The 288,358-nt window shown below is 43.1% G+C and overlaps 2 protein-coding genes and 1 long non-coding RNA gene across 4 annotated transcripts; 2 read left to right on the top strand and 1 right to left on the bottom strand.

Annotated features, from left to right (window-relative positions):
• Window positions 1-46,560: 46,560 nt before the first annotated feature.
• Window positions 46,561-199,351, bottom strand: wdr27 (WD repeat domain 27). Its single transcript, XM_090212994.1, has 24 exons — window positions 198,729-199,351; window positions 197,288-197,429; window positions 196,979-197,103; window positions 196,624-196,737; window positions 196,330-196,381; window positions 196,184-196,254; window positions 195,952-196,078; window positions 195,083-195,173; window positions 188,592-188,674; window positions 187,969-188,033; window positions 181,315-181,436; window positions 179,004-179,077; window positions 168,275-168,350; window positions 167,474-167,545; window positions 167,137-167,246; window positions 166,893-166,982; window positions 161,984-162,105; window positions 157,980-158,116; window positions 154,864-154,961; window positions 153,480-153,601; window positions 140,887-140,984; window positions 118,031-118,133; window positions 105,088-105,186; window positions 46,561-47,131 (listed from the first exon to the last, which is right to left on the bottom strand). Exons 1-24 carry the CDS (start codon window positions 198,900-198,902, stop codon window positions 47,054-47,056), a joined length of 2,445 nt encoding a protein of 814 aa, XP_090069120.1. The 5' UTR covers window positions 198,903-199,351; the 3' UTR covers window positions 46,561-47,053.
• On the top strand, window positions 76,018-209,982 carry LOC149974582 (uncharacterized). The gene is made up of 3 exons (XR_016489489.1): window positions 76,018-76,154; window positions 76,523-76,584; window positions 209,851-209,982. It is a non-coding gene; the product is annotated as an uncharacterized LOC149974582 (long non-coding RNA).
• A 5,397-nt stretch (window positions 209,983-215,379) lies between these two features.
• On the top strand, window positions 215,380-287,263 carry LOC110499326 (proteasome activator complex subunit 4B). 2 transcript variants are annotated; one of them, XM_036956185.2, is made up of 44 exons: window positions 215,380-216,273; window positions 224,050-224,190; window positions 224,686-224,802; window positions 225,958-226,014; window positions 228,358-228,402; window positions 236,379-236,528; window positions 236,905-236,968; window positions 237,696-237,770; window positions 240,227-240,349; window positions 243,399-243,491; window positions 248,264-248,529; window positions 248,946-249,132; window positions 249,257-249,411; window positions 252,635-252,785; window positions 252,889-253,057; window positions 253,277-253,344; window positions 253,557-253,772; window positions 263,510-263,667; window positions 264,164-264,259; window positions 264,379-264,434; window positions 264,573-264,629; window positions 265,146-265,300; window positions 265,524-265,586; window positions 265,711-265,806; window positions 266,039-266,170; window positions 266,442-266,651; window positions 267,069-267,205; window positions 267,425-267,478; window positions 267,864-267,993; window positions 268,267-268,348; window positions 269,815-270,038; window positions 270,366-270,491; window positions 270,779-270,931; window positions 272,013-272,117; window positions 272,415-272,506; window positions 272,961-273,092; window positions 273,918-274,126; window positions 274,637-274,722; window positions 274,817-274,945; window positions 277,363-277,518; window positions 282,512-282,674; window positions 283,178-283,311; window positions 283,803-283,944; window positions 285,375-287,263. In XM_036956185.2, the coding sequence occupies exons 1-43, from the start codon at window positions 216,077-216,079 to the stop codon at window positions 283,935-283,937; spliced, it is 5,544 nt and encodes a 1,847-aa protein (XP_036812080.1). In that variant the 5' UTR covers window positions 215,380-216,076; the 3' UTR covers window positions 283,938-283,944; window positions 285,375-287,263. The 2 variants fall into 2 exon arrangements, with proteins under 2 accessions (XP_036812080.1, XP_036812081.1); XM_036956186.2 differs by lacking the exon at window positions 225,958-226,014 and having other exon boundaries at window positions 215,589-216,273.
• The last annotated feature ends 1,095 nt before the right edge of the window (window positions 287,264-288,358 follow it).

Here is a 288,358-nt window from a genome sequence, read left to right as displayed (position 1 = left end):
GTGCACGCTGACACAGTCGCCCGGTGTATGGTGTTTCCTCTGACACATTGGTGCGGCTGGCTTCCGGGTTAAATGGGCATTGTGTCAAGAAGCAGTGCGGCTTGGTTGGGTTGTGTTTCGGAGGATGCATGGCCCTTGACCTTCGCCTCTCCCGGAGTCCTTACGGGAGTTGCAGCGACGAGACAAGATTGTAACTACCAATTGGATACCATGAAAAGGGGTAAAAAAAATAAGACATTTCAGATATATCCAAACACCAACTTCATGTGAATTTTAGCTGGATTTGCCTATATCTTAAATCAATTATATTTCCCAGTTTGAGCAACATGGTCTGATATCACTGTAACATTCACATCTTTTTGTGGTAATGTAGTGTTATTTGGAAGGCAGTAACTTGCTGTAGGTCAGCAGATATACAGCTCTCTTTATTAACTTGGAGAGCAGCGTCCCATGAGTTGTCAACACAGTGTTGTAAGAGGGGATAGACAGGGGAGTCATGATCGAAACACTGCCCAAACCATAAAAGTTGTCCAAAACATGCCATTAAAATGCTCCACCATGGTAGTTACAATGCATTTTGTTAGAGAAGTTCCCCATGCTAAAATAGTGACTTTTGAATTTCAGTGCATGATGTCATTGGGAGTTCATTGTTGTTCACGGGATAAACTAGCCTGGTCCCAGATCTGTTTATGCTGTCTTGTCAACTCCTATGGCCATTGTCATTACGCCACAATGACCAAAAGAGTTGGCAAGACAGCACTAACAGATCTGGGATCAGGTTAGGGACGGACATATTGTTGGAATGTTGTTTTTATTCAAGTGAGATGTTTTACTGTTCTTCCCATGGAAGGATTAAATATGACCTTAGAGAGGGAGATTTGTTGATATACAACCAAATATTTGACTGGATTTTAAAGAAATGTTGTGGGTGGATTATATTTCATAACAACAGAGTTGTTAACAGATGCGTCAATAAATCAAATCAAATCAAATGTTATGGGTCACATACACATGGTTAGCAGATGTTATTGGGAGTGTAGCGAAATGCTTGTGCTTCTAGTTCCGACAGCAATATCTAACATGTAATCTAACAATTCCACAACAACTACCTAATACACACAAATCTAAGTAAAGGAATGGAATAAGAATATATACATATATATATGGATGAGCAATGACAGAGCGGCATAGGCAAGATGCAACAGATGGTATAAAATACAATATATACATATGAGATGAGGATTGCAAGATATGTGTTATTAAAGTGGTATTATTAAAGTGAGTAGTGATCCATTTATTGAAGTGGCCAATGATTTCAAGTCTGTATGTAGGCAGCAGCCTCTCTGTGTTAGTGTTTAACAGTCTGATGGCCTTGAGATAGAAGCTGTTTTTCAGTCTCTTGGCCCCAGCTTTGTTGCACCTGTACTGACCTCGCCTTCTGGATGGTAGCTGGGTGAACAGACAGTGGCTCAGGCGGTTGTTGTCTTTGATTATCTTTTTGGCCTTCTTGTGCACATCAGGTGCTGTAGTTGTCCTGGAGGTCAGGTAGTTTGTCCCCGGTGATGCTTTGTGCAGACCACACCACCCTCTGGAGAGCCCTGCAGTTGTGGGCGGTGCAGTTGCCGTACCAGGCGGTGATGCAGCCCGACAGGATGCTCTCAATTGTGCATCTGTACATTTTTGTGAGGGTTTTAGGTGACAAGCCACAACAGGCGCTGTTGCACCTTCTTCACCACACTGTCTGTGTGGGTGGACCATTTCAGTTTGTCTGTGATGTGTATGCCGAGAAACTAAAAACGTTCCACCTTCTCCACTGCTGTCCTGTCCATGTGGATAGGGGGGTGCTCCCTCTGCTGTTTCCTGAAGTCCACGATCATCTCCTATGTTTTGTTGACGTTGAAAAAGAGGTTGTATTGCTGCCAACCACACTCCGAGTGACCTCAACTCCTCCCTGTAGGCTGTCTCGTCGTTGTTGGTGATCAAGCCTACTACTGTTGTGTCGTCTGCAAACTTGATGATTGAGTTGGAGGCGTGCATGGCCACACATTCATGGGTGAACAGGGAGTACAGGAGGGAGCTGAGCACGCACCCTTGTGGGGCCCCAGTGTTGAGGATCAGCGAAGTGGAGATGTTGTTTCCTACCGTCACCACCTGGGGGCGGCCCGTCAGGAAGTCCAGGACCCAATTAAACCGGGCGGGGTTGAGACCCAGGGCCTCTAGCTTAATGATGAGCTTGGAGGGTACTATGGTGTTGAATGCTGAGCTATAGTCAATGAACAGCATTCTTACATAGGTAATCCTCTTGTCCAGATGGGATAGGACAATGTGCAGTGTTATGGTGATTGCATCGTCTGATGACGCAGCTAGGGATGCTGTCGGGGCCGGCAGCCTTGCAAGGGTTAACATGTTTAAATGTCTTACTCACGTTGGCCACGGAGAAGGTGAGCCCACAGTCCTTGATAGTGGGCCAAGTCGGTGGCACTGTATTATCTTCAAAGCGGGCAAAGAAGGTGTTTAGTTTGTCTGGAAGCAAGACGTCGGTGTCCGTGGCGTGGCTGGTTTTCTTTTTGTAGTCTGTGATTGTCTGTAGACCGTGCCACATACGTCACATTATACATGTGTAAGACATATCCACACTGAATGAGGTTGAAGCAACATTCTGTGGTTGTAGTACTACTCCAAATATGGACATAATTTAGTAAAGTAAATAATTTTGGGTACGACGCAGCATCGAGATGAATGCAGTCTTCAGCTGTCTGAAGTGCCCAGGTTTGATACCCTTTAGTGATGGATAACATTATCCCAGTATTAGCAGTGCCAAGCCATGATGTAGAATTATGTGCGGATTCTGGGTGCCATCATGGCGATTATTATATGGATTTAATTGGGACGGAGGAAGAGGGAGGAGTCTGGTATAATGGCAAATCTAGCCTTCAATGGAAAGTATTAACGTGCACTTTTTTCCATTGAGAAAATATACTTGTGTGTATGTGATACTGTGTGTGTGTGGGGGGGTGTGTATGTGATACTGTGTGTGTGTGTGTGGGTGTGTTTGTGATACTGTGTGCATGTGTTTGTGTGCATCCGTGTTTTTGGTTTACCAATTCTCATGGGGACCAGATAGTAAAACAAGAAAAATTCAGACAAGTGGGAACATTTCGCTGGTCCTGACAAGGAAAAAGTATATTTTAGGGTTAGTGATACAATTAGGGTTAGAAGTAGGGTTAGGGGTTAAGGTTTGGTTTAGGGTTGGGTAAAATAGGATTTTGAATGGGAATCATTGTTTGGTCCCCACAAGGATAGTACAACAAACATATGTGTGTAAGTGTAACATGCGCAAGCGTTGCAAAATAAATGTACATATACATGTTATTCAATGACTGCACCCACACTGCTCGTGCGCGCCAACGAATGTCTGCGTTGCCAAGCGCTGAAATAGAAGTCAGTTCTATTTGTGATGCTGAACGTGGTGCAATCCTGCCTCTCCCATCTCCTCATTGGTTTATAGAAGCAAATACCCACGTGCCATCTCCTCATTGGATATACCCACATGGGTGATTGAAAGATAAACTGAGGTTGGTCGGTTGTGGTAATACACCTTATTATGAAAGTTAGATACCAATCGTCGTATAAAGTCCAAAGAAGAAAAAGCCTGGAAGGAGGAGAGATGACTAGAAATGATTCGGTTGACCGTAATTAGAGGACCTTGGGCATTTCAGAGAAAATAACAACTCAACGTTAATAGCCCAGAACAAACAAGCTAGCAACAGCAAGCTAGCTAAATAGAACAACTTAGCTAGCAACTTATAAGGAAAGATGGAGAAAGAAATGTAAGGATTGATAGATGAATACCACAGGAAATACCACACAGATTTCAGCTTTACTTTACATTAACTGTCTTTTCTTGTCACTGTGGGGCTACACCCCATGCTTGGTGCATCCTAAAAGAACATTAACCACACACGCACGCACAGGCGCACGCACACGCACACGCACACACACACACTCTCAAGCTGTCTGAGCCCCTGCATGCCTAGTGGAAGAGCTATGTTTGCGATGGGTATATGACTTCCATGGTTGCGCATCAAAGCCAGACTGCTTGTCAAAACTATGTAACCACACATTGGGCTCCTTTAGATCGTTTGAGTAAAGTGAATGTTCCGTTGTGATGAGGGAAGCACGCACACACACACACGCACACCCCACACACTCACACCCCCCACACAAGCAGATCAATGAGAAGGAAGGATTGAGGAGAGGAAAGGCTTCTTTTCCAGATGGTGATTCAGTTCTGATCCTTGGACTTGAACACGAGCAAAATGTCCAGCCGCTCTAATCCTGTGTATGGGTTAGTGAAATAAACCAGGTGCGGATGAGGATGAAGGCATGGAGCTCTGAGCTGAGTGCTCTGGTTCATAATATGAATAATTCACTTTTGGTGTAGGAGAGGAAGACATAGGCTGCTTCCAAATGGAGCTGATAGTTGGAACTGTATTGAAAGATTTCAGTGCAGCCTTTGATGTTATTGATCATAAATTGTTATTGAAGAAACTCACTTGCAATGCCTTTACATCACCTGCCATCACATGGTTGTTACTTACCCAATAGAACCCAGAGAGTGTTCTTCAATGGAAGCTTCTCTAACATCAGATATGTACAGTGCGGTGTCCCTCAAGGCAGTGCCTTTGGGCCATCACTCTTCTCTATTTTTAGAAATGATTTGCCACTGGTCTTATACAAAGCTAAAATGACTATGTATTCGGATGATTCCACACTCTACATGTCAACACCCAAAGCCAATGAGCTCACTGAAATTCTAAATAAGGATTTACTGTCAGTATCAAATGGTCTTATATTGGTCTTAAATACATCTAAAACTAAAAGCATTGTATTTGGTTCAAAACATTCTCTAAGATCTAAACGTCAACTGGAGTTGTGCATAAAAGGTGTGACCATTGAGAAAGTTGAGGAAGGTAAACTCCTAGGTATACCACTGTATGGTCAATTATCATGGTCAAGTCATACTGACAAAGTTGTTGTGAAGGGGTATGAGGGGTATGTCTGTTATAAAAAGATTTCACACAAAAATCAACTGTACTAGTTGTTCAGGCTCTAGTCTTGTTCTATCTTGATTACTGTCCGGTAATATGGCCAAGTGCAGCAAAGAAAGACCTAGCAAAGCTGCAGCTGGCTCAAAACATGCTTAACTGCACATACAGAACTAACATCAACAACATGCATGCCAGTCTTTCCTGGTTGCGGGTTGACGAGAGATGAACTGATACTCTTCTAGTTTTTATGATAAGTATTACTGTAATGAATATGCTAGATGGTCTGTATAATCAAATAACATTCAGTTTAGACACCTGTAAATACCCCACAAGACTTGCCACCAGGGGCCTCTTCACAGTCCCCGAGACCCAAACAATTCACGGCAACGCACAGTATTACACAGAGCCATGATCACATGGAACTGCCTTCCATCTCTAATTACTCAAGCAAACAGAAAAAATACTTTAAAAAAAGATTAAACAACATTTTATGGAATGGCAGGGACTGTGAGGGGACTCACACACAAACACACGCACACACGTTTTTAGTTGTATTGTTTGTACTATTTTTATTATTATACTGTAGATTGCTTGTATATCGTTATATTTTAAACTTGTGTGACTATCCTTGTCTATTAGTCTATCAGTATTTTGTTAATTGTCATGTTTTGTGTTTTTTGGAGCTGTGCCATTAATAAGGCAATGATCTGAGACTAAATTAACGTTAACGGCTGGTGTTACATAATAGCAATCAGTGTCCCTTCCACTATCCATTCTCTCCCCTTTTCCCTGCTGCTGTATTCTCATTATTGAAATGCAATCATCTGATAATGACTTCCAGACTCGCAGACTCACAGTGGGCTTCTCAGTAGAGGAACTGAGTTGAGGAGCAACAGAAATTACTCAGCTATTCAACACCACCCTGGAGAGCTTTTTTTTATTTGACCCCTTTTTCTCACCAATTTCGTGGTATCCAATAGTTTTTTAGTAGCTACTATCTTGTCTCATCGCTACAACTCCTGTCCGGGCTCGGGAGAGACGAAGGTTGAAAGTCATGTGTCCAACCAAGCCGCAATGCTTCTTAACACAGCGCGCATCCAACCCGGATGCCAGCCGCACCAATGTGTCGGAGGAAACACCGTGCACCTGGCAACCTTGGTTTGCCCGCACTGCGCCCGGCCCGCCACAGTCGCTGGCTGGTGAGCGATGAGACAGGTGAGCGATGAGACAGGTCATTCATCCCTACCAACCAAGCCCTCCCTAACCCGGACGACGCTTGGCCAATTGTGCGTCGCCCCACGGACCTCCCGGTCGCGGCCAGTTACGACAGAGCCTGGGCGCGAACCCAGAAACTCGGATGGCACAGCTGGCGCTGCAGTACAGCACCCTTAACCACTGCGCCACCCGGGAGGCCCGACCCTGGAGAGCTTCAGAATCTTTAATTGTTTCATGAATTATACTTTGCTTATTTTTTATTTATTGTTTTAATTAACTCACTGATATTCCTTTAAAGAGTGTCAATGAAAATACATTAAATAAAGAAAATGTCTTTATGACTGAGTCTAATATGGTAAGAAATGACCATTAGATGAAATCACAAAATAACAATTCCCACAGGAATCACATACACATTCTAAAAATGTATACACTCACTGTACAGTAAGTCACTTTGGATAAAAGCATTTTCTAAATAGCACATATTAACAGGAGAAAAAAAGGAGGGAAACCACAGAAGCAACCACAATATGGCAGGGAAGCTACTCCCTTTATTTTATTGTGGTGTGACTCATTCTAAATGTCATGCCATTGTGATGACGAGATGGGAAAGAGATGGGAAAGGGAGCGTTTCGACATAATAAGAGAGACAGGGATTAGTGAGGAAAATCCACAGTGAAAAAGACTGCGATCTGCAGAGAGAGAAGATTAACAAAGGATTAGACTGAATGTGTGTTAGAGAGAGAAAGAGTGTGATAGTGAAGAGACAGAGTGAAAAATACAGAGTGAAAGAGAGAATGTGACAGATAGAAGACAAAAGAGAAAGAGAGAGATGAACAGATTGAGCAAAAGAGGGTAAAGAGAGAAAGAAACAGAAAGAGAGAGAAAGAGAAAGAGAAGAAAATAAACAGAACGAGAGTGTGAAAGAGAAACAGTGGTGCATACATAGGCCTACTCAAAGCTGTCCAGAGTAGCTAAGAATATGACAAGGAGGGGGAGGAGCTTTGGCCTTGGGTCCCTGGGCACAGAAGGTGCTTCATTGCTGCTGGTGCAACACTGATTTAAAGCTCTACCGCTGCTCTACAAAGAGTTTTAAACTCTATATCTGATTTTTGGCTATGGTGCCATTACAGATTATTTGGGGGGTAAAAGACCAAATCTGCAATGGCACTATAGAAAAAAATTTGTCATGCACCAGCTGTGTGTGAAATTTGGTGGCTCTATATCACAAAATCCCTGCAGTAGAGCAGTAGTAGAGCTTTAAATCAGCTGCAGTAGTTTAAGCCTGGGGTAAGTTTAACCTTGGATTAAGTATAGCTGGTAGAGTTTAAAACTATTTGTACAATATGGCCACCAACCAGCTGCATGAGGACATATTGGACTAGATTCACATGGCCAAATGTCCATAAATATTTGGTAAAAATCTTTTTATGATGAGACCTTTCAGCTTTTACACAAAGTAAGTAAGTCCAGGAGTGAAAGTAAGCCGGTCCGGTATGGCTTCACGGCAAAATAAATAGTGGGGTATGCCGTACCAGTAAAATGTGAAGCTATTACGCCACTATATAACATTACTGCATGTCATTGTAATACACGTGGGTGTTTTGTGGCCAAATGTCCATACATAGTTGGTACAAATCATTTTATGTGAATATGTACACTCACTGGGGATACGCACAGTATTTGTTTGACAATCAGATAAAAACATCATGACAGGTTGTATTTATGACACGTTAAAAAAGCAGAGAGACCCAGGCAGGCATATCGCAATATTTAAAAATACAATCACGGAAAAAACTTTGAAAAGCAAATAGCTATTGTTGTAAAGAGATGACAATGAAAAGACTCCAATCTGTCTTTCAGTAATCAACATTCTCAACAGCAGCGGAGAACATTAGCTATATCCCCAGTGAGTGTACATATTCACTGTCTTTGTGATTGGGTTAGTGACACTTTTGTTAGATTTTTGGGACAATTATTTCCTTCTTCAGGTTAAATGAACGTCATATTTGTGTCTCCCCTTTTTGTAAGCCGATTATATGGATCAGACAATGTTGTTTATATTGATATGTTTGTCAGTGTCAGCAGAGTAGGCTACCCTGTAATTTTCATAGTGTTAAAAAAAGATTCTGCTACTATCTCCATTCATGTAAAATGTAGTAGAATTGCATGAAATGTGTTCATAAAAGGCCAACAAGAAATGTATCTGATAGGCCTATAGCCTTTAACTACTCCAATACGTGCTGCATTGAAACGTCTTTTTTGCAAACAGTGATGGAGATATACACTGCTCAAAAAAATAAAGGGAACACTTAAACAACACAATGTAACTCCAAGTCAATCACACTTCTGTGAAATCAAACTGTCCACTTAGGAAGCAACACTGATTGACAATACATTTCACATGCTGTTGTGCAAATGGAATAGACAACAGGTGGAAATTATAGGCAATTAGCAAGACACCCCCAATAAAGGAGTGGTTCTGCAGGTGGTGACCACAGACCACTTCTCAGTTCCTATGCTTCCTGGCTGATGTTTTGGTCACTTTTGAATGCTGCCGGTGCTTTCACTATAGTGGTAGCATGAGACGGAGTCTACAACCCACACAAGTGGCTCAGGTAGTGCAGCTCATCCAGGATGGCACATCAATACGAGCTGTGGCAAGAAGGTTTGCTGTGTCTGTCAGCGTAGTGTCCAGAGCATGGAGGTGCAACCAGGAGACAGGCCAGTACATCAGGAGACGTGGAGGAGGCCGTAGGAGGGCAACAACCCAGCAGCAGGACCGCTACCTCTGCCTTTGTGCAAGGAGGAGCAGGAGGAGCACTGCCAGAGCCTTGCAAAATTATCTCCAGCAGGCCACAAATGTGCATGTGTCTGCTCAAACGGTCAGAAACAGACTCCATGAGGGTGGATGAGGGCCCAACGTCCACAGGTGGGGGTTGTGCATACAGCCCAACACCGTGCAGGACGTTTGGCATTTGCCAGAGAACACCAAGATTGGCAAATTCGCCACTGGCGCCCTGTGCTCTTCACAGATGAAAGCAGGTTCACACTGAGCACATGTGACAGACGTGACAGAGTCTGGAGACGCCGTGGAGAACGTTCTGCTGCCTGCAACATCCTCCAGCATGACCGGTTTGGCGGTGGGTCAGTCATGGTGTGGGGTGGCATTTCTTTGGGGGGCCACACAGCCCTCTATGTGCTCGCCAGAGGTAGCCTGACTGCCATTAGGTACCGAGATGAGATCCTCAGACCCCTTGTGAGACCATATGCTGGTGCGGTTGGCCCTGGGTTCCTCCTAATGCAAGGCAATGCTAGACCTCATGTGGCTGGAGTGTGTCAGCAGTTCCTGCAAGAGGAAGGCATTGATGCTATGGACAGGCCCGCCCGTTCCCCAGACCTGAATCCAATTGAGCACATCTGGGACATCATGTCTCGCTCCATCCACCAACGCCACGTTGCACCACAGACTGTCCAGGAGTTGGTGGATGCTTTAGTCCAGGTCTGGGAGGAGATCCCTCAGGAGACCATCCGCCACCTCATCAGGAGCATGCCCAGGCATTGTAGGGAGGTCATACAGGCACGTGGAGGCCACACACACTACTGAGCCTCATTTTGACTTGTTTTAAGGACATTACATCAAAGTTGGATCAGCCTGTAGTGTGGCTTTCCTCTTTAATTTTGAGTGTCACTCCAAATCCAGACCTCCATGGGTTGATAAATTTGATTTCCATTGATAATTTGTGTGATTTTGTTGTCAGCACATTCAACTATGTAAAGAAAAAAATATTTAATAAGAATATTTCATTCAGATCTAGGATGTGTTATTTTAGTGTTCCCTTTATTTTTTTTGAGCAGTGTATTATTAGCCTAAATTATGACTATCCAATCCAATCATCATATTAGAAATAGTAGGCTATCTCGCATACAGTGAATGTACAAAACATTATGAACACCTGCTCTTTCCATGACATAGACTGACCAGATAAATCCAGGTGAAAGCTATGATCCCTTATTGATGTCACTTTCTAAAACCACTTAATCCGTGTAGATGCAGGGGAGGAGACAGTTTAAAGAAGGATTTTTGAGACATGGATTGTGTATGTGTGCCATTCAGAAGGTGAATGGGTATTATTTACAGTGCATTCGGAAAGTATTCAGACCCCTTGACTTTTTCCACATTTTGTTACAGCATTGCTCTAAAATTGATTAAATTTTTTTTTTCCTTCATCAATCTACACACAATACCTGATAATGAAAAAGCATAAACAGGTTTTTAGAAATGTTTTCACATTTCTTTAAAAATGTTTTTTTAAAAGAACTACCTTATTTACATAATAAACATTGAACCCTTTGCTATGAGACTCAGCTCAGGTACATCCTGTTTTCATTGATCATCCTTGAGATGTTTCCACAACTTTATTGAATTCCACCTGTGGTAAATTCAATTGATTGGACATGATTTGGAAAGGCACACACCTGTCTCTATAAGGTCCCACAGTTGAAAGAGAATGTCCAAGCAAAAACCAAGCCATGAGGTTGAAGGAATTGTCCGTAGAGCTCCGAGACAGGATTGTGTCGAAGCACAGTTCTGGGGAAGGGTACCAAAACATTTCTGCAGCATTGGAAGTGCCAAAGAACACAGTGGCCTCCATCATTCTTAAATGGAAGAAGTTTGGAACCACCAAGACTCTTCCTAGAGCTGGCCACCCAGCCAAACTGAGCAATCGGGGGAGAAGGGCCTAGGTCAAGGAGGTGACGGAGAACCCGATGGTCACTCTGACAGCGCTCCAGAGTTTCTCTGTGGAGATGGGAGAACCTTCCAGAAGGACAACTATCTCTGCAGCACTCCACCAATCAGGCCTTTATGGTAAAGAGGCCAGACGGAAGCCACTCCTCAGTAAAAGGCACATGACAACCCGCTTGGAGTTTGCCAAAATGTACCTAAAGGATTCTCAGACCATGAGAGACAAGATTATCTGGTCTGATGAAAGCAAGATTGAACTCTTTGGCCTGAATGCCAAGCGTCACGTCTGGAGGAAACCTGGCACCATCCCTACGGTGACGCATGGTGGTGGCAGCATCATGCTGTGGGGATGTTTTTCAGTGGCAGGGACTGGGAGACGAGTCAAGATGGAGGGAAAGATGAATGGCACAAAGTAAAGAGAGATTGTTGATGAAAAGTTGCTCCAGAGTGCTCAGGACCTCAGACTGGGGCAAAGGTTTACCTTCCAACAGGACAACATCCCTAAGCACACAGCCAAGACAACACAGGACTGACTGGCTTGGGGACAAGCCTCTGAATATCCTTGAGTAGCCCAGCCAGAGCTCGGACTTGAACCCGATCGAACATCTCTGGAGAGACATGAAAATAGCTGTGCAGCAATGCTCCCCATCCAACCTGACAGAGCTTGAGAGGATCTGAGTAAAGGGTCTGAATACTTATGTAAATGTGTTACTTCAGTTTTTTGCATTTAATACATTTGCAAAAATGTATAAAACCTGTTTTTGCTTTGTCATTATGGGGTATTGTGTCTAGATTGATGAGGGAAAAAACAATTGAATCCATTTTAGAATAAGGCTGTAACATAACAACATGTGGAAAAGGTCTGAATACTTTCCGAATGCACTGTATCTGGTACATTTTGACCCTTTAATTGTGTTTTCCAGACCCCTTCACACATCTTAAGCCATCACTGGGCTGTATGTACCAATTATTTATGGAGATATGGCCATGTGAATCGTGTCCAATACCGCCCCATGCAGCTAGTTGGCGGCCGTACAAAAGCAGCATACTACTCAGATGATCTTGATCAACCAAGTTGATTCCACCTGTTGACCCTCTCTCATTGCCATACACTTGTCACTAATTATCAGGACTGCCCTTGTAACAGTACTCTTCTTGCGTTGTGTACAATCAATCATTGACACGAGCTCCAACGTGTAGCACCAGTCATGGAGATTTATTCTGATAGGAACAGCACAAAATTGCATGTCATGACATGCACAGTTCACCATCCAACTCTGCACACACGCACTGTACAAAATATACGAGCCCCCCACCAGACACAGTAAGTTGCTAGCTAGTATTAGCGGGAATTCTCTACAACAAAATGGACAACAAATATTCACCAAAAAACGCTGCATCTTATGTCTGATGTTCGAATAACATTTACAAACAAATTGATATAAATTGTACATTTAAATCATCACTTGGGAGTATAAAAATCACTTTTGATGTACAGTGCTTTGCAACCAACAACTTACCGCTGGTTTGGTGCTTGTTCACTGGGATGATTCTAACTGAAACATCCCCCCTCGTAAGCAAGCGTCGCAAACCAGCCAATAAGATGCCCTGATGAGTAGGTAAAGGCAAGACCAAACTAAAACCAAAAACCCATTGGCTTAACAATAAAGTGGCAATGGGAATCACCAATTTAACCCTGTTACACCCTGATAGGCCATTCACAACTTTAGATTGTATTTAAATCCTGTCAAGCCATTCCTCAGTTTCTTTCCAGTTGTTTGCATCCAAGTTAAGAATAAGTTTCTTTCCTATTTCAATGTAAATTTTAGTTAAGTCATAACATGAAGATGTCATGTAAATTCTTTATTTCCTTATTTGAGCTATATTGATTGAATAGCTTCATCCTTATCACTTATTATTTAAATTTTTGTTATGCAACCTGCTTATGTCTCACCTTTGTTGCAGAACCACACGTAAATCCAACTTTACCATGTCGAACCACAAGTCCTCAGTAAATATGTGAACTTTGGCACTCTCTGTCATCTGCTTGGTCTCTGACCGGAGCAGAGCACCCCTGGTGACATCTATCCAAACAGTTACCTATCTTGGGTTTCTTAGCCTATTTGTCAGTGGCCATATTGGAAACGACCGCCACAGGGGTAATGGACAAAATCTGCCACGGCACTATAGCCAAAAATAAGGTCGTAAGAGTACTTTGTGGTCAGAATGAGTGTCTATATTATCTGTGGAGTTTACTTAGGGGGTAGATAACATTGCAAAGTAATTTTTATGTTTGGAATTATTTTACCCTATCTTCTTCTAGAATAAAAAACATGAGCTGGCACACACAGAGAAAAATTAATTTGTTTGGAGGTGCTGACTAACGGCGATTAGTGCAACCAATGACAATAGTGAGGGGTGTGTCATAATGATTAAGTTAATTAGAATTCATTAGTGAAACTGTTAAAAAAAACAATAGTGTATGGCATATTAAACATATTAGGCTATTGTTATAATATAGAAACACAATTAAATATTCTACATAATATTAGCATTAACATACATTATTGTTTAATTCAATTTCAAATATTTAATTGTTTCGTATTTAATTTCATATTTGTTACATGTATTCTTTTGGTTCAACCTTAATGCATAATAAGCATCATCAACAGGAAATCAGGAGGGCAGCCATTTTATTAAAATGGCCACCCTGGTTGACTGACAGGCATCCCAGACCGCCTTTTTTAGGTATTTAGTATTAGTGTACCACGTTTGATACTTGTATCATAAAATGGAACAATTATTTCACCTATCCACTGGACTATTAAATACGAACTAACTTAAGATGCTATTTATTTGTGTTGTGTTTACAATGACATTTAGTAAGATTAATTATTTTGTCAGAAGTTCCAAGTATGTGAGATGTTTATTGTTGATCATTTCAATGTTTTTCGGTGCTGTGAAATACCCCCTCAGTACATTGTGAAACAGTTCTCAAGTGAAACAATCAGTGCTTGGCTGGCTGGCTTACTCCTGTCATCACACACTTTAGTGATGACAGATCAGTTTGAAGATCTAGTCAGTTTCTTTCATTCTATCTTCCTTTTGGGTATTTTTGTGCGTTCCTGTCCTTTTTGCAAAAATAATAATATATATATATATATTTATTTATTTTTGATTGATGACACATGCAAACTGAGCCCATTCACTTGGACGAACTAGAACATCAGCTAATATTTCTGTGTGGAAGGCCAATAGACAGACTGGAAGCACAACAAGGATTCAGTCCAATAAAGTGATGGCCCATGTCTTCTCCTCTTTATAGCTCCAATGAAATTTAAGGGCAGTGTTCCCGCGTTCGTGTAGACTGCATTCACGGTAAACGCTGCATCTGTTGGCTCAATTGGAAATTACCTTTACATTTCAATACGGACCTTCCATGATTCGGACCTTCCGTGATACGGATTGAATGCAGCCCCTAATTCAACCCATGGCCATTGTCGTTCGCAATCGAGGCCAACGGGGTAGGACGCCCTAGTGTTCCATTGAAGTTAATGAAGAATCCTGACAAAACTTTCTTCAAGTTTGACCTTTACATTTAAAGATAATATAACATCTGAGCACATATAGTTGTCATTTCACATACAGTTCAGAAAGTATTCCCACCCCTGGACTTTTCCCACATGTTGTTGTGTTGCAGCCTGAATTCTAAATGGATTACATTGAGATTGTGTCACAGGCCTACACACAATACCCCATAATGTCAGTGTGGAATTGTTTTTAGACATTTTTACAAATTCATTTCAAGTGAAAAGCTGAAATGTATTTAGTCTAAGTATTCAACCCCTTTGTTATGTCAAGCCTAAATAAGTTGAGGAGTAAAAATGTGTTTAACAAGTCAAACAATACGTTGCATGGACTCACTCCGTGTTTAACATGATTTATGAATGACTACCTCATCTCTGTACCCTACACATACAATCATCTGTAAGGTCCCTCAATTGAGCAGTGAATTTCAAACACAGATTCAAACACAGATTCAAACACAAAGACCAGGGAGGTTTTCCAATGCCTCGCAAAAAAGGGTAACTATTGGTAGATGTGTGTTAAAAAAAAAAAAGAATTCAGACTTTCAATATTCCTTTGAAGATGGTGAAGTTATTAATTACACTTTGGATGGTCTATCAATTCACCCAGTCACTACAAAGATTTCACCTTGAGGACAATGGCGAATTTAAAACAGTTACAGAGTGTAATGGCTGTGATAAGAGAACTGAGGATGGATCAACATTGTAGTTACTCCACAATACTAACCTAAATTACAGAGTGAAAAGAAGGAAGTCTGTAAGGAATACAAAATATTCCAAAACATGCATCCTGCTTGCAATAAGGCACTGAAGTAAAACTGAAAAACATATGCCAAAGAAATTCACTTTATGTCCTTGTCACATAGTAGGCCAGAAGGCTAAACTGGAAAACCTCATCTCTAGCCAAATAAAAAGATGACGGAGCCGCACAAGTTCTTCTGTATAAGGGTGTTTATTTACATTACATTTTCAATATTTTAACTTTGTAGTTATGGGGTATTGTGTGTATATGGTACAGAGAGAGAGAATAAATATATATGTATATATAAAAATAATATTTTGGGGGGGGAGTAAATCAATTTTAATATTGCAGATAGATTGTAGTTTCCAACAATATAATTGTCTGCATCACTTCCAATCCCCCATATATTTTTTTGAAGATAACGATATATTTATACACTACCGGTCCAAAGTTTTAGAACACATGCTCATTCAAGGTTTTTTGTTATTTTTTCATATTTTCTACATTGTAGAATAATAGTGAAGACATCAAAACTATTAAATAACACATATGGAATCATGTAGTAAACATGTGTGTTAAACAAATCAAACTGTATTTTATATTTGAGATTCTTCAAATAGCCACCCTTTGCCTTGATGACAGCTTTGCACACTCTTGGCATTCTCTCAACAAGCTTCATGAGGTAGTCACATGGAATGCATTTCAATTAACAGGTGTTCCTTCTGAAAAGTTCATTTGTAGAATTTCTTTCCTTCTTAATGCGTTTAAGCCAATCAGTTGTGTTGTGACAGGGTAGTAGGATATATAGAAGATAGCCCTATTTGGTAAAGACCAAGTCCATATTATGGCAAGAACAGCTCAAATAAGCAAATAGAAATTACAGTCCATCATTTCTTTAAGGCTTGAAGGTCAGTCAATATGGACAATTTCAAGATCTTTGAAAGTGCAGTCGCAAAAAACATCACGCGCTATGATGAAACCTGCTCTCATGAGGACCACCACAGGAATGGAAGACCCAGAGGATATGTTCATTAGAATTACCAGCCTCAGAAATTGCAGCCCAAATAAATGCTTCAGACACATCTCAACATCAACTGTTTGGAGGAGACTGTGTGAATCAGGCCTTCATGGTTGAATTATTGCAAAGAAACCAAAACTAAAGGACACCAATAATAAGAAGAGACTTGCTTGGGCAATGGACTGCCTGCGGCTATGGAACCCTGACCTGTTCACCGGACGTGCCACCTGTCCCAGACCTGCTGTTTTCAACTCTCTAGATACAGCAGGAGCGGTAGAGCTACTCTGAATGATCGGCTATGAAAAGCCAACTGACATTTACTCCTGAGGTGCTGACCTGTTGCACCCTCGACAACCACTGTGATTATTATTATTTTACCCTGCTTGTCATCTATGAACATTTGAACATCTTGGCCATGTTCTGTTATAATCTCCACCCGGCACAGCCAGAAGAGGACTGGCCACCCCTCATAGCCTGGTTCCTCTCTAGGTTTCTTCCTGAGTTCTGGCCTTTCTAGGGAGTTTTTCCTAGCCACCGTGCTTCTACACCTGCATTGCTTGCTGTTTGGGGTTTTAGACTGGGTTTCTGTACAGCACTTTGTGACATCAGCTGATGTAAGAAGGGCTTCATAAATACATTTGATTGATTGATTGGATTTGTACTTTGGTCTGGAGTCCAAATTTGAGATTTTTGGTTCCAACCGCTGTGTCTTTGTGAGAGACGGTGTGGGTGAACGGATGATCTCCGCATGTGTATATCCCACAGTGAAGCATGGAGGAGGAGGTGTTATGGTGTGAGGGTGCTTTGCTGGTGACAGTGTCTTTGACGTATTTAGAATTCAAGGCACACTTAACCACAGCATTCTCCAGTGATATGCCATCCCATCTGGTTTGGGCTAGTGGGACTATCATTTATTATATTATTTATTATATTGTTTATTTATTTTGCTCCTTTGCACCCCATTATTTTTATTTCTACTTTGCACATTCTTCCACTGCAAATATACCATTCCAGTGTTTTACTTGCTATATTGTATTTACTTTGCCACCATGGCCTTTTTTTGCCTTTACCTCCCTTATCTCACCTCATTTGCTCACATCGTATATAGACTTGTTTCTACTGTATTATTGACTGTATGTTTGTTTTACTCCATGTGTAACTCTGTGTTGTTGTATGTGTCGAACTGCTTTGCTTTATCTTGGCCAGGTCGCAATTGTAAATGAGAACTTGTTCTGGTTAAATAAAGGTTAAATAAAAAAATACAAATTTTACCAAAATTTTACCAAGAAGGAGAGTGATGGAGTGCTGCATCAGATGACCTGGCCTCCACAATCCCCCAACCTCAACCAAATTGAAATGGTTTGGGATGAGTCGGACTGCAGAGTGAAGGAAAAGAAGCCAAGTGCTCAGCATATGTGGGAACTCCTTCAAGACTGCTGGAAAAGCATTCCAGGTAAATCTGGTTGAGAGAATGCCAAGAGTGTGCAAAGTTGTCATCAAGGTCAAGGGTGGCTGCTTTGAAGAATCTCAAATATCAAATAAACACTTTTTTGGTTACTACATGATTCCATATGTGTAATTTCATAGTTTTGATGTCTTCACTATTATTTTACAATGTAGAAAATAGTACAAATAAAACAAACAAACCCTTGAATGAGTAGATGTTCTAAAACTTTTGACTGGTAGTGTATACATATACATGCATACACATAAATACATATACATACAAATATATATATATATATATATATATATATATATATATATATATATATATATATATATATATATATATATATATACACACATCTTTAAAAATATATATATTTTCTTTATTACCCTCCAACCTTACCACCCCTCCCTCAATTGGAGCAAGCTAGTGAACAACAATGCTTAGGGCTGTATTTCCAGCTTATTCATACTATATACATTTTATGGACAGTCTATTTTACAATAGTTTTATTTTGTTTGTCTCTTGTCCTTAACCTATACCTATATACGTTTTACGGGCACAATATGTTTTACATTAGTTAACTTGTTGTTATTAGTCCCAACTTTCAGCTCCATTCAACCCATCCCATCTATATCTTAACGCCATCCACATAGGATTTCTAGTTGCCATATATTTTTCAACTGTGCTGTGATGTTTCACAAAAGTTCTGAACCTTTCTATTCTCATTGTTCTTACAAATTGTAAATTGAAAATAAACATGTTTGCTGAAAGTATTATTATATTATTGATCGATTGACTATGACTTTTCAGATCGCCCCGTAGTGCTATCTGCAGGGTTAGCTCCAGGTAAATACTGCAATTCTTCAGCCTGGACCTATGACCAAAAACAAATACTTTCTGAATGCACTGTATCTCTACATCAAAGTTAAAGGCTGTTTCCCAAACAGCATCTTATTCCCCATATAGTGCATTACTTCGGGCAAGAGCCCTTGGTCAAGAGTAGTGCACTATATAGGGAATATGGTGCCATTTGGGATGCAAATAAAGTGTCAACAATCTATCACACATAGGAGATTGATATTCCGGATCTTCAAATGATCCAAAGTGGTAAAATATTGCTGTTGGACACGTAGAGGAAGAAAGAAAAAGAGTCGTCCCAGACACATAAAAGATTATCAGGAGTCACGCATGTTTCAAGGAAAAAATAAGAAGGGGAAAACTATGGCTTCATCCCCAATGCCAACCTATTCCCTATAGTGTACTGCTTTTGAGCAGAGCCAAATAGCACCCTATTCCCTATATAGTGTACCACTTTAAGTCAAGAGTAGTGCACTACATAGGTAATAGGGTGCCATTTGGGACACACATGTCCCACCACTTCGGTCTGCGCCCTCCTTGCAGGAATGATCTAGTAGGAGGGGATGAAGATTCCTGGTCTGAGTCCCAAATAGCACCCTATTCCCTACATAGCCAATACAGGGATCTGGTCAAGAGTAGTGGAGTATATAGGGAATAGGTTGCCATTTGGAACTCTGACAGAGGCTGAAGAATCCTGGATTCCTGAGATCCCAGAATAGAATTTGCTGCTCATTATTGGGTCCAGGTTTCAGAGTTGGCACACTGAGTCTGTCTGTACGCTGCCTGTATAGGCCATTCAGGGTAAACGTCTCATTTAAGTTGCCATGTTAGCAAATTAGTGTAGAATTGGTTATAGAAATGATATTGGAATATGCTGCCATTTGTTATGGTCTCTCAATGTGTAATGCTAACAATGTGTTGAGTGTCTCAAAAGGATGCACCAAACATTTCTGAAGGGGCGCTAATCATCAAAATCATGGGTACCGGTGCAATTATATCACCATATGGCCTACCAAACTAAAGACATGCCCGCAAAACCAGCTTCGTCATTATTCAATTCATTCTGCCCAGACATTTCAATTTGTTTAACTTCAGACAAAGATACGAAACAGCTGCCTCCTCAAGTATTTATTAAAAGCAACGAAACAACAATAACAAAACAACAGCCACAAATCAAGTAACTGAATTGCCAAAACTGAATGTTTTGTTATGAAACTAAAGGAAACCACTAGTGTATCTGATTTGACTAAAGCAAAGCAAGTTTATGTAACATTTCCAACTGCCATAATATTCATGGTGTGGTTTGTCTTTTAATGACCATAATGAGTATCGTCAGAGAGTCTGATCCCTATTAGCTTAAAGGGATACTGCAAGATTTTGGCAGTTAATGAACTCGTGGATATCTTTTTTATTGTTGTATCTGCCTGCTGTATGAAGGACGTTAGAGCTAGTTTCGCGAGCCAATGCTAACTAGCTTTAGCGCAATGACTGGAAGTGTACAGGTACGCTAGCGTATTCTTAACAGAATCTCGCAGTATCCCTTTAACTCTAGCCATTACCCAGCATACCTGGATAAATGAACACACTAGCACTGCTTACTGTGGAATAGACACAAATTACTCATTCCAAATTTGTGACAGGTGATTTTCTTCATAACGCAGTCGTGTACATTACACAATTTTCTTACAAATTCCAAATTGTTGTTAGCTAGGTGGCTAACATGATCTAGGCTAGGGGTTAAGGTTATGGGTTAGGGTTAAGTAACATGCTAGCTAAGTAGTTACAGTTGTATGAAAAAGTTTGGGCACTCCTCTGAGGCTGCATAATAATTTACTCTGTCGTCACAGAAAATGATCACAGTGGCATGCCATTCATTTTCTAATAAAAGCTGAGTACTGGGGTATTGTCCAGACAATGATTTTTAGTGTAGCAATATTAAATTGTATGAAATTAAATCAGATGTGAAAAATAGGCTATGCAAAAATGTGGGCACCCTTGTCGTTCTGTTGATTTGAATACCTGTAACTACTTAGCACTGATTAATTGGAACACACAATTGGTTTGGTGAGCTCATTAAGCCTTGAACTTCATAGACAAGTGCATCCAATCATGAGAAAAGGTATTTAAGGTGGCCAATTGCAAGTTGTTGTTCTCTTTGACTCTCCTCTGAAGAATGGCAACATGGGGGCCTCAAAACAACTATCAAATGACCTGAAAAGAAAGATTGTTCAACATTATGGTTTAGAGGAAGGCTACAAAAAGCTATCGAGAGATTTAAGCTGTCAGTGTCCACTGTGAGGAACATAGTGAGGAAATGGAAGACCACAGGCACAGTTCTTGTTAAGGCCAGAAGTGGCAGGCCAAGTAAAATATCGGAGAGGCAAAGGCGAAGGATGGTGAGAACGGTCAAAAACAGCCCACAGACGACCTCCAAAGACCAACAACATCATCTTGCTGCAGATGGTGTCACTGTGCATCGTTCAACAATTCAGCACACTTTGCACAAGGAGAAGCTGAATGGGAGAGTGATGCGGAAGAAGCCTTTTCTGCACACACGCCACAAACAGAGTCGCTTGAAGTATGTAAACGCACATTTGGACAAGCCAGCTTCATTTTGGAATAAGGTGCTGTGGACTGATGAAACAAAGATTGAGTTATTTGGTCATAACAAGGGACGTTATGCATGGCGGCAAAAGAACACAGCGTTCCAAGAAAAACACCTGCTACCCACAGTAGAATTTGGTGGAGGTTCCATCATGCTGTGGGGCTGTGTGGCCAGTGCCGGTACTGGGAATCTTGTTAAAGTTGAGGGTCGCATGGATTCCACTCAATATCAGCAGATTCTTGGGAATAATGTTGAAGAATCAGTCACAAAGTTGAAGTTACGCCGGGGCTGGATATTTCAACAAGACAACGACCCAAAACACTGTTCAAAATCTACCTGGGCATTTATGCAGAGGAACGAGTACAATGTTCTGGAATGGCCATCCCAGTCCCCAGACCTGAATATCATTGAGAATCTGTGGGATGATTTGAAGCGGGCTGTCCATGCTCGGCAACCATCAAACCTAACTGAACTGGAGATGTTTTGTAAGGAGGAATGGTCCAAAATACCTTCATCCAGAATCCAGACACTCATTAGAGGCTATGGGAAGCGTCTAGAGGCTGTTATTTGAGCAAAAGGAAGTTCTACTAAATATTGATGTGATATTTCTAGTGGGGTGCCAAATTTATGCACCTGTCTGATTTTTTTTTGGGTGTCAGAGATTTTAATGCAGAAGAACAACAGGGGGTTTTGAGAGAAGGGGCTCCAGCCTCCCTGTAGGATCTGTTATGGCCAAAGTAGTGGGAAGGGGTGGTGGGGGGTGTCGGGATAGTGGTATATACAGTATACTGTATATAAGTTTAGATAGTGGTGCAATTCCTTTTTTTGTGAACAAATGTGCAATGCATTTTCCAAAATACACAACAAATCATCTAGTCTGCTGGAAGACCACATGAAGAAGAAGAAGCTCTGCGACCCTTAAGGCTCTAAAGTTGCTTCAGGCTGACAAAAATACTAGGATGGAAGCAAATGTAAGTAATTATAACTTATAACAGTTAACAGGAATAAGTTAATGTAGATTAACGATTAGGCATATTTTTTGGTCACATAAAGTTAATTTGCAAAAATTGCTATTTAACAAGCTAGCTGACTAGGTAACAGTAGCCAACAAGCTATACATTTAGCTTGCTAAATGGGCGTTTGACTTGTAATTTGTGTTGTTTAATGTGTTACGGACTCCTGAGCAAACCAGGCTGTCATCTTGTGAAACCCAGTGAATGTAAAGAATCGAACAAAAAATGGCCAATCTCTTCCAACTGAGAACAGATGTCAGTTCAACATCTGAGTTGTCAACTATCTTAAATTAAAAGTGATGTCAACAAAAAATGTCACCATACTATTGGATTTAAAAAGCCAAAATTCTATTACGTTGATTACTTTTTGCAAACCAAATCAGTATTCCACATTTAAGGTCGTCACACTACCGTTCAAAAATAAGGGTTCACTTAGAAATGTCTTGTTTTTGAAAGAAAAGCACATTTTTTGTCCATTAAAATAACAATAAATTGATCAGAAATACAGTGTAGACATTGTTAATGTTGTAAATGACTATTGTAGCTGGAAACTGACTTTTTAATGGAATATCGACATAGGTGTACAGAGGCCCATTATCAGCAACCATCACTCCTGTGTCCCAATGGCACGTTGTGTTAGCTAATCCAAGTTTATCATTTTAAATGGCTAATTAAGCATTAGAAAACCCTTTTGCAATTATGTTAGCACAGCTGAAAACTGTTGCCCTGATTAAATAAGCAATAAAAATGGCCTTCTTTAGACTAGTTGAGTATTTGGATCATCAGCATTTGTGGGTTCGATTACAGGCTCAAAATGGCCAGAAACAAAGAACTTTCTTCTGAACCTCGTCAGTCTATTCTTGTTCTGAGAAATGAAGGCTATTCCATGCGAGAAATTGCCAAGAAACTGAAGATCTCGTACAACGCTGTGCACTACTCCCTTCACAGAACAGCGCATACTGACTCTAACCAGAATAGAAAGAGGAGTGGGAGGCCCCGGTGCACAACTGAGCAAGAGGACAAGTACATTAGAGTGTCTAGTTTGAGAAACAGACGCCTCACAAGTCCTCAACTGGCAGCTTCATTAAATAGTACCCGCAAAACACCAGCCTCAATGTCAACAGTGAAGAGGCGACTCTGGGATGCTGGCCTTCTAGTAGCAAGTGACAATTTTGGGGGGGATTTGATTTGATGTACACCATGTCAGATATAGAGTTGAAATGTATTAAATATTTAGTTTGCAACCCTAATATTACACTTTACAACTTTTTCACATAAATGGGTTGCATGGAGTAATTCCGTGTTCAATAATAGCGGTGAACATGATTTTAGAATGACTAACCCATCTCTCTACCCCACACATACAATTATCTGTAAGGTCCCTCAATCGAGTAGTGAATTTCAAACACAGATAAAAGCACAAAAACCAGAAATGTTTTTCAATGCGTCGCAAAGTAGGGCACTGATTAATAGCTGTGTTAAAATAAAAAATAATAAAAAATCTAATTGGGGAGAAAAAGGGGGTAAAATACAAAAATAAATATATAGATAAAAAAAACTGTTACAGAGTTTAATGGTTGTGATATGAGAAAACGTAGGATGGATCAACAACATTGTAGTTACTCCACAATACTAACCTAAATGACAGAGTAAAAAGAAGGAAGCATGTACAGAATAAAAATATTCCAAAACATGCTGCATGGCTGCAACAAGGCATTTACGATTATTTCAGGCTGTGTGCCATCACTGGGCCGAGGCAGAGAAAGATTGAGCAGGCTACTGGCATTACACATTTGACTAAAAGACTATAGAAGCTCTTTTAGCATAACTTTTATTGATAACTTCGACGCCTTTGGAAACAGATGATTCTTTACAGCAGGTATTCCCAAACTGGGGGTACACGCAATGCCGTAGGGTGTATGCCAAATAAAAATGTGATTCACATTAAAATATATATATTTTTCATCACATTTTCAAACAGTACATTTATATTTTCCAACTGGGCTATACATTTGGGTGAGTTTTTTTTCTCGCCTGAGTAGCCTCGTTTCACTGCCAAAAATAAAATCAAACCATCTGGTGTCCAGCAAAATAACATCACGTCAAATACAGGGTGCCTCGTCAAATAATTAACATCCAATCACATTAACCGTTACTCTCTCACTGGAAACCTTCACTCTTGCACAGACATTTAGAAACAAAACATGACAAGACTTTCGAGTAGTAAGACATGTATGAAAGCAACAGATACCATTAATAAGAAGGGGCTAGAAGCGTCTTATATGGTGAGCTACCGAGTGGCTAGGACTGGAAAGTCCCATACTATTGTGGGGGACTTAATTATTCCTGCTGCAGCAGATATGGCTGGGACAATGCTGGGGGAAAAGGCCCAAAAAACTATACAGACAATTACTTCATCAAACAACACTGTTTCACGACGCATCAGTGCTTCACATACAAGCCAGTGCGTTACAGCTGGGTGAGTCAAGAGATGTGGCGGGCCTGGCACAGCTCCTGGTATATGTTCGTTACATTATTGGGGGACATTGGAAGACATCCTCTTTCGCAAACCACTGGAAACCAGGACAACATGAGAGGATATTTTAAAGTACTGGACAGCTTTGTGACATCAAATAGACTTTGGTGGTCAAGATGTGTTGGTATCTGTACTGACAGCACAAAAGCCAAGGCAGAGAGACATAGTGGACAGGTAATGCCCATTCAAGCAGTTGCTCCCGACGCCACTTGGGTACACTGCAGCATCCACCGAGAACCTGTGCTGCTAAGGGAATGCCTGACAGCTTGAAAGAGGTTTTGGACACTACAGTGAAAATGGTTAACTTTGTTAAAGCAAGGCCCCTGAACACTTGTGTATTTTCTGCATTATGCAATGATATGGGCAGCGATCATGTAACACTTTTACAACATACAGAAGTGCGCTGGTTATCAAGGAGCACGGTATTGACACGTTTTTTTAAAATTGAGGTTAAAGTTGAGACGAGCTTAAAGTTTTCTTTACTGACCATAATTTTCACTTGGCTGACTGCTTGCATGATGACGAGTTTCTCACATGACTGGCCTATCTGAGTGATGTTTTTTCTCACCTGAATGATCTGAATCTAGGAATACCGGGACTCTCCGCAACTATATTCAATGTGCGGGACAAAATTGAGGCTATGATTAAGAAGTTGTAGCTCTTTCCTGTCGGCATTAACAAGGACAACACACAGGTCTTTCCATCATTGTATGACTTTTTGTGTGCAAATGAACTCAAGCTTACGGACAATATCAAATATGATATAGCGAAGCACCTGAGTGAGTTGGGTGCGCAATCACACAGGTACTTTCCTGAAATGGATGACACAAACAACTGGATTCATTATCCCTCTCATGCCCTGCCTTCAGTCCACTTGCCGATATCTGAACAAGAGAGCCTCATCGAAATTGCAACAAGCGGTTCTGTGAAAATTGTATTTAATCAGAAGCCACTGCCAGATTTCTGGATAGGGCTGTGCTCAGAGTGTCTTGCTTTGGCAAATCGCGCTGTTAAGACACTGATGCCCTTTGCAACCACGTACCTATGTGAGAATGGATTCTCGGCCCTCATTAGCATGAAACTACAGGCACAGACTGTGTGTGGAAAATGATTTAAGACTGAGACTCTCTCCAATACAACCCAACATTGCAGAGTTAAGCGCATCCTTTCAAGCACACCCTTCTCATTAACCTGTGGTGAGTTAATTTTTGATGAACAAATTAGCTTTTATATATAAGATGTCTAAATAAAGAGCTAAATTATTGATTATTATTATATTTTTATTTGTGCCCTGGTTCTATAAGAGCTCTTTGTCACTTCCCACGAGCCGGGTTGTGACAAAAATTCACACTCATTGTTATGTTTAATAAATGTATCGTATAGTGTGTGTGTGGCTGACCCTCGTGCTAGAGGGGATACACAGCTGGAGGTTGAATGTTTGAAGGGGTACGGGACTATAAGACGTTTGGGAACCACTGCTCTACAAGAATGATGGAGTCCATCCAAATGATTTTGGTGCCAGGACCCTCTCCTCACATTTCAAAGCTGTGTTGAGACAATTAATTATCAGTGACCCAAGAGCCTGCTCAGATAATCTTTACCATTGTGTCGCTGAGCTGTTGTACTGCTGCTGATGATGTACATTTTCCCAGGGGTGTTGGCAGTCATCATTTAAGTAACCTAATTTATGTTCCTCTATTTGCCTCTGTCAATCCGACAGCTATTGTCAGCAGTAATCATGTGCCTATGAACCCGAGGTATTCTGTTAGCACTGAGATGTTTTGTCCTAAGAGGAAGCCCACTGTGAGAAGCCCATCAGCTCAAATATAAATATCATGTCATATTAACCTCTGATAAGCCTCCCAGTAAAGCAATAAAAACAATCATGAATCCCAGAAAAGCATTGGAAAAAGCCAACATTAGGGCCTCCCGAGTGATGCATAGGCGTCTCTACAGATCTGGGTAGGATCCCGTTCTGTATCATAAAAGGCCGTGATCGGCAGTCCCATAGGGCAGTGCACAATTGGCCCAGCATCGTCCCGGGTTAGGGAAGGTTTTGGCCGGGGCAGTGGGGGCGGAGCTTTACTTGGCTCATTCGCGCTCTAGCGACTCCTCATGGCGGGCCGGGCACCTGCAGGCTGACCTCGTCATCGGTTGAACGGTGTTTCCTCTGACACATTGGTGCGGCTGGCTTCCTGGTTAAACGGATGGGTGTTAAGAAGCGTGGTTTGGCAGGTTGTTTCGTAAGACGCATGACTCAACCTTTGCCTCCCGAGCCCATTGGGGAGTTGCAGCGATAAAACAAGATCGAAATTGGGGAGAAAAAGGGGTTAAAATGCAAAAACAAAAATAGCTAACATTAACCTAGGTAGCCTAAGAAACAAGGTTAATGAAATTGATTACTTGCTAGCAATAGAAAGCATTCGTATACTGGCTATCTCTGAAACTTACTTAGATAATTCCTTTGATACATTGGTAGAAAAATATAGTTATAACATCTACAGAAGAGACAGGATTGCCAAGGGCACAAATGACTGATGATTGGCTAAAATAACTTGATAATAATAAGATTGTGGGAGCTGTTTTTTTAGACTTCAGTGCAGCCTTTGATATCATTGATCATAACATATAGCTGGAAAAATGTAGATGTTATTAATCATGGATTGACAGTGACGTATCCAATAAAACGCAAAGGGTTTTCTTTAATGGATGCCTCTATAATGCACATTCGGTTGAGTGTGGTGTAACGCAGGGCAGCCGGATTGGACCATTATTGTTTTCTGTGTTCACTAATGACCTTTCGCTGACCTTCAATAAAGTCTATATGTCCAGGTACGCTTACGACTCAACAGTATATACTTAACATAGAGCTCCAGTTAGTTTTAGAATGGTAACTAGCAATAGGCTGGTGCTAAATATCTAAAAAACTAAAAGCACCATTTTTGGGACAAATCGCTCGCTCAACCCTAAACCTCATCTGGATCTATTATTGAATAATGTGGCAATTGAGCAAGTTGAAGAGACAAAACTACTGGGTGTCACCCTAGATAGCAAGCTATCGTAGTCAAAACATATACTCAATGGCTACTAAAAGGTGAAGAGTTCTGTTATTAATGATAAGGCTTTGCTCTGCTTTAATGATATCTCAGTCAACCTGAGGCCCTAGTTTTGTCGCACCAGTTTTATGGTCAGGTGTGGCAAAGAAGGACAAAGGCAAATTGCAGTTGGTCCAAAACAGAGCAGCACGGACTGTACTTAGATGTACACGGAGGGCAAATGTCAATGACATGCATGTCAATCTCTCCTGGCTCAGAGTGGGGGAGAGATTGACTGCATCACTATTGGTCTTTGTGCGAGGTGTTGAAGGTACTGAACTGCAGGTACAAGCAGTTGGCACACAGTTCGGACACTCATCGGTATCACACAAGAAATGCAACCAGATGTCTCTTCACAGTCCCCAGGTCCAGAACAGAGGCTGGGAAACACACAATATTAAATAGAGCCATGACTAAATGGAACTCTCTGCCACCCCAGGTAACTCAAGCTAGCAATAAAAACAGATTAAAAAAACAGATAAAAGAACACCTTACAGGTCCTTTAAGGAAATCAGTCAATTGAAATAAAGAAATTTGGCCCTGATCTATGGATTTCACGTCACTGAGCAGGGGTTCAGCCATATGCCTGGGAGGGCATAGGCCCACCTACTGAGGTGCCAGGCCCAGCCAATTAGAATGAGTTTTTCCCCACAAAAGGGCTTTATTACAGACAGAAATACTCCTCTCTAAAACGACGTTGGAGGCATCTAATGGTAGAGAAATGAACATTCAATTATTTGCTCTGGTTAACATTCCTGCAGTCAGCATGCCAATTGCACGCTCCCTCAAAACTTGAGACATCTGTGGCATTGTGTTGTGAGACAAAACTGTACATTTTAAAGTGGCCTTTTACTGTCCCCAGCACAAGGTGCCCTTGTGTAATGATCATGCTGTATAATCAGCTTCTTGATATGCCACACCTGTCAGGTGAATGGATTATCTTGTCAAAGGAGAAATGCTCACTAACAGGAATGTAAACAAATTTGTGCTCAAAATTTGAGAGAAATAAGCTTTTTGTGAGTATTGAACATTTCTGGGATTTTTTATTTCTGCTCATGAAACATGGGACCAACACTTTACATGTTGCGTTTAAATTTTTGTTCAGTATATATTTATGTATATTATGTATTTTATTTGTTGTGTTGTTTCCTGTTTGGACCACAGGAAGAGAAGCCATTCATCGGCAGCAGCTAATAGAGGATCCTAATAAATACTAAAATACTAAGTAATACTGAATAAAAATAATACATATTTTTATCCTGAATTGAAAGTGTTATTTTTGGGACAAATCGAACATAACGCATCACTGAGTACTCATATTAACAAGAATGGTGGTGGCTGCATCATGTCATGGCTATGCTTGTTATCGACAAGGACTACAGAGTTTTTTCAGATAAAAATAAACAGAATACAGCTACAAGCAAAGGCAAAATCCTAGAGGAAAACCTGGTTGTCTGCTTTCCAACAGACACAGGGAGACTAACGCACCTTTTAGCAGGACAATAACTGAAGAAAAGGTCAAATCTACCCTGGAGTTGCTTACCAAGACAACATTGAATGTTCCTGAGTGCTCTAGTTACAGTTTTGACTTAAATCATCTTGAAAATCTATGGTAAGACTTGAAAATGTCTGTGTAGCAATGATCAACAATAAACTAGACAGAGCTTGTATAATTTTAAAAAGAATAATGGACAAATATTTTACAATCCAGGTGTGCAAAGCTCTCTTACTCTGAGACTGTGAATGTGGGCCCAGACGTGCAGCTCAGTCAGTGGGCCCACATACTGGGGGGTTTGATATCATTGGCTGGCTGGCTGTCCCCTTAAACTGAACAGGCTGAATCTGGGTCCAGCCTAGTGGGTGTCAGATATCGCCTCCATCAGCTGAGAGCAGAAAGCAGGGCCAAGGCACATCTACATTCTGTGGCTTTGAAATCATTGTCTAGCTCTGCTGTCCCTAGTATGAAAAGTGGTGGAGGTGGCTCCTTCTGGATACTGTCTCTACTTTCTGGATACTGTCTCTACTTTCTGGATACTGTCTCTACTTTTGCACCACTTGTGGATTAGCCACAAGTGGTGCCCTTTCGAGAGGAAGGTATGAACCATGCCAAAACAATTAGGATTTTAATTTATCATTAAAGATGGGGTTTTATATCGTATTTTATCATTGATGTGATGCCAGTTATAAGAGCAGTATCTTCCCTTCTTGTGACCCTTTCCACTAAGCAAAACATTTATTTGTATTTGTAATGCTATTAAGATGAATTCCAAATGGTAATGAATTTCAATATGATGTTCTGCCCTTTACAGTCTTGAGTACATTAAATATGTGACACATGACTGTGGTAGTTTACAGAGAACTTGACAGATAGAAATACTCCAATCACTTAGCCTTTAATAGTAAAGTATTTCTGATCGATTTTCATACAACACACCCAACATTCAAAAAGGAGACAAAATACAATGGCAATACACTATCAGCAAAGACGGTTGAAGTCAAAAGGTCACATGACTGAAAAAAACCCAGAAGTCCTTTTTTTTTATAGCAGCTTTCTTTCATGGAAAATACCACTGGCCCATTGGCCTAATGTTCCCATAAAATATATGAATAATAACATCAAATATGTTGAGGAAAGAGTTCAAATAAATACATCACATGCAGGGTGTTTTGTGGGTAAGATGTGTTCCCGTCTCTGAACGCTACGTAGGTGTATTTCCCCAGTGCAGATGTGGTCTGTTGAGCTTCCAAACATGTTGAATGCAACTGTTCTGTTCACCTATGTGTGTCTGTGTCTGTGTGCTTTAGCTCTGCCAGCCTGGTTTAACTGATAAACATCAGTCTGGTACGCACGCTTTTACAAAAAGATAGGGGTCAAGGTATTGAGAGAGGAGGGAGAGGGGGAGAGAGAGACAAAGAGAGGGTATCACCAATGCAATGTATTGTCTTATGCGTCATTCCTCATCATGCATATCTTTTTGCAAAAGCTTACTGTGTGCACATGTTCCCCCCCCCCCCCACACATACACACACACACACACACTTATTTTCTCTAACTCTCACTTACAGTGGCAACTCATGCGATGTTATCCCCTGTGTGACGGTGTAAAATCGGTCAAAGCAGTGAGGTAGGCCAACTTTCAGCACGTGTGCAGAAAGAAAGAATCCACACTTTTACCTCTTTGAGTTCCACTAAATGACAACATAGGTAAAAATCTTCACAACTCTTTGAGACATACACACACACATGCACGCACACACAAACACACGTGCCACCTTTGGCTTGCCTCACACGTTAGCCAAGAAGATGGTGCTTGCCCCCTCCAGGGTTCTCCACTTGGGGTTTCCTATCAGAACAGGGGGGTGGAGTACTGCTGGGAAAGCCTTAGAGAGAGCCCCTGTACTAGACGGGGGTCTGATAGAGGCAATGCTCCACATTCAGTCAGACCACAGCCAAGTTGACTCTGAGCCAGGATGGGGGTCTTGGGAAACTCCAACTGAATACGTGGACTGTCAGGTTCTGTCTGTCAGGATACAGTGTGCAGTATTAGTTTGGAGCTAGTGTACAGAACCACCGTCCAGTAACTTACAGATGCAGGGTACAACGTAAAGTCATTACCAAAAGGGCACACAATGGTTGAATCAACGTCGTTTCCACGTCACTTCAATTAAACTACATTAAACCAACGTGGAATAGACGTTGAGTTTACGTCTGTGCCCAGTGGGGACCTCTGTGTCGAAACGTTACTCAGTAACACTGCAGGTGAATTCAGCAGCGTGTGGGTATGTACCAGTTAAAAGTTTGGACACACCTACTCATTCAAAGGTTTTTCTTTCTTTTTTTAAACAATTTTCTACAACGTAAAATAATCGTGAAGACATCAAAACTATGATATAACACATATGGAATCATGGAGTAACCAAAAAAGTGTTAAAAATATCTAAATATATTTTAGCTTTAGATTCTTCAAAGAAACCACCCTTTACCTTGATGACAGCTTTGCACACTCTTGGCATTCTCTCAACCAGCTTCATGAGGAATGCTTTTCCAACAGTCTTGAAGGAGTTTCCACATATGTTGAGGACTTGTTGGCTGCTTTTCCTTCACTCTGCAGTCCAACTCATCCCAAACCATCTCAATTGGGTTGAGGTCAGGGGATTGTGGAGGCCATCTAATGCAGCACTCCATCACTCTCCTTCTTGGTCAAATAGCCCTTACACAGTCTGGAGATGTGTTTTGGGTCATTGTCCTGTTGAAAAACAAATGATAGTCCCACTAAGCGCAAACCAGATGGGATGGCATATCGCTTCCAAATGCTGTGGTAGCCATGCTGGTTAAGTGTGACTTGGCCTTTCACCAAATAGGGCTATCTTGGCTCAAATGCATTAAGAAGGAAAGAAATTCCACAAATGAACTTTTAACGAGGCACACCTGTTCATTGAAATGCATTCCAGGTGACTACCTCATGAAGCTGGTTGAGAGAATGCCAAGAGTGTGCCAAGCTAACATCAAGGCAAAAGGTGGCTCCTTTAAAGAATATAAAATATCAAATATATTTTGATTATTTATTTTTTTTACTACATGATTCCATGTGTTATTTCATAGTTTTGATGTATTCACTATTATTATACAATGTAGAAAATAGTACAAAATAAAGAAATACCCTTGAATGAGTAGGTACTGTATATTTTTTTCATGAATGCACAGTATTATGTCTTATGCTATGAAAGGCCTTTAAACTTCTCTCCCTACATTGCCACATAAAAATCGGCCCTTCTGTTGGAAATCAATGTAATTTGTTGTTTTACACAACACTTCCTAGTTAGATAAAATATCACTTCAAACAGGACTTCCATACTGTTAATCATGTGGGTTTGGTTGAGCGGACTCTGTGTTTTCACACACAAGTAACAATCTATCAGAGTAGGGAAATGGACCTCTCTGTCCAATGAGAGAGAGAGAGAGATCCCATAGAAGACAACTGTGGAACCTCAATAGAACAATCAATAGTCTCCCAACCCTTCCTCCCTGAAAGGACAGACAGACGAGTATGTACAGCTTGGCCCATATCCTACTGTTTTTCCCAGTCAGAACATCATGAACCTGGACACAGGAGGAAAGGTCAACAGAAGTGCTCAAGCAGTAAAGAGCTCAACAATGATTAAATCCTTCTCCGCAGCAGCTTGTGGTGAGAGGGTGTGTTGGTCAAACCTGAAATGGTTTAATGTGTGTGTGTGTGTGTGTATTCACCTCATTCCTCTTTGATGAGGTCAGTGTGGAAAGTGACACCAAAGAAGCAAAGCAAAAACATTTGTTTCCGCTCCATAAATATTAGACGTAGCAACTGGCAACACTTTTTCACGCTCTTCCTTACAGAGAGCGTGTTGTGGTTCTATGTTCTATGTGGTTCTATGTTGTTCTTGTTGCTCAAACTGGATGGATTTGTTTGGAGAGTGGATGTGAGCAAGATAGCAATGATTAAATTTCACAATCCAAAAGCCTTCCTAGAGTGTTTTACTTTAACATTCTCCTCTGGGTTGTTTCTAAGCAGCGTTCAGGTCGAAAGACCAGCTCTCAACTTATTCATAAAATGTTTATTTTGTTCGTACAGATAACTACAAAGAAATACATTTGGAGATAAATGAACAATACATTCTTCCTTTCAAGAACAACCCTGAAATAATATTGTTTTGATAAATAAAGTTTATTCAATTCAATCACAAGAAATTGAAGAAAAAAGATGACTAGATAAACGAACTCAACACAGAGACAATTGATTTATTCCAGTTGAATGTCTCTGGCTCAAGAACACTAAAGCTCACAATGACAACACAGACATCTCTGTTGTCTATAGCAAAACGCGTGCGTGCACACACACACACACACACACACACACACACTCTCCATCTCTCTCTCTATGAGAAATATCCACACACACCATTTTTTTCCATTTGATTAAAGAGTTCAGTCTCCTCTTCTTTGCACTACATCCAGTTCCTGTGATCTTTGGCAGTAGCATGTATTTCTTGAAAAAACACAGATGTGTTTGGGCTGACCTATGTGGCAATCCTAGTGATAGCTGATGATGAACAGAGTCTGAGTCTGCGTCCCACCCTATAACCTACAGTACAGTAAGTTCCAAAATGATTGGCACCCTTGATAAAGATGAGCAAAAAAGACTATAAAAGAAATAATACAAATACTGGGCTATAATACATGGTAATATTTTTGACAATTACATTATTTTATACTAATACAATTGCTCAGAGACAGAGATATTGTTTAACAAGCAGTATATTTCTCTCTCAAAATGATACCTTTCAATACACCCACCTTCATATCAAATAGAAAACAAATTGATTTGTCACAATCAAATCAAAGATTATTTGTCACGTGCACCGGATACAACAGGTGTATTAGACTTTACAGTGAAATGCTTACTTACAGGCTCTAACCAATAGTGCAAAAAAAGGTGTTAGGTGAACAATAGGTAAGTAAAGAAATAAAACAACAGTAAAAAGACAGGCTATAAAAGTAGCGAGGCTACTTGTAGTCTGTAACAGTTTGCAAACCCTGCCACATATAAGACGAGAGTCAGAGCTGGTGTAGTATGATTCAATCTTAGCCCTGGTTTGTCGCAGGGCATAGCAGGATTTTTTTGAAAGCTTCCGGGTTAGAGTCCCGCACCTTGAAAGCGGCAGCTCTACCCTTTAGCTCAGTGCGAATGTTGCCTGAAATCCATGGCTTCTGGTTGGGGTATGTACGTACAGTCACTGTGGGGACGACGTCCTCGATGCACTTATTGATAAAGCCAGTGACTGATGTGGTGTATTCCTCAATGTCATCAGAAAGATCCCGGAACATGTTCCAGTCTGTGATAGCAAAACAGTCCTGTAGTTTAGCATCTGCATCATCTGACCAATTTTTTATAGGACCGAGTCACTGGTGCTTCCTGCTTAAACTTTTGCTGAGTTGTGGTTGGATTTGCCAAATGGAGGGCGAGGGAGAGATATGTACGCATCTCTGTGTGTGGAGTACAGGTGATCTAGAATTGTTTTCCCTCTGGTTGCACATTTAACATGTTGATAGAGATTTGGTAGAACTGATTTAAGTTTTCCTGCATTAAAGTCTCCGGCCACTAGGAGCGTCGCCTCTGGGTGAGTGGTTTCCTGTTTGCTTATTTCCTTATACAGCTGACTGAGTGCGGTCTTAGTGCCAGCATCTGTCTGGGGTGGTTAAACAGCCACGAAAAGTATAGCTGAAAACTCTCTAGGCAAGTAGTGTGGCCTGCAATTTATTACAATATACTCTACTTCAGGCGAGCAAAATCTAGAGACTTCCTTGTTTACAAATATGCACAGACTGCCTCCCCTCGTCTTTTTATTATTATATATTTTTTTAAGGGGTGGATGAGCTTAATATTGCGGAAAGAATGTTGCTTCCAATGTAATTGTCTGCATCAATCATAATTTCCAATCCCCCATATTTTTTGGGTAAATATATACATCCATACACGCATGCATACATATACACATACAGGGTCTGAAAGTCCGCATTGCCCAGCGACAGCCCCGAAACCTGAAGGATCTGGAGAAGGTCTGTATGGAGGAGTGGGACAAAATCCCTGCTGCAGTGTGTGCAAACCTGGTCAAGAACTACAGGAAACGTATGATCTCTGTAATTGCAAACAAAGGTTTCTATACCAAATATTAAGTTCTGCTTTTCTGATGTATCAAATACTTATGTCATGCAATAAAATGCAAATTAATTACTTAAAAATCATACAATGTGATTTTCTGGATTTTTGTTTTAGATTCCGTCTCTCACAGGTGAAGTGTACCTATGATAAAAAAAATTACAGACCTCTACATGCTTTGTAAGTAGGAAAACCTGCAAAATCGGCAGTGTATCAAATACTTGTTCTCCTCACTGTATATACACACACATACCTATATAGACATACATACTTAAAAAAAAATATATATACCTTTATTATTATTCCCCGCAAAGCCTTACCGCCGATCCCCCAATTGGAGTAAACTAATTAACACTTCTGCTTTTACCTTCAATGAATACATCTTATACACATTTTACATACACAGTCTACTTTACAATAGTTCTCTCATGTTCTCTCGTGCTATTTCACAACATTTCTGAACCTTTATACATTTTACAGACCCCGTATGTTTTACATTGTTTATCTTGTTATTAGTCCCACCCTTCAGCTCCATTCAACCCCTCCCATCTATCTCTCAACATCAGCCATTTCGGATTTCTATTTGCCATATATTTTTCAACTGTGCTGTGATGCTTCACAAAATAATTGAACGTTCCTATTCTCATAGCTTCTTCAAATTGTAAATTAAAAATAAACATTTTTGCTAAAATAATTATATTATTGATTGATTGACTATGGCTTTTCAAATCACCCAGTATTGCTAGCTGTAGCGTTAGTTCTAGGCAAATGTTGCAATTCTTCAGCTATTCCTGGACCTGTGACCAAAAACGAGCTACATATGGACAATACCAAAATAAATGCCTGCCTCCCCACACTGAATCTGCAGAGCTGGGAAGATTGTATCCCCATATATATAACATTCTATTGAAAAATTTGACGTTTTGAATCCTGCGTTGTTTTGCGTATTAATTCATAAACCATGTGCCATGGAATGGGTACATCGAAAATCTATTTTGCAATTTATATGGCACAGCTGTCAGTTTTTTGGTCCTTAAATGAAATTGGTATATGTTTTTATTTATCACACTTTTCTTTAACCATTTATGTTCTCTAATACAGGGCCGACATACAAGTTCCTTACTTTTTTCCCCTTCTACTTGCCTCTTCCATTTTTGTGGTAATGCTGCAATTAATTGGTTGTAATTTTGGGTAGAGCAGACATTTCCATATGTCTGTGTTAGCTGCATGTGTGACATAACTCCACCAGTCCTATATATGATATCATTCACTAAAATTATAACTTTTTTAAACATTTCTTCAATAAATAGTTTTTTAAATCAATTAGTATATTTGAAATTAACCACAATATTTGTTGTACTCTTTTTTCCGTCCTTTCAGGTGGATTAAACTGAAATTGCAACCAACTTTCTAAGGCTTGTTTAAAAAATAAAGATATTTTGGAGATGATTTCCTTTTCAAACAACCAAAAGTGAGCAGGTGTAATCTGAATAAAGGGGAAAAGGCCATTCCTGAATATAGGATGAGACATTCATACCAATTGACTAGAGAGCCAGTTTGGATTTAAGTATAACTTTTGTATGACTGATGCCTTTAGTGAGAGGTCTAATGCTTTAATAATTAATCATTTCTGTCCACCGAATTCATATTCGTTATATAAATAGGCCCTTTTAATTATATCTGGCTTGCCGTTCCAAATAAAATGTAATATTTTTTGTTCATATAATTTAAAAAGCAGGTTACTAGGTGTAGGCAAAACCATAAGCAAATAGGTAAACTGTGATATAACTAAAGAGTTAATCAGGGTGATTTTTCCACAAATAGACAGGTATTTTCCTTTCCATGGGAGCAAGAGCTTATCTATTTTTGCGAACTTTCCATTAAAATGTATTGTAATGAGATAATTTACTTTGGGATATGAATACCGCGTATGTCCACATCACCGTAAGAGCATCACTCTTGTTTTTTGTTGTTGCTCTTTCTTACCGGAGTGTGCTGTTCTATCTTTCTGGTGCAGTGTATATCCCGCTAGCTGAATATCCATGTCATCATTCAGCCACGATTCCGTGAAACATAAGATATTACAGTTTTTGATGTCCCGTTGGTAAGATTTTCGTGATCGTACCTCGTCTAGTTTATTGTCCAATGACTGCACGTTGGCGAGTAGTATTGACACAGTACCACAGGGTCCCAGTACAACTATACTGTACATTCTTCTCAATATTAAGGACTCCTCCCACTCCTCACACACAGTATACAAAATAATAACTATACCATGGCTCCACTCTCTTTTTCTTCTTGTTGTCCACTCTCTTTTTCTTCTTGTTGTCAGGAACAAAAATAATTTGAGAACCGTGCTCCCAAATTATTACCAACACATCGACTGTCTAAAGAGACGCTCTGCTTTTTTGACACCCCACTCCAAAAAGCAAGTTCTGCAGGCTCTAGCTTTGTCTTACCTTGATTATTGTCCAGTCTTGTGGTTGAGTGCTGCAAGAAAATACCTAGTTAAGCTGCAGCTGGCCCAAAACAGACCGGCACATCTTGCTCTTCATTGTAATCAGAGGGCTGATATAAATATTATGCATGCCAGTCTCTCTTGGCAAATATTTGTATTTATTTCACCTTTATTTAACCAGGTAGGCTAGTTGAGAACACGTTCTCATTTACAACTGCGACCTGGCCAAGATAAAGCAAAGCAGTGCGACACAAACAACAACGCAGAGTTACACATGGAATAAACAAACATACAGTCAATAACACAATAGAAAAAAAGTATATATACAGTGTGTGCAAATGAGGTAAGATAAGGGAGGTAAGGCAATAAAGAGGCCATAGCAAAATGGCAAAATAATTACAATTTAGCATTAACACTGGAGTGATAGATGTGCAGAAGATGAATGTGCAAGTAGAGATACTGGGGTGCTAAGGAGCAAAAATAAATAACAGTATGGGGATGAGGTAGTTGGATGGGCTATTTACAGATGGGCTATGTACAGGTGCAGGGATCTGTGAGCTGCTCTAAGAGCTGGTGCTTAAAGTTAGTGAGGGAGATATGAGTCTCCAGCTTCAGTGATTTTTGCAATTCGTTCCAGTCATTGGCAGCAGAGAACTGGAAGGAAAGGCGGCCAAAGGAGAAATTGGCTTTGGGGGTGACCAGTGAAATAATGCATAGATGACGTGATACCGATAGTATCTTTCAAAACGCACCTGAATCAAAAAACATAGATTGATGGCAGCCTTGTAGGAAAACTGAAAGAGAGAGACTCTGATTATAAACAGGGCAAGGTGACTGACGGGGGACAATAGTTTGATTAAACAGTACAAATATGACTTGATCAAGAGGGTGAAACACAAGTACAGAGACAAAGTCGAGGAGCCATTCAGCTGCCAGACACAAGGCATACAGTATGTAGCAGGGGCTCCTAACAATCATGGATTACAAAAAGAAAGCCAGTCACATCGCAGTCACCAACGCCACCCTACCTGAAAAGCTAAACAACTTTTCTCAAGAGGACAATGACACAATGATTGTGAGCTGCCGAGGAGAACCCCCGATGACAACATGGGCTACAAACTCTGTCTCCACTGACGACGTATGTAAGTCATTCAAACGTGTTAACCCTCGCAGAGCTTCTGACCCAGATGGCATCTCTAGCCGTGCCCTCAGAGCATGTGCAGATCATTTTAAATCTCTCCCTAGCTCAGGCCTCTATACCCACCTGTTTCAAGATGTCCACTATCATCCCTGTGCCCAAGAAAGGGAAAGTAACTTAATTAAATGACTACCGACCAGTAGCACTCACTTCCGTCATCATGAAGTGCTTTGAGAGGCTACTTAAAGACCATATCACCTGCTCCCTCCCCGAAACACTCGACCCTCTCCAATTCGCCTACCACCCTGATAGATCCATGGACGACGCAATCGCCATTGCACTACACACTGCCCTTCCCCACCTGGACAAAATAAATGCATCTGTGAGGATGCTGTTCATTGACTACAGCTCTGTCTTCAATAACATAATGCCCTATAAGCTCATTACAAAGCTCATGGCCCTGGGTCTGAACTCCTCTCTACGTAAATGGGTCCTGGACTTCCAGACGGGCCATCCCCAGGTGGTGAAGGTAGGCAACATTAACTCCTCAACACTGACACAGGGTCACCACAAGCTTGTCAATAATGTCAAATTCCTCAGCGTACATATCTCAGAGAAGCTGAAATGGTCTAACCACGGACACCGTATTGAAGAAAGCACGACAATGACTCTTCAACCTCAGGATGCTGAAGAAAGTTGGCCTGTCCCCGAGGGACCTTAAAGTGTTCTACAGGACCAGCATAGAGAGCACACTGTCGGGCTGCATCACAGCCTGGTACGGCAACTCCGCCTCCACGGACCGCAAGGCTCTTCAGAGGGTGATTGGGTGCACACTGCCTGCCCTACAGGACACCTCCAACACCAGTTGTCGCAGGAAGGCCAAGAAGATCATAAGGGACCCCAGCTACCCAAGCCCTGCCCTGTTCTCCCCACTTCAAATCACTTAGATGCGGGCAGTACAAGAGCATCATGGCAAAAACTGAAAGACTGGCCAATATCTTTTACCCTCAGACCGTCAGGCTGCTGAATAGCCACTACTAGTGAGCTACCTGCTCCCCCTCCCCCAAGCTACTTTTTCCTGCTGCTCCCCACCCCCTCCTTATTGTATTTCACTAGTCCTGCACGTTGGCGCTCGAAGCCTGAAATTGTCACTGTACCCTGTCATTACACCTGCAACCTGTACATGTGACTATTAAACAATCTGAACCTGAATTCTTCCAACAACTGTACACCCTGCTACATATCAGATAATCTACTCACACATACACAAATAACACCATGACCCTTATTCAGACCCTGAGAAGAGTGAGTCATGTCAACTGACACCAGCTCTCTGACACAGCTAGAGGCAGGATACAGGAGACCCCCTGGTGGATATAGAGAAATAGGTTCATTACCAATGTAAATCAACAAGTGGCTTGAATGTAAACTGCCTCCGGAAAGGTTTACATTACTGTAGAATCCTTGGTGAGGAGTTTAAAGTGAATATCCATCAGTAGATGGGTAGTATAGGGAGTGTGTGTGGGTGTTTATTTTATATTTTAATATTTTAGTCATTTAGCAGACGCTCTTATCCAGATCGACTTACAGGAGCAAATAGAATTAAGTACCTTGCTCAAAGACACATCGGCAGATTGTTCACCTATTCAGCTCTGTGTGTGTGTGTGTGTGTGTGTGACACCTGTACAAGCCAGCCAGGTGTATGAAACAGTTAAGTCTAGAGAATCAGAGAAGAGCTATTAAGTTCTCAGGCTATTAAGAAACTTGAAAAATAAATGGAAGGTGTTCTGGCAGCTGCAAGGTATTGTGCAAATGTTGAATTTGGGAAAAAGTATATGCACCAAGGCAAAGACAGCCTTTAGATAGTCTTTTTGAGAGTGACCTAAAGAAGATCCTTCTGTTTGCCAGTAAATGGCATGCTGTGTTAAATATTAGTTAGATCATTTTCCTCTCCAGATGCACACTCACGTTTCTGCTGCTGTCCTGTTGCAGACATACTTCTTCCTTTTTTAGACTTATTTTGCCCCCCTTACTAAATTGCTGTGGAAAACCTTTTTATTTTTTTATAAACCAATTCTCTACATCTTCTGTTCTTTTGGGATTTGGCAGCCAAACTTGGTATGACAATGACCATAGGAGTAGGCAAGACATCACAAACAGATCTGGCGCTAGGCTTGTAATATAGCAGGATGGCAACAGAAATTAGATGACAGTAGCAGTATGAAACTCTCTGTGCCCAGAACCAAAAATGAAAAACTGCAATTTAGCTTCTTGAATGTCTCAATCTTGGTATAATTATCTGAGGACAAACATGAGAGTAAAAAAAGAGAATGTACCAAACGGCCATGAACATAATGAAGGACGGGGGCTCATGGCAGCCAGACTTTGAGTGTTTCATTCCTCTGAGACATACGTTTACGTCTGGTTTTCCATGTACTTAAAGGGTGAAAGAAAAATAAACTGAAAGAACCAAAGTGATGTGTTATGTAATCCCTGTTAATTTTATAGGGCTATTATAAAATAATGTGCTACTGCATTCTAGATCAAAGCAGAAACAGCTGCAATTTACATTTACCACAAACATTTTCTTCCCCAAAAAGGTAGAATAAAACAGAACATTAGCTACATACCACAGGAGACTGCTGAGGGGAGGACGGCTCATAATAATGACGGGAATGGAGTGAATGGAAAGGGATCAAACACATGGAAACCAGAATGGAATGGAATTAAACACACAGAAACCAGAATTGAATGGTATCAAACACATGGAAACCATGTTTTTTAAACCATTCCATTGATTCCATTCCAGCAACTTCTTTAAGCCCGTCCTACCCAATTAAGGTGCCAAAGACTACCTGTGCTACAGTTGAATTCGGAAGTTTACATACACTTAGGTTGGAGTCATTAAAACTCATTTTTCAACCACTCCACAAATTTCTTGTTAACTAACTATAGTTTTGGCAAGTGGGTTAGGACATCTACTTTGCGCATGACACAAGTCATTTTTCCAACAATTGTTTACAGACAGATTATTTCACTTATAATTCACTGTATCACAACTCCAGAGGGTCAGAAGTTGACTGTGCCTTTAAACAGCTTGGAAAATTCCAGAAAATTATGTAACGGCTTTAGAAGCTTCTGATAGGCTAATTGACATAATTTGAGTCAATTGGAGGTGCACCTGTGGATATATTTCAAGGCCTACCTTCAAACTCAGTGCCTCTTTGCTTGACATCATGGGAAAATCTAAAGAAATCAGCCAAGACCTCAGAAAAAAGAAGTCTGATTCATCCTTGGGAGCAATTTCCAAACGCCTGAAGGCACCACGTTCATCTGTACAAACAATAGTACTCGAGTATAAACACCATGGGACCACGCAGCCGTCATACCGCTCAGGAAGGAGACGCGTTCTGTCTCCTAGAGAGGAAAAAGCGTGTGCGAGCAAGGAGGCCTACAAACTTGACTCAGTTACACCAGCTCTGTCAGGAGGAACGGGCCAAAATTCACTCAACTTATTGTGGGAAGCATGTGGAAGGCTACCTGAAACGTTTGACCCAAGTTAAACAATTTAAAGGCAATGCTACCAAATACTAATTGAGTGTATGTACATTTCTGACTCACTGGGAATGTGATGAAAGAAATAAAAGCTGAAATAAATCATTCTCGCTACTATTATTCTGACATTTCACATTGTTAAAATAAAGTGGTGATCCTAACTGACCTAAGACAGGGAATTTTTACTATGATTAAATGTCAGGAATTGTGAAAAAACTGAGTGTAAATGTACTTGGCTAATGTGTATGTAAACTTCTGACTTCAACTGTATATCCAGTATAATGTTGTTTACTGGCCATGTTCCGTGCTTGAAAGTGATAGCAACATGATTAAGACACTAATTACTGTATTGTTTGAATATATTTCCAACGGCATACCGTAAGCTATTTACAATAACAATATCCAAACCATCCCATTTACCGTTCCCCCGTAAATTCCCAGTAAATGTTTTATTTATAAAAAAATAGATGTAGCCAAGATAGAGTGCGCATAACAAGTTTAGGATGCTTGTGAACCTTACAGAACTTAGAAACTGTATTTACAAAACATACTTATAAAGATACTTCAGATGAATAAAGCACTGTGTTACCCCGGAGTGTCTTTGCATGGGGCATCAAATAAAATCATGAATGTGATCACTCGGCATCCCATTATGGCATCTTCACTATCAACTACAGATGGCTATAAAGTCTGAAAACCTCAAAAGATGGGCACTGGTACGTTATTGTCTCACTATAAAACTGAAAACAAAGAGTTTCAAGAGCTAACTCTGCCTCATGCCAAGTAAAGGGGTTGAGTGCCATAGATAGTTCAGGTCTTGATTAGGAACAGTCAGTATGCATTGCATTGAGAACAGACTTGGGTTGAAATACAATTCGAAATCTTTCAAATACTTTAAGCATTTGTGTTAAAATGCCTAGAGCGCCAGGTGGGCAGGGTTAGGACTTTCTAGACTTTTCTATATGTTCTGTTAGGTTCTAAGTTATGGTACAAATCCAGTCGGACACCAAAGAAAGCTTAGACTAGATTTATTCCACCCAGACTGAATGCATAACATAACATACAAGTCACACAGCATATATTTACACCCCTCGACTAGGCAGAGTTCCTCTCCTTGTATGTTAAGATAAACAATCAGTCAGTTTTTGTTGCTGGGCAGAAACTAGGTCTGTTCCTCTTCGTTGTGATTGTCATGGCCCAGCTTGAGTCCAGAACCTTTGTGTGTGGGTATGTGTGTGTGTGTGGGGGAGATAACGCTACAGTTAGTGTGTCGTTGAGGTGGGCCCCTCTGGCCCCCTTCCCAGATGTTTCCTACCTCTTCAACTGTTATCCTCACATCGATATTGAGTTCCACCACCACTTCTCCTTTCCCAACAAGTTACTGACACTAACTTGGCTTGTGTTATGAGAATTTTGTTATCAATGTTCATAAACTTCAATTAATCTACTCAGTCTGCAACCCAGAGTTTGTAATATTCTGGTTGAATGAAGCAGACAAGAGTCCCAGTTTACAAAAATCAAAGTGTTTATTCACGAGAATGTTCTGAAGTCCATTATACAAAGACATCCATTTTATAGCTGCGCACATACTTCCACACAAACCGTAGGTATCCTACTAGAGGTCGACCGATTAATCGGAATGGCCGATTAATTAGGGCCGGTTTCAAGTTTTCATAACAATCAGATTTGTATTTTATTTTTTTGGTTTTACACCTTTATTGAATCTTTATTTAACTAGGCAAGTTAGTTAAGAACACATTCTTATTTTCAATGACGACCTAGGAATGGTGGGTTAACTGCCTCGTTCAGGGGCAGAACGACAGATTTTCACCTTGTCAGCTCGGGGGATCCAATCTTGCAACCTTACAGTTAACTAGTCCAACGCTATAACCACCTGCCTCTCGTTGCACTCCACAAGGAGACTGCCTGTTACGCGAATGCAGTAAGCCAAGTTAAGTTGCCAGCTAGCATTAAACTTATCTTATAAAAAAACAATCAATCATAATCACTAGTTAACTACACATGGTTGATGATATTACTAGTTTATCTAGCGTGTCCTGCGTTGCATATAATCTGACTGAGCATACAAGCATACAAGTACCTGCTGACTGAGCGGTGGTAGGCAGCAGCAGGCTCGTAAGCATTCATTCAAACAGCACTTTCGTGCGTTTTGCCAGCAGCTCTTCGTTGTGCGTCAAGCATTGAGCTGTTTATGACTTCAAGCCTATCAACTCCCGAGATGAGGCTGGTATAACCGATGTGAAATGGCTAGCTAGTTAGCCGGGTGCGCGCTAATGGCGTTTCAAACATCACTCGCTCTGAGACTTGGAGTGGTTGTTCCCCTTGCTCTGCATGGGTCACGCTGCTTCGAGGGTGGCTGTTGTCGTTGTGTTCCTGGTTCGAGCCCAGGGAAGAGCGAGGAGAGGGGCGTAAAGCTATACTATTACACTGGCAATACTAAAGTGCCTATAAGAACGTCCAATAGTCAAAGGTTAATGAAATACAAATGGTATAGAGGGAAATAGTCCTAAAATTCCTATAATAACTACAACCTGAAACTTCTTACCTGGGAATATTAAAGACTCATGTTAAAAGGAACCACCAGCTTTCATATCTTCTCATGTTTTGAGCAAGGAACTGAAACGTTAGCTTTCTTACATGGCACATATTGCACTTTTACTTTCATCTCCAACACTTTGTTTTTGCATTATTTAAACCAAATTGAGCATGTTTCATTATTTATTTGAGGCTAAATTGATTTTATTGATGTATTATATTAAGTTAAAATAAGTGTTCATTCAGTATTGTTATAATTGTCATTATTACAAATACACGGTAAAAAAAAAAAAAAATCGGCCGATTAATCGGCATCGGCTTTTTTTGGTCCTCCAATAATCGGTATCGGCGTTGAAAAATCATAATTGGTCGACCTCTATATCCTACGCACATACTTCCACACAAACAGTAGGTGAGTTTTATCCTTCTCCATAGTTCTCACCACGGTATCACTACCCAGCCGACAATTCCATTCCCCCGAGATTAGGGAAACCTTGAGAAGTACTCCCTATGCCCACATAGAGGCCTAACCAGGTCGGTCCAAACACAGTTTAACTGTTCTCGGTATCTTTCTTCGGCCCCCACATACAAGTTCAAATCCTGAGCTACGCCTTGCTCAGACAGTCTGTGTTTTTCCACTATACAGATACATCCACTACACACATGATCAGATTATAATTTTATGATTCTAATCAATTTCATACAATTATAAGGTTTCAGAGTGGAATTATTGAATCATTATCTTTCAACATTTAAATTATTTTATCAGCTTGACAGGAACCGAGACCCGACTATTGATCTTTTGCCTAATCCTTACAAAGTCTATAAAAAAACCTGAGATGCCATATTGGTTCCCTTTTAGTGGCCAAGAACACTAGCGGATGTCCTCTGATCTACAGTACTGTCTCCACCATACATATTGTTCCATCCAGACAGTACAGGACAGTACCTTCCCCATACACTGAGTATACCAAACATTATGAACACCTTCCTTATATTGAGTTGCAAGTGACATCGATAAGGGATCATATCTTTCACCTGGATTCACCTGGTCGGTCTATGTCATGGAAAGACGTTCCTAACGTTTTATACACTAAGTGTATGTTCACACCATCACCAACAGGGAGAGGGGGGGGGGGATAAATATGTTATCTGAGCAGTAGGCCTAATTGCCAGAACTATGGAAGTGTGGAACGGAGAAGGACAGTAAGAAGCACAAAAACAGTTAAGCATTCTGTATGCATTCAAATCAGTTTAATCTTGAATATTCACATTTCACCTACTGTACTGTTGGGATATAGGTGATATATAGTTCTGTACTGAACATACCAGTCTTTTCTTTCTGTCTAGGTCTGTGTGTGTCTCCATTCTAATGTAAATACATCTGTACATGTGGATGGGTGTGTTAGTATGTAGTAACGTCTGCGTGTCAGACTCGCAGGCTGCTGAGCGGTGCAGTCAGATGGTGATGTCACTGTAGCCCCTGGGTCTCAGTAATGCTGCTGTAACTCTCCAGGCCCTGGCATCCATCCCTCTGTAAAGCCTCACTGTGAGATCACAGCCAATGGGATAAAAGGAAGCTCTCTAGCTAACGAGGCCCGTTGGTCCCCATTACAGTATGGTGTAAATAACACAAGCGTCATTGTCAGGTCCAGACCTGGGTTCATATAGCATTTGCTTTCTTTCAAATGTTTGAATGCGCTTGCCTCCTGTAATGGGATCCAGCCGGTTGTCATGACAGGGTGACCCTGATGGCGGCGTTGCCAGGGCGGAACAGACTCAGCCTCCCGTCCAGAGTCCCGGTCAGCAGCTGAGAAGGAGAAAGACAGAGAATAAGGATGACATCATCACGCTACCCTTTGACTGATCACATGAGGGTGATTATAAACAGAGACCGACTGTATTCCCTTTTCCTGATGACTTAAACTGAGATCTTCCGCTGCTCTACAGTATGTTCGCTACCTACTTCAGTCTGAGACGGGCACCTTTGAAGTCGTTTCTGGGGACGTCAAAATGAGGAGTTCTGTACAAAACTAAGTATTTAGCGATTGGATCATCTGTAACTAAACAGAATAGCAAAGCCAACTAAGAAATGCTCTCAATGCCGCCTTAATCAACTGGCATGAAAACAACCGTAGCAGTTGGCAGTTTTCTCATGACAACGACCATAGGAGCACAACAGACAGTAGAGAAATATCTGGGACCAGGCTATTAGGCTATTTATTCCCTCTAATCATACTGTTACATTTAACTCAGCATGATCCAAACTTCTAATTGGGGAAAGCCATGCAATATTGCATAACAGCACTGATCTCTACAACAAAGCTAAACTAAGAACTTTGCAGCAGTTAAATCCCCAGGTTTATGATATCTCATAGCAATTCTCAGACCGTCCACACTGTGTCCCAAATAGCCCCCTATAACCTACATGCTCAGAAAAAAGGGTTATTCGGCTGCCCCATAGAATAACCTTTTTTGATCCCGGTAGAACTTATTTGGGTTCCATGTAGAACCCTCTGTGGAAAGGGTTCTACATGGAACTCAAAGGGGTTATTTCTACCTGGAACCAAAAGGGTTCCACGTGGAACCAAAAAGGGTTTTTAAAGGGTTCTCCTTGCGGACAGCCGAATAACCCTTTTAGGTTCTACATAGTTCTACATAAGTTGCATGGACTCTGTATGCAATAATTAACATGATTTTTTAATTACTACCTCATCTCTGTACCCCACACATACAATTATCTGTAAGGTCCCTCAGTGGAGCAGTGAATTTCAAACACAGATTCAAACACAAAGACCTGGGAGGTTTTCCAATGCCTCGCAAAAAAAGGGCACCTATTGGTAGATGAGTAAAAATGAAAAAAGCAGACATTGAATACCCCTTTTAGTATGGTGAATTTATTAATTACACTTTGGATGGTGTATCAATACATCCAGTCACTACAAAGGTAAAGGTGTCCTTACTAACTCAGTTGCCAGAGAGGAAAGAAACTGCTCAGGGATTTCACCATGACGCCAATGGGTTTAATGGCTGTGATAGGAGAAAACTGAGGATGGATAAACAACATTGTAGTTACTCCACAATACTACAAAAGTAGGAAGCCTTGTTGCAAACATGCATTCTGTTTGCAACAAGGCACTAAAGTAAAACTGCAAATAATGTGGCAAAGAAATTAACTTTATGTCCTGAATATAAAGCGTTATGTTTGGGGCAAATCCAACACAACACATCCCTGAGTATCAAGCATGGTGGTGGCTGCATCTTGTTATGGGTACGCTTGTCATTGGCAAGGACTAGGGAGTTTTTGGGGATAAAAAGAAACAGAATAGCGCTAAGCACAGGGAAAATTACATGGAATGTTCTTGAGTGGGCTAGTTACAGTTTAGACTTAAATCAGCTTGAAAATCTATGTCAAGACTTGAAAATGGCTGTCAAGCAATTATCAACAATCAACTTGACAGAGCTTGAAGAATTTTGAAAAAAATAATGTGCAAAAAATATTGTACAATCCAGGTGTGCAAAGCTGTAATACCTGCCAAAGGTGATTCTAACATGTATTGAGTAACGGGTGTGAATACTTATGTAAATTAGATATTTCTGTATTTCATTTTCAATACATTTGCAAACATTTCAAAAAATATGTTTTCACTGGCATTATGGGTTATTGTGTGTAAAAAAGATATTAAGCCAAGCAGCCTGACCCACACACTCATGGATACAGACACATGCATTCACGGACGTAGACACGCACGCACACACACACACACATAACTCTCCCCCACACACTCATGGATACAGACACACGCATTCACAGACGTAGACACGCACACACACACACACCACACCTACCTCTCCCCCACACACGTATCCCCTTGTCCTCAGCTGCATCTCTCTCTCAAAGAGGAGGGATCATGATCTCAGCTATCCCCTGTCGGCCAATCAGCCAGTGACCCGGGCCAGAGCAACATTACCTCACCACTACGGCAGCCAATCTACAGGCTCCAATGCAACCTGGGAAACCTTCCATTTAGAGTTCATAGTGAGATTCTGGCCTGTGTGAGAGAGTCTGTGTCCTCAACAGCACTCCAGTACCTATTAAGTGTACCACTTTTGACCAGGACCCATAGCGCTCTGGTCAAAAGTTGTGCGCTATAAAGAGAATACGGTGCCATTTGGGACGCATACTGATAAACCTTCCATTTGGGGTTCATAGTGAGACTTATGGTACTCATTCATAATGGGTTATGAGAGCTGTGGAAATTGATGTCACTCCGAGACATTAGTCAACACTGTACTGTACTAGTCTGTGACCTCAGGTTAACATACACCCCAAAAATTATCTGTATTTCATCACACAAAAGATCTGCACAGGTGCAAAAAATGACAGGGACTATTCCATTGGTTTCATTGCGCCAGGCAAGCTCAATGAAGCACAAGTATTTAAAATATATTAAATATGATTAGAGCCAGGTCTGATATCAACGAGAGACCAGGACATCAGCTAAACTTTCTAAGGATGGATGAGTGAATAGGACCATATGCAGTCAACACCCTGATATGATAGGAAAGAGTCAGAACATCAGTCAAACACAAGTAGTCTGCTTAGCCCTAACAATGCACTTCAGCTAAACTTTCTGAGGATTGATGAGTGAATACACCCCTGTTGGGAAAGAGTAAGAAGAGTCTGAAGTGTTTGGATGGAAGATGAGTCAAACACTAGTAGGGCTGACTAGTATCTATCAGGGTTTATTTATTTAATCAGACACACACATATGCGCACAAACGTACGCACACACACACTGTCTCGCCCTATATCTATCAGGGTTTATTTTTTTTAATCTCTTCTGGTTCGGATGTTGATGCTGTAGCAGATCCTCCTTACTGGAGACACAGGGACAATATCCAGCTGTGTGTGGAACGCTAGAAGAGGAGAGTTCACTGACACACACACGCAGGGCTGGCTCTAACCTTTTGGGGCCCTTATGCAAGATTTGTTTGGGAGCCCCCCCACCTTGCCGCAAAATCATTTTAATTTCACACAGTTGATTTCACGCAATTCTACAATCTTTGCCATGGGGCGTTAAGAAAATGTAGCAATCATTGAATTCTAATTATTTTGGCTTGAGGCAGAGGGAATTTTTTTCTACAATTTTACAGCTAATTTCCTGCAATTCTATCCATTTTATCATGTGGTGGAAAGAAATTTTAGCAGTTTTAAAGCTAATTTCCTGCAATTCTACACATTTTTTTCCATGTACACATTTTCCATGACTTATGCCATGTTAATATGATATCTGAGTGAGAAAGACTAACAAAATCAATGGTGGCCTCCTGGAGGTCAGGGCCCTGTGCAAGTTGTTTTAATTTTTTATAGCTGGCTGGATTAAATAACAATCTAAACATTGCTATCTGACATGGCTAATTGAGAGACTCTCAGTTCCATACATAACAAGAGAAAAACTGCTGATTCTGCTTTATTTGGAGAGCATCTTCATACAGGCTTCATAAGCACTACATAGATGCTTTACAAATCATGTATAACCAACCGTATGTCATGCGCTATAAAGATTCAAAATGTGGCATAAGTGTGTGACATAACCATCAATGTATTTATTCACATTTATTAGAGCATGAAAGACAGTTATAGATTATTTGTGACCCATTTATGTAGTGCTTATGAAGCCTATATGAATGCTTTATGGTGGCCGTCTAAAGGACGGGGCCCTAAGCGACTGCTTATGCCTGGAGCAGGCCCTGCACACATGCTGACTGTCTGTCTGTGTCTCTCTCACTCACACACATGCTCTGCAGGAAGTCAGTCACCCCACCCATACACATAGACATGCACACACGTACACAGACACATGGATCCGTACACACACACACACACACACACACACACACACACACACACACACACACACACACACACACAGTTCTTATATTCTTGTGGGGACCTAAAATGTATTTCCTTTCAAAATCCTATTTTCCCTAAACCTAACCCTAAACCTTATCCTAACCCTAACCCTAAACCTTATCCTAACCCTAAACCTTATCTTAACCCTAACCCTAAACCTTATCCGAACCCTAAACCTAACCCCTAAACTTAAGATAGCCTTTGTCCTTATGGACGTGGGAAATGACCCCATGAAGGAGAATTTTCCTTGTTTTACTATTCTTCTGTCAGTAAAATATTAAATGGGCACAGTCTGCTGTCGCTAACCCTCCTATTGCCCCTAACCATCTAGCTAACCCTCCTATTACCCCTACCCATCTAGCTAACCCTCCTATTACCCCTACCCATCTAGGGAACACTCCTATTGCCCCTAACCATCTAGCGAACACTCCTATTGCCCCTAACCATCTAGCTAACCATCCTATTGCCCCTAACCATCTAGCTAACCCTCCTATTACCCCTACCCATCTAGCAAACACTCCTATTACCCCTACCCATCTAGCGAACACTCCTATTACCCCTACACATCTAGCAAACCCTCCCATTACCCCTAACCATCTAGCTAACCCTCCTATTACCCCTAGACATCTAGCAAACCCTCCCATTACCCCTAACCATCTAGCTAACCCTCCTATTACCCCTACCCATCTAGTTAACCCTCCTATTACCCCTACCCATCTAGCAAACCCTCCCATTACCCCTAACCATCTAGCTAACCCTCCCATTAAATGGCCCTAACCATTTTCTTAAATGGCCCTAACCATCAAGCTAACACTCCTATTAAATAACCCTAACCATCTATCTAAAACTTCTATTAGCCTTAACCATCTAGCTAACCCTCCTACAAGCCCTAACTGTCTAGCTAACCCTTCCAATACCCCTAACAATTTTATTTATTTTATTTTACCTTTATTTAACCAGGTAGGCAAGTTGAGAACAAGTTCTCATTTACAATTGCGACCTGGCCAAGATAAAGCAAAGCAGTTCGACAGATACAACGACACAGAGTTACACATGGAGTAAAACAAACATACAGTCAATAATACAGTATAAACAAGTCTATATACAATGTGAGCAAATGAGGTGAGAAGGGAGGTAAAGGCAAAAAAGGCCATGGTGGCAAGGTAAATACAATATAGCAAGTAAAACACTGGAATGGTAGTTTTGCAATGGAAGAATGTGCAAAGTAAAAATAAAAATAATGGGATGCAAAGGAGCAAAATAAATAAATAAATTAAATACAGTTGGGAAAGAGGTAGTTGTTTGGGCTAAATTATAGGTGGGCTATGTACAGATGCAGTAATCTGTGAGCTGCTCTGACAGTTGGTGCTTAAAGCTAGTGAGGGAGATAAGTGTTTCCAGTTTCAGAGATTTTTGTAGTTCGTTCCAGTCATTGGCTGCAGAGAACTGGAAAGAGAGGCGGCCAAAGAAATAATTGGTTTTGGGGGTGACTAGAGAGATATACCTGCTGGAGCGTGTGCTACAGGTGGGAGATGCTATGGTGACCAGCGAGCTGAGATAAGGGGGGACTTTACCTAGCAGGGTCTTGTAGATGACATGGAGCCAGTGGGTTTGGCGACGAGTATGAAGCGAGGGCCAGCCAACGAGAGCGTACAGGTCGCAATGGTGGGTAGTATATGGGGCTTTGGTGACAAAACGGATTGCACTGTGATAGACTGCATCCAATTTGTTGAGTAGGGTATTGGAGGCTATTTTGTAAATGACATCGCCAAAGTCGAGGATTGGTAGGATGGTCAGTTTTACAAGGGTATGTTTGGCAACATGAGTGAAGGATGCTTTGTTGCAAAATAGGAAGCCAATTCTAGATTTAACTTTGGATTGGAGATGTTTGATATGGGTCTGGAAGGAGAGTTTACAGTCTAACCAGACACCTAAGTATTTGTAGTTGTCCACGTATTCTAAGTCAGAGCCGTCCAGAGTAGTGATGTTGGACAGGCGGGTAGGTGCAGGTAGCGATCGGTTGAAGAGCATGCATTTAGTTTTACTTGTATCTAAGAGCAGTTGGAGGCCACGGAAGGAGAGTTGTAAGGAGGAGAGAGAGTTGGAGAGTTGTGTCCAAAGAAGGGCCGGAAGTATACAGAATGGTGTCGTCTGCGTAGAGGTGGATCAGAGACTCACCAGCAGCAAGAGCGACCTCATTGATGTATACAGAGAAGAGAGTCGGTCCAAGAATTGAACCCTGTGGCACCCCCATAGAGACTGCCAGAGGTCCGGACAACAGACCCTCCGATTTGACACACTGAACTCTATCAGAGAAGTAGTTGGTGAACCAGGCGAGGCAATCATTTGAGAAACCAAGGCTGTTGAGTCTGCCGATGAGGATGTGGTGATTGACAGAGTCGAAAGCCTTGGCCAGATCAATGAATACGGCTGCACAGTAATGTTTCTTATCGATGGCGGTTAAGATATCGTTTAGGACCTTCAGCGTGGCTGAGGTGCACCCATGACCAGCTCTGAAACCAGATTGCATAGCAGAGAAGGTATGGTGAGATTCGAAATGGTCGGTAATCTGTTTGTTGACTTGGCTTTCGAAGACCTTAGAAAGGCATGGTAGGATAGATATAAGTCTGTAGCAGTTTGGGTCAAGAGTGTCCCCCCCTTTGAAGAGGGGGATGACCGCAGCTGCTTTCCAATCTTTGGGAATCTCAGACGACACGAAAGAGAGGTTGAACAGTAATAGGGGTGGCAACAATTTCGGCAGATACTTTTAGAAAGAAAGGGTCCAGATTGTCTAGCCCGGCTGATTTGTAGGGGTCCAGATTTTGCAGCTCTTTCAGAACATCAGCTGAATGGATTTGGGAGAAGGAGAAATGGGGAAGGCTTGGGCGAGTTGCTGTTGGGGGTGCAGTGCTGTTGACAGGGGTAGGAGTAGCCTGGTGGAAAGCATGGCCAGCAGTAGAAAAATGCTTATTGAAATTTTCAATTATGGTGGATTTATCAGTGGTGACAGTGTTTCCTATCTTCAGTGCAGTGGGCAGCTGGGAGGAGGTGTTCTTCTTCTCCATGGACTTTACAGTGTCCCAGAACTTTTTTGAGTTAGTGTTGCAAGAAGCAAATTTCTGCTTGAAAAAGCTAGCCTTGGCTTTTCTAACTGCCTGTGTATAATGGTTTCTAGCTTCCCTGAACAGCTGCATATCACGGGGGCTGTTCGATGCTAATGCAGAACGCCATAGGATGTTTTTGTGTTGGTTAAGGGCAGTCAGGTCTGGGGAGAACCAAGGGCTATATCTGTTCCTGGTTCTAAATTTCTTGAATGGGGCATGTTTATTTAAGATGATTAGGAAGGCATTTAAAAAAAATATCCAGGCATCCTCTACTGACGGGATGAGGTCAATATCCTTCCAGGATACCCCGGCCAGGTCGATTAGAAAGGCCTGCTCGCTGAAGTGTTTCAGGGAGCGTTTTACAGTGATGAGAGGAGGTCGTTTGACCGCTGACCCATTACGGATGCAGGCAATGAGGCAGTGATCGCTGAGATCTTGGTTGAAGACAGCAGAGGTGTATTTAGAGGGGAAGTTGGTTAGGATGATATCTATGAGGGTGCCCGTGTTTAAGGCTTTGGGGAGGTACCTGGTAGGTTCATTGATAATTTGTGTGAGATTGAGGGCATCAAGTTTAGATTGTAGGATGGCTGGGGTGTTAAGCATGTTCCAGTTTAGGTCGCCTAGCAGCACGAGCTCTGAAGATAGATGGAGGGCAATCAGTTCACATATGGTGTCCAGAGCACAGCTGGGGGCAGAGGGTGGTCTATAGCAGGCAGCAACGGTGAGAGACTTGTTTTTAGAGAGGTGGATTTTTAAAAGTAGAAGTTCAAATTGTTTGGGTACAGACCTGGATAGTAGGACAGAACTCTGCAGGCTATCTTTGCAGTAGATTGCAACACCGCCCCCTTTGGCAGTTCTATCTATCTAGCTAACCCTCCTATTAAGTTCCAACTGGAACTCAAAATAATCATAACTTCAGCTGTGTGAGTTTAAATGAAGTCATGCAATACAATAAGTGTACACATTTGGTGAATCATAACTCAGATAATCATGCATGTACAGTAAATGCCTCATGAGCCTAGGTCAACTATCTAGCCCCATCAGAACCCCCAAAATAAGCTTGTTTTAGTCATTTGATTGATTGTAAACAATGTAATTATAAACAAAGACTGTATTGCTTCAACATATGGTTAAAACGATAATTTTGATTTCATGGCTGGTCAGACCTTTCATCCATAGTCTATGAATTTGAGAATGGTTACATTTCTCCAGCCCCATCCGTCAGCTTTTTACAGCTTCAAAACATGTTTAAAACTATCATTTTGATCACATGGATGGTCAGTCCTTGCATCCATAGCCCTGTCTATGAATTTGAGAGTGGTTCTCTCTAGCCGCATCCCTCAGCTATTTAAATAAATCGTTGACCCATTTGATATTGTCTGAACTGCAGATTACAGTACAGAGGCAGTCAGAGCAGACAGACATATGGAAGACTGACAGGGTCAACATTGCTCTTCAGTCCAGATGGTCTAGCTTACCTCAGATGGTCTAGCTTACCCCAGATGGTCTAGCTTACCCCAGATGGTCTAGCTTACCCCAGGACAGGACCCCGACTGAAAAAGTTCCAACTACACACTGACACTAACTGTCTGTCTGACTGACTGAAGGATGGACAGACAGACGGCGTACTCATGGTTGCCTCGTCTTATCATAGGGGTTAACTACATCCTTATTACTACATCCTGGCTATGGCCACTACATCCTTATTACTACATCCTGGCTATGGCCACTACATCCTGGCTATGGCCACTACATCCTGGCTATGGCCACTACATCCTGGCTATGGCCACTACATCCTTATTACTACATCCTGGCTATGGCCACTACATCCTGGCTATGGCCACTACATCCTGGCTATGGCCACTACATCCTGGCTATGGCCACTACATCCTTATTACTACATCCTGGCTATGGCCACTACATCCTGGCTATGGCCACTACATCCTGGCTATTAGCAAAAAGAGTAGAACTGATTGCCAAATCAAATGGTCAATTGAGAAGTCTCGTTAAGTAGCTATGACATTACTCTTTCCATGAAAGTTGATTCCTGAAAGTATCCGACGTGAGACAATGAAATTACAGTACATACGTATTTAGACAGACATGAATGGGTTTTGGTCTCAATAGGAACCCAGGAACCCAGGTAGTCTAGCGCTTATGAGCGTTGGGCAACTACTTAACACTAATTGCTCCTGTAAGTCGCTCTGGATAAGAGCATCTGCTAAATGACTAAAATGTTAAATGTAATCCAGGACCTTTTCTACTGTATTGTTTGTTACATTGAGTATTATGTCTCAATAACAATCCTCTAGGATCAATATTTTTCATTATTTATTTATTTATTTATTTATTTAACTAGGCAAGTCAGTTAAGAACAAATTCTTATTTACAATGACGGCCTACCCCGGCCAAACTTTTGTCAAAAGTAGTGCACCATGTAGGAAATAGGCCCATAGGGCTCTGGTCAAAAGTAGAGCACTATATAGGGAATAAGGTGCCATTTGGGATGCATGCAGCCCAAGAATATCAATCACCCATAGCAACACACAATACATTTCCACATCACCTCCCCTTGGTTTGGGGTCGGTTAATCCTCCCTGCAGACAACACAGGTGTCTCAGTGTGTGTGTGTGTGTTTTTGGAACAGAGGCTGAGTGGTTGACTGCTTGACCTTAGTGTCTCTTCCATCCTCCCCTGTTCCCTCTCTTCAACTCCCCCATCTCATCTCCCTGCTACCTCATCTCATCTCTAGCACATATTACAGTATGGAACATCCCACAGTGATATGTGTGTCATCTGGGATACTAGCTCTACGGGAGGGAATAGCCTGCTCTGGTCTGTAACTCTGATAAATGTTGTGCTTAGGGAGGTTAAGATCCTTGTCTGGCTCAGACATTATTGTAAAAGAGAATGGTGGAATCGCCGTAATCTACTTTTTAATTTTATTATTTAATATTTAAAAACATTCAATGTACTTGCAGTGAAGGCGCTCAACAACTACATCACATTAGTCATCTAACAGACTCATATCCAGAGCGACAGACAGAAGCAACCAGGGTCAATGCACTGCTCAAGTGCATGTCGACAGATCTCCCACAAGGTCAAAAACGGGGACCCGAACCAGCGATCCGTCAGTCACCGGCCCAAGCTTCCAACTGCCAGGCCACCAGCCCTCCTAGATCCCCCCCACAGTTCACCAAAAGCTGCCCCTCAACCATTCAAGACCCGCCCCATAGAATAATAAATAAATAAATAATATTTCCATTCCCCACCCCGAAGAGCCCCCTCCCAATGAACCAACAACCAACAAAATGAACAAAAGAGAAAGACAAACGAAAACAGAAAACCATGCAAAAAACAAAAGACATCAAGGACAACAAAAATCATAACAGCAAGGCCAACTGAATATGTTTGAATACATGCATTGCACTATTTACGTGTGTGCATTTGACTGAGAGTGTGTGAATATGCACGGCATCAGCCTCAGGCAAACCGGCATTAGCTGTAACAACATCGCCTCTCAGAGTCATTCAAATGTACTTTTTGTTACATTTAATTTTTTCAACTTTTATCTTTGAAGTCATTCTATCTCCCACACAGCAACTCCACTCCCACTTGTCTCAAATTCCAGATCCCAACCCTCAGCCCATCCCACCAATCTCTGCTGGTCACCCTCTTCGGATTTCTATGCACCATACAGTGGGGCAAAAAAGTATTTAGTCAGCCACCAATTGTGCAAGTTCTCCCACTTAAAAAGAGGCCTGTAATTTTCATTATAGGTACACTTCAACTATGACAGACAAAATGAGGAAAAAAAATCCAGAAAATCACATTGTAGGATTTTTAATGAATTTATTTGCAAATTATGGTGGAAAATAAGTATTTGGTCAATAACAAAAGTTTATCTCAATACTTTGTTATATACCCTTTGTTGGCAATGACAGAGGTCAAACGTTTTCTGTAAATCTTCACAAGGTTTTCACACACTGTTGCTGGTATTTTGGCCCATTCCTCCATGCAGATCTCCTCTAGAGAAGTGATGTTTTGGGGCTGTTGCTGGGCAACACAGACTTTCAACTCCCTCCAAAGATTTTCTATGGGGTTGAGATCTGGAGACTGGCTAGGCCACTCCAGGACCTTGAAATGCTTCTTACGAAGCAACTCCTTCTTTGCCCGGGCGGTGTGTTTGGGATCATTGTCATGCTGAAAGACCCAGCCATGTTTTATCTTCAATGTCCTTGCTGATGGAAGGAGGTTTTCACTCAAAATCTCACGATACATGGCCCCATTCATTCTTTCCTTTACACGGATAAATTGTCCTGGTCCCTTTGCAGAAAAACAGCCCCAAAGCATGATGTTTCCACCCCCATGCTTCACAGTAGGTATGGTGTTCTTTGTATGCAACTCAGCATTCTTTGTCCTCCAAACACGACGAGTTGAGTTTTTACAAAAAAAGGTATATTTTGGTTTCATCTGACCATATGACATTCTCCCAATCTTCTTCTGGATCATCCAAATGCTCTCTAGCAAACTTCAGACGGGCTTAAGCAGGGGGACACGTCTGGCACTGCAGGATTTGAGTCCCTGGCGGCGTAGTGTGTTACTGATGGTAGGCTTTGTTACTTTGGTCCCAGCTCTCTGCAGGTCATTCACTAGGTCCCCCCGTGTGGTTCTGGGATTTTTGCTCACCGTTCTTGTGATCATTTTGACCCCACGGGGTGAGATCTTGCGTGGAGCCCCAGATCGACGGAGATTATCAGTGGTCTTGTATGTCTTCCATTTCCTAATAATTGCTCCCACAGTTGATTTCTTCAAACCAAGCTGCTTACCTATTGCAGATTCAGTGCAGGTCTACAATTTTGTTTCTGGTGTCCTTTGACATCTAATTTTGTCTGTCATAGTTGAAGTGTACCTATGATGACAATTACAGGCCTCTCTCATCTTTTTAAGTGGGAGAACTTGCACAATTGGTGGCTGACTAAATACTTTTTTGCCCCACTGTATATCTTTCAACTATGCTGTGATGTTTAACATACAATTTCAATCTCTCTAATCCAATAGAATCCACAGATTGCGAGTTGAAGATATATACGTTTACCAAGAGTGTTAGTATATTAGTAATTGACTGACCCGGTCTCTCCAGATCTCCTAACAGTACTATTTAAATTTTAGATCAATGTTATGCATGTTCAGCCATTCTTGAACCTGAGACCAGAAACAGGCTACCTGAGGGCAATACAAAAATAAATGGTATATTAATTCTGTATCTGTAACGTCTGCTTCCAACTCACACCCTCAAACACATAGATCCCCTAAACGCAGCTCACACTCTCAAACACCTAGATCCCCTGAACGCAGCTCACTCTCCAGATCCCAATCACCCGAATTCTAATCACCTGTTCACACACCTGTATGTCATTATCACACACTATTTAGTTCAGTTCTTTGTACCCCCCATCACTGTGAAGTATTGTTTGTTTTGTGACACATGTCTTTTGGAGCGCTGGGTTTCCTGTGATTTACTCCTCCCGTGTATGAGAGCGTTTGCCTGTCTCACTAACGACGCCTTTTGCCTATTCCCTCCCTGTACTCGGATTTCCTGTTATCTACCTATTGCCTGATCTCCCGGACTACGTTACTAGCCTTTTCCCTGCCTGTACTGTTGCCCTTTAGGACCCCCTTTGTATGACCTTCTGCCTGCACCTGGACCCAGCTACCTGCCTCCTCCTGTGTATGACCTTCTGCCTGCCCCTGGACCCAGCTACCTGCCTCCTCCTGTGTATGACCTTCTGCCTGCCCCTGGACCCAGCTACCTGCCTCCTCCTGTGTATGACCTTCTGCCTGTCCCTGGACCCAGCTACCTGCCTCCTCCTGTGTATGACCTTCTGCCTGCCCCTGGACCCAGCTACCTGCCTCCTCCTGTGTATGACCTTCTGCCTACTCCTGGACCCAGCTACCTGCCTCCTCCTGTGTATGACCTTCTGCCTACCCCTGGACCCAGCTACCTGCCTCGTCCTGTGTATGACCTTCTGCCTGCCCCTGGACCCAGCTACCTGCCTCGTCCTGTGTATGACCTTCTGCCTGCCCCTGGACCCAGCTACCTGCCTCGTCCTGTGTATGACCTTCTGCCTGCCCCTGGACCCAGCTACCTGCCTCCTCCTGTGGTCCATTGCAATAAACACCTGCTGCCCCTGTGCTTGAAACCATCTCTCTGTCTCCCCTGGTCTTCATTCCAGAATACCTCACCAAAAACGACAGACTTCGGCGGAGCTGCAGCTACGTCTGGCCCGACAGGAGGAACGAATCGATGAACTCTGCGACCTCCTTCGCCTGTACATTTCTGCTTCACCGATATCAGGTGCCAAAGCCTCCTCTCGTTCATCTCCCCCATATCCATGCCTAATAAATACGACGGCTCCACAGGGAAATGTCAAGGATTTCTCATGCAGTGTAACCTGTACATAGACCATCATCCCGCTGACTTCACCTCTGACAAAGAGAGGGTGGACTTCATCTCCCTACTCACAGGCAAAGCTCTGGATTGGGTCACAACCCTGTGGGCCACTCAAAGTTCTGATATGTCCTCTGAATCACGTTTTCACGCCCTCTTCAAGGAGGTGTTTGACCATTCAGTTTCAGATCGTCACACACCTGTTATGTGAGCTGAGACAGGGCCATCTCACCACCACTGAGTATGTCCTTGAGTTCTGTACCATGGCTGCCGGCAGTGGATGGAGTGAACCAGCTCCCCTTACAGTCTACCGGAGGGGTCTTAATCGAGAGTTACAGACCGAACTGGCCTGCAGAGGAGATTTAATGGACCTAAACCAATGCATCCGGATGTCCATATCCATTGGCAACCTATTGGTGGACCATATGGCCCATGGCCTGCAAGTCTTTCAAACCCTTCTCTCGTCCATCACGGTCCAATAGCCCAGAACCCATTTCACTCGGCCACGCCCCTCTCACGCCAGCCGAGAGACACCGGTGGTTACTTGAAAACCGGTGCCTCTATTGTGGAGAGAGTAACCACCTACTCAATAGCAGTCCCATTCGCCCCCCCACAAAGGGGTGACCACAACCCCTCCACTTCCACCCGGGTAAGGACCTTCACTTTTTTTTTTTACCTTATCAAAAGGCAGTTTGGGATCCCGGCTCTTCTTCCTGCTAATGGGGTCACTCAGTTTGTGGAGGGACTAGAGGACTCGGGGGCTGCAGGAAATGTAATTGATGAACAATTGGCACAACAGTTAAGGATCAAACTAATCCTTGTTAATCCTCCCCTTAGGATCAATGCGGCAGGGGTAGCCTAGTGGGGCGGCAGGGTAGCCTAGTGGTTAGAGCGTTGGACTAGTAACCGTAACTAGTTCAAACCCCCGAGCTGACAAGGTACAAATCTGTCGTTCTGCCCCTGAACAGGCAGTTATCCCACTGTTCCTAGGCCGTCATTGAAAATAAGAATTTGTTCTTAACTGACTTGCCTGGTTAAATAAAGGTAAATAAAATGCGCTGGACGGACAACCTCTCGGAACTGGTCTTGTGACTCGCATGACCGAAAGGATCACCCTTCAGATTGGCCTCCTTCACTCGGTCATTCAGTTAATGGTGTTGTCTTCACCTATAAAGAACCCCTCATCCTCGGTCACCCCTGGCTAAGCCTTCACAACCCTGCCATCTCCTGGCGGCAAGGGGAACTACTGTCATGTACTCCCGCCTGTTTTAAGAACTGCTTCAGTCTACCCTATCACGCTACCTCTAGAAAGATCGGAGTCTGCCATTCCAACCCACCTGTATATGCCCAGTTCCTGAGTGTCTTCATCAAGAAGATGATCATTCTGAAGGAATACCTGACATGATGACTCCTTGCTGTCCCCAGTCCACCTGACCGTGCTGCTGCTCCAGTTTAAACTGTTCTGCCTTATTATTATTCGACCATGCTGGTCATTTATGAACATTTGAACATCTTGACCATGTTCTGTTATAATCTCCACCCGGCACAGCCAGAAGAGGACTGGCCACCCCACATAGCCTGGTTCCTCTAGGTTTCTACCTAGGTTTTGGCCTTTCTAGGGAGTTTTTCCTAGCCACCGTGCTTCTACACCTGCATTGCTTGCTGTTTGGGGTTTTAGACTGGGTTTCTGTACAGCACTTTGAGATATCAGCTGATGTACGAAGGGCTATATAAATAAATTTGATTTGATTTGATTCTGCCCCCTCATCGCCCTGAGGATGTGCGATCGACCTTCCTGGGGCATCGCCCCCTATGGGTTGGATCTACCCCTTGCTCAACCCAGACAATGAAGCTATGGACCCCTATATTGAAGAGGACCATGACATGGGATTCATCTGTCTATCCACGTCTCCGGCTGCATCCAGTTTCTCATTTGTGCAAAAAAATAAATAAAAAGGATTAGTAGTCTCCTTCCCTGCATAGATTACCAACCCCTCATTGACCTTAACATCAAGAATCGCTTCCCTCTTCCTCTGATTCCGGCCAGACTAGAACAAGTTGGACAGGCTACCATCTATTCCAAACTGGACCTTTGTAGTGCTTACAACCTGGTCCGTATCTGAAGTGGGGATGAGTGGAAGACGGCATTCATCGCCGCTAGGGGTCACTACGAATACCTGGTTAGGCTCTGCGGTCTCACCAATGCTCCCACAGTCTTCCAGTCCTTCATGAATGAAGTTTTCCAGGACAAGATCAACCAGTTCCTCATCGTGTACATTTACGATATCTTGATCTACTCTCACTCCCTTGCGGAACACATACAACAGTTCCTCCAACGGCTACAGGACCACCATCTTTATGTCAAGGCTGAGAAGAGCACCTTTCATGTTACTATGGTAACCTTCCTAGGGTTCGTACAGACACCAAAATGGACGAAGGCAAAGTCACGGCCATGCTTAACTGGCCCAAACCTACCACCGTAAAGGAACTACTACCGCCAATTCATCCAAAACTGCAGCAGCACAACCGCACATCTCTCAGCCTTCACCAGTACCCTCCAATGGACCGACACCGCCCTTACTACATTTGAGACCTTGAAACGCTTCTTCACCTCTGCACCCATCCTTAGGCAGCCAGATCCTACCCTTCCTTTTGTTCTGGAGGTGGATGCATCTAAGGTCGGCCTGGGAGCGGTTCTCTCTCAGCGGGACAGGACACCTCCCAAATTACACCCATGATGTTTAAATAAAATAAACAAGAATATCTTGTCATCTGGTTTGCCTGATAAGGAATTTCAAAATTATTTATACTTTTACTTTAGGTATTTAAGTATATTCTTAAAATTATTTACTTTTAATACTTAAGTATATTTAAAATCAAATCTTTTGACTTTTACTCAAGTAGTATTTTACTGGGTGACTCGAGTCATTTTCTGTCAAGGTATCTTTACTTTTACTCAAGTATGAAAATTGGGTACCTTTTCCACTACCGGTCACAAGAAAAAAAGTTACCATGATGAGATGATAGGTCTACATGCATTGTGAACTGTGCTCCATACTGAGATGGGCTGTCTGTTCCCACCCTGAGCGTTGATTCATCATGCAAGAGGCCATAAAGAAGCCAGATTTAGACATTGCGTATCATTTAACAGTTATTTTTCACGCATTGCTGCTCATATAAATAATTTATTATAATTTACCGGTTTCTCGCAGTTATTTATCCTGGGAAATGGGAGTGGTTTTGGGTGTTAAATCCCGGTAATTCTCAGTAACCGGGTTCCTGCCATTCAACCCTACTTTGAACTGTTGATTTGTGCCTCTTCCTTCCATCACATTGAGCCAGCTAGCTTAGCATAGCAATAACTCACATTACACACACACACGCATAGAATAACTCACATTATGTAACTGAAGCTAAGAACAACAAGTTTTTTTAGGTTGAGCTTCAAGATCCATCAACCAGATACAGATAGCTAAAAGATGATAAAGAATGTGTAACGGGATTCTTCCTGGGAAGGAGAGGCGGACCAAAACGCAGCGTGGTTATTTATAAACACCATTAATAAAGATGATAACTTGAACAATATACAAAACAAGAAAACGTGGAAAACCGAAACAGCCCTATCTGGTGCAACAAACACAAAGACAGGAACAATCACCCACAAAACCCAACACCAAACAGGCTACCTAAATATGGTTCCCAATCAGAGACAATGACTAACACCTGCCTCTGATTGAGAACCATATCAGGCCAAACATAGAAATAGACAAACTAGACATGTAACATAGAATGCCCACTCAGATCACACCCTGACCAAACAAAACATAGAAACATACAAAGCAAACTATGGTCAGGGTGTGACAGAATGATTAATAAAATACATCTAAACATATGGGAGGCCCTATATGAAACACTTCCATGTTGGTTCCTATCATTTGTCTGAAGACTTGCAACGCCAGGGTTGTGGGTTCGAATCAAATAACTACATGATCTATTTGAATAGTTGAAGGAAAGCCATAAGTGGTTAGTTGAACGTTTTAAAGCGGCCCTGGCCTGCAAGTGAGCGGTCAACACGACTCCAGCTTTCTAAAGCTTTCTCAGAACTCCTATACTGTGGAGGGGAACAGCACAACATAACTCAATACAGAGAGCAGGGGGAAAGAACTGGAATGCTGACGTGAACTTGAAGCCCAGCATGTGTGTGTGTGCACGTGTGACCCTGAAGGTCATCCACACATTACAACCAACCATAATCAGTCAAGGTTGCATCGTGATTCTCCACCCTTCTCTCATTGATTTTAAAGCATAAGATTGGTGCATTGGGTCTGGAGGGAGTTTCCACCATAGTACATCCATTACAGGAAGTGTTCAAGTGCACACTTCGGAAGAAGGGTGGATAATCTGTGCACAGCCTAAGATGTTTCTCTTGAAGGAATCATTTTGAGCAAAGCGGGACCATAGACATACATCATCGGACACAGAAATGATGTTATAGTAAAGAGTTATTTGGGAATACAAGGTGAAAGATCAGTTCATTGATCAGTGATTCTGCACAGTAGACGATCCCAAACACTACAAGCATGTTTCCTTAGCGTGACACCCTAAGTGTCATGAACATTCATGCCCAGGATATCTGTCAAACGGAGACTGAATGTGAACTTTCAAGATAATGGCGTGCTGCGTGTGATGTGTTTCTTATACATATGTAAATGAAACTAGCCCTGGTAAGGCAGCAACCTAAACACACTCCCTCTTCTTGTCCCTATCCAATGTCTAGGTGGAGGAGAGATGTATAAAACTACAAGAGCTCCCACTCTCTTTATCACGTGTCTAATAAAGTAGAGTGGTTGTGGGGAGATGTCTAAAACCTTCCACGTCTTTAATATGTTATGTGGTTACTGTTGATCCTCTGTGTGTGTGTGTGTGTGTGTGTGTGTATATATATATACACAGTACATACAGTGAGGCAAAAAAGTATTTAGTTAGCCACCAATTGTGCAAGTTCTCTCACTTAAAAAGGAGTGTGACTGTTTGAGGTTGTGGACAGGTGTCTTTTATACTGATAACAAGTTCAAACAGGTGCCATTAATACAGGTAACGAGTGGAGGACAGAGGAGCCTCTTAAAGAATAAGTTACAGGTCTGTGAGAGCCAGAAATCATGCTTGTTTGTAGGTGACCAAATACTTATTTTCCACCATAATTTGCAAATAAATTCATTAAAAATCCTACAATGTGATTTTCTGGATTTTTTTTCTCATTTTGTCTGTCATAGTTAAAGTGTACATATGATGAAAATTACAGGCCTCTCATCTTTTTAAGTGGGAGAACTTGCACAATTAGTGGCTGACTAAATACTTTTTTGCCCCACTGTGTGTGTGTGTGTATATATATATATATATATACAGTGCCTTGCGAAAGTATTCGGCCCCCTTGAACTTTGCGACCTTTTGCCACATTTCAGGCTTCAAACATAAAGATATAAAACTTAATTTTTTTGTGAAGAATCAACAACAAGTGGGACACAATCATGAAGTGGAACGACATTTATTGGATATTTCAAACTTTTTTAACAAATCAAAAACTGAAAAATTGGGTGTGCAAAATTATTCAGCCCCCTTAAGTTAATACTTTGTAGCGCCACCTTTTGCTGCGATTACAGCTGTAAGTCGCTTGGGGTATGTCTCTATCAGTTTTGCACATCGAGAGACTGACATTTTTTCCCATTCCTCCTTGCAAAACAGCTCGAGCTCAGTGAGGTTGGATGGAGAGCATTTGTGAACAGCAGTTTTCAGTTATTTACACAGATTCTCGATTGGATTCAGGTCTGGACTTTGACTTGGCCATTCTAACACCTGGATATGTTTATTTTTGAACCATTCCATTGTAGATTTTGCTTTATGTTTTGGATCATTGTCTTGTTGGAAGACAAATCTCCGTCCCAGTCTCAGGTCTTTTGCAGACTCCATCAGGTTTTCTTCCAGAATGGTCCTGTATTTGGCTCCATCCATCTTCCCATAAATTTTAACCATCTTCCCTGTCCCTGCTGAAGAAAAGCAGGCCCAAACCATGATGCTGCCACCACCATGTTTGACAGTGGGGATGGTGTGTTCAGCTGTGTTGCTTTTACGCCAAACATAACGTTTTGCATTGTTGCCAAAAAGTTACATTTTGGTTTCATCTGACCAGAGCACCTTCTTCCACGTTTGGTGTGTCTCCCAGGTGGCTTGTGGCAAACTTTAAACGACACTTTTTATGGATATCTTTAAGAAATGGCTTTCTTCTTGCCACTCTTCCATAAAGGCCAGATTTGTGCAATATACGACTGATTGTTGTCCTATGGACAGAGTCTCCCACCCCAGCTGTAGATCTCTGCAGTTCATCCAGAGTGATCATGGGCCTCTTGGCTGCATCTCTGATCAGTCTTCTCCTTGTATGAGCTGAAAGTTTAGAGGGACGGCCAGGTCTTGCTAGATTTGCAGTGGTCTGATACTCCTTCCATTTCAATATTATCGCTTGCACAGTGCTCCTTGGGATGTTTAAAGCTTGGGAAATCTTTTTGTATCCAAATCCGTCTTTAAACTTCTTCACAACAGTATCTCGGACCTGCCTGGTGTGTTCCTTGTTCTTCATGATGCTCTCTGCGCTTTTAACGGACCTCTGAGACTATCACAGTGCAGGTGCATTTATACGGAGACTTGATTACACACAGGTGGATTGTATTTATCATCATTAGTCATTTAGGTCAACATTGGATCATTCAGAGATCCTCACTGAACTTCTGGAGAGAGTTTGCTGCACTGAAAGTAAAGGGGCTGAATAATTTTGCACGCCCAATTTTTCAGTTTTTGATTTGTTAAAAAAGTTTTAAATATCCAATAAATGTCGTTCCACTTCATGATTGTGTCCCACTTGTTGTTGATTCTTCACAAAAAAATACAGTTTTATATCTTTATGTTTGAAGCCTGAAATGTGGCAAAATGTCGCAAAGTTCAAGGGGGCCGAATACTTTCGCAAGGCACTGTATATATATATATATATATATATATATATATTCCGTATTGCATATCACATTGAGAATATGGCTAGCTCAATAAAACAGTTTTGATCATGCTAACTTTTTGTCAATCATCCAATGTGTTTGGATGGCTTTACAAAAGGACAGAATGTCTTTGTTAATCTTTGCTGGGTGCTATTAAGAATCTGAGGATGTAGTCTTTGGCCTTTTTAAGGTTTGAGGAGCTATTTAAGGAGCTTAGACCACAGGAGAGGAGCCACACAGTGAGTGGGGGGTCATTATTGTAAATAAAGGACCATCTGTCAGGTTGGATGGGGAGTGTCGCTGCACAGCTGTTTTCATGTCTCTCCAGAGATGTTCGATGGGATTCATGTCCGAGCTCTGGTTGGGCCACTCAAGGATATTCAGAGACTTGTTCTGAAGCCACTCCTGCATTGTCTTGGCTGTGTGCTTAGGGTTGTTGTCCGGTTGGAAGGTGAACCTTTGCCCCCAGTCTAAGGTCCTGAGCGCTCTGAAGCAGGTTCTCATCAAGGATCTCTCTGTACTTTGCCCTGTTCATCTTTCCCTTGATCCTGACTAGTCTCCCAGTCCCTGCCGCTGAAAAACATCCCCACAGCATGATGCTGTCATCACCATGCTTCACATAGGGATGGTGCCAGGATTCCTCCAGACGTGACACTTGGCATTCAGGCCAAAGAGTTCAATCTTAGTTTTATCAGACCAGAGAATCTTGTTTCTCATGGTCTGAGAGTCTTTTAGGTGTCTTCTGGCAAACACCAAGCAGGCCGTCACGTGCCTTTTACTGAGGAGTTGCTTCCCTCTGGCCACTCTACTATAAAGACCTGATTGGTGGCGTCCTGCAGAGATGGTTGTTCTTCTGGAAGGTTCTCCCATCTCCACAGAGAAACTCTGGAGCTCATCGGGTTCATGGTCACCTCCCTGACCAAGGCCCTTTTCCCCCGATTCCTTGGCAGGGCGGCCAGATCTAGGAAGAGTCTTGGTGGTTCTAAACTTCTTCCATTTAAGAATGATGGAGGCCACTGTGTTCTTGGGGACCTTCAATGCTGCAGAAACATTTGTAGGTTTTCTGTAGGTTTAAGTCAGTGTCCATGGCTGTGTATCGATCTCCAATTCTGATCTTTTTTTCCACTAATTAGTACTCAGAAATACACCACAACCATGACACACCACCACTACCACTACCATGACACACCACCACCAACATGGCACACCACCACCAACATGGCACACCACCACTACCATGGCACACCACCACTACCATGACACACCACCACTACCATGACACACCACCACCAACATGGCACACCACCACCAACATGGCACACCACCACTACCATGGCACACCACCACTACCATGACACACCACCACTACCACCACTACCACCACCACTACCATGACACACCACCACAACCATGACACACCACCACAACCATGACACACCACCACAACCATGACACACCACCACTACCACCACTACCACCACCACTACCATGACACACCACCACAACCATGACACACCACCACAACCATGACACACCACCACTACCATGAGACACCACCAATACCATGACACACCACCACTACCATGACACACCAACACTACCACCACTACCATGACACACCACCACTACTACATGAAACACCACCACTACCACCACTACCATGACACACCACCACTACCATGGCACACCACCACTACCACCACCACTACCATGACACACCACCAACACTACCATAACACACCACCAACACTACCATAACACACCACCAACACTACCATGACACACCACCAACACTACCATGACACACCACCACCACTACCATGACACACCACCACCACTACCATGACACACCACCACCACTAACTACCATGACACACCACCACCACTAACTACCATGACACACCACCACCACTAACTACCATGACACACCACCAACACTACCATGACACACCACCACCACTTACATGACACACCACCACCACTACCATGACACCACCACCACTACCATGACACACCACCACTACCATGACACACCACCACCACTTACATGACACACCACCACCACTTACATGACACACCACCACCACTACCATGACACACCACCACCACAATCAATACCATACCACCACCATTACCATGACACACCCCCACCCCGACACACCCCCACCTCTACCATGACACACCCCCACTACCATGACACACCACCACCACCATGACACACCCCCACCATCACCACTACTACATAACACACCACCACCACCACCACTACATGACACACCACCACCACCACCACTACATGACACACCACCACTACTACATGACACACCACCACTACTATATGACACACCACCACTACTACTATACGACACACCACCACTACTACATGACACACCCCCACTACTACATGACACACCCCCACTACCATGACACACCACCACCACCATGACACACCCCCACCATCACCACTACTACATAACACACCACCACCACCACCACTACATGACACACCACCACCACCACCACTACATGACACACCACCACTACTACTATATGACACACCACCACTACTACTATATGACACACCACCACTACTACTATACGACACACCACCACTACTACATGACACACCACCACCACCACCACTACATGACACACCACCACCACCACCACTACATGACACACCACCACTACTACTATATGACACACCACCACTACTACTATATGACACACCACCACTACTACTATACGACACACCACCACTACTACATGACACACCCCCACTACCATGACACACCACCACTACTACTATATGACACACCACCACTACTACTATATGACACACCACCACCACCACTACATGACACACCACCACTACTACTATACGACACACCACCACTACTACATGACACACCCCCACTACTACATGACACACCCCCACCACCACCATGACACACCACCACCATCACCACTACTACATGACACACCCCCACCACCATGACACACCATCACCACCATGACACACCACCACCATCATCACTACTACATGATACACCACTACCATCACCACTACTACATGACACACCCCCACCACCACCACCATGACACACCACCACCACTACTACATGACACACCCCCACCACCATGACACACCACCACGACACTCCACCATGACACACCACCATCATGACCAAACCACCCTCACCACCACCACCATGACAATCTTGACTCCCTGACTCTTACAGATGCAAACTGTCAGTTTAGTCAGTTAACTGAGCTTCAGAGAGAAAGGGAGAGAGAGATATAGAGATGAGGACGTGACGAGTGAGAAAGAAGGAAACAGAGATTGAGGGAGAGAGAGAGAGATAGGTAGAGTACAGGAGTATTTGAGAGGATGTGTGGAGGAGTGTGATAGCTCTCTGACACCAGTAGCTGTCTGTGGAGTGGAGCATTGTGGAGGGAAAAACTCTAATGCTCTACCTAACTGTCATCCTAAAAGGGAAAAATTAAAGAGGAATGAATCACCTAAACAGCTCTAAAGATGAGCAAAAAAATACTGTATGAAATAAACAATACAAATACTGAGCTATATTGTACGGAACAAAGAAAATGGGACAACTATATTATTTTATACGAATTCAATTGCTCGCCGAAAGTTGTACTTTTTTCTCTCAAAAAGTTAGGCATCAAAATTATTGGCACCCCTGTTTTCAATAAAATAAAATAAAATCAATTTTTATCTAAAACATCAGTAGATATCACAAAATTCTTATACAGAAACCCAGCATAAAACCTCAAACAATAAGCAATGTAGATGTAGAAAAACTCAAATGGCTTTACATAGCTGAGCATTCAGAATACAAGCATTTCACTACACCTGCGATAACATCCGCAAATCTGTGTAAGTGACCAATAAACTTTGATTTGAAAACCTTTCAATACCGCACCTTGCAAGATAAATGGCACTGAGGCTAATAATATAAAATGTTTTATGAGATTGGAGAACACATTGGGAGGGATCTTAGACCATTCCTCCATACACAATCTTTCCAGATCTTTGATATCGTTTGTCTGCGCTAATGAACTTCCCTCTTCAACCACAGGTTTTCAATGGGGTTCCAGTCCGGAGACAGAGAATACCATTGCAAAATGTAGATTTTGTGGTCAATTCACCATTTCTTTGTGGATTTTGATGTGTGCTTGAGGTTATTGTCTTGCTGGAGGATACACTTGCAGCCAAGTTTCATGGCAGAGGAAACCAATTTTTTGGCAAAAATGTCCTGGTACTGGGTAAAGTTCCTGATGCCGTTGACTTTAAAGGGGTACTTCAGGATTTTGGCAATGAGGTCCTTTATCTACTTCCCCATAGACTTCCAGTCATTGCACCAACGCTATTTAGCATTGGCTCACGAAACTACCTCTAAACTTCCTTCATACTGGACACAGGAACATCAAAATGGTATTCACAAGTTCATCTGACTCTGGGGAAGTAGATGGCATCATTAACAAGGGCTCCAGGACCAGTGGAAGCAAAATAGCCCCATAACATCAAAGCTCCACCACCATATTCTACAGTAGGTATGGGGTTATTTTCTGCTTATACATTCTTATTTCAACGCCAAACCCCACCTGTGGTGTGCGTGGCCAAAGAGCTATATTTTCATGTCATCCAGCAAATGTAAATGCCTGGAGTTCGCTAAATGCATTGACACTTGGATTGGAACCGGTGCTACGGTCAGACGACATGAAAATAGAGCTCTTTGGCCACGCACACCAGTGGATGTTTGGTCTCGAAATAAGGATGCACAAGCAGAAAATAAATCCCCTATACTGAGCTATATTGTATAGCTACTCACACAAGCACATACTTGCATTGCATTGATGCACCAGCCTTCAATGCAACACCTGTATTGTTCAAACAAGGAGTTTAAATAAAGTAAAGTCATGCTATCCTCTTTTATAAACACGACACATGTAGAAATAGTTGCAACAAGGCATCATCCCTGGCTGTTACAAGTGTGAAAGTACTTAGACAACCACTTGCGAGGTAAGGGGACTTTTATGGTAGCCGATTTAGATCCTACACAGGAAACCTATTAAAGGTTTACAGAGGTATGCCCCTATGAAAACCCACAGGAGTTTACAAGACGAAGAAGGCCAGGGGGAATAACAGTAAACCTGAGAGCTGGGATCTGTCATTATTGTGTAAATACAGAATGGTTGGGTGGATAGCCTTACTCCTGGAGAGCAGATGGAGTTTAACATATATTAAGAGGGTGGTGATTTTTGAAGTATGCAACTACAGTATGTGATGACTTGTTACAGTTTCTCCTTACTCATGGTATTCACTTAAAGCCGCACTCTCAAATATTTGTATAATTTCAGCCAGTAGTTTGGAAAGTGATGCTAATGAGCCAAAACAGGTCCCTGTTTTTTTGTGTTCTACGTCATCCAAATGTGTACTACATCATCAAATCTGTGCAATATGTTACAAATGTATTGTGCTTAAGGTCCCGGAGTGCATCTGTAAAGTTTGCATAAAGATGTTTCACACCCCGATGACGACCTGCGAGCGGAAACATTGCTAAAGGGATAGTTCACGCAAATTACATAATTACATGTTGGTTTCCTTACCCTGTGAGCAGTCTATGGACAAGGTATGACAGCAATCCTAGCTTGGGTTTTGTTTCCCTGGCACTGTTTTCACATGCTAATGTTTTAGCATGTGTGGCACAAATCCATTGCAAATTATGGTACCCATATTAGCATTTGTCGGCTAATATACTGTAGGTCCCATGTGAAACTGTGAATACTGAAGGCCTACAGTACATGGGTGTTGGAGGATTGACAGTATTGATTCACATTGATATGGAACTAGGATAGACTCAAGTGTCAGGGTTAATTCAACCACACGCTTTGTCTTGCTCTCTCCTGGGTCAAACCCTTTCAACAGAAGGGGACTGTCTTTGTTTCTGCATCCCAACTTAATCCTGTAATCTCTCTGTTATTTACACTTCTGGTTGTCGGCCCCATACAAGAGAGAAACAACTAAGGAAATCCACCCACTCTGGCCAAACATTAGATCAACAGAAATTCTAAGTTAATCAGAAGCAGCCTGGTCCAGATCGGCCAAGGCACTCAGCACATCACGGCATTTTAGTGGATAGGATCAACACGAAGATCAGACAGAGAGAGAGAAAGAAGAGGAGAAACATTTAGAAGAAAATAGGAAAGGGATGAGAGGAGAGGAGAATAGAGAGAAGAGAAGAGCAGAGAAGAGAGGAGAAGAGGAGAAAAGAGAAGACAAGAGGAAGCAGCTGTTTCTGGATACAGAACTGACTTAAACCCTCCAGGGTCCTGACTGAAAGACTCACAATTCCCCCAGGACAGGATGCCTTTCCCATCTGCCTGAACTAGGGCTTGAACTGTCAAAAAAATGGAGCAGACTAATGCTAGCAGTGATAGCCCACCGGTGTTTCTATCCACGGCTGGGTACAAATGCTTCTGGTGTGAGATTATTTCCACACAATCACAAGATGAAGATAAGGTGGAACTGGAAAATGGACAGGGATTTGTCCGGCCAGATACACATAATGGTGATGAGGGTGCCAGGTAGCCTAGCGGTTAAGAGAGTTGGGTCGGTAACCAAATGGTCACTGGTTTGACGAGCCGACGAGGTAAAAAATCTGTCAATGTGCCCTTGAGCAAGACATTTAACACTAATTGCCTCTGCAAAATGCAATGACCTCACTGTTTCAGATGTAGTATATATGTTTTAAAAATATATGTTCCTTTATTATTTTCCCCTAACACTACCACCACTCCCTCGATTGGAGTAAACTAATGGACAACAACACTTAGGCTTATGCATACCATATACATTTTACAGACACATATTTTTAATCCCATCTTTTAGCTACCCTCAACCCCTCCCATCTATCGCTGAAGACCATTCATTTTGATTTCTATTTGCCATACACTACTGTTCAAAAGCTTGGGGTCACTTAGAAATGTCCTTGTTTTCCAAGAAAACATACATGAAATGATTTGCAAAATGAATAGGAAATATAGTCAAGACGTTGACAAGGTTACAAATAATGTGTAGTAACCTGGTATATTTATGTTTACCAATAATGGCAGTATTGACTCAAGACGGGGGTTTGCTTTCTGCTATCCGTAGCTATTTCCTATGTCTGCCTATATAACTAGGATTAAGAAAGCTTCAGGTAGTTTAAGCTAGGTGCATCAAAGAATGTAACTCTAAGTTACAATTGAATACTAAACTGTATTTAAGTCTCATGAGTTGTAACTCTAAGAAGCCTTTAAGGATACTACATATTTGGCGATGAGGATAACTATGGAGAACTGCGTTGGATTTTTTTTGCCACAAATGTAATCTTATGGCTGCAATCCCGTTAACGGGAGCGATATGACAACAGCCAGTGAAAGTGCAGGGCGCCAATTTCAAAACATCAAAAATCTCATAATTAAAATTCCTCAAACATACATGTATCTCATACCATTTTAAAGCTAATCTTGTTGTTAATCCCACCACAGTGTCCGATTTCAAATATACTTTACTTAACCTGTTAGAGCTCTAGGGGCGCTATTTCATTTTTGGATAAAAAACGTTCCCGTTTTAAGCGCGATATTTTGTCACGAAAAGATGCTCGACTATGCATATTCTTGACAGTTTTGGAAAGAAAACACTCTGAAGTTTCAGAATCTGCAAAGATTTTGTCTGTAAGTGCCCCAGAACTCATTCTACAGGCGAAACCAAGATGATGCATCACCCAGGAATTAGCAGAATTTCTGAAGCTCTGTTTTCCATTCTCTCCTTATATGGCTGTGATTGCGCAACGAATGAGCCTACACTTTCTGTCGTTCGCCCAAGGTCTTAGCAGCATTGTGACGTATTTGTAGGCATATCATTGGAAGATTGACCATAAGAGACTACATTTTCCAAGTGTCCGCCTGGTGTCCTGCGTCGAATTCGGTGCGCAATTGCCAGCTGCTTCTACTTTACCATTTGATTCAGGGGAGAAAGCATGTGTCCAAGAACGATGTATCAATGAAGAGATATGTGAAAAACACCTTGATGATTGATTCTAAACAACGTTTGCCATGTTTTCAGTCGATATTATGGAGTTAATTTGGAAAAAAGTTCGCGTTTTGAGGACTGAATTTTCGGATTTTTTTTGGTAACCAAATGTGATGTATAAAACGGAGCTATTTCTAATACACAAGGAATCTTTTTGGAAAAACTGAGCATCTGCTATCTAACTGAGAGTATCCTCATTGAAAACATCAGAAGTTCTTCAAAGGTAAATGATTTTATTTGAAGGCTTTTATGTTTTTGTTAATGTTGCGTGCTGGATGCTAACGCTAATGCTAACGCTAAATGCTAACGCGAAATGCTAACGCTAGCTAGCTACTTTTACACAAATGATTGTTTTCCTATGGTTGAGAAGCATATTTTGAAAATCTGAGATGACAGTGTTGTTTACAAAAGGCTAAGCTTGAGAGATGGCATATTTATTTCATTTCATTTGCGATTTTCATAAATAGTTAACGTTGTGTTATGCTAATGAGCTTGCTGATAGATTTACACAATCCTGGATACAGGGGTTTTTTCATAGCTAAACGTGACGCAGAAAACGGAGCGATTTGTCCTAAACAAATAATCTTTCAGGAAAAACTGAACATTTGCTATCTGAGAGTCTCCTCATTGAAAACATCTGAAGTTCTTCAAAGGTAAATGATTTTATTTGAATGCTTTTCTGTTTTTTTGTGTAAATGTTGCCAGCTGAATGCTAATGCTAAATGCTACGTTAGCCTACAATACTGTTACACAAATGCTTGTTTTGCAATGGTTGAGAAGCATATTTTGAAAATCTGAGATGACAGTGTTGTTAACAAAAGGCTAAGCTTGAGAGCTAGCATATTTATTTCATTTCATTTGCGATTTTCATGAATAGTTAACGTTGCGTTATGGTAATGAGCTTGAGTCTGTATTCACGATCCCGGATCTGGGATGGGGAGATCAGAAAGGTTAATGCAACCGCTGTGTCACATTTCAAAAAAACTTTACGGAAAAAGAAACCCATGCAATAAAGTAAAAGTCACAATAGCCGCAATGATGGCGTCAACATAAACAAGAAATTACATGATAAATATTCCCTTACCTTTGATGATCTACATCAGAAAGCACTCCAGGAATCCCAGGTCCACAATATATGTTTGTTTTGTTCGATAATGTCCGTTATTTATGTCCAAATACTTTCTTATGTTAGCGCGTTTGGTATACATATCCAAACACTCATTCTGGTCAGCGTTACGTCAGACAAAAACTTCAAAAAGTTATATTACAGGTTGAAGAAACATTTCAATCTAAGTACAGAATCTATCATTCGGATGTTTTTAACATATAGCTTCAATAAAGTTCCAACCGGAGTATTCCTTTGTGTCTTCATGAGCAATGGAACGCAAGTGGATACCACGAGGAATAAGCGTGATCAGAAAATGGCTGACTGCCAGACACCTGATAGATTCTGCTCTCATTCACTCCCACAACACCGTAGAAGTCTCATTCAAATTTCTATAGATGGTTGACATCTAGTGGAACCCATAGGCAGTGCAACATCATTCATATCTAAAGAGGATTTCATTAGGGACTGTGGTGAATACATACAAAGCTCAGATTTCTCACTTCCTATTTTGATTTCTCCTCAGCATTTTGCCTGCAATTTTGCCTCACAGACATCATTCAAACAGTTTTAGAAAATTTAGAGTGTTTTCTATCAAATACTAATAATAATATGCATATATTAGCAACTGAGACTGAGGAGCAGGCCGTTTACTTTGGCCAACTTATTCATCCAAGCTACTCAATACTGCCCCCCCAGCCATAAGAAGTTAATGGAGTGTTTGGCGTGCGACGCGGGAGGTGAGACTCAAGTGAGCGGTGGGAGATTCTGAAGTATTGATTCCCTGGATACGGGTAGGACAAATTATTGACTGTGTGAGGGGAGAAAGAATCGGAAAAGATGGCTTTGGCAACAATAGGCTCGCTACTACCATTTGATTCTAAGAATCAGGAATGGGAGGAGTACTGTGAAATAATGGAACATTTCTTTGCTGCTAATGTAATAACTGATGCCACTATACAGAAATCCATACTCATACGCTTTGTAGGTGCACAAACGTACAGCTTAATGAGAAACCTGTAGAGCCCAGATAAACCAGGAGAAAAGTCATTCATAGATTTAGTCGATCTATTACAAAATCAGTTAAATCCCAAACCCAGTGAGATAGTACAAAGATTCAAGTTGGATTCATGCATAAGAAATCCTACCGAATCAGTGGGGGAATATGTAGCTGAGTTGAGAAAACTAGCATTGGACTGTAACTATGGGAATACATGATCGCAAATGCTACGCGATCGGCTGGTGTGTGGGATTAATGATGACAGGATACAAATACGATTGTTATCAGAGCCTAATCTCACATTTGAGAATGCATTCAAACCGGTCCAGGCCATGGAGTCCGCAAATTGAAATGCACTGGATTTGCAGGCAAGGGGCGCAACTGCGTGTGGTAAACTCCATATGGTAAAAGAGAGCAGCTCTGGCCGCGTTGAATTTCAAAGAACGGAAACCCTGTTTGCAGCAGCCAAGAGAGTCTATTGTCTTTGCAAAGGCAAACACAGCGATTGACTGTAAATTCAAACACGAAAAGTGTTATGCATGTGGGATAATAGGCCACGTTGCGAGGGCGTGCAGCAATAAAAATAAAAAAAGCTACGGGCTGCAGAAAAGGGAACGGACAGAAAACCGAACACCTCCAGACGCTCTAGCTACCGCTCTAATCAAGTGATAGAAAGTGAAAGTGAGGGCGCAGACGCAGTGCAAGCATTCTCAATGTACAGTGCACAGGGGGCGAATATGAAGAAGGTGAAGCCTTTCATTGTGGAAATGGGAATACATGCATTTAAGGTACCGTTTGAACTAGACACAGGATGTAGTGTCACGCTGATGAACAGGTCCCAATTCTATAGGAAGTGGAAAACCGTTGAAGTGCCTAAACTGAGAGACACCATCATTAAACTCAAAACGTACACGGGGAAGAAGATCACTGTGATTGGAGTTGCTGATGTTCAAGTGGAATAGCATCGACAAAAGAAAGGTCTGCCTCTCTTAGTAGTGGAAGGTACTGGCCCCAGCTTACTAGGAAGAGGGTGGTTGGAGGAAATAAAATTGAACTGGGATGAAATCAAACATGTCACCACAGAGACATTGACACTACAGCAGGTGCTTTCAAAGCATGAGTGTGTTTTCAAAGAAGAGCTAGGAACATTAAAAGGGGTCCAAGCTACCATTCATGTTGCTGCTGATGCTATTCCCAGATTCTATAGGCCAAGATCAGTTCCATATGCCATGAAGCCTAAAGTGGATGTGGAAATTGACAGACTCTTAGCAGAGGATATAATTGTACCTGTCAAGTTTTCTGAGTGGGCAGCACCAGTTGTTCACATACTAAAACCAGATGGTTCAATCAGATTATGCGGTGACTATAAACTGACTGTAAATAGAGTTTCCTCACTGGAGCAGTACCCCATACCCAAAGTGGAGGATTTGCTTTCAACGTTAACTGGAGGGCAACAGTTTACAAAACTGGACATGAGTCACGCATATCAGCAAGCGCTAATGGTTAAGCTTCACAGAAGTACCTGACCATAAACACCCACAGAGGGATGTTTACCTATAAACGCTTACCTTTCAGGGTGTCTTCTGCACCAGCTATCTTCCAAAGAACTATGGAGGGAATTCTACAGGGGATACCCAAGGTAGCGGTTTACCTCAATGACATTCTTGTCACGGGAGTCACGAAGGAGGAACATCTCAGAAACGTAGGTGAAGTTTTGAGGAGGATGGAGGACGCCGGTCTCCGGCTGAAGAGGAGCAAGTGTACACTGTTAGCTGATGAAGTGCAGTACCTGGGTCACAAGGTGGATGCCAAGGGGTTACACACTGTCAAAGCTAAAGTGAGGGCTGTTGTGGAAGCTCCACCTCCGACAAACGTTACAGAGCTGAAAGCCTATCGAGGCTTACTGAATTATTATAATCACTTTCTCCTGAACCTCTCTACCCTCTTAGCTCCTCTACATCAACTGATAAGGAGGGTTGTGGCCTAGAAATGGTCAGAAAGACAGGAAGAAGCTTTTGCAAAGTCAAAGGTGTTACTGCAATCAGCTGAAATGCTAGTGCACTACTCAGCAGACAGAGATCTCATCTTATCGCGTGATGCCTCATTGTATGGTGTGGGGGCGGTGCTATCCCACCGGATGGAGAATGGTGCAGAGAAACCTATCGGGTTCATGTCAAGAACGTTAACACCAGCGGAGAAAAAGTACTCTCAGCTGGACAAGGAAGGACTGGCTGTCACATTCGGAATACAGAGATTCCACAAGTACTTGTATGGGTGAACATTCACTATCGTGACCGACCATAAGTCTCTGATCTCTCTGTTCCATGAACAAAAGCCAGTACCACAAATGGTTTCTCCAAGAGTTCAACGTTAGGCTGTGTGGCACCGGGCCTATGAGTACAGAATAATTTACAAACCAGGTAGATACCATGGGAATGCTGATGCTCTGAGTAGGCTGCCCGTTCCAGAAATCATCATTCAGGAAGAAGAAAATGACCAGGGCTTGATGATCGATGTGTTGGATGATGCACCGGTAAACACAACCCAAATCAAGCAAATCAAAGGATGTGACGCTATCACAAGTGCATGAATTTGTCCTGAGAGGATGGCCTACAGTGACTGAGCCTCAGATCATGCCTTACTACACTCGCCGCTTGGCATTGAGTGTTCGAGGTGGATGTGTTCTGTGGGGTTCCAGAGTAGTTATCCCACCACAAGGGCGGGGATTGCTACTGAATTTGTTGCATCAGTCGCATCCAGGTATGTCGAGAATGAAAGGCCTAGTGAGGTCATATGTCTGGTGGCCAAAGATGGACCACGATGTGGAAAATGAGGTTAGCCGGTGTGCAAATTGTCAGAGAAACAGGAAGTCACCCCCCACCGCGCCATTACATCCATGGGAATGGGCAGAAAAACCATGGACACGACTACATGTGGACTACGCTGGACCTTTCCTAGGAAAATGTTTCCTTGTGCTGATTGATTCTCATTTAAAGTGGATGGATGTTTACCCCATGAACATGTCAACATTGTACGCTACGATTGAGAAGTTGAGACAAAGCTTCAGTGTTATGGGATTGCCGCAAATGTTGGTTAGTGACAATGCTACTTGTTTTAAAAGCACTAAATTCACAAGTTTATGAAACAAAATGGGATTCAGCATGTAACATTGGCCCCTTTTCACCCATCTTCAAACGGATTAGCAGAATGTGCGGTTCAGACCTTGAAGGAGGGGATGAGGAAGATACAAGGGCCCAGCATTGAAACAAAGGTGTCAAGATTCTTGTTTAGCTACAGGATTACTCCTCAAGCTACAACCGGGTTGTCACCTGCAGAAATGTTGATGTCAAGGAGGTTAAGGTCAACCTTGGATCTCATCAGACCAGACCTGAAAATACAACAAAAGCAATGGAATCAAAAATGTAATCATGACACCCGAGCCAAACTCAGAAGTTTCTCACTTAGAGATGATGTCTATACAAGAAACTATGGGTTTGGTCCTAAATGGATTCCAGCTACCACTGAGGATCATCTGTGATACTGTGATCATCGGAAGTGGACAAAGACTAAGGAGACACGTGGATTAGATCCGAGCTCGAATTCCAGTTCCATCCGGAGATTAATTCTTAAACGAGCAGGACAGGACATTGGAACGTTCCCCAGAGTTGCAGTTGGACAAACCACCTGAGACCAACAATGCTCAACTTCCTGAGACCACCAGTCCGGCACGACCTCCTCCTGTGAAGTCTCCACAAAAGGACTTTGTTTCACCATCAAGGGGTGAAGATCTGGTGGCACCAGCTACACCACCTCTTGAGTTCAGAACCTTTTGGACCTTTCTATTCTCATAGTTTCTACAGATTGTAAATTAAAGATAAACATTTTTGCTAAAAGCAATATTATATTATTGATTGATTGACTATGGCTTTTCAAATCACCCAGCACTGCTATTTGCAGAGTTAGCTCCAGGTAAATGTTCCTACTCTTTGGCCATTCCTGGATCTGCTACCAAAAACAAGCTACATATAGACAGTACCAAAACAAATTATCTAATGATTCTGTCTCGATGCAGCAAAATCTGCAGAGCTGGGATGGTTGTATCCCCCATATATATAACATTCTATTGGTTGCAAGAATTTTGTATCATAATTTAAATTAAAACATATGAGGTTTTGAATCTAGCGTCGTGTTGTGTATCAGTTCATCAACCATGTGCCATGGAATCGGTACATTGAACATATCTTCCCAACTATTTGGCAATCTAAATGGCACAGCTGTTCATTTTTGGGTTCTTAAATGAAACGGGTATACTTTTTTATTTATCACAATTTTCTTTAACCAATTTTGGTCATTAAATGTAGGGCTGACAGACAAGTTCCTTACTTTCCCCCCTTCTACTTGCCTCTTCCATTTTTGTGGTACTGACGCAATTTGTTTGTTGTAACTCTGGATAGAGCAGACATTTCCATATATTTTTCTTAGCTGCATGTGTGACATAACTTCACCAGTCCTATTTATGATATAATTTACAAAGATTATTATTATTATTTTTTAAATAATGTTTTTTTTTATCAATTAATATATTTGAGCTTAACCATAATATTTGTTGTATTATTTGTTCTGTCTTTTCCAGTGGATTAAACTGAAATTGCAACCAACTTTCTATGGTTTGTTTTAAAAATAGCAATATTTTGGAGATTATTTCATTTTCAAATACCTGAAAGTGAGACATCGTAACCTGAATAAAGGGGAAAAGGTCATTGTTGAACATGGGGACAGATATTCTTACTCATCTGCTAGAGCACCAGTTTGGTTTTAAGTATAATTAATCTAATGCTTTAATATTTAATAATTTCTGCCCTCCGAATTTATATTCATTATATAAATAGGCCCGTTTAATTTTGTCTGGCTTGCTATTCCTAATATAATGGAATATTTTTTTTCTCATATAATAAAAAAAGGTTGCTAGATGTAGGCAACGCCATAAGCAAATAGGTAAACTGGGATATAACTAAAGAGTTAAATCAGGGTGATTTTCCAACAAATAGACAGGTATTTTCCTTTCCATGGGAGCAAGAGCTTATCTATTTATAATTTACTTTGGGATATGAATACCGCGTATGTCCACATCACCGTAAGAGCATCACTCTTGTTTTTTGTTGTTGCTCTTTTGATATTTGGGATATGAACTATATCTAAACTATATCTAAACGTACATTTCCCTTTCACATTATTGCTTCTGTATGTTGTGTGGAGCTTGTGTGATGAATGTGAATATTGAACTTAACCCTAACAATTTCATGTACTGTATGTTTCACTCTCAAAATGCACTTCAACAACAACCACCATGTCTTTGTTCTTTAAATACATTTTGCAACATGTTGTTTTGATATTTATTGTCCTGCAGGCATTCTAACACAATGATGAATTGTGTCAGAACGTTGATACTCAACAATGTTTGCCAGTACACACAGTTCGAGAGAGAGAATTAGAGATAGACAGAGACAGAAGACAGAGTCTTGTCAAAAACTAAACATAAGCATTTTTGCAGAGCACACTCCGTTCACTTCATTATTGGTCACACCTGACCATCCTAAAGGCCAAAACAAGGAAACTATGCAGTGCATCTGAGGCCAAATACAGGTATCTGGAAACAGAGGATTTCCAAAAGGTTGTTCCATCTCCATCTACGCAAACCATGAGGCTGAACACAGCATGTGTGGTGATAGGAACAGACAAAACGTGCTGTAAGTCATCAAGTTCAAGACATATAGGTCCTAAGATCAAAATGGGATTAGCTGATTCTCCATACTTGTCCCATAGGATGAACAAGCACACTCCCCATCACTTTAAAAGCTGAGATAATGGAGGGGTTGACCATGCTGACGGTTGGCCATGAGTTTAGGATGTACATTTTTTAAAATATGGATGGGGCTAAGGCTTAAGAGGGTGTGAAAGATGCTGAACGGGCGTAAACAAAGAAGAGCTCACGAGCAAGTATAAATAGCTAAATATTTTAAATGCCATTTTTCTCCTCGTCTCCTAAGTGGGAAAACAAGTTTATCAACTTTCAAAGCAGCATAATTTACCCATGTTTCCTCCAACTATAGTCTATGATATACCATTTTGAAGCTCTGAGTCTTGGGAAGTTTCTGGATTTCTGAATCTCTACACATTGTACATAAGTAACTGAGAGGAACATACCATATTTCTCCTGCGTTGTCTTGGCTGTGTGCTTAGGGTTGTTGTCCTGTTGCAAGGTGAATATTCTCCTCAGTCTGAGGTCCTGAGCGCTTTGGAGCAGGTTTTCATCAAGGATCTCTCTGTACTTTGCTCCGTTCATCTTTCCCTCGATCCTGACTAGTCTCCCAGTCCCTGCCGCTGAAAAACCCCACAGCATGATGCTGCCACCACGCTTCACCATAGGGATGGTGCCAGGTTTCCTCCAGACGTGACGCTTGGTATTCAGGCCAAAGAGTTCAATCTCGGTTTCATCAGACCAGAGAATCTTGTTTCTCATGGTCTGAGAGTCCTTTAGGTGCCTTTTGCTAACTCCAAGCGGGCTGTCATGTGCCTTTTACTGAGAATTGGCTTCCGTCTGGCCACTCTACCATAAAGGCCTGATTGGTGGAATGCTGCAGAGATGGTTGTCCTTCTGGAAGGTTCTCCCATCTCCACAAAGGAACTCTGAAGCTCTGTCAGGGTGACCATCGGGCTCTTGGTCAACACTCTGACCAAGGCCCTTCTCCCCCGATTGCTCCGTTTGGCCGGGCGGCCAGCTCTAGGAAAAGTCTTGGTGGTTCCAAACTTCTTCCATTTAAGAATGATGGAGGCCACTGTGTTCTTTGGGACATTCAATGCTGCAGACATTTTTTGGTACCCTTCCCCAGATCTGTGCTACGACACAATCCTGTCTCAGAGTTCTACGGGCAATTCATGGCTTGGTTTTAGCTCTGAAATGCCCTGTCAACTATGGGACCTTATATAAACAGGTGTGTATCTTTCCAAATCATGTATAATCAATTTAATTTACCATAGGTGGATTCCAATCAAGTTCTAGAAACATCTCAAGGATGATCAATGGAAACAGGATGCACCTGAGCTCAATTTCGAGTCTCATAGTAATGGGTCTGAATAATTATGTAAATAAGGTATTTCTGTTTTTTTTTGCTAAATTATCAGAAAACATATATATTTTTTGTAATTATGGGTTATTGTGTTTAGATTGATGAAGGACATTTTTTTTATATATACATTTTAGAGTAAGGCGATAATGTAACAAAATGTGTAAAAAGTCAAGGGGTCTGAATACTTTCCGAATGCACTGTATATATACACACACCTTCATGAGCTGGATTGCCTGTCTTTGTAATTTGTTTGTTGTTTGCGCTCGTTAACATATTTAACTAAGCCGGTAATACCGTAAATCCTGGAATTAGAGAAGGACGGTATGACAATATGAAAATCTGGATACCGCCCAACCTTAGAGTGAAGCCCGTGCTTTGACCACATGTATGTCCTATCTGTCCACTCCAGGCAGCAGACTGGGCTACAGAGGGGCTGAGTCTGAGAAAGTGAAACACGCTCTGACTGAGTGAGAGAAAGTTAGAGAGAAAAATAGTGAGCGAGAGACTGATGAAGTGTCTTTAAACTCCACAGTAATCAGGCCAGTAAACTATCCACGGTTCAATGTTTTCACTTTCAACAGAGAATCTCAACGTATCAGTGTGAAGGGTAGAAGAGAAGAAGAGACAGGGGAATAGAACAACACAGAAGTAGGCCATGCATGCGTCTTCAAAACCCGCGACTTTCCCATCCAAAGCAAGTAAAGGAAGAAAAGAAGAAGGTCCCATGATACAAGCAACTGAAGTGATCGATCAATGTTGAGGGCTTTGAAAAGGGGTTCTTCGCAGACTAACGATGGCACTCGCAGAACTCAGGGTCTTTTATCAGACGATGTTTCATTCTGCAAAAGTTTCTCTGAGGACGTAGTAGAGGCCTCCAGCCAGATAATGTGTTGGCCTAGTCATTGTCACGGCTCTGAGCACTAGTAGTAGCACTGTTGCTTTTCATTTTTACTTCCTCCATAATGATAATTCAAGACTCTAATCACGAGAATGAATAGCTGTCTGCCTAAATGTACAAGGCCGGTGTTAAATACAGTACCTCCTTGCCAGTCCAAATAAAATATTGAAATATTGATAACTTACTTGACTGAGACACAAGCTGACAGAAGATGCACCAATCTCAGTTTAAGCACTCGAGCGAGCAAAACGGCGCCCCTCTGTCTCAGTAAAGAGTATGGCATGTCATACTATTTCTGGTCAGACAGCATCAAGTACATGGGCTACATATAGAGGGGCGCTGTTTTGCTCGCGCGGACGCTTTCTTCGGTGATATAGTTTCAGCAGAGAGAAAGAGGCGGGTGCACAGTGCACTGTTAAGATGCTGGACCTTCCTGAAGTAAATTGATAATTATATAATTACTCCTGTCTAAATAAAATCATTCAAAATACTTCACCAGGGAGCTTGACTTAGCTACAGAGGATCCTTAGCTTCTTTAAAAAAAATAGCTGTGGCTTGTTTCAAATCACAAGTGTGTAGGCCTATGCCTATTTGTGAAGCCTGCAATTTGGGGTAGTGCGCGTGTCAATAGGTCTAGCTGATTGAGTTGTGGTTGTCAGTGAAAAGTATCTAAAATGTGTGTGAAGACAATGTGTCTTGAGTATATTTGAAAATGTTGCATGAAGAAGAAGGGGAGGGGTGTGTGGCGAAGATATGGTGCGTCTCTCCCTAGAAGCATGCATATGTAGGAAAGTGCCAATTTGGCAATGTCTTATTTCTTATTCTGATTGTCATAAATAACACCATGTTTTTTTTAACATCCATTGCGAATGTTTTGAAAAATCTTTCCAACACTCCCGGCGTTGATAATCACCAAGCCTCGGTGTGAAAGAGCAAAATATTATGATCTGATGATCCCATATATCCAGTGGAAACGTAATAAAAAACAGCTGTCTGTCCCGAGCTTAACTGGTGCAGGAAACTCTTGAGGGACCGGAATAGGGTAGTTGATACAATGTTGCAAGTTTGCTAGCAGCAGCTTTAGCTGGACCCAGTGATGATTTGATACAATGTTGCACAAGTCAAGACAGATAGAAAGGGAGGCAGACAGGCGGAGTAGAGAGATACATGTGATTGAAAGAACCAGAATTTTCATCAGGATATTTTCTACTGTTTTATTTTGTCAACTTTAGGCCTACTGTGTGTATTGTACTTAGTTGACGATGGAAGCTGTAGGCCTACTGCTGCATTGGCCTACAGGCTATCTCTCATTTCATTAGCCTCCTATAGATCACAGTGTATCAATGTGTCCATATGGCAGAGGCTGGTCCTCTCGCCATAGTTACATTTTAAAATTTAGATGTTAAACTTTTTACTTAAGATTTTTATAATTAACCACATGACAATGATTTCGAGAAACAAAAACATTATTATTGAAATTAAACAATTCCACGAAAATAAGCATATAAAAATAATCATCATAACTGGCACACTGATCGGTAGAAATAGTAGGATAAATTGTAAGCCAAACTTGAAACTAGCAAGCCACTTATGGTCTTTACTATTACACTCATAAAAAAAATGTGAACAAGCAAGCTTGTGCACACATAGGACGTCCCGCAAAAAAAATGCGCCCGCCCATGGAAATTGAAGGCCCGTTCAACTGATTCGTTCTGGCGCTGGCCCTGTTTTTACTCATCCATGTTCCCAGTCACCTTAAAATGCGTTGGTTCACGCTTTCAGTTTGGCGCATATGTTTCCATCTATCCACGGTTTTTGGTCTGGATAAGTTCTAATCGTCTCAGTGGGAACAAGATCCTCTATGCACTTCCTGATGAACTCAGAGTCAGCGTATACATTAATGTTATTCTCAGAGGCAACCTGGAACATATCCCAGTCCAGTTGATCAAAACAATCTTGAAGCTTAGATTCCGATTGGTTAGACCAACATTGAACAGTCCTTACCACGGGTACTTCCTGTTTAAGTTTCTGCCTATGGGCAGCGAGGTGCAGAATGGAGGAGTGATCTGATTTGCCAAAGGGAGGGCGGGGGAGGACTTTGTAGCCTTGCCAGAAGGGCGATTAGCAATCGTCAACAATTCTTGATGAGCGAGTAGTGAAAACGATGTGTGGATAAAACTTTGATAGCTTTTTTTTCCCACTCAGATTTGTTTTATTAAAGTCCCCAGCTACAATAAATGTGGCCTCAGGATATGCGGTTTCCAGTTTACATAAAGTCCAGTGTAGTTCCTTGAGAGCTGTCCCGGTGTTGGCTTGATGGGAAATATACATGGCCGTGAAGATGACCGAAGAGAATGCTCTCAGGAGGTAATGCGGTCAGCATTTGATAGTGAAGTATTCAAGATCAGGAGAACAAAAGGACTTGAGTTCCTGTATGTTACCACAATCACACCATGAGTAGTTAATCATGAAACATACACTACCGCCTTTCTTTTTTCCAGAGAGTTCTTTTTTCCTGTCTGCGCATATACAGAGAACCTCGCTGGCTGTCTGGATTGGGACAGTACAGTGCCTTGCGAAAGTATTCGGCCCCCTTAAACTTTGCGACCTTTTGCCACATTTCAGGCTTCAAACATACAGATATAAAACTGTATTTTTTTGTGAAGAATCAACAACAAGTGGGACAGAATCATGAAGTGGAACTACATTTATTGGATATTTCAAACTTTTTTAACAAATCAAAAACTGACAAATTGGGCGTGCAAAATTATTCAGCCCCCTTTAGTTAATACTTTGTAGCGTCACCTTTTGCTGCGAATACAGCTGTAAGTCGCTTGGGGTATGTCTCTATCAGTTTTGCACATCGAGAGACTGAAATGTTTTCCCATTCCTCCTTGCAAAACAGCTCAAGCTCAGTGAGGTTGGATGGAGAGCATTTGTGAACAGCAGTTTTCAGTTCTTTCCACAGATTCTCGATTGGATTCAGGTCTGGACTTTGACTTGGCCATTCTAAAACCTGGATATGTTTATTTTTGAACCATTCCATTGTAGATTTTGCTTTATGTTTTGGATCATTGTCTTGTTGGAAGACAAATCTCCGTCCCAGTCTCAGGTCTTTTGCAGACTCCATCAGGTTTTCTTCCAGAATGGTCCTGTATTTGGCTCCATCCATCTTCCCATAAATTTTAACCATCTTCCCTGTCCCTGCTGAAGAAAAGCAGGCCCAAACCATGATGCTGCCACCACCATGTTTGACAGTGGGGATGGTGTGTTCAGCTGTGTTGCTTTTACGCCAAACATAACGTTTTGCATTGTTGCCAAAAAGTTCAATTTTGGTTTCATCTGACCAGAGCACCTTCTTCCACATGTTTGGTGTGTCTCCCAGGTGGCTTGTGGCAAACTTTAAACAACACTTTTTATGGATATCTTTAAGAAATGGCTTTCTTCTTGCCACTCTTCCATAAAGGCCAGATTTGTGCAATATACGACTGATTGTTGTCCTATGGACAGAGTCTCCCACCTCAGCTTTAGATCTCTGCAGTTCATCCAGAGTGATCATGGGCCTCTTGGCTGCATCTCTGATCAGTCTTCTCCTTGTATGAGCTGAAAGTTTAGAGGGACGGCCAGGTCTTGGTAGATTTGCAGTGGTCTGATACTCCTTCCATTTCAATATTATCGCTTGCACAGTGCTCCTTGGGATGTTTAAAGCTTGGGAAATATTTTTGTATCCAAATCCGGCTTTAAACTTCTTCACAACAGTATCTCGGACCTGCCTGGTGTGTTCCTTGTTCTTCATGATGCTCTCTGCGCTTTTAACGGACCTCTGAGACTATCACAGTGCAGGTGCATTTATACGGAGACTTGATTACACACAGGTGGATTGTATTTATCATCATTAGTCATTTAGGTCAACATTGGATCATTCAGAGATCCTCACTGAACTTCTGGAGAGAGTTTGCTGCACTGAAAGTAAAGGGGCTGAATAATTTTGCACGCCCAATTTTTCAGTTTTTGATTTGTTAAAAAAGTTTGAAATATCCAATAAATGTCGTTCCACTTCATGATTGTGTCCCACTTGTTGTTGATTCTTCACAAAAAAATACAGTTTTATATATTTATGTTTGAAGCCTGAAATGTGGCAAAAGGTCGCAAAGTTCAAGGGGGCCGAATACTTTCGCAAGGCACTGTATATCCGGAGAGAGCCATGATTCTGTGAAACAGAGTATGTTACAGTCCCTAAGATCTTTCTGTAAGTGATCCATTACACATTTGTTTGTCTACTTTATTGACCAAGTACTGAACATTAGCGAGTAATATACTCGGAAGCAGTGGATGGTCCCCCCCCCTCCTGAGTCGGACTAAAAGCCCACTCCGTATTCCTCCTCTCGGTCGCCGAATCATGGAGCAACGCTTGGGATGAGTGGAAATGCCTCGGGGGTTACGAACAAATGATCCAAATCAGGAAAGTTACATTTCTAGTCGAAATGGTGGTGAGTGACCGGCGATCTAATATCCAAAAGTTATTTCTGGCTGTATTTTGAGCATATAATGTAATAAAATAAAACACACACAAAAAAATACTGCAAATTTGGCTGGGAGCTAGGAACAGGGCGGCCATGTCTGTCGGCACCATCTTGTCTTCAGGTCTTGGGCATATTCTTAGAGGCATATGTCACACAGCAGCAACGTACCAAACATTTGATGTTGAACAAGAAGAGCCCTCAGAATGGAATAAGTCTAGGGATGCTTCCACTTTGAGGTTTTGGCCTGGGCCCTCCTTAAAAGGATTTGTTTTTAAGCAAAATGAGGCTGGGAATCAAACCAACACAGCACACAGCGATAGACTTTTAAAGGAAATTTCCACAATGTCTGCAGAGATCACGTCCACAAATGGCCAACTGTGGTTAATCTCTACAATCATCAATAATCAACAAAGTCCATATTCTCGCCAACAAAAATGCCATGTTTTCACATTCATCTGACACATACCCCAGTAAATAAGAGCATGGCGGAGTTGCATATTAGGACCTATTTTCTGATTCCAGTTTGAATCATCAATCAGAGGCGTCTTTTATCAGACGACACTGTGTTTCATTCTGCAAAAGTTTCTCTGAGGACGTAGTAGAGGCCTCCAGCCAGGCATGTGTTGGCCTAGTCATTGTCACGGCTCTGAGCACTAGTAGTAGCACTGTTGCTTTTCATTTTTACTTTTACCAAACTGTACATGCCATTGAGAAGTTTCTGTAATAATAGCCAATTAATGGACTAAAAACAATGCTCAATGGAGAATCTCCTTTGAAAGTGCTTTTTTAGTCCAGAAGTAGTCTGCAAAAGTTTGGAAAACTAGCCCTGAAAAACAAGCCTAGCTGGAAACTAGCCAACTAGCCAACTTCTAGTAGTCACAATGTTATTTATCATCCCATATAAGAGTGCCTGTCTTGACAGGCGTAGCCTAGAGAAGCTAGCCAGCTAGCTAGCCAGCTATAGCTAGCTAGGCTAATTCTTGAGGCCACATGATGCGCTCTCCCCAACCACTTTCAGATAAAACACCAGCCTACTTGTTGGTTGCTCGTTGTAGCCTGGTTCTAATTTCACTAACTTTTAATTCCATAATTGTATTCCATCTTGCATTGCATTTAGTGAACTCCTACTCCACTTGCTATACATTGAGCCTCTTTGCAGCTTGGATTGTCCAACATAAACAAGCTTCACACATGAAGGCTACCAGTCTTTTTATAGGGTGTCATAAAAACAACATGGCCGGATTATCATTTAGCAGATGCTCTTTTCCAGAGCAATTTACCTTACTCAAGGTAATTATTTGCCTTGCCTTACTCAAGGGCACATCGACAGCTTTCTCACCTAGTTGGCAAGGGAATTCGAACCAGTGACGTTTCAGTTACTAGATCAACACTCTTAACCTCTAGGCTACCTGTCACCCTAAAAATGAAGAGAAACATTAGTCTGGGTCTGAGACCTACAGTAATACTACACAGGTGTAGGGAGTTTCCTTACAGGCATATGCCACACAGGCAACGTACCAAACATTTGATGTGGAAGAAGAAGAGCCCTCGGAATAGTTTGAGACTAGGGATGCTTCCACTTTGAGATTTTGACCTGGGCCCTCCTTGAAAGGATTTGTTTTGTAAATTAAATAAGGCCTGGATTCAATCCAATGCAGATTAACAACCTGCACACAGCGATAGACTTTTAAAGGCAATTTCCACGATGCCAGCAGAGATCAAGTCCACAAATGGCCAACTGTGGTTTTCATCAACAATCAACAAAGTCCATATTCTCTCCAACAAAAATTCATTTTTTTTTTACATTCATCTCAAACATACCCCAGTAAATAAGAACATGGTGGAGTTGCATATTAGGGCCTGCATTCCTGCCATTATGTTGATCAATCTCTTCCTCCCCTATCTCCTGTGAGTCAGTCATCTTCCCCTTTGAGCCCAACCTCTTCCAGTTACCTGTTAACTAATGGATTTAACAGTGACTGACTACACTGCTGGGGACTAAACGTTATGAAACTCCTATAAAAACAAACTTTTAAATCACTAATAATAAATCCTCTGATACAACACATTGGAAACATTGAGATTTGAGCCAGAAACAAATATTTATCTGTTTTTCATGTTTGTTGGTAACATATCACAAAGCGCTCAAGACTAATATATTTTGCAGGCAGAACAGACGTTAATATCTCCAATCAACTGACCTGAAAACAAACATAAATCTATGAATACCTATGAAGTAAGACTTTGAACGTTTCATAATATACTATTAAGGACAAGAACAAATTGTATTTTACTAGCTGTCACGCCCTGACCTTAGAGATCCTTATTATTCTCTGTTTGGTTAGGTCAGAGTGTGACTCGGGTGGGAAAGTCTGTTTTCTATTTCTTTATTTTTTTGCCGAGTGTGGTTCCCAATCAGAGGCAGCTGTTTGTCTCTGATTGGGGATCATATAAGTTGTCATTTTCCTTTTGGGTTTTGTTGGGTCTTGTTTTATGTTTAGTGTCTTACCTGACAGAACTGTTCGCTTTTGAGTTGTTATTTTGTTTGAGTGTTTTTTGATAATAAAAATCATGAACACTTTCCACGCTGCGCTGTGGTCCACTCCATTCGACGAGAGCCATTACACTAGCCTTCCCAAAACTGCTAAAGTGAAGCAGCTTCAATTGTAAAACATGTCACTTATCTTATCAGCACTGTTCAGGATGTTTGGAAGCTAAGAAGAGGACTGAACTACTTATAAGCAAATGGACAGGGATATTTAGTGAGAAAAAGTTTTACTTACTATGACTGGTTGTCTTACCTGGCTACCTTAAGATCATTACCACCTCTGCATAAGAGCGTCTGCCAAATGGCTAAAATGTAAATGTACTAACGAGGGAGGGAGTCGGTATGAGGGGCTAGGGCAGTATTAGTATACAGTAATTCATCTATCACAATTCACTATGTAAACAACAGTTTCCATTCAAGACACATTACTCAAACAAATGACTAGGTAGCGTTGTAACCTCATCTAACAACTGAAAAGACACGTTACTCAAACAAACGACTAGGTAGCGTTGCAACCTCATCTAACTACCGAAAAGCAGTAACCATCATATCATCCAGAGTTTTATGGGCTTGACTGTTATTTTTACAGGGGGGGAGGGGGGTTGTCATGATAAAGAATGCAGAGAGCAGAACATCTTTTCAGCAGAGGTTTTTCAGCTAAACTTATTTTGTTATACAGCTAAGGGATGGAGTTGTGATAAAGTAAGACAGTTGTGCTAAGCTCATGATGATTTATAAGTTATATTCTTCAAGAATCAACAGTAACTCATCTATCTGCTGAAGAGATTGTCTGCTCTCCGCATTCTTTATCAGGACAATAAAGCCACCACTTGTTTTGGTATACAGCTAAGGTGGAAGCAAATGGCTTTTTTTGTCCTGATAAAGAATGCAGACAATCTCTTCAGCAGATAGATGAGTTACGGTTAAAAGGTCTTGGCACCGCAACCTGTCCTGGAATACAGCAGTAGTCTGTCTAAGGCTGAGCGTCCCATCTTTAAAGCTACAGTCTGGGATTTGTTTTTTCAGCTAAACGACAGCCCCGCCACTTGTTTTGTAATACAGCTAAGGAATGGAGTTGTGATAACGTAAGACAGTTGTGCTGAAGAATAATCAAAGGGTAAATATCAAGAATGGCAATAACCCTTAAACAGATTCCGAGGAGTGAGGCATGGCTCCTGCAGCTGCTCCGTGGGCCAGAGAGAGGAGTAGTGCTGACTGCTGATGCCATATGAAGTCATTAAGAAACATAGGCACTGCATCCCAAATGGCACCCTATTCCCTATATAGTGCACTATATAGGGAATACGGTGCCATTTGGAACACAGACATAGCTTTCCTCTCAGAAAGGTGTTGAAGAGCCAAGCAGTGACAGAAGGAAAGGTGAGTATTAAGACAATAAAGTGAAGAACTTACAGACTCAGCATGGAAAGAGGAGACTCGTTTCCAGAAAAAAGTTGAAATCTTTCTCTCCATTCTGTCCCAAAAAGGACTATGAACACATGACTGATTTTCCCTTAAGACACTGAGGCTCCCTATAGTTCTCCATCAAAGGTTGTTGAGTAGACTAATTGGTACTGGCTGTTGACAACGTTTATCAGTAGCCTATTCTATTCTAAAAGCAACCAATCCTGACATGAACACATAATAAAACCAAGCCAAGTCAACCTGAATACCATCATCTCTTCAACTTTTCAACTTTCCCTCTGAGAACTGTTGAACACGTGGAAGTGAGTTATACAACCTTATGTGATTTAAACACTGACTAAGTCTCCACTCCAGGCTTTTGGACCAAGTCCTAATCTTTAATGATCCTAGAGGGCTTCCATATTCTCCCAACAAGAAAACGTGCAATATCAGGGGATCTCATAGGAACAAAGCATATCAAGGAACTTGATCAAGGAAATGTTCTGGATCTACCACTTCAGACTAGGTACAAAATATACACTGAGTATAAAAAAGAACACTTGCTCTTTCCATGACATAGACTGACCAGGTGAATCCAGGTGAAAGCTATGATCCCTTATTGATGTCACTTTTTAAATCCACTTCAATCAGTGTAGATGAAGGGGAGGAGACGGGTTAAAGAAGGATTTTTAAGCCTTGAGACAATTGAGACATGGATTGTGTATGTGTATCATTCAGAGGGTGAACGGGCAAGACAAAACATGTAAGTGCCTTTGAACGGGGTATGGTAGTAGGTGCCAGGTGATTTTTCCATGCTCAACAGTTTACCGTGTGTATCAAGAATGGTTCGCCACCCAAAGGACATCCAGCCAACTTGACACAACTGTGGGAAGCATTGGAGTCAACATGGGCCAGCATCCCTGTGGAATGATTCTGACACCTTGTGGGGGGTGGGGGGGGTGAAAATCAATATTAGGAAGGTTATAAAACAGCAAATTATTAGAGCAGTAAAGGAAACTGATATAAATATGAATGGAACACTCACTGACACTTTAAACAAATATAGTTTGATCCCCAGGCCGACAACCTGAAAATGTGTCAATGTGCCTTTGAGCAATCCACTAACCCCAAATTGTTCTGAGGGTGTCTCAAGCAGAATTGGGCTATGCAAAAAATACATTTCCAATTCACACAGTCATATTAATAAACACTTGTACATGTGTGAAACAGAACAAATATAAGCACCCAAATTATTATTTGATTAAATATGTGTGGTGGTCATACAACATACATCGCTTTAGCTCAGGTGCTGAGTGTACTCTATATTTATTTCATACCATATTATGGACAGCAATCCACATCCAAACTTCATCAGACTGGGAGTTGATCTGTGCAGGCTCCTTCCTCCCACACAGACCCACCAATCATATTCCTGCATATTGCACATTGTAGATCACTATCAATAATATCAAAGCCTTAGATGACAAAAGCCTTCTCACACATCTGCAAAGCATGAATCATTGTTTTTCCTTGGAACACTAAAAGAATGGAATACATTTTACTACACTGTAAATCTGACAAATACATTTCTAAAGTTTAGATTGCCATCCATTGAGATAATCCTAAAGTAGTTTGTCCCTCTATGACATCAGTCTATTACAGTCTATCAATCAGTGTATCTGTATCCACTATAAGTATCCTAATCTCCATAAAGGCTCTGAAACACCGGTAGCGTTTGCCGGCCGAGAGTCGCAATTTGCAAACCGAGTGCAAAGCGGGCAAAAATGTCGTCAGTCAGACATCCATCAGCCGGTGGTCCTTTAACTTTGTAGAGTGGTGTGATGAATCACACTTGGTCCTCAATACTAACAAGATCAAAAAGATGTGCATAGACTTCAGGAAGCGAACAACGCCCACCTCTGCAGCATCTATCAAAGGTCAGAAGATAGAGATTGTAGAGTGTGGCAAGATGGCGCCGACAGAGAGGGTTGCCTTGCTTCTAGTCCTTAGGAAACTATGCAGTATTTTTTTAATTTGATGTATTATTTCTTACATTGTTAGCCCAGAAAATCTTAAGTGTTATTACATACAGAACTATTGGATATGAGAGCAACGTCAAGTTACCAACATTACGACCAGGAATACGACTTTCCCGAAGCGGATCCTATGTTCGCACCACCACCCAGGGCATTTGATCTGATTCCAGAGGCCGACCCAAAGCAACGTCGCCGGCAGAAGAGGTAGACGGAGCAGCCATCTGGTCAGACTTCGGAGGCGTGCACACCACCCACCGCTTCGGAGTATATTACTCGCCAATGTCCAGTCTTTGGATAACAAGGTTGACGAAATTAGGGCAAGGGATGCTTTCCAGACAGACATCAGGGATTGTAACATACTCTGTTGCATGGAAACCTGGCTCTCTCGGGATATGTTGTCGGAGTCAGTACAGCCACCGGGATGCTTTATGCGTCGCACCGACAGAAAGAAACATCTCTCTGGGAAGAAGAAGGGCGGAGGTGCATGCCTCATGATTAACGGCTCATGGTGTAATCGTAACAACATACAGGAACTCAAGTCCATTTGTTCACCTGACCTAGAATTCCTCAATCAAATGCCGACCATATTATCTCCCAAGAGAATTCTCGTCGGTTATTGTCACAGCCGTGTATATTCCCTCTCAAGGGAACTTCACTGGACTCTATGCAAACTGGAAACCATATACCCTGAGGCTTAATTTATTGTAGCTGGGGATTTTAAAAAAGCACATTTGAGAACAAGGTTACCTAAATTCTATCAGCATACTGATTGTAGCACTCATGCGGGCAATACACTGGATCACTCCTACTCCAACTCCACGATTCATACAAGGCCCTCCCCCACCCTCCTTTTGGCCAATCTGACCATGACTCCGTTTTGCTCCTCCCGTCCTATAGGCAGAAACTCAAACTGCATGTACCTGTGACAAGAACTAGTCAATGCTGGTCTGAACAATCGGAATCCACGCTTCAAGATTGTTTTGATCACAGGGGCTGGAATATGTTCCGGGTAGCCTCAGATAATAATATCGATTTATACTTCGATTTGGTGAGTGAGTTTATAAGGAAATGCATTGGAGAGCACCAGCTGTTCTAGATGACTGTGTGACAAAGCTCTCGGTAGCCGATGTGAGCAAGACCTTTAAACAGGTCAACATTCACAAAGCCGCGGAGCCAGACGGATTACTATGAGGTGTATTCAAAGCATGTGTGGACCAACTGGCAAATGTCTTCACTGACATTTTCAACCTCTCCCTGACCTAGTCTGTAATACCTACAGTGGGGCAAAAAAGAATTTAGTCAGCCACCAATTGTGCAAGTTCTCCCACTTAAAAAGATGAGAGACGCCTGTAATTTTCATCATAGGTACACTTCAACTATGACAGACAAAATTAGGAAAAAAAATCCAGAAAATCACATTGTAGGATTTTTTATGAATTTATTTGCAAATTATGGTGGAAAAAAAGTATTTGGTCAATAACAAAAGTTTATCTCAATACTTTGTTATATACCCTTTGTTGGCAATGACAGAGGTCAAACGTTTTCTGTAAGTCTTCACAAGGTTTTCACACACTGTTGCTGGTATTTTGGCCCATTCCTCCATGCAGATCTCCTATAGAGCAGTGATGTTTGGGGCTGTTGCTGGGCAACACGGACTTTCAACTCCCTCCAAAGATTTTCTATGGGGTTGAGATCTGGAGACTGGCTAGGCCACTCCAGGACCTTGAAATGCTTCTTATGAAGCCACTCCTTCATTGCCCGGGCGGTGTGTTTGGGATCATTGTCATGCTGAAAGACCCAGCCACGTTTCATCTTCAATGCCCTTGCTGATGGAAGGAGGTTTTCACTCAAAATCTTACGATACATGGCCCCATTCATTCTTTCCTTTACACGGATCAGTCGTCCTGGTCCCTTTGCAGAAAAACAGCCATGATGTTTCCACCCCCATGCTTCACAGTAGATATGGTGTTCTTTGGATGCAACTCAGCATTCTTTGTCCTCCAAACACGACGAGTTGAGTTTTTAACAAAAAGTTATATTTTGGTTTCATCTGACCATATGACATTCTCTCAATCTTCTTCTGGATCATCCAAATGCTCTCTAGCAAACTTCAGACGGGCATGGACATGTACTCGCTTAAGCAGGGGGACACGTCTGGCACTGCAGGATTTGATTCCGTGGCTGCGTAGTGTGTTACTGATGGTAGGCTTTGTACACTTTGATCCCAGCACTCGGCAGGTCATTCACTAGGTCCCCGCGTTTGGTTCTGGGATTTTTGCTCACCGTTTTTGTGATCATTTTGACCCCACGGGGTGAGATCTTGTGTGGAGCCCCAGATCGACGGAGATTATCAGTGGTCTTGTATGTCTTCCATTTCCTAATAATTGCTCCCACAGTTGATTTCTTCAAACCAAGCTGCTTACCTATTGCAGATTCAGTCTTCCCAGCCTGGTGCAGGTCTACAATTTTGTTTCTGGTGTCCTTTGAAAGCTCTTTGGTCTTGGCCATAGTGGAGTTTGGAGTGTGAATGTTTGAGGTTGTGGACAGGTGTCTTTTATACTGATAACAAGTTCAAACAGGTGCCATTAATACAGGTAACGAGTGGAGGACAGAGGAGCATCTTAAAGAATAAGTTACAGGTCTGTGAGAGCCAGAAATATTGCTTGTTTGTTGGTGAACAAATACTTATTTTCCACAATCATTTGCAAAAAAATTCATTAAAAATCCTACAATGTGATTTTCTGGATTTTTTTTCCTCATTTTGTCTGTCATCGTTGTAGTGTGGCTATGATAAATTACAGGCCTCTCTCATATTTTTAAGTGGGAGAACTTGCACAATTGGTGGCTGACTAAATACTTTTTTGCCCGACTGTATATGCGCGGATGATACTATGATACACAAATTTTTCTCCACCCGCAATAGCATCTGCGAAACGTGTATGTGACAAATAAAATGTTATTTGTATGCTATTGCGCCGACTGTTGATCTGGCTGTGTCAAAATTACAGTCAGATTTTATAGCTATGCAGGAATCCCTTTCTAACTTAAAACCTGGTCTTAATACAGGCACAACTTAATACATGTTGTTTTCAAACTCTCGTAAGAATGTTTCAGATGAACTACATGTTCACTCATTAGATGGTTCTTCAATCGAACGTGTTCCCTCATATAAATACTTAGGCATTTGGATTGACATGGATTTGACGTTTTAAAAACATATAGATGAGCTGGTTAAGAAGCTAAGATTTAAAGTAGACTTTTTCCACAGAAACAGATTGTGCATTTCTCTAAGGAGTAGGAAACAGATTATGCAGTCAACCTTTTTATCTATTCTTGATTATGGTGATATTTTTATCAAAGTCCAGCTGCTACTCCTCTTAAACCTTTGGATGCCATCTACCATAGTGCCCTTCGTTTTGTTACAGATAACAGTTTGGATACTTATCACAGCATCCTGTATCAAAAGGTTGGCTGGACTTTGCTAAATCTCTACGTAGATCTCTACGTTACTTCCTTCTTGTTTACAAGGCCCTACTTCATACATTTCTGTCTTATCTAACTTTGCTGTTGAAGTATAGAAACCTGAGTTGCTTAACCCGTTCACAGGATTGGTTAACTCTTGAGGTTCCTAGGGTCTCCACCGAGCTATGTAAATCTGCTTTTAGTTTAATGCACCGTATTGCTGGAACACATTTCTAAATACATTTCATCTTGATGTTCTGGTGCCATTCAGACAATTTAAAGTATTGATTGGGGACTTATTTGTGGATGAATGTTTTTCTGGGTGATTTGTGATGTGATTTGTGCTTCCTATTGCTGTATTTTTGTATTTTAATCTGTATGTTTGGGTATAAAGTATATATTTATGTTGTATATACAGGGCACATTTGTTAAAATAAAGGTACAAATAAATAAATGAAAAGCCTGCTTAATCGGTGAATGGATAGAATTTTCATCCAAACCAAGGTTAGGGATCGCTGTTCTGATGTCCAGAAGCTGTTTTTGGTTATAGGAAATGATGGCAGAAACATTATTTGCCCAAAAAACAAGATAAAGGTAAAAAAAAATGGACAAAATAGCAGAATTGGTCAGGAGCCCGTAAGGCTGCTGCTATCCAATGCAGCTCCATCTTCCAAGAGTGTGTGCAAGTGTGTGTTTTCATACGTGTGTGCGTGCATGCATGTGCGTGTGTGCTAAATACCCCACTGGGGATGTTTAATACCCCTCTAAGCAGTGTGTCCAGAGAACACTCAGCGCCATAGCACAAGCCATTCTTACCTGTAAATCAACATACTCTCCAACTACTCTGCATCCCTCCAGCTCCACTTTCACTCCTGTCTCTGTTTAGTCCATCAGAGCTAGAGCTATTTATAATTTCTACCTCGGATTTCAGGGTTTCATGGTTCAGTTTAATCCTAGTGCTGGTATCAAAAAACATAATTCATCTTCAGGGTGTTTGAAGTGATGAAAGTTTGAGTTACAGTACACTGAGTTGTGTTAGACCCTAAACAGAGACAGAACGACAGAACTAGGCTACTTTTAGAAATACTGGTAGCCAGTTTAATTATTTAGTCGTGTGGTGATTAACGTGCTATTTTGAGGAAAGAAGCAGTGCCCCAGAGGCCCCTGTTAACCCGACATGACTTGAGTGGATGTTAGGCCAAAGTGTTCCTTTCCATCACCATGCGAGGTGAGAGTTGTAAAACGGATTGAGTGCCTCTGTCATCCTGTCTTGATGACTCCAGATTCAGGAGGAGAGCTAAAGAGCTATAAACCATACTGCAACTTGAAATCTGACACAGTGAGTTCAGTATGTTGAAAAACATATTCATCCACAATGAGGTGAGACTGGGAGTTCATGGAGGATGACAAAGGGCACTGAATATCGATATGCACTTTCGTCTGCAATTCGTCTGCTGTTTGTTCAGCGCAGTGTGTTTACTTTACGTTATGGACTTTATTGTCCCCATGGGGAAATTTTGTTGCAGAATCATGAACACGTTTAAAGTGGCATTTAAATACAGTAGACTTGATCAAATTGACCAGAAATACAGTGTAGACATTGTTAATTTTGTAAATGACTACTGTAGCTGGAAATGGCTGATTTTGAATAGAATATCTACATAGGCGTACAGAGGGACACTATCAGCAACCATCACTTCTGTGTTCCAATGTCACGTTGTGTTAGCTAATCCAAGTGTATCATTTCAAAAGGCTAAATGAGCATTAGAAAACCCTTTTGCAATTGTGTTAGCACAGCTGAAAACTGTTGACCTGATTAAATAAGCAATAAAACTGGCCTTCTTTAGGCTAGTTGGGTATCTGGAGCATCATTTGTGGGTTTGATTACAGGCTCAAAATTGCCAGAAACAAAGAACTTTCTTCTGAAACTCATCAGTCTATTCTTGTTCTCAGATATTAAGGCTATTCCATGCGAGAAACTGAAACTGCCAAGAAACTGAAAATCTCGTACAACGCTGTGTACTACTCCCTTCACAGAACAGCGCAAATTGGTTCTAACCAGAATAGAAAGAGGAGTGAGAGGCCCCGGTGCACAACTGAGCAAGTACATTAGAGTGTCTAGTTTGAGAAACAGACGCCTCACACGTCCTCAACTGGCAGCTTCATTAAATAGTACCCGCAAAACACCAGTCTCAACGTCAACAGTGAAGAGAAGACTCCGGGATGCTGGCCTTCTAGGCAGTGTTGCAAAGAAAAATCCATATCTCAGACTCGCCAATAAAAAGAAAAGATTAAGACGGTCAAAATAACACAGACACTGGACTCTGCCTAGAAGGCCAGTATCCTGGAGTCGCCTCTTCACTGTTGACGTTGATACGGGTGTTTTGCGGGTACTATTTAATGAACCTGGCAGACCTTTACTACAAAGCGGGATTCAACTAATCTAATAATCCTGGGGGTTTTCCTTTCCATGGAATCCACACAGCAGACATTACCAGACATGGGTTCAAATATTTTTCTAAATCCTTTCAATTAATTTGATTGAGCTTGCCTGGCACACTATTACCAATGGTATAGTCCCAAAATTGCTAACCCCACCCATATGGCACCCAGGGCAGACTCAAGCAAACACTCAAAGTATCTGAAAAAACAAACACATACCATAATTTGAACCCATGTCTGTAATCCCAGAGGTTCTCCATGGAATCCAACACAGCAGCAGAAATCACAGTGTGTTTTTGTATGCTGGGCCTCCCTTTGAAGCTGTGTCCAATATCCGAATGATAGGAGATGAAGTCCAAGGGGAGCAGGACAACAAAATAACCCAGAAATGTCTGGTTAATGAATTACCACCATGCTCAGACTGACTTGAGTCTGTATGGATATTTCTTTCACAATAAGTTAACAAGAGAGGGAGCGAGGTGAGCTGGAGGAAGTATAGCACATGACTAGTATACTACAACAGTATGTGGACACCTGCTTGACAAACATATCATTCCAAAATCAAGGGCATTAATATGGAGTTAGTCCCCCCTTTGAACTATAACAGCCTCCACTCTTCTGGCAAGGCTTTCTACTAGATGTTGGAACATTGCTGCGGGACTTGCTTCCATTCAGCCACAAGAGTATTAGTGAGGTCGGGCACTGACGTTGGGCGATTAGGCCAGGCTCGCAGTCGGTGTTCCAATTCATGCCAATTCAGGCGAGTCAAGTTCTTCCACACCAATCTTGACAAACCATTTCGCTATGGACCCCACTTTGTGCAAGGGGGCGTTGTCATGCTGAAACAGGAAAGGGCCTTCTCCAAACTGTTGCCACGAAGTTGGAAGCATAGAATTGTCTCGAATGTCAATGTACGCTGTAGCAGTAAGATTTCCCTTTACTGGAACTAAGGGGCTTAGCCTGAACCATGAAAAACAGCACCATACCATTATTCCTCCTCCACCAAACTTTACAGTTGGCACAATGCATTGGGGCAGGTAGCGTACTCCTGGCATCTGCCAAACCCAGATTCGTCCATTGGACTGCCAGATGGGGAAGCGTGATTCATCACTCCAGAGAACACGTTTCCACTGCTCCAAAGTCCAATAGTGGCGAGCTTTACACCGCTTGGCATTGCGATTTTATACACCTGTCAGCAACGGGGGTGGCTGAAATACTCAAATCCACTCATTTATATATACAGCGCCTTCAGAAAGTATTCAGACCCATTTGATAAATCCACAATTTGTTACGTTACAGCATAATTCTAAAATGTATCAAATTGTTTTTTTCCTCATCAATCTACACACAATACCTCATAATGACAAAGCAAAATCAGGTTGAGAAATGTCTGCTAATTTATTAAAAATAATTTGAATTATCACATTTACATAAGTATTCAGACCCTTTACTCAGTACTTTGTTGAAGCATCTTTGGCAGCAATTACAGCATTGAGTGTTCTGGGGTATGACACTACAAGCTTGGCACACCTGTATTTGGCGTGCTTCTCCCTTTCTTCTCTGGAGATGCTCTCAAGCTTAAAAACCCCACAGCACGATGCTGCCACCACCATGCTTCACCGTAGGGATGGCGCCAGGTTTCCTCCAGACATGACACTTGGCATTCAGGCAAAATAGTTCAATCTTGGTTTCATCAGACCAGAGAATCTTGTTTCTTATGATCTGAGATTCTTTAGGTGCCTTTTGGGAAACTACAAGCGGGCTGCCATGTGCCTTTTACTGAGGAGTGGCTTCTGTCTGGCCACCCTACCATAAAGGCCTGAGTGGTGGAGATGGTTGTCCTTCTGGAAGGCTCCACAGAGCTCTGTCAGAGACCATCGGGTTCTTGGTCACCTCCCTGACCAAGGCCCTTTTCCCCTGATTGCTCAGTTTGGCCAGATGGCTAGCTCTAGGAAGAGTCTTGGTGGTTCCAAACTTATTTTATTTAAGAATGATGGATGTCACTATGTTCTTGGGGACCTTCAATGCTGCAGACATTTTTTGGTACACCTCCCCAGATCTGTGCCCGGACACAATCCTGTCTCGGAGCTCTATGGACAATTCATTTTGACCTCATGGCTTGATTTTTGTTCTGACATTCACTGTCAACTGTGGGACCTTATATAGACAGCTGTGTATTTCCAAATCATGTCCAATCAATTGAATATACCACAGGTGGACTCCAATCAAGTTGTAGAAAAATCTCAAGGATGATCATTGGAAACAGGATGCACCTGAGCTCAATTTCGAGTCTCATAGCAAAGGGTGTGAATATGTATGTAAATAAGGTATTTCTGTGTTTCATTTTAAATACATTTGCAAAAATGTCTAAAAACCTGTTTCTGCTTTTGTCATTTTGGGTTATTGTGTGTAGATTGCTGAGGAATGCATTTTATTTAATCCATTTTAGAATAAGATGTGACAAAATGTGGAAAAAGTAAAGGGGTCTGAATACTTTCCAAAGGCACTGTATATGTGAATATGGACAGGTAATAGAAAGACAGACCAGAGAAGAAGACAATAGAATGCGGAGAGAGGGTGTGATTTTAAGAGGCTATCGGTCAGTCCTCACCTCAGGTGTAGCAGGGTTAAAGGTCACATTGAGGATGGTGTCGGAGTGTCTCTGTAGCTTGTGGAGGTAGCTGCTGCTGCGGATGTCATACACATAGGCCTGCAGAGAGGAGAAAATGGGTCAAGGAGGTACATCAAAATATTTTGTTGAATGACTTGGCTGCTGATGTCAAAACGTAAAGTATAAGGTAGTCAATCTGTAACTTATAAACCTTCAAAGAAAGTCTGAATACTGCAGAAGAGGGCCAACATAATAAAGTCTGTAGGTATTCGATTATTTTGTACAATTTGGAAGTTTCTACTCCAATCTCTTCTCCACGAACAAACTGACAAACAAAGGCAGAGACTTTTCACAGTGTGTAAAAAGTAAGAAAGAACAGTGAGTGAAAGATAGTTGGAAAGGAGGAAGAAGAGGAGGAGGAAGAGGAGGAGGAAGAGGAGGAGGAGTAGGAGGGAAAGGAGGGATGAGGACGGGGGACCATAAGCAGTGAACACAGATAAAACCAGATGTGGGGATGTTTGTTACCAGACGACGACTCATCAGATTCCTGCAGCTGCTTTTTATTAGGCTTCCCCGAAAAAGGCATGGGGATAGTGCTCCCTAGAAGGGCCCATAGCATGGTAGAGATACCGAGCTACAGATACAGCCATAGAAATATAATTACTAGAATGTACATTCTTATTGATGCACTGTGATGGGGTTTGTAAGGCCAGAGCATCACATCAGGCAGTTGGAACAGGAAGGAATCCTCAATGAGGGGTCCAGTCCTGCTACCTCACCACAGAGGTCATCTGGCCCACAACAGCTGTAGAGTAAGAAAGGTAGGGGGTAACGGAACACGCCTCTGAAGCCTAACATCAGGACCTACAGTCTCATAATCTATGGCAATAATGACCAGGTCTCCCTTGGGACAGAGGTCTTCTGACATCAATGGGATTGGTTAAATGAAGATTACATTTTTTTTTTTTAAATAAGGACAACATGCCGTAGGGTGATTAATTTTAAACTCGACGGATGGTCCAGGGCTCTACAGTCAAATAGTTTTCATTGTACTCCTAAATTTCTTTGTGTGTGGCAATTTTGTATTTTTACTTAGTGAATAAGGTCAGCATAGAGTGATGAGGTTATGGTTATGATGGTGAGCCTAATGTGTGACAACACTATGAATCAGTAGGATCTACTAGCCTTATATTCACAACCTACAGTGAGTGATAACTGTCTACTTACACTCAGTGCACAAAACATTAGGAACACCTTCCTAATATTGAGTTACACCCCCTTTAATCCTCAGAACAGCCTCAATTCATCGGGGCATGGAATCTACAAAGTGTCGAAAGCGTTCCACAGGGATACTGGCCCATGTTGACTCCAATGCTTTCCACAGCTGTGCCAAGTTGGCTGGATGTCCATTGGGTGGTGGACCATTCTTGATACAAATGGGAAATTGTTGAGCGTGAAAAACACAGCACCGTTGCAGTTCTTGACACACTCAAACTGGTGCACCTGGCACCATATCCTGTTCAATGGCACCTCAATTCTTTGTCTTGCCCATTCACCCTCTGAATGGCACACATACACAATCCATGTCTCAATTGTCTCAAGGCTTAAAAATCCTTCTTTAACCTGCCTTCTCCCTTTAATTTACAATGATTGAAGTGGATTTTGCTGGTGAGTCTCTGATCCACCTCTACGCAGACGACACCATTCTGTATACTTCTGGCCCTTCTTTGGACACTGTGTTAACAACCCTCCAGGCAAGCTTCAATGCCATACAACTCTCCTTCCGTGGCCTCCAATTGCTCTTAAATACAAGTAAAACTAAATGCATGCTCTTCAACCGATCGCTACCTGCACCTACCCGCCTGTCCAACATCACTACTCTGGACGGCTCTGACTTAGAATACGTGGACAACTACAAATACTTAGGTGTCTGGTTAGACTGTAAACTCTCCTTCCAGACCCATATCAAACATCTCCAATCCAAAGTTAAATCTAGAATTGGCTTCCTATTTCGCAACAAAGCATCCTTCACTCATGCTGCCAAACATACCCTTGTAAAACTGACCATCCTACCAATCCTCGACTTTGGCGATGTCATTTACAAAATAGCCTCCAATACCATACTCAACAAATTGGATGCAGTCTATCACAGTGCAATCCGTTTTGTCACCAAAGCCCCATATACTACCCACCATTGCGACCTGTACGCTCTCGTTGGCTGGCCCTCGCTTCATACTCGTCGCCAAACCCACTGGCTCCATGTCATCTACAAGACCCTGCTAGGTAAAGTCCCCCCTTATCTCAGCTCGCTGGTCACCATTGCATCTCCCACCTGTAGCACACGCTCCAGCAGGTATATCTCTCTAGTCACCCCCAAAACCAATTCTTTCTTTGGCCGCCTCTCCTTCCAGTTCTCTGCTGCCAATGACTGGAACGAACTACAAAAATCTCTGAAACTGGAAACACTTATCTCCCTCACTAGCTTTAAGCACCAACTGTCAGAGCAGCTCACAGATTACTGCACCTGTACATAGCCCACCTATAATTTAGCCCAAACAACTACCTCTTTCCCTACTGTATTTTATTTATTTATTTATTTTGCTCCTTTGCACCCCATTATTTGTATTTCTACTTTGCACATTTTCCCATTGCAAATCTACCATTCCAGTGTTTTACTTGCTATATTGTATTTACTTTGCCACCAAGGCCTTTTTGCCTTTACCTCCCTTATCTCACCTCATTTGCTCACATCGTATATAGACTTGTTTATACTGTATTATTGACTGTATGTTTGTTTTACTCCATGTGTAACTCTGTGTCGTTGTATGTGTCGAACTGCTTTGCTTTATCTTGGCCAGGTCGCAATTGTAAATGAGAACTTGTTCTCAACTTGCCTACCTGGTTAAATAAAGGTGAAATAAAATAAATAAATAAAAAATAACAGGTGACATCAATAAGGGATCATAGCTTTCACCTGGATTCACCTGGTCAGTCTGTGTCATGGAGTGTTTTGTACACTCAGTGTATATGTACAGTGCCTTCAGCAAGTATTATTCCTAATTTTGTTGTGTTACAGCCTGAATTCAAAATGTAATAAACAAAAAAAAATGTCACCCATCAACATAAAATACCCCATAATGACAAATGAAAACCTGTTTTTTTTTTATGTTTGCAAACACCCCTAAGTCAATACTTTGTAAAAGCACCTTGTGTTTTAGGTTATTGTCCTGACTGGGTGTATTGATACACCAGCTAAAGTGTAATTAATACCTTCACCATGCTCAAAGGGATATTCAATGTCTGTTTAAAAATAAAATATCTACCAATAGGTGCCCTTCTTTGCGAGGCATTGGAAAACCTCCCTGGTCTTTGTGGTCGAATCTGTGTTTGGAATTCACTACACGACTGAGGGACTTAACAGATAATTGTATGTAGTTGAAGTCGGAAGTTTACATACTGTCACGACTTCCGCCGAAGTCGGTCCCTCTCCTTGTTCGGGCGGCGTTCGGCGGTCGACATCGCCGGCCTTCTTGCCATCGCAGATCCACCTTTCATTTTCCATTTGTTTTGTCTCGTCTTCCCATACACCTGGTTCGAATTCCATAATTACATGTTGTGTATTTAACCCTCTGTTAACACCCATGTCCTTGTCCGGAATTGTTTATTGTAAGTGTATGTGCACGTTATGTCTGGCGTGCGAAGGGGTTTGTCCCATTGTATATATTGTTTTTGTTCAAGGTGATTTTTATTATTAAACTGTGCTGTTGGAACACAGTCTTTGCTCTCCTGCGCCTGACTTCTCTGCCGCCAGTACGCACTCTTTACATAATTCCGGACCCAAACTTATGGAGTCAGCAGGAGCAGGAACCCCGGGTATAGGGGTGGAGGAGCGTCCGGGAACACGCAGCAATGCTCCACCATCTTGGCACCGCCATGGACCGCGTTGTCCAGACAATGGACCACTGGGAGAGACAGGGAGTTCACCCAGCGCCTCCACCAGCACAACCGCGGTCTCCACTACACGCCCATCCTTCTCCTGGACCCAGTGGGATTAGTCTCTCCCTTCCCCAGGAATATGATGGGAAGGCTGCGAACTGCCAGGGGATCTATTACAGCTGGAATTATACCTGGCAACCGTCCACCCGGCTCCTTCGGGCCGTGAGAGGGTGTCCGCCCTCGTTTCGTGCCTCACCGGGAAAGCCCTGCAGATCGGGGTCTGTTGGTTCGAACCCCCCGCACCCCCTCTCCGATACCCATGGAGCTGGGAGGGGCGGTGCGCAGGGAGACCGGAGGGGGTTCCAGCTCGTGCACCATCTGTGGCCGCAGAGGGCACACTGCCGGTTGGTGCCGGGTTGGTTCCTCTGGGTATCGAGGCAACAGGCAGGGCGCTCTGGAGCCACCCCAGGTGAGCCAGCACCATTCTCACCCAGAGCCCTCTGTTGCACATATGTTTGTGTATGTCACTTTCCCTGAGTTTTCCCTGCATTCCCAGCATAAGGCACTTGTCGATTTAGGCGTGGCTGGGAATTTTATAGATAAATCGTTCGCCCATAGTTTAGGGATCCCTATTGTTCCCGTGGCTGTGCCCTTGCCCGTTCACGCCTTAGATAGTCGACCATTAGGGTCTGGCCCCGTTTTGTGTTCACTCTTTCCTACAGACCAGGCTCCCAGAACGTGAAGGCAGACGCATTGTCCCGGTTGTATGACACAGAGGAGCGGCCCATGGATGCCACTCCCATACTCCCCGCCTCCTTCCTAGTCGCGCCGGTAGTTTGGGAGCTGGACACGGATATTGAGCAAGCGTTACGTGCAGAGCCCTCTCCCATCCAGTGTCCCGCTGGGCCTCTGTACATCCCGTCTGCTGTTCGTGACCATTTGATCAATTGGGCCCATACGTCACCCTCCTCTGGTCATCCTGGGATCGGTCGGACAGCGCGCTGTTTGAGCGGGAGGTACTGGTGGCCTACCTTGGCTAAGGACGTGAGGGTTTATGTTTCCTCCTGCTTGGTGTGCGCCCAGTGTAAGGCACCTAGGCACCTGCCCAGAGGGACACTACACCCCTTACCCGTTCCACAACGGCCTTGGTCGCACCTGTCGGTGGATTTTCTTACAGATCTTCCCCCCTCACAGGGTAACACTGGGCGTTTTCCAAGCTGTTTAAAGGCACAGGATTTTTTGTCCTTTTAACTTAATAAAATCCTGTTTTACTTCAATTGTCATATTATTTTTGACAACAAACTACGCTCTAAAAACAAAGAAAATAATCAATGTTATTTTTTTTGATTGCAGGTTTAGAGATAGAGGTTTTCCCTCAACACTGGGAGTTGTGTAAGCTGAACACCCAACTTTACAGTTAAAGTCCAGGCATACACACTGAATCCCGAAGCCTTCTGATAACAGCTTTGTTCTAGTGTACTTGCCTACATTTTGTTCTTATTTGAGTGTGTGGAAACTGTGTCATATCATATAGGCCCTAACACAATTTCAATTTTTAGGGAGTCTTTTTGGGGTTCTTTTTTGAGAGTTATTTTTCCATGATTGTCTTGTTAAATATGAAGACAAATACAAATGCCTCTGGCTCACGCCACTCTCAGGGCGGTCACAAATAAAGTATGGTGTAGCTCACTACCGTACACGCTTCACCAAGCCCCACCGGCTGCCAGGAAATGCCTGGAAGTGTCCACTCTCAAAGGAGATGCTCTCAAACTTCTGTTGCTTCATCGAGAGAAGACAAGTCCCTGCCATTAATAATCCGACAACCATCAGCATCCATATATTATTATTATTCCACTGCTTTCACCAAACACACAGAAGAAAAAAAGTAAGGTAAAGTCGGCTAGGGAGAAGAAGGGATTCTTGGATGTCTTACAGACACAGTTTGATACTCACTAGTCTGGAAAAGTAATTAAAACAACTCTGCCTCAACAAAAATGCATTGGAAAAAATACCATGAGAGGCACTATAGGGACATAATATGTCATATCCTCCCTAAAAAACAAATGGGTTGAAGGAGGGAATGCATTTTTAAGTAGATTTAAGTAAAATCTAACTCAGCCACTCAGGAAAATTCACTGTCTTCTTGGTAAGCAACTCCCGTGTAGATTTGGCCTTGTGTTTAAGGTTATTGTTCTGCTGAAAGGTGACTTCATCTCCCAATGTCTGGTGGAAAGCAGATTGAACCAGGTTTTCAGCTAGGATTTTTCCTGTGCTTAGCTCCATTCTGTTTATTTTTTTATTTTGAACGATTACAAGCATACCCATAACATGATGCAGCCACCACCATGCTTGAAAATATGGAGAGTGGTACTCAGTAATGCGTTGTGAATTGCTTTGCCAAATATTTTGCAGTATTACTTTAGTGCCTGGTTGCAAACAGGATGCATGTTTTAGATTTTTTTAAATTCTGTACAGGCTTTCTTATTCCCACTCTGTCATATAGGTTAGTATTGTGGATAACTACAATGTTGTTGATCCATCCTCAGTTTTCTCCTATCACAGCCATTAAACTCTGTAACTGTTTTAAAATCACCATTGTTCTCATGGTGAAATCCCTGAGCGGTTTCCTTCCTCTCCAGCAACTGAGTTAGGAAGGACGCCTGTATCTTTGTATTATCTGATTCTCATCATTTGAAGTTTCACGATCTGAGATTGGTGGAGTTCACGGTTTGGTTGAATTGACATGGAATGACCCCCATGTTTTATACCTGAGACTCGTCAGGTCATCAGACCAAAAAAAACCTGACTCTGTATAACCAGCCTCTGATCTTTCTACAAACATCTAAACTGTGTAACCAGCCTCTCATCTTTCTATAACATCTCTACATTTGTTGTTAGATGTACTCTAAATAACAAACAATCATGAATTCATAAGTAAACGAACACCATTGGGATGAAGATACAAGACAAAACATCAATCGAGACAGTTGATCAAGTCATCTGGCACAAAGATTTGGCTGAAGAACATGCTCGGTTATATTACAGATATATATCACTGAGTGAAGGGAGGGAAAAACGTATTCGCTTTGACCTCCAAAACCAGGGCAAGATTTATACCTGGAGAAAGAAGCATTCAAACCACATAGTTTAAGGTCTGGGTTTCTTATTACCAAACCACCAGGGTGCTATTCACCGTCTTTGCTCAACAGCCATCTAAAATAAGCTTCATGACTGGACTGAGTTGCAGGCCTCTTAGGTTGTGATGGTTCCCAGGGCCTTGTACTTTCTCTGTAACTAACATTTGAGTTACAGAGCTCGAGTTGAGTGTGCTTGACCCTCTCACCTACCTGACTAATTAAAATTGGTGGAAGCAATCCATCACATTTTAGTACATTGTCCTAACCAGCTAAATGTTGAACGGCAAGTGGACGTTTTCATGTCTTTTACTAAAAACTCTTTTATACAAATGAAATCTCTTACTGAGTCTGGTCCACACATGGCAAGAAGCTATGTTGAGCCAACTCTTTAAAATACTAAATTGAACAGTCATCTTCAAGGAATTGTACACACCAGGCCACCAAAATAGCTACTACATGCATTCATATATTTTATCTGTACACCAAAACCCGATAACTGTTGAAGTTCTTTGTAGAACAAGAAAGTGCTTGACTTAAAAGTTAAGTTATAGGCCTATACCCAAGGGTTCAATGTTCTATTCGTGCTCTAGCTTTAAAGATAAATGTTTGAAGGTTAAACGTATCATTGGTTCAGTGGTCTACTCTAGTGGTCTACTGAAGTGGTCTACTGAAGTGGTTTATTCAGTTCAATGTACAATCGACTGTGCTGTTTTACTGTTTAGTGACCCTGAAGCCAATTGAACAGAACTCTGTCTCTCAACACAACTGTGCTAGTGGACAGCCATGGATTAGAAGTTCCACTGACTGTTGTCTTGGTTGGGAGGGATGAATTGTTGTAACGGATATACTCATCAGTTCTGGAGCAAGGCATTTAAACTCCCACACAAACTGCTCCAGGGACACTGTAGTGTGGCAGGCTCCTGCTCCAACCTGTATGCATATGTGTGTCTTTTTCGTAAGCGTTGGGATAAAGTGGAAGTTACATTTTCATTGGACCTTGTGTACAAGGTTAAACTGATCTTGATCTCTTGATCTAGTCAGTGTTCTAGTGGACTGTTTAGTGGCCTAGCAATGACAACACTGGACAAACATGGAAGAAGTTCCAAGTTCCAGTGACTAATCTTCAGAAGAATGAATTCTTGTGACATCGGTAGTGTACTATTTCAAAATGATGTTCCAGTGTTCTGTTTTACTGTTCAGTGGCCTGTTAAGAAGGTTAACATAACTCCCCAGCTCAACACGATGACTTCATGTAAGAAGTTCCACTGACTGTTGTCTTGGTTGGGAGGGATGAATTGTTTAGACAGTTCTGGCGCTGCTTTGGCACCAGTCATAGAGAGGATCAACCCTTACAGAAAAACCACATGATTTCACGTTGAAAATCACATCATTTCACATGAAATTTAACATGTTAAATCATGTGTTTTAGGAACACTTTACACATTATCAAGTTTTTACATATTCCAGCCATTATTACACCGTGAAGCAGCCTCCACTGGTGAGAACAGGTACAGTTCACACGTGTACGTAGGTACACTTCACACGTGATCACATGTTATCACATTTTGCTTTACATGTTCTCACCAGTGGAGACTGCTGAGGGGAGAACAGCTCATAATAATGGCTGGAACGGAGAGAATGGAATGGCATCAAACACATGGAAACCATGGAAACCATGTGTTTGATAGCATTCCGCCCATTCTGTTCCAGTCATTACCACCAGCCCGTCCCCCCCAATTAAGATGCCACCAACCTCCTGTGGTTGTCACCTGTTATCACATTAACCTCACATAAGATCATGTGATCACATAAAAACATGTGTTTTTGGAACACTTCACATGTATTCACGTGAAATTCATGTGTTTTTTCCGTAAGGGAACACTAAACACAAAGCAGCTGCTCAATAAAAGACCAGAGATTAGATTTACTCAGAAGTCCAGAGGAAAGACAGACACGATTGGAAGAAAAAAAACTGTGAAGAAAGAGGGAAGAGAGAGCAAATAAAATGTGACAATGAACGTGGATTTGTGACCTCTACACATCGTTCAGGAATGAGCCCCTTTCGCTTTGTCATGTGGTACAAATCTGAGGTGAGTGTGTGAATTCTGGCCTTTGAAGATCCAATTCCATGACAGTCTTTGTCTCTCACATTCCCCGTCATGAATTGGAAAGCACTGGATTGGGGTAAGCACTGGCTTTGGGTTTCCACCATTTGTAAATCCATGACGGGGAGAAGGGTGGAGAATTGGGACGCAGACAATGTTTTGTACAGCAAGAAGAGGGAAGACCTATTCTGTAGCAGGTTTAAAAGGTGTCCGTCATGGAAATAACAGAATAGTATGGCATGTGTATGTGCCATGTACTGTGCCATGTTTACCATGTATTGTACAACTACATGCACCTAAACCACCAGCAGTGTGTTTTGTTGTTTCATAGGCAGGCAACTAAGGCTACACCCCAACTGGCAGACCGTGGTTTTAACTTGTTTCCTGAGCAAAAATAAAACTGTATTATTATTATTATACATTTCTTCAGACATAAAATGCTGAAAAAAAACCCACCAGGAACTCAGCTCCAAGGGATTTTAATTTAGGAAATCTGTTCCCATGTATTCCCACGCATAATAGAGAGACGTGATCATATACAAATGTAATCAAGGTTTGAAATGATTATGTTTTAATCAAATATTATATCTGTAGTCAATAACTTATTGTAGTCAATTTGTAGTCAACAAATTATTAGTAATCATGTTCTGGCCCCCCGACCATCCGCTCAAGACAAAATATGCACTACAGTGCATCAACCTTTTCACCTGAGCTCTATATTTACAGTAGTTGAGTGTGCCCCTGTCCATAATCTTAAGCATTCTGCAGTTTGGCCTTTAGCCCAGATGGCGCACAAGGCTTGTCGATAAAGTAAAGTCGGAGCTTTAGAAGTTACCCATAACAGCGTTATAACTCAATTTGAGCCTATAACTCAAATCGGATGCCAGCGTATAAATTATACACCCAGAACAGAAAGCATTCTTCTGCAAATCCATCTCTATCAGGAGATAAAAGGAAAAGAAGGCATTGTACTGCAGTAAATCTGGACTGCTCTGTCTAGATGCCCTCTCACACACACATGCATGCACGCACAAACATGCGCAAACAAATTAACGACAAACACACATACACTGGAATGAACTGCCTGGAAATCACATGCAAGCACACAGACATGCAGGGCCGGTTCCAGGCATAAACAACATAAGCGACCGCCTACAGCCCCACGGCTGCTAGGGGGCCCCCACCCATTCTTTGACAATAATGAAAAATTGGGGAACTCTGGATCAGCAGTTTTTCTCTTTTTATGTCAGTCACTGACAGAGACTCAAATAGCCCATGTCAGTGTTCATTTTGGTAGCTATTTTAGTTTTAGTCTTAAAATAACTTTTAGTCTTAGTAAAATGTTTGTAATTTTATCCATAGTTAGTTTGAATTATTTTCAGTCGACTAAAACTGGACTATTTTAGTCTCGTCTTTGGCTCAGTTGGTAGAGCATGGTGCCAGAGTTGTGGGTTCAATTCCCGCAGGGGACCAGTATTAAAATGTATGCACTCACTAACTGTAAATCGCTCTGGATTAGAGAGCCTGCTAAATGACTCAAATCTCACAGCCATAACTGTCAAGGGAGTGAATGACAGGGGAGATTTTGAGGCTTACAAAAATGCCAGAAGTACCACTGTACTCCTAATATTCAACAAATAGCAACAACAAAATGCAACTGCAACTCGCATTTGTGGACTACAATGGAAGTGTGTCAACACAGACTAATGAATAACAGCACACATGGGAAAATAGAGCTTCTGTCGTGATCAAAGAAAACATTGCCTACATGAAAGTAAGAGAGTAAACATTGTTTCTAGTTGAGGTTAGATACAAGTCAAGTCACAACTGCCAATGAGAGGATTACCTGAAATATTATGCATGTATGCTGGCGTATGATTGGACAAAACAGATGAAAAGGAGCTTCGTGTCAAATTAAATGGTGATTAGTCTCACATGGAATTCTTGTCTCGTCCCATTTTCATCAACTAAAATGAAAAGTAATTTGTAATAGTTTGTGTTTTTTTTCCAGGGCATCTCTTCTAGCTATCGTCATAGTTTAATTCAGGAATAAGTCATTGATGAGCACTTTTCCTCATAGTTATTGTTGATGAAATGAACACTGCCATTCCATGTCGGCTAAATGTTCTTAGATTGGTAAATGAGTCTAGTCAGCTGTCTATACTTGTAGTAATCATGGTTGAATTACCAACCGGGCACGCAGGGATTTTGTTAGTCACTCTCACCCAGATGTCATAATAACATGGTATAAGTCATGGCAAAATGTGTAGAATTGCAGGAAAGTAACTGTAAAACTACAGATGTTTCTTTTTGCTCCATGACAAAATGAGTCAAATTGCAGCAAACTTGCTTTAAAACTGCAACATTTTCTCTAAGTCCCGTGGCAAAATGTGGAGAACTGCAGGAAATTGACTCTACAATTATATTTTTTCTCTCTGCCGTCAAGAGGGGGGCCACTAAAATGTTTTGCCCATGAGGTCTGGAGGCCCATAACAACATTTAGCTTTGGGACCCCAAAAGGTTAGAGCCGGCCCTGCACACATGCATGCACACACATTCATTGATTTGCCAGTGATGCGCTTGCCATTACAAGCATTCCTCTTGCTTCCTATTCTCTGTGGGACTGTCTTGGAAAAAGCATGAGTCATGTCATTCCATTGTCAGATTAACATCAAACAACTCTAGGTGAATGTACTAAAGACATAAAACTGGTCATTGGCCGTATTTAAAGTGATTCTCTGGTACTTTTGTGTACTTTTTAGCCAGTAGTGAAAGTAGTGCTCATGAGCTGGAAATTGCGTACTACGTCACCTATGTGCAGATATTTGCACCACGTCATTGCTCTCTCTCGCTCTGCTGATGTGTGTGCATCTTGTTAGTTGTCACTCAAATGGTGAGGGGCTGAAGATCATTGGCTAGAACTCAAATTGCTAGGGGGTTGGCCCACACGGGAGGAAATGTAGGGAAAGCTTCCAGAAAAACAGTTGCTTTCAAACTAGGGATTTTGTGGCTAATTGAGGATGATTATGCATGTATGAACTACACATTGACACATCCAGCCCAAAGCGGGAGGTTTCAAAGGTTCCGGAGCATGTCTTTAATGTTGTGTAAAATGGTAGTGCTTCCTATTCTCTATGGGACACGGGAACATTATTTACATAAAATAAATGACTATGTATCATGTGTCACTGTGACATAAAACAAATGCACCTACCGTACACTGTAATATAAAATACAGAATTGAACTTGCCACCTTGCTCCCTTTAAGTTACTGTCAAATCCATGGCAACCCTGTGCATGATTTACTACAGCTATTACAACGTAGGGTGATGGCCTGTGACACCATACAGTACAGACTCCAGTTAAAGGTATTTAAGACGTATTACAGGGCTTTATGCAGACCAGGGCTGGTGGCCCTTGACATCACATCGTAGATGCTTTCCATGACATTTCCTGAAGTGTCATGTGTCACTTTAACATTAAACAACTCTAGGTGAAGATATTTCAGACTTATTACAGGTATTGAAGGTATTTTAGATGGTGTCAAAAATGATTAGTGCAGGGGAGAGGACGAAGCCTGTGAAATCCAGTAACATGAACCTCTGACTCTCCACCTGTATTTCAACCCCTACCTTTTAACTTCCATACCAGGTCACGTGTTTCCATAGAAAGGAGGATGATGAGACAGAAGAGGAGGAGGAATAGAGGGAGAGAAAGGAAGAGGAGGAGGAGAGGGAGGACAAGTAGGAAGGAACCACCACTCACACAGTTGTCTTCAGAGCCAGAAGCAATGAATCGTCCACAGGGTGAAAAGGCTGCGGTGCAGGGATGACAGCGATTCAAGTGGTTCTCATACCGCCGCACACACCTATGGAGAGAAAACAGAGAGGGAGATTTACAGAATGCCAATGAAAACTACTATTGCTGCTCTATTTGAAAGGGCAAATCAGTAGTGACATTTCATGATTCTGCTTAGATTTATTTAGGTGTGTTGTATTTCAGTTATTATGGATCCCCATTACTCGTCCTGGGGTCAAGCAACAATTAAGGCAGTAACACAATAAAATACAATTTTGAAACATTAAAATACATTTTACAACAGATTTCACAATACATTTGCAAACGATGGCCTCAGTCCTGGTATCCACAGTCGTTCATATTGGGTGGTTGTGTTTGTGTGTGTGTGGTTACCAAGGATGCCAAATATTTCCACTAGTTGCAAACATGCCTAGTTCAGAACACACACACAAACATACTGATTTACGAGAATGTAAAATGTCAAACATCTCACCATTGAGATCTCAAAGAGAAGCAGTATCAAATATCACATTTATTCTGCTACCCTTAGAGACTAGGAACTAACCTAGTCTAGCAGCAAAGTGCCACTGCACCCCAGAGCAAGCTCCTTTCAGCACAAAACAAAAAAGGGTTCCCAGGTGTCAACGTGGGAGTGGTGCCCAATGAGTTACAGTACCAAATAAAATCCAAGTTTATTGGTCGTGTACAGAGATTTATAGATGTTATCGCTGGTGCAGTGAAATTATTGTGTTTCTAGCTCCATCAGTGCAGTAATCCCTAGCAATAAAAATCGAATAAAAAACTATACACACATAATACAGAAAAAAAATGAAATATCAGAACGAGCGATGTCAGAGACCGTAAAATATAAACATACACTGAGTACACCAAACATTGGGATCACGTTGCCCTCAAAACACCCTCAATTCATCGGGGCATCGACTCCACAAGGTGTCGAAAGGGTTCCACAGGGATGATGGCCCATGTTGACTCCAATGCTTCTGAAAGGACTGTACATACAGTATGTATAGTATGTATGTATAATACTGTATTATAGTCAAGGGACATCCTATATACAGTGCATCTGGAAAGTATTCAGGCCCCTTCCCTTTTTGCACATTTAGTTACATTAGAGACTTTTTCAAATATGGATTCAATAAAAAATTAGCATCATCAATCTAGACACAATAACCCATAATGACAAAGCAAAAACAAGTTTTAAGAAATGTTTGCAAAAAAACCTGAAAAACCTTATTTACATAAGTATTAAAACCCTTTGCTACTCGAAATTGAGCTCAGGTGCATGCTGTTTCCATTGATCATCCTTGAGATGTTTCTACAACTAGATTGGAGTCCACCTGTGCTAAATGTAATTGATTGGACATGATTTGGAAAGGCACACACCTGTCTAAAAGGTCCCACAGTTGACAGTGAATGTCAGAGCAAAAATCAAGCCATGAGGTCGAAGGAATTGTCTGTAGAGCTCTGAGACAGGATTGTGTCAAAGCACAAAACATTCTGCAGCATTGAAGAACACAGTGGCCTCCATCATTCTTAAATGGAAGAAGTCTGGAACCACCAAGACTCATCCTAGAGCTGGCCGGCCAAACTGAGTAATCAGGGGAGAAGGGCCTTGGTCAGGGAGGTGACCAAGAACCTGATGGTCAATCAGACAGACCTCCAGAGTTCCTCTGTGGCAATGGGAGAACCTTACAGAAGGACAACAATCTCTGCAGCACTCCACCAATCAGGCCTGTATGGTAGAATGGCCTGAAGGAAACCACTCCTCAGTAAAAGGCACATGACAGCCTGGAGTTTGCCAGAAGGCACCTAAAGGCATCTCAAACCATGAGAAACAAGATTGAATCCTTTGGCCTGAATGCCAAGCGTCACGTCTGGAGGAAACCTGGGTATGTTTTTCAAAGGCAGGGACTAGGAGACTAGTCAGGATCGAGGGAAAGATAAATGGAGTAAAGAAAACCTGCTCAGGACCTTAGACTGGGGTGAGGGTTCACCTTCCAACAGGACAACAACCCTAAGCACACAACCAAGACAACACAGGAATGGCTTTGGGACAAGTCTCAATGTCCTTGAATGATCCATCCAGAGCCCCGACTTGAACCCGATCGAACATCTCTGGAGAGACCTGTGCAGCGAAGCGCCCCATCCAACCTGACAGAGTTTGAGAGGCTATCCAGAGAAGAATGGGAGAAACTACCTAAATACAGGTGTGCCAAGCTTGTAGCGTCATACCCAAGAAGAATGGGAGAAACTACCCAAATACAGGTGTGCCAAGCTTGTAGCGTCATACCCAAGAAGACTCGAGGCTGTAATCATTGCTTCAACAAAGTACTGAGTAAAGGGTCTGAATACTTATGTAAATGTGATATCTGTAACTACTGCCTTACACACCTTCATATACATATACACTGAGTATACAAAACATTATATTATGTTGCACCGCACCCCCCTTTTGTCCTCAGAACAGCCTTTATTCATCGGGGCATGGACTCTACAAGGTGTGGAAAGCGTTCCACATGGATGCTGGCCCATGTTGACTCCAATGCTTCCCACAGCTGTGCCAAGTTGGCTGGATGTCCATTGGGTGGTGAACCATTCTTGATATACATGGTAAATTGTTGAGCGTGAAAAACACAGCAGCGGTGCAGTTCTTGAAACACTCACTACCATACCCCGTTCAATGGCACTTCAATATTTTCCCTCTGAATGGCACACATACACAATCCATGTCTCAGTTGTCTCAAGGCTTAAAAATCATTCTTTAACCTGCCTCCTCCCCTTAATTTTCAATGATTGAAGTGGATTTAACAGGTGACATCAATAAGGGATCATAGCTTTCACCTGGATTCACCTGGTCTGCCGTCCAAACACTTAAAAGACACACCCTCGTCCACTTACCCTCGCCTTATGCCCTTGGGGGAATCCCTGTCACCATCTTGGCAGGCAGGCCAAATGATTAGCCAAGCAAGAGAAGTTTGCAACGTAAGCCCCTCAGCCCTCGTTTTTAATCGGCTTTGTGAGTGTACAATTATGTTCACTCCGGGGGCCTGAAACTCTGCATAATTCAATTTGTGACGATTGTACATCCGCTAAGAAAAGTCAGTGAAAACTTAAAAACAACATCAATGGAGAAGTCAACATACAAGTGTAAGTAAAAACGAATGCAAATAAATTGCTACTATTGCACATGACGGAACCACAAACACGTCTCGTAAAAAGTAAATATGTTTGTTTGGTTATCTTTTGGAAATTGTAGAAATAAAAGCGTTTCCTTCTTCAGAAGTTCCAGCTAGGCAGGCTAACGTTAGTTAGCTAAATCATTTGCTAGCTATCATAAAGTAGGCGCATATTAATAATTTAGATACTTAATATAAGTAGACATACACTCATAATTGACTGTAACGCATATAAAGCACCCACAAGCTACCGGTGGCTGAAAACACAATAATCGCGGGATGAACGAGTGATGAATTTCTAGGTCCATTTAAAAATCATTCCTTCCTCCCTCGCCATGCAAGTGTATACTCGTCAGACGTCATGATGCGTCATCAGAAGTGTCCACTTAATTTGAGGGCTGAGGGATAGGGTGTGTCTTTTAAGTGTTTGGACCGCAGCCCTGGATTAATTCTACTGCAGGACAGGCTAACAAACTGAGCCATGCTCTCTGCTAATGAACAATGTTGGCTGTTGTGTGTGTGTGTGTCCTGGACTTTCACATCATAATCTCATCAGACCAGGTAAAACCTAATGACTGGTGTCCTCATAGGGGCCCAGAACAGATGTGGATGGTGGTGTGGGTGAACACCTTATTTTACATTGTGTAAACCACTGATAGGTGAATGTCAATGTTAACAGGAATGTTAACATACATACAGACAAACAGATAGAGAGACAGGTAGACAGACAGACAGTGAGCCAGACAGACAGTCTGACAGACACTAGCAAGCTCTACTGCCGTAGTGAAACTTCGTTGCCAAAACAAAATAAGATGGCATTACAAAGTCAAAGGTCATGAACCACCCAGCTTTCAATTCCAGCCAAACAAGTGGCAGAATGGTAGATTTTTCCACATTGCCGGCTCGGAGATTCAAACCAACGACATTTCGGTTCCTGGCCCAATGCTCTTAACCGCTATCTACAATCACACTGATGATGAAACATGGTGAAGCCCCAAAATTTCCTACCCTGGAAAACGTGTGTTTCAGACACACGGAAGTAGATGGCTGCAAATGTTTTACTTTTAAACTCGGACACAACAGATGCTAGTTCTAGGTCCCAAGAAACAAAGAGATCTTCTGTTTGATCTAACAATTTATCTCAATGGTTGTACAGTCGTCTCAAATAAAACTGTGAAGGATCTCAGCATTAGTCTGGACCCTGATTTCTCTTTTGACAAAAATGTCAAAAACATTTCAAAAGCAGTTTTTTTCTATCTTTGTAACATTGCAAAAATAAGAAACCTTTAGTCTAAATATTATGAAAAGAAACAAATCCATGCTTTATCACTTCTAGATTAGATTACTGCAATGCTCTACTCTCCGGCAGCCCGGATAATGCACTAAATAAACTTCAGTTAGTGCTAAATATGGCTGCTAGAATCTTGACTAGAATCCCAAAACGTTATCTTATTACTCCAGTGCATCGCATCTCTACACTGGCTTCCTGTTAGGGATAGGGCTGATTTCAAGGTTTTACTGCTAACCTACAAAGCATTACATGGACTTACTCGTACCTCTATCTCCGATTTGGCCCTGCCGTAAGAGACTGGTACCAGACGAGTCTGGTGGGAGGAGCTATAAGAGGACGGGGTCATTCTAATGGCTGGAATGGAATCAATGGAACGGAGTCAAACATGTTGTTTCCATGTGTTTGGTAGCATTGTATTGATTCCATTCCAGCCATTACAATGAGCCTGTCCTCCTATAGCTCCTCCCACCAGCCTCCACTGGAACATACCTACACGTACTCTACAGACACAAGACACAGGCCTCCTTATTGTTCCTAGAATTTCTAAGCAAACAGCTCTATAGAGCTTCATTTTTATGGAATGGTCAGCCGATCCATGTGAGAGACGCAGACTTGGTCTCAACCTTTAGGTCTTTACTGAAGACTCATCTCTTATGTAGGTCCTATGATGGAGTGTAGTCTGGCCCAGGGGTGTGAAGGTGAATGGCAAGGTACTGGAGTGACGAACCACCCTTGCCTTTTTGCCTCTGGGGGCTGAGTCACAGGCTTGCTAGTGTTCTCCCATCTCTCTTGCCAGGCTTTTTTTCGCAATACTCGACTTGAGTGGGTTGAGTCAATGACGTGATCCCCCCCCCCCCCCCGTCTCAGGGTAGTAAGTTGGTGGTCTGTTGATATTCATCTGGTGGTGTGGGGCTGTGCTTTGGCAAAGTGGGTAGGGTTATATCCTTCCTGGTTGGCCCTGTCCGGGGGTATTGTCGGGCAGGGCCACAGCGTCCCCCGACCCCTCCTGGCGCAGTCTCCAGTATCTATGCTGCAATAGTCTATGTGCCTGGGGGCTCAGGTCAGTCTGTCCTATCTGGTGTAATTCTACTGTCTTATCTGGTGTCCTGTGTGATCTTAAGTATGTTCCCTCTAATTCTCCAATCTCTCTCTTGCTTTCTCTCTCTCCCCTTCTCGGAGGACCTGAGAGATAGGACCCTGCCTCAGGACTACCTGGCCTGATGAACTTTGGCTGTCCCGATCCCCAGTCCACCTGGTCGTGCTGCTGATCCAGTTTCTGCTGTCCTGCCTGCAGCTATGGAACCCTGACCTGTTCACCAGACGTGCTACCTTGTCATGCTGCTGCTCTAGTTTCAACTGTTCATCCTGCGGCTATGGAACCCTGACCTGTTTACTGGATGGGCTACCTTATCCCAGACCTGCTGATTTAAGTCTCTCTCTCGACCTCTGAATGCACGGCAATGAAAAGCCAACTGACATTTACTCATGAGGTGCTGACCTGTTGCACCCTCTATAACCACTGTGTTAATTATTTGACCCTGCTGGTCATCTATGAACATGAAGAACAATCTGGTCTTAATGGCCAAGTACTCTTATAATCTCTACCGCGCACAGCCAGAAGAGGACTGGCCACCCCTCAGAGCCTGGTTTCTTCCTAGGTTCCTGCCTTTCTAGGGAGTTTTTCCTAGCCACAGTGCTTCTACATCTGCATTGCTTGCTGTTTGGGGTTTTAGTCTGGGTTTCTGAATAAGCACTTTGTGACATCTGCTGATGTAAAAAGTGCTTTATAAATACATTTGATTGATAACAGACAGACGACCTAATGCTTTTTTGTCTCACTGTGACTGAGCAGTAAGAGGAGGATGGAAAGGAGAAGGAAGGAGGAGGAGAGAGAAGGAGGAAGGAAAGGAGAAGGAAGGAAAGGAGAAGAGGGGAGGAGGAGGGGGGAAAGTAGAAGGAAGGAGGAGGAGGGGGAAAGGAGAAGGGAGGAGGAGGAGGGGGAAAGGAGAAGGGAAGAGGAGGAGGAAGGGGAAAGGAGAAGGAAGGAAGGAGGAGGAGGAGTAGGGGAAAGGAGAAGGGAGGAGGAGGGGGAAAGGAGAAGGAAGGAGGAGGAGGAGGAGGGAAAGGAGAAGGGAAGGAGGAGGAGGGAAAGGAGAAGGAAGAGTGTGTGGGGATAATATTTTGACTGAGCAATGACAGCACAGAGAGGAAGAGGTAGAGGAGGAGGAAGGGGAGGAAACTGAGTTTGGTCCAACACACCGTCCCAGCGTTGTCTGAGTAATGACAATGCATCGTGTGTGTATGTATGTATGTATGTATGTGTATGTATGTGTGTGTGTGTGTGTGTGGGTGTGTGTGTGTGTGTGTGTGAGTGTGTGAGTGTGAGTGTGTGAGTGTGTGAGTGTGTGAGTGAGTGAGTGAGTGAGGACAATGCGGCATGCTGCTGATGACTAACCCAGACAGGGATAGGAAGGTCTGTTCCCCTTGGACCCGAGCCGACGACGTTACTAAATCCACCTTGGTCCTCTGAGTCACTCGTCAATATAATCAACAAGCTAATCATAGAAATCATCTGGCTACTAAATGGCTAATGCTAGATTCCACTTCAATCAGTGTCTCCTCAAAGGCTAGGTGAATAATATCATAGTCATTTTCCCATAAGAGGTTTTTGTAGCCACTATAATTGAATTTGCAGACCACTGTAAAGATAAAATATGTAAAAAGTTACTTTTTTGCTTTATTTGATTATTTCTTCCCTTTCTTGAAACAAGACTGCATGATGTCATCTCTGTAAGAGACGGTCAAGTAATGCAGCCACCTTTAACAAGGAAGCAGTTGGGCCAAAATGAGTTTTATTTTCTACTCATCCTTCTTTTTTAAAAGTTCCAGTGTATAATGCTAGATTACAGTATGGATTTAACAGTGGGGGTTTCCAGCATATTTGGAGTTGAAGATATTTATGAACTAAGCAGAAACAGACCGCTAGATATTCACTTTCATCTCAGAAACAGGAAGCATGCTGATGTGATGTTCAGGGCCTGTATTCCCAAAGCATCGCAGAATAGGAGTGCTGATCTAGGATCAGTTTAGCATTTAAATCAAAATGCATAATAACGCGAACCCACCTGATCCTAGATCAGCACTGCTACTCGGAGAGGCTTTTGACTACAGGCACAGAATCACTGGTTACCCAGCACATATTGATGAGGAATGGCGTTTTTGCTGCTTCTGGGCTGTTGTCTCATTGTTTGGAAATGTGCTGGAGGCCACAACTGCACACACTATGACGTGTGTAGGGATAACAGATTGCTGAGTAATAATAAACGCTGGTCAGTGGTTTACATGGCTTATTAAGCCAGTTTCTCCCAACTGAGGCAACTATTCAAACAGGAGAAGCCATAGTACAGAAACGTGGAAGTTTCAGTGGTAGCTGTGGTGCCAGTGGGAGAAAGAGTGTGTGTGTATTTCCTGGTAGATCTACACAACAGTTCAATTTAAACAACACGCAGGGAATATTACCCTTGGTGCTTAACCTACACTGAAAAGCTTAATTAGAGTCCCAAATGGCACCCTATTCACTATCTAGGGCACTACTCTGGTCAGAAGTGCCATTTGGGACACAAAGGCATTTATTAACGTAAAGGTCACAATAAAAAGGAACACTAATTCAAATGCTCTCATCCTGTGTGTGAGAACCAAACACCTTGGGTGTGTGTGTTCGTATGTCTGTCTGTCTGTGTGGGTTTGTGTGTTTGCGCATGTGCGTATGTTTGTCCATGCATGTGTTTATCCTTCCCAAACCGACCGCCTGCTTCTTTACGGCCTGCCTTCTTTTTATTCGTTTTTGTTCCTACTTCGCCTGCCAGGCAACATTACTAAGAACTTAGTACTTAGGATACTTGGATTCAGCAAAGCTCACTTTCAGTCCTGGGCTCAAATACTATTTGGAATCTCTTAAAATAAGTTCAGCATTCAGCTTCAACCTTCCTGGAGTACAGTACAACCGTGGGCAGGGTTGGCACTTTTGGAAAAAAATATATACTGGTTCCATTGAAACACACAAGCTCAATCAAGCCCAGCTGAAGTATTTGAAATGATTTCAAATAGTATTTGAACCCAGCAATGTTAATATTGTGCCTTTTGTTCATTTTCTCTTCACAATCCAGGTTGGGCCTGCCTGGTTCTCGTTAGAATTAAAGATTACGACAACTAAGATAAACAACTATATTTAAAAAAATCCCTCATATTTCAATCAGTGGACCAGAACCAAACAACAGATTGCCTGGTGTAACAGACTGCCTGGTGGGTGCGTGTGTGCCTGGCCGCCCTGCAGTGCATTCTGGACCCTGTGTCATCAACCCTGGGAGCGGTAGGAAGATGTTTGCAAACATTTCATTTTTGGGAAAAACAATATAACATATTTAGAGAAGAGCAAAACCAACTAAATGAATAACAGCTGTGTAAGAATAGGAGCTGATTTCCTGGACACAGATTAAGCCTAGTCCTGGAATAAAACTATGCTCAATGGAGAATCTCCATTGAACTAGGTGTTTGAGTCCAGACTAGACTTAATCTGTGTCCAAGAAACCAAGTCTCTAGCTGGACTCCTACCAGTGGAGCCTAGCTCTCCTATGACTCCTGTTCATAGTATATTAGAAGAATAACAGTGGGATGCTGGCTAATGGGTGACGGAGTTTGCTGAAGTTGGCTAGCTAGCTAGCAAGTGACAAGAACGTTATCCATCATGTATAGCAACCATCTTGTTTAGAATGGACGACCAGTCATTTTCCATAGACCGTAGCAGTTAATTGCGTTGGGCCAGTAACCGAAAGGTCACTGTTTCCAATCCCAGAGCCGGCTAGGTGAAAAATCTGTCAATGAACTCTTGAGCAAGGCACTTAACACTAATTGTGCCTGTAAATCGCTTGTGGTAAAAGCGTCTGCTAAATGACTAAAACGTAAATGTATTTGTTGACTTCATTGAGTCAGTCCCCTCGCAAGGCCCGAGGTCGATGTTCGCACCCACGTGGAAAGTTATTTAGCATAATACAAAAATCCCCATAAAAATCTGTTTTTTTGTCGTTGCATTGGATGCATCACAATCCACCGCATCTGCCTATGTCGTGACAGAGCTAGAGTTTGTCAGACCATGAGGCATCCCGGAAATCGGTCTTCTCACAAAATCACCTGTAGCATCCAAACAGTTTGGGATGCACACTAATATGACCCCTCTGTGGAAAGGTGAGACTCTTGCGAACATGACGTTTTGGCTCTGGGACGCCAACAGGCTTCAGAAGACTTGTCTGAAGGTCCCCTGGTACCAGTTGAACAAATGTATGGCGGTATATATGGAGACTATTTAATGCCAAAAATAAGGTGTTAAATATATGTAGAACATTTTTTTTACAAATGTTTCCTGATCTTTCTTATATCTCTCAGACAGGATTGACACTTCAGAACAAACTTCCTTTTCAATTCTTGGGGTACTGTCTGTTGTTCTATGTTCTGTCTGTTGTTCTATGTAGTGAATCTGTTATTTAATATGCTGTATGGGCTAATCATTTTCAGCAAATATTTTTGATATATATTTATTTTATACTTCAAGGTATCTTCAAATTCCAAATCAAAGTAGCAAAATTATCCCTGGTATAACCTTCTTAAAACAATTCCATATATCTTAGTAGAACCCTGCCAGGGCTTAAGACTCTTCTGGGTTATAAAGCAAACAGTATCCCTTAGGTCTTCAACAGCAAATATGTAAATTGTTTAAGCATATGTTGCAGCGATTAAAATATATTTTTCTGAATATTGACAAAAAATGTAGCAATCAGCAACGGAGCTGACAAGCCACTGATGGAGCTGACAACAGATACTCAAAACAGACATAATTTTGCAATACAAAATACAAGTTCAATTCAAACATTTATAAAATTTGATTCATTTGAAAATCCCAAATAAAAACAACCATTCAAATCGGCTCTTTCAGCTCTGACGGAATTGAGTTGATGTTTGACATTTTTCGTCTTCCTTCAAGTGGTATGCAGAGTAGCAATTTAGCTTTTCCTCTGTTGCTTTATGACACTCTAACTTAATTAAATGTAACATATTTGAAACAAAATTCCTCTTCTTTCAGGCAGATGGAGTTGATAGTTTGTTTGTGACCATGGTGATTCCAATTGTTTGTTTAAATCTATCAAAAGTAGAGAACTTTATGGACCATGAGTGGTCTTGTTACACTACATGTAATGAGGACATGAAGGGTCCTTCTGGAATAGCTGTCCCTGCTCATTCCCGATTCATTTAGGATTTTAGACCAATCTGAGTTCACGTAATCTCCAGACACATCTTTTAGAACTCACAGTTTTGAGAGAAATATTCTTTAAAGTCAAAGAGGGCTATTGCAAGAAAATACACTGAAAACAAATATAAGCGCAACATGTAAAGTGTTGGTCCCATGTTTCATGAGCTGAAATAAAAGTTCACAGAAACATTCCATACACACAAAAATATTATTTCTCAAAAATTGTGCGTATAATTGTTTTGCATCCCTGTTAAGTGAGCATTTCTCCATCCACCGGACAGATGTGGCATATCAAGAAACTGATTAAACAGCATGATCATTACACAGTTACACCTTGTGCTGGGGACAATAAAAGGACACTTTAAAATGTGTAGTTTTGTCACACAACACAATGCCACTGATATCTCAAGTTTTGAGGGAGCATGCAATTGGAATGCTGAATGTAGGAATGTCCACCAGAGCTGTTGCCAGGTAATGTAATGTTAATTTCTTTACCATAAGCCACCTCCAACGTGGTTTTAGAGAATTTGTCCAACCGGCCTCACAACTGCAGACCATGTGCATGGCGCCGTGTGGGTGATTGGTTTGCTGATGTCAACGTTGTGAACAGAGTCCCCCATGGTGGCGGTGGGGTTATAGTATAGGCAGACATAAGCTACGGACAACAAACACAATTGCATTTTATCTATGGCAATTTAATGCCCATTATCGTGCCATTCATCAGCCACCATTACTTCATGTTTCAGCATGATAATGCACGGACCCATTTCACAAGGATCTGTACACAATTCCTGGATGCTGGAAAATCTAATCTAAATCCAGTTCTTCCATGGCCTGAATACTCACCAGTCATGTCACCTATTGAGCATGTTTGGGATGCTCTGGATTGACCTGTATGACAGCGTTTTCCAGTTCCCGCCATTATCCAGCAACTTCACACAGACATTGAAGAGGAGTAGGACAGCATTCCACAGGCCACAATCAACAGCCTGATCAACTCTGTGCGAAGGAGATATGTAGCGCTGATGTGTACTGACTGGTTTTCATTAGTACACAGCGTTGATCGAGATCTTCAGTTTCTTGACAATTTCTAGCACAGAATAGCCTTAACTTCTCAGAAGAAGAATAGACTGACGAGTTTCAGAAGAAAGTCCCTTGTTTCTGGCCATTTTGAGCCTGTAATCGAACCCACAAATGCTGATGCTCCAGATCCTCAACTAGTCTAAAGAAGGCCAGTTGTATTTCTTCTTTAATTAACAGTTTTCAGCTGTGCTAAAATAATTGCAAAAGGGTTTTCTAATGATCAATTAGCCATTTAAAATTATAAACTTGGATTAGCTAACACAACGTGCCATTTGAACACAGTAGTGATGGTTGCTGATAATGGACCTCTGTACGCCTATGTAGATATTCCATTAAAAAACAGCCGTTTCCAGCTACAATACTCATTTACAACATTAACAATGTCTACACTGTATTTCTAATCAATGTTGATGTTATTTTAATGAACAACATGTGCTTTTCTTTCAAAAACAAGGACATTTCTAAGTAACCTCAAACTTTTGAACAGTAGTGTATATATTTTCCCCTTGTGAAATACCCGTAAATGTAAATGTTAATCTCAAATAACGCTACGCCAGTGACACACACACACACACCCTCCTCTCCTGAGCCACAATAGTCACTTCTGGTTTGTGACCCATTAGGGAGCAGTTTAAAGAGTTGGATGAGATTGGGACATTACAGGTCACTTGTAATGAGGCCAATGTCTATATAGAACAAATCCTTAGCAAATAGACCAAGGCTTCGTCCCAAATGGCACCCTTTCCCCTATTCACCCTTATGGAAAAACAACATGAATTTCATATGTGAACACAAAACACATTTTCATATAATCACGCCATTTTATGTGAAGTTAATGTGGTAACAGGTGACATGTAAAGCAACACTTGATTACTTGAAACTACATATGATCCCATGTGAAGTGTTCCAACTCATGTGAGTTGTGAAATTAGGTGATTTTTCTGAAAGGGCAGTACACTACTGTTGACCAGGGCCGAAGGGGGCAATAAGGACCTGGTCAGAAGTAATGCACTATTGGCAATTTTGCACCATTTGGGACACAACGCAAGCAAATATACTTCCATCTGTCTGAAAAGGTATATGACTGATGGCCAAAATGTTTCATTTTCACTTTTCTCTTTCTTTTCACTGAGATGATGTCACTTTATTTTTTAATGAAGCTTGAGGAAAAAATGTAAGCTTTTCCGAGCTCTTTGGGTTTTGGTACCAAATCCTTTCAGGTACATGATGTCAACACATGGTCATAGCAAGGCAATGAATATGTCCCAAATGGCTTCCTATCTTCTATATACTGCACTACTTTTGGCCAGATCCATATGGGCCCTTGTCAAAAGTAGTGCACTATCTGGAATATGGTGTTATTTGGGACACAGACCCTGAGACAATGGAAAATAACTCAGTTTGGTTATAAATACAATATTAGAGTGCTCAGGGAAATATACACTAATAACTAATGAACTGACACAGGCCAATGTTATGACCAGCTGCCTGTCACATGTGTGCACCTGCATGATTAAATAGTCTGACATCATCAATATGAGACATTCCTTGGATGCTTCTACATTGACCTTTAACCCTAGGCTTAGGGGCAGAGGTAAATCAAATATCCTGACCTGTTTCAATAAACCGTTTGTCAGGTGATAGGTTGTGAGTACAGGAAGACATCTTGACAGGAACCAGACTTTTGAAGAACAAACCCAAACCTGATACGTATCTTCAGGAAGAAGAAGAAGAAGAAGATGACAAGTGAAATGGAGTGGAGGAGGGAGACAAAGATTTGTCTTTGTCGCGGAACAATGACCATGATGAGTAGGATGCAAGGGTGTGCAGCCTCTATAATATAGCATCAAGGCCACACCACAAAAGAAAAAGGTAAAGTTATCCTTAACTTGTCCAACCACTTCTACCAAGTAAATGTAAACTATGTTTGGATTTGCTGAGACGCAGTGTTGCGCAGGCAGATTCTTAAATTGAGCAATGAACAATAATATCGTCAAGGATTAAGACCGAAGGGAATGACAAGGGAGATGAATGAAGCCCTCACACATATTTCAATATCACATCCACCATTTGGCTTCCTCTAAGAGACAATCACACACACACATACAGAGAGAGACAGGATTAGACCATTATATGTCAGGCCGTAGAACAAGACCCTGACCAGAACATGACCTGGAAACGGGGCACAAATATTTATCTAAACGGAATCAGGCTTTGACAGACACTGTCTGGGCCTTGGATAGGACCAGAACTGGATTGAGCTTACCTGGTGCAATGGAACCAATAGAATAGTCCCAAAAGTGCAAACCCCACCAACCTGGCACTCCAGGCAGACAGCACTAAATGGTAAGGGTATTTAAAACATATTTCAAATAGTGTTTGAACCCAGGGCTGGATAGAACACATGCAATGGAAACAGTCTCACTCAGCTCAGACGCAAAAGAATGAGACACAGAATGTGTTCAAATTCCAAAGCAAAGTGGAGTTCGAAATCAATTGGCATTGATAGCCACATAGGATAGGCTTACTCAGAGCCAATGACTCTAGCCTAGACCTACCTCTCAATAACCTGCATACATGCAGGTTGTGGATATCTATAAACAGGGTGGACAGGGTGGAAAACAAAATGTACAAAATGTAGTTCAAATTCATTTGTCAAGGAGATACCACACTAATCAACTTTGGAATTATACATTTTAAAAATATTTTGTATGTTTATTGAATAGAGAGCGACAGATGAGAAAGGTAGGAGAGAGTGCTGAAAAAGCAATGGGTCAAATTTGAACCCATGCTAGCAGAGGTACATCGTACATGCGCTCCAGAGGTAGCGGCTTAAACAGCTAGATCACGACAGGCCACAACTTCTTTGGAATGTTTACATTTGAAATTTTAGAGATTTAATTCATTTAATTATAATGTATGTGTATTTGAATAGACAGAAACGGGACCTATATCCCAAACATGGGCTGTTCTAAAAATGTGGTTGTAAACATTCAGATCCTGCTGAGAAGGATTTAGTGTTGAAGAATGAAAGTCCTTTCATAAGAGAGAATGGAATCCTCATTGAGAGAAGCAATTTATCAATCACAAAGTGCTTTATAGTAACCCGGCCAAGATCCCAAAGAGCAAGCAGGGGCAAAGTGGCAAGGAACAAGTCCCTAGAAGGAAGAAACCTTGAGATGAACCAGAATCATAAGGGAGGCCTATCCTGCTCTGGCAGTACTGGGTAGAATTACTTTTCAATACATTTCAAAACAACTATTCAGATAACCTTTATTTGAAAAAACAAGTAGTTGAATATTGGAATGTATTTGGAAATACACTTGGAAAGTATTTCAAAATACTCAAAAACTCTGACGCAAATTTACCACGTACTGAACTCAGTTATTCCAAAATAGTATTTTAAATAAATATTTTACTTTCAAATACAATTTGATCAACTATTTGCTTATTACAAATTACCATTCAAATACTCAGACAGTGCATTCAGAAAGTACTCAGACCCCTTGACTTTTTCCACATTCTGTTACGTTACAGTCTTATTCTAAAATTGATTAAACTGTTTTTTTCCCCCTCATCAATCTACACACAATACCCCATAATGACAAAGCAAAAACAGACGTAACATTTTTTACCCCAAAAATTAAAAAAATGAAATATCACATTTACGTAATTAAACAGACCCTTTACTCAGTACTTTGCTGAAGTACATTTGACAGCGATTGCAGCCTCGAGTCTTCTTGGGTATCACGCTAAAAGCTTGGCACACCTGTATTTGGGGAGTTTCTCCCATTCTTCTCTGCAGATCCTCTCAAGCTCTGTCAGGTTGGATGGGGAGTGTCGCTGCACAGCTATTTTTAGGTCTCTCCAGAGATGCTCGATCAGGTACAAGTCCGGGCTCTGGCTGGGCCACTCAAGGACATTGAGAGACTTATCCCGAAGTCACTCCTGCGTTGTCTTGGCTGTGTGCTTAGGGTCGTTGTCCTGTTGGAAGGTGTACCTTCGCCCCAGTCTGAGGTCCTGAGCACTCTGAAGCAGGTTTTCATCAATAATCTCTCTGTACTTTGCTCTGTTCATCTTTCCCTCGACCCTGACTAGTCTCCCAGTAACTACAGCTGAAAAAAATTCCCATGATGCGAACACCATCATGCTTCACCATAGGTATGGTGCCAGGTTTCCTCCAAATGTGACGTTTGGCATTCAGGCCGAAGAGTTCAATCTTGGTTTCATCAGACCAGAGAATCTTGTTTTTCATGTTCTGAGAGTCTTAAGGTGCCTTTTGGCAAACTCCAAGTGGGCTCTCATGTGCCTTTTACTGAAGAATGGCTTCCGTCTGGCCACTCTACCATAAAGGCCTGATTGGTGGAGTGCTGCAGAGATGGTTGTCCTTCTGGAAGGTTCTCCAATCTCCACAGAGGAACTTTGAAGCTCTGCCAGAGTGACCATCAGGTTCTTGGTCACCTCCCTGACCAAGGCCCTTCTCCCCCGACTGCTCAGTTTGGCCGGGTGGCCAGCTCTAGGAAGAGTCTTGGTGGTTCCAAACATCTTCCAATTAAGAATGATGGAGGCCAGCTCTAGGAAGAGTCTTGGTGGTTCCTAACATCTTCCATTTAAGAATGATGGAGGCTAGCTCTAGGAAGAGTCTTGGTGGTTCCAAACATCTTCCATTTAAGAATGATGGAGGCCACTGTGTTTATTTTTTGGTACCCTCGATTCAATCGTGTCTTGGAGCTCTACAGACAATTCCTTCAACCTCATGGCCTGATTTTTGCTCTGACATTCACTGTCAACTGTGGGACCTTATATAGACAGCTGTGTGCCTTTCCAAATCATGTCCAATCAATTGTATTTACCACAGGTGGACTCTAATCACCATGTAGAAACATCTCTATGATGATCAATGGAAACAGGATGCACCTGACCTCAATTTTGAGTCTCATAGCAAAGGGTCTGTATATTTATGTAAATAATGTATTTCTATTTTTGATTTTTAATACATTTGCAAACATTTCTAAAAACCTGTTTTCGCTTTGTCATTATGGGTATTGTGTGTAGATTGATGAGGAACATTTTGTATTTAATAAATTTTTGAATAAGGCTGTAACGTATCGAAATGTGGAAAAAGTCAAGGGGTCTGAATACTATCCGAATGAAAATACTCAAATGCACAAAAAAAGCATTTACAGTGCCTCCAGTATTCACACCCTGTAACTTTTTCCAAATTGTTCTAATCAAATATAGATTTTTTTGTCATTGGCCTACATACGTTTTTTGACATTTTTACAAATTAATTAAAAATGAAAAGCTGAAATGTCGAGTAAATAAATTCAACCCCTTTGTTATGCCACGCCTAAATAAGTTCAGGAGTAAAAATGTGCTTAACAAGTCACATTATAAGTTGCAAGGACCCACTCGGTGTGCAATAGTTTTTAACGTGATTTTTTAATGAGTACTTCATCTCTCTACTCCACGCTTAAAATTATCTGTAAGGTCCCTCTGTCTAGCAGTGAAATTCAAACACAGATTCAACCACAAAGACCAGGGAGGTTTTCTAATGCCTTGCAAAGAATGGCACCTATTGGTAGATGGGTAAAAAAAAAAAAATTAAGCAGATATTGAATATCCCTTTGAGCATGGAGTAGTTATTAACTACACTTTGGATGGTGTATCAATTCACCTAGTCCCTACAAAGACACAGGTGTCTTTCCTAACTCAGTTGCCAGAGAGGAAGGAAACAGCTCAGGGATATCACAATGAGGCCAATGGTGACTTTAAAACAGTTACAGAGTTTAATGGCTGTGATAGGAGAAAACAACATTGTAGTTACTCCACTGGCTTCCGTCTGGACACTTTACCATAAAGGCCGTATTGGTGGAATGCTGCAGAGATGGTGGACAGAGTGAAAAGGAACCCTGTACAGAATAAATATATTCCCAAACATGCATCACCTGTTTGCTACAAGGAACTAAAGTAATACTGCAAAAAATGTGGCAAGGCAATACATTTTTTTGGTCCTGAATACAAAGTGTTTTGTCTGGGTGAAATCCAATGCAACACATTACTGAGTACCACTCTCCATATTTTCAAGCATAGCGGTGCCTGCATCATGTTATGAGTATGCTTGTAATCGTTAACAGGGCCTAAAATTAACACCCGCCACCTGCCAAATGCGGATCGATTTTGGCATTGGCGGGAAAGAATGTCTAGTTCACCAGCCACGTTGGCGCGTGGTAACACTCAGGGCTCTAAGGTGTGAGCATTTAATAAAGATAGTCAAGTATGGGAACAAGCACGAGTTGTGATTTATAGCAAAATAAATACTCCAGTAGCTGTTTTCAAAGTATTTCTGCCATTTTGTTTCTTATCTGGTAACGAACAAAGAAATATGAATCCTAATGTTATAGCTATCCCACCTCAGCAACACTGCCTGTCTGGGGGGCTATGAGTCCTGCTATATTTGTTTTTATAAGCAATGGGCACAGGCATAAAAGTTGGTCTAATTTAATCGAAAGTCTACTAAAGTGAGACTTTGTCCTTGTGTTTCTTAGCTATTTACATTGTTTTGTTCACAAACTAGGTTGCTTTTCATTGTTTGAGTTTGCTCCCACTGCAGCAAAAAGAAACACCGTTGGCCTCTGCTAGTGATATCCTCACAGGCACACTTGATGACTCGAGTGGCCCTGTTACCAAGGTAACCTTAAAGGGGCAGCTAAACATTTCTGTCTGATATTTTTGTTAAAATTCTCGTGTCATAGAATATTTAATGAAATCGAGCAATACTTTGAATATGCGAGGGTAAAATACATTATTAACATCGAGGCCAGCTGGCACTCAGCCAAAAGCTTTGTCATGATTTACATTGAATTAGTGCTAATACTTTAAGACTCATCCTTAACAATGCATAAGCCAAACTATTTGGGATATTGATTGTTTTCAGATGTCCTGTAGTTCAAATATAGACCGGTCCCAGATCTGTTTGTGCTGTCTTGTTGACAGTGACCATAGGAGTTGGCAAGACAGCTAAAACAAACCCGGACCAGCTTGGTTACATCATGGGGCAAAGACAATGGAGTGCTGGTAAGTGGAGAAGAGCTCAGATTTTACGGTTGCTCAGACCTGGGTTTAACAACTACACAGCACTTAGTTCAGAATTTAGTTTAGCAACTACACAGCACGTAGTTCAGACCTGTGTTTAACAACTATACAGCACGTAGTTCAGACCTGTGTTTAACAACTACACAGCACGTAGTTCAGACCTGTGTTTAACAACTACACAGCACGTAGTTCAGACCTGTGTTTAACAACTATACAGCACGTAGTTCAGACCTGTGTTTAACAACTACACAGCACTTAGTTCAGACCTGTGTTTAACAACTATACAGTACTTAGTTCAGATCTGTGTTTAACAACTATACAGCACTTAGTTCAGATCTGTGTTTAACAACTATACAGTACTTAGTTCAGACCTGTGTTTAACAACTATACAGCACTTAGTTCAGACCTGTGTTTAACAACTATACAGTACTTAGTTCAGACCTGTGTTTAACAACTACACAGTACTTAGTTCAGATCTGTGTTTAACAACTATACAGCACGTAGTTCAGATCTGTGTTTAACAACTATACAGCACGTAGTTCAGACCTGTGTTTAACAACTACACAGCACTTAGTTCAGATCTGTGTTTAACAACTATACAGTACTTATCTCAGACCTGTGTTTAACAACTACACAGTACTTAGTTCAGATCTGTGTTTAACAACTATACAGTACTTATCTCAGACCTGTGTTTAACAACTATACAGCACGTAGTTCAGACCTGTGTTTAACAACTACACAGCACTTAGTTCAGATCTGTGTTTAACAACTATACAGTACTTATCTCAGACCTGTGTTTAACAACTATACAGTACTTAGTTCAGATCTGTGTTTAACAACTATACAGTACTTAGTTCAGATCTGTGTTTAACAACTATACAGCCCTTAGTTCAGATCTGTGTTTAACAACTATACAGTACTTATCTCAGACCTGTGTTTAACAACTATACAGTACTTATCTCAGACCTGTGTTTAACAACTATACAGCACTTAGTTCAGACCTGTGTTTAACAACTATACAGTACTTAGTTCAGATCTGTGTTTAACAACTATACAGCACTTAGTTCAGATCTGTGTTTAACAACTATACAGCACTTAGTTCAGACCTGTGTTTAACAACTATACAGCCCTTAGTTCAGATCTGTGTTTAACAACTACACAGCACTTAGTTCAGACCTGTGTTTAACAACTATACAGTACTTAGTTCAGATCTGTGTTTAACAACTACACAGCACTTAGTTCAGACCTGTGTTTAACAACTATACAGTACTTAGTTCAGATCTGTGTTTAACAACTATACAGCACTTAGTTCAGATCTGTGTTTAACAACTATACAGTACTTATCTCAGACCTGTGTTTAACAACTATACAGTACTTAGTTCAGACCTGTGTTTAACAACTATACAGTACTTAGTTCAGACCTGTGTTTAACAACTATACAGCACTTAGTTCAGATCTGTGTTTAACAACTATACAGTACTTAGTTCAGATCTGTGTTTAACAACTATACAGTACTTAGTTCAGACCTGTGTTTAACAACTACACAGCCCTTAGTTCAGATCTGTGTTTAACAACTATACAGCACTTATCTCAGACCTGTGTTTAACAACTACACAGCACTTATCTCAGACCTGTGTTTAACAACTACACAGCACTTATCTCAGACCTGTGTTTAACAACTATACAGCCCTTAGTTCAGACCTGTGTTTAACAACTATACAGCACTTAGTTCAGACCTGTGTTTAACAACTACACAGCACTTAGTTCAGACCTGTGTTTAACAACTATACAGCACTTAGTTCAGATCTGGGTTTAACAACTACACAGCACTTAGTTCAGACCTGTGTTTAACAACTATACAGCCCTTAGTTCAGATCTGTGTTTAACAACTACACAGCACTTAGTTCAGACCTGTGTTTAACAACTATACAGCACTTAGTTCAGATCTGTGTTTAACAACTACACAGCCCTTAGTTCAGATCTGTGTTTAACAACTATACAGTACTTAGTTCAGACCTGTGTTTAACAACTACACAGCCCTTAGTTCAGATCTGTGTTTAACAACTATACAGCCCTTAGTTCAGACCTGTGTTTAACAACTATACAGCACTTAGTTCAGACCTGTGTTTAACAACTATACAGCACTTAGTTCAGACCTGTGTTTAACAACTATACAGCCCTTAGTTCAGACCTGTGTTTAACAACTACACAGCACTTATCTCAGACCTGTGTTTAACAACTATACAGCCCTTAGTTCAGACCTGTGTTTAACAACTATACAGCACTTAGTTCAGACCTGTGTTTAACAACTACACAGCACTTAGTTCAGACCTGTGTTTAACAACTATACAGCACTTAGTTCAGATCTGGGTTTAACAACTACACAGCACTTAGTTCAGACCTGTGTTTAACAACTATACAGCCCTTAGTTCAGATCTGTGTTTAACAACTACACAGCACTTAGTTCAGACCTGTGTTTAACAACTATACAGCCCTTTTCTCCAAATAGACTTACAGTACATATTGTCATTTTTTTTTGTATGTGATGCGTGCAGGAATTGAACCCACAATCTTGGCATTGAAAGTGCCACGCTGTTATCAATTTAGCCAAAAGCAAGCAATAAGCAACTTGTGCCTTTGCAACTATCCCCCAAAGCTTCTTCCACCACACTGAAACTGCATGAGATAGGAAAATGTTTTTTTTGTTTTGTTTTTTTTGCAAGAGCAGGGAGGAAAAAAGCTGCCAAATATCTCTCTCTCTCTCTCTTTCTCTGAAAGTGTGAAAAGTCTAACCAGCTCTCAGTGGAGGACATGTTTCAGGTTCCCTGTAGCAAGAGGAAATGGAAAGAAATAAAATGCTTTTAAACCACATGTGGAGTCAATTCCTGCTTTAGCTATCAAATATTTAAAAGTACTTATTTTATATAGCCCGCAGATTTTGAATGGTTCCGGATGGCAGTTGGTTTGAAGTTCTTGGTCTGTCAATGTGCAGTTAATCAGTAATCAAAGTCTCAAAAATGTGAAAAATCAAGTGTGTGTGAGTGAAAAGGATTAGTGATTCCAACTGCATGAGAAATAGGGCAATCATGGTGCGGAGTGCCAGAGTGAGACTCAGTTGTGGTTTAGAGTCAGTTGTGGTTTAGAGTCAGTTGTGGTTTAGAGTCAGTTGTGGTTTAGAGTCAGTTGTGGTTTAGAGTCAGTTGAGGATGAGAGTGGTAGAGAGTGAATGCTGCCAGAGTGAGACTCAGTTGTGGTTTAGAGTCAGTCGAGGGTGAGAGTGGTAGAGAGTGAATGCTGCCAGAGTGAGACTCAGTTGTGGTTTAGAGTCAGTTGAGGATGAGCGTGGTAGAGAGTGAATGCTGCCAGAGTGAGACTCAGTTGTGGTTTAGAGTCAGTTGAGGATGAGAGTGGTAGAGAGTGAATGCTGCCAGAGTGAGACTCAGTTGTGGTTTAGAGTCAGTTGAGGGTGAGAGTGGTAGAGAGTGAATGCTGCCAGAGTGAGACTCAGTTGTGGTTTAGAGTCAGTTGAGGATGAGAGTGGTAGAGAGTGAATGCTGCCAGAGTGAGACTCAGTTGTGGCTTAGAGTCAGTTGAGGATGAGAGTGGTAGAGAGTGAATGCTGCCAGAGTGAGACTCAGTTGTGGTTTAGAGTCAGTTGAGGATGAGTCAGTTGAGGATGAGAGTGGTAGAGAGTGAATGCTGCCAGAGTGAGACTCAGTTGTGGTTTAGAGTCAGTTGAGGATGAGAGTGGTAGAGAGTGAATGCTGCCACAGTGAGACTCAGTAGAGGAGGATAGGGTAACAGTGGTTATGAACAGAGTGCCGGAGTTAGAACCAGTAGAGTTTGACCAACCAACCTGAGTGTCCTCAGGTCCCACAGTTTAACTCCGTCGGTCACTGCGCTGGTCAGGAAGAGGTTGTAGGAGTCTGGAGTCTGGCTACTGAACATAGAGCCCTAGAGGATAAACAAATAAATAAGATATTAAGACTGGAATCCTTAATGGTGACACATCTGTTGAAGAACAACATTGTACGCACGATAGAAGAGCACAATATAGACTGCACTTCTTTATTTTTTAACATGCTGCATGACACTTCCCCTGCTCGGCAACAAAAACAGTGGTGATGGGGCAGCCAGTGCTTCTGTTTCCCCCTACTGCGGATTTCATCTTTAATGTTAAATTAAATGTGGTTCATATCAAATAATTCTATGTCAAGTTAAGAATAAAGAACACGTTTTAAACAGTGTGAAACACTAAATGTTTTGCTATGGTGTGTCCTTCTGAAAAAACAGTTCTAAAATACATTATTCATAATTCATATACATAAAACTGCACAGAATTATCGCTGGGTAATTTACCACCCCTGAATGTGAGAAAGTCAGAGAGGCAGAGTAGACATAACACCTGAATTGAGAGAGTCAGAGATAGACAGTATAGATAATCCCTGAATGTGAGAGTGTCAGAGAAAGACAGTAGAGATAATCCCTGAATGTGAGAGAGTCAGAGAGAGACAGAGCAGAGATAACCCCTGAATGTGAGAGAGTCAGAGAGAGACAGAGCAGAGATAATCCCTGAATGTGAGAGAGTCAGAGAAAGACAGCAGAGATAATCCCTGAATGTGTGAATGTGAGAGAGTCAGAGAGAGAGAGCAGAGATAACCCCTGAATGTGAGAGAGTCAGAGAGAGACAGAGCAGAGATAACCCCTGAATGTGAGAAGGTCAGAGAAAGACAGTAGAGATAATCCCTGAATGTGAGAGAGTCAGAGAAAGACAGTAGAGATAATCCCTGAATGTGAGAGTCAGAGAAAGACAGTAGAGATAATCCCTGAATGTGAGAGTGTCAGAGAGAGACAGTAGAGATAATCCCTGAATGTGAGAGTCAGAGAAAGACAGTAGAGATAATCCCTGAATGTGAGAGTCAGAGAAAGACAGTAGAGATAATCCCTGAATGTGAGAGTCAGAGAAAGACAGTAGAGATAATCCCTGAATGTGAGAGTCAGAGATAGACAGTAGAGATAATCCCTGAATGTGAGAGAGTCAGAGAAAGACAGTAGAGATAATCCCTGAATGTGAGAGAGTCAGAGAGAGACAGAGCAGAGATAACCCCTGAATGTTAAAGAATCAGAGAGAGAGAGAGAGAGTAGAGGTGACCCCAAGATGTTAAAGAGTCATAGAGAGACAGCAGAGAAAATCCTTGAATGTGAGAGTCCGAAAGAGTCAGTAGAGATAACCCCTGAATGTGAGAGAGTCCGAGAGACACAGTAGATAACCCCTGAATATGAGAGAGTCCGAGAGTGACAGTAGATAACCCCTGAATGTGAGAGAGTCCGAGAGAGACAGTAGATAACGCCTGAATGTGAGAGAGTCCGAGAGAGACAGTAGATAACCCCTGAATGTGAGAGAATCCGAGAGACAGTAGAGATAACCCCTGAATGTGAGAGAATCCGAGAGACACAGTAGATAACCCCTGAATGTGAGAGAATCCGAGAGACAGTAGAGATAATCCCTGAATGTGAGAAACCGAGAGAGACAGTAGATAACCCCTGAATGCGAGAGAGTCAGGGAGAGAAGGGAGAGATAACCCCTGAAAGTTAAAGAGTCAGAGAGAGAGAGAGTAGAGGTAACCCCTGAATGCTAAAGAGTCAGAGAGACAGCCAGCAGAGAAAATCCCTGAATGTGAGAGAGTCAGGGAGAGAGAGAGAGAGAGAGAGAGAGAGCAGAGGTAACCCCTGAATGTTCAAGAGTCAGAAAGAGAGAGAGAGACAGAGTAGAGTCAGAGAGAGACAAAGTAGAGTCAGAGGGATACAGAAGAGAGATAACCCCTGAATGTTAAAGAGTCAGAGAGAGAGAGAGAGAGAGTAGAGTCAGATGGAGACAGCGTAGAGGTAACCCTAAATGTTAAAGAGTCAGGGAGAGACAGAGTAGAGTCAGAGAGAGGCAAGAGTAAAATCAGAGAGAGAGAGTAGAAGTAACCCCTGAAGGTTAGAGGCAGAGAGACAGAGAAGAGTCAGAGAGAGAGAGAAGATGTAACCCCTGAACGTTAGAGTCAGAGAGAGACAGAGAGACAGAGTAGAGGTAACCCCTAAATGTTAAAGAGTTAGAGAGAGACAGAGTCAGAGAGAGACATAGTAGAGGTAACCCCTGAATGTAAAAGAGTCAGAGAGAGAGAGTAGAGGTAACCCCTGAATGTAAAAGAGTCAGAGAGAGAGAGTAGAGGTAACCCCTGAATGTAAAAGAGTCAGAGAGAGAGAGTAGAGGTAACCCCTGAATGTAAAAGAGTAAGAGAGAGAGAGTAGAGGTAACCCCTGAATGTAAAAGAGTCAGAGAGAGAGAGTAGAGGTAACCCCTGAATGTAAAAGAGTCAGAGAGAGAGTAGAGGTAACCCCTGCATGTAATGAGTCAGAGAGAGAGTAGAGGTAACCCCTGAATGTAAAAGAGTCAGAGAGAGAGTAGAGGTAACCCCTGAATGTAAAAGAGTCAGAGAGACAGAGTAGAGGTAACCCCTGAATGTAAAAGAGTCAGAGAGAGAGAGTAGAGGTAACCCCTGAATGTAAAAGAGTCAGAGAGACAGAGTAGAGGTAACCCCTGAATGTAAAAGAGTCAGAGTAGAGTCAGAGAGAGACAGAGTAGAGTCAGAGAGAGACAGAGTAGAGTCAGAGAGAGACAGAGTAGAGGTAACCCCTGAATGTAAAAGAGTCAGAGTAGAGTCAGAGAGAGACAGAGTAGAGTCAGAGAGAGACAGAGTAGAGTCAGAGAGAGACAGAGTAGAGTCAGATGGAGACAGAGTAGAGTCAGATGGAGACAGAGTAGAGTCAGATGGAGACAGAGTAGAGTCAGAGAGAGACATAGTAGAGTCAGAGAGAGACAGAGTAGAGTCAGAGAGAGAGAGTAGAGTCAGGTGGAGACAGAGTAGAGTCAGAGAGAGACAGAGTAGAGTCAGGTGGAGACAGAGTAGAGTCAGGTGGAGACAGAGTAGAGTCAGGTGGAGGCAGAGTAGAGTCAAGTGGAGGCAGAGTAGAGTCAGGTGGAGGCAGAGTAGAGTCAGGTGGAGGCAGAGTAGAGTCAGGTGGAGACAGAGTAGAGTCAGGTGGAGACAGTAGAGTCAGATGGAGACCGAGTAGAGTCAGATGGAGACCGAGTAGAGTCAGATGGAGACAGAGTAGAGTCAGATGGAGACAGAGTAGAGTCAGAGAGAGACAGAGTAGAGTCAGAGAGAGACAGTAGAGTCAGGTGGAGACAGAGTAGAGTCAGGTGGAGACAGAGTAGAGGTAACACCTGAATAGGGTGCTGAGAGCCTATAGCTGCATTACTATGCTGAATGCTGGAATGGAAACAAATGTGTCATTCTTTTCATCTTCCCCCACCACCACACAACCCATCAAGATGGGATAAGAGACTTGGTCTGTCCCCCAAATGGCACTCTATTCCGTATATAGTGCACTACTTTTGACCAGAGCTGATCAAGAGTAGTGTACTATATAAGGGATATGGTGTCATTTTGGACACAGCCTTGGACTGAGGCTGTTTCTTCACTCACTAAAACAAACAGACATTTTATCATCTTGCCCTTTAGGGATATTCATGGGGTCAATTTATGACTTTTACACCAGATTCTTTGATGATGCACATAATGAAGGAGAGGAGGTTTGTTTTGTTTAGGTTAGGTTTCCAGTAAGTGTGTGGGAAAGTGAGTCTGAGAGGGCATTTCAAGTTGTAGTTTCCGAGAAGTGCCTCGGCTCTGATGATTTCCAGGTGATCTTTGCAGAGAGAAAGGAAAAGATGGAAAGTTCAAGCAGGGCTGGAGAAGCTGTTCACAATGTCTGAGCCACATGTCCAGTTAATATAGAGAGATATGGTGCACACACACATCCCTCTACGTTGAACTCTTCAATACTTTTGGGGGGGTAAGCAACACATCTTATAAAACAGATTTATTTACATTGATTTACCTTTATTTAAAAAATGTTGCTTGGTGCAAGAACCCAAGCCATACCAGGGATAATGTCGGAGAAAGTGAGGGGAGGAAATTAGGTGAGGAGAGGGGGGATGTTATCTATGTTGTGTGTGTGTGTGTGTGTGTGTGTGTGTGTGTGTGTGTCAGCTTTTTGTTCACCCGCACTCGCCCGGAATTACCAATAACCCATCAACAACCGCCCGACAATGAGTGTAAATCTGAGGCCCTCACCTGGCCCTGTCTCGCTAATATAGAAAATAGTGGAAATTTTTTTTTTACAGGGGGTACAGGATTGTTTTTGCCTGATTTAGATTTATTTCTGCTTATAATTTCCAACATTTCGTTGCCTATTTGTTAGTCAACTGGTCTATAATTAGATACATGCAGCTTCTCTTCTGTCATTATGTTGCCCTAGAAGACTAAATTAACCCTTGCTCACCAGAATGTCATAAATCGACAGAAATAATTATTCAACTTGGTTCACATCGGTAAAGTTCTCTGTCATCTCTGCCTCTTTTGCTGAGCAAAGACATTTAGGAACCGGGAAGAAAATGCAATGACCAAAAAAAAACAGGAATGATTTTCTGTGCAAAATGTCCAAATGACAGTTTGACTGGTTGTAAGGAAATAGAAAGCTGTGAAAACGACCAAACATGTTTCTGATAAGATTTCAGTGCAGCTTGGGTGCATATTTTGTGGTTGAAATACTATCAGCTTTTATGATGCTGATAAAGACAGCACCTCTACAGACGGTCTCTAACTTTTTATTTGCATTTTCTCAAGATGCTGAAATAAATAAATCATATTTCTCCACTCCTGTTCCTGAGTAAAAATTTTGCCAACATTTGGTGTATCATTTTACTGCTTTGTGAGACGTTATAGACCGACAGTCAGTGTCCAGATTTCATTTCCCATGTAACCCATCTGAACAGTAGGCTACAGTTCCCTTGACGTGCTATAGGCCTATTTGAAGTCCCCGTCTTGTGACTGTGGAATTTGTACAGCCCCTCATACTCATCACAACCGGCACTGCTATCATCCTCTTTAACACTTGACCAAGTCTTTCCCAAACATGACTTTTCTGGACCTCCCTTCACTTTTATTTCAACTGTCCCATTTCACAGCTTTTCTCTTACTGAATTCAACTCTGACATTGTCCTTTTTAACTCCGTGGATCGGCGTTAACATTTTCTGCCTGTTCCCAAAAGTATTTGGTGATTGGAGTGTAGGCTATTTGGCCCACGTCCAGTTAGGCCCTGAAGCTTAGGCTCACACACTAATGCAATAAAGCATTAAAATAATGAAAGAAAAATTGTCAATGTAGCCTATAGATATAAATTGCACAAGAATGACACATTTATGGATTTTTTAAGGTATTGTTTTCTCTTTATTCAACCCAACCACCCGCCCTTCATCCATACAATATTTAATGCCACTAAACCCAACCCCTCAGATATAATGGCTGGGACTGTGCGTTATGAGTCAATCCGCGCATTACCAGTGTGTGTGTGTATTTGTGTGTTCTGGTGTGTGTGTGTGTGTGTGTGTGTGTGTGTGTGTGTGTGTGTGTGTGTGTGTGTGTGTGTGTGTGTGTGTGTGTGTGTGTGTGATTGTGTGTGTGTGTGTGTTTGTGCGTGTACGTTAGGTACACAGTCTTTCCAGGCATAGAAAGGCATGTCCGTCCCATGATGATCATTAACCCTCCGGCCCCTGTCCCTAAGACCCCAAGGCAGCGCCCAGGTGGCCCCATAGCCCTAAGGCACCCAGAAAGAGGGATGACCCCACATTGACGCAGCGACCGGCCCACAATGCACTGCACAAAATGGGGTGGCGTGACTGGGAAAATACAAGGTGAAAAGAGACTCAACACACTGTGTCTGCATCCCAAATGGCACCCTATTCCCTATATAGTGCACTACTTTACCCTGACTCTCACTCTACTGATTCGCCATCTAGCCCCAAAAGTAGTGAACTACATAGGGAATAGGCTGCAGCCTACATTCTATCCTATCCTTTGTTGCGTGAAAGAGAAGGGTGCCAGACGTCTTTGGGCCGAGGGAGACAGGTGGTGGGAGAGCAGGTGGTGGGAGAGAGCGGGTGGTGTGGAAGAGCAAGCGGTGGGAGAGAGCAGGTGGTGTGGGAGAGCAAGCGGTGGGAGCTAGCAGGTGGTGGGAGAGAGCAGGTGGTGTGGAAGAGCAAGCGGTGGGAGCTAGCAGGTGGTGTGGTAGGGCAAGCGGTGGGAGCTAGCAGGTGGTGTGGAAGAGCAAGCGGTGGGAGCTAGCAGGTGGTGTGGTAGAGCAAGCGGTGGGAGAGAGCAGGTGGTGTGGGAAAGCAAGCGGTGGGAGCTAGCAGGTGGTGTGGAAGAGCAAGCGGTGGGAGCTAGCAGGTGGTGTGGAAGAGCAAGCGGTGGGAGCTAGCAGGTGGTGTGGTAGAGCAAGCGGTGGGAGCTAGCAGGTGGTGTGGTAGAGCAAGCGGTGGGAGCTAGCAGGTGGTGTGGTAGAGCAAGCGGTGGGAGCTAGCAGGTGGTGTGGTAGAGCAAGCGGTGGGAGCTAGCAGGTCGTGTGGAAGAGCAAGCGGTGGGAAAGAGCAGGTGGTGTGGGAGAGCAAGCGGTGGGAGCTAGCAGGTGGTGTGGTAGAGCAAGCGGTGGGAGCTAGCAGGTCATGTGGAAGAGCAAGCGGTGGGAGCTAGCAGGTGGTGTGGAAGAGCAAGCGGTGGGAGAGAGCAGGTCGTGTGGAAGAGCAAGCGGTGGGAGCTAGCAGGTGGTGTGGAAGAGCAAGCGGTGGGAGAGAGCAGGTGGTGTGGAAGAGCAAGCGGTGGGAGCTAGCAGGTCGTGTGGAAGAGCAAGCGGTGGGAAAGAGCAGGTGGTGTGGGAGAGCAAGCGGTGGGAGCTAGCAGGTGGTGTGCAAGAGCAGGTGGTGGGGGAGAGCAGACGGTGCGAGAGAGCAGATGGTGCGAGAGAGCAGACGGTACGAGAGAGCAGGCGGTGGGAGAGAGCAGGCGGTGCGAGAGAACAGGCGGTGCGAGAGAAAAGGCGGTGCGAGAGAGCAGACGATGCGAGAGAGCAGACGGTGCGAGAGAGCAGACGGTGCGAGAGAGCAGACGTTGCGAGAGAACAGGCGGTGGGGGAGAGCAGGCGGTGTGGGAGAGCAAGTGGTGGGAGAGAGCAGCCGGTGCGAGAGAGCAGGTGGTGGGAGAGAGCATCCGGTGCGAGAGAGCAGGAGGTGCGAGAGAGCAGGCGGTGCGAGAGAACAGGTGGTGCGAGAGAGCAGGCGGTGGGAGAGAGCAGCCGGTGGGAGAGAGCAGGCGGTGCAAGAGAGCAGGCGGTGCGAGAAAGCAGGCGATGCGAGAGAGCAGGCGGTGGGGGAGAGTAGGCGGTGCGAGAGCAGGCGGTGCGAGAGAACAGGCGGTGCGAGAGAACAGGCGGTGCGAGAGCAGAGCAGGTGGTGTGGTAGAGCAAGCGGTGGGAGCTAGCAGGTGGTGTGGTAGAGCAAGCGGTGGGAGCTAGCAGGTCATGTGGTAGAGCAAGTGGCGGGAGCTAGCAGGTGGTGTGGGAGAGCAAGCGGTGGGAGCTAGCAGGTGGTGTGGTAGAGCAAGTGGTGGGAGCTAGCAGGTGGTGTGGAAGAGCAAGCGGTGGGAGAGAGCAGGTGGTGTGGGAGAGCAAGCGGTGGGAGCTAGTAGGTGGTGTGGAAGAGCAAGCGGTGGGAGCTAGCAGGTGGTGTGGGAGAGCAAGCGGTGGGAGCTAGCAGGTGGTGTGGTAGAGCAAGCGGTGGGAGCTAGCAGGTGGTGTGGTAGAGCAAGCGGTGGGAGCTAGCAGGTGGTGTGGTAGAGCAAGCGGTGGGAGCTAGCAGGTGGTGTGGGAGAGCAAACGGTGGGAGCTAGCAGGTGGTGTGGTAGAGCAAGCGGTGGGAGCTAGCAGGTGGTGTGGTAGAGCAAGCGGTGGGAGCTAGCAGGTGGTGGGAGAGAGCAGGTGGTGTGGAAGAGCAAGCGGTGGGAGCTAGCAGGTGGTGTGGTAGGGCAAGCGGTGGGAGCTAGCAGGTGGTGTGGTAGAGCAAGCGGTGGGAGAGAGCAGTTGGTGTGGGAGAGCAAGCGGTGGGAGCTAGCAGGTGGTGTGGAAGAGCAAGCGGTGGGAGCTAGCAGGTGGTGTGGTAGAGCAAGCGGTGGGAGCTAGCAGGTGGTGTGGGAGAGCAAACGGTGGGAGCTAGCAGGTGGTGTGGTAGAGCAAGCGGTGGGAGCTAGCAGGTGGTGTGGTAGGGCAAGCGGTGGGAGCTAGCAGGTGGTGTGGAAGAGCAAGCGGTGGGAGCTAGCAGGTGGTGTGGTAGAGCAAGCGGTGGGAGAGAGCAGGCGGTGTGGGAGAGCAAGCGGTGGGAGCTAGCAGGTGGTGTGGAAGAGCAAGCGGTGGGAGCTAGCAGGTGGTGTGGAAGAGCAAGCGGTGGGAGCTAGCAGGTGGTGTGGTAGAGCAAGCGGTGGGAGCTAGCAGGTGGTGTGGTAGAGCAAGCGGTGGGAGCTAGCAGGTCGTGTGGAAGAGCAAGCGGTGGGAAAGAGCAGGTGGTGTGGGAGAGCAAGCGGTGGGAGCTAGCAGGTGGTGTGCAAGAGCAGGTGGTGGGGGAGAGCAGACGGTGCGAGAGAGCAGACGGTGCGAGAGAGCAGACGGTACGAGAGAGCAGGCGGTGGGAGAGAGCAGGCAGTGCGAGAGAACAGGCGGTGCGAGAGAACAGGCGGTGCGAGAGAACAGGCGGTGCGAGAGAGCAGACGGTCCGAGAGAGCAGACGGTGCGAGAGAACAGGCGGTGGGGGAGAGCAGGCGGTGTGGGAGAGCAAGTGGTGGGAGAGAGCAGCCGGTGCGAGAGAGCAGGTGGTGGGAGAGAGCATCCGGTGCGAGAGAGCAGGAGGTGCGAGAGAGCAGGCGGTGCGAGAGAACAGGTGGTGCGAGAGAGCAGGCGGTGGGAGAGAGCAGGCGGTGGGAGAGAGCAGGCGGTGCGAGAGAGCAGGCGGTGCGAGAGAGCAGGCGATGCGAGAGAGCAGGCGGTGGGGGAGAGTAGGCGGTGCGAGAGAACAGGCGGTGGGAGAGCAGGCGGTGGGAGCTAGCAGGTGGTGTGGTAGAGCAAGCGGTGGGAGCTAGCAGGTGGTGTGGTAGAGCAAGCGGTGGGAGCTAGCAGGTCGTGTGGAAGAGCAAGCGGTGGGAGCTAGCAGGTGGTGTGGAAGAGCAAGCGGTGGGAGAGAGCAGGTCGTGTGGAAGAGCAAGCGGTGGGAGCTAGCAGGTGGTGTGGAAGAGCAAGTGGTGGGAGAGAGCAGGTGGTGTGGAAGAGCAAGCGGTGGGAGCTAGCAGGTCGTGTGGAAGAGCAAGCGGTGGGAGAGAGCAGGTGGTGTGGGAGAGTAGGCGGTGCGAGAGAGCAGGCGGTGCGAGAGAACAGGCGGTGGGAGAGCAGGCGGTGGGAGCTAGCAGGTGGTGTGGTAGAGCAAGCGGTGGGAGCTAGCAGGTGGTGTGGTAGAGCAAGCGGTGGGAGCTAGCAGGTCATGTGGAAGAGCAAGCGGTGGGAGCTAGCAGGTGGTGTGGAAGAGCAAGCGGTGGGAGAGAGCAGGTCGTGTGGAAGAGCAAGCGGTGGGAGCTAGCAGGTGGTGTGGAAGAGCAAGTGGTGGGAGAGAGCAGGTGGTGTGGAAGAGCAAGCGGTGGGAGCTAGCAGGTCGTGTGGAAGAGCAAGCGGTGGGAGAGAGCAGGTGGTGTGGGAGAGCAAGCGGTGGGAGCTAGCAGGTGGTGTGGAAGAGGAAGCGGTGGGAGAGAGCAGGTGGTGTGGGAGAGCAAGCGGTGGGAGTTAGCAGGTTGTGTGCGAGAGCAGGTGGTGTGGGAGAGCAGGTGGTGGGGGAGAGCAGGTGGTGGGGGAGAGCAGACGGTGCGAGAGAGCAGGCGGTGGGAGAGAGCAGGCGGTGCGAGAGAGCAGGCGGTGCGAGAGAACAGGTGGTGCGAGAGAGCAGACGGTGCGAGAGAACAGGCGGTGGGGGAGAGCAGGCGGTGTGGGAGAGCAGGTGGTGGGAGAGAGCAGGTGGTGGGAGAGAGCAGCCGGTGCGAGAGAGCAGCCGGTGCGAGAGAGCAGGCGGTGCGAGAGAACAGGTGGTGCGAGAGAGCAGGCGGTGTGGGAGAGCAGGCGGTGTGGGAGAGCAGGCAGTGGGAGAGAGCAGGCGGTGCGAGAGAGCAGGCGGTGCGAGAGAGCAGGCGGTGCTAGAGAACAGGCGGTGCTAGAGAACAGGCGGTGCGAGAGAGCAGACAGTGCGAGAGAACTGGCGGTGGGGGAGAGCAGGCGGTGTGGGAGAGCAGGCGGTGTGGGAGAGTAGGCGGTGCGAGAGAGCAGGTGATGCGAGAGAGCAGGCGGTGCGAGAGAACAGGCGGTGGGGGAGAGCAGGCGGTGTGGGAGAACAGGCGATGCGAGAGAACAGGCGATGCGAGAGAGCAGGCGGTGCGAGAGAGTAGGCGGTGCGAGAGAGCAGGCGGTACGAGGGAGAGCAGGCGGTGGGAGAGCAGGCGGTGGGAGAGTGGTTCCCAGCTGAAGAAGGGATCAGGATGGGTTAATGCAAGTTAAGCCAGGTCACTAGGTGCAGTTCACCCAGTTAATCCAGGCTACTGCCTCTGTGACTTTGTGTGTGTTCTCTGTTGATAATGCAGCGTGTGTGTGTGTGTGTGTATATGTGTGTGTGTGTGTGTGTGTGTGTGTGTGTGTGTGTGTGTGTGTGTGTGTCAAAGGCCTGTGTTGGGCGGGTCAGGTCAACACGAGAGCAGATCCGTGCCCCCTCTTCACAGTAAACATAGTCGGGTCAATGGGTCCAACCATACAGTCCCCCTGTTGTTCCAGTTCTAGCCAGTTCAACCCCATGATCATTGTCTGTCTGTCAATGTGTCGGTCTCTGTCTTTCTGTCTATCAATTTGTCTGTGCATTTGTCTGTCCTCCTATCTACTGTCTGTCTAATATTCCAGACATATCTCAGAGACATAAAACATGGCTACTTAGAGATATTGCTATTGTTACAAAACGGGCTTGTTTTCATATTAATAACTTGGTCTTGTATGAGACATAATATATAATATTTTAAATAGAAACAGCTCTGAAACATGTTGAATTAATTTGACAGTCATGTCAAAGACTGGAATGATATGCACACCCCTCCTATACACTTGCATGCATTTACGGCACACGGGATATTTCCATTTGTTTCCATGCACTGGTTGAGGCTGAGACCATTCTTGGGCTCTGGTCCAAATGGAAACCTATTCCCCATATAGTGCACTACTTTTAACCAAAGTGTGTGTGTGCATGTGTGTGTGTGTGTGTGTGTGTGAGCGAGAGTGTGGCTTTACTCCTAAAACAGATGAATTATACCGATGATGACTCGACGAGTCCTTCACTCTTGGAAACACGGACTACGTCTTAAACGGCATCCCATTCCCTTTATAGTGCACTACTTTTAACAAGGGCCTATAGGGTGCCATTTAGGATACATCCACTGTCTCATCACGGTCTTCTTCATTCACACCACAGCCTGACACTTTCATCCCCAGAAAGAGATCTGTTTCTTACACAACGTAGGCTAAGACCCTATCTTATATAATACAACACCCATGTCTGGTCTGCCAAGGAATACATCCTCTGACAGTCCAGTATGATGGAAGATGGGTGTTGCTGACGTACCACTGCATGCCCAAGGCCCAAGGCAAGCTAGCCCACTTTCATTATGTCCTCCAGAAACGTTCTGTGTCGTGGGAGGACTGTGAAAGAGTTAAAGACCGAGTCCCAAAAGGCACCCTATTTCTACACAGTTTGACCAAATCCCTATGAGCTTTAAGGTAAACTAATACTGCTCCTTAAATAATAATATAATACCCATGTCTGGTCTGCCAAGGACTACATCGTCTGACTGTAGTATGGGTGTTGCGGACGTACCAAGACAAGACGACTGTGCACTTTTCCACTCCAATCTGTCCTCCGGTAAACTTGCTTTTAGTGATGCACTACTTTTAGGATACACACTTGCAAAAAAATTGCTCGCCAAACGCACCAAATTCCAATCTACAGTAAAACATGGTGGCATATTACTAGGAAAGGGTTTGCTTTAATGGATTTTCAGTGACTTTATTGACCTATAAAGCTGTATCTTTCTAGGAACCCAGTGTGCTTTCCAGAGATGGAGGAGTGTGCCATCACAGCCCCACTGAGGGAAGGAAGTGACCTCAGACCATGATTCTTTCAGCTTTTATAGACTCAACCATTATGTGGTATTTTAATCACTAACTCCATCCCTCTCTGACCTTTCCTGAACGAAAAACCCTAGTGACATCACCTCAATCACTTCAACAGCCGACAATGTAATCTGAACTGTTCCACGTACTTCCTAGAAAAGTCTTAATTCAAATACATTTTACAACATATAGGGCTGGTTTGTTGAACCCAGATTACGCCTCCTCCTGGTAAATGTTTATGCTAGCCTATGTAGTGGTTCTCTTCTTACCTTGTTCTGTGTGATGTGATGGACAGCTCTGCTGTGGGCATCAGGGAGCTGTGAGGCCACTGTCCCTGTGTTCATGTCCAACACCTGGATGGAGCGGTCAGCACCACTCACCAGCACTATGTCTGACACATACAGCTGCTAAGGAAAGTCCATTACAGTACTCAATGGGCAGTTAAGTTTCACTTTGAAACTCACATTGATCATTCTTAAAGGGGCAATCAGGAGTAGAAACAATATCAAAGCATCCACCCTGCCTGTTTCGGTAAAAAGCTGAGGGATGGGGCTGGAACAATGTAACCACTCTCAAAGAGCTATGGATACCATCCATGACATCAAAATTACAGTTTTAACCATGTTTTGAAGTTATAAGGTAAAACAGTTTAACAAAGTCATTTATAAGCTAGATTTTTCAAGACTCAATGGGTACATATCATCAATTTATAAGTTTTTAAAAAATTATGTAGCAACTGCCGATTGCCCCTTTAAGTGAAACTCCAGTAAGTTATACCACTCAGCGAGAATAATTCATTTCAATATGTTTTACGAAACCATTCTGGTAACACAACCGTGTCATATCCACCACAGCCCCAGGTCCTGCTGCTCTAGCCTATTCTGCTCAGGAAGGGCTTCAAACCTCACGTGTAGCCTCCGGTCTGCCACAGTTGATCTTGGCACTAAATCAAAATGATGTCTGCATCCCAAATAGCAACATATTCCATATTTAGTGCACTACTTTTGATCAGGACCCAGAGGGAATAGGGCGCTGTAAAGAGAATAGGGTGTCATTTGGGACTCAATTACTTGAATGTTTCAGGAATGTCTCCATCCCGAATGTCTCCTTGTTAAAGAGTTTTACAATACATTTATTTTCTAATAAATCCTCTGAACCCTAAAGTCCATTTATAGCAATGTTTGGAGGACTGAGTGTCGTTTTTACTGAGGTATTAAGCTGCGTTGTGCTTGGCAACGGACAAAGTAGAAAGGAAAGTAGACATCAGATGATTCTGTAAGATTTTCCACTCTGTGTGTTACTGTGTTATTTGTGAGTTTGTTTAGAAATGGAGACTGAAGAGATTCCTTGCTGTCAGTCAGTGAATGATATGGGTTATTGTTGATCAGCACTAGTGATAAAGACTCTCTACAGATTATGATCCATAATCAAAGGCTTTGTAGAATTGTGTTAACAACTGTAGATAAATACTATCAAATAGTGTCACTAATATTAAGAAACTACCATGGTAAGTAGATATGAGGGTAGATTAATGCTTTTGGTAATGATGATCTAAGACATGAATTAACTGCTACCTCGGTTTGAGGAGAGAGTAGATAGCTGATCCTATATTTCTCAGATACAGTGATCACTGGATTGTGTGATGAAGGATACAGGAGTAGAAGTCGTTGATGACTGACACAGCAGTGATGTCTGTTCCTGACTTAGTCTCTAAACATCTTGTCAGTTTGATGGCACTCCTCTGCTGGTACCTGAACAAGAATAAAGATAGATTTGTGCTTGGAGTTAAATCGTGGAAATTAGATATATACTGTATAATATACTATACAAAGCTTCAAGTCTGGATACTTAGTAATTAAAGTCAGATGCGGGCCCATACTCAAAAAGTGTCTCAAAATCATTGAGCATTATGATCTAAAAAACAAAAATTATCCTGACTCAGTACTCCTACTCTGAGACTTTGAATGAATACGGGCCCTGGCCTAAAAATACTGCCCTACACCACCAATAACTGGTGTTGAACGGACAACTGCTAGCCATTATATGGTACTGCATTCAGCATGCTCAAAAGAGAGAGACTCAGTCTAGAATAAATGATCATGTAGGCAGCATGCTCTGCAGAGAGAGACTCAGTCTGGAATAAATGATCATGTAGGCAGCATGCTCTGCAGAGAGAGACTCAGTCTGGAATAAATTATAATGTAGGCAGCATGCTCTGCAGAGAGAGACTCAGTCTGGAATAAATGATCATGTAGGCAGCATGCTCTGTAGAGAGAGACTCAGTCTGGAATAAATTATAATGTAGGCAGCATGCTCTGTAGAGAGAGACTCAGTCTGGAATAAATTATAATGTAGGCAGCATGCTCTGTAGAGAGAGACTCAGTCTAGAATAAATGATCATGTAGGCAGCATGCTCTGCAGAGAGAGACTCAGTCTGGAATAAATTATCATGTAGGCAGCATGCTCTGTAGAGAGAGACTCAGTCTGGAGGAAATTATAATGTAGGCAGCATGCTCTGCAGAGAAACTCAGTCTGGAGGAAATTATAATGTAGGCAGCATGCTCTGTAGAAAGAGACTCAGTCTAGAATAAATGATCATGTAGGCAGCATGCTCTGCAGAGAGAGACTCAGTCTGGAGGAAATTATAATGTAGGCAGCATGCTCTGCAGAGAAACTCAGTCTGGAGGAAATTATAATGTAGGCAGCATGCTTTGCAGAGATACTCAGTCTGGAGGAAATTATAATGTAGGCAGCATGCTCTGTAGAGAGAGACTCAGTCTGGAGGAAATTATAATGTAGGCAGCATGCTCTGTAGAGAGAGACTCAGTCTAGAATAAATGATAATGTAGGCAGCATGCTCTGCAGAGAAACTCAGTCTGGAGGAAATTATAATGTAGGCAGCATGCTCTGTAGAGAGAGACTCAGTCTGGAGGAAATTATAATGTTGGCAGCATGCTCTGTAGAGAGAGACTCAGTCTGGAGAAAATTATAATGTAGGCAGCAAAAATAGGATTTTGAATGGGAATCAATAATTGTTGTTTTGTCCTTGTTTTGTTGTTTTGTCCAAGGATCAATGTCCCCTTGCTTAGCGTTTCTCGGCTAATGTGCTGGGCATGGCTATCTCCTCGTTGGTGATCTTCCCACATGCTTTCCATACCCCAGTCAGGACATGTTAACATGATACTGTAGAATATAAACTTGTTGGTTTGATCATAAACAGGAAGTGAGGAGAGCCAACTCTTGTCCTTTGCCCTATACATCTCTCTCTCTCCTAAGAATGTGTTCTAAGAAGTGATTTTCAGGAATGCAGGTAATTATGTGACTGTGATGTGACTGTAAACTAACAATACTGAGAAAAAAAAATAAAGCTACATGCATCAATTTCAATGATTTTACTGAGTTACAGTTCATTTAAGGAAATCAGTCAATTGAAAAAAAGTTCATTAGGCCCTAATCTATGGATTTCACATGACTGGGCAGGGGAGCAGCCATAGGTGAGCCTGGGAGGGCATAGACCCACCCACATGGGTTCCTGCCTTTCTAGGATGTTTTTCCTAGCCACCGTGCTTGCTGTTTAGGGTTTTAGGCTGGGTTTCTGTATAGCACTTTGTGACATCGGCTGATGTAAAAAGGGCTTTATAAATACATTTGATTGATTGATTGACTTGGGAGCCAGGCCCACCCACTGGGGAGCCAGGCCCAGCCAATCAGAATGAGTTTTTCCCCACAAAAGGGCTTTATTACAGACAGAAATAATCTTCAGTTTCATCAGCTGTCTGGGTGGCTGGTCTCAGACGATCCCACAGGTGAAAAAGCCAGATGTTGAGGTCCTGGACTGGCGTGGTTACATGTGGTCTGTGGTTGTGAGGCCAGTTGGACATAATGCCAAATTCTCTGAAACGATGTTGGAGGCGGCTTATGGCAGAGAAATTAACATTCAATTCTCTGCCAACAGCTCTGGTGGACATTCCTGCAGTCAGCATGCCAATTGCACGCTCCCTCAAAACTTCAGACATCTGTGTCATTGTGTTGTGTGACAAAACTGCACATTTTAGTGTGCCCTTTTATTGTCCCCAGCACAAGGTGCACCTGTGTAATGATCATGTTGTTTAATCTTCTTGATATGCCAGCCCTGTCAGGTGGATTAACTTTCTTGGCAAAGAAGAAATGCTCACTATCAGGGCTGTAAAAAAATTGTGCACAAAGCTAGCTAGCTAAGCTTTTTCTGCTTATAGAACATTTCTGGAACACTTTACATGTTATGGAACACTTTACATGTTGCATTTATATTTTGTTCAGTATGAATTGATGGGATGACACATTAAAAAAATATCTGTTGATATCCATGGTCCAAAAAACATGAACCAATAGCCTCCTCCCAGATGCAATCAAAGTCAATTAGTGCTTCCTAGCTGAGATATTATACATGTTACATGTTTGGTTGAAATGTACGATAGAACAATGGAGACTGAGCTCCAATACCATCAGAAGAACTGGGGCACAGTGGAGAAGATGACCAAGGACAGCCAGAAGTTGGGAACCTTTTGTTGCCCTATCCACCAGCCTACCCAATGGCAGATGAGTATGTGTTGTTCATATAATTCAAATGTGATTCCTATCATTAAAATATTCCTATCATTACCTTTTAATGTCATCCTGTGTGATATCCAGCCAGGTTATAGAGGTACCGGTGTAAGGAGGGGTCATACGTCAGCAGAGGCAACTTCTATCTATCAATCTATATACTTTTCTATCTTTCATATCCTTACCTTTTAATGTCGTCCTGTGTGTTGTCCAGGTGATACAGGTAGAGGTGTAGGGAGGGACCAGATGCCAGTAACAGGAACTTATCCAGGTAGTAGAACTGAGCCCCCCGGATGGTTTTGGAGAACTTCTCATCACCCCCCTGAAGGAAGAATAATTATAAAAGCTTACAAATGGCTTATGACAAGTTATGAAACATATCTGCAGAATGTTACCAAAAGTGTGTTTGGTTAAGTGTTACTAAACCAATCACTCACTACCTGATGAATAACTTGAATTATCTTGCATCCGTCTCAGCTGAGGGCCAACCATTTGATGACTGTTTAATAAGGGTTATTATGATAAGTTATTTAAACTTCTTATGGATCAGTCCCATCTCGACAACTTCCGGTGAAATTGCAGAGCGCCAAATTCAAATTAAATTACTATAAATATTTAACTTTCATGAAATCACAAGTGCAATACATCAAAATAAAGCTTAAATTGTTGTTAATCCAGCCGCCATGTCAGATTTCAAAAAGGCTTTACGGCGAAAGCAAACCATGTGATTATCTGAGGACAGCGCTCAGCGCACAAAACATTACAAACAGTTAGCAGCCAAGTAGATTAGTCACGAAAGTCAGAAATAGCAATAAAATGAATCGCTTACCATTGATGATCTTCGTATGGTTGCACTCACAGTTACACAATAGATATTTGTTTTGTTCGATAAAGTCCCCCTTTATATCCAAAAACCTCAATTTTGTTGGCGCGTTTTGTTCAGTAATCCAATGGCTCAAATGCGGTCAAAATTCCAAAAAGTATCTGTAAAGTTCGTAGAAACATGTCAAACGATGTTTATAATCAATCCTCAGGTTGTTGTTAGCCTAAATAATCTATAATATTTCAACCGGACAATAGCGTCGTCAATATAAAAGAAAAACAAGGCGCGCTCTCGGTCGTGCGCAGCAAAGAGCTCTGGGGACATCCAGAGCTCTTTCTCCCTCATTCTCCCTCATTTTTCAGAATGAAAGCCTGAAACAATGTCTAAAGACTGTTCACAACTAGTGGAAGCCATAGGGAACGGAATCTGGGTCCTATCCCTTTAAATGGTGGATAGGCTTTCATTGGAAAAACACCCATTTCAAAAATAATGGCACTTCCTGGATGGATTTTCCTCAGGTTTTTGCCTGCCATATCAGTTCTGTTATACACACAGACATTATTTTAACAGTTTTGGAAACGTTCAAGTGTTTTCTATCCGAATCTATCAATTATATGCATATCCTAGCTTCTGGGCCTGAGTAGCAGGCAGTTTACTTTGGGCATGCTTTTCATCCAATATTCCGAATGCTGCCCCCTATCCTAAAAATGAATATAGCCTCAAATAACATTGAAATGTACTATTGGAATATAATTATTACTTTATGAGCCTCTACTTTCATGGCCTGATACCACATGTGCATTAAATAGATGTACCCTTTAATAGATGGGTTTAATAGATGGGTTTAATAGATGGGTTTCATTCATAATAGGAGGGTTGGTTGCATTCATAAATCCCTCTCTCTCTTTCCCCCTCTCTCTTTCTCCCTTTAAAATGCTTTGTGAGGAGTTTTCCCTGGCCTCAAAGTCAGTAAGACACAGGAATTTCTATTTTCCATGTGGAAAAAGAGACTCATGAAAGAATATCATTTGGATTGAAGCAGAGGGAGAGGGGCTGTGTCCTTGTCAGCATGCTATGCTCTCGTTGTGGAGTAGTTATGTGGTCCTCTTTTTTAAAGCCACTCTTTTCATATCTTTGATACTTTTATTTTGGCAGAATAGAAGTAAAGAGGTTTATAGATAGAGGGAGACAGTGGGAAAGACAGACGCAGGAGGTCTTCTTGGTCGACATATGTTAGGAGCCGGGTGTGGTACCACTGGAACAGGCTCTGCATAATGTGTTACTCTTTAACAGAGAGAGAGAGAGGGGAAGAGAGAAGAAGAGAGTGAAAGAAAGGAGAAGAAAAGGACAGAGAAGAGAAGAGTGGGAAAGAAAGGAGAAGAAAAGGACAGAGAAGAGTGGGGAAGAAAGGAGAAGAGAAGGACAGAGAAGTGTGGGGAAGAAAGGAGAAGAGAATGACAGAGAAGAGTGGGGAAGAAAGGAGAAGAGAAGGACAGAGAAGAGTGGGGAAGAAAGGAGAAGAGAAGGAAAGAGAGGAGAATAGAGGGGAAGGAAGCGTTTTTCAGTGCCAAAAGACAAAGCAAGAGATTATAGGCCGTCATGCCTCATCAGGCGCTTAGCCCCAGGGCTTGTAGGAGCTGCAACGTTATATAGCCTATCTAATGTAACAGAAATTCCTGAAAAACCTGGGAAAGATTCTGGAATTTTTCAACCCTAATCAGAAAACCACCAACTGTGATGCGGAATGTATGAGAGTTTGATCCAACTGGAAAATAAAGTGCTGAACCAGTTCGAACCCAAGTTAGGGTTCATATAGTCCTTTTTCCTATATTTTTTACATGTGAAATCAACATAGATTTTTACAAAATAGCGAATTAATTTACTCAACCCATTAGCACAGATGAGAAGCTTGCTATGGAACACTTAAGCTAGTTTGATGTTTGATTGGTCAGATAATGAGGGGCAAATGAAATTTCACCGGTGGGGAGAGAGCAAGAGAGGGGTGGCCATGGAGGGGGCTTGGCTTGAAGCGCTGAACATCATGACATGATGTGAACTGGAATGTGTTTAGGCTTTTACTAGCATTAGAACTTTACAGAATTATATACTAAACATTAGGAACAATTTTGGAACAAAAAATAACATTATTAACCGGTTCTCAAGATTTGAAAATAGCGGTTCTGTTCCGGAACACCAGAGATCAATGTCTTTCCCAGTTCTTTTCCCCGAACCAATTCCAATGTCTGATAGATAGTGGATCTTCATGACACAGACATCTTATCAACTTCATTGTGCAAAGCCATGTGCAATAATTCTTCACCCTGCATAGTTTCCCTCCCTGAATTACATGTATTTGTTGTTGCCAAGATGCTTACTTAAACTGCTTCAGTTCACGACAAATAGACAAACTGCTAGAGTTCCTGCCAAGTCTAGGATCTCCTCATTTAGAAGAGAGATGCTGGGATGGTTAGCAGCAGCCGAGGGGAGAAAACTGCTTTGAAAAATAATCAGAATATGCTGCCAAAATGAAACGTCACAATGCGCTCTAAACCGCTCTGGAGACAAACAAACTTTGTTACCCTGTCTCCAATTGTCAGAAGCTTTTGTCAAAACTATTAAAGCAGTCTTCAAGAAAATTGGAATTGAATTGAGACGGAATTTAAATGGAACTTATCCCCACCCTGGAAAGCATGGGTATATAAATGAAAGACATATACAGGATTATAAGCATTTCACACGACCAATAATCTTTGATTTGAGTAAAATGTTCTGGGACTTCTAGGAGAGAGTGTGATGTCCAGTAAGGGAGTGAAGAGGATCTGCACATGCTCACAGCCAACAGACAAACAGACAGACAGACGAGCAGAGTTCTGTGCAGATGTTCCCTCTAACAACATCACACAACGCCGGGCCAAGAGACACAGTATGTCATCAACCTCATTAACTAGGCTTTTACTATTCCATGAGGCTTGTCACATCATGGACACTGGAAAAACCTGAGATGGAAAGTTACTATGCCATGATGATAGAACTATTTTGTTACATTATATACACTGAGTGTACAACACTTTTGCCCTCAGAACAGCCTTAATTTGTTGGGGCATGGACTCTACAATGTGAGTAATAAAATTTGATTTGACATGTCTCAAGGCTTAAAAATCCTTATTTAACCTGACTCCTCCCCTTCATCTACACTGATTGAAGAGGATTTAACAAGTGACATCAATAAGGGATCATAGCTTTCACCTGGATTCACCTTGTCAGTATATGTCATGGAAAGAGCAGGGGTTCCTAATGGTTTGTATATTATGTGTACAACAAATTTTGGGATTAATTGTGCCTTCTGTATGTATGCTGAGTGTTTACCATGGTAACGGCAGGCTCAGGACTTCCAGTGGGCCAGATGCGGAGGGTCCTGTCTTCTGAGGCACTCAGCCACCACTGTCTGCTGTGACTCCAGGCCACACTGCTCACTGCCTTGTCATGACCTGCAAACACATCCAGAGTTGTGCTAAGTCAGCCTGGAGTTGATGGACAAGTACAAGGAGTTAATGAAACAGCAGTAGTGAGTGAACCTGGTACCCTTTTAAGATGAAGATCACTTTATTTGTCAAATGTACACAAAGTCCAACTGAAATTTGACTTCATCTTTAACCCTACCCCTCTGAAAGACACACATACATTTCCATTGTGCTAACCCATGCTGTAATGCCATGTACTGGCTCTGATAGGTTCTCAAATGGCACCCTATTCCCTAGTCCCCTACCCTTGGCCAGAGCTTCATAACGACACAGACAAAAGTAGTACCCTACATAAGGAATAGGGTGTCATTTTGGACGTAGCTATCGTCTTTTCCAGCAAAGTTCCAGACACTATATTATGGCCGGCTTGGCTTAGAATTATGAAAAGGGTATTAATTAAAACCACAGTGGTGAATCTGAGTACTGGACAGCTAAACAGAGTGAGGGTTACAACAACATCCCCACAGACACTGACATATACTTTTATACATCCAATGCTCTTTGACCAATGTCATGTCTTTGGTCTCAGGCACAGGAGATAACTTTTATAATGACCCCCTGCCCTCTAGTGGAGCCAGTCTAACAGTAGCTAACCAAGCCCTGGCCTACAGGACTGTCCTCTAGTGGAGCCAGTCTAACAGTACCTAACCAAGCCCTGGCCTACAGGACTGTCCTCTAGTGGAGCCAGTCTAACAGTAGCTAACCAAGCCCTGGCCTAGAGAATTGTCCTCTAGTGGAGCCAGTCTAACAGCACCTAACCAAGCCCTGGCCTACAGAACTATCCTCTAGTGGAGCCAGTCTAACAGCACCTAACCAAGCCCTGGCCTAGAGAACTGTCCTCTAGTGGAACCAGTCTAACAGCACCTAACCAAGCCCTGGCCTACAGAACTGTCCTCTAGTGGAGCCAGTCTAACAGCACCTAACCAAGCCCTGGCCTAGAGAACTGTCCTCTAGTGGAGCCAATCTAACAGCACCTAACCAAGCCATGGCCTACAGAACTGTCCTCTAGTGGAGCCAGTCTAACAGCACCTAACCAAGCCCTGGCCTACAGAACTGTCCTCTAGTGGAGCCAGTCTAACAGCACCTAACCAAGCCCTGGCCAACAGAAACAAACATATCTCTGGTACGAAGAACGGCGGGGGTGTATGCTTTATGATTAACGAGTCGTGGTGTGATCATAACAACATACAGGAACTCAAGTCCATTTGTTCACCTGACCTAGAATTCCAACCGCATTATCTACCAAGAAAATTATCTTAGATTATAATCAGTCATGTATATCCCCTCCCAAGCAGACACCTCGACAGCCCTGAAATAACTTCATTGGACTCTATGTAAACTAGAAACCACATATCCACATATCCATATGCGCCACCCAGGCTGGCAAAATTCTGGATCATTGTTACTCTAACGTCCGCGACGCATACAAAGCCCTCCCTCACCCTCCTTTCGGCAAATCTGACCACGACTCCATTTTGTTGCTTCCAGCATATAGACAGAAACTGTTGATCACGTGGACTGGGATATGTTCCGGATAGCATCGAACAACAACATTGATGTATACGCTGACTCTGTGAGCAAGTTTATTAGCAAGTGCATCGGTGATGTTGTACCCACGGCGACTATTAAAACCTTCCCCAACCAGAAACAGTGGATTGATGGCAGCAATCGCGCAAAACTGAAAGAGCGAACCACTGCTTTTAATCAGGGCAAGGCGACAAAGTAGAGTTTCAATTCAACAGCTCAGACATGAGAGGTATGTGGCAGGATCTATAGTCAATCACGGACTACAAAAAGAAAACCAGCCCCGTCGCAGACTCTGATGTCTTGTTCCCAGACAAACTAACTTCCTTGCTCGCTTTGAGGACAATACAATGCCACCGACACAGCCCGCTACCAAAACCTGCGGGCTCTCCTTCACCGCAGCCAACGTGAGTAAAACATTTAAACGTTAACCCTCGCAAGGCTGCCGACCCAGACGGCATCCTCAGCCGCGTCCTCAGAGCATGAGCAGACCAGCTGGCTGGTGTGTTTACGGACATGTTCAATCAATCCCTATCCCAGTCTGCTATTCCCACATGCTTCAAGAGGGCCACCATTGTTCCTTTTCCCAAGAAAGCTAAGGTAACTGAGCTAAACGACTATCGCCCCATAGCACTCACTTCCGTCATCATGAAGAGCTTTGAGAGACTAGTCAAGGATCATATCACCCTACGTGACACCCTAGACCCACTACAATTTGCTTACCGCCCCAATAGGTCTACAGACAACGGAATCACACTGCACACTGCCCTAACGCAGTCATGAGTGAATGAGTGAACAGGAAGTACAGGAGAGGGCTCTTCAAACTCAGGAGGCTGAAGAAATTTGGCTTGTCACCAAAAACACTCAAACTTTTACAGATGCACAATCGAGAGCATCCTGTCGGTCTGTATCACCGCCTGGTACGGCAACTGCTCCGCCCACAACCGTAAGGCTCTGCACAACACATCACCGGGGGAAAACTACCTGCCCTCCAGGACACCTACATCACCCAATGTCAAAGGAAGGCCAAAACGATCATCAAGGACAACAACCACCCGAGCCACTGCCCTTTCACCCCGCTATCATCCAGAAGGCGAGGTCAGTACAGGTGCATCAAAGCTGGGACCGAGAGACTGAAAACAGCTTCTATCTCAAGGCCATCAGACTGTTAAACAGCCATCACTAACATTGAGTGGCTGCTGCCACCATACTGACTCAAATCTCTAGCCACTTTAATAATAAAAAATTGGATGTAATAAATGTATCACTAGTCACTTTAAACAATGCCACTTTATATATTGTTTACATACCCTACATTACTAATCTTATATGTATATACTGTACTTTATACCATCTATTGCATCTTGCCTATGCCGTTCGGCCATCGCTCATCCATATATGTATATGTACATATTCTTATTCATTCCTTTACACTTGTGTGTAAAAGGTAGTTGCTGTGAATTTTTAGATGACTTGTTAGATATTACTGCATGGTCGGAACTAGAAGCACAAGCATTTCGCTACGCTCGCATTAACATCTGCTAACCATGTGTATGTGACCAATAAAATTTGATTTGGCCTACAGAACTGTCATCTAGTGGAGACAGTCTAACAACAACTAACAAGCACTGGCCTACAATATGCCAAACCACTCATCCTTTTATTGATATATGACATCCACTGACTGGCCATACTAGTCTCTGTCTTTGCTGTTAAGAACCCAACCACACTTACTGGCCATACTAGTCTCTGTCTTAGCTGTTAAGAACCCAACCACACCGACTGACTGGTGTTTGTGTGTGGATCACAGGGCCAGATATTTAGAATCCTGTGGTCTGCTGACTGTAGAAAGCTCTATAAATCAACACAATTCACCTCCAAGAGAATGCTGCTATCAAAGCAAGCATCAGGGGTGTGTGTGTGCGTGTGTGTGGGAGGGAGGGAGGGAGGGGGAGGGAGGGAGGGGGAGGGAGGGAGGGGGAGGGAGGGGGAGGGAGGGAGGGAGGGAGGGAGGGAGGGAGGGAGGGAGGGAGGGAGGGAGGGAGGCTGTGGGTGAGCTGGAGTGCAGATGTTGAGCAATATCTTAAATTAGCTCCAGAAGCAGTTAGGAAGACATGTTGTTGTAGTGCCCATCTGCGGAGGAGAGCGGAACATAGCTTTCTCCCTTCTCTCCAAACCATCAATAAGTCCTACTCTTTCTCAGGAGAATGTAAAAGACAATGTTAACCAAACACCTTACTCACGCTCACGCCGTGGCAGAGAACCAGATAATGCTTCACCAGGATATATATATATTTTTTTATCTAGATGTTATGGGTGAATGTTTGGATCTTCTCCTGAAGCCTTTTATCTTGAGCCTCTGGACCTGTTTCCAGTATCGTTTACGATCCCAGATGAAATAAGTAAATCATCATAGGCTAAGGCTACCCTGTATCAACAGTAAAGAAAATATCAGATAATAGTTGAGTTTAAATAGCATTCTGAAGAGTATTCACTTCATTCACACGTTATATGAAAACAGTAATGAAGCATTAAGACAAAGGCCAGCAACACTCACTCCATCAAGTTCCTAGCATACAGGCTTTAAAGGCTAAAAAATCCTGTAAGATTCCAAAGTGAATGTGACTCTGGTGCAGGTTACTATTTCCATCACAGTTAGGGGACACTTTGGGTCTTGGATAGCTTGGGCTGAGAACAGTGTGAAAATAAGCTAGGTAGTGATTTAGTCTGTATTCCACTAGGCTTATAAAACAGGGTTATAAGCTCAGTTCCTCTCTTTATTTTTCAGCCATATAGTAACTAAGTTTCACCCTCAGTAATAATGCGGGAGAAAATGAAAAACAATCCTCTCCACAGTTGCCTTGATTCACCTCAGAGCTAGAACATCATTCTCAACATGATTGACAGGTGAGATAGATAAACATAAAATGTGGTTCAATAAATATTAAAACAAATAGTCATCAAAAACCACACTCCGTCCTGTTCTTTGGGTTTTAAGGTTTCGACTGCTTTGCTTTTTCACTGAGACTAATTTTAAAGGAGAGTGAAAAGGAGGGAACAGGGAGGAAAAGGGAACCGTGGACCAAAACAGTCTTGAGGTAAAATAAACAGAATTTGAGAGGTTTCTAATCTGTGTGTGTGTGTGTGTGTGTGTGTGTGTGTGTGTGTGTGTGTGTGTGCGTGCGTGCGTGCGTGCGTGCGTGCGAGCGTGTGTTTTCTTGCCCCACTACCTGTGTAAACAGCTGGAGTGCCAGTGAGGGAGGACTTGTACAACAATACAGATCTGTCTCCCAGACCACACAGAATCTGCTTTCCATCTCCTGGGCAGAGAGGACAAAAAAAATACAAAAACAAAATTATATATATATATATTAGCTTGTATGATTCTAATGATTCTTATGATTCTTGGTAAAGCAAAGAAGGAACAAATGAAAGTATGATAAAAAAGAGAGAAAAAGAAAAAGAGAGAGTTACCTGAGTATTGGGTACAGCAAACTGGTGTAGGGGTTTTGACTGTGCTGAGGTTAGTGTGTGGGACACTGGGTGCTGCAGTGTCTCCTGGGTATTCACTAACGAGACATCCTCTAAAATAAAGCAGCATTATGTTGATATTCATATGGAAAAAACATCAAGAATGTTGTACAAAACAAAGGTCCGGATCCCCAGACTAAGACTAATCCAACTAATGGTCTAAAATGCATGTTCATTGAAGATTTTCCATTAAACTACCTTTTAGTCCAGGTCTAAGCTTTGTACTGTATCTGTCTGAGAAACCAGCCCTAAATATATCTGGACATGGTGGTCTGCTTACATCTTCTTGTTGGTCTTTGTAGGTCCTGGGGTCTTCTTCTGAACATTGGTCTTGGGTGAGAACATTGTCATTCTGAAAAGCAAACATATTTATGTAAAATTGCATTTTCTTCTTCTTTTTATTAACAGCATAATATAAATGTAACTTCCACCCTGAACCCTAACACATCGGCCTTAATATTGATGCAAGAACAGGGGCAGACTGGCCATCTGGCATTTGCCCATGAATTTTTAGCCCAGTGGGCCTGTCTAACTTGTTTTCTTTACGCAAAATGATAATTATTTGGCTAATAATGGGGGTGGGGCCTCAAAGAAAAAAAGTTACTGGTGTATTACAAAAGCAAGGGCCGATTTCTGGTCCCAGTCTGCCCCTGTGCAAGAAAACATGAGAGAGGGAAGAGCATTTTATTTAAAAAAACTTTCCACATAAAATATGACCAAATAATAAATTAAGCGCAAGACTTGGACTGGAAACTAAAACAGTGAACAGAAACTACACACCCCAGGACCAAAAATATATCTGCATATACTTAACATTTAGAAAAATAACAGTCTTAGTTAACACCTATGTAAAAAGACAGAAAGAAATGTAAAAAAAAAACATAATTCATCTAATATAAAGGCTGTTTAAATATTGGAAGGTTTTTGTGTGTGTTTTCTCTGTGACTTATTTCCTTGTCTCATTATAGCTCGCTGATGTGTAACGTGCTATTCCAATAGGTAGAAAAGGACAGAAACTCTTGCTGGTGGAACAATTCCTCAACCGTTGGACTCCCCTCTCACACACACATGCACAACCTACCGGGGACATTGTGTGTATCCTGATGACTTGACCTGTGTGTGGAAAACTAGAGGCTGCTCCTTCACACCACGTTTCCCTGAGCCAGAGAGGGAGAGAGATAAGACATGTAGTCATTGATAGGATATGCAGAGATTTATATGAACCCGTCGTGCACCAACAGTATGAAGTAGTTATATTCTACCTCGTATGATCATCATTAGGATCCTACAGATGTCTCTGTCTCTGTCCTCGTGGACTAAGGGAGGGAATGATGGTGTGTGTGTGTGTGTGTGTCTGTGGGACGTAGCCCATTGCTCCTCTCCTCGCTGTCAGAACCTTCACTTCTCTGGAGTGGAGAGTGAGCTCACTTTTTCCACAGCCATTAAAACGTGTGTGGTTTTCCCAAAAAAACGTATCCTGTCGTCCGCAGGCAAAATAAGGAAAAGTCCAATAGCCTCGTAACTAAGAGAAGCTATAATAAGGTTACACGTTACATTTGAAAAAGGAGAGATGGTAATTTGGTGTTTTCTGGAGCATACTTTGATTGTTTTACTGTTTTAACAAAGTCCTTTGTTCTTAACTAAAACTAGAAGGCAGTTTTATGAATATTAAAACAGTCTTTGTAAAAAGTGACACACTTCCATAAAATAAGAGCTGAACTGCACCGCGCTGCTTTTGCCATAATTGCCATAAGGTAACTTGGGAAGGCCTAACAGTGTAAACTGTAACTCTGGACTAAGGTTGCAAAGCTAGCCTAACAGGTTCATGGAAAAACATCTAATCAACAACGGCATTATTTTCAATGAACTCTGCAACTCTTCCAACTGTTGTCTTTTTTCACAACTGCCACCTGTTTGACAACAAAACATTTACAATGAATACATAAAATAATAAAAGTGTGTAAAAAAAGAAAAAGGATATTTCATGCTGAACACCTCATATTAAACACCAACGGTATTCACCAAGATGACGGTTTATATTTAGGTAATGTCTTACAGCTTTGTCATTACATTTTTTATAAAAAAATCATACTTGATTTTATAAATATATTTTACATATGATAAGGCCACACAGAGGGCCAGATACAATTAGACACCTGCAATTATCTTAAATACCCCCAAAAGGCCACAATATATTCCTTGAAAGTTACCAGAATTCTGGTAGTTTATTGGTAAACTTAGAAAGTGTCCAATAATATACCCTCCCTTTGTAACCCTACTCTGGACAAGAAAAAGCTTGCCCGCGCGTCGTGAGATTGGATTGTGTACTAAACACGCAAACAAAAAGGAGGTATTTGGACATAAATTATGGACTTTATCAAACAAATCAAACATTTATTGTGGATCTGGGATTCCTGGGAGTGCATTCTGATGAAGATAATCAAAGGTAAGTGAATATTTATTATGCTGTTTCTGACTTCTTTTGACACCACAACATAGCGGATATCTGTATGGCTTGTTTTGTTGTCTAAGCGCTGTACTCAGATTATTGCATGGTGTGCTTTTTCGGTAAAGCTTTTTTGAAATCTGACACAGCGGTTGCATAAAGGAGAAGTTTATCTAAAGTTCCATGCATAACAGTTGTAACTTTTATCAATGTTTATTATGAGTATTTCTGTAAATTGATGTGGCTCTCTGCAAAATCACCGGATGTTTTGGAAGCAAAACATTACTGAACGTAACACACGAATGTAAACTGAGATTTTTGGATGTAAATATGAACTTTATCGAACAAAACATACATGTATTGTGTAACATGAAGCCCTATGAGTGTCATCTGATGAAGATCATCAAAGGTTAGTGATTCATTTTATCACTATTTCTGCTTTTTCTGACTCCTCTCTTTGGCTAGAAAAATGGCTGTGTTTTTCTGTAGCTAGGAGCAGACCTAACATAATCGTTTGGTGTGCTTTCGTCGTAAAGCCTTATTGAAATCGGACACTGTGGTTGGATTAACAACAAGTGTACCTTTAAAATGGTGTAAAATACTTCTATGTTTGAGGAATTTTAATTATGAGATTTCTGTTGTTTTGAATTTGGCGCAATGCACTTTCACTGGCTGTTGTCATATCGATCCCGTTAGCGGGATATAAGCCATACGAAGTTTAACTTGGGTCAAAAGTTTCGGGTAGCCTTCCACAAGCTTCCCATAATAAGTTGGGTGAATTTTGGCACATTTCTCCTGACAGAGCTGGTGTAACTGAGTCAAGTTTGTAGGCCTCCTTGCTCGTACACGCCTTTTCAGTTCTGCCCACAAATGTTCTATGGGATTGAGGTCAGGGTGTTGTGATGGCCACTCTAATACCTTGACTTTGTTGTCCTTATGCCATTTTGCCACAACTTTGGAAGTATGCTTGGGGTCATTGTCCATTTGGAAGACCAATTTGCGACCAAGCTTTAACTTCCTGACTGATGTCTTGAGATGGTGCTTAAATATATCCATATAATTTTGATGCCTCATGATGCCATTGATTTTGTGAAGTGCACCAGTCCCTCTTGCAGCAAAGCACCCCCACAACATGATGCTGCCACCCCTGTGCTTCATGGTTGGGATGTTGTTCTTCGGCTTGCAAGCCCCCCCCCCCCCCCCCTTTTCCTCCAAACATAACAATGATCATTATGGCCAAGCAGTTTAATTTTTGTTTCATCAGACCAGAGGACATTTCTCCAAAAAGTATGATCTTTGTCCCCATGTGCAGGCTTTCTTCCTTGCTGAGCGGCCTTCCAGGTTCCATGTCGATATAGGACTCGTTTTACTGTGGATATAGATACTTTTGTACCGGTTTCCTCCAGCATCTTCACAAGGTCCTTTGCTGTTGTTCTGGGATTGAGTTGCACTTTTTGCAACAAAGTACATTCATCTGATTTATTTTGATTTTCGCATGATGTCAAGCAAAGAGGCACTGAGTTTGAAGGTAGGCCTTGAAATACATCCACAGGTACACCTCCAATTGACCCAAATTATGTCAATTAGCCTGTCAGAAGCTTCTAAAGCCATGACATAATTTTATGGAATTTTCCAAGCTGTTTAAAGGCACAGTAAAGTTAGTGTATGTAAACCTCTGACCCACTGGAATTGTGATATAGTGAATTATAAGTTAAATAATCCTTGGGAAAAATGACTTGTGTCATGCACAAAGTAGATGTCCTAACAGACTTGCCAAAACTATAGATTGTTAACAATACATTTGTGGAGTGGTTGAAAAACAAATTTTAACCTAAGTGTATATGAACTTCCGACTTCAACTGTAGGTATTCCTCTTGTCCAGATGGGGGAGGGCAGTGTGCATTGCGATGGCAATTGCATCAGCCATGGATCTGTTGGAGCAGTTTGCAAATTTGAGTGGATCTAGGGTGTCGGGTAGGTTGGAGGTGATATGAAAACTAACGTCTCAAAGCACTTCATGACGACAGAAGGGAGTGCTATGCGGCGATTATCTTTAAATTCAGTTACCTTTACTTTCTTGGGTACAGGAACAATGGTAGACATCGTGAAGCAAGTGGAGACAACAGACTGGGACAGGGAGAGATTGAATATGTCCATAAATACTCCAGACAGCTGGTCTGCGCATGCTCTGAGGACTTGGCTAGGGATTCCGTCTGGACCGGCAGCCTTGCGAGGGCTAAAACGCTTACATTTCTTACTCACGTCGACCACGGAGAACAAGAGCTCACAGTCCCCATGAGCGGCAGTGGCCCGCGTTAGTGGGGCTGTGTTTTCCTCAAGGTGAGCGAAGAAGGTGTTTAGCTTGTCCAGGAGCAAGGCGTCACTGTCCGCAACGTGGCTGGCTTTCCCTTTATAATAATCTGTGATTTGTCCCTGTACTGACGTTTTTCCTGTTTTACTGTTCTCTCCTAGTATGAAGAACACTAGCTGAACGTGAAAGACAAGTAAGTGCCTGCCTGCATGTCTACCTGCCCGAATGTCTACCTACCTGCCTGAATAGCTGCCTGCCTGCCTGCATGTCTGCCTTACTGTCTGTCAGTCTTCCCATCCATCCATCCATATGTCTGTCTGTCTGTCTGTCTGCCCATCTATCTATCTGTCTGCCTGCCTTCATTCCTGCCTGTCTACCTACCTTTCTGTATGTACATTGGTCTGTCTGTCCTTCTTTATGTATGTCTGTATGTCTGCCCATCTATCTATCTGTCTGCCTGCCTTCATTCCTGCCTGTCTACCTACCTTTCTGTATGTACATTGGTCTGTCTGTCCTTCTTTATGTATGTCTGTATGTTTGCCCGTCTGTCCATTCGTCCTTTGGTCTCTCTGTCTGCAACACAGTACACAGACTGATTGACTGACTGGAACCGACCACAGTACACAGCTCGCCAGCTGAGGGGCAGAATAACACATTCCTCTGCTGCTGTCCTGTCTGTCTACTGATGCCCCAGTCAGACAGACAGCATGTTGGTACACTTCCTCCTGTCTCCACACACACACACCACTTTCCTCTCTCCTCTCTCCTCCTCTATCATTAGTCCATAAGCTACAGCCTACCCACAAAGTTCTGTATGGAATCTATAGGAAGGCAGTGGAGCAACAAACACCTCCTCTGACCTCACTGGCAGGAGAGGAACCATGAGTGGAAGATGTTGTCACACAAGACAGGACACAAATTAGAAACTGTATAGTGAGTGGAAGTTGTCACACAGGACAGGACACAAATTAGAAACTGTATAGTGGTTTCAAAGGATCCTCAAAACATTTGTAACTATTATATAACAATAACACAAGTGTCAGGGAGTCATTGTCATTGATCAGTCATTGATTTGTGGCCTCGTTTCTCAAAACAACTTGAGGATCATTTAAATCAAGAAGGTGCAGTCATGATGTCCATCTATTCTGATAAACTCTCTCTCTCCCTCTCTCTCTCTCTAACAAGAAAATATATTTTTAGTTGTTTTTAATCCCGTCTGGGCCGAACATGGAGGGTTCTCACTGACATGCCAAAGATGGAGTGAAACAGTATTCTACACGTCCTCCCCATTAACCGAAACAGTACGTGTGTGTGTGGCGTGAAACAGGGTTCTACACGTCCTCCCCATTAACCGAAACAGTACGTGTGTGTGGCGTGAAAGTGTTCTACACGTCCTCCCCATTAACCGAAACAGTACGTGTGTGTGTGGCGTGAAACAGTGTTCTACACGTCCTCCCCATTAACCGAAACAGTACGTGTGTGTGTGGCGTGAAACAGTTTTCTACACGTCCTCCCCATTAACCGAAACAGTACGTGTGTGTGGTGTGAAACAGGGTTCTACACGTCCTCCCCATTAACCGAAACAGTACGTGTGTGTGTGGTGTGAAACAGGGTTCTACACGTCCTCCCCATTAACCGAAACAGTACGTGTGTGTGGCGTGAAAGTGTTCTACACGTCCTCCCCTTTAACCGAAACAGTACGTGTGTGTGTGGCGTGAAACAGTGTTCTACACGTCCTCCCCATTAACCGAAACAGTACGTGTGTGTGTGGCGTGAAACAGTGTTCCACACGTCCTCCCCATTAACCGAAACAGTACGTGTGTGTGTGGCGTGAAACAGTGTTCTACACGTCCTCCCCATTAACCGAAACAGTATGTGTGTGTGTGGCGTGAAACAGTGTTCCCCACGTCCTCCCCATTAACCGAAACAGTATGTGTGTGTGTGGCGTGAAACAGTGTTCCCCACGTCCTCCCCATTAGACGGGGAGTCCAGAGGAAAATGGCAGCATCATAGCCTACATGCCTGGCTGCCTGCGTGCCTGTCTACCTAAGTGCCTGCCTGCGTGCCTGTCTACCTAAGTGCCTGCCTGCGTGCCTGTCTACCTAAGTGCCTGCCTGCCTGCGTGCCTGTCTACCTAAGTGCCTGCCTGCCTGCGTGCCTGTCTACCTAAGTGCCTGCCTGCCTGCGTGCCTGTCTACCTAAGTGCCTGCCTGCCTGCGTGCCTGTCTACCTAAGTGCCTGCCTGCGTGCCTGTCTACCTAAGTGCCTGCCTGCGTGCCTGTCTACCTAAGTGCCTGCCTGCCTGCGTGCCTGTCTACCTAAGTGCCTGCCTGCCTGCCTTCATGCAAGCATGCGTGCCTGTCTACCTAAGTGCCTGCCTGCGTGCCTGTCTACCTAAGTGCCTGCCTGCGTGCCTGTCTACCTAAGTGCCTGCCTGCGTGCCTGTCTACCTAAGTGCCTGCCTGCGTGCCTGTCTACCTAAGTGCCTGCCTGCGTGCCTGTCTACCTAAGTGCCTGCCTGCGTGCCTGTCTACCTAAGTGCCTGCCTGCCTGCCTTCATGCAAGCATGCGTGCCTGCCTGTGTGTATTCACCGCAAACTCCTTGTGTTTGTATTCTCCATGGTATATATAGTATGTGTATAATCAAAACAGCAAATGGCCATGAATTACGGGAATCCTAGGAAAGTTTTCTACTAGGGTTGAGCACGGTGTAGGCCGAGCCACACACACACACTCACTCTGGGGAGCCATGTTCTTTAACAGTAGATTTCTGATAGCACTAACTGTGTGTAATGGCAGTGTGTAAATCAGTCTCTCTCTGTGTGTGTGTGTGTGTGTGTGTGTGTGTGTGTGTGTGTAGAACTAACTGTCTGTAGTGGCAGTGTGTAAAACAGTCTGTGCTACTGTCTCCAACAGAGTAGAGCCAGAGCTTCCAGGGTCTAATAATACACCACAGATCTGTCACTTTATCTACTGAACAAGACATGATCTCACTGTATCTACTGAACAAGACACAACCTCACTGTATCTACTAAACAAGACACGACCTCACTGTATCTACTAAACAAGACCTCACTGTATCTACTGAACAAGACACGACCTCACTGTATCTACTGAACAAGACATGGCCTCACTGTATCTACTGAACAAGACCTCACTGTATCTACTGAACAAGACCTCACTGTATCTACTGAACAAGACATGGCCTCACTGTATCTACTGAACAAGACCTCACTGTATCTACTAAACAAGACACGACCTCACTGTATCTACTAAACAAGACACGGCCTCACTGTATCTACTGAACAAGACCTCACTGTATCTACTGAACAAGACACGACCTCACTGTATCTACTGAACAAGACATGGCCTAACTGTATCTACTGAACAAGACCTCACTGTATCTACTGAACAAGACACAACCTCACTGTATCTACTGAACAAGACATGGCCTCTCTGTATCTACTGAACAAGACCCCCCCCCCACCCCCACCAGCAATGCTCCTGACGACCCAAAGGCACCGGAGGGGGAGCAGAGGTGGACGCCTACCTCGGGGGCGAGGTCCGGCAGGCTGGTTCGACGAGGTTGTGGACTGAGCCGACGTTCTGCGTCGAGGCTGATGTCCAGTGGGTCTGTTTGGGGGTTGACCCCGAGGTCGGGTAGCGGGACGATCTGGACGGTAATGGTGAAATGCCTGAATCATCTTTAGGTCGAGGATGTTTTGATCGGGGACCCAGGACCAGTCTTCAGGCCCATAACCTTCCCAGTCCACTAGGGAGTGGATGCGACCTCTCAGGCGTTTGGAATCACGAATGGCCCTTATGGCGTAGGCAGGTTCCCCTCCGACGTTCAACATTGGGGGTGCACTGCGGGTTGAGACTGGAGGATGAAGAGGACTGTAGGTGACTGGTTTTAACAGAGACACATGGAAGGACGAGGAGATTTTGTACTGACGGGGTAACAGGAGGCGGTACGTGACATGGTTGATGCAATGGGTTATCTTGAAGGGACCAATGAAGCGAGGGTAGGCGGAGCCGGTTGTCTCTGGTAGAGAGCCACACACACTGTCCGGGGTGAAAGAGTGGCGTAGGCCGGTGAGCTGTCTCCCATACCCGCTCACTACGCCGAAACCAGTTGTTCAACAGTTGGGACAGTACCAGGCTCCGCCTCCCAGGGAAACATGGGGGGTTGGTAACCAAGGACATACTGAAACAGAGTAAGGTGGAGGGAAGAGTGCATGAGTGAGTTCTGAGCGTATTCGGCCCAGGCCATACACCGACTCCTGTCGTGTGGAGAGGCAGAACATTGTTGGCGGAGGTACATCCCTATTTCTTGGTTCAGGCATTCCGTCTGCCCGTTGGTCTGGGGATGGTACCCGGAGGAGAGGCTGAGGGCGACCCCCAGTCGGTCACAGAAGGCTTGCCACACCCGGGAGACAAACTGGGGCCTGCGGTCAGAGACGATGTACTCCGGAATCCCATACAGACGGAACACCTGCTGGAACATACACTACGCCAATTCCATGGCGTTAGGTAGATGAGGTGGAGGAACCAGACGACACATTTTTGAAAAATAGTCTACTATGACAAGGATGGTGGTGTTACCAGAGGATCCAGGAAGGTCTGGGATGAAGTCTACAGCTATGTGTGGGACCAAGGTCTGTGAGGGATTGGCAAAGGTTGAAGCTTCCCAGAAGGGAGATGACGAGGGCTTTTGGTTTGGGTGCAGACAGGACATGAGAGTATGTAATCCCTTACGTCGGATGCCATTGAGGACCACCAGAACTTCCGGGCTAGAAGTTTGGTGGTTTGTATAATGTCCGGATGTCCTGACCCCAAGGACATGTGACACCATTGCATCAGTTGGAGTCTAACAGCTGCTGGTATGTAACTCCTCCCAGCTGGTGTCTCAGGAGGAGCCGGGTCTGAGGTTAGGGCTTCTTGTATGGCAGAGTGAACCTCCCACTGTACCGGTCCCATAATGCAAGAGGAAGGAAGAATGGGTGTAGGGTCTGAGTTATCGGTCGGAAGGTCAAACTGTCGGGAGAGAGGATCAGCTTCTACGTTTTTCTTTCCAGGGATGTAACTGTTTTAAATTGTATATTTGTATTATTTTACCCCTTTTTTCTCCCCAATTTTGTGGTATCCAATTAGTAGTAGTTACAGGCTTGTCTCATCGCTGCAGCTCCCGTACGTACTCGGCAGAGGCGAAGGTCGAGAGCCATGCGTCCTCCGAAACACAACCCAACCAAGCCACACTGCTTCTTGACACTATGCACATCCAACCCGGAAGCCAGCCGCACGAATGTGTCGGAGGAAACACCATACACCTGGTCAGCGTGCACTGCGCCCGGCCCGACACAGGAGTCGCTAGTGCGCGATGAGACAATGATATCCCTGCCGGCCAAACCCTCCCCAACCCGGACGACGCTGGGCCAATTGTGCGCCGCCCCATGAGCCTCCCGGTCGCAGCCACTGCGACATCCGGGAGTCCAGGGATGAAATTAACATGAAATTGGAAGCGTGTAAAGAAGAGAGCCCAGCGGGCTTGTCTGTAGTTTAAACTCTTGGCCCCTCTGATATATTCCAGATTACGATGATCTGTTAGGACGAGAAAGGGATGTTGTAAGCCCTCCAACCAGTGGTGCCACTCCTCGAGGGCCAGCTTGATGGTGAGGAGTTCTCTGTTTCCCACATCGTAATTCCTCTCAGCGGGGGAGAAGAAGGCACAGGGGTGTGATTTGGGAGGTGTTCCCACCCACTGAGAGACTATGGCTCCTACTCCTACTTCGGAGGCATCCACCTCCAGGGTGAAAGGAAGGGTCGGATCAGGTTGGTGAAGGACAGGAGCTGAGGTGAAGAGACGTTTCAAGTTGTCGAACGCAGTCAGGGCGGTATCAAAAATGAAAGACAGGGCTATGCTCCAGAACACAAAGAAACAGGGCTACGTTCAAGAACACAAAGAAAATAAACACAAGGTTGACTAAGAAAAGAAAAGCAGAACCTTACAGGGTGACCCTGGGAATCGAACCCACAACCCTGGAAGTGGAAGTGCCATGCTCTACCAACTGAGTCGTACAAAGTTAAAAGCTCATCTATAATAAGTGATAATGGTATCAATGAAGTCAACTCTGTTTGTGCAATCTGAGGAACTGAGATCAAAGTTTTTCTTAAATAATGCATCTACATCACTGGTAGTATACTTTCAGTGAACACACAACATATATTCCTTTTTGTACAATTCTGTATTAGCCTGACGACCCATCCACATTGCTCCAGCCAAACACCACTTCCACTAACGTTTCTTCTGTGGAGCAACCAACAGAGCAGTGGAATTAAATTCAGGATGAGTCGTCAGGCAAACTCTGTATGTGCAATACACAGGAACTGAGAGGAATCTAATAATGTATGTCTCATGGGTATCCACTGATATGCAGAGGTAGAAAACATGTCTGTCCAGAAGTTTGACCATCCCATCTGTTATGCAGAGGTAGATAATGTAATAATTCCATCCTGCCCTCTATATTTTCAGATAATGATGATCAGTAGCTCTAGTCTATGCGGCTGCAATTAGCCAGGGGAAGAAGTTACAGTATCTCTAGTAATAATAGATGTAGAATCCCACTATGGAACATGATATAGTTTAAGGGAGGTGACCTGTAGCCAAACTAAGCAGTGGACATGCCAATCATAAAAGAAAACCACGGACCGGTAAATCCTTTTAATAATATATATATATGTCTACAGTAATACTGTTATATGCCATTTAGTAGACACTTTTATCCAAGTGAGTGCATATTTTACACATGTATTTTAGTATATGTGACCCCAATGGAAACCTAACCCACAAACCCTGCTGTTGCTAGCACTACACTCTGACCCATACCGAACCACAAACTCAAATTCATTCAACAGTGGTTCTTGGGTAACACTGTGTGGGCTATAACATGTGGTTGTGTGCATTAGTGTGTTTATGTGTGAAGGGGCAAGCCCAGTGTTTGTGTGTGTGTGTGTGTGTGTGTGGGGGGGGGGGGTTTGATACTTGCTGCTGACCTGTTTTTGTGGGAGGTTTAGGACCCTTCTTTTTCAACTCAGCGTTGAGAGGAGATTCAGGCATCAGAGGGGCACTAAAAAGAGGAAGAGGGAAAAAACGAAATTGCTCCTTGGCTACTGGAAATAAAAAAGCTGTGTGTGTGTGTTGCATTTTCCAATGGATGGTTATGGATGAATAACCCCCACCACCCACTTTCTCAGCAGTATGATACTGTTGAATCATCACAAAACTGCACAGTATAAAAGGTTCAGAATAGGTTTTTAAGATGGTAATAGCAGAGAGACCAGGAGGGGATGGAGGTTGAGCATAGGGGGGCACACAGTCAGCTGTAAAGTAAAGTACCGGAACACACACACAGGCTGGGTGGTACCAGTTGGGTGCCCTGGCATGCGTCTGCATTAGAGGAACACACACACACGATGGCAATGGAGAGACCCTGTAAAGTAAAGTACCCCTACCCACGTACTCACACAATGCGTGCCAGTCGGTTGCCCTGGCATGCATCTGCGTGAGAGGGAGAACGATCCTCAGTGCTGTTTCTCTATCCTGCTACACTTTTATGAGTAATCGTGTCCAATTACACTGAGCTAATGGTGCCAACACACCTCAAGCAGCAACCGGTTTAGTGAATAGGGTTTGAACCACCATAGATACACATGCATGTAAGTTATTGGTTTGAACCAATGTGCGTACAGGGCCCAACCGTATAACTTTCTGTTTAACCCTGCAAAACCATCCATACATGCCATGGTTACATAAGTGTGAAATGTTCATATTTTTTTCACAGTGCTATAAGGTCAAGCTGAAGACAGTTTGCTGTCAAAACTTTGGTTGTTAATTGTATGGCATCAGTGCAACAGTGTCCAACTACGTATTTCTCTTTGTAAAGTCTTGGCCAAACATGAGCTCAGACATTCTTTACAGTTCACACTTTATTCATTACAGATTACACGGTCTTTGTTGCACAGAGACTCTCATTTGTTAGAGATGTTCACAGGGTTCGTACAGACAGTGGCAAGTCAAATTCAAGGACTTCCAAGTACTTTTTCAAGCACTAATATTTATTTTCAAGGACCATCAATTTGCAATAGTTCCTATTATGCCATTGTAGTCAGCTCCGGGTGCCAGTATATCGCCACAACCTCATGAGAAAAAAAAAACGTACTATTCATCACTACCTTACAAGTTCTACTCAATAATACGTGTTCCACTACTTATTTACTACATACATGAGCGGCACGTCAGTACTGATGATGTTGACTGATTTCCTCATATGAACTGTAACTCAGTAAAATCTTTGAAATTGTTGCATGATGCGTTTATATTTTTGTTCAGTGTACATGATAATAATATTACATTGTCTTTATATTTTACTAAATTGTTGGTCCCACAGGCTGTCCCAACACATTATGACACAAAAGTGAATTCTGACATTAAAAGGCACTTAGTTAGTTAAAATGTTGCATTCTATACCCATATGAAGAGAAACAAGTTATTTATGTATTTGATAACAAAAATGCTCTCATGAGACCCTATTTAAATTTTAGGGGACCCCACATGGGTCAAGGACCCCAAGTTTGGGAACCACTGTACTAGTAACCTCTCTCCCTGCTTGCTTCAATGCTTCCTCTCTCTGTGCATCTCCTTTGCCTCCTTCATTGCAGCCTGACTCATCACTGTCTATCTCACTACTCTCAGTAAAGAAAATGTATTTTGTTTGGAGAACTTATAGTAGCCCATCTTTTGATTATAGCTAACTTAATTTCAGTCAACTTCCGCTGCTAAGGTCAGGCTCCGTTCTATGTTAGCTTCTAACTTCATCCTTCTAGCCAGCTAGTTAAAGCTAGCTACCTGGTTAATAACCTTGAGCTACCTGGCTAGCTAGACATCTGACTGAAATATCAGCAACTATTTACCAGTTGTACACTCATTCTCCGAGAGTCAGGTTTTTTTTGTTTGGGGGACGCTATAGATGTGACGTTTGGCGCCTAATCAGTCAGTTCTGTAAAACTCGGTAGTCTGCCTGGAAACTAATTAGCAAGAACAATACATTTTTGTAATATTTTTGTAATATATTTGATCATTTTCTGTTCTACTCTCATTTTAATTCAAGTACATTTTAAGTATCGGCTTGAGGTCATTTCTGATTTTCAAGGTAGCCAGTACTTGAATTTCAGAGTGCCAAATTCAAGTACTTTAAGCACCTCACGCACCTAGTGCGAACCCTGTGTCCACTATACAGATATAGCCTCCACCCAAAACAGGGTCTTCCCCAGAAGGTAACAGAAGTACACACAAACAAATACAAACCTGGGCATGACGGAGAGCCTCTCCAGGTGCTGGCAGAGGTTGTCCACGGACCCTGACCCCAGCAGTCTCACCTCCAATACAGACACCAGGGCCTCAAATAGAGAGGTCACCACAAAGATCATCTGGAGGAGGGGGAGAGAGAAATGAAATTATGTGAGTACTGTACTGTGACTGAACCCTTTTACTCTGTGAGGAGCATAGGTCATTGACAAATGTACTGTATGAGAAGTACTATATATTAGTGGTGTGAACGTTTAAACACTTAAACGAAATTGGGATCCTTAACATTAACAGGCTGACTACACCACTCGTGTTGCAAAATACATTTAGAAATCTATATTATTCAATTATCGCACCCACTGCGCGTCTGCGTTAGTAAGGGCTAAAATAGAAGTCAGTTCTATTTGTGACGCAGATCGCGCTGCAAGTCCTGCCTCTCCCATCTCTTCATTGGTTTATAGAAGCAGGTACCCACGTGCCATCTCCTCATTGGTTATACCCACGTGGGGGAGTGAAAGACGAACGAGGTTAGTGGCGGTAATGCACCTAATTTATGAAAGTTGCCAATCGCAATATTAAGTCAAGAGAAGAAAAAACCTAGGAGGAGAGATGGCAAGAACAGGCCTACCGGGTGGTGCAGTGGTTAAGGGCGCTGTACTGCAGCGCCAGCTGTGCCATCAGAGTTCCTGGGTTCGCGCCCAGGCTCTGTCGTAACCGGCCACGACCGTGGGGCGACGCACAATTGGCCTAGCGTCGCCCGGGTTAGGGAGGGCTTGGTCGGTAGGGGTGTCCTTGTCTCATCGCGCACCAGCGACTCCTGTGGTGGGCTGGGCGCAGTGTGCGCTAACCAAGGTGGCCAGGTGCACAGTGTTTCCTCCGGCGCATTGGTGTGGCTAGCTTCCGGGTTGGATGCGTGCTGTGTTAAGAAGCAGTGCGGCTTGGTTGGGTTGTGTATCGGAGGACGCATGACTTTCAACCTTCGTCTCTCCCGAGCCCGTACGGGAGTTGTAGCGATGAGACAAGATAGTAACTACTACAACAATTGGATACCATGAAATTGGGGAGAAAAAGGGGTAAAATAAAAAAAGAGATGGCAAGAAACGATTCGGTTGACCGTTTTATGTGTGGATTAATTTTCGGACTAGAGGACCTTGTGCATTTCAGGTAAAATAACAACTCAATGTTTATATTCCAGGACAAATTAGCTAGCAACAGCAAGCTAGCTAAATAGGACAAATTAGCTAGCAAGTGCAAGCTATCTAGCTAAATTGCCATAAATGTTCCATGCTTTTCGACCTGTCCCCAAAGTCATTGGTTCAGAGTTTGTTTTGATATTTTGACCTGCGTGTCGTGATCGTGTTTGGTGTGGGGGTAAAAAAATAATTAATGTACGATGGAGCACGCGGCAGGCGGTTTGGGTTCCGTGTTAACGTTAAGAAAAATCAATGTAGATGCAGAAAGTAAACAGCATAGTGGGTCAATTTCCACAACAACTAAGAGCGTTGAAGCACGAAGCGAGCCCCATGCACATGCGCAGATAAAAATCAAATGTTATTTGTCTCATGCGCCGAATACAACAGGAATTACAGTGAAATGCTTACTTACAAGCAAGCCCTTAACCAACAATGCAGATTTAAGAAAAAAATAAAAATGTATAAATAATTAAGGAGCAACAATAAAATAACAGCAGTGAGGCTATATACAGTAGGTTCTGGTACAGAGTCAACGTGTGGGGGCACCGGTTAGTCTAGGTAATTTAGGTAATATGTACATGTAGGTAAAGTGACTATGCATGGAAAATAAACAGAGAGTAGTTGCAGTGTAAAAATGGGGGTTGGGGTGGGACAATGCAAATAGTCAGGGTAGCCATTTGAATAACTGTTCCAGAGTCTTATGGCTTGGGGGTAGAACCTGTTAAGAAGCCTTTTTGACCTAGACTTGGCGCTCCGGTACCGCTTGCCGTGCGGTAGCAGAGAGAACAGTCTATGACTGGGGTGGCTGGAGCCCTTGGCATTTTTTGGGCCAACCTCTAACACCGCCTGGTATAAAGGTCCTGGATGGCAGGAAGCTTGTTCCCAGTGATGTACTGGGCCGTACATACTACCCTCTGTAGTGCCTTGCGATCGGAGGCCGAGCAGTTGCCATACCAGGCGGTGATGTAACCAGTCAGGATGCTCTCGATGGTGCAGTTGTGGAACTTTTTGAGGATCTGAGGACCCATGCCAAATCTTTTCAGTCTCCTGAGGGGGAATGGGAGTTGTCGTGCCCTCTTCACGACTGTCTTGGTGTGCTTGGACCATGATAGCTTATTGGTGATGTGGACACCAAGAAACTTGAAGCTCTCAACCTGCTCCACAACAGCCCCGTCAATGAGAATGGGGGTGTGCTCAGAACTCCTTTTTCTGTAGTCCACAATCATCTCCGTTGTCTTGATCACGTTGAGGGAGAGGTTGTTATCCTGGCAACACAGTCAGGTATCTGAACTCCCTATTGGCTGTCTCATTGTTGTCTGTGATCAGGCTGTTGTGTCCTCTCCAACACCATCATTAAGTCTGCAGTTGTGCTTGGCCATGCAATCATGGATGAACAGGGAATACAGGAGGGTACTGAGCACACACCCCTGAGGGGCCCCTGTGTTGAGGATCAGTGGCAGATGTGTTGTTACCTACACTTACCACCTGGGGGCGGCCCATCAGGAAGTCCAGGATCCAGTTGCAGAGGGAGGTGTTTAGTCCCAGGATCCTTAGCTTAGTGATGAGCTTTGAGGGCACTATGGTGTTGAACGCTGAGCTGTAGTCAATGAATAGCATTAAGCATCTCCCGTCCAAAATTAAATCTAGAACCGGCTTCCTATTTCGCAACAAAGCATCCTTCACTCATGCTGCCAATCATACCCTAGCAAATCTGACTGTCCTACCGAACCCTTGACTTCGGCGATGTCATTTACAAAATAGCCTCCAACACTCTACTCAGCAAATTGGATGCAGTCTATCACAGTGCCATCCGTTTTGTCACCAAAGCCCCATATACTACCCACCACTGCGACCTGTATGCTCTCGTTGGCTGGCCCTCGCTTCATATCCGTTGCCAAACCCACTGGCTCCAGGTCATCTATAAGTCGTTGCTAGGTAAAGCCCAGCCTTATCTCAGCTTACTGATCACCATAGTAGCACCCACATGTAGCACACGCCCCAGCAGGTATATTTCACTGGTCATCCCCAAAGCCAATTCCTTCTTCGGCCGCCATTCCTTGCAGTTCTCCGCTGCCAATGACTGGAACGAACTGCAAAAATCACTGAAGCTGGAGACTCATATCTCCGTCACTAACTTTAAGCACCAGCTGTCAGAGCAGCTCATAGATCACTGCACCTGTACATAGCCCATCTGTAAATAGCCCATCCAACTACCTCATCACCATATTGTTATTTATTTTGCTCCTTTGCACCCCAGTATTGCGACTTGCACACTCATCTTTTGCACATTTATCAACCCAGTGTTTAATTTGCCATACTGTAATAATTTCGCCACTATGGCCTATTTATTGCCCCACCCCCTTATCCTACCTCATTTGCACACACTCTATTGTATTATTGACTGTATGTTTGTTTATTCCATGTGTAACTCTGTGTTGTTGTTTGTGTCGCACTGCTTTGCTTTATCTTGGCCAGGTCGCAGTTGTAAATGAGAACTTGTTCTCAACTAGCCTACCTGGTTAAATAAAAGGTGAAATACTTTCTTCTTTTTTTTAAATAGAATTCTCACATAGGTGATCCTTTTGTCACGGTGGGAAAGGGCAACAGATCATCTGTGGATCTGTTGGGGCAGTATGCAAATTGGAGTTGGTCTAGGGTTTCTGGGATAATGGTGTTGATGTGAGCCATGACCAGCCTTTCAAAGCACTTCATGGCTACAGAAGTGAGTGCTACGGATCGGTAGTCATTTAGGCAGGTTACCTTGGTGTTCTTGGGCACATGGACTATGGTGGTCTGCTTGAAACATGTTGTTATTACAGACTTGGTCAGGGACAGGTTGAAAATGTCAGTGAAGACACTTGCCAACTGGTCAGCGCATGCTCGGAGTAAACATCCTGGTAATCCATCTGGCCCTGTGGCCTTGTGAATGTTGACCTGTTTAAAGGTCTTACTCACATCGGCTATGGAGGGCGTAATCACACAGTCGTCCGGAACAGCTGTTGCTCTCACGCACGCTTCAGTGTTGCTTGCTTCGAAGCAAACATAGAAGTTATTTAGCTCGTCTGGTAAACTCGTGTCACTGGGCAGCTCGCGTCTGTGCTTCCCTTTGTAGTCCATAATAGTTTGCAAGTTACTGTGTGTGACCGAAGTGTTGCATCGCGCTCATCTCAGTATCCTAGCTTATTCATTGATGATAGGTCCTGCTTTACTGAAGTTGTGAGACATTGAATGGCAAGAAATTGCGAGATACGGCATTTGATTGCAGATAGAAAGGCCTAGCGGACAGTTCTGACTATCTCTGCCAGGTGACCGACCTGCCTATACTGTGCCTCTCCCTCTTTTTCCATCCCTCGCTAGCTCTCAAAAAAAGATTAGTGTTTGTGTTCTCAGAAGTGCGGCAACTGATCAGTATCCTCCATTCCAAAACTACTGAATCTTAAGAGAATATTGACACTCGGGAATGGGAGTCAACACCAGAGTTGACTCCCATTTCTGAGTGTCAATATTCTCTTAAGATTCCGCATTTTTAAGTTGAGTTAAGGAATCAATTCTTCACCACTACATCGTCGTCGTTAACAGTTGGAAAAAGATTACAGAGAAAGGCAAGCGACAGGAGCGGGGTGCTGTATGGCAATACTTTAAGAAGTTAAATGAAAAGGAAATGCAAACTTTGTGAAGTGGAATTTAGGTACAGTAATGGTAGTACAGGTGCAATGTTTAACCATCTGAAAGGGACGTACCGTGAGACCTAAACTGTTGCTGGCATCGACGCAACTGTATTGTGAATTCACATTTTATACATTTTTCTTATCGCTTTAACGGAAAACAGATTTAAAAAATAACTGCAGTTTAAACGTTAAGAAAACATTTCCATTTGTCACATCCCTACTATTTATGTAGTAAATCAAGTCAAAGTGGTAAGAGAAGGGACATTTCCAAACAAGTCAGGGATGTATAGCCAGGGATCCACACTATAGAGGCGACAATCTTTTTGTCACACCCTGATCTGTTTCACCTGTCTTTGTGATTGTCTCCACCCCCTTCCAGGTGTCGTCCATGTTCCCCATTATCTCCTGTGTATTTATACCGGTGTTCTCTGTTTGTTTGTTGCCAGTTCGTCTTGTTTGTCAACCAGCGTTTTTGTGTCCTGCTTTTCCCAGTCTCTCTTTTTCTCTCCCTCCTGGTTTTGACCAATCTGCCTGCCCCTGACCCTGCCTGCCTGGCCACTCTGCTTGCCCCTGACTCTGCCTGCCTGGCCACTCTGCTTGCCCCTGACTCTGCCTGCCTGGCCAATCTGCCTGCCCCTGACCCTGCCTGCCTGGCCACTCTGCCTGCCCCTGACCCTGCCTGCCTGGCCACTCTGCCTGCCCCTGACCCTGCCTGTCTGGCCACTCTGCCTGCCCCTGATCCTGAGCCTGCCTGGCCACTCTGCCTGCCCCTGACCCTGCCTGTCTGGCCACTCTGCATGCCCCTGATCCTGAGCCTGCCTGCCGACCTGTACCTTTGCCCCAACTCTGGATTATTGACCTCTGCCTACCCTGACCCTGCCTGCCGTCTGCTACCGTTGCCCCTGCCTGCCTTGACCTGTCTATGGCCTGTCCCTGTTGGATTATCTATTGCCTGCCCCTGTTGGATTATTTGGGCGTCAGGAAGCCTAGTGGTTAGAGCGTTGGGCCAGTAACCGAAAAGTTTATAGATTGAATCCCCGAGCTGACAAGGTAAAAATCTGCCATTCTGCCCCTGAGCAAGGCAGTTAACCCACTGTTCCTAGGCCGTCATTGTAAATAAAAATGTGTTCTTAACTGACTTGCCTAGTTAAATAAAGGTTATTAAAATAAATACAATTAAACCATTGTTAATTGATGTTGTCTGCATCTGGGTCATAACTGATTTTTTTTATGTAGAGGACAGAGCTGTGTGAGACACACTACTCACTATCTTATCTAGCTCTGAGAGGACCTGTGTGTTGTATTTCTCCACCATTCTGTCCACTTTCCATACCTCTGAGTATTTTCCACACCTATTGGAAGCTGCTCATTTTTAATAATATAGATTTTTTTACAACTGACATTTTACTCCATACAAAAAATGATTTCTTAAAAATACACTTGTTTTCAAACTTTTGTTCCCTATACTTAATTTTGAGCGTCTTAGAGACTTCACATATAAAAAATACTGTAGGTTCAGTGTAACTATGCAATTAGCAGTTTATGGTTTCACGAGACTAGGACTATGGGAGATGTAAAGGCTTTACAAGGGTTGCCTGTGGTTTGCATCCAGGAGGAAAGTGAGTTTTTCTGTTATGAATGAGAGGCAATTATGTGTTACAGTGCAAGGTAGGCCTAATTTCAGGGAATTACACCCGTGTCTGTCTGCCTCCCCCTCCATCTTGCTTTTGTCCTAAATTCCTATTCAGTGAAGTGAAACAATAGTGAAGCAGGTCTAATAGTGATTTACTCACACTGTTATCCAGTCCTTGGGACATGGCCCATGATCCAGCCATGGTGATGCTCAAGTTGGGGTAGTCTGTAAGAGAGACAGAGTGGGATAATAGCTAACAAATAATAAGGGTGGAATACAAATGTCTGCTGAAGGGTAAAACCATTGATCTCAGGGACTTATCTGACACCATGGTCTATGTAGGTGAGGCAAACACACACACCTATCTCCACTAACTCTTATCATACACATGGGCATATGTCGGTGAAACACACACACACATCTCCACTAACTCTTATCATACACATGGTCTATGTCGGTGAGACACACACACACACACACCTATCATACACATGGGCATATGTCAGTGAGACACACACACACACACCTATCCTACACATGGGCATATGTCAGTGAGACACACACACACCTATCATACACATGGACATATGTCAGTGAGACACACTATACTGGATCCCATAATAAATACAAATACTGACATAACTGATGTACAGTATACAGTACATGGTGTTATTCTTATTCATCTTCCAAGCTGTTCTTCCCCTTTCCCCACAAGATCGACACATCATTCATTCTCTCTCACACACACACAGAAATACACACACACAGAGGGCAGTAGCATACCTCTGAAAAGTAGTGTCATGTGGAGCTCAGAGGTGCCCAGGTCAACCAGGTAGAGGCCATCAGAGCTTCCCATCCACACCCAGCTGTTATCAATACAGGTGGCATAGGGAGAGAACCTTATGCCATATGGAAAAACACTTATACACACACACAGCAGAGGGGCACAGGAAGAGAACCATGTGGAAAACGCTGTTACACATTATTCCATCAAAGGGCCTTTGATTCAGTAGATTGTCTTCTCTTCAATGTAACCCCCACACTAAAGAGGAGAAGACAATGTAACCCCACACTAAAGAGGAGAAGACAATGTAACCCCACACTAAAGAGATGACAATGTAACCTCACACTAAAGAGGAGATGACAATGTAACCTCACACTAAAGAGGAGATGACAATGTAACCCCACACTAAAGAGGAGATACTGTAACCCCGCACTAAAGAGGAGATGACAATGTAACCTCACACTAAAGAGGAGATGACAATGTAACCTCACACTAAAGAGGAGATGACAATGTAACCTCACACTAAAGAGGAGATGACAATGTAACCCCACACTAAAGAGGAGAAGACAATGTAACCCCACACTAAAGAGGAGAAGACAATGTAACCCCACACTAAAGAGGAGATGACAATGTAACCTCACACTAAAGAGGAGATGACAATGTAACCCCACACTAAAGAGGAGATACTGTAACCCCGCACTAAAGAGGAGAAGACAATGTAACCCCACACTAAAGAGATGACAATGTAACCCCACACTAAAGAGATGACAATGTAACCCCACACTAAAGAGATGACAATGTAACCCCCCACTAAAGAGATGACAATGTAACCCCGCACTACAGAGGACAATACAATGTCACCCTACACTAAAGAGGAGAAGACAATGTAACGCTACACTAAAAATGACAACACAATGTAACCCCACACTAAAGAGGAGAAGACAATGTAACCCCACACTAAAGAGGAGATGACAATGTAACCCCACACTAAAGAGGAGATACTGTAACCCCGCACTACAGAGGACAATACAATGTAACCCCACACTAAAGAGGAGATGACAATGTAACCCCACACTAAAGAGGAGATACTGTAACCCCGCACTACAGAGGACAATACAATGTCACCCCACACTAAAGAGGAGATGACAATGTAACCCCACACTAAAGAGGAGATGACAATGTCACCCCGCACTACAGAGGACAATACAATGTCACCCCACACTAAAGAGGAGAGGACAATACAATGTCACCCCACACTAAAGAGAGGACAATGTCACCCCACACTAAAGAGGAGATGACAATGTCACCCCGCACTACAGAGGACAATACAATGTCACCCCACACTACAGAGGACAATACAATGTAACCCCACACTAAAGAGGACAATATAATGTAACCCCACACTAAAGAGGAGATGACAATGTAACCCCACACTAAAGAAAGACAGTGTGGCCGGCAACTGGTGAGATGGCAAGGAACACACACACACAACCAACTGGGAGCATTGTGTTTGATCCAAGCCAAGGCTGAATTTTCCCCTGGTTTAATACTGCATACAGAGCCTTCGGAAAGTATTCAGACCCCTTGACTTTTTCCACATTTTGTTACGTTACTGCCTTATTCTAAAATGGATTAAATAAATGAAAAAGTCAGCAATCTACACACAATACCTCATAATAATGAAACGAAAACAGTTTATGTATAAAATATAAAAAACAGAAATACCATATTTACATACGTATTTAGACATTTTGCTATGAGACTCGAAATTGAGCTCAAGTTCATCCTGTTTCCATTAATCATCCTTGAGATGTTTCTACAACATTATTGGAGTCCACCTGTGGTAAATTCAATTGATTGGACATGATTTGGAAAGGCACACACCTGTCTATATAAGGTCCCATAGTTGACAGTGCATGTCAGAGCAAAAGCCAAGCCATGAGGCCAAGGGGATTGTCCGTATAGCTCCGAGACAGGATTGTGTCGAGGCACCGATTTGGGGAAGGCTACCAAAAAATGTCTGCAGCATAGAAGATCCCCAAAAACACAGTGGCCTCCATCATTCTTAAATGGAAGAAGTCTGGAACCACCAAGACTCTTCCTAGAGCTAGCCGCCCAGTCCAAACTGAGCAATCGGGGGAGAAGGGCCTTGTTCAAGGAGGTGACCAAGAACCCGATGGTCACTCTGACAGAGCTCCAAAGTTCCTTACAGAAGGACAGAAGGACAACCATCTCTGCAACACTCCAACAACCAGGCCTTTATAGTAGAGTGGCCAGACAGAAGCCACTCCTCAGTAAAAGGCACATGACAACCCGCTTGGAGTTTGCCAAAAGACACCTTAAGACTCTCAGACCATGAGAAACAAAATTCTCTGGGTCGATAAAACCTGAAAATAGCAGTGCAGCAACGCTCCCCATCCAACCTGACAGAGCTTGAGAGGATCTGCAGAGAAAAATGGGGGAAAACTCTGATGCTGTAATCGCTGCTAAAAGTGCTTCAACAAAGTACTGGGTAAAAGTTCTGAATACTTACGTAAATGTGATATTTCTGTTTTTTATTTGTAAAAAATTTGCACAAATGTATAAAAATATGTTTTTGCTTTGTCATTATGGGGTATTGTGTGTAGAGTGATGAGGGGAAAAAAACGTAATACATTTTATAATAAGGCTGTAACGTTACAAAATGTGGAAAAAGTCAAGGGGTCTGAATATTTTCCAAAGGTACTGTATGTACATCATAAGGTAGAAACCAGGGAACTATAGCCATCTCACGCTGTAGAATAAATAAGACAGGGTGGCAGAGGAGAGGAGACAGGAAGAGGGAGAGGAGGCTCTTCAACCAACAACGATCGTGTCCAACATTGTCCACTGTTTAGTTTAAGTAGTGAAATCCATGCCTTGTCTCGACTTGACAAATAAACTTGTACTGTAGTAGGAAAGAACAAACCATGATTGACTAGGCCTATAAGTCTGTGACACAAGTTGTGTCTCTATAACTGCTAAAACATTTATTTTGTATATACTGATATGGTAGCCTGGTCTCAGATTGTCACCTCGTATGGTCACTGTCATGCCTTCATGAGTTAGCTGTACAGATGGTTATGTATACTGACATGAGTTGGCTATATAGCACAAACCAATCTGGGACCCGGCTTCTGTTGTGACACACTGCATAGCTTTAATGCCTACTCTAAGACTCCTTGTGATGGACATATCAAAGTCAGAGTCTTGTGCCCTGAGAGTCCTGACCATTCTATACTAATCACCCAGTCACCCTATGGCCTACAGCTGCACGTGCACCCCTTTGTGCATCCCAGGCTTTGCATAGTGTCTACAGTACTTCACCATGGCAACAAGTGCTGATTGGACAGCCTGAGACTGTTAACGGCACTTTAACTAGCCTTTAATAGGAAGTGTCCTGCTATCGCTGTGGAAACACCACTCTGACACCCCAACATACCCTGTTAGTCACTACCAATAAAGACGTGAACACCTGCAAGGCTGGAGAAATGTAAATGGTGATGTTATATATTTACATTTATGATATCATATGTTCCTGGATCACTCAAAACTCCTGGTCTGTGGAAATAATGACGAATCAAGCACTCTCTACATGACCTGGGGAAACAGGCCTAGTAGACTGTAATAAAGACCAGTGGTTCCCAACCAGGAGTACTTGGCCTATCCACAGGGGTACTTGAAAAGAATCCTTAGACCATAGGCCTACTGGTAAAGTCTAATCAAATCAAATCAAATATTTGTCACATGCTTCGTAAACAACAGGTGTAGACTAACAGTGAAATGCTTATGGGCTATTCCCAACAATGCAAAGAGGGAAAAAGAGAAGTTATAGAAAAATAATAACACAAAGAATAAATACACAATGAGTAATGATATATACACACGAGATACCAGAACCGATTCATTGTGCAGGGGTACAAGGTAATTTGGTAGATATGTACAGTACCAGTCAAAAGTTTGGACACACACCTACTCATTCAAATAGCCCTTACAAAGCCTGGAGGTGTGTATTGGGTCATTGTTCTGTTGAAAAACAAATGATAGTCCCACTAAGCGCAAACCAGATGAGATGGGATGGCATATCTACAGAATGCTGTGGTAGCCATGCTGGTTAAGTGTGCCTTGAAATCAAAATAAATCACAGACAGTGTCACCAGCAAAGCACCCCCACACAATCACACTTCCTCCTGCTTCATGGTGGGAACCACACATGCGGAGATCATCCGTTCACCTACTCTGTGTCTCACAAAGACACAGCAGTTGGAACCAAAAATAAAAAAATTGGACTCATTAGACCAAAGGACAGATTTTCACCAGTCTAATGTCCATTGCTCATGTTTCTTGGCCCAAGCAAGTCTATTCTTATTGGTGTCCTTTAGTAGTGGTTTCTTTGCAGCAATTCGACCATGAAGGCCTGATTCACACAGTCTCCTCTGAACAGTTGATGTTGAGATGTGTCTGTTACTTGAACTCTGTGAAGCATTTATTTGGGCTGCAATTTTTGAGGCTGGTTACTCTAATGAACATATCCTCTACAGTAGAGGTAACTCTGGGTCTTCCATTCCTGTGGCGGTCCTCATGAGAGCCAGTTTCATCATAGCGCTTGATGGGTTTTGCGACTGCACCTGAAGAAATGTTAAAAGTTCTTGAACTTTTCCGGATTGACTGTCATTTCTCTTTGCTTATTTGAGCTGTTCTTGCCATAATATGGACTTGGTATTTTACTAAATAGGGCTTTCTTCTGTATACCACCCCTACCTTGCCACAAAACAACTGATTGGCTCAAACACATTAAGAAGGAAAGACATTCTCAAATGTACTTTTAACAAGGCACACCTGTTAATTGAAATGCATTCCCAGGGACTAACTCATGAAGCTGGTTGAGAGAATGACAAGAATGTGCAAAGCTGTCATCAAGGCAAACAAAGGGTGGCTACTTTGAAGAATCTCAAATATAAAATATATATTATTTTGATTTATTTAACACTTTTTTGGTTACTACATGATTCCATGTGCTATTTCATAGTGTTGATGTCTTCACTATTATTCTACAATGTAGAAAATAGTACAAATAAAGAAAAACCCTTGAATGAGTAGGTGTGTCCAAACTTTTGACTGGTACTGTAGCATACTTGTAGGGATAAAGTCACTACGCAACAGGATAGATAATAAACAGTAACAGCAGCGTATGTGATGAGACAAAAGAGTCAATGGTCATTGCAGATGGTCCAGGTAGTTATTGGTTAACTATTTAACTAACTATTTAGCAGTCTTATGGCTTGAGGTTAGAAGCTGTTCAGGGTCCTGTTGGTTCCAGACTTGCCTTGCGGTAGCAGAGAGAACAGGCTATGACTTGGGTTACTGACAATGTTTAGGGCCTTCGTCTGACACCGCCTGGTATAGACCCAGTGATGTACTGCACTGTACGCATTACCCTATGTAGAGCCCTGCGATCAGATGCCATACCAAGCGGTGATGCAGCCAATCAAGATGCTCTCAATGGTGCAGCTGTAGAATGTTTTGAGAATCTAAGGGCCCATGCCAAATCTTTTTAGCCTCCTGATGGGGAAGAGATGTTGTCGTGCCCTCTTCACAACTGTGTTGGTGTGTGTGGACCACAATAGGTTGTTAGTGACCTGCTCCACTACAGCCCTGTCGATGTGGATGGTGGCGCCCACTGTTTCCTGTAGTTCACGTTTCCTGTAGTTCAGCTCCTTTGTCTTGCTCAAGTTGAGGAAGAGGTTGTTGTCCTGGCAGTGTATCTGACCTGCTCCCTGTAGGCTGTCTCATCATTGTAGGTGATCAGTCCTATCACTGTTGTGTCATCTGCAAAATGAATGATGGTGTTGGAGTTGTGCGCGATCACGCAGTTGTGGGTGAACAGGGATAACAAGAGGGGACTAAGCACGCGTAGCGGATGTGTTGTTGCCTACCCTCACCAGAATCCAGTTGCAGAGGGAGGTGTTCAGTACCAGCATACTTAGCTTGGTGATGAGCTTGGATTGCACTATGGTGTTGAATGCTGAGCTGTAGTCAATGAACAGCATTCTCACGTAGGTGTTATTTTTGTCCAGGTGAGAAAGGGCATTGTGGCGTGCAATAGAGATTGCGTCATCAGTGGATTTGTTGGAGCCGTAATGCGAATTGGAGTGGGTCCTGGGTGTCTGGGATAATGGTGTTGGTGTGAGATATGATCAGCCTTTCAAAGCATTTCATGGCTACAGATGAGGGGGCACTTCACATGAGAGGTATTTCAGGGGAAGTCGGGGCAGAGCAAGATGTACTTGGTGGTACAGTAATCGAAAAAGGTTTAGAAACATTGATATAAACTACAAAGGCATCAAACATCTGCTAAAATTGACTGTGACAATGGGTTAAACACGTGATGTGTCAAGTGATAAATTAGGAAACGTGTTGCATTAACCCCTTTTATCTACAGCACATGGACCCTGGAGAGAAACCCATTTACCTCTGCTGCCCATGATCAATGTCAGGTAGCCTGTGATAAGCACAAAGTCTGAGGACTGGCTTTGCCGTCTCCACTGAGTCTGGAGTGATTCCTGGAATGTAACACAAGAGGTGGCTTGAGGTCATTTATTATTTTATTTGACCTTTATTTAACTAGGCATGTCAGTTAAGAACAAATTATTATTTACAATGATGGTCTACCAAAATGCAAAAGGCCTCCTGTGGGGACGGGGGGCTGGAATTAAAAATAAAACGAATAAAATAAAAATATAGGACAAAACACACATCATGAAGAGAGAGACAAGACAACACTACATAAAGAGAGATCTAAGAAAACAACATAGCATGGCAGCAACACATGACAACACTACATAAAGAGAGATCTAAGAAAACAACATAGCATGGCAGCAACACATGACAACACAGCATGGTAGCAACACAAAACATGGTACAAACAACATTGGAGCACAGACAACAGCATAAAGGGCAAGGTAGAGACAACAATATATCACGCAAAGCAGCCACAACTGTCAGTAAGAGTGTCCATGATAGAGTCTTTACGAAATATAGAAAAAAATGCTATTGAGTTATTGGATGGACAGTTAGACACTGCATATTACTATATAACCCCAAACCTCCTACAGAACATAACTCAGTGTTCTGATTCCATCTAGTGTTAGGAAAAATACTTTCAAGTTTACATTTTATTTTACTCATTATGTGAGAGAAAAAGTGGGAAATAAGTTCAAGTTCATGTTTCAAACGTTATGTGAAAATGAAAATGTGTCTTTGGCTAGCATGCATATGGCTAAAACACATCACAGGAAACAAACAAATCATGTCCATAACTACTTTACTATCTCCTCTTACCTAGTACACCACCAGTCTGTGGGACCACTGTGTCCAGGTGTCTTTGGTGTCGTTGCTGCACCTTGTGAAGGTCCAATTTGGTCACCAAATGACATCTGTGGTCCTCAGGAAGAGTGAAGCTCCACACCTGGAAACAATGGGAAATCCCAGATTTACTGTGTGTGTGTGTGTGTGTGTGTGTGTGTGTGTGTGTGTGTGTGTGTGTGAGTCAGTGAGTGTGAGAGTGACCAACCTGTCCATCAGCAGAACCAGTGACAAGCTGCCTGCTCTTCTCCAAGAACAACATACTGAGTAGTGGAGATGCTGGAGGACAGAGTTATTATTTAATAAATATCAAACCAAATGTACCGTAAACTGGTGTATCCACTGTTCACATACCTGACAACACAGCAGACTGATAGAGAATCTGTTCCATTTTTAATCCCCAAACCTTTCGAAAAGAGAAATTATCAATAGGTAAACATTTAAAACCTGTTCCTATGACAACAGTCTCTCTTGGAGCAATAAACAGATGATCGCACATGTGAAATGATGCAAGCTACAGCTGACTTAGTAGCTAGTCATTTCATTTGTACAGTGTAGCGTACACTTTGATAAGGGATGCAAAAACGACTTCAAGCAAAACAACTGAAGCCAAGTGATTTCACTGGTTAGTGAATAACCTGACTATACCTTAAACGTGCGGTCTTCTGATATGGACACCAGGATGTCTTTGTCCCATGGACAGAACTCAGCTGCTGTCAAAGGTCCCAGGTGGCCAGCCAGCACAGACAACACTTCCTCTATCTGGAGGTCAGTCAAATAGACAACACATCCTCTATCTGGAGGTCAGTCAAACAGACAGCACATCCTCTATCTGGAGGTCAAGCAAACAGTGTATGCAATAGAAGATAAGATAACTTTATTGTCCAACTTTATTGTCCATTCATTTGTCATCATCTTACAAGAATTATAAAAACATAACACAAACACTTGTTATAAAGGATGAATTTGAGGGTAGAGTACACATTCAGCATGCTGTACTTACATTGGAGTTGAGTATGTATACTTTCGCCCCTGAGCATGCAGCCACTCGCTCATCACAGGGACAAAATGACAGATGGACTACCTTGCCCAGTAGTGTCCCAATAACTGTACCAGACGCAACTACCCCTGAAAACATCCATGCTTTTAGTATTTCAATAATAGTATTTCAATAATTGTACTATATAGCATTGTAAATTGATTAATTGAGTGAGTGAGTAAATGAGGCCTTACCAGTATATAAAATGTTGCCACTGAATTTAAATGTATTGTTGTCTTACTGTTCATACAGCTATGAAGCAAAACTCCTCACCCTCCCTAGTTCTCCTGTAGCAGCGCCGGATGTCCCAGACTATGACATAATCTGCAGAGGCAGAGCAGAGCAGGAGAGGGTCTCTACCTGTCCCAAACACCATGGCAGAGATGTCTCCATGGTGACCTGTCAGTCGCAGGGCCTGCAGAGGGGAGGAGATGCATTGGAGTGTGGTGGAGCCAAGTGACGCAATGATTGAACAGGCAGATTTCTTTACACTTTAAAGAAATTCTCCAGTACTTTTGTATAATTTATAGCCAGTAGTTCTGAAAGTAGCGCTCATGAGCAAAAAGTGGGCCCCAAAAATGGCATACTACGTCATATACAGTATCGGTCAAAAGTTTGGACACACCTACTCATTCTAGGGTTTTTCTTTATTTTATTATCTACATTGTACAATAATACTGAAGATATTAAAACTATGAAATAACAAATATGGAATAATGTAGTAACCAAAAAAGTGTTAAACAAATCAAAATATATTTTATATTTGAGATTCTTCAAAGTAGCCACCCATAGCCTTGATTTTTGGCAAACTCCAAGAAGGCTGTCATGTGCCTTTTACTAAGGAGTGGCTTCCATCTGGCCACTCAACAATAAAGGCCTGATTGGTGGAGTGCTTCTGGAAGGTTCTCCCATCTCCACAGAGGACCTCTGGAGCTCTGTCAAAGTTACCATCGGGTTCTTGGTCACCTCCCTGACCAAGGCCCTTCTCCCCCGATTGCTCAATTTGGCCGGGCGGCCAGCTCTAGGAAGAGTCTTGGTGGTTCCAAACTTCTTCCATTAAAGATTGATGGAGGCCACTGTGCTCTTAGGGACCTTCAATGCTGCATATATTTTTTGGTACACCTCCCCAGATCTGTGCCTCAACACAATCCTGTCTCGGCGCTCTACGGACAATTCCTTTGACCTCATGGCTTGGTTTTTGCTCTGACATGCACTGTCAACTGTGGGACCTTATATAGACAGGTGTGTGCCTTTCCAAATCATCTCCAATCAATTGAATTTACCACAGGTGGACTCCAATCAAGATGTAGAAACATCTCAAGGATGATCAATGGAAACAGGATGTACCTGAGCTCAATTTTGAGTCTCATAGCAAAATGTCTGAATATATATGTAAATAAGGTATTTCTAAAAACCTGTTTTTGCATCATCATTATGGGGTATTGTGTGTAGATTGATGAGGAAAAAATATAATTTAATCCATTTTAAAATAACGCAGTAACGTAACAAAATGTGGAAAAAGTCAAGTTGTCTGAATACTTTCCGAATGCACTGTAGTCGCCAAAGTTCTGAAGCTTGTATTTAACAGTGGGAAGCTACTGAGGAGGGCATATAGGTATTTTTATAATATCAAGATCAGATGCCATCTTCTCCTGATGTGACCTTGAGTAAGGGTGTGTGTGTGTGTGTGTGTGGGGGGGGGGGTGTAACTGACCTTCAGCTCTGTGTCCAGGAGACAGTGTATCAACAGGTCCTTGCCTTGTAGTGGTGAGGCACAGTGAGAGGGACAGCAGGCCAGCTGTAGGTGAGATAGCAGTCTATCACAGGACAAGGATAGCTTTTCCACCATCAGTCTGTTGGTCCTGCTGCCTTCCCCACAACCATCCATGGTGATAGTTTCTAGCTATGTAGTTACTCTGAAAACAGCTAAATAAAAAAATCATAATCAATTGAAATAAATGGATAGCTAGTTAGGCTAATAACCCACTAAAACCATATTGATAACCAAGATCGGAGCAGCTAAAATATTATTTATCGCTATATTTGTTGCAGTAGCTGCACTGTGTACGGTCACTCACCGACAGTCTTTCCAGTAGGTAATAGCTAAGAGCTATATGTGGTCTGTGGTAAGGATTACCCAGCAAGCTAAAGTTAGCCAACTAACTAGATGGGTTACAGAGCACATGTCCTGCAAACTGACGTTAGCTATATTCTGCAACATAGATAGTCACCCACCTTAAAAGAAATGCAGGTTAATTGTATCTCTAGCTAAATATAGCAAATTCCGCACTACACCCTTCTAAACCAACCAACAGCCTGCAATATGGGTCAAAAAGTATTCTGGAGGGTTGCCTGGATACCAGGGACAACAACAGCAGATGCTCAGGTTTCCCCTTTCACATGCGTTGTAGTACTTGCGCCTACCGCCAGATGATACTGTTGTCATGTGCATGGTTTTCAGAGAGCTTGGATCGTGAATGGCCGGATCACAACTGTTGTATGCTGGCTAACGCAACGTCAACAGCCAAACGGTCTAATCATTTCAATGGGCGAGGAGAAATAACGTATAATATTGGTCACAATCTAAACGTAAATGTCCTTGCTCGATAGCACAAGGAGAAGGAGGTGTGATTGACCAGTGTTGTGTGGTGGCAGGTAGCATTTAGTGCGTCTGGCTCGTAACTGAATAATTGCTAGTTCGAAGTTGACTAAGTGAGATTTCTGTTGAAGTTCCCTTAACCAAGGCACTTAAACCCCATTGCTCAGTCGTCATTAATTAAGTCATAAACCCTGCCCATTTCTAAAATGTATGGTCTTAAAATCTTATTTTAAATCAACGTTAACCTTATCCTTAACCACACTGCTAACACTATGCCTGACCATACCTTAAATTAAGACAAAAAATCACATTTTGTTTTCCTTATTTTTTACAATATAGACATATTTTGACTTTGTGGCTGTGTTATCTAGCGGAAGCCTCGTTGCTCCAGGGTCACAGTTGATAATAGCTGATAATTGGCAATAAACCCACAATCCCTGTTCTTAAAAATAAAAAATTATACCAGGCATTGTCTGAGCAAGGCCCATAAAATTGCCTAAGAGTTTAGCCACCCCAGACATGGGGTCTCAGACCAACAGGCTTATCTCCTAGCAATAAGACTGCTGAACAGCTAATCAATCAATGGCTGCCCAGTGCCCACCCTTACCCATGGTCTATCTGCACTGACTCTATGCACACTCACAGGTCTCTATCCATACATTCACACACACTTACACTCACACTCACACACACATATTCATGCCCACAGGTACAATCACCATAAACGACGCTGCTGGGACAGGTTGGGGATATTCAGCTGTCAATTATGTAGTTGACAATATGGATGATATTTGCTTTTTATAATAATTCTCAAGCTGTTTTTAACCAAGTCCAATTGACAACCTAAAAATACATGTTTGTTGTACGCATAGTTGTACCTAGTGCTCAAAATACTGTACGCTTTTGTTGTAGCTACCTAGTGTTCATGTCATCATTCAATCAGACCGAGACCTGTCCTTAATATAGCAACATGCCAATGTGATAGGAATATCCCTAGGCAGTGCTCAGAAAAACATCTTAAGGGGATTTAATGTGATCCTGTTTGTAGATGAAGCAGATGCTAAACCACAGGACTGCTTTGCTATCACAGACTGGAACATGTTATGGGATTCTTCCGATGACATTGAGGAATACACCACATCAGTCACTGGCTTTATCAATAAGTGCATTTAGGACCTCGTCCCCACAGTGACTGTACGTACATACCCCAACCAGAAGCCATGGATTACAGGCAACATTCGCACTGAGCTAAAGGGTAGAGCTGCCGCTTTCAAGGAGCGGAACTCTAACCCGGAAGCTTACAAGAAATCCCACTATGCCCTGTGACGAACCATCAAACAGGCAAAGCGTCAATACAGGGCTAAGATTAAATCATACTACACTGGCTCCGACGCTCATCGCAGGGCTTGCAAACTATTACAGACTACAAAGGGAAGCACAGCCGCGAGCTGCCCAGTGACACGAGCCTACCAGACAAGCTAAATCACTTCTATGCTCACTTCGAGGCAAGCAACACTGAGGCATGCATGAGAGCATCAGCCGTTCCAGACGACTGTGTGATCACGCTCTCCGTAGCCGACGTGAGTAAGACCTTTAAACAGGTCAACATACACAAGGCTGCGGGGCCTGACGGATTGCCAGGACGTGTGCTCCGGGCATGTGCTGACCAACTGGCAGGTGTCTTCACTGACATTTTCAACATGTCTCTAATTGAGTCTGTAATACCAACATGCTTCAAACAGACCACCATAGTCCCTGTGCCCAAGAACACAAAGGCAACCAGCCTAAATTACTACACCCCCGTAGCACTCACGTCCGTAGCCATGAAGTGCTTTGAAAGGCTGGTCATGGCTCACATCAACACCATTATCCCAGAAACCCTAGACCCACTCCAATTTGCATACCGCCCAAACAGATCCACAGATGATGCCATCTCTATTGCACTCCACACTGCCCTTTCCCACCTGGACAAATGGAACACCTATGTGAGAATGCTGTTCATTGACTACAGCTCAGCGTAAGGAGATGATTGTGGACTACAGGAAAAGGAGCACCGAGCACATCCCCATTCTCATCGACGGGGCTGTAGTGGAGCAGGTTGAGAGCTTGGTGTCCACATCAACAACAAACTAGATTGGTCCAAACACACCAAGACAGTCATGAAGAGGGCACGACAAAGCCTATTCCCCCTCAGGAAACTAAAAAGATTTGGCATGAGTCCTAAGATCCTCAAAAGGTTCTACAGCTGCAACATCGAGAGCATCCTGACCGGTTGCATCACTGCCTGGTACGGCAACTGCTCGGCCTACGACCACAAGGCACTTCAGAGGGTAGTGCGTACGGCCCAGTACATCACTGGGGCAAAGCTGCCTGCCATCCAGGACCTCTACACCAGGCGGTGTCAGAGGAAGGCCCTAAAAATTGTCAAAGACCCCAGCCACCCCAGTCATAGACTGTTCTCTCTACTACTGCATGGCAAGTGGTACCGGACTGCCAAGTCTACGACAAAAAGGCTTCTCAACAGTTTTTACCCCCAAGCCATAAGACTCCTGAACAGGTAACCAAATGGTTACCCAGACTATTTGCAGTTTTTACCCCCCAACCCCTCTTTTACGCTGCTGCTACTCTCTGTTTATCTTATATGCTTAGTCACTTAACTATACATTCATGTACATACTACCTAAATTGGCCCCATCAACCAGTGCTCCAGCACATTGGCTAACCGGGCTATCTGCATTGTGTCCCACCACCTGCCAACCCCTCTTTTTACGCTTCTGCTACTCTGTTCATCATATATGCACAGTCACTCTAACGATATCTACATGTACATACTACCTCAATAAGCCTGACTAACAGGTGTCTGTATATAGCCTTGCTACTCTTTTTTCAAATGTCTTTCTACTGTTATTTTATTTCTTAACTTACCTACACACACACACACACACACACACACACACATACCTTTTTTGGCACCATTGGTTAGAGCCTGTAAGTAAGCATTTCACTGGAAGGTTTACACCTGTTGTATTCGGCGCACGTGACAAATAAAGTCCAGGGCCCAGTTTTTCTAAATATTTAATCAAAATGATGCTGTGTTGTCTCAATCCTGATCCCGCATTAAATTGTTCCCAGCAGAAAGACAACATTTCACCCAAATGTCATGATCATGGGTGTCACGTTCTGACCTTTATTTCCGTTGTTTTGTATTTATTTAGTATGGTCAGGCCGTGAGTTGGGTGGGCAGTCTGTGTTTGTTTTTCTATGTTTTGGGGCATTTCTATGTTTTCGGCCTAGTATGGTTCTCAATCAGAGGCAGGTGTCATTAGTTGTCTCTGATTGAGAATCATACTTACAGTGCCTTGCGAAAGTATTCAGCCCCCTTGAACTTTGCGACCTTTTGCCACATTTCAGGCTTCAAACATAAAGATATAAAACTGTATTTTTTTGTGAAGAATCAACAACAAGTGGGACACAATCATGAAGTGGAACGACATTTATTGGATATTTCAAACTTTTTTAACAAATCAAAAACTGAAAAATTGGGCGTGCAAAATTATTCAGCCCCCTTAAGTTAATACTTTGTAGCGCCACCTTTTGCTGCGATTACAGCTGTAAGTCGCTTGGGGTATGTCTCTATCAGTTTTGCACATCGAGAGACTGAAATTTTTTCCCATTCCTCCTTGCAAAACAGCTCGAGCTCAGTGAGGTTGGATGGAGAGCATTTGTGAACAGCAGTTTTCAGTTATTTACACAGATTCTCGATTGGATTCAGGTCTGGACTTTGACTTGGCCATTCTAACACCTGGATATGTTTATTTTTGAACCATTCCATTGTAGATTTTGCTTTATGTTTTGGATCATTGTCTTGTTGGAAGACAAATCTCCGTCCCAGTCTCAGGTCTTTTGCAGACTCCATCAGGTTTTCTTCCAAAATGGTCCTGTATTTGGCTCCATCCATCTTCCCATCAATTTTAACCATCTTCCCTGTCCCTGCTGAAGAAAAGCAGGCCCAAACCATGATGCTGCCACCACCATGTTTGACCGTGGGGATGGTGTGTTCAGCTGTGTTGCTTTTACGCCAAACATAACGTTTTGCATTGTTGCCAAAAAGTTCAATTTTGGTTTCATCTGACCAGAGCACCTTCTTCCACATGTTTGCTGTGTCTCCCAGGTGGCTTGTGGTAAACTTTAAACAACACTTTTTATGGATATCTTTAAGAAATGGCTTTCTTCTTGCCACTCTTTCATAAAGGCCAGATTTGTGCAATATACGACTGATTGTTGTCCTATGGACAGAGTCTCCCACCTCAGCTGTAGATCTCTGCAGTTCATCCAGAGTGATCATGGGCCTCTTGGCTGCATCTCTGATCAGTCTTCTCCTTGTATGAGCTGAAAGTTTAGAGGGACGGCCAGGTCTTGGTAGATTTGCAGTGGTCTGATACTCCTTCCATTTCAATATTATCGCTTGCACAGTGCTCCCTGGGATGTTTAAAGCTTGGGAAATCTTTTTGTATCCAAATCCGGCTTTAAACTTCTTCACAACAGTATCTCGGACCTGCCTGGTGTGTTCCTTGTTCTTCATGATGCTCTCTGCGCTTTTAACAGACCTCTGAGACTATCACAGTGCAGGTGCATTTATACGGAGACTTGATTACACACAGGTGGATTGTATTTATCATCATTAGTCATGTAGGTCAACATTGGATCATTCAGAGATCCTCACTGAACTTCTGGAGAGAGTTTGCTGCAATGAAAGTAAAGGGGCTGAATAATTTTGCACGCCCAATTTTTCAGTTTTTGATTTGTTAAAAAAGTTTGAAATATCCAATAAATGTCGTTCCACTTCATGATTGTGTCCCACTTGTTGTTGATTCTTCTCAAAAAAATACAGTTTTATATCTTTATGTTTGAAGCCTGAAATGTGGCAAAAGGTCGCAAAGTTCAAGGGGGCCGAATACTTTCGCAAGGCACTGTAGGTAGCCTGGGTTGCACTGTTTGTTTGTGGGTGATTGTCTATGTTGATGGCTTGTTTCAGCACAGTCCATATGATTAGCTTCACGGTTGTTATTTTGTTTACTAGTTTTGTATAGTTTTCAGTGTTCACTACTTTCTTTATTAAAGATTGACCATGGACACTTACCACGCCGCGTATTGGTCCTCAGATCCATCTCGCCTCTCCTCTTCAGATGAAGAGGAGGACGGCCGTGACAATGGGATCATATAAAATGATCTTCATTGTAGCATATGATGTGGTATGTTAGGGATTTTCTCTTAAAAATTGCTTCCAAAAACATGTAGGGACCACATCTGACGAGGGAGCAGAATTTATCTTTATAAAAAAACTAGGAGGATAAGCATTTTACTGATACGATACTGTTATGTACAGAAGTCCAGAAAGGACATGTGAAAAAAAAAAATAGGTGTATATCTTGTCGAGATCACACAATCATTTTCTCTTCATCACGACATAACAGAAGTTGTTTTGTCAAGATCATGATCATCAAAAGTAGCATGCATCATCCATTCATTTGTACAGATGCACGATAACCACCTCAAGGAACCCTGTGATCGCAATGCGCTCGTGGGACATTTAAGCCCTGAAAGATCCCTGACATGAAGTTCTGTCTCCCAGGCTGCGAGCCGCCCCCAAGACCACAGCCAATCGCATGCAAGGGACAACGCAGCTAACTTGTCTTCTTGTGAGCTAGCTAGGTAGTCTTGTTAGCAAGCTTGTTATCTATGCTGGTTGTTAGCTTTGTAACTGATATGTGTATAATATTTGAATCAGTGGAGGCTGTTGATGGGAGGATGGCTCATAATAATGGCTGGAATGGAGTGTAATGGCTGGAATAGAATGGTATCAAACACATGAAACCATGTGTTTGATACCATTCCATTCACTCCATTCTGGCCATTATTATGAACAGTCCTCCCCTCAGCAGCCTCCACTGATTTAAATGTAAAGTTCTATTCCTGACAGCTGATCAGATTACATTTCAGCCTCAGAGCTTGATCAGATTTGCTAGCAGCCACAGAGGCTGACAGATCAGGATTCTGCCTTGTGGGCTGTTTCATAGGTAAAGATCATTGCAGGCTGACAAAGCAGTCAGTGCCTTTAAGGCTGATGCATATGATCCAGAGTGGGTGGGCTCTATTCCTGGCACTCAATTGTTACCCAGAAATGATTTGATATTGAGATAAAAAAAAGCATTGGACCTTTAATAAAATACTTTTTCTGCTAACAGATTCCTCTGAAGGTATTAAATTATAGTTCTCAGAGGCTGATAAGTCATTACGCTGCCTTGTAGGCTGTTTCATGAGCAAGGCTCCTTTCAAGCATATGAGCAGTCAAAGTGCGTTATAGGCAGACGCATATCTGATCCAGGGGTTGAGATCTATTCCTAGCAGACTGATCAGATTCAATAGCAGCCTCAGAGGCTGATACATCAGGATACTGCCTTGTAAGCTGTTTCATATATAAGACTCCTTGCAGACAGCCTACAAGGCAGCATCCTGACTTATCAGCCATTGAGGCTGCTATTGAATCTGATCAGTGCACTAGGAATAGAGCGCACACACTCTTGATCATATACATAATGCACTTACTACTAATTTGCCTGCAAGGAGCCTTACCTGTAAAACAGTCTACAAGACAGAATCCTGACTTACCAGCCTCTGAGGCTGTTAGGGAATCTGATTAAGCTCTGAGGCTGAAATTGAATCTAATCAGCCTGTCAGGAATGGAGATCACTCACTTTGTAAATTTAAGTATGATCCATAAAACATGAAGTGTCCCTTACAATTATATACATATCAGTTACAGAAGCTAATAACCAGCATAGATACAAGCTAGCTAGCTAGCTAACAATACTACCTACCCTCTTAGAAAAAACGGTGATATCTAGAGCCTAAAGGGGTTCTTTCGGCTGTCCCCATAGGAGAACACTTTGAAGAGCCCTTTTTAGTTCAAGGTAGAACCCTTTTGAGGTACACGTAGAACCCTTTCCACATAGGGTTCTACATGGAACCCAAAAGAGTTCTACCTGGAACCAAAAAGGGTTCTACTTGGAATCAAAAAGGGTTCTCCTATGGGGACAGCCGAAGAACCCTTTTGGAACCCTTTTTTTCTAACAGTGTAGCATACTTTTGAAGAAAGCTTGGAGTGAGATTTGCTATGTGAATTGAATTGCCCCCTGGCACAACTGCTAGATGGAGAGTCTAGGCGTCCTCCCCCAGGAAAATGTTACTGTTTTATTTTGACAGGCTTAGGTCTATGACCAGGGTAAAAAAAACAAACAACAACAACAAAAACAAAAACAGGTCAGGTGTCTTCAGGATGCTTTGAACATTAAACGAACACTCAAAATTCGACAACTTTGTAACTTTCAGATTTTTAGGAATGAAATCTGAAGTATGCAAATGTTGTTTTCAACATATTATTTTGGTGGTTTGACACTTTATTCAGGAAATAATAATAAAGTAATAATAACAATTATATGGTTGATGGCCGTGGGTAACCAAATCAAATCATAGATTGCAGTCTCCATAGACACAAACCTTTTTGACACAAACTAACAAATAATCTGCTCAGACCCCAACCAAGGATCATCAAAAGCCGTGCTATAAATTCTCTGAGAACCCAAAGATTCCGAGATGACGTCCAGAATCCCTCCACCTACCCAAGGACGTCAGAGTACAAAAATCAGTTAACCACCTAACTGAGGAACTCAATGTAACCTTGCGCAATACCCTAGACGCAGTCGCACCCCTAAAAACAAAAGACATTTGTCATAAGAAACTAGCTCCCTGGTATACAGACAATACCCGAGCCCTGAAGCAAGCTTCCAGACAATTAGAACGGAAATGGAGCTACACCAAACTGGAATTCTTCCGACTAGCTTGGAAAGACAGTACCGTGCAGTATCGAAGAGCCCTCACTGCTGCTTGATCATTCCATTTTTCCAACTTAATTGAGGAAAATAAGAACAATCCCAAATGTATTTTTTAAACTGTTGCAAAGCTAACTAAAAAGCAGCATTCACCAAGAGATGATGGCTTTCACTTCAGCAGTGATACATTCATGAACTTCTTTGACAAAAAGATCATGATCATTAGAAAGCAAATTACGGACTCCTCTTTAAATCTGCATATTTTTCCAAAGCTCAGTTGTCCTAAGTCTGCACAACATTGCCAGGACCTAGGATCAAGGTTTTTAATTCTATATCTCTTGACACATTGATGAAAATAGTTAAGGCCTCTAAACCTTCAAGCTGCATACTGGACCCTATTCTAACTAAACTACTGAAAGATTTGCTTCCTGTGCTTGGCCCTCCTATGTTGAACATAATAAACGGCTCCCTATCCACCGTATGTGTACCAAACTCACTAAAAGAGGCAGCAAAAAAGCCTCTCTTGAAGAAGCCAAACCTTGACCCAGAAAATATTTTTAAAACTAATCGGCCTATATCGAATTTCCCATTCCTCTCAAACATTTTTGAAAAAGCTGTTAAGCAGCATCTCACTGCCTTCCTGAAGACAAACAATGTATACGAAACGCTTCAGTCTGGTTTTAGACCCCATCATAGCACTGAGACTGCACTTGTGAAGGTGGTAAATTACCTTCTAATGGCGTCGGACCGAGGCTCTGCATCTGTCCTCGTGCTCCTAGACCTTAGTGCTTCTTTTGATGCCATCAATCACCACATTCTTTTTGAGAGATTGGAAACCCAAACTGGTCTACACGGACAAGTTCTGGCCTGGTTTGGATCTTATCTGTCGGAAAGACATCAGCTTGTCTCTGTAGATGGTTTGTCCTCTGACAAATCAACTGTAAATTCCGGTGTTCCTCAAGGCTCCATTTTAGGACCACTATTGTTTTCACTCTATATTTTACCTCTTGGTGATGTCATTCGGAAACATAATGTTAACTTTCACTGATATGCGGATGACACACAGCTGTACATTTCGATGAAACATGGTGAAGCCCCAAAATTGCCCTCCCTGGAAGCCTGTGTTTCAGACAAAAGGAAGTGGATGGCAGCAAATGTTCTACTTTTAAACTCAGACAAAACAGAGATGCTAGTTCTAGGTCCCAAGAAACAAAGAGATCTTCTGTTAAATCTGCCAATTAATCTTGATGGTTGTACAGTCGTCTCAAATAAAACTGTGAAGGAACTCTGCATTACTCTGGACACTACTCTCTCTTTTGATGAATATATCAAGACTGTTTCAAGGACAGCTTTTTTCCATCTACATAACATTTCAAAAATCAGAAACTTTCTGTCCAAAAATGATGCAGAAAAATTAACCCATGCTTTTGTCACTTCTAAATTAAACTACTGCAATGCTCTACTTTCCGGCTATCTGGATAAAGCACTAAATCATCTTCAGTTAGTGCTGAACACGGCTGCTAGAATCTTGACTAGAACAAAAAAAATTGATCATATTACTCCAGACCTTTCTACACTGGCTTCCTGTTAAGGCAAGGGCTGATTTCAAGGTTTTACTGCTAGCCTACAAAGCATTACATGGGCTTGCTCCTACCTATCTTTCCAATCTGGTCCTGCCGTACATACCTACACATTCGCTACGGTCACAAGACGCAGGCCTCCTTACTGTCTGTAGAATTTCTAAGCAAACAGCCGGAGGCAGGTCTTTCTCCTATAGCTCCATTTTTATGGAATGGTCTGCCTATCCATGTGAGAGACGCAGACTCTGTCTCAACCTTTAAGTCTTTATTGAAGACTCATCTCGTCAGTAGTTCCTATGATTGAGTGTAGTCTGGCTCAGGAGTGTGAAGGTGAACGGAAAGGCACTGGAGCAACGAGCCACCCTTGCTGTCTCTGTCTGGCCGGTTCTCCTCTCTCCACTGGGATTCTCTGCCTCAAACCCTATTACTATATAACCTATTACTTGAGTGGGTTGAGTCACTGACGTGATATTCCTGTCTGGGTTGGCGCCCCCCCCTCGGGTTCGTGCCGTGGGGGAGATCTTCGTGGGCTATACTCGGCCTTGTCTCAGGAGAGTAGGTTGGTGGTTGGGGGCTATGCTTTGGTAAAGTGGGTGGGGTTATGTCCTACCTGTTTGGCCCTGTCCGGGTATCGTCGGACGGGGCCACAGTATCTCCCGACCCCTCCTGTCACAGCCTCCAGTATTTATGCTGCAATAGTTTATGTGTCGGGGGGCTAGGGTCAGTCTGAATTTAACCTCTCTCTCTCTTTCTCTCCCTCTCTCTGAGGACCTGAGCCCTAGGACCGTGCTTCAGGACTACCTGGCCTGATGACTCTTTGCTGTCCCCAGTCCACCTGGTGGTGCTGCAGCTCCAGTTTCAACTGTTCTGCCTGCGGCTATGGAACCCTGACCTGTTCACTGGACGTGCGACCTGTCCCAGACCTGATGTTTTCAACTCTCTAGAGACAGCAGGTGCGGTAGATATACTCTGAATGATCGGCTATGAAAAGCCAACTGACATTTACTCTTGAGATGCTGACCTGTTGCACCCTCTACAACCACTGTGATTATTATTATCTGACCCTGCTGGTCATCTATGAACATTTGAACATCTTGGCCATGTTCTGTTATAATCTCCACCCGGCACAGCCAGAAGAGGACTGCCACCATGCTTCAACATCTGCATTGCTTGCTGTTTGGGGTTTTAGGCTGCGTTTCTGTACAGCACTTTGTGACATCAGCTGATGTAAGAAGGGCTTTATAACTACATTTGATTTTGTAATTTGGGTGAACTATATCTTTAACATAGGGCTGGAAGAAAATCCTGCTTGCTGGATTGGCCACCCCTGATCTATTTTCCCTGGTGCTGGGTGTTTGGAAATATAAATGCAAAATGCAACAATTTCAAAATTTTTACTGAGTTACAGCTCATATTTATTTATTTATTTATTTTACCTTTATTTAACCAGGCAAGTCAGTTAAGAACAAATTCTTATTTTCAATGACGGCCTGGGAACAGTGGGTTAACTGCCTGTTCAGGGGCAGAACGACAGATTTGTACCTTGTCAGCTCGGGGGTTTGAACTCGCAACCTTCCGGTTACTAGTCCAACGCTCTAACCACTAGGCTACCCTGCCGCATATAAGGAACCCCCCCCCCACAACAAAAAAAACAATCCCTCAGGTGAAGAAGTCGGATGTGGAGGTCTGGCTGGCGTGGTTACACATAGTCTGCAGTTGTGAGGCTGGTTGGATGTACTGACAAATTCTCTAAAAAGACTTTCGAGGCGGCTTATGCTAGTGAAATTAACATTACATTATCTGGTAACAGCTCTGGTGGACATTCCTGCAGTTAGCATGCACTCTACTTCAAAACGTGAGACATTGTGGCATTGTGTTGTGTGACAAAACTGCACATTTTAGAGTGGCCTTTAATTGTCCCTGGCACCAGGTGCACCTGTGTAATGATCATACTGTTTAATCAGCTTCTTGATATGCCACACCTGTCAGGTGGATGGATTATCTTGGCAAATGATAAATGTTCACTAACAGAGATGTAAACAAATTTGTGCCAAAAATATTAGAGAAATACGCTTTTTGTGGATATGGAACATTTCTGGGATCTTTTATTTCAGTTGGACCGACACTTTACATGTTGGGTTTATATTTTTGATCAGTATATACAGCATTAAATGTATTTTTCGTCTATCTCTGTTTCATAATTTTCATTCAATTCGCAAGTGGCCAGGTTGAATCTATATCTCAACCGAGAAATCGTCAAAGCAAAGGAAACAGATCCTCTCTGTCTCAGTAGCGTATGTGTAGCCCATGTACCTGATGCTGTCAGGTCAAAAAGAGTATAACATGATGTTGCCACCCCTGGCATTGAATTCAATTGCAAGGGAAACCAGCTAGCGTTTGGCTTCCCTTGATAAAAATAATCATAAAATAATAGCCAATCAGCATTGAGCTGAGATGAGCGAGCTCAAATCTGAATGGTCTTGGTGCAGCAAAATCTTGCTAACCTGGGTAGGTCCCTTCACCTACATGAAAATAAAATAAAAACACATTCTGGCGAGCCTGAAACTAAAGCTCTTTGGTCGAGTCCGGGTCAACAAGGCTCTCGTTTGGGAACTTGCCAATGCATTTGCAGAGTTCGATACAGCCATGGCTGAACACCTTGGAACAAGCACCATATTTACAGGTATGTCAAACACCATACAGAATTACATCATTCAGAGCATCACAGATGTGATACAAAGTGAAATTGACAGTGAGATCAGTTCAGCACCCTTCATAGCAGTCCAGGTGGATGACACAACAGATATGATAAGGGTGTATATGTGAGAGATGCCTTTTTTTATGAGCGCAGACAAAAACTAAGAGGTGATTAGCACTGTTGTAATGGAAACTATCAGCAAATACAACCCAGCAGCCAAACTCATCTACCAGACTTACAATGGGGCAAGCTGCATTATTGAGCAGTGACGTGGAGTTTAGGCGTTCGTGAAAACCCATTGTTAATATGCCCTGTTCATTCATTGTTATGCCCACAAACTAAACTTAGTTTTAGCACAGGGGACAAACAATATTCAAAATGCATTGTTTTTTGTGTTGCATCTATTGACAATTTTCATAACTTCTTTACCTGGTCATGCAAAAGCACAGTAATGCTTACTGAGGTTGACAATACCATTCAGGTACCGGGAGGCTGTGCCACTCCTTGGAACTTCAAAAGTAGAGCAGTGCATGCTGTGCACAAAGGCCAGAGATTATTGGACATTGCTTTTGATCGGATCATTACTGTGATAATGATTAAATTGCCCAGAGTAGTGCTCTGAAATAGAAACTGAAAGAGTTCATGTTAAGAGGTTTGCTGACATGAAGAGCATCGACTTCTTCCATATTCTTGATCATGGGTCATTTTCCGAGTACTCAAAGCCAGAGGGGTTTCTTGACAAAGTACTCACACAGCTGTTCCAGATGTACCCTTTCTTTGACAACCAGTGGTTGAAAGAATAGCTTCAGGTACCCTATGCTGATGCCTCCTTCCACAAACCACCAGGTGAGCTGCTGCAATAATATGACCTGTACACCACTTTACCTAAGCTCCTGAAACTGATGCTCACCATCCCTGTTACAAGTACATCTGCTGAAAGGTCATTTTCCTGCCTGAAAATAATTCAAACCTACCTACGCAATAGCTGTGGACAAGAGAGACTCACACATTTGGCTAAAATGGCAATGGAAAAGTGTGTGCTGCATGAACTTAAGTCCAGCGGAGTACTGTATGACAAAGTCATTGACCATTTTGCCAGCATGAAAGACAGGAGGATGGCATTCCTCTACAAGTAGGGTGAGTCAACATGTTGTTCTCTTCGTACACACACACAGATTGATTTGACTGAATTGTTTATGGCGTTATTAAATTGCCATTGTAATAGACTAGGCATATACTTAATGTTGTTGTTTAAATGGTTTCTGTTTTCATCTTTGCCGTAAGATGATCAATATCTATATGCTTACAATTTGTGTACCATGTTCATTGTTAATTTATTGTTTTAGCTCGGTTTATTTCACGTTTGCTTCCATCTTTGCAGCAAGATGGTAATACTTAACTATTTATCTTGTCTGGACTGTGAGCATATATTCTGCACAGGTTTATTCTAAATTGCATATATTATTGTGACGAGTCAGTGTGAATGTGCTCGTTGAGAGAGGCGCTGTCCAACTGGCGGTGCTGATAGCGGAGGCCGCACCAGTAACTCTTTATCTCGCTGCTATACCATGTGCAACCGTGTTTCGAGCTTGCCTAGCCATCTTGTCTCAAGACGACCACAATGGAAATAAGTCCCAGACTTTAATGTGTGTTATCCTCAATGATTTTACTTGTGTGTGTATGTTTTTTTCAAGTTTTATGTGTGCTTGTTTTTTAGAATGGTCGAATGAATAAACTAAACTAAACTCTCCGTGATCCTGAATCAATAGTTAATGTGCTCAGTGTCTGTTTTAATGCACATCTTGGGGTTACCACAGGTTAACATCAGTATTCCAGGGGTTTCTCCCTATAGTTAGCCTACAACATGTCCAAGTTGAAGTGCATTTCTGTTGTATTTTCCATTAGGCTATTTTAATCGTGCTGCTTCTGAAAACATTTTAGTAAGGATGTTATTATAACTTGAGCAAACCAATGGTGAAATGAGCTTTGCCAACTAACTTCAAACTTGCATTTGACCATGCTGTGTAGGTCATGTAACTGTTTGTTGCATGCAATATTTTATTTGTGGACTTGAATTTATTCCGCCACTGTGTTACATTTGTACTTTGGAACTGTCTGTAAACGTTAGAATGCATTTTAATGGGTTATAGAGAAAACAAAGATATTATCACAATATAGGTTGTCAAAAAATGTTTGGCCCTGGCTTGTTGCGTCTGAACGTGAGAAGAGGGTCAAATGCATGTCTCACGGCCAGTGCGTGAAAGTCGACAGCGCTGTATCAGCACGACCGCTCGTATTTATAGAATGTATCTCGTGATCTCGCCAAAACAACTTTTGTTATGTTGTGATCATGAGATAAATAAGTTGTGATCTCGACATGAGGATGGATTTGTATTAATTTGTCCTCTCTGCACCTCCGTAGTTATGGGAGTTGTAGCAGAGTTTCTAAACCCAGAGACGCAACATTGCGAGACTTTCGGGATTGCTTGCAAAACAGACAAGGCTGACTGGGGTTTGAGAAGTCATTGGGGGAAGTGAAAAATGGTTCCTTTGTTTTTTCTCGAAATCTAAATGCACAACCTAGATTCGAGCCAATGTCTCAGTAGTTGAGCATGTTATTATGTTTACCTCGTGAATGTGACAAACTGACACACTTTAAATTGTGTTTAAAACACTCGAAGGAGTTCGGCACTAGACGACTATTAGAACCGATGGCGTGTTTCTATGCATGGGTTTAGCTAGCCAACAAGTGTGATCTGGGATTTCTATTGGAGAAGCAGTTTTAGCCTGTGAGGAAGAGAGTCCCAACTCGGCAGAAAATCTGTCTCCCTCCAGCAGGTGGCGATTTTTTGTTGTTTCGGCAACAAGCAATGACTTTTTGTATGGAAGTCCATGAGAGTTCCGAATCTGGTCAACAAACAAATTGTTGTTTTTTTGCTACGGGAGGTTTATTTGATCGAATTTTTGTAAGTTTTGTAATGTTTAAGGTGTTATTAGTGTACTGATATAAGTAAGACACGTGACATCCCGGGAACTTTGAGAAAAAATGAGTTTATATCGGAGTTGTCTCGAGATGGCTATGCATCTCTCTCCCTTGAATACAAGCAGTTGACGTGACATTTCAAGTCATCCAATCAAATTGTATTTGTCACACGCGCCTAATACAACAGGTACAACCTTACCATGAAATGCTTACTTTACAAGCCCTCAACCAACAATGCAGTTTTATGAAAATATAGTTAATAAAATATTTACTAAATAAACTACATTTAAAAAAAGGCGGCAGTGCCCCTGTGACAACAATTTTGGACCCCCTTGTGGCCCCCCTAAATGTGGAGTATGAAATCATTTTTACATAACTCAATTTTGCTATCGTTCTTTTTTTACATCCGTTATTAGACAGAAAATGCAAATAAATTGTTGAATGATTATGAACATGGTATTTTGGCGTCTAATGCCTGCAATGCAGTGAAGAAAACGATATGACAACAATACGTCTAATGTAACTGGCCCCTCTTAACAGTACAACTGGCCCCAGTTTGAAATGGTCTAGAACCGCCACTGCTCGGTGGAGGAGTTGCATAGTTTTGTCACAAGTCGTACCATTCCTAGCCTAGGACCTTGGTCATAGAACCTGAGAAGGGAGATATGGAAATTAAGGAAGTTTTCGTTTTTTGTCAATGTGTAGTTCGCCATTAAACCCATAAAATAAGAAAAAAACATTTTCATCGACTTTGCTTGAGATTGTTTTTTTAAATGGCGACGTATCACAAATAATTGAATGTAGGTTGACCGTGAATGGACTCACATTCCAGTACAGTAAGTGGCGGTGTATGCACTTTACGATCCGCCAACCCAATCCCAAAGAAGAAGAAGAAGAAACATCTAATTATTGTATCTTGCGAAAATGACTGTAGGGGAGGAGCCGATTGCGTGGGATGGGTGTCTGGTAAAGAAACGTTGAAAGTAATCAGATGGATATAAGTAGCTAGCTAAATTAGAAGGAACCCATTTTAAGTGCTAACGCACTCTTTCAAGAAAGCATATTCGACTGAATTGGATATTTACATTTTTGTGTAGCCATATCAATGCCCAAGTGTGATATTTAGCTAGCATGGTGTTACAAAGGAAACATTAAGATGTTGTAGCTAGCAAGCTAACGTTATCACGAAGTTACACAGAAGGATACAAACTGATCATCCAAAGCTAGCTGATATACTACGAGCCAACGTTAGTGAACTACATTATCTTGTCAAGCAACGAAGAGAACACAACCAACATTTGGGAAATTGTAATATGAAAGAAGACGTGTCGGAGAAATTAGGATTTGTCCCTCAAAAAGACATCGTCTACAACAAACTTCTTCCATACGCGGATATATTAGACGAGGAATCCAATGACCTTTTGGGTAAAATCAAAGGAAACTTGGGCCGGGCTGTCCAGCTTCGAGAGATATGGCCGGGTGTCTTGTTTTGGACAAGGAAACTTTCCACGTAAGTGCTAACGTTAGCTAACCCAGTTCAGTTGTCTGGCTTTCTAGATAGCTACTGTAGATAACTAGTTAATCAATCAAATGTATTTATAAAGTCAATTTTGCATCAGCAGATGTCAGTGCTTATACATAAACCAGCCTAAAACCCCAAACAGAAAGCAATGCAGATGTAGAAGCACGAAGTTAATCATTCATCTACTCTAAGTTAATTTGAGTCGCTAGCTACATAATACATTTTCTTTTGCCAAATGGTGTTTAGAAGCTGCCAATAGCTAGCTAAGGCTCGTTTTACGTTGGAGCGAGTGGGCTGCCCACCGGTAGCTAGCTAACTATTTGATCGGTGTTGGCATCACTGACTGGGCGGCGGTTGTGGATTTAGCTAGCTAGCAGGATTAGCCAGGCCAAGAAACAAGCTCTTACGTGAGGTAGCTAGCTAGATGTGTTTTGTGCTCAAACGTGTAAGAATGCTAACATAGCCATGCAGCAGAGAGTAAACATTAAAATGTTAAGTCCGAGATAGCAAGCAACATAACTAATACCATGTCATAAATCACGATATGATTCACGTTAGCAGTGGCCATAAGCAACGCCATGCTACCAATTGCTGTGTCATTAGAATATGACGCTAACTAACTTGGCTAATACTCCCTAAGCATCTTGTTTGTAAACATACTTGTGGTCTTAACTCGTTGGTTGTACTACCGGTAACTTGCCACAGAGTCATTACTCTATATTTCTAACATCAGTTGCCATGTTCCCTAATGGCCCAGCTAGTTAGCTACTTGAGACACTGAGCGAGTTTGTTTTACATTGCTCGGCTAGGCGGGGTTTACTCAATTGAGACCATTTCATTGGTCCAAAGTGAAATGTCCACTCACCCGGGACACCGGGCTAAGCAAAACGATTTTGCCCAATGTCACTGACATGACCCTATTGCCCAAATCCCTTTTAACAAACCATGCCTTCACTTAGGCTGGCTAAATTGGCCAGGCATTGCATAGTCACTGACTGTATCAGAAGCACGTGAAGTCTTAGCAAGTGATCACAACAGCCTTGGTTTAAATAAATAAATAGGTTTCTTGGGTCGTCCCATTAGATTGTATATATGTGTTGATGGTTTTACATCAGAGTCCCATGATTTAGCTAGCTGTATTGATTAGAGACTACAAAACCAAACATTCTCAGAAAGTGAAACAAGCTTTTCTTAATTTACCCCAACATTCCTAAATATAATCAATATTATTTTCCAGTTGGGAGTTCAGGTTTGCTGTCACGTGGCATTCAGCTACTGGTCATAACTACACAACACAAGTAGGCTTCCCAAATTACCGTAGTCCCTAGCTCAGGGCTCACTAATTGTTCAATGTTTGCTTTCACACTCACTGTTCACATATAGCCTTATCACTGCCAGTCCTTTAATGACATGCAGTCACACTTAAATTCTGTGGTTTTCTGAGGTATTTGGTGACACACATACAGTGCATTTGAGTTTACGGCCTTATTCTAAAATTGATTAAAAATATATACATATATAATATCTTGCTAATCTACACCCGATACCTCCTAATGACAAAGCGAAAACAAGTTTAGTTTTTTTTTGCAAGTTTATACAAAATAAAAAAATAATACCTTATTTACATAAGTGTTCAGACCCTGTGCTATGGTTGCGGTCCAAACGCATAAAAGACACACCCTCGTCGTTCACTTACCCTCGCTTTATGCCCTTGGGGGAATCCCCGTCGCCATCTTGCAAGGCGGTCCAAATTATTAGCCAAGCTAAGGAAGTTTACAACGTAAGCCCCTCAGCCCTCGTTTTTGGTCGGCGTTGCGAGTGTACAATTGTGTTCACTCGGGCCTGAAACTTCCCATAATCCATTTTGCGACAATTGTACATCCGCTAAGAAAAGTCAGTGAAAACTTAACAACATCAATGGAGAAATGAACATTCAAGTGTAAGTAAAAACAAATGCAATAAGTTAGAAATTGTGCTACTAATGCACATGACGGCACAAACGCGTCTCTTAACCAAACAAAAACATTTTACTTTTTATCTTTAGGAAATTGTGGAAATAACATTTTCCTTCAAGAAGTTCAAGCTAGGCAGGCTAACGTTAGTTAGCTAATACATTTTCTAGCTATCATAGAGTAGGCATATTAATAATATATTTAATATAAGCAGACATGCATTCATAATTGACTGAAGCGCATATAAAGTAGCCACAAGCTACCTGTGGCTGAAAACACGATCATCGCGGGATGAACAAGTAATGAATTTCCAGCCAAGGGTGGTTAATTTAAAAATCATTTCTCCTTCCCTTGCCCTGCAAGTGTATACTTGTCAGACGTCATGATACGTCATCAGAAGTGTCCACTTAATTTGAGGGTTAAGAGGACAGGATGTGTCTTAAGTGTTTGGACCGGAGCCCAAGACGCTTGAAATTGAGCTCGGGTGCATCCTGTTTCCACAACTTGATTGGAGTCCACCTGTGGTAAATTCAAATGATTGTACATGATTTGGAAAGGCACACACCTGTCTATATAAGGTCCCATAGATGAGAGTGCATGTCGGAGCAAAAACCATGAGGTCAAATGAATTGTCCTTGAGCTCCGAGACAGGATTGTGTCGGCACAGATCTGAGGAAGTGTACCAAAACATTTCTGCAGCACTGACGGTCCCCAGGAACACAGTGGCCTCCATCATTCTTAAATATAAGAAGTCTGGAACCACCAAGACACTCTAGAGCCGGCCAAACTGAGCAGTTTTAAAAATATATACATACAGTGCCTTGCGAAAGTATTCGGCCCCGTTGAACTTTGCGACCTTTTGCCACATTTCAGGCTTCAAACATAAAGATATAAAACTGTATTTTTTTGCGAAGAATCAACAACAAGTGGGACACAATCATGAAGTGGAACGACATTTATTGGATATTTCAAACTTTTTTAACAAATCAAAAACTGAAAAATTGGGCGTGCAAAATTATTCCGGGTTACCCCGGCCAAACCCGGACAATGCTGGGCCAATTGTGCGCCGCCCTATGGCTGGATGGGATACAGCCTGGATTCGAACCAGGGACTGTAGTGACGCCTCTTGCACTGAGATGCAGTGCCTTAGACCGCTGCTTCCGTGTGTGTGTGTTAACTAACTGTTCTTCAGTAATCCACAGGCTCAAACGCAGTCAAAACAGGCAGACAAATCCAAATTGTTTCTGTAAAGTTAATAGAAACATGTCAAACGATGTTCATATTCAATCCTTAGGTTGTTTTTAGCCTAAATTATCTATAATATTTCAACCGGACAATACCGTCGTCAATATAAAAGGAAAACAAGAAATGCACTCTCTCTAACACTGAAGCATGCATGGGAGTACTAGCTGTTCCAGATGACTGTGTGATCACGCTCTCCGTAGCTGATGTAAGCAAGACCTTTATAAACAGGTCAACATTCACAAAGCAACAGGGCCAGACGGATTACCAGGACGTGTACTCAAAACATGCGCTGACCAACTGGTAAGTGACTTCACTGACACTTTCAACTTCTCCCTGACCGAGTCTGTAATACCAACATGTTTCAAGCTGACCACCATTGTCCCTGTGTCCAAGAAAGCGGAGGTAACCTGCCTAAATAATTACCGCCCCGTAGCATTCAGGTCGGTATCCATGAAGTGCTTTGAAAGGCTGGTCATGGCTCACATCAACAGCATCCTCCCGGACACCCCAGACCCACTCCACCCTGCCCCAACAGATCCACAGATGACGCAATCACACTCCACACTGCCTTTTCCCATCTGGTCAAAAGGAACACCTGCGTGAGAATGCTGTTCATTGACTACAGCTCAGCGTTCAACACCACAGTGTTCATAAGGTGGCAAGGGTATGCAACCACATCTGTCACGCTGATCCTCAACACTGGGGCCCCTCATCCTCAACACTGGGGCCCCTCAGGTGTGTGCTTAGTCCCATCCTGTACTCCCTGTTCACTCATGATTGCACGGCCAGGCACAACTCCAACACCACCATTAAGTTCGCTGATGACACAACAGTGGTAGGCCTGATCCCGACAACGATGAGACAGCCTATAGGGATGATGTCTTAGACAACAACCTCTCCCTCAATGTGAGCAAGACAAAGAAGCTGATCGTGGACTACAGGAAAAGGAGGGCCGAACAGGCCCCCATTAACATCGACGGGGCTTTAGTGGAGCGGGTTGAGAGTTTTTCAAATTCCTTGGTGTCCACATTACCAACAAACTATCATGGTCCAAACACAACAAGACAGTTGTGAAGAGGGCATGATGAGACCTTTTCCCCCTCAGGAGACTGAAACGATTTGGCATGGGTCCACAGAGGGTAGTGCGTACGACCCAGTACATCACTGGGGCCAAGTTTCCTGCCATCCAGGACCTTTATACTAGGCGGTGTCAGAGGAAGGCCCAACAAATTGTCAACCTCCAGCCACCCAAGTCATAGACCTTTCTATCTGCTACCGCACGGCAAGCTGTACTGGAGCGCCAAGTCTAGGTCCAGAAGGCTCCTTGACAGCTTCTACACCCTTGAGCCATAAAAATATATATCAAATTGTGCCCCTAACTATTTACATTGCCCCCCCCCCCCCCCTCTCCCTTTGTTTTTACACTGCTGCTATTCGCTGTTTATTATCTATGCATATTCACTTTGTTTCTTGGCAATTTCTCGCATGGAATAGCCTTAATTTCTCAGAACAAGAATAGACTGTTTCAGAAGAAAGTACTTTCTGACCATTCTGAGTCTACTCTAACCCACAAATGCTGATTCTCCATATATTCTACTAGTCTAAAGAGGGCCAGTTTTCAGCTGTTATAACATAATTGCAAAAGGCTTTTCTAATTGGAACACAGGAGGGATGGTTGCTGATAATGGACCTCTGTATGCCTATGTAGATATTCCTTTCAAAATCTGCCGTTTCCAACTACAATAGTCATTTACAACATTAACAATGTCTATACTGTGTTTCTGATCAATTTGATATTTTCTTTCCTTTCAAAAACAAGGACATTTCAAAGTGACCCCAAACTTTTGAACAGTAGTGTACATGTACAAATTACCACGACTAACCTGTATCCCTGCACATTGATTCGGTATTGGTACCCTCTGTGTATAGCCTCATTATTGTTGTAATTTTCTTTGTTACTTTTTAAATTATTTAGTAAACATTTTCTTAACTCTATTTCTTGAACTGCATTGTTGGCTAGGGGCTTGTAAGTAAGCATTTCACAGGTCTACGGTGTATTTGGTGCATGTGACAAATGCATTTGATTTGATTCCTTATTCTGCATGTCAGATATGCATGTTTGTTCTGCGTACTATATTTCTATATGAACGTTGGGTATGGCGGCAGGTAGCCTAGTGGTTAGTGTTGGGCCAGTCACCGGAAGGTTGCTAGATCAAATCCCAGAGCTGACCAGGTAAAAATCTGTCGTTCTGCCCCTGAGCAAGGCTGTTAACCCACTGTTCCCTGGACGCCAAAGACGTGGATGTCGATAAAGCCAGCCCTCCGCACCTCTCTGATTCAGAGGGGTTGGGTTAAATGCGGAGGACACATTTCAGTTGAATGTATTGTTGTGCAACTGACTAGTTATCCCCCTTTCCTATTGCTGAACGTGCCCCAGACCTATACCTTCAGTATTGAATAGCCTATACAATTGACAAAGATCGATGCACAGTTTTGTGTGAACCATTTCAGAACTTCTGAATGTAAGGCATTCGTCAGAGCTCCCCAAATCAGAAGAGACCTGTTCCAAATGTATAGGCTCCATCCTGGTTTATGGAAATAGCTGCACTTAGACAGTGTCTTCACACCTTGTTAATGTTGTAGCATTTACATCAGGTTACTCTGTCTGTGTTGTGTAGAGAATATGGTGCCATTTGGGACTAAGCCTACATGTCAATGCATATGTCCAACCAGGCTATGACTGAGTCACTGGGACCTAGGCAATTTAGGCCTAGGTTTAATACAATATTGTTACTTTGCAAGCTTTGTGTGTGGGAGTTGCTTTCCTTGAAACGGAATCTAGCTAAAGGCCTAGCATCAATTAACAGGTGTGCCTTAAGTTAATTTGTGGTATTTCTTTCCCCAATGTGTTTGAGCCAATCAGTTGTTTTTTGACAAGGTAGGGGTGGTATACAGAAGATAGGGCTGTTTGGTAAAAGACGAAGTCCATATTATGGCAAGAACAGCTCAAAAAGCAAAAAGAAACGACAGTACATCATTACTTTGACTGACATTCATGTCTTAATCTGGAAAATTTCAAGAACTTTGCAAAACCCATCAAGCGCTATGATGAAACTGGCTCTCATGAGGACCGCCAGACCCCAGAGTTACCTCTGCTGCAGAGGATAAGTTAATTAGAGTTACCAGCCTCAATTGCAGCCCAAATATATGTTTCACAGAGCTCAAGTAACAGACACATCTCAACTTCAACTGTTCAGAGGAGACTGCGTGAATCAGGCCTTCGTGGTCAAATTGCTGCAAAGAAATCACTACTAAAGGACACCAATAAGAAGACTTGCTTGGGCTTAGAAACACGAGCAATGGACATTAGACCTGTGGAAATCTGTCCTTTGGGTTGATGAGTCCAAATTTGAGATTTTTGGTTCCAACCGCCATCTTCTTTGTGAGACAGAGTAGGTGAACGAATGATCTCTGCATGTGTGATTCCCACCGTGAAGCATGGAGGAGATGGTCTGGGGGTGCTTTGCTGGTGACGATGTCTGTGATTTATTTAGAATTCATGGCACATTTAACCAGCATGACTACAACCGCATTCTGCAGCGATACGCCATCCCATCTGGTTTGCGCTTAATGGGACTATAATTTGTTTTTCAACAGGACAATGACCCAATACACACCTCCAGGCTTTGTAAGGGCGAGTGATGGAGTGCTGCATCAGATGACCTGGCCTCCACAATCACCCGACCTTAACCCAGTTGAGATGGTTTAGGATGAGTTGGACCGCAGAGTGAAGGAAAAGCAGTTCCCATATTTGGGAACTCCAAGTCTGTTGGAAAATCATCCCTCATGAACATGGTTGAGAGAGTGCCAAGAGTGTGCAATGGTGTCATCAATGCAAAGGGTGGCTACTTTGAAGAATCTAAAATATAGTTTTATTTGTTTAATACTTTTTTGGTTACTACCTGATTCCATATGTGTTGTTTCATAGTTTTGATGTATTCACCATTATTCTACAATGTAGAAAAGAGTAAAAATAAAGAAAAACCCTCGTACTACATTTCTTATTCACCTGCTCTATTCTAGGCTATACCCATGAAGCTGTTTTTGTTGTTCAGGAGCATGAGTCTCTGTGGCGTTTGCACATATTTATTGTGCAGCAGCAACTTTATATTATATTTAACTTTATACATAGGGATAGCCCAACGCTCTTTCTGTCCATTCTGCGCAATACAAGAAGTCAAGCATTTTATTATTCCCTGGCCAGCTCACTTTGAACCGTGGATTTTCAGGCTAGCTATAGGCCTAGCCCCATGGCTGCGGCCACACATTTTGTGTCTGAAAATTCCTTATTTTTCCAGTGGGAGTCCTCCTTTGACAGATGTTGGTAAACGGAGTTGATAGTCTGTCAAACACACTATGCTTTAGTCCTTTTTGGATATTCAATTCGTCCGAGAATAGTTGAATTGAACTTTTGACTGGTAAAAAGCGACAGTTGTTGAATGAATATGATTTAATCCGCGTTCTTGCGTCTTTGTGGCTGTGGCCTAAAGCTTTTCTTCTCTTGTAGGTACATGCGGCTGTACGGCAGGAAGTTCAGCAAGGAGGACCATGTGCTGTTTATCCAGCTGCTGTACGAGCTGATCACCATCGACAAGCTGGAGATCAGTATGATGCAAGGACTAGCCCGGCTGCTCATCAACCTCCTTAAGTAAGACCCATGGGCTAAACACACGGTCACGCATGCAAACACACACATTGACATGCTGGAGATCGGCATGATGCGAGGTCTGGCCCGCCTCATCAACTTCACGTTAGCATGGGCTACTGCTACACACACAGTGATGGGCTTCGCTCGCTCATGGAGGGCCTCGCACACTCAACCTCCTAAAGTAAACAACACACAAAACCCCATCAACAAGCTTGAGACCAGTATGATGCAAGGTCTTTACCATCCTCATCAATCAATGTCACATTATAGGACTCTAAACTGACTTTATTTATTTGTTTGTCAGTGACTGGCGGGTCTACTGTTTTCCTCATAATTGTGTGAGAAGTTCAAGTGTCGCTCACATTTAAGAGTTGAAATACTCTCTGTAAATTGAGGCCTGCCCTCACCTAATTGTGTGAAGCTCTGAGGCAACAGAGACAGTTTAAATGAATTACTTTTACATGTTTTAACCCCTCCTACTCTTATTTCTGACAGGAAAAGAGAGCTGCTGTCGCGGGAGGATCTTGAGTTGCCTTGGAGACCCCTGTATGAGCTGCAAGACAGGATCCTCTACTCAAAGACTGAACACCTGGGACTAAACTGGTTCCCCAAGTACGCCCCTCTTCTCTTTTACCAGCACGGTTAAAACAGTCTTTGAAAATAAAAAATAACTCTGCATATTGACACATTGAAACCAACCTACTTAGCTGTAAAACCTTCAAGGTAAAGTCTGTGTTATGACATCATCATACACTTCCCGATTAGAGTCGCCAACACAATGACATCCAAAAGTCATCCAAGACTGCCACTATTGGTTCTTCCCATTTTGAGCCCTTCCTTGAGGGATGCTTGGAAGATACTAAAAGCAGGAAGGTGGCGGTGCCCCGCTTCGCACGATGATGTAGACTCATCGATATTACCTTTTATTTTGAAATGGACCTCACCCCTCAATCTCTAGTGGTGTTACAAATTGGTTTATTGTGAAAAACATTGCTATAATATGTTGGTATCTGTTGGTGCTGTATAGGTACTGCCTATTGCTATGGTACTGCCTAATACAGTTCAGCCCCCCCCCCCTCCCCCGATGCATCCTCTCTTACATGCACATATGTTCTGTTGTCCCTGCCCCCAGTTGTTGCCTGGGCTAATTTCTGAATGTGGAAAAATCTGTACCTACCCCCAGGTGGCATATAGCCCTAGAGCTGCCTTCCCTGGTCATCACTAGCTTCCACAGCCACAAAGTTGTAAACCCCGCCTATTTCTAAAATTTTTATCTTGTAGATTTGTTTTTATTTTAAACATATCCCCAACTTAACCACACTGCTAACCTTGTGCTTAACCCTAACCTTAAATTAAGTCTTAAAAGCAAATGTTTGTTTTAATGGCTTTTTACGATATAGCAAGTTTTGGCTGTGGAATCTAGTGGAACCCCCCCCCCCCCACCTTTTCTCCCAGCAAGCAGTGCGAGGTGCTCTTGTATGGGTCTATGGGAACATTGTGTGTCACTACAAAGCCTTGCTAGCACATAACAGTCATCAGCTCTCTCACCAAGGGAAGCAAGCTGCTACTGTTTGTTTACTGATGCTTGGCCCTTCTTTGTTTTTAAAGAAAACGAGCAGTGAAAAAAATCTAAAATCAAATGTGCGCTGTGCTGCTGCAGTACAAAAAAGGTGTCATTTTTTTGGGATGTATTTAATTGAAATGGATTGGCTTTTCATAGTGTGAATCTGAATGTGTTTTTATGCCTTTGTCTCCTCTCACATTCAGTTCCCTACGGCCTCGTGCTTCCTCTAAACACGTAATGATAAAATTGTTTCAGAGGTGGTAAGGACAACGCTTCTCTTTTGTGTTTTTTTATTGAGGCACTCTTTTTGGTTTGAATTTGTCTATGTTGCATGTTGAAAACCAAAAAGCACACTGGACACCCCCACTCAGCTTGTTTGACATAAAATCAACTACAAATGAACCAAAAAGCACACTGGACACCCCCACTCAGCTTGTTTGACATAAAATCAACTACAAATGAACCAAAAAGCACACTGGACACCCCCACTCAGCTTGTTTGACATAAAATCAACTACAAATGAACCAAAAAGCACACTGGACACCCCCACTCAGCTTGTTTGACATAAAATCAACTACAAATGAACCAAAAAGCACACTGGACACCCCCACTCAGCTTGTTTGACATAAAATCAACTACAAATGAACCAAAAAGCACACTGGACACCCCCACTCAGCTTGTTTGACATAAAATCAACTACAAATGAACCAAAAAGCACACTGGACACCCCCACTCAGCTTGTTTGACATAAAATCAACTACAAATGAACCAAAAAGCACACTGGACACCCCCACTCAGCTTGTTTGACATAAAATCAACTACAAATGAACCAAAAAGCACACTGGACACCCCCACTCAGCTTGTTTGACATAAAATCAACTACAAATGAACCAAAAAGCACACTGGACACCCCCACTCAGCTTGTTTGACATAAAATCAACTACAAATGAACCAAAAAGCAATGTTAACATTTCTCTCATATTGGACACTGTCGCACTGCATCTAACTGGACTATGTATCCCCCTCCCCCTTTGTCAAGTCCCATATGATTTGGTGGATTGACCACGTAGGTTTTGCAGCAGGACCCACTAGAGTAGCCTAGCCCATTCTGAAGTCACCCCCCCCCCCCCCCCCACAAATTTCTCCTTCCTCCTAAAGTGTGCATTCTTTCACTACTTCCCACAAATTTAAAATAATTATTTGTGTTGGAATGGGCTAGAGGGAGTTTCAATATAGGCCTAGCAATCATTTCCTTTGAACTCCATAAAGGGAAGTGAACAAGTGCACATTTCAGGAGAAAGGAGAGATTAGGCTCTCCTCACTCAAGCCCTGAGATGCAAAGCCAAGAGCCCTTGGCAGAAATCGCTCGTTGTAGTTCCCATTAGTCTATTGAATTAAAGCAATGCAATCAGGTAGATTTGAAAAATACCTAAATGAAACAGAGCTTAGAGGGCGGTTGAATGGGACAGAGGGGCAGTTTAGAACGCATGTCTTGAGCTCAGCGTGCATGTACGAGTGGAGGGCAAGGCAGGGGATTGAGGGTGTTTGAGCCTAACGGCTGGGATTATATTGGTCCTCAGCTAAATCTTTTGACACTTATGTGACACTGAGTTTAGTCACACGAGTCTAACCTTTACAAGCCATTATATACAGAGGCCCTATTGTAACTGTGCCAAAAAAATAAAAGTAACCAAACCAAAACCACAGCAGTCAGAAGTCCTGTAATGGAGGCCTAGTATTGGTTTTATTATTTAGGCACCAAACAGAAGAAAATGGACAATGGCAGTAAGTTGTGCTCATTTCAAGGGACTACTTGAACTTGTCCAAACCACTTTCTGTTGGTAAACCTTTTCCGTTACATTCCCCAGATATGTTTACTGTTTAGTCAGGCTAGGTGATAAAAAGCCTCAGACAATGGCTGAGGGCATCTGCCTTTTGGGCAACTATCTCCACTGTCAAGGTCAGCATTCATTACAAGTAATAACGGCTAGTCCTACTGTTTACATAAAGCCTCAGACCTAGTCATTTTCCCTCCAAGACATTTTCCCAAGCCCGATAAAAGACTTCATTCTGATGATTGTGAATGAACAGAGTAAATCTGTTAATTAGGTACCATTCATGTGCTGCTGTTACACTGCTGGCACATGGCCATCCAGGACAAAGGTTGAATGGCCCTGGAATAGTCACATTGTGTGGGGGCGGGTGTTTCTGTAGTCCCTTTTGTCATGCTATGCCAGTTTGTGTGTCCTCGATTCCCTTGCTGTGTGGATGTACACACCTGCCCAACACATCCCTTACTTTTCATCTGTGTTTTGAGTTGATCCGGTACATACACTAATCTCTACTGCTTCATTACAGGCACCATAACATATGAACATACTGGTAGTGACCACACCCTAAAGGAGTAGCGAGCCAGGACTTTTCCCACTACACTTGATATGCGTGGTTTGGCTGTACCTGTAGTCAGTCACTCATCCTTGTCCTAGTTGCGTTGGTGTGTTCAGTGTGTTCATTGTTTGATTTAAGTCACCTTAGACACATCTGTCTCTGTTCTGATGCCTCACCTTTCTTTCCTTTTCTCTCTCCTCCCTCTCTGTTTCTAGCTCGGTGGAAAACGTTTTGAAAACACTTGTGAGAAGCTGCAGACCGTAAGTATATTTTTAAACCCCTATGATCTATATATTTGTTAATGAATTCAGTTGCTGAGCTCATGGTTGCATTTAGGCCTACTCTTGGGACACTTGTGGTCAACACTCACACAGTTGGAGGACCATCTTAAGAGTTATTTTGTCTAGGGGTGTGAACGTTATAATGTTTAAATGAAATTGAGATCTTAACATTAAAGATCCCTAACCTAAAACAATCCCCCACACTAAATAAAATCACTGTGCAGTGTGACCACCATTTTCCTCATGCGCCACTACACATCTCCTTCGCACAGAGTTGATCAGGCTGTTGATTGTGGCCTATGGAAGGTTCTCCCACTCTTCTTTAATGGCTGTGCGAAGTTGCTGGATATTGGGCGTAACTGGAACATGTGTCATATGCGTTGATCCATAGCATCCAAACTTGATCAATGGGTGACATGTCTGGTGAGTATGCAGGCCATGGAAGAACTGGGACATTTTCAGCTTCCAGGAGTTGTGCACAGATCCTTGTGACATGGGCTGTGCATTATCATGCTGACACATGAGGTGATGGCGGCGGATGAATGGCATGACAATGGACCTTAGAATCTCGTCACAGTATCTCTGTGCTTTCAAATTGCCATCAATAAATTGCAATTGTTTGTTGTTCATAGCTTATGCTTGCCCATACCATAACCCCACCACAACATGGGGCACTGTGTTCACAATGTTGACATCAGCAAACTGAGGCCAGTTGGACGTACAGCCAAATTCTCTAAAGCGACGTTGGCGGCTTATTGTAGAGAATTGAACATTCAATTCTCTGACAACCACTCTGGTGGATATTCCTGCATGCCAATTACTCTCCCTCAAAGCTTGACATCTGTGGCATTGTGACAACTGCACATTTTAGTGGCCTTTTATTGACTCCAGCACAAGGTGCACCTGTGAAATGATCATGCTGTTTAATTAGCTTCTTGATATGCCACAGCTGTCAGGTGGATGGGTCATCTAGGCAAAATAGAAATGCTCACTAACAGGGATGCAAACAAATTTGTGCACAACATTTTAGAGGCATAAGCTTTTTGTGTGTTTAAACATTTCTGGGATCTTTTATTTCAGCTCATGAAACTTGGGACCAAGACTTTACATGTTGCATTTATATTTTTATTCAGTGTAGAATAGAGGATATTCTATTTATTTTAGTTCTACCAGTTATCAACATATTGTTCAATGTTGAAAAAAAATAAAGACCCGTGTTTATTCTGTGACTTTAGCTAATACACTCTGTTTTGTTGCCGTGGTATCGTTTTGGTATAGAGTATCGGGATACTAAACCTGGTGTCGAAGTCCAAACTCTGGTAACGTGACAGCACTTGTGCAATTATCACAAAACATATTGCAAGGCGAGACACAGATTACCAAGACATATGCGCACCACGGTTCATTCTGCTTGCCTCCTCCCATTCTCCCTTGCCCTGGCAGCATCGCATTAGTGGAAATCAAGACCGTTTCAGGGCAGGCCTGGTTATAGATAGATATGTTCAAGTCGTGTCATCTGGGACAATTGCTAACCCTTTCCTAACCTTAACCTAATTCTTCTAACCTGCTGTGTTAATTCTCCTAAACTGCTGCATAAATTCTACAATCTTGCTACGAAAAGTCACTTCTGCTTGTCAAAACCAGAAGACCTGCCCAGAACAATCTTGGTTTCCACTAATGTGATAGAGCCTCGCGATGGCTCGCCTGCTCTTTCTCTTCACTAATGATGCGATTTGTGTGTTCAGTCTTCGGTCTGTTGCGTGTAGAATATCCTAGCCTTCATTGATGACAGGCCCTGCTTTACTGAAGTTGTGAGACATTGCAAGCCAGGAAATTGTGAGATACAGCATGCCATTGCGAGATACAGCTTTTGATTGCAGATAGAACCATGCACTAGGCCTCTCTGTCTGCCTGCCAGGTGGCCGACCTGCCTATACTGTGCCGCTCCCGTCCTTTTCCATCCCTCGCTAGAAAATAACAAGTGTGTGTGCTCTCGGAAGTACGGCAACAAATCAGTCTCTTCTGTTCCAAAATACCTGATTCTTTCACATGGCATGTTAACCTATTGTGCTTACTTCAGCACTCCTGCAATTGAATGATAGACCTAGAGTAGAGCTGCAGACAGGCACGTGTCTACTCTGGATTAAATAAGACACATTCTGTGAAACTGAACTGTCAGGAACAATTCTCTCTTAGGGACAGGCATATTAGGGACTTAGGCATATTGACTGACAATTTGCGAATGTCATAATGGCTAGTTCCATCCCTGGATACAAAGCAAAACTAGGTTTGTGTGAGCATGTGTCGAAGCTTAGTCACTGAGTCCCTGAGTTGCTAGTGTACCTACTAGTTGGTTAATAATCCTATTAAATCTAATTCTGTCCTGGGGAGAGTTTCCTGTTACTGTGAGCAGAGAAGAGAGGGAGCGAGAGGTGGAATACAGACATTGTCATCCTACTAGAAACATGGTATAGAGGAGGTGGACCCACTGGTTGCCCTCTAGGTTACAGATAGCTCATAGTCCCATCCACCAAACTACCAGGTGTGAATTCATCCTAGAAGGGGAGATCAACCATTTCCAGGCCCAGGGACATGTACTAGTCTTTGGTGACCTAAATACCAGAACTGAACAGGAACCTGACACTCTCAGCACAGACTGGGACAAACACCTACCTGGAGGTTACAGCGTTCCCTCCCCTAGGCTCAACTAGGACATAACCAAATAAAATAGGTCACAACTCCTGCAGATCTTTTTAAAAATGTATTTAACTAGGCAAGTCAGTTAAGCACAAGACGGCCAAACCCGCGCGACGCTGGGCCGATTGTGTGCCGCCCTATGGAACTCCCAATCACGGCCAGATGTGATGCAGCCTGGATTTGAACCAGGCGACTCCTCTTGCATTGAGATGCAGTGTCTTAGACCACTGCGCCACTCTGTTGCACACTGGGCATGTACATAGTCAGTGGTAGGCTTCAGGGGACTCCTACGGTAGGTACACCTATAACTCAAAGTAGTAGACTACTTTATTATTGACCTCAACCCAGAGTCTCTGTGTTCAGTCAGCCCACTGACACCCCTATCAGATCAGAGCCTGAACAGAGCAATACTCGATCATGAGACATCAAAGCCAAAGGAACTGAATAATATTAAGAAATGCAAGGAAGGAAAGTAGTGTCGAAACCTACCAAAGAACAATTAGGCAACAACAGTCAATCCCTTTTAGACAACTTCCCTCAACAAAACATTTCACTGTAATCGTGAAGGTGTGAACTTGGCAGTAGAATGCCTAAACAGTATATTTGACCTCTCGGCTTCCCTATCAATTTTTTTATTTATTTAACTAGGCAATTCGGAACAAATTCTTAATTACAATGACGGCCTATCCCAGCCAAACGCTGGGCCGATTGTGCACCGTCCTATGGGACTCCCAATTACAGCCGGATGTGGTGCAGCCTGGAGTCGAACCAGGGACTGCAGTGATGCCTCTTGCACTGAGATGTAGTGCCTTAGACTGCTGTGCCACTCGCGAACCCCAAATGGTTTGATGGAGAATGCAAAAACCTAAAAGAAATTGAAACAAATACATAGAGACCCAGAAAGCCTGAGTCTATGCCTTCACTATGGTGAATCATTAAACAATACAGAAATACACCATGAAAAAAGAAGGAACAGCACATTTGAAACCAACTCAATGTAACTGAAGAATCCATAGAATCTAACCACTTTTGGGAAAATTGGAAAACGCTAAACAAACAACACAGAGTTATCTATCCAAAACGGAGATGTACCGATAAACTACTGATCCAATATTTTTGGCCTTATAACAAAGAACAAACAGCAAAAACATATACATGATAAAATACTAATCTTAGAATCAACTATTAAAGACTTCCAGAACACACTGGATTCTCCAATTACGTTGAATGAACTACAGGACAAAATACAAACCCTCCAACCCAAAAAGGCCTGTGGTGTTGATGGTATCCTTAATAGAAATGTTAACATTTACAGACCACAAATTCCAATTGGCTATACTTCAACTCTTTAACCTCTACAGGATCGGTAGATTTGGGCTGGAATAATACATTATGGCCTTTCTCTTGCATTTCAAAGATGATGGTACAAAAAGAACGCATGTTTTTTTATTTGTATAATCTTTTACCAGATCTGTGTTATAGTCTCCTATTTTCATTTCACATTTCCACAAAAGTCAAAAGTGTTTCCTTTCAAATGGTATCAAGAATATGCATATCCTGAGCTAGGTCCTGAGCTACAGGCAGTTAGATTTGGGAATGTCATTTCAGGCCAAAAAATTTGAGTCCAATCCTTAAGCGTTATCATCCTTAGCTCTGACATCTTCCCCAATATTTGGAACCAAGGACCGATAACGCCAATCCACAAAAGTGGAGAAACATTTGACCCCAATAACTACCGTGGGATATGCGTCAACAGCAACCTTCGGAAAATCCTCTGCGTTATCATTAACAGCAGACTCAAACATTTTCTGCTGGGCACATGTCAAACTGGCTTTTTACCAAATGACCATATGACAGACCACGTACTCCCCTGCACACCCTAACTGACAAAGAAACATAAAGGCAGTCTTCTCATGCTTTGTTCAAAAAAAGCCTTTGACTCAATTTGGCATGAGGGTCTGCTATACAAATTGATGGAAAGTGGTGTTGGGGGGAAAACATACAAAATCCATGTACACAAACAAGTGTGCGGTTAAAATGGGCAAAAACACATTTCTTTCCACAGGGCTGTGGGGTGAGACAGGACTGCAGCTTAAGCCCCACCCTTTCTGAAGTAAAATGTATACTGTTTGCTGATGATCTGGACTTCTGTCCCCAACCATGGAGGGCCTAAAGCAGACAAAAATAATGGTGTTCCAAAAAAGGTCCAGTTGTCAGGACCACAAATACAAATTCCATCTAAACACTGTTGCCCAAAGCACACACACATCTATACATGCCTCGGCCTAAACATCAGCGCCACAGGTAATTTCAACAAAGCTGTGAGCGATCATTCGTAAAAATCCAAATAACTTCACAGACCTTCACTGTAAAGGGTTTAAACACAGTTTCCCATGCTTGTTCAATGAACCATAAACAATTAATGAACATGCACCTGTGGAAGGGTCGTTAAGACAATAACAGCTTACAGACGGTAGGCAATTAAGGTCACAGTTATGAAAACTTAGTACACTAAAGAGGCCTTTCTACTGACTCTGAAAAACATAAAAAGAAAGATGCCCAGGGTCCCTGCTCATCTGCGTGAACGTGCATTCGGCATGCTGCAAGTAGGCATGAGGACTGCAGATGTGGCCAGGGCAATAAATTGCAATGTCTGTACTGTGAGATGCCTAAGACAGCGCTACAGGACGGACAGCTGATCGTCCTCGCAGTGGCAGACCACGTGTAACAACACCTGCACAGGATCGGTACATTCAAACATTACACCTGCGGGACAGGTACAGGATGGCAACAACAACTGCCCGAGTTACACCAGGAACGCACAATGCCACCATCAGTGCTCAGACTGTCCGCAATAGGCTGAGAGAGGCTGGACTGAGGGCTTGTAGGCCTGTTGTAAGGCAGGTCCTCCCCAGACATCACCGGCAACAACATCGCCTATGGGCACTAACCCACCGTCGTTGGACCAGACAGGACTGGCAAAAAGTGCTCTTCACTTACAAGTCGCGGTTTTGTCTCACCAGGGGTAATCGCGTTTATTGTCGAAGGAATGAGTGTTACACCGACGCCTGTCCTCTGGAGTGGGATCGATTTGAAGGTGGTCTAGGGCAGTGTGTCACAGCAACATCGGACTGAGCTTGTTGTCATTGCAGGCAATCTCAACGCTGTGCATTACAGGGAAGACATCCTCCTCCCTCATCTGATACCCTTCCTGCAGGCTCATCCTGACATGACCCTCCAGCATGACAATGCCACCAACCAACCAGTTCTGTGCGTGGTTTCCTGCAAGACAGGAATGTCAGTGTTCTGCCATGGCCAGCGAAGAGCCCGGATCTCAATCCCATTGAGTACTTCTGGGACCTGTTGGATCGGAGGGTGAGGGCTAGGGCCATTCCCCCCCCCAGAAATGTCCAGGAACTTGCAGGTGCCTTGGTGGAAGAGTGGGGTAACATCTCACAGCAAGAACTGGCAAATTTGGTGCAGTCCATGATGAGGAGATGCACTGCAGTACTTAATGCAGCTGGTGGCCACACCAGATACTGACTGTTACTTTTGATTTTGAACCCTCCCTTTGTTCAGGGACACATTATTCCATTTCTGTTAGTCACATGTCTGTAGAACTTGTTCAGTTTGTCTGTTGTTGAATCTTGTTATGTTCATACGAATATTTACACATGTTAAGTTTGCTGAAAATAAACGCAGTTGACAGTGAGTACGTTTCTTTTTTTGCTGAGTTTAGAACCCATTGCCCTTTGGTTGTGAGGTCTGGGGTCCGCTCACCAACTAATAATTCACCAAATTGAGACTCTGTGTACAACGTAAAACACCAAATAATGCACGCCGAGCAGAATTCGGACGATTACCTGCTAATGATCAAAATACAGAAAATAACTTGCATTTTACAACCACCTAAAAAGAAGCGATTCCCAAACATTCCATAACAAAGCCATCACCTGGAGAAGAGTCCCCTAAGCAAGCGGGTCCTGGGGCTCTGTTCACAAACACAAGTAGACCCCACAGAGACCCAGGAGAGCAACACAATTAGACACCACCACATCATGAGAAAACAAAAATACAATTACTTGACACATTGGAAAGAATTAACAAAAATACTGAGCAAACTAGAATGCTATTTGGCCTTTAACAGAGTGTACACAGTGGCAGAATACCTGACCACTGTGACTGACCCAAACTTAAGGAAATATTTCACTATGTACAGACTCAAGTGAGCATAGCCTTGCTATTTAGAAAGGCTACCGTAGGCAGACATGGCTCTCGAGAAGACCGGGTATGTGCACACCGGCCACAAAATGAGGTGGAAACTGAGCTGCACTTCCTAACCTCCTGACAAATGTATGACCATGTTAGAGAGACACATTTCCCTCATTACACATACCCACAAAGAATAAAAAATAAAATAATTTGATAAACATATCTATTGGGTGAAACACCCGTGTGCCATCACAGCAGCAAGATGTGTGACCTGTTGTCACAAGAAAAGGGCAACCAGTGAACAAATACCACTAAATACAACACACATTTATGTTCCTTTTTTTTTTTTTTTATTTTTTTTTTTTACTGTTTGCTCATTGTTACATCACTGTATTTAAACATGACATTTGAAATGTCTTTGTTCTTTTGTAGTTTGTGTAATATTTACTTTTGTTTATCCATTTCACTTGCTTTGGCAATGTACACATGTTTCCTATGCCAATAAAGCTCTTTGAATTGAATAGAGGTGGAGTGAGGTGGGGTGTGGGGGCTATAACGCTGCATAACAGCTCTTCTGAGGTTGAAGTGCTGTCGACATTGTGTTCACACGTCTTCTCATGATCTGATTCCATTAACTAAACTAAACACCAGCTTAACTACCATTGTTTAATATACCGTGTACAAATGGAATGCTAAGCCATAGCAGCGAAAATATTAATTATATTATAAGGAATATATTTCTGTCTACCAGCCCTTGATTTTTGACAATTTTCTACGTGCAACGTTGCTCTTTGCATGTCTTGGTGTGTTTTTTAAAATTTATTTAACCTTTTGCTGTGGGGTCAGTTATGAAATAAATTCATTAGCTGTGATTATTCTGCAGGCGTTTAAAAATAACTATTGCCAAATGCTTATCACATATTGTTAGTCCTTGGCGAGTGAAAATGAATGTATGTAGATATTGTCTTTAGGTTGTAGGCATATGGCTCATACACATTACACCAACACGGTAGTCCAATAAATAATCAAATTGTTTTATTCTTCAGGTACTTCCCGGAGTCGGCCACCCAGGAGATGTTGGAGGAGTGGCGTCCACTGCTCTGTCCATTTGATGTGACCATGCAGAGAGCTATAGGATACTTTGAGCTCTTCCTCCCCACCACCCTACCCCCAGAGCTGCACCACAAGGGCTTTAAGTGAGAACACGCACACGTACGCACACACACACACATCTCCACCATGTCATAGGGTCGCAAAGATAATGGAACATTTTGAAAAGTTCCCAGGTTTTTCATAAATCCCATATGGTGGATTCCGTTACTGCTTATTCTATCATGATTACAGGAAGGTTTCCAGAATTGTTCATCTCTACGACATCCCAAAACTTGATCATTTTTTTAAATACCATTTCAATGTTGCCCCCAAAACATGATCACAATTGTTATTCTCTAATGAAAGGCAAGATAATATCTTGAGCATGCTGTAACTGCCACACGTATGACATTGGTTGTGTGTGTGTGTAGCACAGTAAGCGTTAGTATGGTGTTTGACAGACTGTTTGATGTTCACCAGGTTATGGTTTGATGAACTCCTCAGCTTGTGGGTGGCAGTACAGAACCTTCCAGGTTGGGAGGTGGTAAGTTAGACATCGCTCACTTGATTGACACACTGTGTGTGTGTGGTAGTATTAGCCTGGTGCCTGGTGTGTGTGTGTGATAGTATTTTCCTGATACCCGGTGTGTGTGTGGTGATATTAGCCTGGTGTGTGTGAGTGGTAGTATTAGCCTGGTGTGTGTGTGTGTGTGTGTGTGTGTGTGTGTGTGAGTGGTAGTATTAGCCTGATGCCCGGTGTGTGTGTGTGTGGTAGTATTAGCCTGATGCCCGGTGTGTGTGTGTGTGTGGTAGTATTAGACGTGTGTGTGTGTGTGTGGTAGTATTAGCCTGGTGTGTGTGGTAGTATTAGCCTGGTGTGTGTATGGTAGTATTAGCCTGGTGTGTGTGTGTGTGTGTGTGTGGGATAGTATTAGCCTGGTGTGTGTGTATGGTAGTATTAGCCTGATGCCCGGTGTGTGAGTGGTAGTATTAGCCTGATGCCCAGTGTGTGGGGGAGGGGGGGGGGGGGGTAGTATTAGCCTGATGCCCGGTGTGTGAGTGTGTGAGTGGTTGTATTAGCCTGTTGCCCGGTGTGTGTGTGTGTGGGGGTAGTATTAGTCTGATGCCCAATCTGATTGTGCTGTCTTGGCAAGACGGCACAAACAGATCTTGCACCAGGCTATTGTAGTACAGTTTCCATCATTACTTTTGATAGAAACAGAGACTTTGAGCGATTCGCTAGCTTATTCCTCAATGAATGTTTTCCTCAGCATCTTGTCAACCTGTTTGCCCGGTTGGCCAACGACAACATTGGCTACATTGACTGGGACCCTTATATACCCAAGGTAAGGACACATTTGTCTAGCTGTGCCTATAACACTACCCCATCAATTCCACCCTACCCCATCACACCATTCGTCTCTTCCAGCAGGTCCCAATTCACTCCCTTCCCTTTGGCCTTAGTCAACTTTACTTCCTGATTTGGCCTCGTTTTTCATCAATGCTCATTAAGAAATGCTATTGGCAGTGACAGAATAATAACATGAGTTGTCTTGGGGGTGTGGTTTGTGGGTGTTTCTTCGGTGTGTCTTTGCCTTTCAATCACAACAAACAAGGACAGTTGCTAGCCAGTTGAGTTATTGAAAGAAAGCTGGCAACCTGCATCAAACATGTCACGTTTGCGTGATTATGAGCTAGCTAGCTTACGTTAGCTAGCAGGGAGGGAGAGGCTATATATATAGCTAGTTACATCACATTATTATAGCCTAGTACCATAGTTGCATAGCCTATCAAATAATGACATGTTAAACAAAATATAGCTACTTACCAACAACACACCAGTCTCAGGTTGACCGCCCAGCTGGGCCATGCAAAGTGAACTCGCCCAGTCTTTTCCCAGAAAACACGGTGCCTCCACGTGTTAATGGGCAAAAGGGGGCATGAATTGTTGACATAATTGTAATCCAAACCCAACCTTCAATTCCCTATTGTGATGCACCAGGGTTCCAAACTCTGTTTTAGACAACACTGACTTTATTACCAAAATTATCCTATTTACACTTTGTAGTCATTTGTGACACTAGAATCAATATTTCTGACTCATATCGATGCCACATAAGCTGTTTTCAAAGGGCTTAGTTGGTTTTTAGGGGCAGTCGTTCTTTAACACTCATGTTTGCAGATCTATAAGGTGTAAGCTCCAGCGCTGTACTGCTCAAACCTTTCCAGACCCTTCAGATCTACAAAACATTGAAGGGGAAAGGGTAGTGGCTGCAAAGATCTTATCCCTGATCATTTGACCTGTGACCATTGGTTGTTGGTGTGCATGTTATAGCAGACTAGACATGACCAGACAGCCATTGAAAGTGATACAGCAGTTAATGCCACTAACAGGTATCACATTTCTCTGTTGATCCTCCTGGCTTGTCTTTTAGTGTGTTTTGTTACAGATGCGTCACAGTTATCTGACTTAATTATGCCAACAGGCCCTGATCTCAAATCTGATGTAATGGAATGAAAAAATATTTTTGTTTATAATTTCGAGTAGCCCAAAAAATATGAATGAAAAACAATATACAGTGCATTCGGAACGTATTCAGACCCCTTGACCTTTTCCACATTTTGTTGCATTACAGCCATATTCTAAAATGGATTAAAAAACAAATAAATCCTCATCAATCTACACACAATAGTCCATAATGACAAAGCGAAAACAGGTTTTTAGAAATGCAAATTTATATTAAAAAAAACTTATTTACATAAGTATTCAGACCCTTTGCTATGAGACTCAAAATTGAGCTCAGGTGCATCCTGTTTTCATTGATCATCCTTGAGATGTTTCTACAACTTAATTGGAGTCCACCTGTGGTAAATTCAATTGACTTAGACATGATTTGGAAAGGCACACACCTGTCTATATAAGGTCCCACAGTTGACAGTACATGTCAGAGTAAAAACCAAGCCATGAGGTCGAAGGAAATGTCCGTAGAGCTCTGAGACAGGAATGTGTCTCTGCACTGATCTGGGGAAGGCTACCCAAAAAATATTTGCTGCATTGAAGGTCCCCAAGAACACAGTGGCCAACATATTTCTCAAATGGAAGAAGTTTGGAACCACCAAGACTCTTCCTAGAGCTGGCCTCCCGGCCAAACTGAGCAATCGGGGGAAAAGGGTCTTGGTCAGGGAAGTGACGAAGAACCTGATGGTCACTCTGATAGAGCTCCAGAGCTCTGTGGAGATGGGAGAACCTTCCATAATGACAACAATCTCTGCAGCACTCTACCAATCAGGCCTTAAAGGTAGTGGCCAGACAGAAGCCACTCCTCAGTAAAAGGCACATGACAGCCCGCTTGGAGTTTGCCAAAAGGCACCTAAAGAATCTGACCATGATTTTGCTTTGTCAATATGAGGTATTGTGTAGATTGATGTGGGGGAAAAATTATTGAATCATTTTTAGAACAAGGCTGTAACGTAACAAAATGTGGGAAAAGTCAAGGGGTCTGAATACTTTCCGAATGCACTGTATCCTGTGATCAGAATGTAATTTGCCAGTGGTTGCCAATTCCTGTCCTTGTGTACCACCATCAGTTCACATTTTATTGTAGCCCCAGACAAGCACACCTGATTCTTGTCAACTAATCATCAGGACCTCAATGAGTTGAATCAGGTGTTTGGTTTTTTTTTGTCCGGGAATACAACAAAAATATATGCTTTTGGGGGTACTTGAGGACTGAAGTTAGGAACCACTGCATTGGACAACACATTCAATGAAAGAACACTTTTTGCTCCTTTATAATTCCAGATCTTCACCAGGATCCTACGTAGTCTGAACCTCCCGGTGGGGACCAGTCAGATGCTGGTTCCCAGATACCTGACAAACGCCTATGACGTCGGCCACGTGGTCCTCTGGGTCTCAGCTTTACTGGTCAGTCACTGTACACAAACTGTGTTGCCCAATCAATCCTTTTTATTTCTCTAAGTTCATTGACATTATTTTCATGTATAATTGGCTTATAGAAATGAAGTAAATGTATTTTAGAGGGGGGGGGGGATACTGTAATCATACAATGCAATACCATTAAGCCCTAGTTTATCAGAGAGGTTGGTGCTAAACTAAAGGGATATTGTAGACAACCCTGAAGCTACGGCTGAGGACAGGAACGAGTACAAGAAGTCCCGCTGTGACCTCCAGAGTCATCCTTAGGAATAAGGTGGAATCATACTACAGAGGCTCTCACACCTGCCGCATGTGGCAGGGGCTACAGTCCATTACGGATTACAAAGGAAGAACCAGCCGTGATCTGCCCAACGATGCCGCTACCAGATGAACTCAATTCATTTGTATGCACACTTTGACAATGATAACATCGTGCCGGGTGTGAGGGCCACCACCGACCCATAGGACTGTGTGATCTCGCTCTCTGAAGCCGACGTGAGTAAGGTCTTTTAATCAGGCCAACACCTGCAAAGCCGTGGGGCCCAACAGTCTTCAAGAACACGTTCTCCGAGCATGCGCAGAGTAGCTGGCAGGCATTTTCACAGTAATTTTTTTTATCTCTCCTTGTCCCAGTCTGTAATCTCCACATGTTTTAAGATGACCACCGTCATCCCTGATCCCAAGAACTCTTAAGGCTTCATGCCACAATGACTATTGGCCTGTAGCAACTTGTGGGATACATTTATATGGACAAAGTGCTTTGAGGGGCTGGTTATGGCACACATTATCTCCAGCATCCCAGACACCCTAGACCCACTCCGGCTCAACAGATCCATAGACGGTACAATGTCAATTGCACTCCACGCTGCCCTCACCCACCTAGATAAGAGAAATACCTATGTGGGAATGCTGTTCATTGTCTACAACTCAGCATTCAACGCCATTGTCCCCTCCAGGGTCGTCACCAAGCTTAGGACCCTGGGACTGAACACCTCCCTCTGCAACTGGATCCTGGACAACCTCTCCCTCAATGTCAGGAAACGAGAGGCGAGCACTTAAAATGGTCCGCACACAGTCGTGAAGAAGGGGCGTCAGCGCCTATTCCCCCTCAGGAGGTTGAAAAGGTTTTGCATGGGCCGTCAAATCCTCAAAAGGTTCTACAGCTGAACCGTTGAGAGCATATAGACTGGCTGCATCACTGCTTGGTAAGGCTGTGCTTCCGCACAGCAAGCGGTACCGGTGCATCAACTCTGACACCAACAGGCTCCTGAACAGCTTCTGTCCCCAAGCCATAAGATGTCTAACAAAAAGGCTACATGGACTATCTGAATTGACCCTTGCATTGTATACTTTTCGCGCGCACACACACAAACACACACTCCATCATTAGCTCACACACACACATAATATACACGTACATTTATATGGACACAGCAACACCAACTCATATACAATCATCATCATATCCTGATGTCTAGTCACCTTAACCCTATAATGTACATATCTACCCCTCTCACTCCAGTATCCCTGCACACTGCAAATATGGTACTGGAACTGACCCTGTATGTAGTATGGTTACTTACTTCCTCATGTGTTTTTGTTCTACCTTAAGTTATTTTTAGTTTTACATTGTTATTGATTCATGCATTATAGGGTTTAGAGCTTGAAGAAAGGCATTTCACTGTACTTGTTCACGTGCCATAAAAATACTTTAACAAGATGCAATAGTACCCCTAAATAAGGTTAAGGAAAAGAACAATGGAATTATATTTAAACTCAGCAAAAAAATAAACGTCTTCTCACTGTCAACTGCGTTTATTTTCAGAAAACTTAACAAGATTCAACAACTGAGACATAAACTGAACAAGTTCCACAGACATGTGACTAACAGAAATTGTATAATGTGTCCCTGAACAAATGGGGGGGTTGACATAAGAAGTAACAGTGTGGCCACCAGCTGCATTAAGTACTGCAATGCATCTCCTCCTTATGGACTGCACCAGATTTGCCCGTTCTTCCTGTGAGATGTTACCCCACTCTTCCACCAAGGCACCTGCAAGTTCCTGGACATTTCTGGGGGAATGGCCCTAGCCCTCACCTTCCGATCCAACAGGTCCCAGACATGCTCAATGGGATTGAGAACCGAGCTCTTCGCTGGCCATGGCAGAACACTGACATTCCTGTCTTGCAGGAAATCATGCACAGAATGACCAGTATGGCTGGTGGCATTGTCATGCTGGAGGGTCATGTCAGGATGAGCCTGCAGGAAGGGTACCACGTGAGGGAAGAGGTTGTCTTCCCCATAACGCACAGCGTTGAGATTGCCTGCAATGACAACAAGCTCAGTCCGATGTTGCTGTGACACACTGCCCTAGACCATGACGGACCCTCCACCTCCAAATTGAACCCGCTCCAGAGTACAGGCCTCGGTGTAACGCTCATTCCTTCGACAATAAATACGAATCCGACCATCACCCCTGGTGAGACAAAACCACAACTCGTCAGTGAAGAGCACTTTTTGCCAGTCCTGTCTGGTCCAACGACGGTGGGTTTGTGCTCATAGGCGATGTTGTTGCCGGTGATGTCTGTGGAGAACCTGCCTTACACAGGCCTACAAGCCCTCAGTCCAGCCTCTCTCAGCCTATTGCGGACAGTCTGAGCACTGATGGAGGGGTTGTGCGTTCCTGGTGTAACTCGGGCAGTTGTTGCCATCCTGTACCTGTCCCGCAAGTATGATGTTCGGATGTACCGATCCTGTGCAGGTGTTGTTACACGTGGTCTGCCACTGCGAGGACGATCAGCTGTCCATCCTGTCTCCCTTTAGGGCTGGCTTAGGCGTCTCACAGTACGGACATGTGTTTAAACTCTTTACAATGAAGATCTGTGAAGTTATTTAGATTTTTAAAGACAGGGTCTTGAAAAGGGGACTTGTCCTTTTTTGCTGAGTTTTATATATATATGTGTATGTGTGTGTGTGTGTGTTTATATATATATATTTATTTATTTTAATATTAACCATCTGTTTCTGTGATTGCAGGGAGGCCCCAGTAAGCAAGCCCAGGCTCAGCTCAGTGGCCTTTTCAACAGCATCACATCTTTCTTCCACCCATCCAACCATGGACGCTGGCTGGTGAGTCACTGGAACTCTCACTTCCTGTGGATGCCTTCTTTGGAAGGCACAGGATCTGCTAGTACTGTTAGTTCAGAAATAACACCCTAATGACATATGAGAGAGAAGCAGCAACCAGCCGTGCTATTAAAGGTTAACCTGATATCGGGGGCACACGCCATTCTGTTCTAGGAACATCCCCCCCCTCCGTCATCAGACCAGAGCCTCTGGCTACAGGCAGTGTCTTCAGTCATACACAAATCTTTATTTATGGGTCAGGGACATAGACCTGGGTTCAGATACCATTACAAATACTAAACCTGGGCTCGATTGAGCCTTTCTGACGCAATAGACTGCTCATAAAAGTGCACACCCTGCTCATTTGGCACTCCAGCTAAAGTGAACTTTAAAAGTATTTGAAAGATTTAGTTCTTGTACCCAGGTCTGGAGGGAGAGTTGTTTGTGACCCCGTTTTGTTGCCCAGCAACTCGTGAGATTCTCTCCTGACCCCTCAGATGTTGAAGTTTTATTGCAAGTAGGTGAATGTGTACAGACAACCTGACGTTCTTGGGACCTGTGTCCAATTTGAGGGCACTATGTGTCCTGGCTTGACAAAAGTTGTATTGTGTAATGTAATGGTCATCACTGAAGTGACATAGAAAGACACAGGGTTTGTTTAGGATTAATAAAAATGACTTTGGCCTGACATTTGACATTCCATCAGCCACTTAGGGAGCTGGATCTGTGACAGACATTTCAGATCTTAGTCCGTCGGTCTTTATATAGAGATGAAACTGTGCACAATCTAAGGCCATGCTGTCCTGACGGGTTATTGGTTCTAAGGCCATGCTGTCCTGACGGGTTATTGGTTCTAAGGCCATGCTGTCCTGACGGGTTATTGGTTCTAAGGCCATGCTGTCCTGACGGGTTATTGGTTCTAAGGCCATGCTGTCCTGATGGGTTATTGGTTCTAAGGACATGCTGTCCTGACTAGGGCTGTTGCGGTGACTGTATTACCGCCACACCGGTGGTCATGTGTCATGAAGGTAGTCAAATTCCACATGACCGTTTTGTCTGGGTAATTAGGCTTCTCCAAGCTCTGATGCTGCTGATGGTCATTAGTAGCCTTCAAAACTTTAACTGCCTGGTACTCAGCACTCTATTGTCCCTCTAATCACTCTGACATCAATGCAAATGTATTCAATAATCTAATCAAACACTTCATGAGAGCCCATGAGCTCATGTTGCCAACATTTCTATAGGCTATGCAATTGCATGAAAAAACAGAATGATGGCCTTTATTAAAAAGAGGGGGATCAGCTTTGTATAGGCTAGGCCTACTATATTTATTTCTCAACTTTCCTAATATTAAGCACATTGTTTATCTTTACAACGGGAGTATAGCCAACCTGACTGGCATGAAAATAAACCACAGGGAAAAGTGTCCTTCATTCACTATTTAAGTGCATCAATAACATGTATTTTTTTCCCGTTGCCCCGGTTTCGAGACAGGTGCATGATAATGGTCCATCCTAAATCAAACCAAATGTCACACATATATTATTTAGTATACGTAAAGACAAAATTAAATCAGGAATAGGTTGATGGGTGACAATATTATCACTTGTGAATTATACACTGCTCAAAAAAATAAAAGGAACACTTAAACAACACAATGTAACTCCAAGTCAATCACACTTCTGTGAAATCAAACTGTCCACTTAGGAAGCATCACTGATTGACAATACATTTCACATGCTGTTGTGCAAATGGAATAGACAACAGGTGGAAATTATAAGCATTTAGCAAGACACCCCCAATAAAGGAGTGGTTCTGCAAGTGGTGACCAGACCACTTCTCAGTTCCTATGCTTCCTGGCTGATGTTTTGGTCAATTTTGAATGCTGGCGGTGCTTTCACTCTAGTGGTAGCATGAGACGAAGTCTACAACCCACACAAGTGGCTCAGGTAGTGCAGCTCATCCAGGATGGCACATCAATGCGAGCTGTGGCAAGAAGGTTTGCTGTGTCTGTCAGCGTAGTGTCCAGAGCATGGAGGCGCTACCAGGAGACATGGAGGAGGCCGTAGGAGGGCAACAACCCAGCAGCAGGACCGCTACCTCCGCCTTTGTGCAAGGAGAAGCAGGAGGAGCACTGCCAGAGCCCTGCAAAATGACCTCCAGCAGGCCACAAATGTGCATGTGTCTGCTCAAACGGTCAGAAACAGACTCCATGAGGGTGGTATGAGGGCCCGACGTCCACAGGTGGGGGTTGTGCTTACAGCCCAACACCGTGCAGGACGTTTGGCATTTGCCAGAGAACACCAAGATTGGCAAATTCGCCACTGGCGCCCTGTGCTCTTCACAGATGAAAGCAGGTTCACACTGAGCACATGTGACAGAGTCTGGAGACGCCGTGGAGAACATTCTGCTGCCTGCAACATCCTCCAGCATGACCGGTTTGGCGGTGGATCAGTCATGGTGTGGGGTGGCATTTCTTTGGGGGACCGCACAGCCCTCCATGTGCTCGCCAGAGGTAGCCTGACTGCCAATAGGTACCGAGATGAGATCCTCAGACCCCTTGTGAGACCATATGCTGGTGCGGTTGGCCCTGGGTTCCTCCTAATGCAAGACAATGCTAGACCTCATGTGGCTGGAGTGTGTCAGCAGTTCCTGCAAGAGGAAGGCGTTGATGCTATGGACTGCCCATTCCCCAGACCTGAATCCAATTGAGCACATCTGGGACATCTCGCTGGTGTCTCGCTCCATCTACCAACGCCACGTTGCACCACAGACTGTCCAGGAGTTGGCGGATGCTTTAGTCCAGGTCTGGGAGGAGATCCCTCAGGAGACCATCCGCCACCTCATCAGGAGCATGCCCAGGCGTTGTAGGGAGGTCATACAGGCACGTGGAGGCCACACACACTACTGAGCCTCATTTTGACTTGTTTTAAGGACATTACATCAAAGTTGGATCAGCCTGTAGTGTGGTTTTCCACTTAAATTTTGAGTGTGACTCCAAATCCAGACCTCCATGGGTTGATAAATTTGATTTCCATTGATAATTTGTGTGTGATTTTGTTATCAGCACATTCAACTATGTAAAGAAAAAAGTATTTAATAAGAATATTTTATTCATTCAGGATGTGTTATTTTAGTCTTCCCTTTATTTTTTTGAGCAGTGTATATTATCACTTGTGAATGATGCCCAGCATAAGAAACATTGCCTTTTTTTTGCAACTTTTTCTAATCATAATCACACACCTCATGTAGCCTATATGATTTAATAAGGTTTGCATCACAACTAAAGTGGCCAAATAACTTAAAATTAAGCATATTAAGCTGCTTTACTTTTTACCTTTATTTAACTATAAGCAGTTTGTGAGTTTCAAGTTTGGGGAAGACCATTTTCACCATAAAAATGCACATTTTACATTGCGTGCATAATCGCATTCGTGGTCATTTTTTGTGTTTTCCCGCTAATGGAACATTCGCGCTTATAGCCTACTGCTGTCTGCGCATTGCTGCGCTTATAATGTGAAGAAATAGCCTAATGGTTTATCAACATTTTAAGCTAAACGTTCTGGTCTGTTGCGTAAAAAAGTTTTTTGATGCTGGTGGTTGTATTAATTTGGGATGTATCTCATCCCACAACTGTCCCAGGCTATGTTTGGAATATTTATGTCTCGGACAAAATATAATAGGTAAACCTTTTGTACTATGGGGGATAGTAGATTGACATAGGTTAGTGCTTTTGCTGTTCGTTAGGCCTACTCATCTTGTTGGCTGATGAAAAGTAAATGTGGTCAGTTCTTCAAATATCTTCAATATGCACCTCTGAATTGGATAAGGACGCGCGCAGTTGCTTCCCTGATGTGTCGGTCTTCACTTGTAGCCTGTGAGAAGGACCCGATCACGTGATGGAGCGCACTGCACAATGGGAGAAGGGCATAACGGCCACTGGCCGCAAAAGGCATGGATTTGTTTAGGGTGCATTACGTCCACACGGGATGCCGCCGTAAAATTATAGGCATTATCAAGTACTTGTCAAATTGAGCATAAAGAAATAGGTATTCCTATGTTAACTGCTCAGCACAGAATAGCCACATGTGCACACTTGAGAAAATATCCTTTCTATTTTATTCAGCTTTGTTCAATTCTATTCTTCTACTATAAAATAATGCCACGGAATTCTAAGCAGATCTTGTCTGCTAAATGAACTAGTGTCGCTAGTGTCCTCCCACCGGTCTCTGTCTTTATGTCCTCCCACCGGTCTCTCAGCCAGTGTCTCTAACCCTGTCTGTCACTGTCTTTATGTCCTCACACCTGTCTCTGTCTTTATGTCCTCCCACCGGTCTCTGTCTTTATGTCCTCCCACCGGTCTCTGTCTTTATGTCCTCCCACCGGTCTCTGTCTTTATGTCCTCCCACCGGTCTCTGTCTTTATGTCCTCCCACCGGTCTCTGTCTTTATGTCCTCCCACCGGTCTCTGTCTTTATGTCCTCCCACCGGTCACTGTCTTTATGTCTTCCCACCGGTCTCTGTCTTTATGTCCTCCCACCGGTCTCTGTCTTTATGTCCTCCCACCGGTCTCTGTCTTTATGTCCTCCCATCGGTCTCTGTCTTTATGTCCTCCCACCGGTCTCTGTCTTTATGTCCTCCCACCGGTCTCTCAGCCAGTGTCTCTCTAACCCTGTCTGTCACTGTCTTTATGTCCTCACACCTGTCTCTGTTTTCATGTCCTCACACATGTCTCTGTTTTCATGTCCTCACACCTGTCTGTCTCTTTATCCCCAGATGAAGTTGATGAAGCTGTTGCAGCGCCTCCCGGCCAGTGTGGTGCGGCGGCTCCACCGGGAGCGCTACCGGAAACCCACGTGGCTCACGCCGGTACCGGACAGCCACAAGATGACAGAGGCGGACATTACGGCGTTCGTGGAGAGTATGATGCAGCCGGTGCTGCTGGCCATGTTCAGTAAGACAGGCAGTCTGGACGCTGCTCAGGCCTTGCAGAACCTGGCCCTCATGAGGCCCGAACTTGTCATACCACCAGTGCTGGAGAAGTGAGTCAAATCAAACTGTCTGTCTGATTAGTGGATGGGCAGTGTTTCTTCTTTCATTGTATAGATGGGGCGGGCCCCACAACATCTGTTGTCCCTCAATGCCTAAAGCCTTCAACCCTTTAGTTGATTTCTATTTAACTTTAGACTCCCTGAATGTTAAATCGGGACTTGTGTGCTCTGCCTGGAAAATAGGCTAATCTATGGGAAACACTGGGTAGAGGATACAGAGGGAAGAATTGGAATGGGGTTCTGTATTTCAAGAGGCAGATTAACTAAAGTTCTAAGGCAAATACCACAAAAACAGTAAACAAAGCTATTTGTCTTAGGGCTGGGCAATATAGCCAAAATATCATATCACAATATTTTTGGCAGTATTTGACATTGTTTCTCAATTCTGTCTTGTGCTCTCTTTATAGAACCTACCCTGCTATGGAGACACTGACAGAGCCCCACCAACTGACTGCCACCCTGAGCTGTATGATCGGTGTGGCTCGCAGCCTGGTGTCTGGGGGCCAGCGCTTCCCCGAGGGCCCCACACACATGCTGCCCCTCCTCATGCGGGCCCTTCCCGGGGTCGACCCCAACGACTTCAGCAAGTGCATGGTAGGTAATGGAGTTCAGGGGAAAGAAGAAGCTCTCGCAGGCCTAGATTGTCATCAATTTGGAAGTTTGTGTGTGTGTGTGTGTGTGTTGCAAGTCTAACTTTTGCTCTCCCTCCTTTCTGCAGATAACATTCCAATTCATTGCTACGTTTGCGACTCTTGTGCCTTTGGTGGACTGTTCATCTGCTGTTCATGAAAGGAGCGACCTGACAGAGGTGGAGAGAGAGATGTGCTCAGCCTCTGCAGAGTTTGAGGACTTTGTTCTTCAGTTCATGGACAGGTATGAGTATGTCAATGTACACTATATATACAAAAGTATTGTGGACACCCCTTCAAATGAGTGGATTTGGTTATTTCACAAGCTCACAGAACGGGACCGCGAGTGTTGAAGCATGTACAAATCTTCTGTCCTCTGTTGCAACCCTCACTACCAAGTTCCAAACTGCCTCTGGAAGCAACGTCAGCTTCAATGGGTTTCCATTGCCGTGCAGCCGCACACAAGTCTAAGATCACCATGCGCAATGCCAAGAGTCGGCTAGAGTGGTGTAAAGTTCACCGCCATTAGACTCTGGAGCAGTGGAAATGCGTTCTCTGCAGTGATGAATTATGCTTCACCTCTTGGCAGTCCGACGGACAAATCTGGGTTTGGCGGAAGCCAGGAGAGGGCTTCCTACCCCAATGCATAGTGCTTACTGTAAAGTTTGGTGGAGAAGGAATAATGGTCTGGGGCTGTTTTTCATGGTTCGGGCTTGGCCCCTTCCAGTGAAGGGAAATCTTAACGCTACAGAATACAATGACATTCTAGACGAATTTGTGCTTCCAACTTTGTGGCAACAGTTTGGAGAATGCCATTTTTTGTTTCAGCATGACAAGACCCCTGTGCACAAAGCGAGGTCCGTGCAGAAATGGTTTGTCGGGATCGGTGTAGAAGAACTTGACTGGCCTACACAGAGTCCTGACTAAAGGTCGACCGATTAATCGGCATGGCAGATTAATTACGGCCGATTTCAAGTTTTCATAACAATCGGTAATTGGCATTTTTGGTCACCGATTATAGCCGATTAGATTGCACTCCACGAGGAGACTGCGTGGCTGGCTGACTACCTGTTACGCGAGTACAGCAAGGAGCCAAGGTGAGTTGCTAGCTAGCATTAAACTTATCTTATAAAAAAACATCAATCTTAACATAATCACTAGTTAACTACACATGGTTGTTGACATTACTAGTTTATCTAACATGTAATCAATGCGGTGCCTGTTCATTTATCATCGAATCACAGCCTACTTCGCCAAACGGGTGATTTAACAAGTGCATTTGTGAAAAAAGCACTGTCTTTGCACCAATGTACCTAACCATAAACATCAATGCCTGCCTGCCTTATATTTGTTTAAACCTGCATATTTAGTTAAAAGAAATTCATGTTAGCAGGCAATATTAACTAGGGAAACTAGGGAGTCAGGGTATATGCAGCAGTTTGGGCCGCCTGGCTCGTTGCAAACTGTGTGAAGACCATTTCTTCCTAACAAAGACCGTAATTAATTTGTCCGAATTTAACATAATTATGACATAACATTGAAGGTTGTACAATGTAACAACAATATTTAGACTTAGGGATGCCACCCATTTGATGAAATGCGTATCGGTTCTGTATTTCACTGAAAGAATAAACGTTTTGTTTTCTAGATGATAGTTTCCGGATTTGACCATATTAATGACCAAAGGCTCGTATTTCTGTGTTTTATTATATTAACTCCATAGTAATGCCCATGATTTTTGGAATGAGATGTTCGATGAGCAGGTGTCTACATACTTTTGGTGATGTATGTAGCCTATGTACAGTGCCTTGCGAAAGTATTCGGCCCCCTTGAACTTTGCGACCTTTTGCCACATTTCAGGCTTCAAACATAAAGATATAAAACTGTATTTTTTTGTGAAGAATCAACAACAAGTGGAACACAATCATGAAGTGGAACGACATTTATTGGATATTTCAAACTTTTTTAACAAATCAAAAACGTGCAAAATTATTCAGCCCCCTTAAGTTAATACTTTGTAGCGCCACCTTTTGCTGCGATTACAGCTGTAAGTCGCTTGGGGTATGTCTCTATCAGTTTTGCACATCGAGAGACTGAAATGTTTTCCCATTCCTCCTTGCAAAACAGCTCGAGCTCAGTGAGGTTGGATGGAGAGCATTTGTGAACAGCAGTTTTCAGTTCTTTCCACAGATTCTCGATTGGATTCAGGTCTGGACTTTGACTTGGCCATTCTAACACCTGGATATGTTTATTTTTGAACCATTCCATTGTAGATTCTTGTTGTCTTGTTGGAAGACAAATCTCCGTCACTGTCTCAGGTCTTTTACAGACTCCATCAGGTTTTCTTCCAGAATGGTCCTGTATTTGGCTCCATCCATCTTCCCATCAATTTTGACCATCTTCCCTGTCCCTGCTGAAGAAAAGCAGGCCCAAACCATGATGCTGCCACCACCATGTTTGACAGTGGGGATGGTGTGTTCAGCTGTGTTGCTTTTACGCCAAACATAACGTTTTGCATTGTTGCCAAAAAGTTCAATTTTGGTTTCATCTGACCAGAGCACCTTCTTCCACATGTTTGGTGTATCTCCCAGGTGGCTTGTGGCAAACTTTAAACAACACTTTTTATGGATATCTTTAAGAAATGGCTTTCTTCTTGCCACTCTTCCATAAAGGCCAGATTTGTGCAATATACGACTGATTGTTGTCCTATGGACAGAGTCTCCCACCTCAGCTGTAGATCTCTGCAGTTCATCCAGAGTGATCATGGGTCTCTTGGCTGCATCTCTGATCAGTCTTCTCCTTGTATGAGCTGAAAGTTTAGAGGGACGGCCAGGTCTTGGTAGATTTGCAGTGGTCTGATACTCCTTCCATTTCAATATTATCGCTTGCACAGTGCTCCTTGGGATGTTTAAAGCTTGGGAAATCTTTTTGTATCCAAATCCGGCTTTAAACTTCTTCACAACAGTATCTCGGACCTGCCTGGTGTGTTCCTTGTTCTTCATGATGCTCTCTGCGCTTTTAACGGACCTCTGAGACTATCACAGTGCAGGTGCATTTATACGGAGACTTGATTACACACAGGTGGATTGTATTTATCATCATTAGTCATTTAGGTCAACATTGGATCATTCAGAGATCCTCACTGAACTTCTGGAGAGAGTTTGCTGCACTGAAAGTAAAGGGGCTGAATAATTTTGCACGCCCAATTTTTCAGTTTTTGATTTGTTAAAAAAGTTTGAAATATCCAATAAATGTCTTTCCACTTCATGATTGTGTCCCACTTGTTGTTGATTCTTCACAAAAAAATACAGTTTTATATCTTTATGTTTGAAGCCTGAAATGTGGCAAAAGGTCGCAAAGTTCAAGGGGGCCGAATACTTTCGCAAGGCACTGTATGCATACATGGCATCAGTGGAACAGCATAGCAGTTCTAACCTGTGTCTGTGCATGTGTTTATCTCTGTCCAGGTGTTTTGCCCTGATAGACAGCAGTACTCTAGAGCAGACCAGAGAGGAGACAGAGACAGAGAAGATGACCCATCTGGAGAGCCTGGTGGAGCTGGGACTATCTTCTACCTTCAGCACCATCCTCACACAGTGCTCCATAGACATCTTCAAGGTAGACCCAGTCACTCACTCACTCACTCACTCACTCACTCACTCACTCACTCACTCACTCACTCACTCACACGCAACCGTTTGTTTCTCCTGGCTGTACTCAGGTGGCTCTGGAGAAGGTCTTCAACTTTGCCACCACCAACATCTTTGAGACTCGTGTGGCTGGCAGGATGGTGGCTGACATGTGCAGAGCAGCTTCCAAGTGTCACCCGGCACAGTCTCTGAAGCTTTTTGTGCCCCACTGCTGCAATGCCATAAACCAGATCGCTGTCAGTAAGTATTCACTAAGTAGGAAGTGTGTTCTGTTTATGTGCAGGGCTATAAATTCAAATCTTGATTTAATCAAGCCATGATTTGATCAAGACTATGTTGTGTGCTGATTTATGGAGGGCTTAGAGTTGGGGAGAAGTGGGAATCATTGGGTCCTTGTTCTGAGTTTGGCTCAGAGTATCTCACTATCTCTGTCGTGTTGTTCTTGGTGATGATTTCCAGATGAAGAGGTGTTGAGTGAGGAGGAACTGGATAAGGAGTTACTATGGAACCTTCAGCTACTGTCAGAGGTGAGGTCATCATCCTGTGTTCATACCGACTGGACTGAGAGACTCTCTTGTTCCCTTCACCTGTCAGTAGACACCAAACAGGAAAACATTTTTGAAATGCGAGAGTTACTAACCTAATGTTTTCCGTAGCAAAATAAATGAAAATAATTGTGCCCTAATGAACAGAACACAGGTGCAGTCTGTATTTTCTCTCCTAACCTTGTCCTCCCCAGGTGACTCGTGTGGACGGGGACAAGATCCTCCCCTACAGCACCCAGCTGGTTCAGATCCTGCAGCTGACCCTCCACCTGAAGTGTAAACAGGGCTACACCCTGGCCTGTAACCTGCTGCATCATATCCTGAGGTCTACAGCCCTCATCTACCCCACAGAGTACTGCAGTGTACCTGGAGGCTTTCAGCAGCCCACACAGGACTACCTGCCCATCAAGGTATGTACAGTATAGGGTTAAGTACAGGGCTAGGGGGTTAGGGTTAGTGGTACATGCAGGGCTGGTGTTAGGGGTAACACATCTATCTACCCCACAGAGTACTGCAGTGTACCAGGTGACTTTCAACAGCCCATATAGGACTACCTAACCATCAAGGTATCAAGTTCAAAACTTTAGTTTGATATTTTTTCAGATTCCTGCCTGCCAAATTTCTGCTACATATTCTTTGTTAGGAATATATTTTTATAACCCAGAAGACCCTGAAAAATTGTGATTATCGAGCACTTATTCTTCTTTCCATTTCTATCACAAATGGTGTTATTTTATACCTTTTTACATTATCTTCTTGATTGGTCTTATCATTTATCAGTCACTCTGGACCTTCGGTAAGAAAGTGTGTCAAAGAAACCAGACCAGACTAGTAGTGGTCCAGTGCATAACATGCCTCTGCCCTGTTAACTCTCTCTTTCTCCCCCCTCCCTTCCTCATTTACTCTCTTCAGCCCTCCCCCTGTCCACTTAGTCAGTGAGAAGGGTCCATAGAGATGGATAGAGGACACCTATCTTTGCCCATAGGAAGTACAATGGTGAAATCCCAGCCCACACTAAAAGGCTTTTGTGGCAAGTGCACCCTCTATCCATCTCTATGGCCTGGCATGTGATCCTATTATGTCTTCACTATGTCACCCCCAGTAGAGGTAGAGACATAACCTTTCTCCCCGAAGTGTGCACTTTCATGGATTTTAAAGGTAATACCTGGTATATGGAAACTCCCTCCAGGCCATACCTTTTAACAATTCGATGCTTTAAAATGTGTGTGGAGTAGTGAATGAATGTTCACTTCAGGAGGAAGGAGAGATTGTTGGGACGCACCCCAGGGCAGATTGTTGGCTAGCTCAATGGATTAAAGCCTGAATGGCACTAGATGCCAAATAAGGTGTCTTGCCTGCTGTTCTTAGAATTGATGTCAGGACTACAAGACAAGCACGTGTGTGTGTTTTGTATGTCTGTGTGTGTGTGTTATTTGCGTGCATGTCATTGACTATATATGAATGGACTAAACCATTGATTCCTATGTGAAGACTCTCAATAGTGCATTTAGGCCAAACAAAGTTGGTTAAGATGACATCTTAACATGCGCCGTTTGAGCTACTACAGGAAGTGGTGTTGCAGGCTCGCTCAGTGCTGCGCCCTTTCATTGAGTAAATGTGTCAGCATGCTTCAGTTTCGCTAGCCAAAGTCGGCTAGGTGACTCGAACACTCCCTTAAAAGACATTCGCTTGAAAAACGAGAAAAAAGCGTCAATAGTACTGTTTGTCCAGTATACACTTCCTCAAAATAGTTTTAATTAATCTAAGATGACTCAAGAAATCTGTCATTGATTTCAACGTTTTTGCTGAGGAGAATTGTCGTACATCTAACTAAGATGTTTGGTGCAGTATTTCTAAATGACAAAATGTGCATGAAAACTAGTCTTCTCTCGTTGAACGACAACAAAGACCTTACTGAAGAATTCCAACTGTTGACCAATCACCGATTTGGGCTTGCCTCAAGAAAAAATGTGTGGCCGAACAACTGGTGAAAAAAACGAACAAGAACTTTAGTGTCGTCATAATACATGCTCAAACTGTTTCGGCTGGGAAGCATGCGGATGCCTTAACTCCAATTGAAAGCTGACCGGTGTACTGCCTGCTGCCATTAGCAACTCAATTATCGTACCTTTTTAAGTAATGCTGTGGGAAGGTCACGTAGGTCCTTTTATAAACATATGGCTTAGGTCCTTTATAAACATATGGCATGAGGCTGCATAGGTCAAGACATGATTATAATACATTGATAGCCATGATTTAGTGGACCAGGTACCACTGAGATTATACTATGTGGTTTGAATAGACATGTTGTCTATACAGTCCACAATCCACATGACCATAGTTAACCTCTTTGATTGTGTACATACAGTGCATTCGGAAAAGTATTCAGACCCCTTGACTTTTTCCACATTTTGTTACGTTACAGCCTTATTCTATCATTGGACATTTTTTTATTCAATTAATGACAAAGCGAAAACAGTTTTTAGAAATGGTTGCACATTTATAAAATATAGAAAACAGAGATACCTTATTTACATAAGTATTCAGACCCTTTGCTTGAGTTTAGGTGCATCCTGTTTCCATTGATCATCCTTGAGATGTTTCTACAACTTGATTGGAGTCCACCTGTGGTAACTTCAATTGATTAGACATAATTTGGAAAGGCACACACCTGCCTATATAAGATCCCACAGTTGACAGGGCATGTCAGAGCAAAAATCAAGCCATCAGGTCGACGGAATTGTCCGTAGTGCTCCGAGACAGGATTGTCAAGGCACAGATCTGGGGAAGGGTATCAAAACATTTCTGCAACACTGACGGTCCCCAGGAACACAGTGGCCTCCATTTTTAAATGGAAGAAGTTTGGAACCACCAAGACTTTTCCTAGAGCTGGCCAAACTGAACAATCAGGGGAGAAGGGACTTGGTCAGGGAGGTGGCCAAGAACCCAATGATCACTCGACAGAGCTCCAGACCTCCTCTGTCGAGATGGGAGAACCTTCCAGAAGGACAATGATCTCTGCAGCACTCCACCAAGCATGCCTTTATGGTAGATTGGACAGATGGAAGCCACTCCACAGTAAAAGTCACATGACGGCCTGCTTGGAGTTTGCCAAAGGGCACCTAAAGGACTCTCGGACCACGAGAAACAAGATTCTCTGGTCTGATGAAACCAAGATTGAACTCTTTGGCCTGAATGCCAAGCCTCATGACAGGAGGAAACCTTGCACCATCCCTACGGTGAAGCATGGTGGTGGCAGCATCATGCTGTGGGGATGTTTTTCAGTGGCAGGGACTGGGAGACTAGTCAGGGTCAAGGGAAGATTTGAGGCTGTAATCGCTGCCAAAGGTGCTTCAACAAAGTACTGAGTAAAATACTTATGTAAATGTAATATTTTAGTTTGTCTTTTAAAAATCAGGTGTATTATTAACATATTAAGCCAAACTTTCCGGTTTTCTTTCTGCATAGAAACGTCTTGGGTGGGCCGCAGTGTGGACCCATTTTAAATGTTTTAATACATTTTTGCAATGTAAAAACACTTTCAGTGTAGAAAAGATAATAGACCTATATATTTTTTTCATTTTAAATATTTGAGAACTAACAACTTTTGAGCATAAGAACACAGCATTAGCCATGGCAAAGTGCATTAAGTTACATTTTTCCGCTTTTAAGCAAATTTCCTGTATTTCAGCTCCAAGGCAAAATGTGTAGAATTGCATGAAATTTGCTTTAAATTGAAAAATGTCTCTAAGCTACTGAAGAAATGTGTAGAATGCAGGAAATTGGCTTTAAAACACCAACATCCTCTCCACCGCCAAGATGGGAGCCTCAGGGTAGCCTAGTGGTTAGAGCGTTGGACTAGTAACCGGAAGGTTGTGAGTTCAAACCCACGAGCTGACAAGGTACAAATCTGTCGTTCTGCCCCTGAACAGGCAGTTAACCCACTGTTCCCAGGCCGTCATTGAAAATAAGAATTTGTTCTTAACTGACTTGCCTGGTTAAATAAAGGTAAAATAAAAAATAAAAATAAAATGTTCTTTCCTAGTGGTCAGACAAATTTCAGCTGTGCTGACAGACCGACCATGGCCACTGCCATGCCAAGTAGCGAAGCTTAATCATGACGGGCCCAGGTGCCCAAAAACATTACAGTCCCCTGTCACCACCAATATTTCCCGTAAAATGTAAATCATTTTGTTGGTAAGGCTGTGCGTTAATATTACTAAGCATTGTAACAGCAGAGCAGAACCTAATCTAAGGGCACATTTGAAGCTGTTACCAGAGAAGCCGCAATATAGCCAATACATTCAGCACCATGGACGGTGGTCAGAAATGAACCCATACAAGTCGATCAGCACCATGGACGGTGGTCAGAAATGAACCCATACAAGTCGATCAGCACCATGGACGGTGGTCAGAAATGAACCCATACAAGTCGATCAGCACCATGGACGGTGGTCAGAAATGAACCCATACAAGTCGATCAGCACCATGGACGGTGGTCACAAATGAACCCATACAAGTCGATCAGCACCATGGACGGTGGTCAGAAATGAACCCATACAAGTCGATCAGCACCATGGACGGTGGTCAGAAATGAACCCATACAAGTCGATCAGCACCATGGACGGTGGTCAGAAATGAACCCATACAAGTCGATCAGCACCATGGACGGTGGTCACAAATGAACCCATACAAGTCGATCAGCACCATGGACGGTGGTCACAAATGAACCCATACAAGTCGATCAGCACCATGGACGGTGGTCACAAATGAACCCATACAAGTCGATCAGCACCACAGAAACACAAAGCGGTCAGAAACCACCCTATTTTATCTGCAAATAATAGGTAACAGCCTATATTATAAAACATAAATATATAGATCAATCTCTTGACAGACACTGAAACACAGCTGATGACCCAGTACATGTTCGCTGAAGTTACGCAGGGGGTCAAAACTGACATACTGGTGGATGTCAGATCTGCCTCCTGCAGAGGCCTATTGCAAAAACACCAGAAAATCAACCAAGTGGAGCATTCAAACAGATGTCTGAAATGGCAGCATTCCTTTTAACAGTATATGATGTGTATGTGCTTACTATTATTTTTATAGCCTAGTTAAACGTATAGGCTATGATGACAATGAAATGGCTCAGTGGCCGTGCACCAGAACATGGTTTCCAAAGACAGATCGATCATAGTCGTAGATTGACAAGCAATGTAAATTAATTATATAGGCTGTCTGGGCAGCCTGCCCTTTAAAAATATAAGCTTACTCACTCATTTGATTGGCATTCGACGGGACTATGGCATTCAAATCCATGGCCCTGGTGTTTTCAATGGACAGAATGGCCAACCCACTCAGTCTCTCCTGTCCCATGCTGCTTCTCAGCTGCTCCCATGATTGAATTATTTTCAGTTTGGAAAAGGAGCGCTCGGCACTGGCTACCATTACAGGCAGTCACAAAAAGGAGCATCGCTGTAACTACTTCCCCAAATGTAGCAGTGACTGAATTGTAATTCAAAATTAGCATCTTGGCCAGGTCTCTCACTGTAGTGTGCTTTGCTATTTCCTTCTTAAAACAGGCCCTGAAACAGAGTAATTGGCCAGGGAAACTTGCTGATATATCTTTGCTGTAATGTTCAGTCAGCCGGCTGTCTGTCTCGTAGAGCGCATCACCATCTGCGTTGGCCAGGGTAGTGGGATGGATGGAGTCAAACAGACTCGTTGTTGCCCGCAGACTTTTAAATCTGTTTGACAGCTGGTGGATAACGATGTCAAGGTTTGCGTTAAAGACGTTGGCTCTAAATTGACTCTCCCCATCAGACAGTCGCTCGTCCTCACATAGCTCATCAAAATGACGCCTCGCCTTCCTTCTCCGAGTGTCTTCAAATGTGTTCTGAGCTCCCCATTTGACAGCAAGGGTCTTTGCAGTGACTTCGGCTTTCTCAAAATCCTGTGGGAATCCGGACAGGACCTCTATGTCCTTAGTAGACTGACCTTCACATTTTCTAAAACCTTAGTCTGCAGAACGACTAAAAGTTCATTTTTTTATTTTCTTTTTCCGTGCTGCTGCATCATCCCTCTCGTCCTTCTTGTCACTTAAAAGCACCATCTTGGTGAGGTCATTCATTACGTCCCCATACCTGTATCTCAGGGTGGCAAGGGACTCCTATCTAGATGACCAGCGTTTTCTGTTTCTGATGCAAAATCAAAAATACCACTCATCATTGACCATCTCTTTATGCTATGCCCGGAGAAGGTGTATAACAGTTCAACAGTATCATAAAACTGTTTAATCGCTGGCACATTTTTGACAGTTGTTGAGAGCCAGGTTAAGACTGCGCCGCGCACAATGCACATGGATATTCTGGCCTGCACACCCGAATAGACCCTGCTCATGGTAGCAGCTCCATCATACCCCTGCCATCCTCTATGCTGCCAGGATTTTATGTTGAATTTCAGCTACTGATGTGTAAGCAGTCTCCAGAAATCCCCAAAACATGTGATGTGATGGTCAGATCTGTGGCCACATTATTTGCATCCCTTATCACGCTCACATAGAGATAAACTTGACTTAACTGGTCTACTTTGGATACATCTGGTGTGGTGTCCATAATAGTAGGATAAAAATGGGGCTTCCTGCATCTCTCCCTGAATGTCACACTTCACTCACGCAGCTAAGATATAAATCAGCTCATTTTGGATTTGAGGACTGAGATAGTTAACGGATCCTGCGGGGCGTTCTAAAAGTTCTTTCAGAACTGGGTCGTAAAAATGACAGCAGTTCGATTATACTGAGACAATTCCCACTGTTGGCCTGCCCCAGCTTTTCACGGTGCCATCTGAACGCCGAATTACATGGCGTAAGTATGAGAGTTACATTAACTATGCGCTCCAACACCTGTCGCCAGAAATTTGCTGCGTTTACTCACGTTACTCAACTTTCTCTTTTTTTCAGGCCGTTGTTTCTTGATAGCTAGCTCAACTATTGCTTAAAACGATGACACAAACAACAATGCTTTAGAGAGTATTTGCACAATGAATCCCATAATGCATTTCATTATCTTAACATGGTTTTGAATAATATGATTTATTTAGCTAATTTAATTTGATTTATTGTCATCAATACACAAAAATATCATGCTGACCTATGTAATGGCAAAAATATCATGCTGACCTATGTAATGGCAAAAATATCATGCTGACCTATGTAATGGCAAAAATATCATGCTGACCTATGTAATGGCAAAAATATCATGCTGACCTATGTAATGGCAAAAATATCATGCTGACCTATGTAATGGCAAAAATATCATGCTGACCTATGTAATGGCAAAAATATCATGCTGACCTATGTAATGGCAAAAATATCATGCTGACCTATGTAATGGCAAAAATATCATGCTGACCTATGTAATGGCAAAAATATCATGCTGACCTATGTAATGGCAAAAATATCATGCTGACCTATGTAATGGCAAAAATATCATGCTGACCTATGTAATGGCAAAAATATCATGCTGACCTATGTAATGGCAAAAATATCATGCTGACCTATGTAATGGCAAAAATATCATGCTGACCTATGTAATGGCAAAAATATCATGCTGACCTATGTAATGGCAAAAATATCATGCTGACCTATGTAATGGCAAAAATATCATGCTGACCTATGTAATGGCAAAAATATCATGCTGACCTATGTAATGGCAAAAATATCATGCTGACCTATGTAATGGCAAAAATATCATGCTGACCTATGTAATGGCAAAAATATCATGCTGACCTATGTAATGGCAAAAATATCATGCTGACCTATGTAATGGCAAAAATATCATGCTGACCTATGTAATGGCAAAAATATCATGCTGACCTATGTAATGGCAAAAATATCATGCTGACCTATGTAATGGCAAAAATATCATGCTGACCTATGTAATGGCAAAAATATCATGCTGACCTATGTAATGGCAAAAATATCATGCTGACCTATGTAATGGCCAAAATATCATGCTGACCTATGTAATGGCAAAAATATCATGCTGACCTATGTAATGGCAAAAATATCATGCTGACCTATGTAATGGCAAAAATATCATGCTGACCTATGTAATGGCAAAAATATCATGCTGACCTATGTAATGGCAAAAATATCATGCTGACCTATGTAATGGCAAAAATATCATGCTGACCTATGTAATGGCAAAAATATCATGCTGACCTATGTAATGGCAAAAATATCATGCTGACCTATGTAATGGCAAAAATATCATGCTGACCTATGTAATGGCAAAAATATCATGCTGACCTATGTAATGGCAAAAATATCATGCTGACCTATGTAATGGCAAAAATATCATGCTGACCTATGTAATGGCAAAAATATCATGCTGACCTATGTAATGGCAAAAATATCATGCTGACCTATGTAATGGCAAAAATATCATGCTGACCTATGTAATGGCAAAAATATCATGCTGACCTATGTAATGGCAAAAATATCATGCTGACCTATGTAATGGCAAAAATATCATGCTGACCTATGTAATGGCAAAAATATCATGCTGACCTATGTAATGGCAAAAATATCATGCTGACCTATGTAATGGCAAAAATATCATGCTGACCTATGTAATGGCAAAAATATCATGCTGACCTATGTAATGGCAAAAATATCATGCTGACCTATGTAATGGCAAAAATATCATGCTGACCTATGTAATGGCAAAAATATCATGCTGACCTATGTAATGGCAAAAATATCATGCTGACCTATGTAATGGCAAAAATATCATGCTGACCTATGTAATGGCAAAAATATCATGCTGACCTATGTAATGGCAAAAATATCATGCTGACCTATGTAATGGCAAAAATATCATGCTGACCTATGTAATGGCAAAAATATCATGCTGACCTATGTAATGGCAAAAATATCATGCTGACCTATGTAATGGCAAAAATATCATGCTGACCTATGTAATGGCAAAAATATCATGCTGACCTATGTAATGGCAAAAATATCATGCTGACCTATGTAATGGCAAAAATATCATGCTGACCTATGTAATGGCAAAAATATCATGCTGACCTATGTAATGGCAAAAATATCATGCTGACCTATGTAATGGCAAAAATATCATGCTGACCTATGTAATGGCAAAAATATCATGCTGACCTATGTAATGGCAAAAATATCATGCTGACCTATGTAATGGCAAAAATATCATGCTGACCTATGTAATGGCAAAAATATCATGCTGACCTATGTAATGGCAAAAATATCATGCTGACCTATGTAATGGCAAAAATATCATGCTGACCTATGTAATGGCAAAAATATCATGCTGACCTATGTAATGGCAAAAATATCATGCTGACCTATGTAATGGCAAAAATATCATGCTGACCTATGTAATGGCAAAAATATCATGCTGACCTATGTAATGGCAAAAATATCATGCTGACCTATGTAATGGCAAAAATATCATGCTGACCTATGTAATGGCAAAAATATCATGCTGACCTATGTAATGGCAAAAATACATTTTGTTGTTGAAACCATCAGTGGGATTATTTATCATATAGCCTACTTTAAAGAAAGATCTTCTCGTCAAATCGTATGGGAGATGGACCTGCGTCAACAATTAATACTTGGGCATGGTGGGGCGGTATTCAAATGACAATATTTGCCCCTGGCCCCACAGATCTGGGCCCATGGCCCCACAGATCTGGGCCCGTCACTGGGCCCATGTATGGTGCGTCTACACCGGCTAAAGCTACGCCACTGGCCACACCCCATGCCTACAGCCCAACCAATGTGTTTTTTGGGGGGACATACTGTTTTACTGAAAATAAATTAAAAAGTATAATTTTTCCACACTGAATTCTCACAAATTTCCATCCAACAGAGAAAATGTCTAATACATGGTTACAATAACACATAATGAGAATGGCCGCAAGTGTTCAGATTGGATTGAGATTAGTTTGTTTCATCATATTTATTGGTTATCGGTGGAATTATTGACCGATGTATCAGTAAAAGGACAATATTGTCTGATATATGGGTTGGGCTCTACTCACGCCCACCACCTAAACCCCTTTTTGATCCAGAATAAAACCATTTTTCTCTCTGTGTCTCCAGGATTGGGGTCGTCCGGGGGACCTGTGGAACCTGAACATCCAGTGGCACGTCCCCAGAGTGGAGGAGACCAGCTTTGTGTTCTACGTTCTAGACCTGATCCTACAGCCAGAGCTGCTCCGACTACAGAGATACGCCCAGGGGGAACGGGACATGACCAGGTGAGGGATAAACAAAGTAACTAACTAAAAGATAGTGAGAAAATGGTCCTATTCATCTGTTATCAAACAAACAAACACAGAAGGACTACATAAACCTTCCCAATTAGAGAAACCCGTTTTGCCAGGACTTTACCAGGTTGAAGACCCATTAAACAGTGTGCCAGCGACTGGTTAAGTCTGGAGTAGACAGATGGAAGTGAAAGGATAGGATACTGAACATCCAAGAATAAGCTAACCTTTTTATGCTCTTCTCAACCAGAAGCAGGAACACCATTTTTAAAACAAGCCTGGGTCTCTACTACATCACTACTTCAGTAATGCACACAGTAGCAAGAACGTTTTGCAATGGACAAGTGTGCTATTGTCTTGAAGAGTTTAGCTGCTACCTCCATTTCAAAACGTTTTCGCCCCGCTGAACACAACCCTGTTCTGCTCTATAATGTGTAGTCAGTGTTATGTGGACCCTTCATGTAACTGTCTTAATTCTGTTTTTCAGGGATGACGTCCTACAGAGTTTGTCCATTGTACAGCACTGCCTTCTGGGAGCAGGTAGCCTGTTGCCCCTGCTGCAAGGAGAGCCCATCCCTGAACTGTGAGTAGGACACATTTAATTTGCAAACAAGTTAATCAATAAAATGTATTTATAAAGTAATTTGTTGTCAGTGTTTTACCAACAGTGTGTTTTAACTTTGAAACCTCTTTCCCCATCAGGGTGACTAGCATGGTGAATCTGGGGGAGACTAACCTCTTCACAGGGATGGCCGATGGTAGGGAGTATTACTAACTACCCTTCTAGTTAGCTGTGCTCTGATTTCTTTGTGTGGGCAGTCATATTGTGACTGGGATGTGCTCATAGTGTGGCTAGCCAGAGTTGTAATGCCTCAACTCTCTCTCCCTCCCTGCAGATGTGTCCAGAGAGAACTACAGAGATGCTATCTGCAGAGTGATGAGGCAGCTTCTACGTGAGTAGTGTCCGTTTCCCTTCTGTCGGAGTTACCACAACCCCACCTAACATTAAATTCACATCCTCTGTAACGACACCACACCCAAGAACAAACCCTTGTCCCCTCCTGTTTTTGTAACCACAACACATCCGCACACCCAACATCAAACTACAGCCAGCCAAACAACTGTTGTTATACCATGTGGCACTTATCACCTCTACCCTCCAGATACTTGTGTCCTGTCATCGACTGCGGTATTATCATTGTCTTGGCAAGATTACTTTATTGTCCAATGTCCACAGATGTCCAACGGGAACTTGTCTTCTGCTGTACTTGGCTTTTCTGCACATGTCCAGATCTAACTAACACAGAAAGTGTAAACCTATCCAGATCATTTCCCTTCCTATAAGTGTAATGTTTTTTTTTAAATTGCTTTGTGTTCACCACCTTATGACGCTCTTCACATATTAAGATTGAATAAACCATGTCTAAAACATATCCATGTAATGGTTTGTTCTGTTTTTATTTTCTCAGATCACATTCTGGAGCACTCAGAGGACGACACCAAGTCTCTGTTCTCCATCATCAAGATCATCAGTGACCTGCTGCACTTCAAAGGCTCCCACAAACAAGAGTTTGACTCTCGCTGGAAGAGCTTCAACCTGGTCAAGAAGTCCATGGAGAACAGGGTGAGCGATATAGCTAGAACGCCATACTGGAGCCATGGCTGAGATTGTGGTGGACCTCCCGAATGAAGTTGTATTTCTCTTGAGTGAATGAATGCTGGTTGTTTACAGCACCCACATACTTATCTGACATATCTTTTGTAAGAGTTGAGTTTGTCATTTTTTGTTGTTGATTCTGGTGCTGACCTGTAATCACTTACTCATTTGTCTTCTAATACACCTACAGCTTCACGGCAGGAAGCAGCACATCCGAGCCCTGCTAATCGACAGAGTCATGCTACAGCACGAGGTACGGTTTCTCTCTCTCTGCCCTCTCTCTGTTCTGTCCATCCTCGAATGTCTGCTGCAGTCATGGAAGAATCTGTGTGTTTACCCCAGGTTGTAACCTAGCCTCTGTGTTTTGTGTTGTCCAGCTGCGTAAGCTAACAGTGGAGGGGTGTGAGTACAAGAGTATCCACCAGGAACTGATGCGGGATCTGCTGCGGCTCTCTACCAGCACCTACAGTCAGGTTAGCTCAGTTTACTACCACAGATGTTTGTTTTAGTAGCCCCAGCAGGTAAACAAAACATTACTGTGGTGAGAGAGATGTTTTATCAATCTTGGCTTCTTTTCCTTGATTCCTCTCTCCTCACCACCTCAACACATTCATCTCCTCTGATGTTTTTTGAGGAGGCGGCGAGGAGATAGGATGCAAGGTATCAAGAAACATTTGAGTGTATGTACCTCGTGTGTCCCTCCAGGTGCGTAGCCGGGCTCAGAGTGTGCTGTTCACAGCTCTGGGGACCTATAACTTCTGCTGCCGGGACCTGATCCCCCGTGTGCTGGAGTTCCTGGAGCCAGACCGCTCCGACGTCACACAACAGCAATTCAAAGTACGACTGGCCTGTCTCTGTCCTGTGTCTCTCTTATCTTGCCCACACACATAAACACTCCCCTACCTCATCCACACACACACATGCACATGGTCTAGGCTGGTTATTGCAGATTGATTATTGATCAATCGATTGATTGATTGACTGACTAAATGACTGACTGACTGGATGATGTAAATAGAGAAATGGAATATAACTTTGAGTCCTCATATTCGCCATCCTTCATTATTTTCCTCATCCTTCCTTCCCCCCCTGTCTCTCCTGTCTTCAGGGTGCCTTGTACTGTCTCTTGGGGAACCATAGTGGGGTGTGCCTGGCCAACCTGCACGACTGGGACTGCATCACCCTGACCTGGCCTGCCATCGTCCGCTCAGGACTCAGCTCAGCTATGTCCCTGGAGAAGCCCTCCATCGTCCGCCTGTTTGACGACCTCGCTGACAAGGTCCACCGCCAATACGAGACCATTGGCATCGACTTTGCTGTAAGATACCCTTCCTGCTTTTCCACTGGTGGAAATTGTCATTGCTACCATCTGGTTGTGAATGGTTTGTACTGATGTAATTTCAACTTGATCTGATTTGTAAACTGAAAGTAAGGATATCATGCCTTCCAACTTTGCCCGCTGGGTTTACTCTCAACTCTTTTTTTCAATGAATGACAAAATGTATATAGTATTTCCTGTTGGGCGTATAGAAGTACAGTGTGACATAAGCCTTTGAGAGTAAAGCTTTGTGACTGAATAGGATTCAAACATGTCTCTGAAGTTGGGAATCTACAGGTCATCTATATATTAGTCTGCTTGGCCTGAGATGACCTGTCTTTACCTCCATTAGCTATATATATCATATCCTGTATAACATATATAATAATTTCTGATTAAACAAACTCTTTGCTGTAGATCCCGTCAGAATGTCGGGCAGCGGCGGTGCAGCTCCAGACCTCCGGTGTTCCCCTGCCTCGGGACCCTGTCCCCTCAGACCAGGAAGAAGCAGAGGGCCTCAGGAAGCAGGAGGAGAAGAACCTCGACTCAGTTCAGTAAGTACCAGAGGAAGCGCTTTCACTGCTAATGACTAAACACTCAATACTGTCGATGAACTGTACACAAAATCTTCAAATTTAGCCCTATTGGTGTCTTATTGCAGTCTAGCAAAGGTCTGCCGTTCCTGTTGTTAAACTAATTTCTCAGTTATGTCTACAGTATAATGTCCCCAGTATAAGCCACTTTATAATATATTACTGGTCTGTCTCCCTCAGGAAATATGAGAGTCTGGTTGGTGAACTTCTGGACTGCCTCAACGACAGAAACATGTAGGTTCACCTTGTCTCAATGACTGAAACGAGCATAGAAATGTATTGTGTTTAACAGATATGATAGTCTGTTGTATAGAACAAGGGAATCATGTCAGCTCTGTTCCTTACGTTTCTAACTGCAACATTTTCAACTTCCTATTCATCAGTGCACTCTGTATCAAAACGTTGTGAAACGGAAACCATTTACATCATGTTGTACAAAGATTTATTGCTAATGAATATGACCCAGGTAGTACCTCCCTTCACTCTGTAGCAAAACGTTGTGCAACGGAAACCATTTACATCATGTTGTACAAAGACTTATTGCTAATGAATATGACCCAGGTAGTACCTCCCTTCACTCTGTCAAAACGTTTTTCACCCGCTGCTCTGCATGTTGCAGGCCCTGGAAGTTTGAGCACAATGCCATTGGATTCATGTCTCTGTTGCTGAGAGATGACCACCCTCTCCCCTCCCCTGCTGTCCTGTTCTTTGTCAAGAGCCTCAACCACGACTCGCTCCTGGTCCGCAAGGTGGGCGCTCCCACACAACCACCACTATCCATACACACACGCGCACTAAACACAGAATCACTAACGGACAGACCCAGTCATGCATTCAGTTTCATTCACTACATTGAGAGAATCTATTTTGCATGATAACTCTTCAAGATGGCAGTAAACAGTAAAGTTTCACATATAAATTCACATCTATCTTCAAACATCAGCCACGTATGCATAATCGTCGTTATAGTGTTTCATTTTAAGATATAGAAACTTTTTTTGTGTGTTTATTTCCCCCACTAGTTGGCGATATCAGCAGTGGCAGGGATCATGAAGCAACTCAAGAGGCCGCATAAAAAAGTACCAGTCAGCCCCAACGAGCTCTGTAAGTACCCACTCTCGAGTTGCACTTCCTGTCTCCTCGCTCACTAGTCCCCTTACCTGTGTTCAAATAGTATTCGTTTCAAGCTGTACTTGATTGGGCTTGCTCTGGTGCAATGGAACCAAAGGAATAGTCCCAAAATTGCAAACCCTTTCCATCTGGCACTTCAGGTAGGCTCTAAAAGTATTTCAATCAAATGTATTTATAATGCCCTTTTTACATCAGCAGACGTCACAAAGTGCTGATACAGAAACCCAGCCTGAAACCCCAAACAGCAAGCGATGCAGGTGTAGAAGCACCTACAGTACCAGTCAAAAGTGTATTTATTTTTACATTGTAGAATAATAGTGAAGACATCAAAACTATTAAATAACACATGGAAAAAGGTGTTAAACAAATCAAAATATTTTATATTTGAAATTGTTCAAAGGAGTCACACTTTGCCTTGATGACAGCTTCGCACACTCTTGGCATTCTCTCAACCAGCTTCATGAGGTCAGTCAATCCGGAACATTTCAATAACATTTCTTCAAGTGCAGTCGTAAAAACCATCAAGTGCTATGATGAAACTGGCTCTCATGAGGACCCCCACAGGAAAGGAAGACCCAGAGTTACCTCTACTGTAGAGGATAAGTTCATTAATTACCAGCCTCAGAAATTGCAGCCCAAATAAAGGCTTCACAGAAGCAAGTAACAGACATGTTACTTTGGATGAGCTGCCCATGTGTGGTTCCCACCGTGAATGTGTGGTTCCCACCGTGAAGCATGGAGGTGGGGGTGCTTTGCTGGTGATAAGCTCTGGTTTCTTTAGAATTTAAGGCACGCTTAACCAGCATGGCTACCACAGCATTCTGCAGCGACACGACCATCTGGTTTGCGCTTAGTGGGACTATCATTTGTTTTTCAACAGGACAGTGACCCAACATACCTCCAGGCTTGTGTAAGGGCTATTTGACCAAGAAGGAGAGTGACGGATTGCTGCATTAGATGACCTGGCCTCCACAATCCCCCGACCTCAACCCAATTGAGATGGTTTGGGATGAGTTGGACAGCAGAGTGAAAGAAAAGCAGCCAACAAGTCCTCAGTATATGTGGGAACTCCTTCAAGACTGCTGGAAAAGCATTCCAGGTGAAGCTGGTTAAGAGAATGCCAAGAGTGGCTACCTTGAAGAATCTAAAATATATTTTGATTTAACACTTTTTTGGTTCCTACATGATTTCATGTGTGTTTCATAGTTTTGATGTCTTCACTATTATCCGACAATGTGAAAAATTGTAAAAATAAAGTAGAATGAGTAGGTGTGTCCAAACTTTTGACTGGTACTGTATTTGAAAGTAAACAAATACTATTTGACCCCAGGTGTGATTATAACAGCTATACAGCATGTATCTCAACACCTCTCTCCTCTCAGTGGCTCCAGTATAACAGTAGCAGTCTGGTCCTCTCACTGCCTCTCTCCCTCTACCAGGTGGTCTAAAGGAGCCGGCCGGTATGATAGCAGGAGACAGGCCTGATAACCAGTGGCTCCAGTATAACAGTAGCAGTCTACCTCGTACCCAGCAGGACTGGGAGGGCTGTACATTCGTAGAGAAGACCCACTGGGGATACTACAGCTGGCCACAGAAACTCATGATGTACTCTCCCTCTGAGGAGCAGCCCAAACAGGGACTGACCAGAGAGGAGATGACAGAGGTGAGGAGATGACACGGCACACACACACAATGGCCACAGTCTAATTCGCTACCCTTGTCCCGAAGTGTACACTTGGACACTCCTGATTGATGTGAAATGACTGTATTAGTGTAGGGAATATGGTGGAAACTCCCTCCAGCCATGCACGCTTTCAATACAATGCTTTTAAATGTATGAGCAGGAGTGAACAAGTGCACACTTCTGGCTGAAGGGTAGAGAATCAGAATGCAGTCTCTCACTTTTTGAAAACGCTATATAACATCCTCTGCTGTAAAATGTGACATCTCCAGCCAACTGTAATAACAGTTTCTTCTTCTCTCATTCCAGCGAGAGCAGATCATCTACGACCACTTTTCAGACCCAGTGTTCATCAACCAGCTGATTGAGTTCCTCTCTCTGGAGGACCGGAAGGGCAAGGACAAGTTCAGCCCCCGCAGGTTCTGCCTTTTCAAGGTGAGGGAGAGAGAGATCAGACCCTGAGATCAGACCCTCCCAATCTCAGAGGTATTTCCTGAACCTTCATTAATACCTTGTTCTCTATCCCGCCTCTTGTTCAAAACATCGGAGGACGTGAGTTCTCTCTTCATACTCTATTCGCTTCCGTCTGACGTTTTGAAAAGGAGACTGCAGGGAACAGGGCTGCGAGGAACGAGGGAAGGATAAACCCAGGAGGGTGGTTTTGTAAGCCAAATCTTTAGGCTTCCGTAGCTCTGTCTTATTGACACTCCTCTATCTTTCAGGGTCTGTTCCGTAACTTCAACGATGCCTTCCTGCCCGTGCTGAAACCACACATGGAGCGTCTGGTGGCCGACACACACGAGAGCAAACAGCGCTGTGTAGCAGAGATCACTTCTGGACTGATCAGAGGCAGCAAGCACTGGAGCTACGGCAAGGTAGGAACGAACACACACACTGGAGCTACGGCAAGGTAGGAACGAACACACACACACTGGAGCTACGGCAAGGTAGGAACGAACACACACACACTGGAGCTATGGCAAGGTAGGAACGAACACACACACTAGAGCTACGGCAAGGTAGGAACAAACACGCACACTGGAGCTACGGCAAGGTAGGAACGAACACACACACTAGAGCTACGGCAAGGTAGGAACGAACACACACACTGGAACTACGGCAAGGTAGGAACGAACACACACACTGGAACTACGGCAAGGTAGGAACGAACACACACACTGGAACTACGGCAAGGTAGGAACGAACACACACACTGGAACTACGGCAAGGTAGGAACGAACACACACACTGGAACTACGGCAAGGTAGGAACGAACACACACACTGGAACTACGGCAAGGTAGGAACGAACACACACACTGGAACTACGGCAAGGTAGGAACGAACACACACACTGGAACTACGGCAAGGTAGGAGCGAACACACACACACACACTGGAGCTACGGCAAGGTAGGAACGAACACACACACACTGGAGCTACGGCAAGGTAGGAACGAACACACACACTGGAGCTACGGCAAGGTAGGAACGAACACACACACACTGGAGCTACGGCAAGGTAGGAACGAACACACACACTGGAGCTACGGCAAGGTAGGAACGAACACACACACTGGAACTACGGCAAGGTAGGAACGAACACACACACTGGAGCTACGGCAAGGTAGGCACGAACACACACTGGAGCTACGGCAAGGTAGGAACGAACACACACACACTGGAGCTACGGCAAGGTAGGAACGAACACACACACACACACACACACACACACACACACACACACACACACACTGGAGCTACGGCAAGGTAGGCGAGAGATGCATACACCATGGTCAAATGCGCGTGCACACACCAGACTCAAGCAGTACTTTACATTTCTCCACTTGCCAGGCAAATAAGAATGTGTGTGTGTATGTCTGACTTACCTGGATAAATAAAAGTTAAATATTTTGGATGTTCTTGACCTTTGACTCTGGACCTGTGTTCCCCTCCCAGGTTGAGAGTCTGTGGGAGCTGCTGTGTCCTCTGCTCCGTACAGCACTGAACAACATCACTGTAGAGACCTACGCTGACTGGGGCACCTGCATCGCCACCGCCTGTGTAAGCCTCGAGCCCTCATCTCATTCAGCAGTCCATTTCTTTCAGCTTCTTTCTCAATCAGTAGTTCCTCCATTCCCAAATGCATCCTCTCTCCTCCATTCCCAAATGCATCCTCTCTCCTCCATTCCCAAACGCATTAGAGGAGAAGGCCAGAACAGGAAGGACCTTGGATCTTCTCTTCCAATGCATTTAAGGAGACGAGGAGTGAATGCAGGAATGGGGAAAGACTGTCCCATCTGACATGATTCTGTTTTCCTGCATCCACATCTTTGACCTTTGTGGTTTTGTGTGGTACAGGAGAGCAGAGACCCCAGGAAGCTCCACTGGCTGTTTGAGATGCTGATGGAATCTCCAGTCAACGGGGAGGGGGGATCCTTCGTAGACGCCTGGTGAGGAGAAACTTTACCAACGCTTGAACTGTCAGATAGACAGGCAGCTCTCTGTACAGTCGTTCTCCTAGATTATGAACTGTCAGATAGACAGGCAGCTCTCTGTACAGTCGTTCTCCTAGATTATGAACTGTCAGATAGACCGTCTTTCTCCTAGATTATGAACTGTCAGATAGACAGGCAGCTCTCTGTACAGTCTTTCTCCTAGATTATGAACTGTCAGATAGACTGTACAGAGAGCTGCCTGTCTTTCTCCTAGATGATGTTCCATGCACACACAAAGGCCCCCAAAGCAACATTCAGGCTCTCTTGTCAATTGAAACCAATAAAAACCAAACTCTTTTAGGTGGGGGGGGCAGCAAAAAGCTAGGCAGTGTAGCTCCCCACATGTACAATGGTAGGTAGGGGAAACACTTTATTTTTGTGTTAGTGTGTATAACTCTCCTCTCTCCAGTCGTCTGTATGTGCTGCAGGGGGGCCTGGCTCAGCAGGAGTGGAGAGTTCCTGAGCTGCTCCACAGACTGCTGCAGTACCTAGAGCCCAAACTCACACAGGTCTACAAGAACGTCCGTGAGCGCATCGGCAGGTAGGACCTCTCTTACATCCATTGACCGAATACTGATGGAGTATTTTAAAAGTATACTATCGATATACTTTTCAAATGGCGTGTTTCCACTAACACTAACACCCCAGTGTTTTACCCAAAAGGCTGACTTGTTTCCACCTCCACGGCCTGGCCCCAGGTTCTCACTGGGAGCTAAGGCCCTGGCCTCTGGTACTTTTCATTTACTTAACAATGGTTGACTGTGAACATGGATGAATACCTTCCATGGTTAACAACTAGTCACAACGAACTGTCTTGATGATGCAGAGGTTGTTTATTCGGCTCTTCACAAGTCCTCAGTTACAGCTCTGTCTATATGGAAACACAGTTCCCAAAAAACAACACTAGAGCCCACGTAGTCATAATCACTGGCAACACACTGGTGGTGTAATGGAAACCGCCCAAAATATGATGGTAAGGGACTACACACACCCACCATCATGCCCTCTTATTGTTCTCCTCCCTCCCTCTCTGTCCCCCCTCTCGCTCTCTGTCCCCCCTCTCGCTCTCTGTCCCCCCTCTCGCTCTCTGTCCCCCCTCTCACTCTCTCTCTCTCTCTGTCCCCCCTCTCACTCTCTCTCTCTCCCTCTCTGTCCCCCCTCTCGCTCTCTGTCCCCCCTCTCGCTCTCTGTCCCCCCTCTCACTCTCTCTCTCTCTCTGTCCCCCCTCTCACTCTCTGTCCGCCCCCCTCTCTCTCTCTCTCTCTCTGTCCTCCCTCTCGCTCTCTGTCCTCCCCCCTCTCTCTCTCTCTCTCTGTCCCCCCTCTCGCTCGCTGTCCTCCCCCCTCTCTCTGTCTCTCTTCTCCAGTGTACTCACCTACATCTTCATGATAGACGTCAACCTGCCGTACACTCAGCCCACAGCCTCGCCTCGCATCAAGGAGTTCACAGAGCGGGTACTGCTGCGCCTCAAACCCCTAACGGAGGGGGACGAGGAGATCCAGAACCACGTGGTAGAGGAGAACGATGTGGGGGAGCAGGACGAGAGGACACAGGCCATCAAACTACTGAAGACGGGTACGACCCCTAACCCTAGCACAGGCCATCAAACTACTGAAGACAGTTACGACCCCTAACCTTAACACAGGCCATCAAACTACTGAAGACAGGTACGACCCCTAACCTTAACACAGGCTATCAAACTACTGAAGACAGTTACGACCCCTAACCTTAACACAGGCTATCAAACTACTGAAGACGGGTACGACCCCTAACCTTAACACAGGCTATCAAACTACTGAAGACAGGTACGACCCCTAACCTTAACACAGGCCATCAAACTACTGAAGACGGGTACGACCCCTAACCTTAACACAGGCCATCAAACTACTGAAGACGGGTAAGAGACCAGAGGATAGGGAGCGCGAGAGCATATTGATGATGATAATCCCAGTTGTAAAGCAAAAGAAAACAGTCTCCGTACATCTAAGATCAATGCACATTTGTCATTTTAATGTGTCAACCTTTCAGTTACAATGACCTTTGTCAGAGCATACAATGTAATAAAGGTTTTCTATGTGTTTCCAGTACTCAAGTGGCTGATGGCCAGTGCCGGACGCTCCTTCTCCACGGCTGTTCCAGAGCAGCTCCAGTTGCTGCCACTGCTGTTCAAGGTGGGTGGGTCAAGGAAGGAAGACACCTGGAGAGGAACCAGACTCAAAGGGGGAGGCCTATCCCTAATCCCTCTTCACTCTCTTCCTGTTGTAGATCGCTCCGGTGGAAAATGATGACAGTTATGATGAGCTGAAGCGGGACGCTAAGACCTGTCTGTCTCTGATGTCCCAGGGACTGCTCTACACAGAGCAGATACCACTGGTCCTACTGGCCCTGCAAGAGGTAGGGACACGCATGCTCTGCAGGTGGTAGGTCACCACACACACACGTGCACGCAGTGTGGGAGGTGAGTCACTGGGCCATGCGCCTTTCATTTCTGACACACACACACACACACTTTTTCCACATTTTGTTACATTACAGCCTTATTCTAAAATTGATTAAATAAATAAAGGAATCCTCAGCAATCTACAATACCCCATAATGACAAAGCAAAAACAATAGGTTTTTAGATTTTTTTGGGGGCCTTGACAATTTTGTCGGAGCTCTATGGACGTTTCCTTTGACCTCATGGCTTGGTTTTTGCTCTGACATGCACAGTCAACTGAGGGACCTTATATAGACAGGTGTGTGCCTTTCCAAATCATGTCAAATCAATTCAATGTACTACTGATGCACTCCAAACAAGTTGTAGAAACATCTCAAGGATGATCGATGGAAACAGGATGCACCTGAGCTCAATTTAGAGTCTCATAGAGAAGGGTCTAAATACTTATGTAAATAAGGTAACGTTTATTTTTAATACATTTGAAATAATGTTTGAACCTGTTTTCACTTTGTCATTATGGGGTGTTGTGTGTAGATTGATGATCTCTTTTTAATTTAATCAATTTTAGAATAAGGCTGTAACAAAATGTGGAAAAAGACGAGGGGTCTGAATGCTACCTGACGGCACTGTAATTAAACCAGTAGGCCTATAGGCTGTACCTACGCTGCGTTGTATGCCTCCTGAGTAAAAAACAGTGTAGGCTATTCCATTCAAACAACTAGACCCTATGCACACATTGTAATCAAATTCCAAATCTTACTTGGTGCATTTCAAACTTCTTTTGTGAGGTGCAGCCGGTGCAGCCGGAAACAAGTTCTGTACGGTGGCGAGTGGTGTGGTCGATAAATCAGATTTGGAGGATTGTTTATCTCCAGTTTGGGAACATTTTGGCTTTCTAATAGAAGCAAAAATGTATTGAAGTTTGTAGGATATCAACTAAATGTATTTATTAGACCATTTCATGAATTTGTCCAAGATAAAAAGACATGCTTAAGTGATTCAAATTTTCCTTCAACTTTCTGAAGCGGCAACAGCGCGTGAAATCCCCCGTCTGTGTGCGCATCTGCTACTTTGTAGCCGTTAGTGATTATGCTAATGACTACGGTCTTCTGGTAGATGGAAAGGCGCTCCCAAAAACCTACAAAGTAGTCGATGTTGACCTGGCAGAATGATACCAGGATTATTTACATCACTTCAGTAGGGATTTGTTCAGCAAACTCTGCAATCCCGTGTGCTACAGAAACAACGCTAACCAAGCAAGGCTCTTGCTGGTGTGCAACTACATTGCTTTATTTATCTAGGCAAGTCCGTTAAGAACAAATTCTTATTTACAATGACAGCCTACCAAAAGGCAAAATGCCTCCTGCGGGGACGGGGGCTGCGATTAAATATGAATATAAATATAGGACAAAACACACATCCCCACGAGAGACAACACAAAACTACCTACAGAGAAACCTGAGACAACAACATAGCAAGGCAGCAACACATGACAACACAGCATGGTAGAAACACATGACAACAACGTGGTAGCAGCACAAAACATGGTACAAACATTATTGGGCACAGACAACAGCACAATGGGCAAGAAGGTAGAGACAACAATACATCACGCGAAGCAGCCACAACTGTCAGTAAGAGTTTTCAGTTAAGTTCAAGGGTATCTAAACCCCAAAATCAATATTTATTTTCACCAGACCACAAAATGGTCTCCTGATGGGGTTGACGCATTGTTGTGGGCTTAGAACCTCCAATTGTCTCCTGATGGGGTTGAAACATTGTTGTGGGCTTAGAACCTCCAATTGTCTCCTCATGGGGTTGAAACATTGTTGTGGGCTTAGAACCTCCAATTGTCTCCTGATGGGGTTGAAACATTGTTGTGGGCTTAGAACCTCCAATTGTCTCCTGATGGGGTTGAAACATTGTTGTGGGCTTAGAACCTCCAATTGTCTCCTGATGGGGTTGAAACATTGTTGTGGGCTTAGAACCTCCAATTGTCTCCTGATGGGGTTGAAACATTGTTGTGGGCTTAGAACCTCCAATTGTCCCCTGATGGGGTTGAAGCATTGTTGTGGGCTTAGAACCTCCAATTGTGTTGTTTTTCTATTAAACAAGTTTGATTTTGAGACTGAAAATCTGAAACGTGGAATAACTGAATTAGGGGGTAAATTGAACATGTTATAGGGCCCTACATTCTATGCCTCATCTATTCCTTTCTTAGTTTTGCATGTTTTACCCCCAAAAATGTAACCTGCTGTACCGACACTGAACCGTGACCCCAAAACGTCAGATGCGTACCAAACCAGGGGTTTGGTGAACCTTTACACCCATAGTTGTTGTTTTGTAATTAACATTCTACGTTATCTTCCAGATTGCGGGCAGCAGTTCGTGGCATGCTCGCTACACGGTTCTGACGTACCTACAGATCATGGTCTTCTACAACCTGTTCACCTTCCTGAGCGACCAGGGAGCCGTCAACGACGTCAGAGCACTGGTCATACGCCTGCTGGAGGACGAGCAGCTAGAGGTAATGCACACACACAGGCAGAGACACACACACACCACACACACACACAGACGTATACTGTAGACACACACAGACACAGACGTATACTGTACACACACACACAGACATGTACTGTACAGACACACAGGAAATTAATGTAGAAAAGGAGTTGAACAGGCATGAGTGGGTGATCATTATACGGAACAAAGACATGGATATGTAAAATGATTAATGCCAGATAGCATCACGGCTGAAAGGGCGGGGACAGAGCAGTGTGGGGAGGTAGGCCTATTGGTTACAGATCACATTGTGTATCACATTGTGTAATTGCTGAGCAATCTGTCAGAGTGTGGGGGGGGTGCTCACAGGCCCTTTCCTCCCTGTTTTACACTTCTATGTATGTAGGGATTAGGCACTCTTCCTCCCTCTGTCTACCTCCTCTTTCTCCCCCTCTGGTCCCTCTCTCACTTGTTGCTATGGAAACCACTGGCTGCAGGAGTATTCTGTTGCTATGTGGAGGATATTAAGGGGGAGGGGGTGAACAGATGGATTTAGCCATTTCTGTCTTTCTATCCAACTGTCCTCTAGGGAGGGCTGTGACGATTATGGAATTTTAGGTAACGATTCATTGTCATGCAAATGGGAATGGTAATTGTAGTTCTGGTTTGTTTTAATGGTATGTTTTTAATGCAGCTTTACGTCTAAAAAACAAATGGTTTTGCCGACCTTGGAACTTTTGAAAATGAACCTTCTCCTCACGACCGTGTCGTTCTGCTCGTAAAATGATAAACAACTTTACCCATTTGAAGTCAAAATGGAAGAACTGCTATTGGGTAAACAATATCTATTTGAAGTTGAATCCAGCCTTCTCCTAAAATGAGTGTATTAAGACGATTATGACAACAACAAAATGAGTTCACGGTTATTGTCCATAATTATACCGGCCTTACTCTAGAGCCTAATATATTGACTTCCCTTGGCTGCTTGACACCTCTCGTTGCTAGGCGACATAAATTGGTTCACTCAATCAGTGACAGGATTGGGTTTAATACAGTTGTGTAAACGTTGGACTGTGTGTGTGTCTGTTTAATAACATACATATACTGATCAGGAGCTGCGAAGTCACATGTATACAACTTATTCATAATTATGTTTTAACGAGAAGTCCAACGACACTAAAGACCTGATGCTGGTTGCAGCTGTAGATTCCTAGATTCTTCTTCCCCAGCCCACAGTATAGTGCACAGCCTCTAACCTCCTCTTCCCCAGCCCACAGTATAGTGCACAGCCTCTAACCTCCTCTTCCCCAGCCCACAGTACAGTACACAGCCTCTAACCTCCTCTTTCCCAGCCCACAGTATAGTACACAGCCTCTAACCTCCTCTACCCCAGCCCACAGTAGAGTACACAGCCTCTAACCTCCTCTTCCCCAGCCCACAGTACAGTACACAGTCTCTGACCTCCTCTTCCCCAGCCCACAGTACAGTACACAGTCTCTGACCTCCTCTTCCCCAGCCCACAGTACAGTACACAGCCTCTAACCTCCTCTTCCCCAGCCCACAGTACAGTACACAGCCTCTAACCTCCTCTTCCCCAGCCCACAGTACAGTACACAGTCTCTGACCTCCTCTTCCCCAGCCTACAGTACAGTACACAGCCTCCAACCTCCTCTTCCCCAGCCCACAGTACAGTACACAGCCTCTATCCTCCTCTTCCCCAGCCCACAGTACAGTACACAGCCTCTAACCTCCTCTTCCCCAGCCCACAGTACAGTACACAACCTCTAACCTCCTCTTCCCCAGCCCACAGTACAGTACACAACCTCTAACCTCCTCTTCCCCAGCCCACAGTACAGTACACAACCTCTAACCTCCTCTTCCCCAGCCCACAGTACAGTACACAACCTCTAACCTCCTCTTCCCCAGCCCACCGTACAGTACATAGCCTCTAACCTCCTCTTCCCCAGCCCACAGTACAGTACACAACCTCTAACCTCCTCTTTCCCAGCCCACCGTACAGTACACAACCTCTAACCTCCTCTTCCCCAGCCCACAGTACAGTACACAACCTCTAACCTCCTCTTCCCCAGCCCACAGTACAGTACACAACCTCTAACCTCCTCTTCCCCAGCCCACAGTACAGTACACAACCTCTAACCTCCTCTTCCCCAGCCCACAGTATAGTACACAGTCTCTGACCTCCTCTTCCCCAGCCCACAGTACAGTACACAGCCTCTAACCTCCTCTTCCCCAGCCCACAGTACAGTACACAGCCTCTAACCTCCTCTTCCCCAGCCCACTGTAAGGTACACAGCCTCTAACCTCTTCTTCCCCAGCCTACCGTACAGTACACAGTCTCTGACCTCTTCGCCAGCCCACCGTATAGTACACAGCCTCTGACCTCTTCCCCAGCCCACAGTACAGTACACAGTCTCTAACCTCTTCTTCCCCAGCCCACAGTACAGTACACAGCCTCTAACCTCTTCTTCCCCAGCCTACCGTACAGTACATAGCCTCTAACCTCCTCTTCCCCAGCCCACAGTACAGTACACAGCCTCTAACCTCCTCTTCCCCAGCCCACAGTACAGTACACAGCCTCTAACCTCCTCTTCCCCAGCCCACAGTACAGTACACAGCCTCTAACCTCTTCTTCCCCAGCCCACAGTACAGTACACAGCCTCTAACCTCTTCATCCCCAGCCTACCATACAGTACATAGCCTCTGACCTCTTCGCCAGCCCACAGTACAGTACACAGCCTCTGACCTCTTCCCCAGCCCACCTTACAGTACACAGCCTCTAACCTCCTCTTCCCCAGCCCACCTTACAGTACACAGCCTCTGACCTCTTCCCCAGCCCACAGTACAGTACACAGCCTCTAACCACCTCTTCCCCAGCCCACCGTACAGTACACAGCCTCTGACCTCTTCCCCAGCCTAGCTACAAAACAGTCCTGAGCCTTTGTGCGCTCAATGGTGAGACTGAATCACTCAACAGAACAGGGAGGCTGGAGTTTTCTCCTCTTCTCTCTCTAGCTCCATTTAAATGAGTCCTGTGATTCCTCGCTTGCCATCTCCTTTTCAACAGTGTTGTTCAACTGTACGGAGCTGGGTGGCGCAGTCTGTACTGACTACCTCGGCTCAACTAAGAAGCTCTATCCAAATTCTCCTCCTCGCTGCCGCCTCAAAATGCATTGTAGAAGGTCTTAGGGGGAGTGACCTTGGACCTTCTCCAATGCATTTTGAGGCGGCAGCGAGGAGGAGAATTTGGATAGAGCTTCTTAGTTGAGCCGATGTAGTCAGTACAGACTGCGCCACCCAGCTCCGTACAGTTGAAGTCGGAAGTTTACATACACTTAAAACTCGTTTTTCAACCACTCCACAAATTTCTTGTTAACAAACTATAGTTTTGGCAAGTAGGTTAGGACATTTACTTTGTGCATGACACAAGTCATTTTCCCAACAATTCTTTACAGATTATTTCACTTATAATTCACTGTATCACAATGGGTCAGACGTTTACATACACTAAGTTGACTGTGCCTGTAAACAGCTTGGAAAATTCCAGAAAATGATGCCATGGCTTTAGAAGCTTCTGATAGGCTAATTGACATCATGTGAGTCAATTGGAGGTGTACCTGTAGACCTATTTCAAGGCCTGCCTTCAAACTCAGTGCCTCTTTGCTTGACATCATGGAAAAATCAAAAGAAATCAGCCAAGACCTCCGAATTGTTTTGTTGTTGACCTCCACAAGTCTGGTTCATCCTTGGGAGCAATTTCCAAATGCCTGAAGGTACCAAATGCCAGATGTTCATCTGTACAAATAATAGTATGCAAGTATATCGGACCACGCAGCCGTCATACCGCTCAGGAACGAGACGTGTTCTGTCTCCTAGAGATGAACGTACTTTGGTGCGAAAAGTGCAAATCAATCCCAGAACAACAGCAAATTACCTTGTGAAGATACTGGAAGAAACAGGTACAAAAGTATCTATATCCAAAGTAAAACGAGTCCTATATCGACATAACCTGAAAGGCCGCTCAGCAAGGAAGAAGCCACTGCTCCAAATCTGCCATTAAAAAGCCAGACTACGGTTTGCAACTGCACATGGGGACAAAGATCATACTTTTTGGAGAAATGTCCTCTGGTCTGATGAAACAAAAATGGAACTGTTTGGTCATAATGACCATCGTTATGTTTGGAAGAAAAAGGGGTAGGCTTGCAAGCCAAAGAACACCATCTCAACCGTGAAGCACGGGGGTGGCAGCATCATGTTGTGGGTGTGCTTTGTTGCAAGAGGGACTGGTGCACTTCACAAAATAGATAGCATCATGAGGATGGAAGCAACATCTCAAGACATCAGTCAGGAAGTTAAAGATTGGTCGTAAATGGGTCTTCCAAATGGACAATGACCCCAAGCATACTTCCAAAGTTGAAGCAAAATGGCTTAAGGACAACAAAGTCAAGGTATTGGAGTGGCCATCACAAAGCCCTGACCTTAATCCTATAGAAAATGTGTGTGCAGAACTGAAAAGGTGTGTGCGAGCAAGGAGGCCTACAAACCTGACTCAGTTACACCAGCTCTGTCAGGAGGAATGGGCCAAAATTCACCCAACTTATTGTGGGAAGCTTGTTGAAGGCTACCTGAAATGTTTGACCCAAGTTAAGCAATTTAAAGGCAATGCTACCAAATTCTAATTTGACCCACTTCTGACCCACTGGGAATGTGATGAAATAAATAAAAGCTGAAATAAATCATTCTCTCTAATATTACTCTGACATTTCACGTTCTTAAAATAAAGTGGGGATCCTGACTGACCTAAGACAGGGAATTTTTACTAGGATTAAATGTCAGGAATTGTGAAAAACAGAGTTTAAATGTATTTGGCTAAGGTGTATGTAAACTTCTGACTTCAACTGTATATGGCAACACACACACACTGTCTGTCAAATTGTGTAAATAATGAACTCTTTCCACCTTTCCTTCTCTACCTCTGTTCTCCCTCTGTCCCCCAGGTGAGGGAGATGGCTGCCACCACGCTGAGCGGTTTCCTGCAGTGTAACTTCCTGTCCATAGAGGGCCCCATGCAGAGCCACTTCGAGGCCCTCTGCAAGACTCGCCTGCCCAAGAAGCGGAAGAGGGAGCTGGGCTCCGTGGTGGACACCATCCCCTCCGGAGGTAGCTACTAACACAACTTTCCAATGCTTTACTTAGAACGCATACTGTTCCTGGTAGTGCTACAAGCATACTGGCTCGGTTCAATATCTACACTAGAATGGCCAATGCAAAGCTTCATTCTAAGTGCTATTGCTAGTGTGGATATTGGAACAACAACTGTCTACATCAGCGTTTCCCAAACTCGGGTCCTCGGGACCCCAGGAGGTATAGGTCTTTGATTTTGCCTTAACACTACACATCTGATTCAAATGATCAAAGCTTGATGAATAGTTGATTATTTGAATCAGCTGTGTAGTGCTAGGGGGAAAGCCAGAACGTGCACCCCTTGTGTTCCTGAGGACCGGGTTTGGGAAGCCCTGGTCAACATGCAACGGTCCATTGCCTTACCTGGAACACAGTTGAGTTAGATGGTCTTCTAGATTGTAGTTTCCTTGACCTTACTAAACCTGTTATACCTCAGTTTTCAATGCTCATTTATAGTCTTTTCCTCCCTGTGTGTGTAGATCTGGTGCGGCGTCATGCTGGAGTGTTAGGTCTGAGTGCCTGTATCCTGTCCAGCCCCTACGATGTTCCCACCTGGATGCCCCAACTACTGATGGACCTCAGTGCCCACCTCAATGACACACAGCCCATTGAGGTGAGGAGGACTAACACATGCAGTGCCTTGCGAAAGTATTCGGCCCCCTTGAACTTTGCAACCTTTTGCCACATTTCAGGCTTCAAACATAAAGATATAAAACTGTATTTTTCAGTTTTTGATTTGTTAAAAAAGTTTGAAATATCCAATAAATGTTGTTCCACTTCATGATTGTGTCCCACTTGTTGTTGATTCTTCACAAAAAAAATACAGTTTTATATCTTTATGTTTGAAGCCTGAAATGTGGCATAAGGTCGCAAAGTTCAAGGGGGCCGAATACTTTCCCAAGGCACTGTACATATACACACACACACACACACACACACACACACACACACACACACACACACACACACTGCTCTCTCACACAAACACACACACCTCAACGACACACAGCCTATAGAGATGAGGGGTACCCCAAACACAAGTGTCTCTCTCTCCCCATTCCCGGGCATCTTGTTTCTGAATACGTCTTGTGTCTACTCCTGCAGATGACGGTGAAGAAGACCCTGTCGAACTTTAGACGGACTCATCATGACAACTGGCAGGAGCATAAACAGCAGTTCACTGACGACCAGCTGCTGGTTCTGACCGACCTGCTGGTCTCTCCCTGCTATTACGCCTAGATACCTGGTACACACACAGCAGCTAACAGTAACACCCACACACCTGATGGTCTCTCCCTGATACTAAACCTAGATACCCGGTACACACACAGCAGCTAACAGTAGCACCCACACACCTGCTGGTCTCTCCCTGATACTAAACCTAGATACCTGGTACACACACAGCAGCTAACAGTAGCACCCACACACCTGCTGGTCTCTCCCTGATACTAAACCTAGATACCCGGTACACACACAGCAGCTAACAGTAGCACCTACACACCTGCTGGTCTCTCCCTGATACTAAACCTAGATACCCGGTACACACACAGCAGCTAACAGTAGCACCCACACACCTGCTGGTCTCGCCCTGATACTAAACCTAGATACCTGGTACACACACAGCAGCTAACAGTAGCACCCACAAACCTGCTGGTCTCTCCCTGATACTAAACCTAGATAGCTGGTACACACACAGCAGCTAACAGTAACACCCACTAACCTGCTGGTCTCTCCCTGATACTAAACCTAGATACCTGGTACACACACAGCAGCTAACAGTAACACCCACAAACCTGCTGGTCTCTCCCTGATACTAAACCTAGATACCTGGTACACACACAGCAGCTAACAGTAGCACCCACACACCTGCTGTTCTCTCCCTGATACTAAACCTAGATCCATGGTACATATGCACACACACACAATTCAAACGTATGCTTGGGTGGAAAAATCCCAAAACAAATTACATTATAAACAACACAAGGTACCAAGCATTAATCCCACTATCCATTCTGCCTCTCTTTAGGGCCAAGCATTAATCCTACTATCCATTCTGTCTCTCTTTAGGGCCAAGCATTAATCCCACTATCCATTCTGTCTCTCTTTAGGGCCAAGCATTAATCCCACTATCCATTCTGTCTCTCTTTAGGGCCAAGCATTAATCCCACTATCCATTCTGTCTCTCTTTAGGGCCAAGCATTACTCTCGCTATCCATTCTGTCTCTCGTTAGGGCCAAGCATTACTCTCGCTATCCATTCTGTCTCTCGTTAGGGCCAAGCATTAATCCCACTATCCATTCTGTCTCTCTTTAGGGCCAAGCATTAATCCCACTATCCATTCTGTCTCTCTTTAGGGCCAAGCATTACTCTCGCTATCCATTCTGTCTCTCGTTAGGGCCAAGCATTACTCTCGCTATCCATTCTGTCTCTCGTTAGGGCCAAGCATTACTCTCGCTATCCATTCTGTCTCTCGTTAGGGCCAAGCATTAATCCCCCTATCCATTCTGTCTCTCTTTAGTGCCAACCATTAATCCCACTATCCATTCTGTCTCGAGGCCCAAGCAATAATCTCACTATCCATTCTGTCTCTATTTATGGCCAAGCATTAGTTGTGCTATGCATTCTGTCTCTTTAGAGCCAAGCATTAATCCCGCTATCCATTCTGTCTCTCTTTAGGGTCCTGGTGCAACTTTCAGGAGATGTTTATGTTTTCTTAATGGAGGAACGTTATCCTCGATGGCCTCTCTGAGCCTTTTGACAATTCCTCACTCTGGCATTAGACTAGGAAGGTCTCAGACTGAACAGAACAGGCCCATATTCAAGAAGCGGTTTAGAGTAGGATTGCTGATCTAGGATCATATTGAATACCATTATATGGACAGGGCGACCTGATTCTCGATCAGTACCTCTACTCTGAGACACTGTGAATACAGGCCCAGAACAGAACACACCAGCCTGCATGAGGGTAGACCAAGCCCTCACATCCAGGACCCTGCACTCTGGCCAGACCAACGGACAACATCTGGGTCGTATTCATTAGGCATCAAACAGAAGACAATAGAATGAAAAACGGGGAGGAACTACCTGGGACTTGTCCATTAAGGACCGCTTGTTTTTTGTGTGTGGGGTGGAGGGGGGGGGGGGTCCTTTTTTCATTTTTTTTCATGATGGACCCTGAGGACCCTGAAAAGGGGGGACAGGGGGAACACGATTGCGTGATGATTGAATGGATGGAATAAAGGTTGTGTATTTAGCGCTGATTTACATTTTTACTATACTTAATATTTAAGGATAAACCATAGCAGGGATGATTGTCCTGCGGTTTGTAATACTACTGTACAGTTTTTCTTACATTTTTATTTTCTTTATTTGCTTGCGTGTGTTTATGTGGAATGCTTGATGATACCCTACCTCTGGTCCAAGGTGTAGTGTGCGTTCCTCCACTAATGCACCACTACTTGTGGAGGAGTGCACGCTACGCCCTGGACCAGAGCTATTCCCTGTCCCCCCCCCCCCGTCCTATTGCTCTCAGCACAAAATCCCCTCAATGTTATCAACTCTGAGCCAACTAACTGTATTATCCCAGTAGAGGGAAACCGTACTGTCCCAGTTCTCCTATAGTGACGTGTTCTTAGCCACAGTCTGTATGCGTTTAGATTAGATTGAGAATGTATCCCAAATGGTAGCCTATTTGTTTAGTGCACTACTTTTGACTACGGCCCATAGGGCTCTGGTCAAATGTAGTGCACTATATAGGGAATAGGGTGCCATTTTGGGAATTAGATTTGAACCTGCCACACACATTTACGTACATGACGTTTGTGTACATTGTTTAATCTATATATGATATGTGCATATTTTATAATGTGTATATAGCATATGTATATAACATAAATGCACAAACATGTATTTATTTATTTATTGGTTGTTGAAGTGCTGATGTTATTATTCTTAGAGTTTTGGTTTGTGAGTAAATGGGTTGTTCAGCTTTTTAGTGACAGAGCTTTTGATTTCATCCTGCTCTCTCATTGTCAATGGTATAGATGGAGTGATTGTGTGTGTTCATTCCCCAAGGCTGTATGTGTGTGCTGTGTGGAGCTGATGAGCACAGTTTATCGTCATGGCGTGTGTCTAAACACCTCTCAGAACCCCAAGGGACTGGTAATTCCTTGACACAGATAATTGGAGAGTCTCCATTGAAACAAGGCTTTTCCGGGACAAAAAAGCCAAAGTCCAGGACTAGGCTAAATCAGTGTCCGGTAAACAGGCCCAAGGAATAACCAAACCTTCTGTCTACCACCTTAGCATCACACCCCTTCCTCTACTCTACAATACAATATTATTCTCCATTCTTTTTTTTAAATTCTAGTGAGAGTTATTTTTTGTTCAATGTTTTGTTTATCCATGAAGACTTGAAAAGCTAGTCTCATTGAAGCATCGGTGCAGTTTAGTACTTCACTCATGTATAGTGTAGTGCTAAAACTGCATTGATTTATTTTTATTTTAGATGTACTGTTTGCTTATATTTAATGAAGAAAATAAATAAATGGGTTGCTTGTAACACATTTCTAGTGTGTGTCTGTGCCAGTTGGTTTTGAGATGACTCATATTGAAGTTAGTCACAGCTGGGGCCATATGCATCCTCATCAATAGGGCAGCAATTGACATTAGAAAATATGGTACAGTGCCCATACATTCATATCAAGTAGACATGTCTTGGATATGCAGTGCAATATAAAGTAGCACTTTGACTGGTTTTACTGTACCAAGTTGAGAGGGTCCTTTTATCTTACACCAAGGTCTAGGAGTTGGGTCTCAATGTACAGGTGGTAGCCTATATAACAAAGCCACTGTAACCTACAGAGGGGATTCAAGAATTAGTCGGACCCCATTGTTCCCAAGGTATTTCTAGACTAAATGGTGTGACTTATTCTCCCATGTGAATGGGTTTGTTATTCTTTTGATTTCATTAGGGACAGTTGGAAATGTATATTGGGGGGGGGGCAAAATAGGGGAGTGTTTTGTTTTTATTGGGTACAGGGGAGGGTAGTGCGTTTTTCCCTGGTTTACATTCACCATTTTGCATGTTTTCCTATATAATTTCTTCCATCCTTGACATATGTCCTAATTTACTTGAATGCACCTCTATATCAAGGTGGTACTTCCCTTATGCACTACGCTTTTCCACGTGCTAACCTTTACAATACCACAGGTCAAAATTGTCTGTCCATCCAGGCCCTCTATCCACCATTCATCGTGACATTAGTGGTAGGTGGATCGTTTGTCAGATCTGCAAAAAAATTGCTCATGAAGGAACGGTGAAGACATGACACGTGGCTCAAAAAGCTCACCTATTGATCTTAAGGGACAATACAATTATCCCACCTAGACTAACACCACAATGCAATGAACAGTTGTATTGTTTTCAAGTGAGGGCAAACTTGTACTCGAAGCTGCAGTTAATGTAAATAATGGCTCAAAAGCCCTATGATTTGAATTTTTCACTCCATTTGAATCAGTCGACTGCAGGCCAGTCTGGCTGTATTTTTACTTCTAGAACTGATATGTGCAATCTGTTGCAGATCTTCATTCTCCCAAATCGTCCTATAATAGTGTGGCCACACATGCTCCTGGCTGGCCCAGTTATTCAGGAAAGCTTA

Source organism: Oncorhynchus mykiss, chromosome 20 (genome assembly GCF_057628025.1).
Source record: "Oncorhynchus mykiss isolate SJ-2025 chromosome 20, ASM5762802v1, whole genome shotgun sequence".
Classification (NCBI taxonomy): Eukaryota; Metazoa; Chordata; class Actinopteri; order Salmoniformes; family Salmonidae; genus Oncorhynchus; species Oncorhynchus mykiss.
Note: the sequence above shows the minus strand (reverse complement) of the source record. Positions and strands in the feature narration are given on the sequence as shown.

Excerpts from the sequence above, each read along its gene's own strand:
- wdr27 (XM_090212994.1), bottom strand. The coding sequence starts at position 198,902 with ATGGATGGTTGTGGGGAAGGCAGCAGGACCAACAGACTGATGGTGGAA. Across the intron at positions 197,430-198,728 it reads TCCTGGACACAGAGCTGAAG|GCCCTGCGACTGACAGGTCA; the intron begins GTCAGTTACACC and ends TCCCCTCTGCAG. Across the intron at positions 179,078-181,314 it reads AGGCTCTCCGTCATGCCCAG|TGCCCCTCTGATGCCTGAAT; the intron begins GTTTGTATTTGT and ends TCCTCTTTTTAG.
- LOC110499326 (XM_036956185.2), top strand. The coding sequence starts at position 216,077 with ATGAAAGAAGACGTGTCGGAGAAATTAGGATTTGTCCCTCAAAAAGAC. Across the intron at positions 265,807-266,038 it reads CTACCAGCACCTACAGTCAG|GTGCGTAGCCGGGCTCAGAG; the intron begins GTTAGCTCAGTT and ends GTGTCCCTCCAG. Across the intron at positions 272,507-272,960 it reads GGATCCTTCGTAGACGCCTG|TCGTCTGTATGTGCTGCAGG; the intron begins GTGAGGAGAAAC and ends TCCTCTCTCCAG.